Source organism: Phacochoerus africanus, chromosome 4 (genome assembly GCF_016906955.1).
Source record: "Phacochoerus africanus isolate WHEZ1 chromosome 4, ROS_Pafr_v1, whole genome shotgun sequence".
NCBI classification, from domain to species: domain Eukaryota; kingdom Metazoa; phylum Chordata; class Mammalia; order Artiodactyla; family Suidae; genus Phacochoerus; species Phacochoerus africanus.
Window position 1 is genome coordinate 90435718 of NC_062547.1, and position 243320 is coordinate 90679037.

General features: G+C 37.5%; 1 protein-coding gene across 1 annotated transcript; it reads left to right on the forward strand.

Annotated features, from left to right (window-relative positions):
• The first annotated feature begins 2738 nt into the window (after positions 1 to 2738).
• ATG10 (autophagy related 10) lies at positions 2739 to 228298 on the forward strand. Its single transcript, XM_047778220.1, has 7 exons — positions 2739 to 2939; positions 18928 to 19047; positions 65718 to 65825; positions 145667 to 145805; positions 158927 to 159024; positions 227191 to 227288; positions 227928 to 228298. The coding sequence occupies exons 2-7, from the start codon at positions 18928 to 18930 to the stop codon at positions 228025 to 228027; spliced, it is 663 nt and encodes a 220-aa protein (XP_047634176.1). The 5' UTR covers positions 2739 to 2939; the 3' UTR covers positions 228028 to 228298.
• Positions 228299 to 243320: the final 15022 nt, after the last annotated feature.

Consider the following 243320-nt stretch of genomic DNA (forward strand, 5'->3'; position numbering starts at 1 on the left):
ACCCAGGACAAGCTGCAGCAGAGATAGCTATTCTCCCTGGTATCCATTTTCCCCTCCATCCTTTTAATCAAACAACCCCACCTGGTCAAGGTTTGACTGAGCCCTTGTCTACCTAGCTAGAGACTGCATTCTGTACTTTCCTTGTGTCTTGGTGTGGCCTATAGGACATGAACGGAAAAAAATAAGTGTTCAATGACTAAAGGAAGATACTAAATATAATAGAGTTTGTATAACTCTATTTGGCTATTTGGATTCCTTTTCTCCCTTTTCCCTCCATCCTACAGTGCCTTAACAAAACAAAATAAATGAAAAGCCAGAGGCACAACTTCACATTTAAAGGGTAAGGGATGACGAGAAGCCTATGAGGATGAAAAAAGAATGGTCAGGGAGTTGGAAGAAGAATCAAGAGACAGTGGTTTTATGGAAGCTAAGGAAAGCAAAACTTGCTAGAAGTGATCAACATGTCCAAATGAAAGAGAGAAATCCAGTAAAATAAGGACTGAAAATGATTAATGACTCATAAATGATTACCCTTAGTCTTGGTTTCATATCTGTAAAATAGGTTTCTTGTGTGGTTATTATGAGATTAAACTAAACATAAGCTTCTGGTTTGTGGTAGGTGCTCAATAAATTTTATAGCTTCCTTTCTCTTTTCTTATGGTTAATTCATTGTTTTATTCAAATACTTATTACTAGTGAGGAGTCCTGTTATAGGCTGGACAGTGATGACAGATTTTATAGCGTAGAGACTGCCAGTACTATCACTGCCCATGAGTGATATGATAGAGGAAGTATATGGAAGTTACCTCATTTACTTTTAGTTTCTTTGGTTTTGGCACGTGAATTATGAAACTTAAAAACATCTTAGGTGTTCCCATTGTGGCGCAATGGGATCAGTGGCGTCTTAAGAACACTGGGTCAAAGGTTCAATCCCTGACTGGCACAGTGTGTTAACGATCTGGCATTGCCACAGGTGCAGCTTAGCTCTCAAGTGCAGCTAGGATCTGATCCCTGGCCTGGAAACTCCATTTGCCTCCGGGCAGCAAAAAAAGAAAAATAAAAAACAAAAACAATCTAAATGCAAAAAAAAGTTAACATGGTGTGGTGTCGTTGATACATGAAAAGTGTCTTTAAATAACTGACTATAATGTAAAGCAATGCATTCTATCTTTGTATTAAAGCTTTACGTTTTTAAGATAACACTCCCTGTGCTTTTCAAAAAAGTGAGTAATTTTAATTGGCAGCTTTCTGATTAATTTATACCCATAGTTGTGCAAACATATTAGGACATTCATCTTTATTAGCAGTATCTTCTTTTATTATTTATTTTTTTTTCTTTTTTACCATTTCTTGGGCCACTCCCACGGCATATGGAGGTTCCCAGGCTAGGGGTCGAATTGGAGCTGTAGCTACCGGCCTACACCAGAGCCACAGCAATGCGGGATCTGAGCCACGTCCTCAATCTACAGCACAGCTCACAGCAACACCGGATCCTTAACCCACTGAGCAAGGCCAGGGATCAAACCTGCAACCTCATGGTTCCTAGTCAGATTCATTAACCACTGAGCCACGACGGGAACGCCCAGTTAGCAGTATCCTTTTTAAAATTGAGTTTTAAACTATTTCACCTGCAGTAAAATCTATTCTTTTTATAAGATTTGGCAAATAAAGATACAGAACAGTTCCATCATCCCCCCAAATTCCCTTTAGCTCCTTGTTAGTCATTCCCTTGTCGTGGTCACCACTGATCAGTGTTCTTTCACTTTTTAAGACCTTTTCATTTCGCAATAATGATAGGCAAACAGGAAATTGCAAAAATAGTACAGAGTCCTGTGTACCCAATCACCTATCTTTCTTCAACGGTGATATCTTACACAACCGTCGTGCAAGATCAAAACTATGCTCTGTATGTTTGAAGCAGATTTTCCTTTCACTTCTTTGCCTGTGTTTACTCCTTTCTTTTCACACAAATTTAATTCCGTTGTGTTAAAAGGAGCAGATGCTTATTTTCCCTCAGATGTCTGCCGTTGCATTTTCAGTATTTCAGTTGGATTACCCTTGTTATTCCTACGCTTTTCTTGTCTTTCCTTTACCTTACCTTTCTCTCCAATTAATTCTGCTGCTAGATTTCCCTCCCCTCGCCCCGAGTTTGTGCCACAGACAGTACTACTGTCAATTTACGAATCCCTAACTTCCATCTCGGTCCTTAAGTTTTAAAAGGGGTCGTGCTTGTGCTTAATGTGTTTACAGTAGTTTTGTAGTGTGCGTTGTGAGAGCCGGCACGGTTCTCCAACCTCTTAGGAAGATTCTAGGGGCACGGAATTGTTCAGTTCCGTTGTTTTTGCCCTACCTTTCTCCACTGGTCATCCTTTTATTTTCCAGACATTTGGCTGTTCGTTGGAGGGGCGTGTGCAGAGACTCTTGAAGCCGCCAGCACCGCCCTCCCCCAGATTTCAGCTACCTGCCCGCACCTCTCTTCACGAGCCGCCTTTGTGCTGTGCCGAAGTAACAGTCGCCGCCCGGCCCTTGGGTCCGCAAAGTGCTGGGAGGGGCCTCGGGGGAGGCCGTCGCATACTTCAGGGAGGTCACGCCCCTTGGCCCCTGCCCAACGCACGCAGCTCACGACGTCAGCCGCCCGCGCGAGCTGTGTTTCAGGGTGCGCGGGATGTGCATTGCGCATGCTCTGAGTGGGTCGCCTTCGGTGATGGCGGCTAAGGGACGTGTAGGACCTGTATAGTGGTGGGCGTCCCAGCTGCTGGCTCTGCTCTTCTACCTCCGTCCTTTTCACCCCCCCAGGCCCATTACTCTTTTTTCTGGGACCGCTGACTGGGCCGTACCTCGCACAGCGTCAGGTCCTTCTCCCCGGCTCCCCTCCCCCAGCCCCGTCGCTCCGCCCCCGCTGGGCTGGGCGACCGGGGTCAGGGGCCGAGCGGAGCGGGGTGAGTATTTCCACAGGCTTTTGCTGCTCGCCTGTTCCCGGCTCTGTTTCCCTCACGGTCCTAACCCCATTCGTAGGATAGAGAGGAAAGGCGGGTACGGGTGGGCGGGAAACAGTCCAACTCTGAACAAAAGGCCGAGGAAGCGGGGCTTCGGTCAGTGAAATGAAGGCCGGGTCGCGCTGGAGTTGCGGCGTGGGGGCGAGCCGCTAGTGCTGGTGTGACAGCGCTCCTGGGCAGCTGTGGACACCTTACCCTGACTTAGGTAGTTACAGTACTGTATTTGAATCCTGTACCGGGATAGAGAGTTTTTACCTCGAAACCTTGAAAGTGTATTAAGTTGCTGGCGATTCCAATGGTCAAGTCCCACTTAATTTGAAGTTTTAGGTTTATTAAGTAGCAGGAGTTTTTAATTCCAAATAACCTATCTACTCATAGTATCAGAAATCATGAAAGAGGGGGAAAGGGGGGCAGTTAACTTATTTATGAAAACAAACTTTTGTGATGAAAAGTTTTCACCATTGTGAAAATTATAAACATCTCATCTCTGAAAATGCAAAAGGATAGCTACATTTTGTTTCAAAGTCAAAATAGAGCCTTGTCTAACAGGCTTGCCTGAATCAAGTAATTATTAGAAGACTATACTTTTGCCTGACAGTATTGAGTAGGGCCCAGGCTTTGCAGTTACATTTTTCTGTGTAATGGAGATGCAAATTATTTCTGACTGGAAGAAAAAAAAAAATACTACTGAAGGTTGTAGTGTTATTACTCTATTTCCAAGATTTTTATAATTTTTACCATTCATCTTGCTCCTTCATTATGAGTTCAGTAAATTCTTACCACAGGCTCACTTTGTATGAATCGTGTTTATAGCTTTTCAAAAACTGTACTTGACAATGACCTCCAGTCTTTAGTGGCAAGACCTCAGTTTATACTTTTCAGAATTGGAAAACACAGGCAGGCCCTTTGTAGTACTCAGTTACATTATTAGGATCCCACATAGAAACCTTCCTTCTTGCTTTTGAAGGGTCAAATGTGGACAAGAGGAGACTTTTACAAAGTGAAAACTTGGCCAAAAAAATAAATGTTGAGTACTGAGAAATGCAAATTAGAGTCTTGCTATTACAAGGTTTAAAAATTGTTGTTGGTAATTTAATTGAAACTAGTAGAAACAATTTTCCCTAGTTTTAAACTGGATTCACTGGGTATAGAATGTTAGAAGATAATGCTTTCAAGTTTCTGAGAAAGATAAGCAACGCCTTACGAAAAACAAATAGGGTAAAGTTTATAAGTAGTTTCCTTAAGCCTGGGCTCAGTTTGATTATTAATATGTTTGAAGCCTGAGTTCTCTTTGTGGCTTAGCAGAAACCAACCCGACTAGTACCCATGAGGATGCGGTTCTATCCCTGGCCTCACTCAGTGGGTTAGGATCCTGAGTTGTGGCTGTGGTGTGGACTGGGTATAAAAAAATTGGAAAGTAGGGAAATGGAGAATAAACACTACCTACAAGCATCTAGATTAGGGAGAGACTGCTGAAATTGCAGAACCAGAGGCTCCTTTGATGTACCTGGAATCCCAGGCCTTAAAATGCTTGATCTATAGGTTTACAGCACTCAGAATCCTGAATTTAGCTTTGAAGTTAGGGTTATTTCCTCTCACTGTCATGTAATAGTTTTTGGAGAAAAAGTTTTTAATCATCTCTTCTGAGTTCAAGAACCTAAAATACTTTGCTGTTGTCCACTGTTTAAATGGACTCTCTTTAGAATTTTAAGGTGATTTAGAAACTGCTCTCTCACCCCCTCCACCCCCATATTTCTGTATTCCTTAATCCACACTTTCCAGTCAGGCTCTTTACCTGTCTACTCTTCCTTCTTTCAACCTGTTCCTAGATTCACTGCCAATGCCCTCCCCACCCCCGACCCCATCTTCATCATTTTTTGTAGTATCTCTGCCTTTCAATATCTTTTATAATTCAAGGATTATCTGAAATGTTACTCCTTTCGGCACTGTCTTAGGTCAGTTTGCCACATTTAATAGCTCTTACCTTGGACAAACTACTTAACCTTTGTGTCCCAATTCCCTTATCTATAAAATGGAGAAAATCATAGTAACTCTCTCATAGGGTTGCTAAGACAATTTAACAATATGGCTTTTGATACATAGTAATAGTTCACTATATGCTGTTATTATTTAATCCATACTAATCCTTAAAAAGTGGTTGTACAGTATATCACTAATTTGAACTGTCTTTTATTCTCTAATGTTCTTTTCTTTGATTACAAACTGTTGAGGGCAAAGACCATATATATCACACTCTTCTTAAAAAGTCTGTTTAAGTTTCTCCAGGATGATACTGGCAGCTCAGTATAAAATGTTTTTTTCCTATAACTATCTAGTTTTCTGTTTTCCATTTTACTTCTGCTTATATTTTAAAATGTACACTATTTTGTTCTAAAATTATTTAAGGTAGCTTATCAACTGTATATAAGAATGTACAAATAAAGATAAATCAGAATCATGAAAATATGAAGCTTGAATAGAAAGATGAGATTGGGGTGCATTTGCTCAAATAAATGCTATGACCAGTTGGATAATTGTTAGTGGTGGGATACAGGCTAAGTTTTGAGCTTCATGATGGTCAGAGGAAAGAAGGAAACATAACCAATGACTTGCTCAGGAAAAACACAGGTTCTTTGGAAGTAAATATTTAGTGAGTGAAATGCAGGTTTTGATCACAGTTTTCAAAGTTATGCTAAGAAACCTGAGGGTTAAGTTCCCCAAACTTTTTTAAGCCCTAACCTACTTCTGAGTGTTTCTTAAAGGGTGCTTACTGTCATTTTTACAGAACTATTCTGAACATTGTAGGATGCATATTATACCTGGGTCTTGAGTACTAAATGGCGGTAGCAAACCACACCCCCCCTCTTTGTGACAACTCTGCGTGATCCTACTTATTTCCAAAGAACCCTTTCAGGAGTGGTTCCTCCTGATGCTGGGAACCTTTGGACCTTATCTACCCATAGACTTTACACAGTATATGCTTTTTTTTTTTGTAGTCTATGCTTTATCTACTGCCACTTTTCTTCTTTTTAACTTAGCATATTCTTTTCAGGCCTTGTCTTACAGGGGCTCTTCCATCTTTTTGACATGCCTTTGTCTTCACTTGGTAGGTCCTTATTCAGATTTCTAAGTTCATGTCTTCAAGAACTGAATTCAAGTCTTCCAGACTCCCTTTTTTGGGTCTTCTCAATTTTCCCAGAAAAAAATTTGATTCTTTTTCCTATGAGAACACACATAGAAAGTGCTAGGATATTGTAGGTGCTGAGTAATTGAATGAAGGTTGTGGAAGTAAGAGGGCACGTTAGCCTTTAATGAAGACTTTGCAAGAAGAAAAATTTAAAGGGAATGGCTCTTCCATTACAAAAATGTCCAACAATTTATTCCCCCCTCCCCCCAGTATAGCACTTGATAATATGTTTTAAGAACACATTGCTCTATCTTATATTCAGACTGTTTAAACAAGCACTGAGTCTTTAGCTTCTGATACAGTGTTGATCTTTTTTGTACCATCTTATTTGTTGACTGTCTTTGGCCAAGGTCATACATAAGCCTTTCCTTGTTGGTTCTGAGGTAATTAGCCTGTGTCCTGACTAGAGTTAGTTTTATAAGTTCCACTATTCAAAGGCAGCAAAAGAGTTTGAGCTGGTGGATCAGTTCAAATCATCACTAGCAGAGAAACAATTTATGTGCTTGCAGAGAAGTCTTGTTTATGTAAAATAACTGTAATCTTCTTATAAAACATCCAACTGCTAACTATGCTTGAAAGTTAAATTGAAGAAAGGTGCTATAAAGAGATAGAGATATTTAAACTAAATTCACATAAAATTTTGAATTTTTTTTTGTCCCTTGCAACTTTTATTTAATGTTTGTAGTGTGCCTAACTGTTACAGGTGTTGGGGACTGAGATATAAAATCATAATTCACAAGTCTTCAGCCATTTAGATGTTGTTTTCTCATCTTCCGGTGTTCCTTGCTGTGGAGGACATGGCTGAGGCTACCCTGATTTTTCTTACTTTGTTTGTGATCTGTTTTTTCTGCATTTTTGTTTTCCTTTTTTTTCTTTAAGTAAAGATATTCCATAGGCTACCTCTAGGCATAGGTTTTTTTCCCAGCAAATTTTCTCAGAAACATTGAACCCATTCAATTTATAGAAGTGAATCTTTTAAATCTTTCTTTTACCCAGCTCAGGAAGTTTTCCAGTTGTATGTTTGCTTATGATTTCAATTTAGAAATGCCAGTTATTTGTAGGTTGGATCTGTGTTCTCTGTCCTTCCTATCAATCAATATGAATTGTTTTCATTTTGGTCCTTTTTCCTTGTGTTTGGAGAGCATTTGTCTATACTAAAATGTCTTATTTTTTCCAGCTTTTGTACTTCTCTTTTTTGCTTTTTTTTAAATACCTTTTTTTTTTTTCTTTTTTGCTTTTTAGGGCTGCACCCGTGGCATATGGAGGTTCCCAAGCTAGGGGTCCAATCAGAGCTACAGCTGCTGGCCTATACCACAGCCACAGCAATGTGGGATCCAAGCCGTGTTTGCAACCTAAGACACAGCTCACGGCAATGAAGGATCCTTAATGCTGAGCAAGGCCAGGGATTGAACTGGCAACCTCAAGATTCCTAGTCAGATTCATTTCCGCTGCACCATGATGGGAACTCCTGTTTTTTGCTTCTTTTATAGAATTTGTCTACTCTTGTATGTTTGAATTCTCTTCCAGTTTTTTCTTCCTCACTTTCCTTTTTAATCTTAGCTGTTGTTTTCCCTCTTATCTCTTACTTTCTGAGGTGGTGTTTTTCTTTTTTCTTTTTCAATTGGTAAAGTAAAGTAGCTAATTTCTAAGTTTTTCTCCTAATTCCCAGTGTAAGACCATTATAAGAGCAAGCTTCCTCTCTTCCTCTTTATGGCAATGTTCCTCTTAGGGTGAACAAGCTTCATCTTGGCTTTGTGTAGGAATGGTGCTGCCCATTCTTGTCAGAGTAACCAAGCTACTTGCATCCCCCTCACATATAGTTGCTGGGGAATTCTTCTCAGTGTTATTGGCAAATGCAGCTCAACTTATGAATGATAGATCTGTCTGTACTCAGAAGCCTTCTTATTATTTTGTCCTGTGTCTCTGATGAGGGGAGTATATTTGTGTAATTTGAAATAGTTTATAGTTTTTTGAGTATTCTGGGGGGAAAGAGTAGTAGTGAGACAGTTTTCTTCTGAGGGCCCATTCTGTTCCCATAGCTACCTACTGCTGACTTGACATTACTGCATGCAGTTCTGCACTTGGCTTCACCTTCCACTTCCGGCTGTGAACATCATATTATTGGGAGAGAATGGTCTTGAAAGAGAATTACCAATGGTTGTTGGAAGTTAGTGGTGGAGAGGGCACCACAAGCTCTTTTTTTTTTTTTTTTTTCCCCCTGAAGGAAATACAGAATTGAGGAGAATGAAATGCCTTCTTACCCTCTTGCTAGCTGGACCTTGTGCTGTGCAAGGCCATAGCAAGCATCAGCTACCAATAAAGCTACAAAAACAAAACAAAACAAAAAAAAGCCCCTCAGTTCTAGTTTAGATACCATGTTGTATCCTATTTAAATTTTGATATGGGTTATGTATTTCAATGGGAAGGCAAGGAGGGAGTTCTGAGCCTGCTGATCAGCTGCTGTCAAGATGAAACTAACTTCCTGTCTTTTGTTGCTTCCTGTGTTATTTATTGGATTACCAGGGTCATGCCTGCTGTGCCCCACCCAGGGTGCCAAATGCCTTGAAATCCAGGCTCATTAATACCCTAATTTAAAAGATCTGCCTTTTGTCTCAGTGTTCTAGTATGATTCCTTCTCAAAAGTATCTCTGGTGCTAATTATAAATGCTTATTTTGGGGCCTTCAGAATCAGGTAATCTTTCTGGTCTGGGTCTAGGATTCCACATTTAAATTGGTAGCCTGGGAGCTTCTTTGCTCTTTAAAATTTGAGGACCCCTGCCCAAGGACCCTGATAGGTAAGTGATTAACTTATCTAAATGCATTCAAGCCAAATTCTCATAAAAATAATAAATTGAGTTCACCTCCCTAGCTAGTAATTGCTTTGTGTTTTTTTAGGAGTCTAAATCTACTTATAATGTGGAATTGCTGCAGGGAGGGACAAGTACAGAGGAAGTTACTTACTTTTATTATTTAAAAATGATCTTTAATGTCATAGTATGTTCTGTAATCACATTTTTGTAAATGATCTTAAGTTCTGGGGAGGCTTAATTACATTTCTTAAAGTATTTTATGGCTCTGATATATATGTATTAATTTATAGATTTATCTTAAGAAATGTTGTCTTTGTCAGAAAAAAGCCCCCCAAAACAGAAACCCCAAACAAAACAAAAACCCAAAACCCCAAATCAAAAAATCAGTTCCCAACATATTACATTAAAATTCCCATAAAAAATGTGGAGGGTTGTAGTGAAAAAATTTTTTTTTTGTCTTTTGGTTGTTGTTGTTGCTATTTCTTGGGCCGCTCCCGCGGCATATGGAGGTTCCCAGGCTAGGGGTCGAATCGGAGCTGTAGCCACCGGCCTACGCCAGAGGCACAGCAACGCGGGATCCGAGCCGCGTCTGCAGCCTACACCACAGCTCATGGCAACGCCGGATCGTTAACCCACTGAGCAAGGGCAGGGACCGAACCTGCAACCTCATGGTTCCTAGTCGGATTCGTTAACCACTGCGCCACGACGGGAACTCCCCCAAAAAATTGTTTTTAATTAAAGAGGATCATTGAACAAAGATTATACACGGTGTTAGAATCATGGGTGCTCTTTTCTGAAAAGATATATTAAATAGCAGCAGAATAAGCTTCTTCATACTGTTTAGCTAACCTCAAGTTTAGAAAGACTGCTTTCACTTGGTGAAGAAAAAAAATTATTCTGCCATTCCAATCTATAGCCAGTGTTGAAGCAGTTAAAATAAGATTTTGATTGTTTGAGCTTAAAAAAAATGAAATAGTTGTTCAGCAAGAGTGAAACTCAAGCAAAATAGATGTATTAACAACTTATACTTTATGACACGAAAGAGCTCTGACTCATTTCTTACTTTTCCTTAATGATAAGAGATGAGAGGTTCACTGTTTAGGATAAAATTAGAGTTGGAAGTAGCCTTTTTACTGAGAGAGTTCACCTGTATTTTGCTGTCATCTCTGGTCGGAAGATAGCTGAAGTCTGGAAACGTAGGCAGTTCCCATGTCTCAAGTTTTCTTTTGCAAAATTAGGCTTATTCTTGCCATTGTTGCTTAATAAGCTAAAACTGTGGTTATTTCCATTTTTGACCATAATTTCAGTCATCTCATAATAGGAAGTTCTAAGATTCTAATTTCTGTCCCTACTAGACTGTGAATTTCGTAAAGCAGAAAGTATTATAACTTGAAAAGTACATATAAAAATGTTGATTGTATTATGTTTTCATTTTTGATGAAATATTCTTACTTGGGCAAAGAGACAATAATTGGTGATATTTCATTATAGCATATTATGATGATTTGAATTGAGATGAATATCATTTTAATATAATATAGTTCCTAATTTTGTAATCAAGCCATAAGTGTTCATATTATTGTATGTAACATCCTTCAGCAAAGCCCAGTCCTTAGGTAATTTTAAAAGTATTCAACCAAATATTAATTAATGCTTTGATGTTCAGTCATCTTGCTAGTGGCACAGTGCTGTTAATTAGATAAAGTATGGCTATTGAGTGAAATTTTATGTTTCGACTAACATTTTGAATAGTTTAGTAAACCTCAAGTAACTGGAGGGCTTAGGGAATTGAGTGTTTTTACTTAGTTCAATTTTGTTATTAAGTAAGGGTTTGTTTGGAATTTATAAAATGTTCCAAAATATGTTAGTATTCTTTGAGTATTAAATTCATTTTTTCTTTGATTTAGTATCTCTCAGAATGTGTCACAGTCACCACAGAGTTGGAAAAATTATTTCTCTAATTGCTTCATTTTGGTCTTCCCATTCTCATTCTGTATCCTCTAAATGATCAGATATGTTATATTATCTATTAAGTGTTGATTTAGAATCAGTATTTCTAGTTCAGATTTCTCTTTCCTCATCCAGATCCATCTTGAAGTGCCTGCTAGATTTCTTCACTTGGATATTCTACAGGCATTTCCAACTCACTCAGTAACGTTGCATTAAACCCATCTCACTCCCCAAACCTGCTTTTCCTCCAGGGATCTATTTTAGTCAGTACATTACTACCTAAGGCAAAGAACTGGGGCTCTTTCTTGAATCTTTTCTCCCACCTTTCTCTTTCATACCAAGATCAACAAGTTGTTATAATGAGTATACTGCACTATCAAAATGTCTTTTGAATCTATACCTATTCTACCCTACCGCCAATCTTTGGCTCTGTTTAGCATTATTTTGTCTCTCCTGAATTATTGTAAGAAACTTAACTGGTCTTCATCCAGGCCTGTTAGATTTTTAGTCTCCTTTGGAAGCCAGGATGCAAATCTCATCTGTGTTCTCCCATTTTCAAAACCCCTTTGAGCCCTCAGGCTACAGAGTTCCTCTTGTCTTCATCAACTGTAGTTTTTTCTTTTCTTTCCTTCCTTCCTTGCTCCCTTTCTCTCTCTCTTTCTTTCTCTCTCTTTCTTTCTTTCTTTCTTTCTTTCTTTCTTTCTTTCTTTCTTTCTTTCTTTCTTTCTTTCTTTCTTTCTTTCTTTCTTTCTTTCTCTCTCTCTCTCTCTCTCTCTCTCTCTCTCTCTCTCTCTCTCTCTCTCTTTCTTGTCTATTTAGGGCCACACCTGTGACATATGGAAGTTCCCAGGCTAGGGGCTGAATCGGAGCTATAGCTGCCAACCTGTGCCACTGCCACAGTGACGCCAGATCCAAGCCTTGTCTGCAAACTACACTGCTCACTGCAATGCCGCATCCTTAACCCACTGAGCGAGGCCGGGGATCAAACCTGCATCCTAATGGATACTAGTCTGATTTGTTTCCACTGAGCCACATCGGGAGTTTTCTGAATACTCTTCCTTTGCCTCTCTATTTCAGTCAAAGAAGAATTCTTCAGTTACCAGACTGTCTCTTAGATTCAGACTTTTGCACATTCTGTTCCCTTTGCCTCCTTTTACTAAGTTACCTTCTGTTCTTCCTTTTACAGACATCTTAGCTGTTACTTTCTCAACTTGTGTCTGCATTGAAGCACCTTATTAACCGGAATTCTATGTATAAACTGGAGATCTCACTCACATCCCTGAAACATTTGACTGCCTTTATGGGAGCCTTTGTGATTTATCATCTCTTCTGTACTCTCATTCCTGTAGTTGGTGCTTTCTCTTCCCAAACGTGTTCTCCCACCGATCCCCTGTACTCTCAGATTTTCCCTTGTGATATCAAAAACACACATCCATGGTAAACTTACCTAAACCCTTAACCCATTGTTTCCTTTACTACATTCTGTGGAGTAAGGTGTTAAAAAGTGTTCCTGGGAAAAATAATTTTGTGGTCCAGAGAGTTGGGAAGCCCTGAATTAATAGTTTCCCCACCACAATATGCATTGTGATTCTCCAGGGTGGGAGTGGCAGGTGGATGTAGTGTGGATCAGTCCCCACTCATATCTTATGTGATGTCAACAGCTACACAGGTTAATGCTTCCACCAACCAGTTTTAAAGGAAACTTGGCTTTTTTTTTTTTTTTTTTTTTTTAAAAAAAAAGCTCTTTGAGTAGAGGCTGCTTTTTCCTCTGCCCTGCAAAGCTCAGGGTGTAGAGATTGCTGGCAGCCCCCACTTCTGCAGAGCCAATTTTAGATTACTGCTTTTCCAGCCCCATGTAAGTATTCCTGCTACTTTGAGGCCCATGAAATTAAGCTCCATCAGATATGGCAAGGTAGGCTTTTTTCTCTTATACTGTGACTATTCACTGGTAGTGGCTGCCTTTAACACCATCTTGAGAAGGAATCCAAGGCTGTGTTCTGGCTATCATGAACATAGGTATTGGTTTATTAGTGAATTTTCTTCTTGGACTCAGCATTGTATACTGTGTATTACTTACCACCTCTCTGCTCTATTGTCTTCTACCGTTTGCCCCTTGTCTTTCTAAATCTCCTAGTTGAAGTTCTTTATTCTTTGAAGAGCTCTGAATTCCCAACAGCTATCTGCATAATCCTGAGTGACTTTAGTGTCCACATAGAAGACAGCAAACATTATAAGCTTGATGGTTTTTTAAACTTTGCGAGCTCCAGTGACCTTTGCCTTTAAGCTATGTTATATATTTACTTCCATGGCCACAGCTAGAGCTCTTCCAGTTCTAAATCTCATAGTCTTGGAGTTCCCGTTGTGGTTCAGTGGTTAACGAATCCGACTAGGAACCATAAGGTTTCAGGTTCTACCCCTGGCCTTGCTCAGTGGGTTAAGGATCCGGCGTTGCCGTGAGCTGTGGTGTAGGTTGCAGACATGGCTTGGATCCCGCATTGCAGTGGCTCTGGTGTAGGCCGGTGGCTACAGCTCCAATTCGCGCTACAGCTTCGATTCTCCCCCTAGCCTGGGAACCTCCATATGCCACAGGAGCGGCCCAAGAAATAGCAAAAAAGACAAATCGATCAATCAGTTAATCAATCAATCTCATAGTCTTCCCATCTTCCATTTCCCTCTTTTCACTGTGGTTGTTCTTCAGCCTCTCTTGTATCTAATATTCCGTGATACTGCAGTATTTTCCCAGCCCCTCCAACTTTCTCTTGGCATTTTTTCCTTTTATACCTAAGCTGGACCTCTGAGCTGTTCTCACCAGCATATTCTGTTCCCTGTTCCACCTTTATCCTCCCATGACTCAACCCAGCAAAACCTCAACTTTGTAGGAATAGTCAATGCAGCCTTCTCTGCTGGTTCCCACACTTGGGGAGCTGAGCACTGCTGAAGGCAATCACAAGACTTTCCAGAGTTTTGCACTATAAATTCAGGCTTTCCAACCTGTGCTGGACCTCCACCTGTGTCTACTCATCTTTAAATACTGTCCTCTCATCTCTTTCACTAGCAATTCCTAATCTGTACTCAAACACTCTCTGTTCATCACTGTCCTCTACCCCTGCATCAGAAAATCTTGTGATCATCAGACTTTGTATTCCTTAATTTGGGGTCCCATTTGAAAAACTTCTCTAATTTTTTGCTTTTTTTTTTGTCTTTTTGGGGCCTCACCTGAGGCATATTGAGGTTCCCAGGCTAGGGGTCCAATCGGAGCTACAGCTGCCAGCCTACACCACAGCCATAGCAACGCCAAATCTGAGCCGAGTCTGCGGCCCACACCACAGCTCATGGCAACACCGGATCCTTAACCCACTGAGAGAGGTCAGGGATCGAACCCACAACCCCATGGTTCCTAGTCAGATTGTTTCCGCTGCACCACTACAGAGACTCCTCTAATTTTATTTTATTTATTTTTACAATTTTTTTAATTTTTTAATTTTTTGTCATTTATTGGGCCACTCCTGCGGCATATGGCAGTTCCCAGGCTAGGGGTCCAATCAGAACTATAGCCGCCGGCCTACACCACAGAGACAGCAATGCGGGATCCGAACCGCATCTGCAACCCACACCACAGCTCACGGCAACACCGGATCCTTCACCCCAGGGATCGAACCCTCAACCTCATGATTCCTAGTTGGATTCGTTAACTACTGCGCCACGACAGGAACTCCTGAAACTCCTCTAATTTTTATATTCATCCTCGAATGACTTTCCTCCAATTGCAAGGGGCAAGGTTATTACTGTGTTGTTCAGATCCATCTTTCTGTGCTGATGAACACATCTCCTCCCACCTCCCTCAGGATACTGCTTCATTGGTCACTTTCTTTCTTTGATATTTTTTCAACTCTTCCCTCTCTTCAACCCCCTTTGCTCAGCTTAAACATATATTCACACAAAATAGTTCCCATTGTGGCTCAGTGGAAATGAACCCAACTAGTATCCACGAGGATGTGGGTTCAATCCCTGGCCTCACTCAGTGGGTTAAGGATCCGGCCTTGCTGTGAGCTGCAGTGTAATTTGCAGATGAGGCTCTGATTTGGTGTTGTTGCGGTTTCAGCTGTGGTGTAGGCCAGCAGCTGCAGGTCTGATTTGACCCCTAGCCTGGGAACTTCAATATGCTGCCCTTGTGGTCCTAAAAAACAAAACAAAATGGGAGTTCTCATCGTGGAGCAGTGGAAATGAATCTGACTAGGAACCATGAAGTTGCAGGTTCGATCCCTGGCCTCGCTCACTGGGTTAAGGATCTGGTGTTGCTGTGAGCTGTGGTGTGGGTCGCAGACGTGGCTTGAATCTGGCGTTGCTGTGGCTCTGGCGTAGGCTGGCAGCTGTAGCTCTGATTGGACCCCTAGCCTGGGAACCTCCATATGCCACGTGTGCAGCCCTAAAAAGACAAAAATCAAAACAAAACAAAATTGAAACAAAACATGTATTGAGAGACCTCCCTTTCTTAGGAAAAATGACATCCACCCTTTAGCCATCGTGCTGATTCTGTTACCAATTTGTGTTTGCTTTTCAATCAGATTTTTTGAAAAAGTAGTCTGCAAATTTAAAAAAAAAAAATTTAAATGTTTTATTTTTTTAGGTTTTTGTTTTTTTTATTATAGTTGATTTACATTGTTCTATCAAGTTCTGCTGTACAGCAAAGTGACCCAGTCATACACACACACACACATATATTTACTTATATTCTCACTTGTAGTTTTCTCCTCAGCTCACCATAACCTGGCTTCTCTCTCCACCTTTGCTGAAACTTCTCACTTATGCATCAGTGCCTACTTCATTTTCAAGCTGTATGAATGTTTTTAGTCCTTTTCTTAATAGGCCTCTCTTTTGTTTTGACATTGTTGGTTCTCTGTTAGTTATTCTCTGCTCTCTTTAAACCATCATCCCTGGGCTCTGTGGCATGCCCTTGCTAGGATTGCCTAATGCCTGGCTCCTTATTCTTTAGCTCTTTTGTTCATTCCTCTTCCTCTGTAGGTTTCTTAGATGTTGCTGCTCTGCAGGTTTCTTTCTCACCCCACTGTTCTTCTCACTGTCCATAGAGGTTCCTAATCTTTGGTTAAGACCCCTCAAACCATCTGTTGAAAATTAGACAATCTTTCCTTCCCAAAATACAGATAGACACATACCTATGAAATTTAGTGTAAACTTTCATGATCCCCTAGGAGTCATAGTAAGGATTTGCTGTATGCATTCTACCTGGGCGATTTTTACCCTCACGGTTTCATTTGTCTCTTTTATGACTTCCAAATCTCTTAAGTTGATCTTTTTGGCTCCCTTTCATTGCCTAGGTTCAGATCCTCGTTACCTGTCATTCAGACCCCTGCAACAGTGTGTAACTCTTCTCCTTGCCCTTAGGCTTTGCCCTTCAGTTTCATCCTCCACAGAACCACCAGTGATTTACTGTTCTGACTTTTCTACTACAAGGTCTTATTCTCTATTTCCTTGGAAATGGTCCAAACTCTGGCATGGCACATGAGCCTCCTTTCTGGAAGTTCCTTACTATTCTATCTTGTGTCTTTGGAGCCCTTCACATCCATTTCTGCCTCTCTAGTGAGGTCAGACAGGTTTAGCTTGCTTGGGATTTAACTATCTTCCTTCACTCTGCATCATGGTGGTGACATCAAGCTTACAATTCTCTACACCTTTATTTACTCTTATTCATACCTCCTCCCTGCTTGGACCACTGTTCTGTCTCCTGTGTTTTACTCACTGACAGTTTGCCCTGCTAAAACTCCTACTTTAAAAGATTCATCCACCCCACCCACTTTCCCACACCATCCTCTCTGTGAGAGGGACTTTTCTTGTGCCTACCTTAATCTGTATGTAGCTCCACTGTATATACCTAACTAGAAGTCCTCTTTTCCAGTGATATCAGAATTGAGACTTGAGCTGTTAACTGAAAAATTTGATTAGAGCTAGAGTTAAGAGTACATGTGTGCTTGAAACATTTTATTTCAACTTAAAACATATATATATATATATATATATATATATTCACTTATCAATTTTCTCATGTATAACAAAGACATTTTCTTTGCATATGGGTACTTGATTGAAAAAAATCATTGTTTATTCTTAATTATATCGAAACCAGAATGCACCCTTTAAATTTCTAGTTTTGGTTTAAAAGAAAGGACCTAAGCCACTTGTACAGAAGTCTAAGTACATAATCCTTGATTTGTGTATTTTTTTTTTCCTTCAGCCAATCTTTGCAGTTGTATTGCCTGTAATGAGTTTAATAGTTTTTCTTATGATGACTTACCTTTATAGTATTTCCAGGTGTTTATAAAGTCTACACCATAGAAGTAATAGTTGTCTTTCTTTTTTACTTACATGTTGTTAGTTTGGTTTGTGTTGCATTTAATTAATGTGCATAGTTATGATACATGAATGTGGTTTGTGAACATACATTCCCTCAACTGATGGGAGCAGAGGTGCTTCATAATAAGCATGCTATAGATATTAAATTAGTCTTAGGGAATGGGTACTGTGTTGATTAGTCTGACAAGTTGAATGGAGGCTGGGTAAGAGGGTTTCTACTATAATTATTGTTACTGGTTATCTCCCTTCATTGCAACATAGCTATACATTTTTTCATATTTGTGTATCAAACCTTTGCCTATGCACAGTGTCTACTTCATAGTAGGTATTCAGTATGTATTCGTTAGGTGAATGAACAAACAATACATAGGTCATATTAAATTTGAAAAATCAGAAAGAATACTGGACTAGAATCAGCTAGTATGGACAAATCATAGGCTCTGGAGCCAAACTGGGGTTTGATTTTTTTCTTCATTTGCATTCTTCTTTCTTTTTAGGGCTGCACCTGCAGCATATGGAGGTTCCTAGGCTAGGGGTCGAATCAGAACTACAGCTGCTGGCCTACAACACGGCCACAGCAACACCAGATCTGATCCTCGTCTGTGACCTACACAGCAGCTCAAGGCAACGCCTGAATCCTTAACCCAGTGAGTGAGGCCAGGGATCGAACCCTCAACCTCATGTTTCCTAGGTGGATTAGTTTCCAATGGGCCACAATGGGAACTCCCTCATTTGTATTCTTGAGCAGATTACTTTCTCCTTTTCATTTGAGGGATGAGAATAACAACCACCTTTGGATTGTGTGAGGATTAGATGGGAATGTGAAGTGTCTAGCATAAGTATTTGACAAGTAAGCAGTTAACAAGTGCTAATTGTCCTGATGATGCTTATCACTAATGAGGAGAATGTGGGAATTCGCTTGGTCTAACTTTTCTCATCAAGAGACTTGAACTACATAATCTGTGAGTTTCCTTATAGTTGCTCTAAAACCCTCTTACTGTAAACGATGTTTTATGTTTTGGACAGATTTATATAACAAATATATGGGTAATTCTTGATTTGCAATATTATAGACTCAGTAAAGTAGGTAATTAATTAGGTGATGTAACCTAATACCTTGTAAAACAAGTACTTTCGAGCTTTAGAACATCATTTGTTAGTGAGTTGAATTCTAATACAGTGTGAAGAACAGCCTAGCTCCACTACTCACTGTCACGCTATCCATATAAGAGCTAAGGTAGGAGACTGAGAAGAAAGTTCTGAGGAGGTTGTTTGAAAACATTAGCTTATAAGAAATAATACTAAACTCTTGGAACTAAATTTATGGACAAACTAAATTTTTTGAACCATAGATACATATTTGTTACAAACATAGGTTTTGGGTTTTCACATTGATTACATTTCTTCCTGATTGAAAAATGGGGATAAGGTGAGAAAGATGGAAACAAAACACACACACACACACACACACACATATATATTTGAATGGCTCTGAGGTTATTTTGCAGTCCACATCCCAAATTTTGGTTTGTTTAAGGAAATAAGTGAATTAGCAGAATTTCTTTCTGTATTCATTCCACAGCTGATACTAATACTAATAGTTTTTATATTTCAGATGTCATTTAGTATGGAAGAAGATGAGTTCTTTGGAGAAAAAACATTCCAGCATTGTTGTGCAGAATTCATTAAACATTCACAGCAGATAGGTGATGGCTGGGAATGGAGAACTTCAAAGGTAAGAATTTTATTTCCTATTTCAGTGGAGGCTTTTTTTTCCTCCATGTAAAACTCCGTAATTGAAAGTAATGTATGAAAGGTAGCTTGCTTTAGTAAAAGGCTCAAATTGAAGAATGTTTTAAAACAGATGTCCATTTTATTACTTCAACTATATATACTCATTATAATTAGGCTAGTGAAGTATTATCTAGAAAAGTCCTTAGGTGACTTGCTTTAATTTAATAGATAAGAGTGCTTGGTATATTAATTATCTAAATGTAAACAGATGCTTCTGTGGTGCTTCAAACAATTTGTTTATACTATTAATTTTCTTAGGAAACTACTTTTGTCCAGGGAGTGGAAAGATAACCCTGAAACCAAGCCACAGTCAAACAATCACAAATTCTGAAATATTGAGAACTCTATTCATTGGGAATTTCTTAATAATATAAACACATTCCAAACTTTTCTTTCGTTTGGTTCTATTCAGTAATAATAATGTAAAAGGTCTGTGTACTCATTTATTTCCACACATACATTTAGTAAGGTTCTCTGTCAAAAGCTTTTTTAGAGTTCCTTGACATTCTCTTCTTACAGAATAAGTAGGTTTTCTCTACTTGCCATCTTACCTGATTCTGAAAAAGTGGTTAATCCTGCTTCTCTGCTGATTAGCTGTTTCCTGTATGAAATCTGAGAATTGTGAACAGTTTTGAGCTGATTCCTTTGATTCAGAGCTAGAAGACAGGGGAAATGTAGGTCTTGATCAGGTCCAGATTGTCACTGGGAGAGAAGCCATTTATTCCTCTTGGTTATATATGTCAGCTAAGCTTCGATGGGGGTGGTGGGTCATGTGAGGGTTTAGTGGTGTAGCGTCCATTTCTTGTGGTAGATTCCAGCCCCACTCTCTTAAGTTAGTGATGGGACGGTTCCTAAACCCTTAAGGCATTTCTTGCTTCAGGATAACATGACCTCACTAGCACCTTTTATTGATTTTGTCCCTGAGTATTTTATAATTTTTTTGCTATTATGATTGAATTTTTAGTCATCTTGTTTCTTCTGTGATTTTTTTTTTTTTTTTTGTGCCATGCCTGGGGCATGTGGATATCTTGGGGCCAGGGATTGAGCCATGCTACAGCAGTGACCTGAGCTGCTGCAGTGACAGTGCTGGATACTTAACCGGCTGCACCACAAGGGAACTCCTCTTGTATGATTATTATTGACATATAAAATAACTGCTAATATTTTGTAATTAATTTTGTAACCATCCAGTCATTTGACTGAATTCATTTAGATTTTATAGCTTTTTAGTGATTTCTCTTGTGTCTTCTACATGAGGTAAGCTTATCTGCAAATGAAGTGGGTTTTTTTGCCTTCTTTGTAATATTTCTATTATCTTATGAATTCAGTAGAAAAATGTTAATGGTAATAACAGCTCTCTTTGTTTTCTTCCTGACTTTAATATTATTGCTTCTGATATATAATGATTAAAATGTTGATTGTTTATTCGTTGAATGAGTAGAGGTTTCTGACTCCTTTTGTCCTGTAATAATTGTGTGATTATTCCTTGGGAACTTTCCCTTTTCATCAGGTTAAAAAGAAAAAAAAAGGAAATTTTCTTTTATCTTAAGTTAGAGGCAGGATAATAGAGATTCCTGTTACCAATTCAGTGACCTAGTCGAATGGGGGAGGGAAGGGTTAGGGAGGGAGTTGGTACTGTGTATGCGTGTGTTGGGGGGCTCTGGGCAAGAGCTCCAGGAAGGAAGTGATATCTGTCAGAAGTTTCTTCACTGAATTTGTTGAAACTAGTTCCCTAAGAACCAGTTTCCAGGATTTGTTTTTATTCTTGGCCTGGCCTCTACTTCAGGGATGGGTATGGCTAAATCTAGTTTCTTATTTGCTGTCACTTCCTGCTGAGTTTGAAAAGTTCCCTACCCTTTGGAGTGAGAATTGCACCTCTAATTAAGGACTTTTCTCTTTAGTGTAAGGGTGAGCTTCTAGATAGTATCAAAATAAAACATTATTCAGAGAAAATCTTCATGCCCTTAAGGCAAGACTGCAAACTCAAAAGTCTGTGAAGACCTGGTATGGTAGCATAAGTGTGTCAAGCTTGCCAGGGACAAGACAGTATGGACACTGAGTCTTGGAACCCGTGGCTGCCCAGAGAGCTTGGCCTGAGGCCGGGTTGGAACCATGGGCCCAAAGGTTACCAGATCTTCCAAGAAAAGTAAAAAAGATTTAGGGGAAGAAATCTCTAAATTTTTAAATTGGTAACTAATTACAAAGGATATTTCTCAAACACAGTGAGGACCAAATCCAACATGCCAATGATGTGTGACGTGTGAACTCTGTGTGGCCAGTGGATGACTTCTGGGATTATGTGTCTGCATGGTGTTATACTGTGTTCTCACCCAGCCCTGATTCACTGCATGCTGTTGCTCTGAATTAGGAAAGGGGGCTCCAGGCAAGGAGATCCCCCCTCTTTTGTATTTTAGAATGGTAGTGTTTTTGCTACTTAATTTCTGTAGTCCTATACCATCTCGAAGAAGGAAATTGGGAATCAGTCACTTGGTTATTTAGTTTAAAGCTTCCATCTGTATTGCATCTCAGTCTCTTTGGGACTCTTTGGAGACAATACTTAAATTATAGTTTTGCTTTTTAGGCTCCAGAAGTTTATTTTTATATTAAAAATAGTTGTGCTGATGTGTAGTTGTCAAACAATAAACTGCACATGTTTAAAGTGTATATTTGATGAGTTTTGACCCATATACAGACCTTGAACTTTCACAACAATCATGAGAGTGAACATATCCATCATCCCCAAAAGGTTCCTTGTGCAGCTTTGTAATGCCTCTCTCTGGGCCATCTTGCCCCACACTTTTAAAAAGAGCCTTATTTTTCCATATGTAGAGAGTCTTCTTTTTTAAAGAGTACATATATTGTCACTCATATCTTCAGGTTTGTACATAAATCACTTTGTCACACCCATTTTATTTTTTAATTTTAAAAGAATTGTGACAATATTTAGAGAATTGGTATACATCAACTTTTTGGATAAGGAAAAACGTCATTTTTCCTGCACAGTAGGTTTCCTGGTCATGCCCATGGCAGGTGGAAGTTCCAGAGCCAGGGATTGAACACGCGCCACAGCAGCGACCTGAGCAGCTGCAGTGACAATGCTAGAGCCTTAACCTGCTGTGCCATAGGGAAACTCCCTTTCTTGCAAAGTTGCTGAGAAAAGCATTGTGAGTTACTGAACCAGTAATTTAAAATTTTTTAAAGAAAGAAGTTTCTTTCTTTCCTTTCTTTTCTTTTCTTTCTTTCTTTCTTTCCTTCTCTTTCTTTCTTTCTTTCTTTCTTCCTTTCTTTCTTTCTTTCTTTCTTTCTTTCTTTCTTTCTTTCTTTCTTTCTTTCTTTCTTTCTTTCTTTCTTTCTTTCTCTCTCTCTCTCTCTCTCTCCCTCTCTCTCTCTCTCTCTCTCTCTCTCTCTCTCTCTCTCTCTCTCTTTCTCTCCCTCCCTCCCTTCTATGCTTTTTAGGGCCACACCCACGGAATATGGAGGTTACCAGGCGAGGGGTTGAATCGGAGCTACAGCTGCTGGCCTACGACACAGCCACAGCAATATCAGGTCTGAGCCATATCTGCAACCTATACCACAGCTCGAAGCAACACTGGATCCTTAACCCACTGAGCTTGAGGCCAGGGATCAAACCTGCAACCTCATGGTTCCTAGCCAGATTCGTTTCCACTGCGCCACAATGGGAACTCCCAAACTTCATTTTCCTTATTTATAAAATAGGAATAACAATAATACCCACCTAACACGGTTAGTTTAAATTAGATTTGCATTTTAAAAAATTAGCACAGTTTCTGGCACATGGAAAATTACATTATGGTTATAATTTTTAGTTGGTTGTTTGAAATATCACTGTCTTTTCTTATAGAAATAATGCTAAGAATGTAATTATAGTTAGGTTTTCAGAAAACTGAAAATCTGTTAGCATCAAATATACCATTCTGGTCTGTAGTATATTATTCTGAATTCTCTACAATAAGAAAGGGGAGCATAAGATGGTAAATAACAATGAATGCAATTGTTTGAAACATATTATAGGCTTATCTTCTTTTATTGTACTTCACTTTTTGCATTATGTACATGTTGAGGTTAACAAATTGAGAGTTATTGAAAAGGAAAGAAATAAGCATGTATCCTGTCTTTCCTGTATGAACTATATGTCATGGTAACCAAAGAGCCTACTTTGATAAGAGAAAGTTTTGTTTGTTTGTTTTTTTCCCCCTCCAGAGTTCCATCTTATAAACATAGAAAGGATGGTAGACATTTTGTATTTAAACTATCTTTGAGGCAGCAACCAGAAAGTCATCCCAATACCCAAAACTAGTGTTCAGGTTAGGTCCCGTGAGACTCACCATAGGAAGGTGACGGCCCCCAGCCTGGTCAGATGAGTCCACTGACCATGCACTTGGATGTTTTGATGGTGTCTGCTTGCAGTGAGTTTCCAAGCCCTCACTTTCTTTTTCTGAATTTATCTTACTGACCTGTAACAAAGAGTATGGGGATGGAGAACAGTTTTTGGGCTCCTAATATATAATTAGTTTTCAAATTGACAGAAATTCAGACCACACTGTGAGTGGCACTACGCTAAACAGACATTCAAGAGACATAGCCTAACGTACTGTATGAACCTTGTTTAGATCCTGACTCAAACAAATCAACTGTAAAAGGATCTTTTTTTGAGACAATTGGGGATATTTGATTATAGATTAAGGTATAAAATGATACTAATGAGGTTAGCAAAGAAAAAAACCACCAGGGATAGGTGAAGCAAATGTGGCAAAATCATGTCATGTATTCAATATGAGTAATGTGTATATAAGTTTGATTTTGGTACTGTTCTCTGTTTTATGTATGTAACATATATGCTTCCTTTTCTTCAATGTCATTGCAATTTATTCTTTACCCTAAACTTTTATTCATAATTACAAATATTCTTAGCCTTGTCTTAGATTCAGACCCTTTTGGGAATTTGTGCAGTTTAAAACTTCAATTTGCCTTCTAAAATTTTTTCTTTTGTTTTTGTGTTTTTACTCACTAGGTATGAGTACATTAGTTCTGTGATTTCATCTTTCTCAGGTTATTGATAAAATAATTTCCCATGGGTTTTAAAGTTTCTTCTCTCACTTTTGTATAGCAGAAACAGGAAGAGAAAACAAAAGGGGTTTTGTTTCAGATACTGAAAAGAAAATATTCTACTAATCTTGAGATTAGATTTTATACAATTAATACTAGATTATTTTGTATGTTAATTCTTAAATAAGAATTAAAAGGCCTCTGCTCCCCAATCACTCCCCCATTAATCTCTGTCTCTTCAGTTAAACCTACTTCATTATATTTTGAAGTTTCATAGCAACATATTAGAAATATTTTGATTTTTTCCCTGACAGCTCTGGAGCTGCTTATTAAAAGGGCTTATTTCCTGATTTATATAGCATAAAATTTTTAGATTTTATTTTATTCTTAGAAATTAAAAAATTTAAATTTCTTTTCAATTCCTGATTTTTTAATTCCTTTTTAATTCCTTCATTTCAGTAGTCTTTCTCTCTGATTAATTCACATTGATTTTCCTGAAACCCTTCACCATTATCCTAATTACATCAAATTCATATTTTTAAAGTTGCTTCTAAAATATTTCCATATTTGGAGTTCCTGTCGTGGCTCAGTGGAAACAAATCTCACTATGAGGACTCAGGTTCGATCCCTGGCCTCACTCAGTTGGTTAAGGATCTGGTGTTGCCATGAGCTGTGGTGTAGGTCCCAGACACGGCTTGGGTTTGGTGTTGCTGTGGCTGTGGTGTAGGCCAGCAGCTACATACAGTTCCATTTTGACTCCTAGCCTGGGAACCTCCATATGCTGTGGGTACAGCCCTAAAAAGACCAAAAAAAAAAAAAAATTCTGTGTATTACTTCTTTATTCCATCGTTTAACACTCTCTTGTTAGAAACTCCCACCCTTCCTTTCTCATCAGTCCTGCTGCCCTGCTGAATTTCACACTTTATTTGAACAGCTATCTTTATTTTTAATGTCTTATAAAAGATTTTAAGCACACAAAAGTAAAGAGAATAATGTAATGCATTATCATGTACCTATCACTAGCTTCCATGATGATCAACTCACAGCCAGGAACATACTGTTTTAAAGCATATGTGGCATGATATATCTCAATTTAATTTAGTTGGCTTTCTTTTTTTTCTCTCCTATATGTCTTAAAATTATGAGTTCATCAAGTACATTCTAAATTTATTTATCATAATGTTAAAATTAATGAACTCAGAAAAATATTATTTCCATAAATTTTTGTTTTAAAAATTATGGTAAATAATATGTATGTGTATATATATATATATACATAACAAATGTATCACCTTAACCATTTTAATTTTTAAAAAAATTTTTAACTAAAGTATAGATGGTTTACAGTGTGCTAATTTCTGCTGTACAGCAAAGTAGCTCAGTTATACACACATATACATTCTTTTTTATATTCTTTTCCATTTTGATTTATCCCAGAAGATTGGTTATCGTTCCCTATGCTATACAGTAAGACCTTGTTGTTTATCTATTCTAAATGTAACAGTTTGCATCTTCTAACCTCAAACTCTAAGTCCATCTATCTTCTCCCTCCCCCCACCTTTGGTAACCATAAGTCTCTTCTCTGTGAGTCTGTTTCTGTTTTGTAGATAGGTTCGTTTGTGCCATATTTTAGATTCCACATGTAAGTGATATCACATGGTATTTGTCTTTCTTTTTCTGACTTACTTCACTTAGTATGAGAATCTCTAGTTGCATCCATGTTGCTGCAAATTATTCTTTTTTATGGCTGAGTAGTATTCCTTTGTGTATATGTACCACATCTTCTTAATCCATTCATCTGTTGATGGTCATTTAGATTGTTTCCAAGTCTTGGCTATTATGAATAGTGCTGCTGTGAACATAGGGGTTCATGTATCTTTTTTAGGGGGCCATGTCCATGGCATGTAGAAATTCCTGAGCCAGGGGTCAAACCTGTGCCCCAGCAGTGACATGCCAGATTCTTTTTTTTTTTTTTTTGACTGACTAATCTTCAACAAACTATGCAAGAATATACAGTTGAGAAAAGACAGCCTCTTCAATAAGTAATGTTGGGAGACAATGCCAGATTCTTAACCCACCATGCCACTAGGGAACTCTGCATGTATCTTTTTGAATTTTTGTTTTGTCTGGGTATATTCCCAGGTGTGGATTTGCTGTATCATATGGTAGTTTGGTAAACTTAAGTACATTCACATTGTTGTACAACCAAGTTCCAGAACTCTTTTTATCTAGCAAAACCAAAATTCTATACCCATTAAACACTAGCTCCTCATTTCCCCCTCTTCCAGCCCCTAGCAACCACTGTTCTACTTTCTGTCTCTGAATTTGACTACTCTAGATATCTCATATAAGTGGAATCATACAGTATTTATCTTTTTGTAACTGGCTTTTTTCTCTTAGCATGGTATCTTACAAATTCACACATTAGTTCTACGAATTTTAAGTTAGGATTTTATGAAGTAGAGAACTAAACAGATAATTGGGGGTGAATTTCTGTTAGATGATGGCATCTTGAATTACATAGCTTAATTCTGTTGAGATTTTATTTCCTTTATTTCTGAAGCACAACATTGTTAAAGAAGGTTAAAAATGCTTTCCATATATGTCTGATAATACTAGTTTTTCACCCTGTCTCAGATTTGCTAATGCTATATAAACCTAACTGGATATTTATATCAGAAACATAATCAAAATAGAGAGTATATAAATAATGGAACTAGTATCTTAAATACAGTTACTTTACTTTGCCTATTCATTTATTTTTGTGTTATCTGTATGTTGAATTATTGGAAGTAAGGAGTTTTATTTTATTTTATTTTTTTGTCTTTTTGCCATTTCTTGGGCTGCTCCCACTGCATATGGAGGTTCCCGCGCTAGGGGTCCAATTGGAGCTGTAGCCGCCGGCCTACGCCAGAGCCACAGCAACGCAGGATGTGAGCTGCCTCTGCGACCTACATCACAGCTCAGGGCAACGCCAGATCGTTAACCCACTGAGCAAGGGCAGGGATCGAACACAAAACCGCATGGCTCCTAGTCGGATTCGTTAACCACTGCGCCACGACGGGAACTCCGAGTTTATTTTATTTTAAAGGTGAACTATTAAATATCCAGTTAAATGTTTTGATATCTGTGTGCACAATATCCTTAGATAGGTTCTTTGCTAAAATTTATTGACAAATTTTAAGATTTACCAGAAGAATAGACATTTTTCTACAGGTTTCTTAAGTATAATGTTGCTTTATGTGAATAACAGCATTAGTTGGTTTGAAATACTTAATTTTTCTAAACATTTATCCTTCTGGCTTCAGCTCATTAAAAAATATTTTTATATATCTCTTTATTAATCCTTCTTAGGGTAGTTGTGAGCATGTTATTGCTATTAGTTTTAGTGTAAAGCTTTATTTGTTTAAGTCACCTCCTGTAGGTTAATGAAATATCATTTCTGGCCCCAAATGTCACTAGATAAAGATTAAATATATTGTGTTCACATAGTCTCTTGATTAGACTAAATTAAATTTTTTAAAGTTTATCTTTGGAGATTAGGAGAAAAATGCACTTGGAGCAGCATGCTGTGTTTTTGTAATAAACACTGAATCATAGTTACACTAGGTTTTCATTCATAATTTATTGTGTGTCACTTAAGCATATGCAAATCTTAGGCAGTCATTTCAAGAAGAACAGGTTTTATCACTTGTGAATTAAATATTTTTGAACACCAGTTTTAAAGTTTATTAAGAGTATAAGAGAATGGAAAGCTGTAATACTTTACAAATTTAATAATTGAATGTAAACGATGATAGTAATTGTGCACACTTAATTAAAAGCACATTCTTGGCTAATAGTGGTGTTTGGGCTCATCAGACAGGCTGGCAGGCTGTATTACAAAAAGACTTACAGGGAGTTAACACCAATAAGTTTGTCAAGCCCAAGATCTGACCCTTAGATTCAGAAATAAGGAATAAAGCTGTCTTTCAAAGAGAGATCCACAATCAAGCAATGTCAAAGAATGTGTGTGTGTGTATGTATCCTTCGACATACACGGATCTAATTTATTAATTAATGATGAATAGAATTGTTAAATGAACTGGAATGCTCCTGTTATCACAATGTTCATTTTTGTTTTGTAGGTGAGCAGATCACAATTGCATGAGGACAGAATGAGTACAAATTCTCACTGTAGTTATATGGATGAAATATTGAATGGTATACTCTAAGAGTGACATCATACATGTTACACTGCAGTGGGGACTAGTCTTACCATTGAGGCTAAGTAGTTTAAAGTTTGTAGGGTAAGAATCTCTTTCTTGAAGAATGTAATGGAATACTAATGTTTTCTTCACTGATCTCATATATTTGTTTTAAGTTTTAATAAGTGACCAGTCTCTCTTTTGGTTATCCATTTAATTATAGTCAAATCTTGCAGACTGGGGAGCTATTCTCTCTCTTAGGAGTAATTTGCCCATCTACTGTGATCTATTATGAGTTAATTTAATGCTTGAACTTGAAAGGAGAGCTATAATACTTTACAAATTTATTAATGAATTTAAACAGTGATAGTTATTGTGCATGTTTAACTATTTCATTTATTTTATTTCATTTTATTTCCAAAGACTTAGATTAGGCCTCTAATTACAGGCAACGTTATCATCATCAAGAATGTTTGTAGAAATAGAAAGCAATCGTAGAAAAATCACATTACCCTAATACATTTGCATTGTTTTGGTAAATTTCCTTCATATGTAGGCTTTCATTTATAGGTATGCTTACACAAGTCTCGCTGTGTTTCCCAATTGGGATTTTGATAGTTGCTCTTTTAAATTTATAGTATTGGAGTGAAATTACATATTTACAACATTGTCTTCTCTTTTGAGGAACACAATAGGTGTTCACTTTAAAGATTGTTTCTGCTGGGTATATTTTGTAACTGGTTACATAAATAAACTGTCTTACTACTTCTAGTGCTTTTAAAAATAATTCTTTGGTGCTTTCCATGTCATCTGACATAGAGAAAATATGGTTTCTTTCTCAGTATGGCTTTATTTTGATCATATTGTGTTAGCGACAATTTCCAGAACAAATTGTACACTATAGCTCCAATCATATTTATTCTTGCTTTACAGCATCTTTCTTTAGACTCAAAACACTTTGTAAGTGTATAGGGAAGTCTTGTTTTCTTCACCCTATGACATGGTGACTAGAATAAATCATTCATTAGGTGCCTTAGGCGCTGAGATAGTAATTGACTTGCCCAAATTTGAGCTACAACTGGAGCAAGAACCCAGGTCTTTGGAGCACTACACTCCCATATTTCCATATGTTACTTATTTTTTTTTCTAAATAATAGTCTCTATGTAGAGTTTTATCATGTAAGTGATCTCACAGGTCAGAGTTCTGTAACCTTGAGCACGACATGACCAAAATGGAGCTCATCATCTTTCACCCTCCTATCGCCTGAACTTGGATGGCTCTGTCGTCCTTCTGGCTCAAGCCACAAACCTGAAGGCTTTTACATTCTTCTGTCTCCTTAATACCTAGACCTGATGGATCATTATTTATTCCGGCTTTAAAAATCTCTCACATTGGCTTACCTCTGCCTCCTCTGCCCTCCTTTCCCATTGCCTCTGTCTTGGCTTAGGCCACTGTTTCTGCTCTCTGTCTCTGATCTTGTCCTCTGCCAATCTGTCTTCCACCCTGCCAAAGTGATCTTATAAAACAATTTCAATCCATTACTCTCTGGTTAAAATCCTTTAGTGATTCTCCGTTATTTCAGGATATAGTTCAGGCTTCTTATCTAAGCATACAGAGCTCATGCCTAAGAAAATATGTACTCCGAATCTGGCTTCACTTGCTCAACATTCACTTGTGCGTAACTTTGTGGTCAGTGATTAGTTAGAGGCTGTGCTTGAGTACATCTGAGCATGGTAGATGGAGTAAGATTTCCACCCTTCCTGAAGTTTTGGAGTTTCTTTGTGTGGTTTGGGGAGCACAAAGTACAAGCAGGTTTCCAATTTGCCCTGCCTTCTAGTTTCTCGCATGTCCTCTGTTCATGTGAACAGCTCTGCCATCAGCTTAGGATATCAGGACAGTATGGTTTTCTTTCTTCCTCCCTTCCTTTTTTTCCTTCCTTCCCTCCTTCCTTCCTTCCTTCCTCCCTCCTTCCCTCCCTCTATCTCTCTTTCTCTTTCTCTCTTTCTTTTGCTTTTTAGCGCCACACCCGCGGCATATGGAAGTTCACAGGCTACGGGTCGAATTGCAGCTACCCTGACTGGCCTACACCAGAGCCATAGCAATGCCAGATCCTTAACCCACCGAGTGAGGCCCAGGATAGAACCTGCATCCTCATGGATCCTGGTCTGGTTCATTAACTGCTGAGCCACTAAAGGAACTTTCCAGTATGGTTTTTTTGAGGCATATGGGTAGGACGCAGCCAGGGTTGTTTGCAGAGTTCAAGCCCCTCTGTGGTGTCTTATTTCCAGGATCTATCTGTTACCTTTACAGTTTTGTTATTGGGAGATTGCTTGTTCTAACTGAAATGGCTACCTCAGACTTGCTCCTGAAATTGCTACTTTTGCTGGTAATGCTGCCTGACTGCACATTTTCATCTTTGGCTCCAGATCGTTTGAGCCTCTCTGGCTTTGAAACTGTCCTAGCCTGTGGTCCAGGGAGAACCCTCACTCAGACCACCTGACCACATGGGAGGGATGGCAGCAGCCCTAGGCTAGAATGTCACAGACTCCCACTGTTCTTACCCTAATTTCAACAGTACTTCATGAATAAGTGCTTCTTACTGTGTTATTTGACTTTGGTTGATTGCCAGATTCCTGAAATGGTTGTTTTTAACAATTTTGAATAGTTTCAAAGTTGTTTTTTGGAAAAGATTTGAAGTCCTGCCTCCTGAGGCCACTGGGTGATTTTAATTTGCATTTTCCTAAAAACTAGTTCATTTGAGCACCTTTTCATATGTTTATTAGTTTTTTAATGCCTTCCTAAGTCTTTTGCCCATAACCACTAAATATTTTTTCGAGATAAAATATAAGCTTTATCTCCATCAGATAGGCAGACCTGACTCCCAAATTTGGCTTATTAGTGCATGGTTTTATATGGTTGTTATCTGTATTCCTTGCTTGATTCCCCATAGTAGTCTGAAATCTCCTTGACTGCAGGAACTTAGTTTCTATATCCTTGCTTCTATATCCTTGGTGCTTAGCATAGTAAACACTCTCTGTGCATTTCTTTAATTGAGTTAAAATCATATAAACTGGAGTTCGGCCAGGTTTTTTATTTGTATAAATACATTTCATTGTATAATATATTGTTTGAAATAAGTGGGTCATTGACTAGTATTTAAAAACCTATTTGTTTTAGAAGAATTTTCATTAAATAGTAAAGTTCCCTTTTAGTAGAATGAATCATTGGGTCCAGTGTTATTATATAATGTCATCAGTGACCTCTAAGGTTATTGCTGCTAAGCTCATTGGTAAATTCTTTGATCTATTAGTATTTGACAAGGATTGGTCATTCTTTCTCCTTGGCATGCTTTCTTTATTTGGTGTTCTTACTCTCTTGGCTTACTGCCTATATTTCTCTTCACTCCTTTTTAGCCTCCTTTGCTATTTTGTTTTGTTTTGTTTTTTTTCCCACAACTTCATAATGTTAGTGTTTAGGCTGTCCTATGCCTTACTCTCTTCTCTAGCTAATCTCATGAGCCTGGAGGTCATCATTTAGATTGCAGCAAACACCAGTTTGTTCCCAAATGTATACCTCCTGTCCAGATTTCTCTCTTGAATTACAGATTCATAATGCCAACTTCTTACTTGACATTTCTACTTTGATGTCTCCACTTAGTCTCAACATGTCCAAAATTAAAACTCCAAATCTCCTCCTCCCTGACTTGCTCACCTACTACCACCCAAACTAACTTTCTCCTCTCCACTGATGGCTACTGGAGTTGTCATTAACTTCTCTATTTCTCTCACACTCCACATCCATTCCATTAGGACATCCTATTGCCTCTACCTTCATAACACCATTTCTCATTATCTCCCCGGCTACCACCGTGGTGTAAACCATCAGCTCTTACTAGGATTACCTAACTACTTGCCTACTTCCACCCTTGCAGTCCTATGGTATAACCTTTTTAAAATGTGAGTCATATTGTATCACTTCTAGATCTAAGGGAAAGCCAAAGCATTTACAATAGCTTATAAACCATGTGATCTGCTCCCTCCCCTCCCTCTTTCTTCTCTGATATCACCTCCTATTTCTCTTCCTTTCATTCATAACCATCCAGGTGTATTGATTTTCTTGCTTTTCCTCAAACACACCAGACAAACACTCCCTCTTCGGGGCTTCTGAATTGGCTGGCCCCTCTATTTAGAACACCCTTCTTCCAGATATGGCTAACTGTCCTCCCCTCCCATGTGTTTGCTCACATGCCGTCTTATTATGGAGGCCTCCCTGACCACCGTATTCAACAGTTCAAACTACTTGATCCCCCTGCCTACAGTCTGATTTCCCTTATCCTCCTCTACATTTTCTTTTTCTCATACCATCATTCACCTTCTAATATACTCTGTAATTAACATATTTGTTACGTGTCTCTCTTTCCCTGCTCAGGTTATGAGGACAGATATCTTTGTTTTGTTTGCTGATACTCTCAAAACAACTAGACTATCAGTGGATATAAAGTAGGTACATAAATACTTGCTAAATTAATGATTAAATATTTGGTTTTCTGGAAAAAAAGGAAAATCCACACTTTGTAGGAAGAATTTTATTAGACAAAAAGTTTTATTTGAAAAAATATGAGAAATTAAAAAAAAATGCCAATGTTCTTCTTTTATCCCTTAATTGATGAATTAGGATCCATGAAAACACCATAAAATTTACATAAAAAGTTAATAAGTATCATTCAAATAACCTCTTCAGGGCAGTCTTTTTAATAAAACTGGCATTTCTATAAAAATGGAATTTTTCTATAATGATATACAGTATAGTAGAATTTAATGCATACTTTAGATTTTAAAATAACCATGTAACAGTGTGTTGAGTGGGACCCTTTTTATCTTGTTCCAGAGTTGTAGCTAAGGCCCCAAGCTGAAGACAAAAGACTTTGAGTAACTAATTTTCTATATTTGGATTGCTATGAATAATCTACTAGCCACTGGGGTCAGAAACCTGCCTGCAGAGACTGTTCTGAGGAATCATTCCTGAAGAACTGGGATTCCCCCATGCCACCCCACCCCAGTATGAGAATAGGATTCAGCAGAGTGGAAGTGCAGCGTTCCTAATGAGAAATGATTACCTCCCTCTCCAAACCACTCTTCCTTCTCCATAGAGTCACTAGCAAAGACTGTGGGATACTTTGGTTTGGGAAAGGGGGTCATTTTGTTGCCTGACTGAGCATTTGCTTATCCATGGACTTGCTGATCTGCCCTTTCCTGCTGGAGCAGGGCTAAAGGGAGTTGAGAATAATAGTGGGGGGTAAAGGACACTGTTGAATTTGTTTCATATGGTCACTTCAGAGAGTAGCTAGGCTTGACTTATTTTTCCATTGTCCTGCTCAAGCCAGGATGTAAAGGGACCTCAGCAGTGATAGAAGGTGAAGGGTGACTGCCCAGATCAGTTAAATGTCCCAGGGGGTGTCTCCCTTCTGAAGAGCCCATTTAATCACTCATGAGGGAGTTAGCAGCTGCATGCTTGCTATGTGCAGGAGCATTAACAGCTAGTCAGTGTCAGCCAGAGAAGCAATAGCAAACAACAAGGAGAGGACTGTGACTGCATCCAGTTAAACAAGGGATGTCCCTCCCTACTTCCAGTTCTCAAGCTCTGGGTTCCTCGAAGAAGAGTGAAGGACAGGAGGTTTCTCTGAACAAGACAATGCTTCCTTTGTCCATTCTAAATTGCAGAGAGTATGGGTTGAACTAAGGGGAAAAAAGAGCTTCAAATTGAATTTGAGGCTGAAATGTTCAAAATAAAAATAGTATAAGATTGAAGGGTAGAGTTCCGACATCTGAAACCATCTAAAAAGTTATAGATTGGGACCAAGTTTTGTTGTTTAAGGATCCCTAATATATCAGTTAGGTATTGCCTCATAATAAATCATTATAAAACTTAGTGATTCAAAACAACAACAATTTATTATTTCTCAGCAACATACAAATTGGCTGGACTATACTGCTGATCTGTGGCAGGGTCAGTTGATGTCCGCAGGGCTTATTTATGTATCTACAGTCCTGCTGAGTGTTGGATGGGAGCTGGCTAGTCTAAGTGGGCCTCATTTAAGAGGGGTGATTCAGCCTGGTTCCATTCCAGCAGGCTAGCCTGAGCTTGTTTTCTTAACAGTGGGTAGGGTCCAAAGGAAGAAAGTAGCAACCCTTAAGCACTCTTTCAGATCTCTACTTGAGTTTTTCTTTGGGGGCCAAGCTCAGAGTCAGTGTGGAAAGGTGCTACCAAAGGACAAAGATATAGGGAGTTGTAAAAAATTAGAATCACCAATGCAATCAATCTGTCATACTTATCAGATGGGAAAGGAGATTCTACACAGGAGAGCTAAGAGCAGTTATTGGAAAAAATAAATCCATTTCTTATTGGTGCTCTGAGGAGTAGAAGACTTAATCACAGGTCACAATTGACCTGGACTACATAGCCTCCTAAGATAGAGATTGTTTCTTCTCTGTGTTCTTTCTAATGTAAGAGTTTACCAGAAGTCATTTTTTAATGATGCTGGTGTTTTAATTTGGGGGTCCCACTGAATTTGAATATATATAATCTATATAAATCAATGGATAATATCCAAATTTGATGTATCAGGAGAAAGCTATATGCAGAAAATATATGGGATTTGGAGATGGATGGCAGAATATATAACAGGGAAAGTTACAGGAGGTTGCCTCTGAGTAGGCTGACCAGAGTATAGGGAGGTTTAAGAAAGGGGCTTCTGAGTTTTGTTATATATATGCATTTAGAGCTGTTTGACTTTAAAAGTATGTACTGAATTACTCTGATTAAAATGAGTAATATTTTTTTTCTAAAGAGGAAAGTCCATTTTCAAAACACCATCCCTGTGCTGTTATTTACATATATACTTCATTTATTTTAATCCCCACAATTTCACTATGAGTTAGCTCTTGCTATGTTTACTTCAGATGAGGCATGTAGGCTTAGAGGAGTAAGTGACATGTCAAAGGTTACCTGGTCTTTATATGAGAGGCAGGGTCAGGATTGGAACCAAAGTGTGTCTGCTTCCAAAGATTATGGTCTTAACCCTCAACTTGTAGTTTAATATTGAATTTGTCAATTTAGAAGTTGACGTTTAATCTGTTCCATACCAGAGGCCCACACTACTTTGTAGTCAACACAACGAAACTGGAATATATGTATTTTTTTTTTCTACTAACATATTTTAGTTGCTTCTTATCAACATCTAGGTTTGAAATTGAAAAATAGCAGTTGGGTAAATTCAGTGGGAGTATGATGAATATCCAGCATGTCTAAATTTGCTCTGAGGAAAAAATATTTACTTTTATTTAATAATTTGAATACTATATTAGATGCTTAGATTTCAGATACTGGATTATAATAACATCTATATTTAGATTTTTCAGAAGAGGAATATTTGTAGTGTAAGAAAATCATTTACAACTGAGAATTTGATTAAGGAGAACTGATCTGTTTTCATGAATTTTCCAAGTTATCAATATCCAACTATATTATCTTTAGGTGTTAAATTTGGTACAAACTTCATATACTAATTGCCTTTAACAGTTGCTCTAGATATTTATTTCAAAATGTCATTGGAAAGACAGATTTAATATATTAGTTTAGTACACATGGTGATTTAAATATTAGACTATGTTAAATAAACTGTGTCAGAAATTATAAATAAACTAAAATGAGTAAAATTATCATTAAATTGCTAGACAAGTCTTCACATTTAATGTTACATTAATGAGTTTTGTACAGAGACTGTTTAGAATGAAATCCCTTTTTCATCAGATGTTGCACATATGCCTTCACTGTTTGTTTTTCTTCAAAGTAAAACTTAATGAAACAGCTAATAAAACTCAATTTTACTCCTGATTCTCGAAAGAAGCAAGCCCTTGAAGTGCACCCACTGTTTATTCTTTTGCACTGGTTTTTGCTACTTTTCAGCATGTAAATTTTCCAGTAATGGAAAACAGTCAAAGCCATTAAACCTTTTCTTCCAAGTCTTATAAACCCAGTGTTTATTTGTTATTTGTAAAGCAATTGCACAATGGAAACATGCTTTGCACACATACAGAGAAGTTTGGTCTCAGATCTTCATGTTCACCTCCTGCTGACTTCAGGAGGGTGTAGTGCATGTGCATTTAAATGGGTCTTTATTATGTAAATAATCAAGAACCAGAATAGGGGTTTTAACTACCTCAACAAAATGAAAGGTTTCTAAGTAAAAGACCTGTATGAGACACCTAGACTCTGTCACTCTCATAAACCTAAAAGTATATTTGATTGGTGAGTGGCTTATGAAAAAAGATCATCTTCTGTGAATTAGAAATCTATAGATGAAAGATGTGTATGTACCCCAAGTGGCTTTTTCCCTAACCATAGCATATGGCATTCTCTATCTTCCTGCTTCTTTATGGAGAGGATTGTTCGACTCTGGTGATAGGATGGAGGTAGATATTCTGGTTGGGATGAGAGAGGCAGTGCTTCTCAGTGTGGTCTTAGATTGGTGCCATTACAAGGAGATAAGTAAAAAAATTGAAAACGAGTACTTAGCAACATATTAGTAATTTGATGAGAGTAATTTTATGTATATCAATATAATTTTTAAAAAAGATATTGATAATGGGGGAGGCTATGCATGTGTGGGGGCAGGGGGTATATGAGAAGTCTCTGTATCTTCCTCTCAAATTTGCTATGAACCTAAAACTACTCTAAAAAGAAGAGTTCCCCCCCTTTTTTATTTAGGGTTTGTATTTTATATGTTTTGGATTTTTTAATTTAATTTTTTTTTAGTAATTCATTTTTAGTATTTTTCACAAAAGTATGTCTATGACAGATTGGAAATAAAAATCCCGATCTTTCACCACAGATGGTTTGAAAAGCATTTGGTCTAGGATGAGATTTTCAAATGTTGATTTATGTCCTATGCCCCATTATATAACATTAGATATTAAAATTTGAAGACAGAGGAAAGACCATCACTTATAATTCTGGTACCCTAACAAAACAGCTTGATGACACTGAATAGCTAATGAGCTGAGGGCTGGATAGTAAGAGCTAAAGTGGAGACATTCCCATTAAGGGAAGGTCTTTATGCTCTAGTGACCACTGAGTGAGAGTTAGTGTTGACATTCTCATAAGAAAATCTCGTAAGAAAAGCCTGACTAGGATCTTGTGTCCAAATGGAATTTCCCATTGCCAAATAGATATTTTAAAAAATTAGGGTGGCTTTTAGGTGGAAGAAATAGAAGAATAGAGAAAGCTGAGTTATGTCCTTTGTGGCACTTTTGAAGGATTACGAACTTTGGACATTATGTGGGCCTTGATGACAAAGGGGAGGTAGAAATAGAATATCAAATGACAAATTTCAGTTGTGTTTTACCTAGTATATTTTAGTGCTGCTAAATCATCTTGGGGCATGACTCCTTAGTATGCGTTTCATTCTTTGCTGATACCTGGACAAGGAATCAGAATATAAGGTTGGGATTTATGTGTTATATAACCTTGAGTCATAAAAAATGTTCGTAAGTCATAGAAATAGAGGTTTATGGGTAGGTCATATAATTCACCTTTTCCAAATACTGCTTCTATTAAGACTGCTTATGATATGTTTGGGTTTTTTTTTGTAGCCACTTTGTGGTTTCTGCGCATAGAATTGGGGTATGCTGGAAGGGAAATATCTTGGGCATAGCATGCAAGAAGCATAGATCTCAAGTCCTGGTTGAGCTGGGATGAGACTTACCTAGAGGATTGTCCAAGAATATGCTGAGTTTGGGAGAGAAATAAGAAGCTGATCTGGGAGAACACTGAAAGTTGAGTACTAGATTAGGACTTCCATTGCCATGCCATGTACATTGCTGTGCCACATTGCTATGCCATGAACAGGCTGTAAGTGGGCTCAAGGTACTAATGGTAATAATTCATTAAAAGTGTTTTGTACAACAATTCAGGTATTTATAGTAGTTGAAAATGATGTTTGAATAGTACTTTAATGGCTCCCTATTCACTAGTTATTTTGGACCAAAAAGCTTTAGGTATGGTACTTATAACTTGGAAGATCTCTGTAGTAACCATATCATGTAGCACCTACCCTTGATGTTGAACCTTGAATCATCCCAATATGTCTAATTACACACTTGTGATGTATGGGTCATTAGCAAGTTGTTTGTTTGTTTGTTTGTTTTTTGCTTTTTAGGGCTGCACCCGAGGCATATGGAGGTTCCCAGGCTAGGGGTCGAATTGGAGCTACAGCTGCCGGCCTACACCACAACCATAGCAACGCCAGATCCAAGCCATGTCTGTGACCTTCACCACAGCTCACAGCAATGCTGGATCCTTAACCCACTGAGTGAGGCCAGGGATCGAACCCACAACCTCATCGTTCCTAGTTGGATTCGTTTCCGTTGAGCCACGGCAGGAACTCCATGTTTTTTTAATTACTAAAACTACGATAAAATATCTGTAACATAAAGTGTACCATTTTAAGCATTTAAATTAAAATATTTTAAAATTATGGGAAAAAATACATAAGATTTACCGGAGTTCCTATTGTGACACAGTGGAAATGAATCCGACCAGTAACCGTGAGGTTGCGGGTGCGATCCTGGTCTCGTTCAGTGGGTTAAGGATCTGGCATTGCTGTGAGCTGTGGTGTAACTCCCAGACATGGCTCAGATCTTGTGTTGCTGTGGTTGTGTTGTAGGCTGGCAGCTGTAGCTCCGATTCCACCCCTAGCCTGGGAACCTCCATATGCCATGGGTGTGGCCAAAAAAAGACCAAAAAAAAAATGCATAAGATTTACCATCATAATCCATTTTTAAGTGGTTCAGCTCAGTAGTACAATTTAGTAGTATTCAGTACATTCACATTCTTTTACAACTGTTGTCACCACCCTTCTCCAGAACTTTTTCTTCTTAGTAAACTGAAACTCTGTACTCACAAATCACCTCCTTCCACCAAGCCCCAGGCAACGACCATTCTACTCTCTGTTTCTATGAATTTGACTACTCTGGACCTCACATGAGTGCAACTGTTATTGAAAGTGGAGTCTGGCAGTTTGCTGCTATAAAGCCAGTAATGAGGCAAGATTGGTGGAAAGGTGAGTTTGCTTTATTTCAGATGCCAGCAACCAGGGGAGAGGGTGGACTTCTGTTCAAGGGGTTGACTTCTCCCACTGACAATCAGTGGGCTGGCAAGAGCTTTTGTAGGCAAGGCAGGGGCTACATGCAGAAGCAACATAGTCAGCTCTGACAGTCATCTTGAAATTGGACATGCGGTGTTCTGACCAGTGTCATCTTGATTGTTTTAAGTACAGTTAATCTTTAGTTCCAGAGTCTGTTTGTTCCCATTTCTTTAAGGCCAGTTCTTGAAATTGTGGTCGTTTATGTCATGGCTACAGTCTGGTCCTCATGTAGTTAACTTCTTTCACCTGGTGGGGGTTTCATTCTCCTTAAGACAGCTCAAAGCATAGGGCTCAGAAGATTCACTGTAGCCCCTGAGGAGGAACTAAAGGTCCTTGACTTGGCTTAATGACTAAACTATTATCATTTGGTCTCATTTGACTGTTTTCCTTTGCTCCTGTATTTTCTCATTTCTCTGATTAAACTTATTCTTTTTTTTTTTTTTGTCTTTTTGCCTTTTCTAGGGCTGCTTCCCGAGGCATATGGAGGTTCCCAGGCTAGGGGTTGAATTGGAGCTGTAGCTGCCGGCCTACACCACAGCCACAACAACTCGGGATCTGAGCCACGTCTGCGACCTATACCACAGCTCACGGCAATGCCAGATCCTTAACCTACTGAGCAAGGCCAGGGATTGAACCCGAGTCCTCATGGTTCGTAGTTGAATTCGTTAACCACTGCGCCACGATGGGAACTTATTAAACTGATTAAACTTATTCTTTGACTAAAGTTTTTCTGTAGACAAAAGGTAGCCAGAGGACATGGGGGGAAGGACATAGGGTCCTGCTCTGTTTCAGAATCATATATTTGTCCTTTTATAACTGGTTTATTTTACTTAACATGTCTCAAAGTTCATTCATATAGAATGTGTCAGAATTTCTTTACTTTTTAAAGCTGAATAATATTCTCTTGTAAATATATGACATTTTATTTATTCATTCACCTTTTGATGGTTATTTGGGTTGCCTCCATCTTTTAAAATGTTGTTTTTTAATACACATAAAATACCTGTATTTTAATTTCAATTTAGTTTGCTATCATCATTATTTTACAATTTTCCTGACTTAGAACTTATGTAGGATTGTTTTCATTACTTTTATTACCATTTTTTAGTACTAACTGTTGCTAAATAAAACATTGATTTTGTTGCTTCTTGATTTATTTACTTACTTTACTTATACTTAGTTTTTGCTTTTGGTATTAACAATTAGCCAAAGTCACATTCTTGTTAGAATTTTGTAGTGAATTATTGTTTTGGAAATTTAAAAAAGTATAAAAGTTAAATAATAATTGAATGTAATTTAATTGTTTATTAATTAACTTAGATTAGCATCAGAAAATAAATTGTAAAAATATTTAATCATATACCAGTTTATGTATTATTCATATTTATAAACTTTTTGAAGTTTTAATTTTTGGAGTAAACAAAAATCAATGATTATGTGTTTGAATTTTCATGAAATTTGTTTTTAAAACATTTTAATGAACATAGAAAATTTCCCATTCCTGTAAATAGATTTTATGTAGTTGTAAAAACCCATTGGCCCTATTAATTTTTTATATTTAAAAAAGATTTAAAACTTATCACTGTTGTATTTACTTTTCAGTCTTAGTGGATAACTTTCTATTAAAATTGAGAAGCTATCAGCTTCACAGAGAAACACAGTATCAAAAAAATGTTAAAGTTACTAGTTTGGTAATGAAATGAGAATCATCTCACACTTTAAAAAGAGTTTTTTTTGGCTGCATCTGTGCCATGCAAAAACTCCTAGGCCAGGGATCGAACTCATACTGCAGCAGTAAACAGAGCCATAGCAGCGACAATGCTAGATCTTTAATCTGCTGAGCCACCAGGGAAGTCCCCATCTAATATTTTATGTTTGTGCTTGGTAACTTTTTTCCTGTTAGTCTAAATGCTTTCCTGGCAGGAAATGTTATCAGATGAAGACAAGGTATCAAGCAAACTGCATTGGCATCTCACCCGCAAAAACTCATCCTGTGTAGGAAAGGACTAGAGCATTTTAAAGTTTTGCAAAAGCAATGAAAAAAAATTATTTTTGAGATTGTTTCTAACAATAAACTATTTCAGTTTATTTAGTTTAAGCTAAATAAACCAGTCACATAGTCACACTGTTAAAAGCTTAAGCCAAACTGCCTCCTCACCCAAAGATGGGAGCCCTCATTTTACCAGCCAGATGAGAAATTTAAGGCCAATGAGGCAAGAGTTAGAAAAGACGGCATTCCCAAATAATACTTGTAAATGTGTTGGTAATGTCAGATGACATAAAGACAACATTAATCCAGATTATTATTATATCAAGCAAGGTTTTATTTCAGACTGATGAATTTACATGTTAGAAACTGCCAAATTCCAGCACAGTTAGAATTCCTAAACAGAAATGGCTGGGAAGAATATCAGTTCTCTGTAAAGAAGAACCAAAACAAATTACTGGGGATAAAATTTTGCAGGTGGTAAAGTCATGCTTTGAACCAAATAAGGTATTATGGAAACATGCTTGAATTCGTTTTTGACTATAGTGACAGGAAGGTGTAATGCTTACACATAGAGTCATGAAAATACTGAGATTCAAGTAATATGATGTTTTATTCACAGAGAAACTCTGTTCTGTAAAAGTTTGCCTGTATATGAGTTTCACATAGTCTGATGTATAGAAGTGGAGAATCTAACATAACTGAAGATGCTTCACTCACGTCAGTTTTCAGCTCTATGTGAAGAAATGGGATTGGAATACATTTTCCCACTGTTTCATACTGAAGGGCAATAGGTGTCCAAAGAAGAGTTTTTCAAAAGTTTATGAACTTTAAAAAAAAAACCAAAAACCAATTACGAACTAGAAGGAGAACTAGAAGTTTTTTTGGTAAGCAATTCTTACTTTGAAGATTTGTTAAAAGGTAATTATTGGCTTGAAAAAAAGCCAATTAGCTGAATGAATGAACCTAATAGAAAACTGCCAAGACCTCATGGTAATGTATGCATATGTACTGATAAGATTTATGGATTCAGGTAAAAAAACTCAGCTTTGGAAATGAAGGGTTAAAAAAGATTCCCTTGTGGTGTTTCTTCTGTGTCACAGTTTGAATAGGAAAGAATGATTACTAAGACAAGTAGAGCAACATCTTGTATACTTAAGGAAAAGCTGCTTCACTGGTTAAAGTGAGTGATTTCAGTTATACTCACAATTTATTCATACTATCATAAGAAATTTTCACATTTCATTTGTCAATGAAAGTAAAAGAAGATCTATTTGATTTACTGAATGATGGCAGTTTTGAAGTACAATTTAGATTTGAATTATCCAAATTCTGGTTAGTGATGAGAAAGGAGTTTCCATCATTTGGAGAAAAATGATAAATACTCCTTTCTATAGAGACAGAAAGTAGATTAGCCTGGGGCTGGGAGTAGGAATGGGAATTGACTATAATAATTGTGTAGTGTAAAGAAAATGTATTTAAGTTTTTTTTTTTTCACTAGGTTTCATATAGACACCACCAAATCCCCTTCAGTTTACTCCATTATACTGTTCAAATATGAATTTTTATGTGTCATGATATGAAAAGGGTTAGGAAGCATTGGACTGGATTATATGACAAAATGGAAGGCTGAGGCAGGATTGCTAACTGTGATAGATCCCAAATTCAGTAGCTAAGACATCAGAGAATGGTGGAAAAAGCAAGGACTGGGAGATGGTAAAGGTTCAGGAAATGTATTTACCACCTGGACATGTGCTGCGTCTTATGTCTTACTGATGCGGGAGGTGAAGGCCAGTAGTAGTGGGCTGGGTAGGTGGCAGGAGGGTAATGAACCAGACTAAGCTGGATTAAGCCAAATAGCTACTCAGATGGTTTGTGAATTATGTAGAAGAATAAAGGCCTAGAGGGAGGAATAGGTTATCTTAGCCTTCTCTAACTTGCTTATGAGGATGGATCAAAATAAGTTAACTCTTGACTGGAGAAAGCTACTTTTTGGGAAAACTCATTAACAGTTACTCTGCGGAGCTCCCCGGTGGCCTAGCAAGTTAAAGATTAGGCATTGTCATTGATGTGGCTCAAGTCACTGCTGAGGCGGAGGTTCGATCCCTGGCATGGGAACGTCTGCATGCCATGGGGTGATGACAAACAAAACAAAACAATTACTTTGTGTCACATTCTATTCTAAGTGATTTGTGTTTATTAAAGTTTTTCATACATACAGTTGATTTTTCATAGTGGTTGGTAATAGTAGTCATTATTATCCCCACTTTATAGATGAAGAAACTGAAGTCACACTTCATGGTAGAGCTGGGATGTAAACTCGACTCAGTCTGGTTTTCAAGTCTGTGTACTTGACTCTTTGCTATACTGCTTCTCAAGTCCATAGTGAAACTCACCACCCACCTCCTTCTAAACTCCCACCCTTGAACTCAAGGAAGATTATTCTTTGGCCTGGGCTTATCCTGTGGAGGATATGGTCTACAGTGGATGCTACAGTAAGGCCTCTCTTCTGACTCACATGTTGCTTGTTTCAGTTGCTTGTTTGGGGGAAAGCTAAAGAATGTAGTCTGATCTTAATTGTTTGTTTGTTTTTTTGTCTTTTTGCCTTTTCTATGGCCGCTTCTGCGGCATATGGATGTTCCCAGGCTAGGGGTCTAATCGGAGCTGCAGCCTCTAGCTTACGCCAGAGCCACAGCAACGCCGGATCCTTAACCCACTGAGCAAGGCCAGGGAACAAACCTACAACCTCATGGTTCCTAGTCGGATTCATTAACCACTGAGTCACAAAGGGAACTCCATGAATATAGTCTGATCTTAAAATCTTATCGGAACATTTACTCTGCAGCAGCCCATCATTTAATAAAATATGGTGGCTACTAGCCACATGTGGCTGTTCAAATTGAAAGTTAACTTAAATAAGATAAATATAATAGACATTTTGGTTTCCTAGTTGCACTCACTGTATTTTAAGTGGCTACTGGCTACCATTTTGGATAGTAGAAAGACCATTTCCATCATTGCTGCTGGTTTTGTTGGACAGTAGCATTCTCACTGGTCCCCTTCTTCAAGTCTGCTCCATCAGAAGTGAAAGTTCAAATCCTCTTGGCTTCTGACTCCTCAGGCTACCTTATTTCAGTGGCTGACTCTGCTGATTCTGTCTTTCCTCATATTGTAAAGGACAGCAATATCAGAAAGTAATAGATTTTTGTAGTCATTAGTTACTGGTTCATACAATATTTACTGTCTTAAAACAGTTTTGCAATACTGTTGACCTTGTTCTCCTTACCTTATTCTGTATGTGTAAAAACTGTGAACTGAGTTCTAAGAAATTCCTTCATGACAGCCTGTCACACTTTGGCTCCTATTGAACTTGAAGGCATCTATATCTCTTGGGGCTTAAAAGTGTGCATTACAGTTAAGCAAGAGCTCCTTTATTTCTGTAGCTGGATTTGAGGATTTTGCATTTACTAATGCCAAGTATCATCTCATTTTTTGCCTATTGTGATTTAGATTTTTTTTAAAAATTAGATTTGATTTGATCATTTGACAAACCATTATTATTATATCCAGCTTTGATAAGCATACCTTTGTAGGCTGGCTAAAAAGAAGTCATGTCAAACTAATCTCAGTTCCTTTTGAGATGATTACCAGATTGGCAGGATGCTATAGGAGGAGTGAATTTGGTCTCAGCCAAATCATTTAGAATTTTTCGCATTGGGCAGTTAGGTTTATCCACAGTTAGCACTGCAGAAAACATATCAAACTTGAAAAACCTGAGTATAGTTAGTCTGGAGAAAAATAGACTATTTTAGATATTCAAAGTACTATGTTAAGTGAGCAGTATTGATTAGAAGGAGTGTTGTTATCAGAGGAAGTTTTCAAGGTTAGTTATGAGAAATATAAAATGTTGTTTGTATGTGCAGGGGAACGCAAAGATTCCCAAGACCTTGAAGCAGCACCGCATAAAAAGGGGTAACTGCAGGGTATTTCCATTCTTGCAACCACAAAAGTGAATTGAGCCAAAAAACACAGTGGGAATTAAACGAAGTAGGGTTAAGTTTTCATTAAAGGCTGTGCCTTGCATTCACCATTCCTGGTTGCCCTGGCAACTGGGCTCCCTCGCATGCTAATGACATTATAATGAGAAGAAAACACATGCAAATGCAGTAAATAGTAATTAGAGGCAGAGCCATACATGAAGTAGTGAGCTCTACCTTGGGAAGGTTATGGAAGGAGCCGGTGAAGGGTTTGTACTAAAGACAAAGAAAGGTAATGAAAGACATTAGGTTATGTACAAAAGAGTTAAGATGAGTCTACATAGAGTAAATATGCTTTAACATTTGTCTGCTGCAAATACCTGTTTTTTTTTTTTTTTTCCCCAAGCAGAATTTAGTCAAAGTTAGAAGTCATGCAGTTATACATCCACATTATCTTAAGCATTCTACCTGTTGGCATCATTGAATGGAAAGATTCTTAGCTGTATTTGCCTTAGATTTGGAGCAACTGTAGCATTCTGCTGCTTGGAATGTTCTCCCTGCCCACACTCTGCAGGGCTGGGCTTGCCCGGACAAGGTAGTGGGGCCAGACTATGTATCCAAGAGTTGGTCTTGGTGAAGAGAGAGACTTAAATCCATATTACTTTTGATGAGAGAAGTAGGACCAATGAGGGCCTGTATTTGGTTAATATAAGGTGATGCTTGTTGTCTGTGTCACTGGAAATGTGTCAGGAGCCACTGGGTGATTGCTTGCCTTAGATATGATAGATAAGGTTTTTGATTTGCCTAAATGCTTGGACTCAGAGTCTCTGAATCTGCTCAGTTTCATTCTCTTCCCTTTCCCCCCTATTTTATTCAGGCTCTTCTTTTTGATTTTTACTGCCGCATGTCTGTCTGTGTATCTTTCTTGGAAATGGCTAGAAAATGCTATATTGCCTGCTTCACATATCCCAGTTCTCTAATTTATCTTTTTGGTGTCAGCTGAATAGAAATAGTAAGAAATAGCCCGAGATCCATAAACATTTACTATTCTTTTTCCTTCTCTAAATTAAAAGTTTAAATATTTCAAAAGAAATGTACATGTACTTTTATAAAAATCCACACTAATATGTTATTAAAAATTCAAGTAATACAGATACAGATACAGTCTCTTTCAGCTACCTCTCACCCCTCTGCTAACTCCCAGTCCCATATGTTTCTTCAGAAAAAAACCAGTGTTAACAGTTTGGGGAGTAAACTTCAAAATCTCTTCCTATGCACTCATATGTATAGTTATTATATATTGTGATGTATACTATTAAGATATTATTAATATCTAACACTTACTGAATGATTGGTATGTGCCAGACACTGATCTTTTTTGTGTATTAATTCATTTAATCCTTCAAACCTCTTTTTGAGGGATTTTAAAGGAGAGGGAAGGGCAAGAAAAGTTAAGACATTTGTTGCTAGTGCCAAATTTATATCTAAGGAAGTCTGCTTTGGAGTTCATGTTCTCTCTTATCACACTATCCTGAAGTATCTTCTTAAATATAATATCTAAAAGTCATTTGCCATGCCAGTAACTTCTATCTGCTAGGTTTTTTTTTTTTAATTGCTGCATTTTGTTCTCTTATTCAAATGTACAGTAATTTAAGTTTTCCTCTGTTGGTGGGTATTTAATTTGTTATGACAAATGGTACTTTAATAAATAGCCATTCAACACAATTTTATGTGTACTTATACATTTGTGTAGAATAGATAGTTAAATAGAATTACTGAATGAGAGAGTATGCTCACTTTACATTTTGATAGATGCTGAAAAATTGGCACAATCATCACTCCATTCTTCTTCTTCTTTTTTTTTTTTTTTGTCTCCATCTGTGGCATGTGGAAGTTCCCAGGTCAGGGATTGAACCTGTGCCACAGCAATGACCTGAGTGACAGCAGTGACAACGCCAGATCCTTAACCCTCTTCACCATAGGAGAACTCATGTCACTCCCTTCTTGAAATAGTTTTGATTTGGCATCTGAGACACTGACCTTGTAGTTTCATTTTACTTCTCAACTCTTCCTCTCAGGAGTGACCTCCTCTGCTGCTTCCTCCTCATTTCCCATTAGCTCAATTCTGGAGTGCCCCAGGGCTCAATTTTTGGATTTCTCTTCTCCAATTAGACTGTTTCTCTAGGCGAGCTTATCCAAGCTCCTTAGCTCTAAATACTATATAGTCACCGATGACGCTTATAATTGTATTTTTAGCACCTATCATGTCCCTGAACTTCAGGCTTTTATATCCAGTACCTTGACATTTCATTTGAATATCTGTGAGGCAGCACATTTAACTCATTTTTGCTTAACCTTCCCTCTCTCCCTTACAACCTACTTTTTTTATATTATTTCCCTGTTTCAGTAAATATTAGCTTCTAGTTGCTTGGGACAAGAACCAGGAGTTCCCCTTGACATCTGTCTTTCTCTTACATCTCATGTTTAATACATTAATAAAATCTGCTAATTCTATTGCCAAAATATATCCATAATCAAACACTTCTCACCACCTTCACTGCACTACTTTAGCCCAGGCTGCTGTCATTTTTTTCTCCTGGCCTATTGCAATAGCTTCCTAATTAACGTCCATTAGGAATCTGCTCTCTAAATGGCCAGAGAGTGATCTTTTAAAAATATGGAGTTCCCATTGTGGCTTAGCAGAAGCTAACCTGACTAGTATCCATGAAGATGCAGGTTTGATCCCTGGTCTCACTCAGTGGGTTAAGGATCCAGCGTTGCTGTGAGCTGTGGTGTAGGTTGCAGACATGTCTCAGATCTGGCATTGCTGTGGCTGTGGATGTGGCTGGCAGCAGTGGCTTCAATTCAATGCCTAGCCTGGGAACTTCTATATACTTCATGTGCAGCTGTTTAAAAAAAAAAAAATGTGAGTCCAGTCACATCACTCTGTAACTCAGAACCTTCCAGTTTGAGAGTAAAATCGAAAGCCTTGACCATGACTTCCATGGCCTAAATGGTTCCCACACCATTCTTCTCTAGTCTTTTTTTGTTTGTTTGCTTGTTTTATCTTTCTAGGGCCACACGTGTGGCACATGGAAGTTCCTAGGCTAGGAGTCGAATTGAAGCTGCAACTGCTGGCCTACACCACAGCCACAGCAATGCATGATCCAAACTGTATCTGTGACCTACACCACAGCTTGTGGCAATACCAGGTCCTTGACCCATTGAACAAGGCTGGGGTTTGAACCTGCATTCTCAGGGACACAGTGTTGGGTTCTTAATCTGCTGAGCCACAGTGTGAATTCCCATTCTTCTTTAGTGTTAACTTCATCATTCTCTTTCTCCTTCACTCTGCTCCAGCTATATAATATCCCTGCTTTTTCTACCATGGTGTCTTGGCACATCTCATTCCCACTCTCTATTGTGTTCATAAAGTTAGCTTTATGACTTAGTCCCTGCTTCAGTCAGCTCATCCCTCACCTTATCAGCGAGGTCCTCCTACCTACCCATCTTTTGTAAAAGACTATCTTTCTCACCCTATCACTTTCAATCCCCCTTACCCTAATTTATTTATTTATTCTTATTTTTTATTTTTTTGCTTGTCTGTTGTCTTTTTAGGGCCACACTTGTGGCACATGGAGGTTCCCAGGATAGAGGTCGAATTGGAGCTGCAGCTGCTGGCCTAACCACAGCCACAGCAATGCAGGATCTGAGCCACGTCTGTGACCTACACCGCAGCTCATGGCAACACCGGATCCTTAACCCACTGAGCGAAGCCAGGGATCAAACCCGAAACCTCATGGTTCCTAGTTGGATTCCTTAACCGTTGAGCCTCTCCCAGAACTGAGATATTTATCAACAAATAAGTTTAATATGTTTAGGCAATTTGATTTCATGGTTACTAGTCGGGTTCGTTAACTACTGAGCCACGACAGAAACTCCTAATTTATTTATTTTTATTGCGCTTAAAACCACTAGCTCTACATATTTGGTTATTTGTTATCTTCTCCATGCTGCTTCTGTTCTTTCTGTATGCAAGTTGCCTGAGGGCAAGAACTTTTGTCTGTTTTGATCACAGCAGTATTCCTAGGGCCCAGCACACCACATTATATGAACTAGGTGCTAATATTTAGGGAATGAATAAATGTGGGAATGAGAACACAGGCAACATTTCTCTCCTGACTGCACCAATTTATATTCCTATCAAAAAGTATATGAGTATGCCCATTTTCTCATACTCTCTACAAAATTGGATATTACTGATCTTTAAAATTTTTTTCACTCTAAATGATAAAATGAAAAATGATATATTGTTTTGATTTGCATTTTCCTCCTTACAGGGAGTATTTGTATATGCTTATTGGTCACTGCTATTTCTTCTAAGAATTTCTTGTTTATGCAACCTTTGTCTCTTTTACTGTAGTTGTTTATCTTTGTAATATTGATTTGTAGGAGTAACACATATTATGACTATCAATTCTTTGTTTCCTATTTATATTGCAAATATTTTTTCCTAGGCTGTCACTTCTCTTTTAACTTTGTTAATAGTATCATTTGTCAAACAGGAGTTTTTAATATTTAATAAATCTGCCACTCTTTTGCTTTATGGCTTCTAGGTTGGTGTTTTGCTTAGAAAATCTTTCCCAACTTCGAATTATGAAAATATTCTCTTGTATATTCCTCTAGACCTTTGTTATTTTATTTTTTATGTTTAGAGCTTTAATTAATCTGCAGTTTATTTTGGAGATTGTGAGATATGGTAATGTGGTTTATGTATTTTATTTAACAAGGAGCCAGTTGACTTCATTTCATTATCGACGCATCCATTCTCCCATCTGTGATCTCAAATTCTGTTTTTATCATATATTAAATTCCAACATATAAAATGTGTTTATTTCTAGACTCCATGTTCTAATCCCTAATCTGTTTTTCTTTTCTGTGATAATAACATAGATGATTATTATTATGTTTTGGCCGTAAATCGGCTTGATTTGGGATCTCAATTCCCAGATTGGGATCAAACCCAGGCCACAGCGGTGGAAGTGCCCAGGCCTAACCACTAGATAAGCAAGGAAGTCCCAGATTTTAATTATTACTAGGGCTCTTTAGTTGGTATTGATATCTGATAATCCTATTATTTATTTTATTTTAAAAAATTAACTACCCCATGCATTTTCCTTTTAAAATAATTTTAGAATTGTTTTACAAGTAGCATAAAAAACTTTTTTGGGGAGTTCCCGTCGTGGCGCAGTGGTTAACGAATCCGACTAGGAACCATGAGGTTGCAGGTTCGGTCCCTGCCCTTGCTCAGTGGGTTAACGATCCAGCGTTGCCATGAGCTGTGGTGTAGGTTGCAGACGCGGCTCGGATCCCGCGTTGCTGTGGCTCTGGCGTAGGCCGGCGGCTACAGCTCCGATTCGACCCCTAGCCTGGGAACCTCCATATGCAGCAGGAGCGGCCCAAAGAAATAGCAAAAAGACCAAAAAACAAAACAAAAAAAACAAAACAAAACACTTTTTTGGGAGTTCCCATCATGGCCCAGTGGTTAATGAATCCAACTAGGAACCATGAGGTTGTGGGTTCGATCCCTGGCCTCGCTCAGTGGGTTAAGGATCCGGCGTTGCCGTGAGCTGTGGTGTAGGTTTCAGACACAGCTCGGATATGGTGTGGCTGTGGCTCTGGCATAGGTCGGTGGCATAGCTCCAACTAGACCCCTAGCCTAGGAACTTCCGTATTCCTCAGGTGTGGCCCTAAAAAGACAAAACCAACCAACCAACCAACCAACCAACTTTTTGGGATTATTTTCATTTCCTACAAGTTGTAGAGTTTTCTTGGCATAATGATAGGTGTTTTCCATTATCATTTGATAATTTGTGTTCATACCAGGAATGGTGTATTTTATCCACATGATTTTAATCAATTATTGCCACACTTGTTAAGTTACTGATTTTTATATATTGATCTTTTTCCTGGCCACGCTCTGAAACTCTCCTATTTATTATATTTTTCTTTTGATTCTCAGATTATTTAAGCAAACAGTGAAATCATTTTCCATTTTTAATCTTTTTTTTTTTTTTTGTCTTTTTAGGGCTGCACCTGAGATATATGGAAGTTCCCAAGCTAGGGGTCAAATTGGAGCTTCAGCTTCTGGCTTTTGCCGTGGCCACAACAAAGCCAGATCTGAGATGTGTCTGTGACCTACACCACAGCTCACAGCAACTCTGGATCCTTAACCCACTGAGCAAGGCCAGGGATCAAACCTGCATCCTCACAGATACTAGTCAGATTCTGAACAACAACAGGAAGTTCTTGCCATTTAAATCTTTTTCTTTAAGAACTTTCTCCAGGCAGGGAGTGAGGACACTTATAGAGCTCACCTAGTTTATATCCTTTTCCTCAGAGATCACTGCCCTACACTGCCTGTGTCCAATAGCCAACAACCTCAATTTCATATTTTTTGTTTGGTTTTTCTAGCTGTTTAAGATTGGAAAGTAAATCTAGTCTCCCTTATTCTGTCATGGCTAGAAACATTTAGAAGAATGCAAAAATTCTTAAAGGATACTATTGTTTCTCCTTATTATATGAAATGTAAATTTAATGATTACAGATTTTAGGCTAAAATACTTTTAGACACATGATCGTCAGTTCACCTGGTCTATTTCTAAATGTAAGGTGGGGAACACGCAGGGAGAGAACATGGTGAACTCATGGGAATGAGGGAGAAGAGATATTAAGGAAGACTTCCTAAGGTTTGTAGTGTAAGTGTGGGGTGAGGTGGTGGGCTTCTGCTCTTTCTATTGCATTGTGTCTGCCCAGCTTTCACACAGCTTCTCCCTAGATGCAGAGACCACATGCTCATGTCAAGCTATGGAAAGCAGGAGTTCTGCTGGAAGATACAGAAGGAGAGGGCATTCAGTCCAAGAGCTTTAAACATGCGCAGGCATGGAATGGAAAGGACTTTGAGGGTAGAGAGTGTGACTCATTCTGGGAAATATGTCAGGAAACTTTTCTTATATTAGTGAAAAAGGCTGAGTGGATAACATCCTCCCTCTCTCCTTCCTCCTCTCCACTCTTCTCTGCCAGCAGTGTGAGTTTGCCACATGTCTGGTATGGATCCAAGTAGTGGATGTTGAATGCTCCTTTTGGGACATAGGAGGACTCCAGTAAAATTTTCAGTTTCATACTATCCAGGTCCTATGCATAAAGACAGTGATGGTACTATTGTGAAGCTATCAGTACTTTCATCCTCCTTTTTGATCAAAGCCCTTTTGGTCTCCAACAGCAGCCATGACAGTTGGGCCCAATGTCCTCAGGCTGGAACAGCTTTTCAGTCCCTGGCCTCTGTCAGCTGTTTGGGGCAAACTGCTCCTGTGTTAGGTGCAGGAGCTGTGGGGATGCCTTTCTCTCATCTATTCCTTCTCTTCATGTATATGGGGTTGAATAGTGTCTCCCCAAATTTATGTCTGCCCTGAACCTGTGAATGTGACTTTATTTGAAAATATGGTCTTTGCAGATGTAATCTAAAAATTAAGATGGGGCTGTACTGGATTAGAGGCATGTAAATGCAAAAATCTGACTGATTTCCTTCTAAGAAGAGGGAAATTTGGACAAAGGATACAGACACTTGGGGGGAAGGCACTTGAAGACAGAGGCAGAAATTGAAGTGATGTGTCTACAAGTTGGCAACAATCAGTACTTGGGAGGAGGCAAGGGAAGAGTCTTCCTTAGAGCCTAAAGAGAGAGCATGGCCCCGACCACACCTTCGTTTCTGACTTCTAGCTTCCAGATTCAGGCCTGTGAGAGATTCATCTTTGTTGTTTGAAGCCACCCATTTTTTGGTACTTTGTGTATACCCACACCAGGAAGGCCTTTTTCGCCTTCCTTTCTTTCTTCCCACCTTCGCAGCCGGCTCCTTCCCTGTATAAAACTTCTTAAGCTCAGGCATGCTTCAGTTCATGAAAAACTACTGCTTTGCAAAGACAGTGCTTTGAAATAGAAGTGACAACTTGTTACCCTGATAATAGACTATCAAATTTCTTTCAATTTATTTTATTAAGTACAAAATTACTTTAAAACTGTTAATTTTCTTGAATAATTCTCTTTTAAAAGATAATTTTCTAAAAATAATTTATGAAAGGAATAAGATTTTCAGTAACATTAAATTTAGAAATTAAGATAAAGGAGGTCAGAACTTGGGTCATCTTTATGTTTTCTTATTTTACCTATGATATTAGAAAAGCAACAAGAAACCTTTGTGAACGTTTCAATTAAAGCAGACAAAATATGGTAAAATCTCTCCAAATTTAAAGTAGAAACAAAGAAAAAAAATTTTTTTTTTCCTGCAACTGTCACTCCATATCGCCTCCAGTCAGTTATAGCGTCTGTTGACCATTGCTTGGGCACAAATAAGCAGGAATGCTCTTGGAAGCAAAACCAACTTATTTAATATAATAAGAAGTATGGAGGTATACATGGAGCTCTCAAATCTCACATGAACTGAAAATTGAAAACTCAAAATGGGCAAGTTGGAAAACCTGAAAACGAAACATTATTAAAAAGCAAGAGAGGGAAAAGAGACTGAAATCCCACAAAATGTTTAATAGTGAAACATACATAACATTTTAAAGATACCTGTCAAAATAAAGAAAATGGAACCAGTGTGATCCAAACTTACTTCTGAAGCTTTAATTCCAAGAAAGAACAGATTTAGCTTTATTTAAATTATAACCATTTTAGACAAATTTGTGTGAAATAAGCAGTCTCTGTAAGTGCAAATCAACACATATGCATGTGTACTTGCCCCTGGCCCCCCAACCTCCGATATAGTTAGGTCACCAAATTGGTCCACTAACCTCCTGACTAATGGCTTGAGTTTCTTCTGCTCTTTATTCCCTGGGGCCACTGCCCTTGCTGTGCTTTCACCTGCCTTTGAGAAAGAGGAGAGCAGTGTGCTCTATTGCTTCTCTAGGAAGTTGGAAGGGTCTAGAGGTGAAAAGGAAAGGTACTGGGTAGGTCTAAGAGCCCTGCCAGGAAAAGGGAGCAGGAATGTTGGAGGAAAACTAACTTCTTACACAACCCGAGCAGAGTGCCAGGGTCCCAGCATATCTTAATCAAATGGAATTGAAAAATTGAAGGCCTTAAGTGATGTGAAACCACTAGAAAAGCAAAGTTATGCTATAATTAGGTAATGACCTAGAAAAGACATATTGGCCTTGTTTAGGTGTAGCAACTAGAGGGTAAGTTTAAAAAGGAGAAAAAATAAAAACACAAGTTAAAATTGGGGGTTCTTGTTGTGGCTCAGTAGTAACCAACCCAACTAGTATCCATGAGGACATGAGTTTGATCCCTGGCTTCTCTCAGTGAGTTAAGGATCCAGCATTGCCGCAAGCTGCAGTGTAGATCACAGGTGTGGCTTGGATCTGGTGTTGCTGGGGCTCTGGCGTAGGCCAGCAGCTGTAGCACTGATTCGACTCCTGGCCCAGGAACTTCTATGTGCCACAGGTGTGGCCCTAAAAAGAAAAGAAAAAAAGAAGAAAAAGAAAATATTTCCTTCCCTCTCCTCCACCTCAATTTTGTAGTTTGTTTTCTAAGCACATGTAAATATATGTATGTACAGTTATAACATATTTACATAAATGGGATCATTGTTCTGTAACTTCTTCCACCTAACATTACAAAATGGACATCTTTGTGAGCATATATGGAACTAACTCGTTATTTCTGGCAGCTACATAGTATTCCATCACATGGATGATTTAAATTTGTTTAAAGGAACCCCTATAGGTGAAGACCAACTCCTTAGTTATTCTCATAGTGATTCCTATAACTTTTTTTTTTTTTAAATTAGGACCAGACCTGAAGCACATGGAAGTTCCCAGGCTAGGGATCGAATTGGAGCTGCAGCTGCCAGCCTACACCACAGCCACAGCAACACCGGATCTGAGCCTCCGCTGCAAACTACATCGCAGCTTGCTGCAACGCCGGATCCTTAATCTACTAAGCGAGGCCAGGAATTAAACCCGAATCCTCATGGATACTAGTTGGGTTTGTTGCCACTGAGCCACAACGTTCCCATAACCTTAAACAATATACTCCTACTTCCTAATTTCTCATCTTTGGACAATTACTATTGATTCCTTCTGTAGTTGATGAGGAAGGTAGTGTATTTATATTACATTCCACATTCATTTCTGTTTCTCCTTTTGATTTTTAAATTAACTATATTATTACTTTTATATCGTCAAGATTTATAATATTTAGATTCCACTCAGTAACTGTACTTAAAAAAGCAAAGCAACTCTGTGCTTTGTTTATAGGTTGAATAGAACTTTAAACCTATTACGGTTATGTAATGAGTACGCTGCTGTAAATAAGAGCTACTGCTGAACTAACTATTGTGATAGGAGGCTGTATAATCCTGTGACACATAGCTGTTGTATAGAGAATGTTTCAGGTTAAAATCCCACAGATTCTCTTTTAGTTTCATACCATGACCATGCTAAGAAAGCTCTTTTAAACTGGGCCAGAGAACCTTCAATCAAGGACCAGTGCTCACAGTGTTTTGCAGTTTGATTCCCAGCTAGTGAACCACTGTGTTCAGTAGTCCTCCACACCTTAAGTCACACACATAAAGGCAAATATCAGTACAGGTTATGTTGTGCAAATGGTGAAGCAAGGGGGTTGTGGCCTCTACTAGATGGGACAATAGATCCAGATTTTAATTCTTCTTTCCCAGAAGGACAGTCCCTGCTTCCTCAACTGGAACTTATTATTATCTGAGGTCAATCGCCAACCTTCTCTCCCAGAAAGTATGGAGAAGGTATTAGTGGATTGTTCAATAAATGGCTGTGTCATGTTTAATGAACTCCAAAATGCTACAAGACCAGTGAAAAGACATACAAAGTTCTTTTTCAAAGGTGAAATATGTTATATGCGTTCTTTCACTTTGGGGTTTTTGATTTCTTTGAGTTTTTGGTCTTTTGAATTTTTGCCTGAGTGAAAGGTGAGCAGTTACCCATGAATTACTTTGACTGTATTTGGTCACTCTTGATTTTGACCCAGAGGCATCAGAGTCAGCCATGCTCAACATCCACACACATATTGGGAAGATGTAGCAGTACTAGTTAGTGAAATTAGGGAGGGGGAGTGGTAGAAAATGAGGCATTTCAACATATTCAAAATTGTATTCTGGAGGATCTCTAAATCCTTAACCTTTTTTTTTTTTGTCTTTTTGTTGTTGTTGCTATTTCTTGGGCCGCTCCCGCGGCATATGGAGGTTCCCAGGCTAGGGGTCGAATCGGAGCTGTAGCCACCGGCCTACGCCAGAGCCACAGCAACGCGGGATCCGAGCCGCGTCTGCAACCTACACCACAGCTCACGGCAACGCCGGATCGTCAACCCACTGAGCAAGGGCAGGGACCGAACCCGCAACCTCATGGTTCCTAGTCGGATTCGTTAACCACTGCGCCACGACGGGAACTCCTAAATCCTTAACCTTTACTTGCCTACGGCATCTATCTAACTTTGGCTTTTAAAAAAATGAACAGATATTAGTTTAATGTCTGACCTACGCAGTGTAAGCTTTGCTTGTCAACAGCAATTTTTTTTTCTTCTTCCTCTTCTTCTTCTTTCTTCTTCTTCTCCCAAGAGTAATTAGCTTTGGCCAGCTTCTGGTGGTTTTGGGTTGATCTCTTAGAGAGAGAAAGAACAACCACTTGAAATCTGTGGCCTAGATTTGGCCTGTTCCTTAGGGTTACATTGGCCTTGAAGGTCCTGTTGTTTGATCAGTGCAGGCATAACTGAAAAACTTCTGCTTCTCCTAATTCCCCCCCAATGGCCTTGCCAAGCCCTTCCTGCAACTGGTCATTCTGTGCAATTAACTTGAGTTTATATCCTATATACAATCTTTTATTCCAAGGTAGTGCTGAAGCCCATAGATGACCACCTGATTTTTTTAGACAGCAGTGTTTGTCTAAAGTAGATTGTTAAAAGCTTATTAAAATTCAGCATCAAGGGTCCTATAGTTACTTCGGTAGCTGGATTCCAGCAGGCATAACATAGCTCTCTGAGTGGCGTAGCTAATGACAGCTTATAAGGAAGCAGACCCAAACATGTTCTGTTAGGAAATCCTTAGATCTCCATCCAGTATGCTCAGCACTGCACTAGAAAACTTGTTTGTCTCTCCAGGGCTCTATAAGGCCTTAAGAACATTTTCTCCCTAGTAGTTCAGGATTGGAATCTGTTGCAACAATGTGATGGCCTGGAGGCATATGTTCAAAGGCAATGCATGAAGTATTTGTTTAACATGAAATGTTTTTTTTATTTATAGGCACAAAAGGGTTTGTATACTAACAAAGTAAGCTTCCTTCCTAACCCCCCCACCCTCCTCACCCAAACCTCAGAGGTCACCACCCCACTTGTCTTGGGTATCCTTTCAGATATTTTCAATGTATACAAGCATATGCATTTATATTTAAACAAATGGTAGCATAATATACATATATATGTGCTATTCTGTATATTTTATTTATTTATTTATTTATTTGTCTTCTAGGGGCTGCACCCATGGCATATAAAACTTCCCAGGCTAGGGATCAAATCAGAGCTGTAGTTTCCAGCCTACACTACAGCCACATCAAAGCCAGATCTGAGCAGTGTCCACAACCTACTCTGCAGCTCGCAGTGACACTGGATCCTTAACCCACTGAGTGAGGCCAGGGATGGAACCCATGTCCTCATGGTTACTAGTCGGGTTTGTTACTGCTGAGCCACAATGGGAGCTTCTGTTCTACATATTTTTAAAGTTAATGATTTATCTTGGTTATTATTCCACATGAATAGTTGCAGAACTTACTCGTTTTTTATAGCTGCGTAGCATTCTATTATTTGCATATACCACAATTTATTTAATCAGTCCTCACCTATAGGCATTTAGTTTATTTCTAATATTGTGCTATTAAAACAATAATACATATCATTGCATGAATTTTATTTCCCACATGTGCAACTACATCTGTAAGATAAACTCCTGGAAGTAGCATTTCCGAGTGGAAGGTATATAAGTTTTAAGTTTGGCTAGGTATTGCCAACTTGCTGTACAGGGAGGCTGTACTAATTTAAACTACCCTGCTCTTGGCAGTGCATGAGAATGCTTACCTGTTTTATCCACATCTTAGTCCACACAGTTTATTTCATGCTTTCCGATCTTTGCCAATCTGATAGGTAAAAAATGGTATCACATAGTTTTAATTTGCATTTTTCTTATAGGTAACACTCAACATATTTTTATATGATTAATATCCATGTGTACTTCCTCTTTAGTGAACTGTTGATATCTTTTGCTCATTATTCTCTTTCTTTTTTTTTTTTTCTTTTTTTTAGGGATGCACCCATGGCCTATGGATGTTCCCAGGCTAGGGGTCAAATTGTAGCTGTAGCCACAGGCCTGCACCTCAGCCACAGCAGTGCGGGATCCGAGCCATGTCTGCGACTTATACCACAGCTCATGGCAATGCCAGATCCTTAACCCATTGAACAAGGCCAGGGATCAAACCCACACCCTCATGGTTACTAGTCGGATTCATTAACCGCTGAGCCATGATGGGAACTCCATCCTTTGCTCATTTTTCTATTGGGCTGTTGGTCTTTTTTCTCTTGGTTTATTGGGACTATTACTAATAAATTGAGGAAAGTAAAGCTATTTATATATTGACAAAATTAGTCCTTTTCTATGATATGAGGTACAGATCTTTTTTTTCACATTTTGATATTTGTCTTTTGACTTTATGGTGTTAGGAATTTTTTCCATGCAGTAGAATATGTCAGTATTTTATATGATTTGAAGTTATTTACTTTTGAAATATGTTTTAAAAGCTTTTGTAAACTTCCAATGTTTTTGTCAAACATATTTATGGTATTTTTCTCACTTAAATCTATATTCCTTTTTTTGATATAAGGTTAAGGGCCTTACATGTAGATAACTTGAGTTTTGACTGTGAGGAAATGTTCTCTTTTTATTTATTTTTTATTTATTTATTTTTTATTTATTTATTTATTTTTTGTCTTTTTGTTGTTGTTGTTGTTGTTGCTATTTCTTGGGCCGCTCCCTCGGCATATGGAGGTTCCCAGGCTAGGGGTTGAATCGGAGCTGTAGCCACCGGCCTACGCCAGAGCCACAGCAACGCGGGATCCGAGCCGCGTCTGCAACCTACACCACAGCTCACGGCAACGCCGGATCGTCAACCCACTGAGCAAGGGCAGGGACCGAACCCTCAACCTCATGGTTCCTAGTCGGATTCATTAACCACTGCGCCACGACAGGAACTCCAATGTTCTCTTTTTATAAGTGCTTTCTAGGTTACACACAGCACCTAACTTTCCCATTAGATTCTCTTCTACTGTGACAATGTGGAGCAGCGTGCTTTGTGGCAGTGGGAAGCAAGGAGTCCTGATAGCTAAAGTGTATTTGGACATGGACAGTTTTAGATTATGAGATGACTGGCTGTTAGACAACCAGGTCAATGCTGGGCTTGTTGCCAGAGAGTAGGGTTTGAGGTGGTGGTGAAGACCACTTAAAAAACCACCCTTAGCACAGTCTTAGCTCTAAGATGAGCAACGACAGAAGTGAGTTTAACATATGGAGCTCTCCAGGTGAGCCATGGAATTCCTGAAAGTTGGGAGCTGTTTGTGGCTTTTTCTCCCAAGTCAGCTGCAGAGTCCATGGTTGGATCTGTTCTCAGAGTTCAGAAGAGGACTCCAGTAAATTTAGTGCAGTGGTTCTCTACCTGACCAATGCTGAGGCTGTTGGTCCCCAGACCTCAGTTGAGTGGCTTGAGCTTGTTACTTCATGTCAAAGCCTGGCTTACACCAGTCTGCAAGCATCAGTAGGCATCTTTTTGCCATGATTCTGCTCTTTGGCAGAACTTGCTTAGTGTAGTAGAAAGAACATGGGCCAAGAGGCCTGCTTTCCGCTCCCAGCACTGCCCCTAGTTAGCTGTAAGATTAGTCTCTTTAAAGTGCTTCAGTCTTTTTACCTTCTTATCGCTAAAGTGGGAGAGTTGAACGGGATAAACTCTAAGAATCTTTGTGTTCCACCTCCTCCTGTGCAGGTACAGGGTGTTTTCGGACTCCATGGGGACCACCTTTTTATGTGGAAGAGAAGGCTGGATTCTGCAGTAAGACCCTGGCTTCTCTTAGAGGTCTTTCTTCTTCCAGGGGATGGGACCTAGGCCCTGAGCATAGGATCAGTTAGAGGAAATAAAAACTCATCAATGTTTAAAAAATTAAAGGAGAGTTAATGTTACATTGTAAGCTATAGTAGGTACAAAAAGAATGCAGTGGAATGTCCAGCCACTGGAATATTTGGAGGCAGGTTTGAATATAGCTTTGTTTACTGGCCCTGATTGACTGCAGTTATGGTTCAGGGTGGTGGTTCTCATGCTTTTACACTTGTTGTCTGCAAAACAGCATCCTTTGGAGTTCCTGTCATGGCACAGTGGTCAATGAATCCGACTAGGAACTATGAGGTTGCGGGTTCAATCCCTGGCCTCGCTCATTGGGTTAAGGATCTGGTGTTGCCATGAGCTGTGGTATAGGTTGCAGATGTGGCTCGGATCCCGCATTGCTCTGGCTCTGGTGTAGGCCGGCAGCAACAGCTCCAATTAGACCCCTAGGTTGGGAACCTCCATATGCCACAGGAGCAGCCCTAGAAAAGGCAAAAAAGACAAAAAAAAAAAAAGAATCCTTCTACAGTGAAGAACAAAATGTATTTTTCTGTCTTAAATTAAAATGATATGGGAGAAAGGCCTACTTCTGTGGAAGCAAATTCTGAAATGCTATAAAACTCTCCTTTTTCTATATTTAATTTTTCAAGGATAATCTTGACTATTAAGAGATTGATACCAAAAAGAAAATCGCCATGACCAAATATAAGCTGAGTCAAAAACCCTTGTGCATCTCCTTATAGACACTAATAAATAGTATCAGAAATTATTTCAGAATTACATGAAATAGAAATTTAAATTGCTTAAATTTAAGTAATATTTAAAGTGACATATGTCTCTATCTTAACTCAAAGGAAAAGAGACCAGATAATTTATTTAGCTTTTCTAACATTGCTGCACACGAATTTCTGACTCACCTTTCTTCATGTCAAAGGAGGTATATTTTGCATTGTAATTGGAGTTTTACTAAGTTGTAACTTCCCTTAGGAAGAGGTTGTATAACCAGCACTCAGGTATAGAAAATATGAAATAGAAGAATTATCCTTATATGATGAGTTATATTCAGTACACATATTTTAGCTCTATTTATTCTCTGAATAGCCTAAGAGTTTTTTTTTTCTATTGCTACATTATTTTTATTTTTAATTTTATTTATTCATTTATTTTTTTCTATTTTAGGGCATATGGAAGTATGAGGCATATGGAAGTTCCAGGCTAGGGGTTGAATTGGAGCTGTAGCCACTGGCCTACACCACCACCGCCACAGCAACGTGGGATCTGAGCCATGTCTGTGACCTACACCACAGCTCAGGGCAACGTTGGATCTTTACCCCACTGAGCGAGGCCAGGGATCGAACCACATCCTCATGAATCCTATTCGGGTTCGTTAACCGCTGAGCCATGAAGGGAACTCTACTCTTGCTAGATTACTTTTAAATTGCAGACTGCTAATACTTTTTTTCTCAGAAATACATACTATTATGGTTTTATCATATTTGATAAATATTTTATATAATCAACTGTTGGTTATTTATCATAATGAGAATGATAGTACAATACAGAAGAAAATCTTGTTTTAAACTAATAAACACACCATATTTTGTTTTATAAAAAGATTATTTGGGTTGCAAGTAATGGAAAACCCAAATCAACTTGGGCAAAGCAAAGAAGGGACATGTGGGGCCATGTAAAAAATTGAGGGTAGAGATAGCTTCAGCTATGGTAGGTAGAAATAGTGTAATCAGGATGTGGTCTCTTTACATCTTATGGCCTTGCTTTCCTCTGCATTGGCTTTATTCTCAGGCTCCATGATAGCTGACAACAATGCCAGGATTATCTTTGGTTCACATCTACTAGAAAAGGGAATAGCCCCCACTTCCTGTTCCCCTAACCACAGTCTGTAGTCACATCTCATTGGCTCTGATAAAATTATTTTCTTCCTGAGTCTCTGAGGTCAGCAAGACTGGTATCCTAATTGGCCAGATCAGAGTCCTGTGACCATCCTGGAAGTTGGGAGGCTATCTCCACACTAACAGGGGAAGAAGGAATTTATGAGTCCTTAGGGGAAAACCGGCTACTGTTCCATAAGAGAAAGGAATGGATACGTGACGTAAAAAAATACAATAAAGTCTCTCAGTGTGTGTGTGTGTGTGTGTATCTTTCTCTATTTAAGCCAATATTAAAGGCCATTTATGTTGCCTAATTATAAAGGTTTCAGTGGCAGAAGGCCATAGGGGGTTGTACTTTGTGGTTGGCTGGCATAGAGCTAGAATTTATTTATTTATTTAAAAATTTTTTAATTTTTATTTCCCCAATACAGTTTTTTTCCTACTGTACAGCATGGTGACCCAGTTACACATACATGTATACATTTCTTTTTTCTCCCCTTATCATGCCCCATCATAAGTGACTAGACATAGTTCTCAGTGCTACACAGCAGGATCTCATTGCTTATCCATTCCAAAAGCAATAGTTTGCATCTATTAACCCCAAGCTCCCAATCCATCCCACTCCCTCCCCCTCCCCCTTGGCAACCACAAGTCTATTCTCTAAGTCCATGATTTTCTTTTCTGTGGAAAGGTTCCTTTGCGCCCTATGTTAGATTCCAAATATAAGTGATCTCATATGGTATTTGTCTTTCTCTTTCTGACTTACTTCACTCGGTATGAGAGTCTCTAGTTCCATCCATGTTGCTGCAAATGGCATTATTTTGTTTATTTTTTATGACTGGGTAGTATTCCATTGTGTGTGTGTGTGTGTGTGTGTGTGTGTGTGTGTGTGTTTGTATATACCACATCTTCCTAATCCAACCATGCGTTGATGGACATTTGGGTTGTTTCCATGTCTTGGCTATTATGAATAGTGCTGCAATGAACATGCAGGTGCATGTGTATTTTTCAAGGAATGTTTTGTCCAGATATATGCCCAAGAGTGGGGTTGCTGGGTCATATAGTAGTTCTATGTATAGTTTTCTAAGGTACCTCCATACTGTTCTCCATAGTGGTCATACCAATTTACATTCCCACCAGCAGTACAGGAGGGTTCCCTTTTCTCTACACCCCCTCCAGCATTTGTTATTTGTGGCCTTATTAATGACGGCCATTCTGACTGGTGTGAGATGGTACCTCATGGCAGTTTTGATTTGCATTTCTCTAATAATCAGTGATGTTGAGCATTTTTTCATGTGCTTGTTGGCCATCTGTAATCTTTCTTGGAGAAATGTCTATTCATGTCTTTTGCCCATTTTTCTATTGGGTTGTTGGCTTTTTTGCTGTTGTTTTTTATGTTGTTTGTATATTTTAGTTGCATCATTTGACACTATCTTCTCTCATTCTGTAAGTTGTCTTTTTGTTTGCTTTTTGCTTTTTGGTTTCCTATGCTGTGCAAAAGCTTGTCAGTTTGATTAGGTCCCATTGATTTATTTTTGCTTTTATTTCTGTTGCTTTGGGAGACTGACCTGAGTAAACATTTGTAAGGTTGATGTCAGAGAATGTTTTGCCTATGTTCTCTTCCAGGAGTTTGATGGTGTCCTGTCTTATATTTAAGTCTTTCAGCCATTTTGAGTTTATTTTTGCGTATGGTGTGAGGGTGTGTTCTAGTTTCATTGCTTTGCATGCAGCTGTCCAGGTTTCCCACCAATACTTGCTGAAAAGACTGTCTTTTCCCCATTTTATGTTCTTGCCTCCTTTATCAGAGATTAACTGACCATAGATGTCTGGGTTTATTTCTGGGTTCTCTATTCTGTTTCATTAGTCTGTATGTCTGTCTTGGTACCAGTGCTACCCTGTCTTGATGACTGTGGCTTTGTAATATTGCCTGAAGTCTGGGAGAGTTATGCCTCCTGCTTGTTTTTGTTCCTCAGGATTGCTTTGGCAGTTCTGGGTCTTTTGTGGTTCCATATAAATTTTTGGATTGTTTGTTCTAGTTCTGTGAAAAATGTCATTGGTAATTTGATAGGGATTGCATTGAATCTGTACATTGCTTTAGGTAGTATGGCCATTTTTACAATATTAATTTTCCCAACCCAGGAGCATGGAATATCTTTCCATTTCTTTACATCTTGAAATAATAATTCAATCTATAAAATGTAGAACCTTAGTGAAATAATAAAAATATGTATAATTCCTAGATTACTTTATAGCCAAAAAAGATACTCAGATATTCAAAATATTTAACAACCTGTGGTAGTGTCATAACCAGTCACAATGTGTTGACTGCAGCCAATCAGAACTAGTGCAGATTATGAACAATAAGCAGGTCCTCTGTGTGAGTGCTGATGGTCTGAGAGCCCAGATAACTGGGAGATATTGTAAAGGTGCCACCAGATTTCTCAGAAAATATAGTTTCTTTGTTAGTTTCCTAGGGTTGCCATAGAACAGTACCACATACCGGGTGGCTTAAAACACAGAAATTTATTCTCTCACAGTTCTGGAGATTGGAAGTTGGAAATTAAAGTGTCAGCAGAGCCATGTTCCCTGCAAAGGCTCTAGAAAAAACTCTTTCCTTGCCTTTTCTAGCTTCTGGTAGTTAATGGCAATTCTTGGCATTCTTGGGCTTGTACCTCCAATACAATCTTTGCCTCTTTCTTCCCATGGCTTTCTCCCCTGTGTCTGTCTCCATAGCCAAACTTCTCTCTTATAAGGACATGTGTCATATTGGATTTAGGTCTACTCTGTTCCAGTATGATCTCATTTTAACTTGATTAGATTTGCAGAAAGCATGTTTCCAAATAATGTCACAAACAAGGTTCTGGATAGACATGAATTTTGGGAGGATACTATTCAACTCAGTACTGTTACCTAAAAAATCAAATGCTCTTATACAGGTGGCGTGACACACATTTATCGTAGATCTTTTAATATACTTAGTTTTTCATTGGTTGGTTTGGAACTTATGAGACATTGTAGGTCTTAGAATGATGAGTTTTTATAATAATTGGCATTTTCTTATGTATTCTTTGGAACATAGGACTGTTCTGATGGCTACATGTGCAAAACACATTTTCAAATTAAAAATGGGACTGCAGTGTCACATCCAGAAACATCTGCCCATGTGCAGACATGTCTTCCCATGGAGGTAAGTGATTTAACATGTCACATTCTCCTTTTCAGTCTTTGTGAAGTGTTAAGTACAAATTTAAATCTGATAAATATATATTTAAAAAAATTAACCTCCATCAGATCCTGGACCTGATGTAGGGGGAGAAGTGAACATCATTTGTAGGAGGTATTTTCTTCTGTAATATTGAAAGCAGAAACTGTGGTAAAGTTAAGATTCTCTCTGAGTCTACATAAATTCTAGTGAGCCTTTATCTTTTTGGTTCCTCTTGGAGCTAAAGACCACAGATGCCTTTCGTTGCCTATTGATTTTTCTCCAGTGAAATCCCCCCAGGTTAATAGAGGCCTGTCCCTCAGCTGCTTAATATATGGGTGGAGACCTCTTTGCCTAGTCTGCCTTTAATTTTTTTCCCCCTATGTCCTTTAAAATATGCTATATCCGGGTCTCATTCCTTAGGGAACTTTAACCTTGACTTGAAAATCTTGCTAAATTAAAATTTAATAAGATGCTAATCATTGCTTGATGGTTTTTCTGGGATATTTTCAATTTTCTTTTTATCAAAATGCAAATAGCCTTATTGTATTTTTCAATAGAATTTTTAATATATCATTGTAAAAATAAAGAAAAATTATAAAAAGAGTTTAAAAAAAAACCTTCCATACATCCTTTAACTGGAGGTAACCACTCTTAATATTTTAGAAAGTATCCTTCTACATATTTCTATCACACACACACACGCATACTTGTTTTTTTGTAATGAACAGGTATAACATGGACATCTTTCCATGTTAGTAAATGTAGATATTCACTCTTCTTTTTTTTTTAATAGCTCCATTGCATTCCACCCTATAAATACATCATAATTATGTGGATCCCACACTGTGGTAAAATACTTGAATTTTAAAATAGAATGGATGAGGATCTCATTGCTTCACTGTAAAGAAATCTAATGTTAAGAATTCCAAGAATTTTTTGTAAAATGGAAAAGGAGACTTTTTTTGTGAAGGAAGGGCCCTTTCTTAGGACCTGTTAGATCAGATCCCTTTGGCAGTCCGGCACTAATCCCCTCTGCCTGTGTATGATCCTGGCCTGGAAGTAACTCTCCCCAGTATAATTTAGTTTGCAAGTTATTCTTGAAGGTATGGTGCTTAGTAATAATGTAAGTGCCCCCAAGTGGGTGTTTGTTTCTTGATTACTGCTTCATGGTTTGAATAACCAACATCATATTTGAAGCCAAGCATGTTAGAAAGCTTTTCCGTTCATTATGTATTAGCTTTAAAAAATGCACAGAGATGATGATTTTAAAAGATCAATTACAAGTTTTTGCCTAACAAGTTGGCAGAAATTTGAAAAGCACTAAAAAGTGGTGTTGACAGTGTGAGAGAACTGACACTTTCTGGTTGATGTTTTAACTTCACAAAGTTTGAAGATGTGCACATACTATGAACAATCTATTCCAATTCTAGGAATTTAGCTTCATAAAATAGAAAAAAATTTTCAGAATCTTTCATTTTCAACATTTCCCAACAATTTCAAACATATGAAAAAGTTGAAAGAATTTTGCAGTGAACATCCATGTACTCATCCCCTAGGCTGCTGTGCTTGCTGTATTATATAGCCATCCTATTGGTATATCTTCTTTTTTGATTTAATACTTTTACATCAAAGTAAATTGTAGACAAGTGCTCACAAAATAATCAGAAATGTACACAAAGCTTTACCTGTAAGTATATTAATTTTACTATTATTTATAATAAGAAAAAATAGAAACAACTGAAATGTTCAATAGTAGTGGGTTAGTTACCTGTGGTACATTTCTGTGATGGAGTTTGTGATTCAGTAGGTCTAGACTGAGGCCTGAGAATTTGCTCTAATAACTAGGTTATGGTGATTCTGCTGGTCCAGGGACCACACTTTGAGAACCACTGCACTACTTTATAATAGAGTTTTTGGCATATTTGAGATGCTGTAGAGCTGAGAGGGTTAGTTAATATGATGTATGATAGAATTGAGATTGCAGTAATCTTGATAGGATGAAAAATGTCTTGGATTGAGCCTAAGGTGGTGATTCCCGTTGAAGTGACTTAAGAGGGATGTGCTCTTAGGAGAAAGAGAGTGACATAGCCGGACAGAACAAGGGGTAAAAGCTGAGGAAGATGGTGGTCTCAGCTGGAGACCAACTTTGGTTTGATTCCCCTTGAAGCTCTGGAGCACAGATACCCAGAATTAGTCCTAGTTTGTGTCCTTGAGGCTGGCCTTTTGTACTCTGTGACAGTTATTGGTTTGTCAGTCATTCATTGGCTGATATAGAGGTAGACATAGCTCCCAAGCCAATGTACATGGCTCTAGTGTTACTGAGACATTCTTTAGGGAAAGGGGCTGCCATGTGTCATCAGCCAACAGTTATAGCAAGTGAGTAGGTATTTGTGTACCTGCCTTAAGGGGGCTTGAGCAGGGCACCAACAGCTTTAAATACTAAAGAGTAGCCTGAAACCAGCAAAATGGGATCTGTTCAAAAACATATCTGTATAAGGTCTGCATTTACATGAAACATTAGACGTTTGACATGACAGCAATTTGTTAGAGAAGGAGCTAGTGATTTTAGTTGACAGAATGCCATGGATGCTAGAGAAACTAACTGGAACCTAAGTTTCATTAATTCAAGCATAAATGGATCCCAGATATGGCCCGGGGACACCTAGAGGGTCCCAGAGACCCTTTCAAGGGGGTCCACAAAGTCAAAACTATTTAATAATATTAAGATGTTATTCACATTTTTTAAACTTTTATTCTCAAGTTTTCTGGAGGCTACCTACATGTGATATTGCAACAGATTGAATGCAAAAATAGTTATGAGAATCTAAGCTGTCTACAATTAAGGCAGACATTAAAAAGATTTGCAAAAATGTAGAACAATGCTGCTTTTCTTACTAATTTATGTTGTTTTAGAAAATGTTTATTTTTCATCAGAATTTACTATTACCATGTATTTTTAAGTAAATTAATAAATTTTTAAAAATTTTCCATTTTAATTTCTAATACAGCAAATGTCAGTAGCTATAACTCTCTTAAACAGAAATTCACAGAATCCTCAATGAATTTTAAAAGTATAAATGGGTATTGAGACCAGAAAGTTTGAAAATCACTGATCTTGATCAAGGAAATATTACATTATTACATGTGAAGAACAACAATGATAGCTAAAATGCATAATTAATGAATCCATAAATAATAGTTTAAAAATCATAAGTAGAATTTATCCATGCAGAGAAGCATGCCAAGGGCCATGAATAGGCTTGAAAATATATTACTATGAGGACTGTTTGAGAGCTCTGAGAGTGTTAAAGTAGAACTGAAGACCTAGGAAGTTTAGTTTCTTAAGATATCTAGAACGCTTTCCTGTGGAAGAGAGGGTAGACTTATTTTGTTTCCGAGGATAAAGTTAGTTTATATCTGGAAATTATTCTAGACAACTATCTCTACTGTTTAGAATTGCCTACTCTAAACAGTAAATAATGAAATAAATGAACAATGAAATCAGTCAACTTGCAAAACTGTGAGTTCCCTCCCCTTTCATGGAGATGTTCAGCCACAGGGTGGGTACCCTTTTCTTTGGAACAGTGGTCACTAACTTAAATGTTCAGATACTTAAAACACCAGCCAGATGATGAGTGAGTGAAGTGGGCTAATGGGAAGTGGAGGGAGCTGTGGAGAAGTGGAGAAGGCATGGCTCATCCAAAAGGGCAGTAGACATGCAGCTGCATGTGGGTTTTCAAGAGAAAGCCAAGATCTGGCTTTGTTTGTTGGTTTAATTAAAAAAAAAATCTGTGCAGGTCAAAGAGTCTATATATATATGAACTGCAAATGGTCCTTAGGTCACCAGTTTATAACCTAGCATCTAATATTATAGAAAGGAGGATTGCCTTCGGTAGAAGACTGAGCTAGGGGACCTTCTGGATTATCTTTAGAATTTAAAGCGTGATTGATATCTGTACATCACATTTCCTATTTAAAGATATTCAAAAGAATGCCTCTACTAATAGTTGCCTTAAAAAAGATTTTTTTTTTTTTTAGAAAAAAAAACTGGCTATTTATGAAGTGGAAAGTCAAATCACTTCTTTATTCTAGCCAGAACCAACAGTCTTGACTATTATTGAAGGGTAGCTGGATTCATGATTTTTGTCTGTGAGATTATCTGCAATGGTATGTAGATAATTCTAGGATTTTAAAAATCAAAGTGAAATGTAATTGAATGTAGAAGTGAAGTAATTTGTGAAAATTATAATCTATGTCTGCTTTCTGGGTTTTTTTTTTGTGTGTGTGTGCATTTTTGTTTTTTTGGTATTGACTTCATCTGCGACATATGAAAGTTCCCTGGGCCAGGGTTCAAACCTGAGCCATAGGAGTTACAATGCTGAATCCTTAACTGCTAGGCCACCAGGAACTTCCAAGACTGTGGCAGTATTTGAATAAGATGTTTTACTTAACCAGTGATCAAGAGAGATACATTATCACAATTTAAAACATTATAAATATAAATGAATAGTTTTAACAAGATCCAACATAATCAACACTGGTCCTTGGAATATCTTATTATGTGTAACAGTAATTTTCATAAATGGATGTTGGTGCTAATACTTTATCAACTTACAATTTTTTGGATTTAACTAAATACTTTTAGAGAGATTAAGATATTACCATTTAACAGTAGTGAAAACATGATTTAACAATTGGTCTGCTTTAATGAATATGAGCTTATGGTGGAAAGTTCTTACCAAGCCTTACTTATATAGTTTGAGAATAGAAATGGGATCACAAGCTCCATATTCCAGTTTAGATAATTTTTTGGTGAAATTAGTCATTATTAACCTTTGAAACTCATGTGTAAATATTATTGCAAAATAACCACTACACTTTATTCTGTAAGGTTTAAAATTAACTCACTGGATAATAAAGACTACAATGGCCAGAACAGAGAAACAAGGTGTAACTTTTCTATCATGTTTAACATTAAACCACTCTTAATAAAAGGAAAACAGTGAGATGAATATTCAACAAGGATATCGATTTCAGTAGTAACAATTTTTAATGAATGGTTAGAAGGAAGTGCCTGAAAGTCTTACCTGTAGAACTAGCTTTTTTTTTTAAAAGATTTTTATTTTAATGTTCTGTCAATTTCTGCTGTATTAGAAGTAGTTTTCTGTCTGACATTACATTTTTCTTTTTACTTCTTAACTTCTTCATTTATGCAATTCTGAATCATTTTCATAGATTAGAGGGCACAGATTTCGCCCTTTAATTCAATTTAGATATCCATATATATTTGTCTTAGGTTGGTCAATGATTTTTTAAAAAATATTATTGAAGTTTTGATTCTTCTATCTGAAGTTCCATTTCTTCCTTTCCAAGAGGTATCAGTGAAGGGTAGTGAGCATATTTTATTTATTCATTTACAATCTTCATTACTTTAGAGCCTCAGGTTATACCTTCAGATTACATTTTTTAAAACTATGAAAATGATAGAGTCATAAAAATAGCAATAGTATGCTACTAGAAAAAAGAATTTTTTATCCTAGGGCCTTGTGGTCCTCTAACTGGGACTTTCCTTAGTCCAGGACAGATAGAATATTACAGAGGGCCCTCAACAAAACCAACCTATCATAAATTCCCTGAAGCATTAAGCTGAGAATCAGTAACAGGAGATGATCTCAATTGCCAAAAGAACATATTCAGAGAGTGATGATCTTCTGATGTAACCAGGTCTTCAAATATACTCATTTGCCCTAAGGATTTTATTAAGTGGCTTCTAGGATGAGTTCTATTTTGTATGTCCGAAATAGACTCATACGTCAGAATGTTGTGCGTTTTTTTAATATATAATAGAATAAATGATAAGCTACAGTTCTCAGTGTTAATAATTTCTCTATAAAGCAACTGCTATTTTTAGACTGAAGTATAGACATGTTGATAAATGCAAATGATGAGTAATAAGCATGATTACGGCTAGTATTTGAAATGTAATTATTAAAGCAATGCTAAAATACCAGAAAGTCTATTATATTTAATGTGTTTAGATACAAATGGAAGCAGCTGTAATAGTCACTCAGTATTTATTGATTTAATGAATCTAATGCTAATAGATAACTGGATTTTTTATGTAAATAGCTATTACTACAGTAGACCCCAATCCCATGATCTCATTTTTGTATTTTCTTGAAGTATTGTGAAAATGTTAAAAGACAAAGTAAATTTTAATTTACTTAATTTAGAGTGCAAATACATGCCACAGAGTGGTGTGGTGTTTGAGAGGGGAGAGTACAGGATATTCTGAAAACCAATCAGTTCTGATTAGGATTTTCATTTCTGATAAAACTGCAGATTATTGCACTAGATATGGTATTTTTTATACAAGCTGTATTTAACTACTATATGACAGAAGTATGTGTTAACTCATTCTTAGAACTTATCAGAAACCACGTATGGAGATGTGGCCCTAAAACTATTTCAACTACCTAATAAAATCTTAGGGGTCTTAAAGCAATTTAATGTTCTGCTGTGAAACCAAGAAATGTGATATAAACAAGGACATGCTCCACATTCTCCTGAATCTTTCTTCTCTAGGCCCTTGGTACCTGAGTAGTATCACTTTGCAAAATTGAAAAAGAGTATTAAGTTTAGTGAGAACATGTAGTCTAAATGCCTCTTAGGGTTACTTCTACCTTTCACATTCTCTGTGGTCTCAGCAGAGCAAAGAGAGAATCTGTTTTTTTGAGAGAAATCAAATTCAATCAATCCAGATAGGTAACTAATTCTCTATTTTCAAGTACCTGCCATAGCTATTGTATTTTAACTCAGCAGTGAGTTGTGTCAGAAAGCTTCCTTTGTGTATAATTCCAATATTTGGGTGATTTTTAAATCAGAAGTATGGGAGTTCACATCGTGGCTCAGTGGTTAACAAATCTGACTAGCACCCATGAGGATGCAGTTTTGATCCCTGGCTTCAGTCAGTGGGTTAAGGATCTGGAGTTGTTGTGAGCTATGGGGTAGGTCGTAGATGCAGCTCGAATCCTGCTTTGCTGTGGCTGTGGCATAGGCCAGCAGCTATAGCTGCAATTTGACCCCTGGCCCGGGAATCTCCATACGCCCTGTAAGTGCGGCCCTAAAATGCAAAAAAAAAAAAAAAAAAAAAAGTCAAAAGTATGTTCATTTCTAGCAGCAGGTGTGTACTTGAAGGAATACTGACCTGATATTTTCTCTCTAAAAATCTGACTTTCAGTGTGGCTTCTTATGGCCAGTTATAAAGGTCTGATAGGAACCAGTTGTTTCTGAGGAAGACCACTTAGTATATTATTTTAATTGCCCTAATTATATGTTACTCCCATTTATAAAAAGTGAGCTTGAGATGCTTTCCATGATTTAGCTTTAAAAAAGAAACTTAATGGATTGATTGGAAGTTTCAAACTTTATGTGGATCTTTTATCATGGAAAATTTCTGAGCAATGTATCTTGATTTTATAATCAAATCTAAAATTAATGAAAGTGAAACCACTATTTAATACTTACTCTCCCTTTGTTTTTTTTTTTTTGTTTGTTTGTTTGTTTTTTATGTCAGTGGAAGCTCCACGTGTGGAGAGAGATACATTGCTTGCAATACATTACAATGAGATTTGTTCTCACTAAATATTAAATAGAATCTAAAAAATGTGTTTTCAAAATGATTGTATTATATTTATAATTCTTTTTCTTCTTTAGTTAAATCAAAAAGGGTAATTTAAATAATATTTTCTGGAGTGAAAGAAATATCCTTCGGCGTAATGTTCTATGCAAGGCCCAAAAACAATCTTGTGATGTATTTTAAAGAAATTGAATATTAAAATGGAAATATGAAATATCATGGTAAACTGCAATCTTCAGATGTTTAAAGGATTGTTGAGCTTTTTTCCAGCTTGAATGAAATTGGCTGCTTGCCAGGATTTTTTTTTAAACTGTCAGATAAAGACTTTTATATAGTATATTATTGTACTATAAAAGTATGGCCCAGAACTAGGGACAGTCATACATGTAGATTGCTACTTATATAATAGGACCCATGTAACCCCCAATATTTCTTCCACTAGCACCCAAAACACTCACTATTAAAGAGGCTTTATTGGAGTTCCTTGGTGGCCTAGTGGTTAAGGATTCAGTGTTGTCATTGCTGTGGCTTGGGTTTGAAACCTGGCCTGGAAATTTCTGTGTGCCAGGGATGCAGCCAAAAAAAAAATAATAATAATAATAAAGAGGCTTTATTAAAAATGTGGATAGATTATTTTACAGGGAGATAAAACAATTTCAAACGGGAATAGTGGTTCTGAACCCTGCTGCTGGACTCCAAGCCCTGACATGGTTAGATCACTTCAGTAACCACTGTGTCCTCAGCATCTAGCCCAGTGCCTGGCATATAAATGCCAGAAACTAATATAGCCTATATGTTGATTTTTCTGGATTAGAACTATCGAAATTTTCCTTTCTCTCCAATATACTGTTAACTTACTAAAAAGTCAGCAATGTTAAACTATTTTGTCATTATCAATTTTTTTGTCTGTTTATTAAATGGAACTTATTAAATGAAGTGGCCAGGAGTATTTGTTAAAGTTTATTTCTGAATTTACATGCCTAAGGGTGAAAAATAACTTTACCTTAAAATAAATAGAAACAACCAAATATTGTCTGAAATCTCTTGTTGGTGGAAGAACAAAAGTATATTAAGATGAAATTTCAATTGCCATTTATCCCAAAGCACCAAAAGTGTCATATTTGACAGAAAATCTTTTCCAAGAAAAGTTTGCCGGCTTCTGGATAAGATGATTGGTAGTTTAGTGTTCTTTTTAAAAATAATAAACAAATGAATGTTTCAGGAAACCTCTGATAGACTGAATCAGGTGGAAGTGATTTAATGTTATGGATAATTACATAATTAGTGCTGTAAAAAATAAACCATACTATCTACTTGATGGACTGGGGCTGCTGTGGAGGATGTGTATAATTATATAATCAGCATCCTCCTCCTATGCTGATTCCAGGTAGTCCTTTTTCTTCCTTGTCTGAGAAGGAGCTTCCTGTCTATGTTTCCTGATGTTGTTTAAATGAACAGAGCTGAACACTGAGTAGTTTCCAGTCCCTTGATAAGTCTTTCCATGATCCCAGGTCTGTGTGAGAGCCTCCTCTGAGACCATTGACTTTCAAACTTCCTTGATATAAGCCCACAATAAGAAATATATTTAACATCAGGACCCAGTACACTGCATACACAAATACCTCAAACCAAGGTTCATGAGAAACAATTCTTGGTGGGTTTTTTTTTTTTTTTTTGGTCTTTTTAGGGCTGCACCTGTGGAGGTTCCTAGGCTAGGGGTATATAATCAAAGCTGCAGCTGCCTGCCTACACCACAGCCATAGCAATGTGGGATCTGAGCCACGTCTGTGACCTACACCACAGCTCACAGCAACACCAGGTCCTTAACCCACTGAGCTAGGCCAGGGATTGAATCTGCAACCTCATGGTTCCTAGTCGGATTCATTTCCACTGCGCTACAATGGGAACTCCTCTTAGTCTTTTTAATCTACCTACCTTATTAGTCTATTTTGCTTTTTTAAAAATGCTTGTTGAAGCTCACCAGTTGATTTCAGAACCTTCTAATGGCTCAGGACTCACATTTAGAAATATTATTATTATTATTATTATTTTTTGTCTTTTTGCTATTTCTTTGGGCCCCTCCCGCGGCATATGGAGGTTCCCAGGCTAGGGGTCAAATCGGAGCTGTAGCCACTGGCCTATGCCAGAGCCACAGCAATGTGGGATCCGAGCTGCGTCTGCAACCTACACCACAGCTCACGGCAACGCCAGATCCTTAACCCACTGAGCAAGGGCAGGGACCGAACCCTCAACCCCATGGTTCCTAGTCGGATTCGTTATCCACTGCGCCACGACAGGAACTCCACATTTAGAAATGTTATTTAGATCTTTGGTGATTGCTAACATTAGTGGAAGGGATTCAGATGGTAGCACAGTGGGGCTGCCACAGACTTTGGGTAGCAGGTGGTGTGGCATGGTTGAAAGAGCAAGGGCTTTGGAGTTGGGCAAAGTTAATTTTAAATCTATACTTTTGCTCATTTTAACTATGTACTTTTAGCATGTTGCTGAGCCACTTTGAGCCTCAAACTTCTCATCTGTAAACATGGGTTCCAGATACTTAAGGGAGCCAGGAGGTAGAGAATTGGGGACTGTGCCTTAAATGATGTCATGGAAGAAAGCACCTGGCTGGTGCGGAAAAAAAAATGGTAGGTACTTCATAGAGTTTATATTCCTTTCCTAACACTTTTCAACATCAAACACTTCACCTGGGGAAGGACATGCTCACAACCCTGCCTCACAGAGTGGTTATTAGGATAAATAGGCTAATGGGAGCCAAGGATTAACCAATGTTAATTTTTATCAGAGTATGTGTAAGGCAGCTTTACTGTTTTAGAGTAAATCTTTGTGCAAGTGGGATAGAGAGTCCTGCAAAAGACAGCGCTAGAAAACAAAACTGGTTTTAAAATTCTATATTATGACTTGGATTGTTACAATAGAATTGTTTTGAGATCCAGTGGTATTGCATGTTGATATTGGAGACCTGCTACCAAAACTGCCAAAGGATGATTTATAGTGCCTGTTACAAATTACTATATACAAGTTCTATTTTGCATTGTATATAGAATTTAAAGAAACTACATTCAACAAAGCATTTTTATTCATGAAGACCTGGAAAGTGAACATCAGAAGACAACTGATTACCTATTGTATAATATTTCTGTCATTTTAATTATTATACTGGATTATAGTATAATAATTAGTGAGACTTAGAAAAATGTAGCCTCTGTCTCACAGTTTGAAGTCTTGGGAAGAGGGAGAATTTTCATCGTACATTTGTTTATTTTTATAAAAGCACCTCCTTTTCTTTAATGTTGTATAGTTTTTACCCCCTCTACTTCATGACTTCAAAGTGCTGTTTTTCACTAGTTTTTATTTTTTTCTTTCTGTTTTTCTCTTTCTTTCTTTCTCTCTCTCTCTCTTTCTTTCTTTTTTGCTTTTTAGGGCCATACCCTTGGAGTATGGAAGTTCCTAGGCTAGGGGATGAATTGGAATTGTAGCCTTGGCCTACACCACAGCCACAGCAATGCAGGATCCAAGGATCCAAGCCTCATCTGTGACCTACACCAGAGCTCATGGCAATGCTGGATTCTTAACTTACTGAGTGAGGCCAGGGATCGAACCTGGGTCCTCATGGATGCTTGTCAGATTAATTTCCGTTGAGCCATGATGGGAACTCTCCCCAACCCTTTTTTTTTTTTTAACTTTCTTAATTGAAAGGAAATTCCTTAGTTTTGATACTGTCTGTGTTTCTCTCTTCCAGTCATCTTTTCTGTAGAATTTTACTGATGTTGTGATTATTTAGTGGTCACCTGGGCTTTGTTGGTTGTGGGGAAGGGACATAAATCAGCCATTGCAAGTATAAAGCCATGACAAGTACAAAGCATCTTTTCCACACTTTTCAGTCTCTGAGGTATCCAGACTCTGGTTGTTCTGAAATGTTTTACTCTCATTTTAGGCCTATGCCAGTTGATTGCCCTTAATTTCTGGGCCATTTCTATGTTTCCAGTCTCTTACATTGTGTTAGGAAGTCACCTAACACTTTAAGTTCAGATCACACCTACATTCAGGAGAAAAGGCCTGGCTCCTTTAAGACAGAAGTACCTTTTTCTCTGCCAGAAAGCTCATTGTAAAACTGAAGGGCTTAACCAAAAAGGGTTTCAATGTAAATTGAATATTGATAGAGAAGGGAGGTTAATTGGCCTTAGTAACTTGGTTGCTAAGGAAGCATTTTCCTGATTGGGAGGAAACTCTCCCGGGTATTCTACAGCTTCTTGTGGACCTAAAATGCTTTGTTTTCTCTCTTGCTTTCTGTTTCTGAGTTGGAAGAGGAAAGAGCAGAAAGCTATCATAGGAATGAAAAGCTGTGGGAAGCAGATGGTTGCTCTCTCTTAGCTACAGAAAGAGAGAGCTAAATACTGACTAGCAACAAGCCAGTGCCAGCAAGGACTCTTTGTTTAAGGCAGACAGTTGGAAAATAGCAAGAGGCCAAGATATAAAGAGCTTGCATAGGAGGACATAGAGAGGTTAGAGTAGGGTTTTTTCAGTACCTGGAAACATGTAGGTGAGAGAAATTAAAGGATATTTTGAATGGACATCCAACATCCGAGTTAAATAGCAGGGTTAAATGTTTTCTGTATGGCTGAGTCTATTAAGAGAAATTTTTTAGTTTGTAATTAGTTATTTGCCATTAGAAGGTTTTTGTACTATATTTTATATTAAATTGAGTAAATTTAGAATTTGTTAATTTGTATTTTAATAAAGAATGTTTAATTGCACGTATCTCTGTTATTGTGTAGTTTATTGCATAGCAGTACATAAGTAACTTTAAACAAATTACAGATTTTTCATTGAAATTTTTTTTTTCAGAACAAAAATGCCTTTGAATATTGGCTATCCATATATGCTAAGTTCTTTGGTTATACTTTATTTTGAAGTATTATTGCTGCACACTAAATGATGCTCCACAACCTCAGTATGTTAGTGCCTATCTTTTTAATTTCATTTTTTACTCACCGCCTCATTCAACAAAGATTTTTGAGTATCTGCTGAGTGTCAGGCACTATGTTAAAGGATACCAAAAGGAAGAAAACATTCCTCAAAAGTAATTTCAGGAGAATTTAGAAGAGACAATACACTTGCTGGCATTTTATGGTCTGTGTTAGGCTTTTTAGGTTTTCTTCATCACTGGTATTGAATATTATTATTTGTACTGAACATTATTAATTGTACTTTTTAATTGTAAAATTCTTTTAAATAGTATTATTTGGATCATTTTTATGGACATAATACAACCAGAATTTCTTGGCCCCTCCTGTAACCCTAAAGTGCATAGGAAGATACACAAGTCCTCTTTGGGAACCTCTGTGGAATTTCCCTTTGTTTTTCATGGTTGTGTAGTTCTTGTCCTGTAAGTGCGGCTGGAAGATCTTAGAGAAAAAGCAAAATGTGATGATCCTTTTGAGGGCCTGTGATTATAATGATATTCTCAGAGAAACTAGTTTAACATGGATACTTCAGTATAACCAGAGGGCTTACTAAATATGTGAGTAGCCATCGGTGATGAATGTTACACTAAAAGGTCAGACAAGATGATCAGGTAAAAAACACTGATAGAATGACAGACCAAATCGGACTCCCTCAATAGTATAGTAATAGAATAATATAGTAAATATATTAAGAGTATTCATTGATCCTCTTTCCTTTTTAATGTGGATGTACAGGTACATTCAGATAGTTTAAAATATTGCATGCTAAGTCTATATTTTCAGATTTATCTGCTGCCTGATTTTAATCTTGCTTCATAATCCATTGGTTTAGGCATTTTATAGCCTTTGTTTGTTGGATTGTCTTTCAAAGATGTGAGGTTTAGCAAATGAAAGTTGTAACCAGGGAGAAAAGAGAGCAGCAAATATGAGGTTCAGTGTTAAAATGTAAGTATTTTATAGATTTTTGAGCAGAATGATGAATAAATGATAAAAACTGACTTTTGTAATAATAATATTTAGTGACTTTGGATGTCACATTTATTTTAATTTAGAATTCATTACTTTATAATAAGTGTATTGTTTATTTTTTGTAGCTGTGAAAGAGACTGAGCTGAGATTAAAAAAATTTTTTTTATTTTAGAACTCAACTGCTTCTATTAAGATGAAGCTCAGCTAGTAAACTCATTAAGTAAGGACCCTAGGCAGTTCTCTAGCTGAGACCGAAAGCACAGTACTGCAGACATCTTTGCATCACTGCCATGAATGACCTTGAAGGAAGCTAGCACTTCATAAAGCAAAATCCTCTCTGTGGCACTTCGTTCTGATTTGATTGATGCTTTAGAAAAAGCTGTTAAGATTTTCTTTCCTTTATAGTGTGGGGCATATACTCCTTATACTTCATGGATTTTGCACTTGTCTGGAGTATTTTGTTGGCAGGTTCTTATAGGTTCTGATCTTTCACTGACTACAGTACAAGTAAGCAGTAAAATCTCTCTCCTTTGATCAGTTATTACTAGGGAGTAAGGTCTTGGTGCATTGGGATCATGGTTTATAAGAATGGAAAAATACTGACTGTCTAACTTGAATATAATACAGTCATTTTTCTCCCATCATAATCTTTCCAAGCATCTCAGTAGGTCGAAGGGTTTTAATACTGAGGTTTTATGATTTATATTATTCAAAGGACATAGATTCCTGTCTAGCCAATATCCACTGTGCTTTTTTAGATTGATAGTTCCCCTTCCTTTTCTTTTTTACTTTAATGTGCAATGAAGGTTTTAGTACACAGTTTTATATTCAAAGAAGAAGGCACCACCAGGAATCTTAGAAGATAAAGTGATACTTTTTTGGAGTTCCTTGGTCATTTACTATTTAAGAAATTATAGGTAAGAATCACACGAAAGTGCAGTCATTCATTAGTCTGCTGTCACCTTGCTGGAGGAATACCAGAAGGAAACTTTTTCATATTTTGGCTCTGGGAAGTGTGTAAAAGCTGTATTAGGACCTTTGAAGCTAAGTATTTAGGGATTAACACGTGCATTGCATTGGGTGAGGGTGGGGCTAATATCACCTTCTACCTGGTATATTGCAGAGATGGTTAGAACTTTTTCCTCTCTATCAGGGTGGTCAGTCAGTGACTCCAGACCTCCATCCATCACTTTCACCCTCTGAGATCTGAAATCGGTATTCCAGACCTAACCTCTGTTTTAACCTCACTGAATTTTGAACCTTTCCTGGCTCATCTTTTTGCTTTTCCTTGCACTTGGTCCTGTGTGAATCTCCATTTATTTCTGAACTCATAGTTTTTTCGTTTGTTTGTTTGTTTGTTTTTGGTCTTTTGTCTTTTTAGGGCCACACCTGAGGCATATGGAAGTTCCCAGGCTAGGGGTCGAATCAGAACTACAGCTGCCGGCCTATGCCACAGCCATAGCAACACAGAATCCTAGCTGCATCTATGACCTACACCCCAGCTCACAGCAACGCTGGATCCTTAATCCACTGAGCAAGGCCAGGGATTGAACCATATCCTCATGAATCCTATTTGGGGTTCGTTAACCACTGAGCCAGAACGGGAACTCCCCTGAGCTTGTGGTTTTAATTTGATTCATATTCCAGATCTCTCCCTTTGTTTCAGTTTGGCTTGATGCTCTATGATTCTGTCTGGACCAAACTAGTCATTTGGTTTTCTAGATAAACTTCAACTCCTGACCCCCTAAACTTCTGTCTTAGGAAGATAAAGGGGTACAATCAGACTGGCTTTTTTTCTAGGCCTCTTGGCCACAGTGATTTATAACAATCTATACATCCTGCAATTCAGTGAAGTGACTCTGAGAATTTTTGAAGACGGTAGTACAAATATGAGCAGTATAATTTAGGAAAACCTAAACATCTATTCTCTTATATTTTTTCATTTGTTGAATCCAGAAATATCTCATTAAATAGGAACTTAGCCATGCTGAGTTTTTTTTTTTTTTTCAATTACTTGATTAACATTATATCTCATGGACAGGTTTATTTTGAAGACTCTCTTGAGAGTCTTTGAACATCCTTAATTTATTCTAAATTCCTTTTATAATATATTTTCTGGCTGATGAATTTCTAGATTTTCTTTTAAAAGTACATATGAATACACTGGGACTAAAAAAAATTCTCAGCCTTTTATCAAACTGTTTATAACTTTTCTTTCTTTTCTTTTTCATGTTTTTCTTTTTAAACCAAGTTATTGAAATGGTTAGAAACCCATTCATTTTCATGAAATAGAAAGCAAATCAAGAAGTATGGAAATTCCCGGAGTTCCCATTGTGGCTCAGCAGAAATGAATCTGACTGGTGTCCATGAGGACGCAGGTTCAATCCCTGGCCTAGATAAGTGGATTGAGGATCCTGTGTTGCTGTAGCTGTGGTATGGGCTGGCAGCTGCAGCTCCGATTCAACCCCTAGCTTGGGATCCTCCATGTGCCTCAGGTGTGGCCCTAAAAAGACAAAAACAAAAGTATGGGACTTCCCATCATGGCTCAACAGAAATGAATCTGACTAGCATCCTTGAGGATGCAGGTTCCATCCCTGGCCTCTCTCAGTTACTTAAGGATCTGACATTGCCCTAAGCTGTGGTGTAGGTCGTAGATGCAGCTTGGATCTGGCATTGCTGTGGTATAGGCCAGCAGCTACAGCTCTGATTTGACCCCTAGTCTGGGAACCTCCATATGCCACAGCTGCAGCCCTAAAAAGACAAAAATAAAGTATGGAAGACTAAGGTTTTTAGTAAATAGAGATGTACTCATAATTTTTCCAGATAGCTAGAATCAAGGTTTTTTTTAAGAAACTAATTTTGTAAATAGGTATAGAGTAGAACATTTTAAATTATTAATGATGCATATAGAATATAGAATTATAGTAAGTACTCACTAAAGTTTTAAGAAACTGTTATTCCATTAGGCTAGCAAATAGAAAAATGGATATTTGCAAAAACTCAGTAAGAAGTTTGAACGAAGCTTTTTAAAAAGGTTTTTCCAGCTTGTTCAAGAGCTGTATTAAAAGGCTGTTGTATTTATTTCTAATTATTTCTTATTAGGCCCTCAAATACATTTAAAACATCAAATTATTTTTATTTGTGAACTGATTGTTGGTTAATTGCAATATGAATTTTGGAAAATAATGGATTAAAATTGATACTATTTACTTGGAATAGAAGCTTAAGAATTTTAAACAAATGTTTCAATAGATGCCAAATATTCTTTATTTTAAAAAAATTTTAACTGGGTCAGCAGTAAATTCAATACATGATGTTTATTGAATTTTTCACCAAATGTTCATTTCCCATTACTCACCAATTCAATTTTCAGCCTTTACTGAATAACTACTATGTACTGCTTTGTACAGAGAAAAAATAATCAGGACATTATCTCAACTTTCAAAAAAATGTTTAAAAGCTACATATTTTAATGACCTATTTGAGTGGATTCTACAAAGAGAAAATGTTTTCTGCTATTATATTGCTGTTATTAATGCCAATTACTGTTTATAATATGAAACAATGGAATAAAATGAAAGGCAGCAACAGAATTAAACTAAAACCATGAAAAAAAACAATAGACAAATAAAACAGTATTAGATTTAGGGATATGACTGAAATAAAAACCATATGTATATTATAATCTTGTTTTGCATGTGCCTAAGTTATTAGATTTTTGAACATGTGTTTTGGATATATATTGATGCCTAAAAAAAAACACTGCAAAGTTTAGTGGCTTTAAACAAGAAGTCAACCCACAGGTCAACTGGGTTGGACATCCAAAATGGATTTTTTACTTTTTCACCCAAAAGTGTTTGACACCTCAGCTGGGATAACTGGAGTAGTTGAGGCTGGCGGGGCCTCTCTTTCTGCATGTCCTCTCAACCTGGAAGTCTTGGCCTTCTTCTAGCGTGGCTCTTTCAGGGTAGTTGAACTTCTTAGCTTCTGACCATCTCTCCCAAAGCACATAGTTCAAGAGACCCTGGGCAGCTAAAGAACTTAAAACTCACCTTGGGAAGCATGCACCATCGCTTCTTCCACATTCTCTTGGGCAAAAGTGAGTCTCAAGGCCAGCTCAGATTCAAAGACAGATAGGTACCACCTCACACCAGTCAGAATGGCCATCGTTAACAAGTCAACAAATAACAAATGCAGTAGAATATGTGGAGAAAATGTACCCTCTTTCACTGTTGGCGGGAATGTAAACTGGTACAATCACTATGGAAAACAGTATGGAGGTACCTCAGAAGACTAAATGTAGAACCACCATAGGATCTGGCAGTCCCACTCCTGGACATATATCTAGACAAAACATTCATTCAAAAAGATACATGCACTCCTGTGGTCATTGCAGTGCTATTTACAATAACACTGCCATGGAAACAATCTAAATGTCCATTGACAGATAAATGGATTAGGAAGATGTGGTATATGTATACAATGGAATACTACTCAGCTGTAGAAGAGACAAACTGATGCCATTTGCAGCAACATGGTAGAACTAGAGATTCTCAAACTAAGTAAAGTAAGCCAGAAAGGAAAAGACAAATACCGCATCATTTAATTGTGGAACGTAGAATATGGTACAGATGATCCTGTCTACAAAACAGAAACAGATTATGGCCAAAGAGAGCAGGCTTGTGCTTCCCGGGGTGGTGGCGGTGGCGGGGGGCGGGGGGGGGGAGTTGGATGGAGGAACAGTCTGGGGTTTTTGGAAGCAAATTGTTATATTTGGAATGGATGGGCAATGGGGGCCTAGTGCACACCACAGGAAACTGTGTGTGATTGGGTAATTTTGCTATACAACAGTAATTGAAAAAACATTGTAAATCAACTATACTTTAATAAAAAAAGATTCAAAGGCAGAAAACCACATAAGGGTATATGTAAGAGATTTAATAGGAATGAGAAAAATAAATCTTTTAAAAATAATTGCCTTGGAGTTCCCATCGTGGCGCAGTGGTTAACGAATCCGACTAGGAACCATGGGGTTGCGGGTTCGGTCCCTGCCCTTGCTCAGTGGGTTAACGATCCGGCGTTGCCGTGAGCTGTGGTGTGGGTTGCAGACGCGGCTCGGATCCTGCGTTGCTGTGGCTCTGGCATAGGCCGGTGGCTACAGCTCCGATTCAACCCCTAGCCTGGGAACCTGCATATGCTGCGGGAGTGGCCCAAGAAATAGCAACAACAACAACAACAACAACAACAAAAAGACAAAAAAAAAATAAAAAAAAATAAAAATAATTGCCTTGACTCTTTAATTTCAATTTATGTCAAGTATGTACTAGATATAAGGTATTACCCAAGTCATTAAGGGAAAAATCCAGAGATTTATAAGACCCTGTCTTATAAGACCCAGCTCTCAAGCAAATGCTAGTTTTTGAGACAAGGTTTACACATCAAACATCAACTAGAACTCCATAAGCCTTGACAAATTTTCATGGATGGGAGAGATAAACATGGTATGAAATTATTTAGGAGGCCTTTAGAGTAGACATTTATAGGACTTGTATGCTGAAAACTATAATCCACTGATGAAAGAAGTCAAATAAAATGTAAATTATGTGAGGTAGCAATGATGTTGGTTTTCCCCAAAACTTATGTATATATTTACACAATTCCTCTTAGAATCCCAGGAAGGTTTATTGAGAAATAGAGAGTATTGTCCTAAAGTTTATAGAAAAAAGCATAAGAACTAGAATAACTAGACGCACTTTTAAAAAGAAGAATAAGGTGGGAGGAATCAGCCTACCAGATTTCAAGACTTATATAGACACACTAATCAAGATTGTGTGGAGAGGCAGGCACATAGAGCAGTGGAATAGAGTAGAGAATCTAGAATCTATCATAAACACACCCACATAAATATGTCCAACTCATTTTTTTTTTTGTCTTTTTGCCATTTCTTGGGCTGCTCCAGCGACATATGGAGGTTCCCAGGCTAGGGGTCCAATTGGAGCTGTAGCCACCAGCCTACGCCAGAGCCACAGGAACGTGGGATCCGAGCCGCGTCTGCAACCTACACAGCAGCTCACGGCAACGCTGGATCGTTAACCCACTGAGCAAGGGCAGGGACCAAACCCGCGACCTCATGGTTCCTAGTCGGATTCGTTAACCACTGAGCCATGACAGGAACTCCTGTCCAACTCATTTTTGACAAAAGTGTATAAACAATTCAGTTGAGGAAAGATAGTCATTAGAATAAATGGTACTGGAACAATTTGGACAGCCATAGGCAAAAAATGAACCCTAGCCTGGGTCTCACACCTCAAACAAAAAGCAACCCAAAATGGATCATGGACTTAAAACATAAAACACATAAAAACTTTTGGGAAGATAAGAGAGAACCTTTGGGATCTAGGGCTAGGCAAGGAATTCGACTTGAGATAAAAGCACAGTGCATAAAATGAAAAATTGATAACTTGGACTTGCTCGAACTTAAAAACTTTTGCTCTGCAGAAGACCCAGTTAAGAGGATGAAAAGAAAAGTCACAGAGTGGGAGAAAATATTTAGAAACTACATATTCAACAAAGGACTACTACTGAGAATATATAAAGAACTCTCAAAACAGGTAAAAGCCATGAAGAGTTACTGAAGAGGATACACAAATGACAAGCATAAGAAAAGATGTTTAATATTATCAGCCTTTAGAGAAATGCATCATACACCTATCAGAATGGCTAAAATAATAATAGTTTAAAAAAACAGTTGTAATACTTAATGCTAGTCAGCATGCAGAAAAACAGAATCACTCATGTCACTGTTTGGAATGTAAAATGGTATAACCACTCTGGAAAATTTTGGCAGTTTCTGAGAAAAATTAAACGTGCAACTACCCAATAATTATATGACCCAGCAGTTATACTCCTAGGCGTTTATCCCAGAGAAATGAAAACGTATGCTCATACAGAAACGTGTACAAATTTTTATAGCAATTTTATTTGTAATAACCAAAAAACTGGAAACAACGCAGATGTCCTTGAATGAGTGAATTGATCAACAAACTGTGGTATATCCATACTCTGGAATACTACTCAGAAATAAAAATCAACAAAGTAGTGATATATACAGCAATCGGGATGAAATCACCAACAGGACTATGCTGAATACATAAAACCAATTCCAAATGTATGATTCCTTTTATATAACATTCTTAAAATGGTAAAATTATAGATCAGGGAACAAATTACTGGTTTCCAGGGTTAAGATGAAGGTGATGTAGGAGAGAGGTGAGTTAAACTATAAAAGGGCAACACAAAGGATCTCTGTGATGGTGGAAATGCTCTATATCTTAACTGTATCAATGTCAATATCCTTACTTTAATTTTGCATAGTAGTTTTGCAAGGTATAACCATTGGAGGAAATTGGGTAAAGGATATACCTTTTGTATTACATCTTAACAATACATGCTTGTCTTACATGTGTGTTTATAATTATCTTGATATTAAAAGTTTAATTAAAGATTATTTTAAATTTCAAAGCCAGTAACAGGGAGAATGAAGGTGCTTTTTAATGCAGTTAGAAAAATTCCTGCTCATTTACTGCAGGTGATTTCCGTAATCTAATGGAAAATCCAGTGGAAGAACAAATTATACAATGTGATAACCTCTTAAACATCTTAGAGATTTTTGTATGTTTTGAAAAGTGGATACTTTTTGATTGAAGTGAATCTCTAGTTGATGTGATTTCAAGCAACAGAACCAAATTAATTAGAAAGATACCAGCAATGTGGGACACTTTTTGGAGAGAAAGTAAGATGTGGGCAGGCTGTCTTTTCTAGGGATCCCCATTTAGAAGTCAGCTTTTTTTTTTTTTTTTTTTTTTTTTTGCTATTTCTACCTTTTTAAGCTCTTTTCCTTCCTCCAATTCAAGGACTTCCATGAAACTCCCAGGAGACCTGCATGTTGACAAAGCCCTACCTGGAATTTAACGAGATCTATTTTTTCCAATATTTTTGTAACATGGAAAAAATTGCCTTGAATTTTATCTCGTATTTGTAGATTGCAGCGAAGTCTTTTTAAGAAGCATTTTCAGTTGGATTAGAGCTGACTTAAGGTCATTTGGCTAATACATAGTCAGGGAGCTGTAGAAACCACATTACAAGACCAGGGTTAATTAGTACCAGCAAAATCATATTACTCTGAATATAATGCTAAAAAGCTTTCTGAATAATAAGACTATTTCCATGACAAAATGTTGCAAAACATGTTTCCGATTTTCTTCTTGAAATGTAGAAAAATAATATTTATAATAAAGTATGCATATACATACTTAAAATGGAAATATGGATTTTTTTACACAAACACTACTAAATCTGGTTTAACAGCTTTTGTGTTTAAGGGTGGGTAAACATTTTTCTTTTGGATTTGTCCCATTATGGTGTCCTCAAAATTTAATATACAGTTAACAGTAGCATTCAAATCAATAGGTGGGTGGTTATTTATTAAATGTTATTAGGATAACTACCTATTTGGAAAAACAAAATTGGATACCATCTTCATATCACAGGTCAAAAGAAATTAAACCACTAAAGTGTCCAAGTTCAAGTATAAAAGCACAGAAAAAAATTTAGGTTTATATTTTTATAATATGAAATGGCAAGGGCTTTCTGAACATGACAGTAATAACCAAAAAAAGTATGTTTCTGACATCTATTTTTATGCAGTAGGCCATCTCCAAACTTAATGGCTTAAAGCAACAATGATTTATTATATCTTAAGATATCTTTATTATATCTTAAATTGGTTAAGTCATTCTCCCATGAGTCTCACCTGGACACATTTATGAGGCTTCTTTCACCTGATGACTGTGACTTCTTCCTCCCTGTTTTTTTTTTTTTTTCCTCTTTGGCCACCCCCTGCAACATATGGAAGTTCCCAGGCCAGGGATTGAATTCAAGCTAGAGCTGTAACCTAAGCCACAACTGCAGCAATGCTGGATCCTTAACCCACTATGCCAGGCCAGGGATCAGACTGGTACCTCCACAGAAACAAAGCCATATTTTTAACCCACTGAGCCACAACGGGAACTCCCCTGTTGTGTCTTACTCAGTTGTCTAGCCTAAGCTTTATATGGTGGCTGGGTCTTGAGAGAGTGAAGGCAAAACTTAATGAGGCTTCTGGAGGCCTAGATTCTAAAACTCATACTCACTTTTGCCACATTTTATTGGTTAAAACAAATTACAAGATCAGCCAGATATAAGGGGGTGAATAAAGAGACTCTACCTCTTGAGCAGCAATGTCACAATGCAGAGGAATGCAGACATAATGAGGCATAATTCACTGGGAACCATTATTATTATAATCATCTCCCTCCCTATATCTTGCTATCTGAACATTCTGCCTGAAAACAGGAACCAAGTAGATTTGGATAAAGTTTTGCATATATCTCTTAATCTCATTCGGCAACTTGCTCTCTGAAAATTAAGATATAAATAGATATGGATTATGTGGTTTCTGAATTTTCCAACTATACATGCTCTATGCTAACTTGGAAATACAATAGCTTTATCACTGGCTTTAAGCAATTTGATGGTGATGTGTGCCTTGGTGTAGTTTTACATCATGTTTCCTGTGCTTCAGGTTTATTGAGCTTGAATGTATGGGTATATAGCGTTATAAATATTTATTTGCCTCCCCTCACTGCCATCTCCTTTGGGGGTGATTCCAATAACATGTATTTTAGTCTGTTGGAAGTTTCCCCACAGCTCACCAATGCTCTATTTTTTAAATTTAGTCTTCTTCTGCTTTTCATTTTTGATAGATTTATTGCTGTGTCTTCAACTTCACCAGTTTTTTCTTTTGCAATATCTAGTCTTTCTTTAATTCTTTCTTAGACATTGTAGTTTTCATCTCTAGAAGTTTGATTTGGATCTTTTTTATGCCTTTGGTGTCTCTCCTTAACATGTTCAGCCTTTCTTCTAGCTCAGGAGAGGACAAATGATATCTAATGAGCCATATCAGGCCTAGCAGATTTGTTTTGTAAATAAAGTTTTATTGGAATATAGCCATGCTGATTTGTTAACCCATTGTTTATGGTGGCTTTTTGCATTGCAGTAGCTGAGTTGAGTAGTTTTTTAGAGACTGTATGGCTACATTTCTTATTATCAGGCCCTTTATAAAATAAAAGATGCTGACCTCTGTGCTTCTGGAACATATGGGATGCCATTTTAATTACTGTTTCACTATGTTTATCTACTATTTCTATCACCGAAGTTATTTCTGTGTAAGTTTCAATTAATTGATCTTTCATTTCACTACAACTTTGTGTTTTTCTGCCTCTTTGCATGCCTGGTAATTTTTGACTAGTTGCCAGATATTGGTGGATCGTTGAGTGCTGGATATTTTTGTATTCCTATAAATATTCTTCAGCTTTGTTCTGAGATACAGTTAGGTATTCTGAAGATACTTTGATCTTTTTCAGTTCTGAACATTAAGCTTTGTTAAGTGGAACCAGAGTAGCCTTTTGCCTAGGGCTAATTTTACCCCATTATTGAGGCATAGCTCCTCCGAGGACTTTATCCAGTGCCCTATGAATTATGACTACTAGGAGCCCAAATTATTCCCAGCTCTATGCAAGTGTCAGCTCTTGTTTCCACCAGTCCTTTTGGATGGTTATTTTCTTGACCTAGGTTCTTTCCTTATACACATGAGCCAATCTATACTCAACTGAAGATGAGAAAGACTTTTTCTATGCAGCTCTCTCCTCTGATTTTTTGTCCTTCAAACTCTTAATGGGCTTGGCCTCTCTGGATTCCCAATTCCATCTCCTTAACCTGAAGTCTTATGGGCTCTGCCTGGGTTATGGCTCCCTGCACTGTTGCCTGAAAACTCTCTCTGGGCAATAAGCTGGGGCAGTCTTAGAGCTTACTTTATTTGTTACCCATATTTCAAGGGTCACAGTCTTTTGTGTGCCTGATGTCCAATGTCTTGACAAATCACTCTTTCATATATTTTGTGTACTTTTTTAGTTGATTTAGGTGGCAAGATAAATCTTTTCCATGTTACTTCCTCTTGGCTGCTGTGGTCTTCAGTAATCTAATAACTTTAGATGGCAAGTGATATTTGTATTTTACTATATTAAAAACAAATGACAATATTATAGAAGACAGTATAAACCAAGTTGAAAGACGGGTGACTCACTGAGAAAAGTTTGGCAATTATTGTGCCCTAGTAAGGATTAATAGCTCCAGTATAGAAATAAGTCTTGTAAATCAATAAGAAAAGATGAACAATCACAAGAGGAAAATGAAAAAGGGTACTTTTATTTGCTTTTGTTAGTGAGCAGTTTATAAATTAGAAATGAGAATGACCAATGAATACATGAAAAAAAATTCTTTTACAATGCTAATCAAAGAGATATTACTTAGAATAACCAAGGGTAATATTTTTCACCTATCATATTTTTAAGGAAGAAAAGCATAGGTGATAAAATAGGTACTAATACATGTAGGTAAGAAAGTAAATTGTCACAGTTTTTCTGGAATGCAATCTGGTAATAGGTATGAAAATTTAAAATAGTTACTTGAAAAAAAAATTGCTACTTGATTTAGTAATTCCAAATCTAGACATTTATCCTAAATAACTAATCCCACAAAATTGTTGAAAAAATTATTGTAGAATCACTGATGAAACTAAAAATAACTTGAATGTCAATTATTAGTCAAATAATTAATATTTCTGTATGCAATTTTTTATTTTTAAGTTCTACAATGATTATCTTTATTATTTTTTGCAATTATTTCTTCATTTATTAAATATATGTATGTTCAGGATATCACTATTCTTTTATTACAAACAATAAAGTAAATGTATGTTTATACAAAAAGATGTCTTCAACATATGAAGTGAAAAAGTGAGGTTGTAAATTGGCATGTGTAGATGATATGGGAAATATACACATACAGACATATACACACATATGTGTACGTATAATATTTCTCTGGAAGGTAAAATTACAGGGAATTTTTGTTTTCCTTTTTCTCCTTTTAATTTTTCAGAATAACAAAAATGTAAAGCTTTCAGTTAGGGAAAAAAAGTTCTTATTCTATTTTAAAAAGGAAGATATCAGAAAGGAAAGTTTCACAGAGACATTTTAGAAGATTCCAAGAAACCAGGTTGTAAAATGGAGATGATACCCGTGATGTGTCAGTCGGTAGATCTGAGTACTGGCAAAAGCAGGACCCACGTTTGAGTCCTTGCTCTTTCCTTTACAGGTAGGGTGATCATGGGCAAATTACCAAATATCTTTAATAGTTTTTAAAGTCAATAATTTTAAATGTAATGTATCATACAATTATTATATTTATGTCACAGGTTATGAAAGTACTCAGCAAAGAGTAGTTTATTTAAAAATTTTTAAATGAAAAATAAGGGAATGAAGTTTTTACCAGCCATAAAATTTACTTGGATGATGGGATGAGTTTATTATCATGCTCTAATTAGCAAATACTAATTATCTCTGTAAGAGAGCTGCCGTCTTTAATTTCAGTTAAGCTCAGTTTTTGTCTAAAATGTGATCTTCAATTAAGAGAATCACGTATTATTTTGTTTCATTTCATTTTAGCCAGGAGTGGTATCTGTACTTGTAGCTAGCTGGTAGTTCCTCTTGTCCTATCTTCTCCCAGTGTGCCATAGCCTACTGTAGCTCCTGCTTCTGGCTGGGGAGGGATGGCTTTAGGCAGAAGGTGCAAAGACTTATATTACTTATTATTATATATTACTTATATTACTGCTGAAGAAGTGGGCCAAGGGGCTTGGCACCCTTCCTCCTAAAGATCGCTCAGCCTTCTCTCAGTTTCTAACCATTCCTTCACTCCCAGGGATAGGCTGTCTCTAAAGAATAAGAGGTATTGTGTGTTTCTTAAAATGAAGTGTATTACTTTAGTAGGAATATTAATAGACAGTAATGATCTTGACCTCTTCAAATAAAAAACTATTTCTTTACCTTTATGCACCCTTATGACAGTCCAGCTTTAAAGACTTTGCAGAGGTGAGAAGTCTATCAGTGTCCTTCCTTTTCCTTAAATATAGTTTCTTGCTACAAGTATTGTGAAATAAGAATCAGTGTTTATTACAAATGGCATTAGTAATCTTGTAAGTGAAAACACTGGCACATCAGCTATCACAGGAAATTGTTTTATAGTCAAATAAAGACTCATAAAGCCTCACTTCTATAGCCTCTCTGGGTTTGAAATATTTTTATGCACTGCTGTGAGAAGAGCAGGTGCACTCACACATCTATTTCTAAGATTTGTCTATTTTGTCAGGTGATTTGAGTTTAAAATTTCTGCAGATGTCAATTTCAGCCATTTTTTTGCTATTAGTAAAGCAGCTTAAAAGTTAGCACTTATAAGCCTACCTTCATATTTATTTTAGAACAATTTATACCTTGTAACCTATTTAATCTCTCAGATATGTTTCCAATGGATTGACTTAAATCCAAAGTAAGCTCAAAATGGAACTCTACCCCTGTTGGAATATCTCTGTTTCAATATTTTGTAGTCTTTCCCAACCTGTGGTATCAACACTGCTTTACAGTTTCTTTTGCTGACTTCTAGCCCTTTGGCTTCACCTTCCATAATTGTACTTCCTTGATGAGTGCCTGTGTCAGGCTCTGAGGCGTTAAGGAAGGGGTCCATAGGTTTTGGGCTAATTAACTATGCTGGCTTTATTATTAAAGTCTTGAGTTTATAATGGGGCTCATCTACTCAACACATTACAAAGTTTGTTTTCTGGTATTAGTATCCTAGTGAGAAGTGTAAGCTGACCTGGTAATTTAACCTTTTATCCTAAAGTGAAAGTCTCTATGAACACGTTATGTGGACCAATGCCCTTACTTTACAAAAGAAATCACTAATAAGTCATTTCAAATATTTTTTATATTGTGTTTTGCTATATCCCATTGCCCTGTTTTTGTTTTTTGTTTTTTTTTTGTCTTTTTGCCTTTTCTAGGGCCACTCTCCCGGCATATGGAGATTCCCAGGCTAAGAGTCTAATCGGAGCTGTAGCCACTGGCCTACTCCAGAGCCGCAGCAACGCCAGAGCCGAGCCGCGTCTGCAACCTACAGCACAGCTCATGGCAACACGGGATCCTTTAACCCACTGAGCGAGGCCAGGGATCGAACCCGCAACCTCATGGTTCCTAGTCGGATTTGTTAACCACTGCTCCACAACGGGAACTCCCTTTTTTTTTTTTTCCCTTGGTAATATCATCTGATCAAATAGTACCTTCTGTCTTTTAATGACTATCTTTTGTGTTTGTATTATTATATATATATTTTTTTCTTAAACTACCTACAAAGAAATACTTACAAAGTGATACCTATGAATTACCTACAAAGACATCTTCTGAGTTACCTCAAGGTTAAGGTAAATCAGCTGTATTTATATAGTGATTGTGTATGCTTTTTGAAGCAATAACATAATCAATTTTTAAGTTTAGCAAAAGTAAATCCTCTGCAAAGTTATAGTCAGTTATATCTATATTTAAACTTGTGTGTTTTATAAAATAAAATGTTCAGTCAACCTTGATTTTTTTGTTGTTGTTAAAGAAGGAATTTTCTTTCTTGAAGAAGAATACTATGTAAATGCTAGAGTATTATTGTTATTATGGATGGCTAATGACCTTTATCCCTATAAATATTGGCATTAAAATTTTTAAAAGCTTTTTGCAAAACCCAAATATTCCTGAATAAAAAGATCAAAGGTAACATATCTATGAAATTCAAAGTAAAATAACAAAGTGTTTAGAAAGTGTTTTTCACAATTCCTTAAATTGTATGAAAAGATTTAACTAAAGAGCAAGTACCATCATAAATTACAGAACAGTATTTGCCCAAAGAAGTTTCAAGAGAACTTAGAGTAGTTCCATGCCACAATAAATTTCAACTTGAGCAACAACTAGCGATGTTTAAACACTACAGTCAAACTAGAAACATGATTCATTTTCTTAATTTAAAGAAATTTCTAATCATTTCTCATTATATTAGTTTCATTGTAATTACTGAAGATGCCTGAAGATGCTACACTTATAGAGTGCAAAATAATGGGCATATTTCTATGTTCACAGATTTTTTTTTATTACTATTCATGTCTTTTAGAAAACCCAAACTATCCTGTAAAATTTACCATACCCCATTCACAGTGATGTGGGCCCAGGAGAGAATTGTTAAATAGAGCTGGAGAACTAGAAGAAAGAGAATGGATACCTTAAAACTGGTTTAATAACAACAAAAAGCAATAAAGATGCCATATGGAGAAGGATGAATTATTTGCTCTAAGGAAGTCTAGTTTCTCATTGTGACATTGAGTCTGGATTTTGCTGTATTGTTGTCTCATTCAACATGGTCAGGAAAGTTATCTTTTAGCCTAGGCTGTCAAAAGCTAAGACTAGGTACAGGTATTGAATACTTTTAATTTAGGTTAATTAATCAATTTTGTGACACAAGAATAATGTAGTATAAGTTTTTTCTTAAGTTTAGTATTTTAATAGCTAAAGAAAGAATATATGGTAATAGTGATTTTTTAATTGAGCTCAGCTTTTTCTTTTAAATTATTTGCTCATGTTAGTTTTAACTAACACTGTGCAGACAAAGGGATCATTGTTTCTTGACTTCCACACCTGACATGACCTAAAGACAAAGCTGTTAGCTAATAAGGCCATTGAAAAATTTTCGGGTTATTTAAAATGAAATAAGGTTTATTGAAATAGCCCTAGTTGCTGCCAGAACAATATGAGTTCACAAGTACTGTTTAGATAGATAGTTCTCCTTTAAATGATCCTCAACAAGTCAGCCTGACCAAATTGCCTGGACCTTTGTCCAGCTTACCCACAGCCCATAGACTTGTTGATAGCATTCAAGTAAAATAGAAAAATGAACTTTATCAAAGCAATAAAGCAGCATTACATCCTTAATTTAATTTAATTTAGATTTAGGTAGGGACTTGGACTGACATGAACTATGAACCAAAAACTAGACAAACCATACTAATTTGTAGATCTTCTATCTTTTACCAAAAGGAAAAGAAAAAGCTATCAAAGTGGTCAAATTGCAACCTCACTGAGATTTATATTTTCTCGGATTACTCATCAGAAAAAAAAAAAAGAAAAACCTAGAACAAATCTAAATATTTGTCAGTCAAACATGGACGTTATTTATTTGGAAAAAATATTAAGCCCAAATCTTTAGTTTCCCAGAGAAGAGAATGGATGTGGTTTGTCCACTATCTCATGGTAGCTAAATGAAATTAAAAATTATGTTGATTAATGCAAATATTTAATTCTTAATTTTAAAGCAGTGATTGTTTATATATTGAATAAATTCAGTTGAGATCACTTATTTAAGGGATATTGGTATAATTATTAATAAAGTATTGTAATTTGTATGTTTATCTTTGTATACTTAAATATATTTTTGTATATTCTTTTTTTATAAGTGGAGAGACATTTATAAATATAGAGAACCCTTAATTTACAGTGATTGAGCCTACTGTAGGGACAATATCATCAAATATCCAAATGCATTGCATATGTTAGACTGTGCCTCTTATTCAGATAATAGTGATGTAGCTCTTTTAAAGCCAATAATGGTAATCATAAACAAGATAATCTCATCAGTAAAAAGTCAGTCTTACTCAGCTCTATAGTAATTTAGCACAGTATTGCACTTAATAAATTATCATTAATCATAAATACATTTTCTCACATGTGCATATTTAAGTTCTTTAACATTTGCTATCTTGGTTTTCCTGTAGGGCTAAGGTACAAGACACTCATTTCAAATCTGAAAAGCAGCATAATCAGTCTTTTGAAGCCCACTGCAATCAATATCTATGCAAATGGGGTGGTTATGGAATTTACACTGCTTTGTCAATCAATCACTAGTCAGGTCCCCACCCTACTCTCAAAATACTAACAGAATTTTTTTCTTTTTAAAGAGACCATGCTTACTTTTTTCCAAGTATTTGTTATATAGGTTAGTGCTACTGCTGTGACCCCCTCTTCTCCCCTAACCACCTTTCCCCTGCACATTTGTCCACCTGCACAGGCTATCATCCCATGCTGCCAGTCACTCTAGGTGGCAGGAATCAGAGTCAAGGGCTTCCTGAGTGCCACTCATGGGTGTCCTATGACCTGTCCTTGGCCCTGAATTCTTGAAAGAGGGACAAGAGTCCCAAGAGTATTGGTCATGTGTTTCCTGCCCACTGAGAGAGAGGCTTCAGTGGATCACTAAAGAGCTCTGTGTTTTGCCTTGATCATGAAGGTTCTTACCAAGGACTTGGTGGGAATACAGAATACTTAAAAACAAATAATCAGAAGATAGATGCTAAGAGGGATAATTGATTAGGTTGGATACTAAAATTGGGGTTCAAAATTTATTTCTGTTGTGTGGAGTAGCAGAATAATTAATTTTTTTTTTTTTTGGCTGCCTATAACCACAGTATGAATCTTTAGTCTTGAGGACTGCTGAAGAAGCTATGTATAAGATTGTCTTGCAGTGGAAGCAAAAGGAAGTTAGTAATCCTGCCATTCTCCACTGGTCAGATCACATCTGGTGGGTTATAGAGTTCTATTCTGAAAATTTTAAGGACTCTGAAAAGCTTGAAACTATATAGAAGGGGATGACTCAGATGATGAGGAAGCTGGAAATTTTAAGTTTAGAGAGGGAGGATATAGGTAGAATGTGATGTTGCTCTTCAAATCCTGAAAACCTATCTGTAGACTCAATATATGAGTTAGGAATTCAGTTGCTAAGTTATGAATAACAAGAGTACACAGATAGGGTTATTTTCTTGTGTAAATAAAGTCTAGGGATGGATAGTCCAGGGCTAGAGAAGCAGCTCCATGAAGTTATTGAGAACTCTGACCATCTTCAATGAATGACTGTTTCTGTCTTCAATATCACTTTAGAATCAGTTGTTGGAGCTCCTGCAATCTCACCCCTGTTCCAGACAGCAGGAAGAAGCGTAGCTGTGGTGTGGGGGAAAGGGCGCACGTTCTCCCTTTTAAGAAACCTTCCCAGAATTTCTACAAACACTTCCACTTACTCTTTTTGGCCACAGCTTAATCTCATGGACATACCTGACTGCTGTTGAGGCAGAATAGAACCAGCAGGTAAAGTTAAAAAGGAGCAACTTTTTTAGAGGTACTAATGTTACTGTTATTATACATTCAGAAGAAACTAGGAAATTTCCTGTCAGGGAAATTTTAGGGGAAGACCTAGTAGGTACATTTCTCCCAATACTATATGCCAAGAGTATTTCAATATATGTGTGCATGGGCCATGCTGAATTTTAGTTTGATGAACTTTTCTTTTCTTTTTTTTTTTTTGTCTTTTTGCTATTTCTTGGGCTGCACCCGTGGCATATGGAGGTTCCCAGGCTAGGGGTCAAATCGGAGCTGTAGCCACCGGCCTACACCAGAGCCACAGCAACGCGGGATCCGAGCCGCGTCTGCAACCTACACCACAGCTCACGGCAACGCCGGATCGTCAACCCACTGAGCAAGGCCAGGGATCGAACCCGCAACCTCATGGTTCCTAGTCGGATTCGTTAACCACTGCGCCACGACAGGAACTCCTGATGAACTTTTCTTATATGAGATTTTGATAAAATTAGATTTCTCCTTACTTCATATCGATAATGGCAGGTGTTCCTTCAAGTGAATACTTAGTACCCAAGTTCTTGTTTTCACATTATTCAGAGGGCAGCATATTCTTTTTTTTTTTCATTTTAGAAGTTTTATTGAAGTATAATTAATTTACAGTATTGTGATATAGGATATTCTTTTAATGGAAGGCACTAGTGAAATAGGATTTTGTGGACACATTATGACTTCATACACTTAGCAGTCTTTCTGATACATGAAGTGTTGTGTCTTATGAATTTTGTTATTAATTAATTTGCTATAGGAAGTATTGACCAATAAGCTATAAGCCAGGCACATTTTAAGATTTATGAGACATAAAATGTGTATCTCTTCTGTCTTATTTTGTGGTGGTAGATTTTTATTTTTCCTTGGTGTTTGAATTATGTGAATTTCTTCAGAAAATGTTAAGATGTTGATGTGGTATATATTTTGGATTTGTATTCACAATTCTATAATTAAGAGATCTAACATATTAAAGTTACACGTTTATAAGTTTAGATTATGGTACCCTGCCTGCACTATAAGTCTATAGCAAGTAGACTGAAAACACTCCAGGACTTACAGGCCCGTGCTTATTCTACTGACACAGATATTATTAAGTAGTTACACACAATAGTTGTTTGATACCTGCTCCATTAGGAACAGAAGGAGAAAATCTTTTGCTTGCTAAGCTAGATAAATGTCATATAAGAAAGAAAATTTCTTTTCAAGGTTCCAAATATGTAAACCAAATATCAGTAAGAATACAATGGTAAACACTGTAAAATTATGCTTTTTTGGAGATTTAAATGAATTTTCCAGTACATAAAACTACTGGCCACACATAATTTGACCTATACATTTTCAAAGAGTAAGTTTTGATGACTTATGTATTTATATATTATATCATACCAATCTATCTATTTGTCTGTCTGTCTGTCTATCTATCTATCTATCTATCTATCTATCTATCTATCTATCTATCTATCTATCTTGGTTTTAGTTACTCAAAGAGAACAGTTGTAGCAAGCATTTTTGCTTTAACGTAGAGTTTTTATGGTGCAAAGCATCAGCATAACCGGAGGCTGATAAATGGCCTTTCCTTATATTTTCTCTACAGAAAATGTTGCAGTTTGGAGTGGTGGGGGGTTTGGGATGTCCTTACCTGATGCATACTAGGCCATAGTTCAGCTCTGCTTTATGGAAACATTTGTGGGATCCCAGCTGTTTGGTCCTGCTTTTCCTTGGCATCTAGGTCTCATTTCACACCCTATTTGAATACTTTTAAAGTTTAAGGAATCTTAACTTGATGCTCAGATGAAATCCTTAACCAGTGTGATATATACCATGTTCAATTGATTTGAACCAAACCTTCTAAAGATCACAACGTATTTTGCTGGGAGAAGGACTAAAGTGAAGGGGTTGGTTACCTTTGCCTCTTTCCTTCTTTCTTCCCAACTCCTCTCCAGGAAAAAAAAAAGACAAACCTTCTTCTACCACTTGCTTTTTATTAAAAAACAAAAAAATAAAAAAAAATTTAAAAAACCACCTTGCACAGATAACTAACTCATCAGGCCTCAGGTTCTTTATTTGCAGACAAAGATAATAATACTTTTTACATAAGGATTATGGCAATTAAGTTCAATAAACATCTGAGCTCTTTTTGGGATCTTGGTCTAATAAAATGTAAAATAATTTCTTTGTAAAGCTTTTAGCACAGTATACAATGATCAACAATTGTGATTCCCTTTGCATTCTAAAATGAGGTCATCATATAACAGGGACTGTTTTGAGCCTATAGTCCCAGCCTTTATTTCCATGGGCCTTTCACTGTAGCTGTCTTACACTGTGCTCGTGGATTGGGATTCACTCTTATATAAACCTGCCTACCCCTTTCTCTTCTTTTTTTCTACCACATGTCTATGGCTTATTGCTAGTTTTGTTCTGCAGCTTCCTTCCCTTGTCCTGCTTCCCACTTGTCTCCCTTCCCTGCCCTGGAAAAAGACTTACCTTTCCTTTAGAAATCCATGCTAAATTCCACTGTATGTATGTATACCTGGGGATGGGCTTCAGTGGTTTTCCCATTGCTCCTGTCTACAGGTTTCTAGGCTTGTTTGCTTATTTTTTTATTTTTTAAAGCTCATTGAGGGTTTACAATGCCATTACACCTATATATCCAATACCCAGATAAAGGAGAACATTACCAGAACCACAGGACCCTCCTAGACACTTTCAGTCACTACCTGCTCTCCAACGATTACGCTAACCTCACTGCCGATACTCAACATTCATTTTGCCTCTTGTTCCTGACCTTATGTAAGTATATCATATACAACATACTCTTTTGTATGTACCTTCTTTTTTTTCAATATTGTTTTATAAAATTTATCCAAGCTCTATGTAGTTAGTTGTTTGTTTATTCTACCTGAAGTATATGATTGCATTGTGTGAATCTGCTGCATTTGTTTATATATTCTTTAGAATGATGGGGGTTTGGATTCTTTCCATTTTTTGGCTATTACAAAGAACGCTGCTATGAACATTCTTGTACATCTCTTTTGCTGCATACCTGGACATATTTCTGTGGGGTTATACTTGGGAGTGGAATGGATGGGCTCAAGGGCATGTATATGTCCATCTTTAGTAGATTATACCAATCAATCTTCCTAGGTAATTACAATAATTTACACTCCTACTTGCCTCATAGTTTCTAAAGCGCCTACTCTCTGTCCACAAGGTGAGGTAAATTAAGTCTATAATGAAATTTTCTCATCTTTCTCTTCAAAATTAACTGTTAACTTTTAGGTAAAGCTAAAACATTTCTGTCAGTTTTGGATCTAACTTTGTGTGGTTACAGCATATTAGTATTAAAAAATTAAGTCCAGTAATCCATTTTTCTGTATTATATTGAATAAACTGATTTAATATTTTATTTTTCAACCAAATTGAGTTGTAAGTTAACTGAACAGATTCTGTACTAATTTTGGCTACCATATCATTTAGCTAAAGCAATAGATAGACTAGGGTTAAAACAATTTAAAACTAACAGTGTTTTCTTAAATGCCATTATCTTATTAAGTTAACTGTTAAGCAAGCATTTGTGAGCTTTCTTGGAACAGCTCACAGGATGAATAGCTGACCTTTATGAAGCACTTATTTCATTCTCATGGTAACCCTCCTAGGTGGGTATTATCATTATTCTTTGTTTTTTTAAATGAGGAAATTAAAGCACAGGCTGAGTCACCTGTCCCCCATTGCCGACAGTTGAGTCTTTTGGATTCCGTAGTCTTCATTCTCACTAGTCACTATCCTGTCCCCAGCCCTGCCACATGGCCAACATGGCTTCCAGCATGGTATTTCCAAAACTCCAAGCTGACCATGGTACTCCCCTGCATAGCAGTTTTTGGCTTGCTATTAAATTAACTTTTAAGCAACTTTAGAGACCTGCCGATATTAAAGGAGGCAATTTAATCTTCATCATTAAAGTTCAATATGAGATTTATTGAATCATCATGGATAAGGTCTTTTGTTGTTATTTTCTATGTGGAAAACATCTGAAATATAAAGTTACATTCATTTATATGTATTTTTGGTTCAAAATGTCTAGTGTTCATTGACGTGTTTGAAATGAATGTGATATACATAAGTTGATTTTGTTATCAGTTCATACTCTATCACAGAGTGTAGAAAGGACTGTGTTATTATGATGAGCACCTAATAATGTCAGTGTTAGATGTCACACACTTGCACATAATGACATCAACACAGCTGGAGCCTGATAAATGACCTTCCCTGGTATTTTCTCTACAGAAAAATGTTCAGTAATTTCACTCAGAAATGAAATTTTCTTTACAGAAACGTTCAGAAATTGTTTAGTAGTTTACTGCTGTGGTATTGGCTAACAGGGTAAACAGATTACCGTAAAGAATGCAAGAAGCATAACTTTTATTGGTTAGTACTGTTTCCGTTTTGTAACAAACCACATCATAAGTCTCCCGTGTTCATTCCTTCATTCGTCACTGGGTATATATTATATTAAATGAAAATGATTCACATATTCTGAATATTTTTTCTTCCACACTTCAAAATGGCTTTTTAAGATATTGTCCGACTGCCAGCTAATTTACAACTCTGGAAACTTGTTGTTGTATCATTTTGGAATAGAGAATTCAATAATTTAAAGTGAAATGAATCACTGGATGATGAAGAATTGCTGTTAATCTTTTGGGATGTAAAGATTTCTTTGCTACAGTCATATGTGTAATTGTACATTTCAGTGAGATGCCCCCATAGCATTAGATGACATATTCATGAGCTGAAATTCCAAAAACAAATCTAATGATTTGACAGCCCTGCTCAAAAGACATCAGCTCAGCGTTTTCAAGGTTGCCATACACTGGATGACAGAGTCAGGGTGAGCCTGGGAATATCCTCTGTTCTTTGACTTTCTGCCTACTTCTCTGTGTCTGTCTGCCATTGTCTTATGGCCCTAACAGGGAGGCACCCACTCACTAAGCAATCACTCATCTCAGCCATCTCAGTAGTGGGGGGCAGGGGCATTCACAATTGCCAGCACAAGAATGCCAGTAGTAGCTCACTGTAGCAGCTAAAACCTTTTCTTGTTCTCATGGAGACATTTTTTTAAGGAAAAATAATTTCCAAGCTCTGCAGAATGGATGTAAATACTATTTTGACGTTTTCGCAGCTGATTTCAACAAAATTCTTAATGCCTAAATGTTGAGAATGGAATAAATATTTTCATAAATTCTTTGAAAGTAACCATAAGCAGATCCAAATATATTGACTATTTTTCCTACTTGGCTTCCTCTGACTAGACTAGTGCTTTTAATATTGCACTTCATTTTTATGGATAATCAAGAATGTGCATGAAACCTTAATTTCCAGCACAGAATGATAATTGCTCAGTGATCATTTACTTTCTTTAAAACATAACTGAATATAAACTAAGAGAGAAACTAAGAAAAAGAGCTATTTTTAAACATGGCATTGAAATGGTATGTGAAATCAGATGGTGTATGAAAAATGCACTCACCTTTGTGGGTTTGTTTTTTTTTTTTCTGTCTTACACCTGTAACTTAAAGTGGACCTAGGATCTGGTTCACCTATTTAGTCACAGACTCTTAGGAAGTACCTTGTTGGTCACTAGTAGTTTGAACCCTTATTTGAGGGGTTGGGAACGAGAGCCAACATTGTTAAATTATTAGCTCAGTAACAGGTAGCTCCAGCATTCACGCCACTTACTCACATGAATCCACTGCTTTTTCCACTTGCCTGTAGTTTACTATTATTCTTTGTTTCAGCAACAAGAGTGAGATCTCATTTAACATGTTTTAGCTTAAAGAGATTTTATAGTGCGATTAAAAGCATAGAAAACATGAATTTATTAGAAAGGACACTGATCTTTAATAGTGATGGCTGCACTGGTTTCAGGCTAATCTTTCTATGGTATCAGGTCATGATCATTTTTTTTTTTTTAAATTGACTGCCATATACCATATCATAGCTCTTGTACAAGTATAAGCAAAAACAGCTGAATTATAGTGTGTGAATAAATATTCTCTGACCCCAACCTGATTGTCTTACCACTCTTTCTATGAGCAAGCAGAAGACCATTTAAAGTAAGAAGAGTGGAGGAAAATAGTAAAGGACAATTTGAGCAGTAAATGCACTGTGTTATCCGTGGGACCCTTCTCCAATTTCATGTGATAGTGTATGGTATAGAAAAGGTTCTTTCAGCACGTGTTTAGGAAAATATGTTCCAAAAGATCTGCATAACATTAGTGTAACCAAGTGTTCCTCTCTGTGGCTTCCTGTTTTGGAATTAAATGCCTTCAGGGTACTCAGAATAACTCTGTTTAGAAACACAAGAAGAATTTAACCTCTTCTGTTCCTAATCTGTTTTTAAAAACCATAGATTAATAAGAAAACAAAAAGATCTCATCCTGCTTTGTTTCTCAATAGTTTCAGCTAAAATTAAAAATTTTTTATATGTAAGGTAGGTAGCTTAGTTAGAAAATAAAGATATAAACAGGAATTCTTAGAGGAATTCTTTTCACCAAAATTATTAGATCAGTTTTGTCTCTTTATAAACAACTTTCATAGTCCAGCCTTTTTGCAGATAGGCTTATTTCCAAATGAACTGAGTGAAAAATTTCTACTCTGGTTATTTGCAGGAGTTACAAGGAGCAGATAAACTGTATCTGTGTTTACTTCTTTGTGGTGTTATTGTTCAGCATCCTTATGTTGCTACTGCAAAGCCAGCAGAGGGAGCACCAAACAATATTTTTGTTTAGTTTAAAGCTTAGTAATGTATTAAAATTTTTTTCTCCATTTTCATTGAAAAAATATGTATAATTCGTCATTTTAAAATATTTCATTGGAGTATAGGTGATTTATAATGTATTAATTTCAGTATACAGCAGAGTGAATCAGTTATGCATATACATATATCTATTGTTTTTCCTATATAAGATTTTATAGAACACTGAGTAGACCTCCCTGTGCTATACAGTAGGTCCTTGTTAGTTTTCTGTGCTATGTATAGTAGTGTGTGTGTCAGTATCATTCTCACAATTTATCCCTCTCCCCAATCATTTATTAATTATACATTTTTACTGTATAGTTTTAATTTTCTATATGCTTGTACTTCTTGTTTGAAATTGAAAGACTTAAGGGGCATTATTTATGCATTCAGTTCTATATACATCCATTAAATGTCTAATGTATATCAGATAAGTAATGGAGAGTCAAAGGTGAATACTCCACTGTCTCTGGTCTTCAGGTATTTATAATCTAGTTGAATAGAGAGAATTGTAAAGATCCTTCTATTTACAAGGTGGAATATGGGCCACATATCTTGGTAGAGAATCACTGGAGGTATTGTTGAGAGGGCGATATTTGAATTAGACCTTGAAGGAGAGGTGCAAAATGGAAATTCTAGACTGGAGAGAACAGCATAGATGCAGGGTATATTTGGGAAAAGAAAGTATAGGGGTGTGTCCTGATAGAACGTGAGGGAGGGAGGGGGATGTACTGGGAAATGAGGTCAGAAAGCTATGGAGGAGTTGGATATGGAGCACCTGGAAATCCACGCTTAGGAGTTTTGGTTTTATGCTTTTGGTAAAGGAGAGCAAATTGCAGACTAAGAGGAAACAAGTGATGCTTTTCACTCAGGATAAAAGGTTATCTAGAGAACTGAGAGATTAAAATTGGACATTTTTGTACTAATTTATGGGGGTATATTCTATAATAATAATACCATTCATTCATATATGCTTATATACATATCATGCTTGTGTATACATAGACATCTACATATGTATGTGTTTATGTATGTATTTTCACACAATTTATACAATAATAACTATTCCTAAATCATATATGTAAATTTATATCCTCCAGAAGTATCCTTTGCTTTAAAGATTTGTGCTAAAAATATGTTAGGTAATATATACAAGATTTCAAAGCAAAAAAGCAAATTCAGAGCAAAGCTGATACTCAAATCCTAGGTCTTGGAGAGGGGGGAGGCTGTGCCCACAGCACTTGGAAGTTCTCAGGTCAGGGATCTCCATAGCAGCAACCCAAGCTGCTGCAGTGACAATGCCTTCTTTAACCCATTGCACCCCAAGAGAACTCCTAAATCCTAAGTCTTTTGAGTCCAGACCTTGTTTTCTTTTCATCATACTGTGCTGTTTTTTTTGCATTGGATGATGTCAGAGTGGGTAGAAGGACAGATTGCGCTGAGAGATACTATGAAGGTGTAAAAGCTAGGGACTCAGGGAGAGGAATAAGTTGAGGATAATGCCCAGGTTTTCAGTCTCTGTGACCAGGAAGTTAAACGAGTTGCTGTTGCCCCTACTGGAGATGGGAGATGTAAGGGAAGTTGGGGTTAAAGATGTAAGTGATGACAGAGAGGCCAGAGTGCAGTGTGGAGAAGGGAGGGACAGGGATAATTCACTATTGGCATATCAGACTGAGATGTGATGGAGGGTATCCTTGTAGAGATGTCTAGCACATACTTCCAGATTTAGGTTTGGTGTTCAGAAGAGAAGCCAGAGCTAGAGTTTGTTAGTGGATGAGGTAATTCAGGAAAATTAGAAGAGGAGTGAAGTAAGAACCAAACCTTGGGGGACACCTACATGTAGGAGGGTAAGGAAAGGAAGAAGTATGGGAAGAAGCCTGCATAGACACTAACAGAGCTGAGAGCACTCAGGAGAAAGCCCTATTCATCACTCAACAATATGTGCCACATTGCTGTGTGCAAAGCACTGAAGCTGCTGTTTAGAGTGTGAAGGAGGGAGTCTGAGCAGAGTCAGCTGCTGCAGGGGACAGTTTAGGACAGGGATTGAGGTGGGCGGTCATCGGGTTTGTTTATTCAGGAGATCAGACTTCCTAAATAGTTCATTTAGTTGTGTACTAAAATACAAAGTAGACTTCCACCTCACAGTTCTGTTTATGCAAAGTTAAAAGATCCCAGAGGACCACCCCTTGGCTCAAAATCTGTGACCTATACCTTTGATATCCAGGTATGTTGTTTGTGACTCAAACTCACTTACGTAGTTTTCAAAAGATGTACAGTGTCCTTGTAACCTTGATTATTTATCTCTATTTTATGACTACTTTGTTTTTGATTTTTCATAACAGAGGAAAAAAATCATTATTATCTTGGCATAAGTTTATTAAAAAATTAAAATACAAAAAAGAAATTTTAAAAATCACTCCTTAAATAATTGCCATGATACATTAGATAACCAGAAGTGCAACTTCCTTCTCTTTCTACTTCCTCCTCCCTCCCTTCTTTCTTTCCTATTGGTTTGTTGATCATAGTATGGCTATTATTTTAAATAAAAAGGATTAAATTTATCTTTACTTAAATTTATGAAAAGGAAAAGAAATTAAAGGTACATAAAAGAATGGTAGCACTTCCAAATAAATACTTCTTAACTACAAGATGTAGTATATATTTTGGAAGATCTGTCTATGGTTAAGAAATCAGATTATGAAAAACATAAAGTTATAGTTATGGTTTTATGACACACATTTCTGTTCAACCATGTAAACTGATCATTTTTGAAAGATGCACGTGTATGCTCTACCTTCCTGTCACCTCTCAATTTTTTTTTGTTATATTATTTTTACTTATTTAAGCTTTATACCATTTACCTTGTTTTGTAATTAAGGCCTATAATTGTTTAATTCTAGTTCTATCTCTAACTGGAATACAGTACTCACCATGATTTTTTTTTTACCCTAACTTTTCCATCCTTGAATTTTAATTTTGCTTCAGATTTTAGTTATCTAGTTTCCATTAATAAGTACAATTATTTAGGAAGGTCTCAGAGGTGGCTCTTTGTTGTTGAGAATATCTTTTGCTGTAGTTATCCTGTGTACACATCTTGGTTAGGCAGACGGCTGTGGAGGACATGGTTTCTTTCCTTCAGAACTCTTCAGACATTGGTCACTTGTCCTCTGGTGTTGAAAGATGCTGGTGAAAAATTCCAAGGCTGAGTTAATTGTTCTCTGTTTTGTGCATGATTTGCTTGTTTTTCTCCCCCCCCCCCCGCCTTTTTCTTTCCTTTACATTTTTTGATTTTTTTTGCATCTTCTATTCAACTTTAATGTTATAAGCATGTGGAAAATGAATTAAATTGAACCGTTATTTCACAGTATGCCCCAGAATAAAATCCCAGATGGACTGAATAATTAATTTTTAAAATAGAACACATATGACTAGTAGATGAAAACACTAGTGACCCTCTAAATCTTTCTCAGAATGGCTTCAAGATAGAAAACGTGAAGAAATGATCTATAGGTTTTTCTGCATCAAAAAGAAAAAAAAAAAACACCCAGAAAACAAAAACTAACAACAAAATATGAATAATGTTAAAGGAAAAATTGCAACAGGTAAAATATTCATAACAAATGATAGATGATAGATGTTTGTTGTGTGTATGTGTTTTATTTATGATAAAACCAGTGCTGCAAAAGAGAAGTGAGTAAAAGGCATACAGAAGCATTTCACAAGTGGAAAAATTCAAGAGAATAGAAGACCTCTATTTGTTTAATGTAGGCATAAAGGTGAACTTTTAAGAAAGCGTAAAGAAATTTCCCTATTTTGAATACAAGATCTCTCATATGTAATTGCCTATGTCAGATTAAATAAACTTGAATATCCCTTCAAGCTGTGAAATTCCATGTTTCTGAGGTGTATATGTTGTATCGTCGTTATTAGTTTGTTTTCTCCTTGATAAGTTTAAGAAAGATTTCTTATGTATTTTTCTGCTCTTTGTGGTACATAGCTCAGAATGTTCTGTGTACTTTGCATGTGCTGGGTTTGAGATAAATATCTAAATATTGAATAGCAATTGCAGTGAATTTTTTAAAATTAATATTTGTTAACTATTTTATAAAATATAGGGGGTTTAGAATCTTTCATATAGATACTTTAGTTTTTTTCAAAACTTTAAAATTTATGATGGTTAGTCTTACATTTAGAATTTTGATAAATGCATTTTATTATTTGAATAGAAAGCTTTATCTTATAGGATAATTGTATGCTTAAATATCATTTTGCAAAATTCAGTTTTTGTTAGTTTTATTGAATGATCATATACAGAATGGTATTTTTAGACCCTGATTCTTTTAAATTGCAAAGAATTTTTTTTTACTGTGTACATGGGCAATAAAACACTGTGTACTGTGTTTATGAGACAGTCGTGCTACAATTATTAAAAACCTTTGAAAATGATTTTTATTTGAAACTATGGCATAAAAATGCACATTTATTATATGATTAAAAGTTAGTGATAATTGATCCTTTTTGTTAGGTTGATTTAAATAAGGAAACTGAAGATTTTCTCAAATAAAGGGGCATATTCAAAGCAATAGAATGATTTTATAGGCTATGTAATGGCAAACTTTCTTTGGAGAACCATATTGTGTAAGTGGTATTAGAGATATTAAAATCCTTGGGATATCAAATGTATTTATTTTTAACTTTTATGCAGATACAGTTATTAAAATGTACATTTCAAGTACATTTTGAGTGTCTTTCAAAGTAATTTTGAATGAATTCCATTTGAGATGTGAGAAGCTAGGTTTGTTAGTTATTAATCCAAATATAGTAATATGGCTTATTTTATTGATCTGTGATTTTTAAAATTAGGAGTGAGAAAAGTCACAGACATACTTTGTTGACATATTGCAATCCATATGTGTGCTTTTCTGATAAGGAAGGTATAGCATATACCATCCCTCCAGAACATTTAGCACCAGATTTATGATTTTTCTAATTTGGTTTGTAGCTTGCCAAAGAGCATGTGAGTGCATATTTGATCAGAAGCATATTTTGCCTTGAATCAAATGAAGAATACTTAATGAGTCAATGCCAAGAAGCAATGCAGAGATGATGCAGACTAGCAGACTAAAAAGGCTTTAAAATGCCTTAATGTGAAATATAATAGAGATAAAGTAATATTACATTAAAAAAATCAAGATTTGCAGCTTTTCATGCCCATCCTCTTAATAAAACTCTTCGCCATAACTATTGGGAGTGATATTTTATACTTAGGTGGTGCATTTTGCATTTCCAGTGGGGTGAAGACATATTTCAAGGGTATTCTACTCATTCTCTCATGGGAGCTGAGAAAGATAGGAGTTGTACCTTAGAGGTGTCAGTAACTCTGTTCTCTCTAGCAAGCTTCCTTCTAAGAGTGAGTGCTAGAGATTACCAATTTAATTTTTTTCTTTTTGCTTGTTTGATAGGAAAAAAACTCTCTCTTTGTTTTGATTTGTATCTCTTGCCTTATCTGTGAAATTAGAAAATTTGCCTGTTTATTTTGCCATTTATATTTCTTCCTTTATGAATTGTTTATCCTTGTTCTTTGTCCATTTTTCTATGAAGGTATTCACTTCTTACTGGTTATGAAATTCTTTATTTATTAAGGATGTTAGCATTCTGTTGTGTATGTTACAAATATTTTACTTAGATTATTTTTGTGTTTTACCTTTGTTTGCAGTGGGTTTTTTTGGCATACATAATTTTAAAAATGATTGTAGTTAAATCTAGTAACCTTTTAGTCTATGATTTCTTTCTTTGTTAAGATTTGAAAGAACTGCACCAACCCTAAATTATATAAAATTTTCTTTCTTTTGAAACTGTGATGTAGGAAGGAATAATCAGAAAAAGCCTTCATTGCTTAGTTTAAATCAGATATACGGAATTACCTTTGCTGAACTGTGTGATTCATTTACAAATACACCATATATATGGCTGTTTTTTCTTCAGGTCGGGGAGGGCCCTTCCCAAGTGAAGTGTCCTCCAGTGTTCTGTGTTCTCATTGCTACTTCTCCACTGTGGAAGAAGTGGACAAAGGAGAGTGAGGGATGAGACCTTTTCAGTGACACTTTCTTCTCTGTTTCTCTACCTAAAGAACATTTTTACATACAGAAATAACACTAGCTTTAATTATTTGGTTTTTCCAGGCTAGTCTACAATAGCAATAATAGTTTTTGTTTTTGTTTTTGTTTTCCCTGCTGTTCATGGTATAAAATTTTGAGTTAATTGGGATTTTAAGGGTAGCCTGGGAACCTGAACAAAATGAAGTTCCAAACAGGTTACAAATACACTTTGGAGTATAGCCCTTTTGTAGGTTGAGCCCTGCTGGTCAATATTCTTGGGAACCCATATCTAAGGACCCTGGATCAGTAATGGTCTAGTGGGTCTCGGATGGTTCTAACAAGTCCTCAGTGATTTTGTATGTTAAGTTTACTATAAGAGTTATTATGTAAGATCTGTGAAGGGAGAGGCAGTCTGACTGGTACATAGATAGGTCCTTTCTTTAGGATCTCAACCAGAATTACTCAATAGAATTTCCTGCAATGACATAAAATGTATACTGTATGACAGTTCACTTTCTGATCAGAGAAATGTTCTGTATCTTTGCCATCCAGTATGGTAGCCACTAGCCATGTGCGGTTCTCGAGCACTTGAAATGTGGCTAGTGTGACTGAGAACTGAATGTTTGGGTACTTAATTATAATTTCTTTGGAGCTATTGCCTCCAGCCTACACCACAGCCACAGCAACCCCAGATTTGAGCCGCATCTGCAACGTTAGATGCTTAACCCACTGAGTGAGGCCAGGGATTGAACCCACAACCTCATGGTTCCTAGTCGGATTCATTTTCTCTGAGCCACAATGGGAACTCCTGATTTTAATTTCAATTTAAACAACCACATTGGCTAATGGCTATTATATTGAAAAGAGTAGATCTAGAGGTTTGTATTGAGTGAAGTCCTCAATTGCAGCAAATTAGAGTTAACGAGTCAAATTAATGCCTATTAGAGGCTTTCTCCTTTCATTATTTGATTAAAAAAATGTCAAAGAATGTGTAGCTCTTAGTTGGATCTTATTAAGAAGAAACTATGAAAAGTTTAAAAGACAGCTTTGAGATAATGTGGGAAATTTGAACATGGATTTGGCATTAGGTGATTCTGTGGGATTAGTGTTAACTTCATTGGTTATGATAAGAATAATGAGTTTATATTATTAAAACACAACAGGAGTTCCCATCGTGGCTCAGTGGTTAACAAACCCAACTGGCATCCATGAGGACGTGGGTTCAATACCTGACCTCTCTCAGTGGGTTAAGGATCCGGCATTGCTGTGAGCTTGTGTAGGTTACAGACCTGGCTTGGATCCTAAGTTGCTATGGCTCTGGCATAGGCCAGCGGCTACAGCTCTGATTGGACCCCTAGCCTGGGAACCTCCATATGCTATGGTGCAGCCCTGAAAAGATAAAAAGACAAAACAAACAAACAAAAGAACCCACTATAATGGAGTTTCAGATGAAATAATATGATACCTAGGGTTTGCTTTAGGGAAGAAAGTATTTGCTGGGGAGTGGGTAAAACAGGATTGGCCAATGTTCACAGATCTTTAGCTAGCTGAAGGGCACATGGTGTTCATTGTACTGTTTTTATCTTTTTGTATGTGGTAGAATGTTTTCATAACAAACAGTATTGAATTGGGAGAGTTCCTTGTTTGTCATAAGGTTCAACCATTTTTCCAAGTTCATTTACTCAGCCATTAAATGGCGGGGTTATTATTCAGATCTGTCATTTGGCTCTAAGTTCTGTTCGTTTTCTGTGACATCACAACATATCATATTTTGGACATATGGTTACTCATCCCACCTGCTCCAAGATCCTTCACAAGTTGTCTTGCACATTTCCCTCTCATGTGGGTATGGCTAAATTTGGTAGCAGAGCTGGCCACATAGGTCATCAGAGAGTAGAGTCTTTTATGGCAAGTTGGATCAGGTTGGACGATTATAGGATCCAGATTTGAGGGCTGAATATAAACAGTAGCTTGGGAGGGAAGCCAAAGGAGCAGTAGCAGTAGCAGTAGCAAATTTGAGAGGATAGGAAAAAGCAAGGTCAAAAGAGATCTGGAATGCATAAGATGTGACCAGGTCAAAGGAGTGAGAGCATAGGTTTTATAGAAAGTAAGGGTGTTGACTGCTAATTCTTACTGGGAGACAGCTGCATATTTCAAGGGCAGGTTAACTGACTTGGCATATAGCCAGATTGACATTCCTCATTGTGAAATGTATGTACCACTAAAATAATTGTAACAGCATAGAATTTTTATCTGGAAGGTGCTGTTGAGGTCATCTAATTCAACCAATTTTTTTCTAAGTGTTATCAAATTCCTATTGCATTTCCAAAGGGCAGTTGGCATTGAATTATGTGCTATAAGGATGAAAAAATTTCAGTTATGTGTGCTTTCAGGAAGATTTTGAGGTGAGTAGATAATAGTTATGATTATTCAAGTATGCAAATATTTGATTAAATTGATTACTAATTAGAGAAGAATAATTTTATTTATGAAATAAAATTTATTTTATGAAACCCAATTTATGAAATGTATTTACACTAATATTAGTCTTAAGGTTATTGTGAATCAAGAATTTTTCACATCAATAAATGAATAGCCAGAGGGGTTCCCTCATGGTGCAGTGGGTTAAGAATCCAGTGTTGTCACTGCTGTGGCTCTGGCTCCACATGCTGAGGGTGGAGACAAAAGAAAAAAGAAAAAAAAATTGTATATATATTTTTTTAACTCTCAAAAGATTCATTGCAAAATGGAGTCTTAAAGGAAAGCAAAGAGAAGTTCACATCAAGATAAAATGTGTGACACCAACTTGGATTTCTGGACACATTGTGGATTTTGGGCTGGAATATCAAATTCCAACAATGAAGTCCATAACTCAGAGGTCTTACCACACATAAGTAAAATTTTAATCTTCCATACAAACACGATACAAGATTTTGGCATAGGACTTGCTCAGAGTAACACTGCGATAGAATAATTGTGAAAACCGTTTTGTTAAAAAAAATAATGAAGTGATAAAGCCATCTCTTCAAAGCTCACACTCAAAGAATATAAATATTTTCTATCATTTAGTACAAAATCTTTAAAACAGTGCAAGAGCAATATGTGCAGTGTATATAGTATCTAATATTAAAAGATATATTATTCTTCACATAATATAAAATAGTTAATGTAGGTGCACAAAACTCTAGTTTGAAGTAAATAATCCCATGACAGAAAGCTCCTCACAGGCTATAGAGTGCAAACTAAGCTGGAGGCCACGGAAACGTGGCTAGTGTGTAGGTAACAGACGTGGTTCAGATCTGGTGTTGCTGTGGCTGTGGTGTAGGCCGGCAGCAACAGCTCTGATTAGACCCCTAGCCTGGTAACCTCCGTATGCCATGGGTTCAGACCTAAAAGAAAAAAAGACAAAATAATAATAATAATAGTAATAATAATAATAAGGATCAAAATTTAACTCAGAATAAGTTTTAATTATCTTTCATGAAATTTTGACCACTCCAATGGAGACCAAAAAATTCAGTTGTGTATGTTGTAGTGCCATGAGAAATCATTTCTGGTCTCTCCCAAACATCCCCCCCAACCCCCAATTCCTTGGTTTTCACAGGGATCAAGTTGAAATTCTCAGGTGGTCATAAAGGCTGATAGATCTATACATACTAAATTCATTGGCTGAAAACTGGCCCTCAGCATCTCCAGAGCATTGAAAAATAAGTGTGCTCTATGCCTTATACTTCTTCCCACTGGTTATTTATGCAAAATATTAAAATGCGATCTTACTTAAAAGACTTCAGAAACGGGTCCTTTTAAATTATCCTGGCTACTTTGTGGAATTATAGCTACCTCAGTGATATTTTTGTGAAATGTATCTTGGAATCAGCACAATAAGAAAGTGCCACTCTCCCCTTCCCTGCTAAATTTAGTTGTTTCATAAAGTTTCCACCAGCGTGCTTAAGGGGGAAAATCCCATTTTCACAACAGAGGCTTTAAGATAAATGGCACAAATCTACCAAATTCTGTAATTCTGAAAATGCATCTTTTGACTTGAGTAATTTCGTGTAGGGGGAAATAATGAGATGTGGAATTTTAAAACTGCCAGGCTTAGCTAAAGTGCTCAGTGGAGGAAGGCACAATCCTATGGGTTTTTTTGGATGGAATTCTTTATAGGGTGGGACTGTCCCTGGCCCATAGGATGTTGCCACTGGGCACTAAATGTACCCCCAGTCCGTAGTGTGTACTTTATTTGCAAGTGTCCATGTTTCATATTTCATGCTACGAATGGAAGAGGTGGAGTTCAGCAAATAAATCATTAATGTAAGAATAAACTAGTGAGTAGAATGTTTGCTGTACAGTTGCCTCACTATGACATAATTATTTAAAAGGAAAGAAAAACAAGACATTATTGAATAGCATCATATTGGCATTGTGATAATTTTCTGACTATATTTATTTGCACCTTTTGTGGCCTATTTGAATATTTCTTAGTTCCATTTATGAATTCTTTAGTTAAAGCCAAGAAAATAAATTGTTTCTCTTCCTATATCCAACTATTCTAATAGTCAAAAGCAACAAATTCACAAAGTCAATTTCTAAGTTTAATTGGCAGATATATGTATTTACTAGGTACTATTAAGTTAGAACTACTATACTCATTTGTTCATTCACTGATTACTTCATTATATTCATTAATTTACAAACTCTGTGTTCCCATTGAGGATAAAAGTATAAATAAGACATAGTCCCTACCCTCATGCTGCTCACCTTTTATCTGAGTAAGCAGATGTATAAGTAAGTAATTGTGATTGAGAGTGCTGATTGTTATAATGGTGGTAAGTGCAAAGGACCATGGGAGCATTATAGAGAAAAGGATTAGCTAGGAGATGGAATGAGGTTGAGGTACAAATAGTTTTCATGGAAAAGAACCTTGGAAAATAAATTGAGGTGGATGATATTTCCTATTACATTAATAGTGGCAACTGTGAGAATCAGATTTTTAAAGATCTATAGATGTCATCTTTCCTTAGCTTTGAAGGCACTTCTAGTTCCATTTTGCCCACTGTCTGCTTCAGATGCTTTTTTGTTCTGCAACCTTTGATCTCTCTCCTATCTAGTTTTATTCTTTTGGTTCTGGGTTGACATCTGGTCCATTTTAGATGACTGACCTGACTTTGAGCTATCTACTCTTCAACTGACCTGGCACTTTTAAAGTACTCTGCTTCTGGTAACTGCCCCTCTCCTTGACCTATTGCAGCTTCAAGCAGGAGGCGCTTCATTCACATGATTGGACAGGCATCCAGAATCCTACTCCACCCAAGGACTTGCAGCCAATTTTATTTTTCTGAAATCAAGTGTTAGAAAAGAAGGGTTTGAGAGAATGCAGGTATGATATGGCTAGCGACCAGAGTGCAGGGGGGTTGAGAGGAGTGTAATAAGTTTGGAAAGGCAAATGAAGGCTAGAATATAAGAACCATAAAAACTATGGATTTGGGGCTTTATTTTTCATGCCAGGTGGGACCCATAAATGGTTTTCAGGAGGATTGTGACACCATCACATCAATACTTTAGAAAGATAACAATGTCATGACTGGACCATAAGGAAGATTGTAATCAGGGAGACCAGTTAAAGGAAAGGGATGACAAAACCCTGAATTGAGCAAGACAGTAATGATGGAAAAGAATAAATAAATCAGAAAAAAATTCAGAGATTAGACTAATAAGAGTTGGGAAGTAATTGGAAATTAAGCATGACGGGAAAAAATATTGAAGACATTTACCAAATTTTCCAGTATGTGTGATTAGATAGCTTATTTTTCCTTTTTATTTACAGTTGTAATTAATGTAATAAATTAATTACATTTGTAGCTATTTGTTTAATGACTGTATTCTCCATTGGACTGAACTCCATGAGGGCAGCAAGTTTGTTTTCTTGATTTTATACATATTCCCTGGCACCAGGCACAGTTGTCTGATGCTACTGATATACTCAATTAATAGTTGTTGACTAGTTTCATTTGTTCAATAAATTTTATTGCCTGCCAGGCACTGTTCATGATGAATTTTAAAATCTTTAACTAAATGTAAAATACATGAGGATAAGCAGGATCAGTGAAAATACAAAGGATTGTATTTTGGACACATTGAATTGAGATGCCATGAACTTCTAGTTGGACATATGAATCTATCTAAACTTCAAAAGAGTGATCTTGGTAGTAGGCAATGCAGATTTGGGATAGAAGTGAAACCTGAAGCCATGGAATATTTGAGATTAGTAGAGTAAGAAAAAATGAGGCATGATAATGACTGAAGACAGAATTGTGGGCAATAAAAATATTTATGGGATAAGTAGAGAAAGAATAGTTAAGGCAACAGAGAAGGGTGTTTTTAGAAAAAAATTCAGGGGATAGTGTTGTAATTAAAGGGAAATGAAGGAAGAGTTTCCAGGAGGAATTTGTTTTGGGATTTAGTATTTGTGAAATTTGAATCCCTGGAAGAATTCTATGAAGTCAGGGATTCCTAAACTGTTATGTCCTTTTTTCTTGTTTGTGCTTCAGTATTTATGTCTGAACTCTTTAATTTATGGTTAAATTATTTTAAACTGTGGAGACTTTCAATTACCTTATGTCTATGAAATCCAAATAAAATTCCCTCAGTGTGAGTATTGTTCAGTTAATAAAGCCTTAATATTGTTGCCTATGAACTGCAAGAGGAAGAGACCAAAATTTAGAAAGAAGTTTCTACTTTTAGATGAAGTGTATGCCCTAAACTAATTTTTTTCTTCAAATTTTCATGGTCCATTGCTCCTTTTATTTGAATAAATTTTACTTTTCAGTTGTGATAACACTTTTAAAGTAATTAAAGACGAATGAATTTCTAGCTGTTATAAATGTTAATGCATAAGGGTATTATTGTAATGTTTGTGAATATACTAGTGTGTGTGGAATGGGGAAGCTGTAATTCTTTGGTTTGTAAGGCTTTTTGAGTTACTATGAATTTTATTTTAAACAATGAAGATTACAATCTTGCTTTCATTCTCCTGATTTTCTTTGGAAAAACAAGTTATTTTAGTAATATCCCAGGTTCCTTAACATTCAATCAGTCAAGGAGAACTAAAAGACAAGAAATAAAAACTTTCTTTGGAAATTGAAACACCTGAAGAATTATTTGGCTGCAAGAATCCACTGCTTTCAATATATACGTGTGTGTGCCCATGAAGATCTGTCTTTTGTACCTGTAAATTTATAAATTGTATGGGATGCTTCTCATTTAGTGTGACACATTACCTTGTAAATAGACCCCATCAATATTGTACTGTGCTCCCACTAGATGATCAGTAAATTTGAGTTTAAAGATTAATTGTTGATGAGATTTAGAAATTACCTAATGTTTCAAAAATTCCTAACTTGTTGCAATTATATGCAAAACAGAGAGCCGGTTCTCCATTAGTTGTTGCATGTACTAGAAATAATCGTGACCATTGGTGGTCAGGCTGGGTCCACTGATGCTTTTGGCCAGATACCAGGAAAGTTTCAATAATGCCATAATCTGCTCAGATGTCATTAGTCCAGCAGGAAGTTGCAGGGCCTGTGGGATATACATGGGGGGAAAAACCACAAAATAAATGGATGGCGTACGATTTTAGGACTAGGCAGGCAGGGAGGGAAAAACTGTGGAAAGAACATTTGCATTTTTGATTTAGGCAAATCTTACCTGAAGTAAGATGAAAGTAACTTAATTAAGGGGAATTATTCTAATCATGTTTTCCTTGGATTTCTTTATATAGAGAGAGGTTTATTTTGGTGATAGATTAAAGAGGTAACAAAAAAGAATCCCTGCATTTATTTTTTTCTCTTGTTTTTATTAGCTCCATCCATTTCCTCTCAAAAAAATCTCACTGTCTTTGTTGATATCATTCTATTTTCCAGGAAATGTTTTATTCTCTCATGGCTGAGCAGAAAACCAAGTACTGGGCCCCCAAGGAAGGATTGCATTGCAGCCAAGATTTAAGATTCAGTAAGGTGATTTAAAGGTCAAGTAGCCAGAACTAGGCTGGAGAGTAGAAGTGTTATCTATCCAGTTAGGTTTAAAGGGTTCCAATATTTCTGACAAGAAAATCCATATTTATTACTGTGATTTCTTTGAAAATCTTATGAGCTGTACTCATAAGTCTTCAAATATTTGTCAAATGAGTGAAATCATAAAATTACATTCAGCAAGATGGGGTTCAGTTACCCTAACATGGGCCTAAGAGTAAAGGTTATACCATCCTAGAGCCTTCTTCTGGTGGCATGGCATCCTAGAGGTCATGTCACCAGTTCTTCAGCAAGTGTAAAAGGAATTGTTAAATTGGGGGTGTCCTGGGAACTCCCAAGATGCCCATTGATAGCTGCAGCACTGAACCCTGCCAGCAGGAACCATTGCGAAGTTGACATGGGGTATGTCTTTAGGCATTTCCTAGTTTGTCTGCTCATAGTCAAACATGAATAGTGTAAGCCCTTTCAGAGCTGTGAATTGGACTAAGTTTCTTTTGGAAGCTGGCTATTTTTGCTTTATTTATGAAGACTACTTTTTACAATTAGAATTTGGAGGTGGAACCTAGTCTAACCCTAAATTACTTGTTAAAACAAGAGGAAATGGTTTAGTTAAAAACAGACTATTCTACCTCTTTGTTTAATTTCCCTTATACCCATGGATGCTTTTTTAGTATATCCAGAAGATAAAAAATATTTTTGGCATGTTTGTAGAAAGTATTATCAATAAAATATCATTATTTAAATTTGGGGATTTGTTTTGGTAGGAACAGAACTTGAAGCCTTCTACTGAGAATTGAAATTAGAGTAGGATATAGGAATTAATAACCTGTAATTTAAATCTTTTTGTTATTGAAGCCTATCATGCTTTAAAGGGTTTCTTGAACTGATACACTTGAATTGAACACTATCATTACTAATTAAGCTAATTAAGAAAATTGCTTCTGAGGGTTTAGCGTTGGTGTGTCCTTTACTTAAAATATCTATGAACTGTGCAGAAAATGCCTAACATCCTATCTTGGTTTTAAGTCATTATCCTAATTTGAAAGGGGGCATAAAAATGAATAGATAATGCTAAATTATCATCTAAAAGATCAGTCACAGTGTACCCAGAAAAGACTGAACAGATAAAAAAAATTAAATTGGGGAAAAAGGCCCAGAGATGCCAAAAATACAGCTTACTTTAGATAAAAAAGAAAGAAAAGAAAATAATAATGAATATATAAAATTTATGCTTAAGAATCAGGAATTTCCTTCCTTTGCTTAGGGTAATCTCTTTCTGTCTTAAAGATCATTCTCATGTATATATTTATAACTCAAAATTCTAATCAGAGTGTAGTTACACACAGATATAAACACATACGCAGAACAAAACCATTAAAAAAAATAGTATGAAAAATCCCAATTGCCCTCTGGAGTAACCTCATGTTATAGTCTCAACTCCTAGGTGGTGTTGGTTCTACCTTCTTTCCCTGCTACTTTACCCTAATTTTAAAAACCTTAAATTTTTTAAAATGCAGTATTTCACCATTAAGTATAATGTTAATCTGAAGAATTTTTTACATGCATTTTTATTGGGTTGAGGAAGATCCCTCTATTCCTACTTTCCTGAGAGTTTTAGTCATCAATGTGTGTTGAATTTTGCAAAAGCTTTTTCTGCATCTGTTGGAAAACTGTTTGGTTCTTCTTTTTTCAGTCATTGTGGTGAATTAAATTGGTTGATTTTTTTAATGTTAAGCTAACTTTGCATTCTTGTGATAAACCCTGCTTGTTGTGTCTTAACATTCTTATTTATTGCTACAGTCAGTTTGCTCAGATTTTGTTAAGGACTTTATGTTCATGAGGGATATTAATTTACAGTTTACTTTCTTTTGTTATTAAAGTAATTCTGTCATCATAAAATGAGTAGACAAGTGTTTATACTGTTTCTACTTTTGGAAAGATTTTGTGTAGAATTGATATTATTTCTTCCTTAAATAGTTTATCGAGTTTGCCAGTGAAGTCATCTGGGCCTGGAGTTTCCTTTGTAAGAGGTTTTAAAACTATTGGCCAATTTTCTTAAAGCTAAAGAGCTATTTAGAGCATTTGTTTAATTTAGTGAGCATTGGTAATTTATTCTTTTACGGAATTTATTTCACCTGAATTGTAAAAATTTTTGTGTACCATTGTGCAGAACATTTTCTTACTGCACTTTTAGTGTCCGTAGGATCTTTAGTGATAATTCTTTTTCATTTCTGGTTTTGATGATTTTTGTTCTTTAGTTGTGCCTTATTTTTCCTTTGGTTTGTTTATTTTCTCTTTTGTTGATTTTGCTCTTATCTTTATCTCCTTACTTTTATTTACTTTGGGTTACTTTGCTTTTCTAAAGGTTGAAATTTAGGTTATTAATTTTAGACTTTTCTTCTCTTTTGATATAAGCACCTAAAGCTACAATTCTCCCTCTAAGCACTGATTTGGCTGAATCCCACAAATTTTATTTTATTGTATTTTCATTAAAAATGAAATATTTTATAGTAAAATTTGTGATTTTTTATTCTGCCTGTGAATTATTTAGAAGTGTATTATTTAATTTCAGAATATTTAGAGTTTTCCTAAATAATCTTATTGGCAGCTATATCTAATTTAATCTCATTGTGGTCAGAGATACTCTTTCCTTTAAAATTTATTGAGACCTTTATGGCCAAGTATATAGTCTATTGTGGTTAATGTACCATGTGCACTTTAAAAGAGTCAATATTTTACAATTTGAGGGGAGAACACTACTCTATAAATTAAGTCATAAATCCTCTATGTCTTGATTAAAATTTTGGTTTTATCAGGTGCTGAGAAAAAGGTGCTAAAGTGTCTTACTGTGGTTGTGGATTTGTCTATTTCTTCTTTTAATATTGTCAATTTTAGGCTCTGTCATTAGACATATACATTTATGGTTGATGCCTATCTGAAAAATTGTCTCCTTTATCTACTGAATTATTTTATTTTATTTTATTTTTGTCTTTTTGCCATTTCTTGGGCCGCTTCCGCAGCATATGGTGGTTCCCAGGCTAGGGGTCTAATCGGAGCTGTAGCTGCTGGCCTACACCAGAGCCACAGCAACGTGGGATCCGAGCCACGTCTGCAACCTACACCACAGCTCATGGCAACGCCAGATCCTTAACCCACAAGCAAGGCCAGGGATTGAACCTGCAACCTCATGGTTCCCAGTTGGATTTGTTAACTGCTACGCCACGACGGGAACGCCTGAATTATTTTTTCTTGCCGACAAAGACTGCTTTGTCTTTTTAAAGTCCATTCTGATAATCTCTGCCTCTTAATTGAAATAGTTAGTGCAATGATATTTAAGGTAGTAATTAATATGACTGATTTAAGTCTGTCATTTTTTCTGTTATTCTCCTTTTCATTGTCGTTGTTCCTCTGTTTCCTCTTGCCTGCTTTCTTTTGGGTGAAGGTTTAAAGTTTCATTTTAATTTATCTATTGACCTTTTGGATAACCTCTTTGCACTATTTTATGAGTGATTATGTATTACAGTATGCATTCTTAACTCTTTGCAATCTACTTAATGTTGTGCCATTTCACACAAAATGTAGAAACTTTGAAGTTATGTACATCCATTTACATGTTCACCATCCTTTATATTATAGTTGTTATAGATGTTATATCTACATATATTATAAACCTCACATGCTAGTGTTATCATTTTTGCCTTAAACTGACAGGTTTTTTTTAATATGATAAAATTATAGTCTTTAATGTTTACTCAAATTTTTACCATTTCCTCAAATCTGAATCCTTTCTGGTTATCATTTCCCTTTAGCTTGTAGAAATTCTTTGTCTCTTCAGTAGTGTGGTCTGGTGACAATGAATTACCTTAGCTTTTCTTTATCAAAATATATCTTGCACCAATGGAATATATACTTACCATTGGTATCACGCATACAATGCAGTATTATGCAGCCATCAAAAAATGAAATAATGCCATTCGCAGCTACATGGATGGACCTAGAGATTATACTAAGTGTAGCAAGACAGAGAAAGACAAATATCATATGGTTATCATTTATATGTGCAATCAAAATATGATACAAGTGAACTTATTTACAAAACAGAAATAGACTCACAGACTTTGGAAACACACTTCTGGTTACCAAAGGGCAAAGAGGGGTGTGTGTGTGTGTGTGTGTGTGTGTGTCTGTTGGGACTGGGGGATAAATTAGGAGCTGGAATTAATGTCTACATGCTACTTTATAAAATAGATAGTTAACAAGGACCCACTGTATAGCACAAAGAACTCTGCACAATATTCTGTAATAAACTACATGGGAAAAGAGTCTGAAGAAGAATGGATATATGTATATGTATAACTGAATCACTTTGCTATATACCTGAAACTAACACAACATTGTAAATCAACTATACTCCAATATAAAATAAAAATTAAATTAAAGAAATATTTATTTCACCTGTATTCCTGAACAATATTTTCACTAGATAAAGGTTTCTTTAAAGATATTGTCCTTTTGTCTTTTGATCTACAAAATTGTTGCTGATGAGAAATACATAATAATTCTAATTGTTGTTTTCCTGTCATATGTTGTTTTTCTCTGGCTACTTTTAATATTTTCTTTTTATTTTTTTATTTTTTGTTTTCACTAGTTGGTAATGTACTCAGATGTGAATTTATTTGCATGTATTATATTATGGTTTTCCAAATTTCTTAAACTTATTTCTTTCACCAAATTTGGGAAATTTTCTGCCACTATTGAAATCAATTTTTCAGTTCAATTCTCTCTCTCAACTGTAATTCTAGTGTTCTAGTTTTATATACTGATGGGCAAATCCTGGATGTTCTGTTCATTTTCTTTCCATTTTTTTCCTTCTTCACATTGGTTGATTTCACTTTATGTACTCTGTAGTTTATTAATTTTTCCTCTGTTGTCTCCAGTTTGCTCTTAATCTCATCCATTGAATTATTACAGATATTTTTATTTTTTAGTTCTGATGTTTCCATTTGTTTTTCGCATTTCCTTTTTCTCTGCTGAAATGTTCTATCTTTTTAACTAGTATGAGTATATTATTCTTTACCTTACGAGCATGGTTTCAATAAAGTCTTTATTTAATATTGCTGACATCTGGTTCATTGTTTCCCAGAAGATTGTCACATATTTACTTCTCATCCTATATTGAATAAATCCTGAGTGTATCTTATGTATTGTAACTGTTACATTTTGAAGACTCTGGATTTTGTTACATTCTTCCAAAAGTGTGTTGATTTCTCTTTTCCTATTCAATTAACTTGTATTCAAATTGCAAACAATTATCCAGGTAGTGAGCAGTGGTTAAGATCTCAGTTCAGTTCTTTAAACCTTAGCTCCAAGCTACTTTAAATTTGTGCCATGCATTCATGCATCAGGAATCAATCAGAGACTTGGGCTGAGTTTAAACATAGAATTTCAGGTTCTTTTTTTCTTTAGTCCTCTTCTTTCTGGGACTTCCTCCTTATCTTTCAGCTCCAGTGGTTTCTCCAGGCTTCTTCAGTCAGAAAGGTGATAAGACCTTTACCTGACTGCCCCTCCCCCAGCTCCGTTGTCACCACCACTGCCACTGTGGCTGTTTCGGGGGGGGGGGGGGCTGCAAAAAAACAAGTCACTTGCTCTAGATGCTGACTCCCCCCCCCCCCCAAAATCTGTCTACATTTGTTGAGTCTCCAAAACCCTCAAATAAATTTTCCTAACATGTGTATCTGTCATTTATAGGAAGATTGGTCTGTCAGGTACTCCTCCTTACTTCAATACCTGGGCATCATCTAGTCTGTCACTAAGTTGGAATCTCTTAGTATCCTCAGTTCCTCCTTCTCAACTGACTAATTCCACTTAATTTACAAATAAACCCAGATTTAAGATTTGCATATATATTTTAAACTCTCACTTTGACATTAGTATCCCTCATGCTACCTATATATTATCTTTCTGTTTTTCTATGTAATTTCTTATGAGTTATCTATTTTTAATACAGTTCCTCACCACAAGTTTACACCACATGTTTTGTATTTCCTTCTAGTATGCTTTTGATATTTCTCTCTTAAAAGACACTAATGCAACTGAACCATCAGTTCAGATTTTCTTTTCAGACTATCCTTCATTTTTCTGTAACATCCAAAGCTATTGAACATGAGCTGCTGGAAGCTTTGCCTTCTAAGACTTCCATGTCATTTTCAGTTCTTTAGTTTTCTTCTTCATCTGTGAAGTTCTCATTGCTCACTCCTCTCCTCCTCTATCTCTGAAATATGGTATTCCTCACTTTTTTCTTGGTCTTATCTTCTTTTTCCATTAGAAATTTCACCTGCTCCCGTTAATCCTTTTATGCTGGTGACTCAAATTCTAACTATATTTAAGCTTTAAAATCATACACATGGGCAGAATTCTGACTCTCCATTTTACTATTTGTGAACATAGGCAAGATGTATGGCAGAGATTTTTCTCCATTTTACTATTTGTGAGCATAGGCAAGATGTATGGCAGAGATTTTTAGGATCCAGTTTGGGTAAAATATTAATACCTTATAAGGTTGCTTATCACATTGGCATGCATAGTTTATAGTATACATATAACATATAATTAATGCTCAAATGTTGGTAACAGTTATTGAAGCCATTTCTGCAGTCCCTCTCTTCAGACGTTTGCCTTACAAATTCAATGGACTGTAGAATCCAGATGTATAAAATTAGCATCTCCAAAATAGTACCTACTATTGATGGCACTTTTATAGTTAATGACGCCATTATCTTCCCAGTTATTCAGGCTCAAAACATTGGTATTGTCAAATGAATGGGCTTGGTTTTGGCCCTTTCCATTCAGTAGTAATTTGCTTAGAGAGTAAATACTGTCTTGGAACATCTCTCTTATTTATTTCCTCTTTTCCGATATAATTTCTAACCATTTTTACCCAAACCTCTTATGACCTTTCTCAAGGAATGTTCTGTTGAGACAGCCTTCTAACTTATCTCACTCGGTCTTTTCTCTCTTATTTCCCATTCATCCTTCAGTTGTTCCCAGATTATTCTTTTGAAAGGAAAACTCTAATCATAATACTCTAGCACATAGATAATTATCACCATCACCGTCATCATCTTCATCATCACCATCCAAAATTATTTTCTTATGTGCTATAAGCAATGTCTTAAATGTTTTACGTGGACTATTTAATTTAGTTCTACCAACAGCTCCATAAACCAGATATTATCATTATCATCTCTCTTGAACAAATGAGGAAACTGAACCTTAGAGAGCTTAATTAACTTGTGATGTCACCCAGCTAATAAATGGTGCAATCAAGTTCCAAGCCGAAGCAGAGTGACTCTCAAGTCTTCTCTTTTAATTTGTTAGAGTACAGTGCTTCACAACAAGTTCCTTATGTTCACCAGCGCCTATTAAATATAGTTTAAGTTCTCTATTTCAGTCCCCTACAGTTTGAGTTCAAAATAACATATCTATTCTTTTTCAAATCTCCTATACTACAGTATGTGCTAAAAAAACAGGGTGACTTGTTAAACTGGCCATGAGGTTCATTTTCTTGGACCTTAGTTCTTCTATCTTTCTGCCTGGAATAACCTATGCCTCATTTTCCTCAGTTGGAATCATTCATTATTTAGACACCTTTTAAACTGAAGCTTTCTGTATTCTTTTAGGATTCATTTAGGATTGAGGTCTTCATCTGTAATCCTATGATCATTATATACTTCTCTTACAGCCATCATCACAGTTTGCTGTGTGTCATACTCACTTGTTGAAATGACTTGTGGGAGTTTATCATTCATGTTTTTATTTTTGAAACTGCTCCATGTGATCTCGGAGAGATAGTAGTGAGTGATGACTTGAAACGAGATCTTAATTCTCTGCTCAGGAGTTAAACCTAGGCAGCCAGGATGAAAACCAGAAGCCCTGGCTGCTAGACCAGCTAGAGGCTAGAAGTGCAATTTCCCTGAGTTTTATTCTCTTATGAAAAAATAAAAATTTTTCTAGGAGACCAACTGAAACTGTAAAAACAGGTACAAAGTTTATTATTAGAGGCACAGTACAACATTTGGGAGAGCACACAAAGAAGCAGTTGATTTATTTAAGAAAGAGGCAAGGCAGAAATACACACCCACAAGAAGAGTACAGGTGCTAGCATCCTAAATGAGGAATGCGCTAGAGAGCTGATTTAAATCATTTATATGGGGCAGTTCTTCCGAGGCTTTGTTTTCCTTTGGTGACTTCTCTTGTTTTATTTCTTACACCTAATTGGACCCAGGGCCTTCCTCGATTATGCATGTACGTCTTTTAGCCAAGATGGGTTCTAAAACAAGGGCTGTGGGAAGGTTGACAACACCTATTACGGGGTAAGTACTCCTCCCTTTTTGAACCCGGAAGTCTTTGATCCCAGAAGACCTCAAGAGTGATTGATGTGGTCATCTTTTTACTCCAGCAGAGCTCAGCTCCTGCTGTTAACTTTCTCCTTAAAATGGCAAAGAGAAATAAGGCCTAATTTACTCAGACTGACAAACCCCAGGTGTTCCCACCCAGGGGCCCATCTAACTCCTACCTCACATGTACTATTTTATGTATACTAGATGCTCAGTTAATGTTTATAGACTAAGTTTGTGACTGTGAGAGTTCTCTCGTGGTGCAGCAGGTTAAGGATCCTGTGTTGTCACTGCAGTGACTTGGGTTACAACTGTGGCACAGGGTTTGATCCCTGGGCCAAGAACTTCTGTATGCCATGGGTACAGCCAAAAAAAAATCCAAAAACCAAAACAAACAAACAAAGAAACCCCAAATCTGTGATTGTGGATCTTAATAATTAGGATTATTTAGGATTACTGGTTTAGACTTCTGAAGCATATGAGCTTGAAGAGCCCAATGGAAATTATGCATGTGTTAATTTAACGAGATCACCTTTTTAAAAAGACCAAGACCTTTATTGATATTCATGCTTTGAAATTTCTGCCTTTGAGTTGAGTTTTGATTTTCCTGGGGGAATTTTTGAAGGTGTACAGTTATAATATTTTAAATGGGAATTTTAAGACTATTCACCATGATGGGCCAAGATAAAGAATAGACTCCAAGAATTCCAATGAATAAAAATCCTCTTATATCTAAAAAGTTTGCTAGGAATTATAGCTGCCATTCCAAAGTAAGCCCAGATCACAGAGGCTTGAACATGCAAATGTAATGATTGCAAAATTTTTTTGTTAAAGAGATTTGGTTAAACATCAGGCTGATATGGTTAATCAGGGAACATATTCTAGGACAGAGGAGTTTTAAGCCAAATTTTTATTAGGGAGGAAGCCTTATGTTCTAAAGGTGAAAGGGAACTATTCTTGCACAGGGATGGTTAGGCAAATATTCAGAAGTAGGATACAGCTGATGAGTGCAGTGGTGGTTACAGAACAGAGTGGGGAGATTTTTTCCTTCTGCGTGTGTGGGTTGTGATCTGATTTTGAATATTCATAACTCTTATCAGATTCCTGTTCTTAAGTAGTTCATCCATGGGTATAGTCTCGGTTTTCTTTCTGTCTCTTCATTATCTTTCTATGTAAAAGTTTTGGGAACTAGATTTTGTCAACAATAAAATTAGAGACTAGAAGCATAATAAAACTTGTTTATATTTTTTTTGTTTAGTCTTACTGTAGCTCTCACATTTTATTGATGCCATTAGTTTTTTTTTAATCATCTTGTGCCTTGTCTCTCTTCTCTCTTTCTCTGTCCTTCTTCTTTCTGTTTCTTTTCTCTCTTTCTCCTTTCACCTTTTCCTTTTTTCTTAGATTTCTTAATCTGATAATTGCTAGGGCATTTATTCAGTGCCTTTTGTTCATGGAGGTCAACACACTTCTATCCATATTGTTTTGTTTATGCTCAAGACAAATCTAAAATCTAATAAAGGTAGAAGGCACCAAACCCCCACATTACTACAGTTCTTGTACTACAATGTGTTTTGGAATTCAGATTTTGGGGATTTTAGAAAAGTACTGTAATTTTATGAGGGTAAGTTCTGAATTATGGTACATTCCCACCGGTATCTGGGCAGCATACCATGTGTAAAGATACTAATACTTCTTTAGTGAAACAGTGTTCCTAAAAAGTGGAATAAATATAAAGACTAAAAAAGCCTCAGGTAAGAATTTTCCACCAAATGAGTCTGCGTGCCAAATTTATGGAAAAAATATATTTAAAAAATTGAGGGGCTTTTTGGATTTTGGAATTGTGGCCAAGGGATTGGTCACTGTTACTGGGGTTTTACCCAAATCAGCAGTGGTGGTTTCTAGCCCTGCCCGTATCCCCATGACACTTCCCATTCTGTGTGCTTCAGGGTTTGTTATATGTACTCACGACTCTGCCTGAGGGCATTCTCAATGCATGCTCTGCTCCATTGTGAGGTAGTCCACCAATTTCAGGACTTAGCATCCTGAGGCAGTCTTCAGCCAGGAACAGGTAAGAGTTGGTGACTACACATCCCAACTTCCAAACCCACAGGTGGGATGCTCTGAAGTATGTTCCATACAGTCTCTCAGATGCTCCCAGTAGGAAGGAGCCCCAGTTGCATGCAGTGGTTATCTGCTTACTAGTGTACCCTGTGTTTCTTTCTTTCCCACCCGCCCTCACTTCTCTATTCCCTCACTGGTACTCTGGAAATCACTTACCCAATAGATTCCTTGCACTCACATCCTCCTCTCAAGATCTGCTCTGCGTGTAATCCATGCGAAGTCTGGACCTTAAATAGAGCCTCAATCTTGGATTAAAGAACAATATTCTTGCAGACTTTCATAATCACTGTTTCTCATTTTTCTTCACTTGGAGTTAGGGGATTTTATTAGAGTAAGAAGAACATGTTACCAGTTGATAACTACCACTGTTCATGTTTGTACACACTACTGGCCTTCCCGCTGCTACTGCGCTTTCCAGCTCCTGCCTCCCAAACTGTGATTCCACTGTCAATCTGAAAACCTTGGCGAAGATTTAAAAATTTTTAGCTGATAATGGTTTTAAGTATTTCCCCCCGTTCTCAGCGAAAATGCTTATTTTCCTGGCTTAAAGGCCTTTAAGGCACAAAGAAGTCAATCTCTAATGGCTGATTCTCTGGTGATCCATGAGGAGTTGGTAGGGGTGGTCTGATCTGGAGAAGCCTTTTCTGCACCTTCAAATTTCATCAAGTTGGATGTAGGGCTGAGTCTGACCCTTTGTTATTTATTGCTGGAAATGATTTTATGTTCACTTTCTTGCAAGTGAATTGCTTGAGTTAATAGTTGAAGTTCTTGACACAACTCTAAATCCATTTTTTTTAAAAAGTGAAATGCATTTATTGAGGAACTGGAATCATTAATTACGTTGTAGCTCCTTATCTTTTTTATGATACACGTATTGCTGTGGGTATAGTGCTCTAAAACATCTGCTCAATAGTCCGTTATAGCAGCACAAGAATGCTTTTACATGAAGGCAATAAAGTAGCAGATGCTTCTTAATGACAACTTCCCAATTCATTTAGGAAACAAGTCAGGTCTGGATTTGGTTTTTTCCTCCAAGTGTGGCAACTGTGCAGGCAAAGGATTCTAAAGAGGTTAGAACTGATAAATCAAGTCCCTCTGCATAATTTTTGAGGGTGTTGCAAGTTAATCTAAAAGCCTTATCTAATAGCACTTTAATAAAATTAGCATTTTCCTTACTATGCAAATAATTCTTTACCATTATAAGTAACCAGGAAAATACATTAATTCAGTATTACCAGCTTAAGCTTCTTTTCTTCTTTGGAAACTTCTGTTGAATCTTGATTTATCATTAGCAATACAAATAGAAAAAGTGGTTGAATGCCCAGGCTTGGTAACAGGGAAAATGGGGATACAGCAGTTGAAAGTCAAAAGCCGCTCCTTCCAGGAGCAATTTCTCTTCTCTCAGAGACAGATTATGAAGCCCTGGGTGGTGTCCACATGCTGCACTGTCGTTGACAGGGCTGGCCTTCTCAGTACAGTAGGCATGTTCCGAAGGGTGCCGGGGAAGCCACCAGTGCTGGCCCTCTCCCGTGTCATGTTCTGCATGGTCAGTGATTCACCTATGATTTCCCTGTTCAGGGAAACTTCAAAGTCAAAGAGTCTTGGTATGATTAACAAATCCAGCCTGTAACATTTACTATAGTTGAGTTGATATCAAGTTCCTTTCCTCTGAAAATCAGAAGGGCTAAATTTCAAAGTCTTGTGCTGAAAGAAGAAAACAAGGCCATGAAAAGCTATGTATAGAAGATGTTGAGGATCAATTTTTATCTTCTTCAGGATTTTAAAAACAACAGTCAGGGTCACCAGCATAGTCTTTAAAGTGGATACATGCACCCAGGGACCTTGCAAAACAATCCAGTGAAGTGTGGGAAATAACATTAGAACCACTCTTTATACTGACTCTTATTTATTTTTTAAAATGAAGCTTTACTAATACTTAAACATGCATCTTACTGGGGCTTCACACAGATCATCATCGGAAGGCTAGGAGTCCTACGTGTTACTCAAGGCATCCGAAGGGGGTCGAGGAGCTGGACTTTAGGAAGGGGCTAACAGTGGTGCTTCACTCCTTCAGGCTTTTGTTACATATCACAGCTTACTGTGTGCCCTGGATTTACTGGGATGATCTCATCCAGTTTTACTTAACACAACTCCTACTTGTCAGATTAGAGGCTTTAAAGATCCCCACAAAGAAACTCTAATGAACAAGAACAACAAAAGGACAGTATGTAAAAACAACAACATAATCAAATCTTTCAAAAAATTTGCTCTCCAAATTTTAAGTTAGGATTACCTGGAGTTCCTGTCTTGGCGCAGTGGAGATGAATCCAACTAGGAACCATGAGGGTACAGGTTCGATCCCTGGCCTTGCTCAGTGGGTTAAGGATCCGGTGTTGCTGTGAGCTGTGGTGTAGGTCTCATACGTGGCTTGGATCTGGCGTTGCTGTGACTCTGACGTAGGCTGGCAGCAACAGCTCTGATTAGAGCCCCTAGCCTGGGAACCTTCATATGTCGTGGTGTGGCCCTAAAAGGACAAAAGACAAAAAAAAAAAAGATTACTTGAGGTGGGATTTATATTTCATATTATTAATGATAACCCTCAACCTGTTTGTATGTTGTGCCTACTGATCCTATGATGCTCTGTGTGTTGATTAGCAACTCACTGAGAAAGCATCCAGGACATCAAGACAAACCTCTTACAAGTAGAGAAATGGACTGAAATGTGAGTGTCATTATTTACTAAGGTCACCTAGTGATATATGTCTTCCATGTGGATCTGTGTATCTTTCTCGGCTATTGTAGCCATTAGAATTACCTATCGAAAAATAAGGAACTGAAGCCAGAACTTTAAAACACCATGTCATTATTAATAGTTAAAACAGAACAAACAAACAAAAAATCTGTAGCATTGTGCAGAAGAACTTGATTTGTCCAATCACATTGCTTTCATCAAAATATTACTGGCCAAAAAAAGTGTCTGCACCATTAATAAATAAAATAACTATGTTTTTTTAAAATAACACTTGAATTTACTGTGTTGATTTACACATTTGGAACCTAGGGTTCTCTGTCTAGGTGCAGATTACACACGATTCTTTATGAAGAGAAAGGAAGTTACCTCTGGTTCTTCAGAGTTGGTTTTGAATTAAGGCTGTGCCCCTGTGCTGGAGAGAGAGGTAGGACTGCTGGGCAGGCAGGATCTGGGCATTCAGTGCTCAGGTGTCTGGTCAGCTGAGCTGTGATCAGGGCTGGCTGCTCAGCAGTACTGGCTCTGGAGCCAGAAGCCCAGTGAAGGGCAGGCAACTCTGTGCTTATTTGCATATGATTTACATGTGTGACCATTTATGTGCTTTTTCAATAGGTACTTTAAAATGAACATTTCTAGAACTTCATTCAGCCACAACCACTGACCCAGAAAGCTGAGGGCAAATTGGACAAGATGCCCAAAGAGGAAATGAGGGCAAGGGATCAGTGGAGGTCCTTCGGTGCTCAGAGCACAGAGCAGAGTGGGATGCCTACTTCTGTCAGTGTCTGGATCATCACCTAACTAAAATAATTACTTGGAAAATATTTTTCCCTCAGTTTTGTCTTATCAGTTAAGGTTTTCAATTTTTTTTTTTTTTTGTCTTTTTGCCATTTCTTGGGCCGCTCTCGCGGCATATGGAGGTTCCCAGGCTAGGGGTCTAATTGGAACTGTAGCTGCTGGCCTACACCAGAGCCACAGCAACGTGGGATCCGAGCCACGTCTGCAACCTACACCACAGCTCACGGCAACGCCGGATCCTTAACCCACAAGCAAGGCCAGGGATCGAACCTACAACCTCATGGTTCCCAGTCGGATTCGTTAACCGCTGAGCCATGATGGGCACTCCAAGGTTTTTAATTTTAATGTCTTTTATACTTATATAGTATGTTATGAGAAACACATGTTCATACTTGATCAGAAGATAAATACACACACATTAAAGATAAATGCTTAAAGTTTTGACTCTGAGTCACCATCAAAAAGGTTTAGAGACCTCTGATTTTTAGGATGGAAATGCAACAGCAGGTTATGATCATTCCATTTAACAAATATTGATTGAATGCCTACCATTTGCCAGGTACTGTTCTGGATGCTTGGGATACCTGAATGAATAAAATAGGCAAAATCCTTGCCCTCAGGCCACTCACATCCTAAGGGATGTGTGTGTGCCATGGCAGAGAAGCCTTTCTCTGACTCCAGACCAGATAAGGCCCCAAGCTGCATTCTTAAATTCTTATAGTGCTTGCAACACTATATCAAATAATTGTTCATGCAATGATTTGGTATCCCCCCTCCTCCCCACTCTCCCTTTAGTTATAAACTCTTTGAGAGAAAAGACTGTGTCTGTTCTGTTCACCCACAACTCTCCAGTAGTGACACCATGTGTAGAACATAGTAGGTGCTCAGTAATGATTAGTGAATGAATATGTGCTCTGTCCGCAAACAGAGTGCCCATGTGCACAGATGTATGTGAATTTGCTCAAAGCTGACAAAGAAAGGCTTGGGGTTGTACCAGTTTACAATCTGACATGTGGAATCTGAAAAAAGGATACAATGAACTTCTTTCTTTGCAGAACAGATACTGACTCACAGACTTTGAAAAACTTATGGTTTCTCTTATAATCAGCGATGTTGAGCATTTTTTCATGTGTTTGTTGGCCATCTGTATATCTTTGGAGAAATGTCTATTCAGGTCTTTTGCCCATTTTTCCATTGATTGATTGGTTTTTTTGCTGTTGGGTTGTATAAGTTGTTTATATATTCTAGAGATTAAGCCCTTGTCAGTTGCATCATTTGAAACTGTTTTCTCCCATTCTGTAAGTTGTCTTTTTGTTTTCTTTTGGGTTTCCTTTGCTGTGCAAAAGCTTTTCAGTTTGATGAGGTCCCATGGGTTTATTTTTGCTCTAATTTCTATTGCTTTGGGAGACTGACCTGAGAAAATATTCATGATGTTGATGTCAGAGAGTGTTTTGCCTATGTTTACTTCTAGGAGTTTGATGGTGTCCTGTCGTATATTTAAGTCTTTCAGCCATTTTGAGTTTATTTTTGTGCATGGTGTGAGGGTGTGTGAGATATCACCTCACACCAGTCAGAATGGCCATCATTAATAAATCCACAAATAACAAGTGCTGGAGGGACTGTGGAGAAAAGGGAACCCTCCTGCACTGTTGGTGGGAATGTAAACGGGTACAGCCACTATGGAGAACAGTTTGGAGATACCTTAGAAATCTATACATAGACCTTCCATATGACTCCACAATCCCACTCTTGGGCATCTATCCGGACAAAACTCTCCTTAAAAGAGACACGTGCACCCGCATGTTCATTGCAGCACTATTCACAATAGCCAGGACATGGAAACAACCCAAATGTCCATCAACAGATGATTGGATTCGGAAGAGGTGGTATATATGCACAATGGAATACTACTCAGCCATAAAAAAGAATGACATCATGCCATTTGCAGCAACATGGATGGAACTAGAGAATCTCATCCTGAGTGAAATGAGCCAGAAAGACAAAGACAAATACCATATGATATCACTTATAACTGGAATCTAATATCCAGCACAAATGAACATCTCCTCAGAAAAGAAAATCATGGACTTGGAGAAGAGACTTGTGGCTGCCTGATGGGAGGGGAAGGGAGTGGGAGGGATTGGGAGCTTGGGCTTATCAGACACAACTTAGAATAGATTGACAAGGAGATCCTGCTGAATAGCATTGAGAACTTTGTCTAGATACTCATGTTGCAACAGAAGAAAGGCTGGGGGGAAAATGTAATATACATGTAAGGATAACCTGACCCCCTTGCTGTACAGTGGGAAAATTAAAAAAAAAATTATAAAAAAAAAGAAAAACTTATGGTTTCCAAAGGAGAAAGTTCAGGGGGTGGGGAGGTGCGCTGGGGTTGTGGGATGGAAATCCTGTAAAGTTGGATTGTGTGATCATTGTACAACTATAAATGTAATAAATTCATTGAGTAATAAAAAAAAAAAGGCATGGGGCATTCTCAAGCAGAAACTTGCTGAGGGCAGGACATGGAGTGACAGAACAAAGCCTGCAGAGACTTTTTAGTGGCTACAAGAAGAGTTTTATAGGAAAAAGCTTAGATAATTAGAGGTGTTTTTAAAAGTCTATCTGGGTGGATGACATGGTCATTGAAACCTTGAGAATGGGGATTAGGATATTAAAAGTGTCAGTCCTACCTAAAACAGGTTTGCACTTGAAAGAACCAAAGCAGAAAAATGTTAAAACCTCACACACCAAATTTATAGCTGCTCTAAAATTATCTATACTCTAGGACTGTGCCTTTTCTGTAGTAGCACTTATTGTGATGATAGTGTTAATGATTTGTGTGATTGTTTATTTGTCATATCTCCTCCCCTTAGAGAACAATGTCTGTTGCAATTCTCTCCTCTGTTCCAAAATCTTAGGACAGAGTCTAGACCAAGGGTTGGCAGACTGTGGCCAGCTTCCTATTTTTGTACAGCTCGCAAGCTAAAAACATTTTTTACATTTTTATATGGTTGAAAAAGAATCAAAAGAATAGTGTTTCATGACACACTAAAATTATGTGAAATTTAAATTTTGGTGTCTGTATATAACATTTTATTGGAACAAAGCCACAGTCATTAATTTACATATTGCGTAGGGTGCTTTCATGAGTGGTTTTGACAGAGACACAAGGTTCACAAAGCTTAAAATACTTACTACCTGGCCATTTAAGGAAATGTTTGTCAACCCTTGATCTAGAACATAGAAGATAACCCTATAATATTTGATGAATGAATGAATCAGTATACATATATGTCAAATAGTTTTACAATTTATCTTATTTAATACACTTGAAACAAGAGGAAAGTGCCTTCATTTAACAAAAAGGAAATTGAGGCTCAGAAGGATTAAGTTGTCTGTCCACCCAGTGAATGCATAGCCAAGAATTGAACCCAAAATCTAACTCCAGATTCCATGCCCTTTTCTGCATTTGACTGTGCTATGCTTCTCTAATATCTGGATGTTTTTATCTGTGGTTTGAATGTTCCCTTACACCCCAGTAGAAAGATGAGAACTTTCACTGTGCTCTCATTGCTGTCGAAATAGTATTATTTAAAGGCAGCTCCATGTCTTTGTCCTGGAACAAGCATATGGCAGGCACTTTTGGAACCCTTTAAGGGATGCTCCTGATAAAAGAGCCACCAAGCAAGCAAATAAGTCCTGTGCATATCCACTTAATCCAGAGTCAGTTTTGAGGAAAGGGAAGGAGCTCATGACTCATTTGGAGTTCCTGTAGAGCAGCTCCCACCTGATTCTCAAACGTGATGTTTCTTGTGCACATGGTAAAACAAGCCTCCTCTGAAATTAATACAGTGCTTGGCTTTATCATTTTCACTCTTTGGCAATAAACCTTACCCATTTCTGGATTTAAGTATAGACATTTATTCATGCTGAAGGAGTTTGCAGTTTATTCATTAAGACATTTAAAAATCTCACTTGTTTAAATTAGGGTGGTGCTATCTCTTACCTTAGAAAATGACTTCTGCCTATTGGATTCAATTATCATCATTCTCTGAAGGCTCAGAATTTATCATACCCTCTGGAAATTTAATGTAACATCCTAAGATAGAAAAAATAGAAAAGGGGGGAAGTTCAGCAAATGGAGACATGGGTTCTTTAATAAGGTTCTGCTTCCTACTTATAAAAATACAATAAAATGAAATTAAGGAAAGCCTTAAGATGGACTCGTAGGAGTGGGTATACTAAGGTCTATGGACCGTAGCTTGTTTTTGTAAATACAGTTTCACTGGAGTATGGCCACGTCTATTGGTTTACATGTTGCCAATGGCTGCTTTCATGCTATGATGGCAGAGATCTCATAGCCCACAAAGCCTAAAACATTTATTATATGTCCCTACAAGAAAACCTTTTCAGACCTCTGAAACTAGGAATATAAGAAAAGTTAGAACTAGGATTGTTTAATATGGGAAAGAGAAATCCGAGACAATAAATTGGTTCATATTTTTTAGAGGATATTATATAAAAGATAACTCTTACTTCTTAATCTTCCGCAAGGATAAACCTAGTGGAAACTGATTTACCCTTTACCATAAGGAAGAATTTTTGGGCTCTGGAGCTAAAACATAGAGTGACTTATAAGGCAAGTCTTACATATAAGTGGCTACATGTGTGGTGCAAAATTTGCTCCTTTTTGGCACCCCAATTTCCACTATTAAGTATTTCTTTCAATTAGGGTTATCAGTTATAAATCTGACACTGAATATAATTTTTAACAAAGGAGTAACATATTAAACCATCAATGGCCATTGATACTTTAGCAAATTAATCAGTCAATTAAAAGGAAGAGGAGAAAATGAAGGAGGTGGGGAGGGGAAGAAGAGATTAAAAAAAAAAAAAAGGCCACTGAAAGTACTGCTGTCCCTGGGAGTGGGGGTTATGAACTGATGTCTTAGGTTAATGGAGGTGCATTTGGCTCCCACCCTCCCTACCCTACAAAATCTCATGGTCTTTGCAGAGTAAAGGAGCCCTAGGCTTGGAGCCTGGGGGCTTAGGTTTGTGCTCTGGCTCAGTTCCTTACTTGTTGGGTGACCTTGGGCCTTCCACCCATAGCAGAGGAACCAATGGTATAATGTATACAAATGTGCTTAGAAAAACTGTAAACCCTGTAACTGAGGCTGGTCTTTCTCATGTAATAGGCTAAAGGGTAACTCTGAAAAGAGATCTTTCTCTCTTACTTCAATTAGTTATGATTTCCATAAGGAATGTCTAGTTTTCATATCCCTTATCCTGCTAATTCCTTGCATTTAGCTGCTCAGAAATCTTAAAAATATAGATGCGAAGAACCTGAGTTTTCTTTTAAAAATTCCCTTTGAATCCTAATTTTTTTCTGGGAAAATAATGCTTTCTATATATTGTTCTGATGTAAAGATTAATCATTGTGGACATATGTTAGGTGCCACTAAGCATTATTACTGTTCCCTTCTGCCAGGGAACCTGTGTTCACTGGCATGGAATCTAAGAGCCAGCCTCTTCTGCAGTCTGCCTTGCACTCAGCCATTTGCTAGCAGCCTAGCTCTGGGCTCAAGCTGTCTTGCTATCTCCTGCCTGGTCTTAAAGGAAACAGGGCCTTTGGAGCTCAATGGAGCCAGCTGTAAACATCCAGAATACTGCCAGATGTGCTTTGGTGGATTTCAGAGTCCCCTCCCTCCTGCCTTGCCCTTGAGCATGCCAGGCTGGAGTGGATTTAATCCCACACAGGAGACAGATTCTTTCTCTCGGTGGGACCCACACTGGCCATGCTGATGCTAATTCGTTCCTCTCTAATGAAGCTAGGAGAGCAAGGAATGGCATGTCTTTTTTTCCTTTTTTTGAAAATCAGGAGCAGTGATAATATTACTGGGAAAGGGGGAGCCTCACTGAGATCTTATCCTTTGGGGTCATTTTAGTACCACCCTTTGTTGTTTCAGTGTCCCCCCAGATGCTGTCTGACACATGCCTGCCTGGTGTTGAACCCTCTCTTATGTACTGGATACACTATTTACATTTGCTAGAAGAATGACATTGCTTGCAAAGTTCTTGTGACAGTCACATACTCAAAAGCCACAGAGATCATGAAAAAGAGTCATTCTAGTCACTCATTTAACTTCTGTAAAAATAATGAAAAGATCACCCCGCTGTAAAATAATGAGTACATGAAACCAGAAAAAGCCTGCTTACTTAGAGTCCCCCATAGGTTTTTTTTCTTACAGCAACTGTAATCTTATTCCAAAGTACTTCATGTAGAAACATATGCCTTTAAACACAAGTTATTTTTATAATTCACTTTAAATGTTTGAATAATGAAAATCCTTCTCTTTTTTTTCTTATGAAATTGCTTTTCCAGTGGTTTGTCCTAAGGCTTTTCCAGTCTTTATCACTTCTGAAAATATTAAAAGGGTGTTAGCCCAGGAAAATCAAGCAAAGTTTACACAAATCCATCTTTCCATTGTAATTAAATGGTTATGTGTCCACATGTGGGTTCAGCTAAAGACTATCTCTGAACCAGGACTGTCCTTCTGTCACTCTTTGGCTTCTTGGCTATGATTTTAGCCCAAAACTCTTAGGTTTGAACGAAGAACCTGACTGGTGGAAGAGAAACAAAGAGAATCTCTTTTCCTCAAGGGATATTATGAATAAAGCTTGTTACTTATGTTTGCTTAGTAATAATGATAGAGATTTTTGGTGATAGATGAAAAGTTTTTCTTCCTTCAATTACGTTTCCCTGTAGGCTAAATAAAGATATGGATCTCATTTCCTAAGCCAAGTACACTATTTGGGTTTGCTTTCAATAAAATATCTCTGAAGTGTCTTCAGCATGATCACTATTTAATGAGATTTAGTTGTAAAGCTTAATTCATATCAGATTTTCTAAATGAGAGATCACTGTCAACTTATTGTTAATTGAATTCAATAAAATCAAGGTTTCTATAATTAATGTGAACCACTTAATCTTTTAGCTCCTTGAATGAATATAATTTTCTAAACACAGGTATCTTCTCATTTAACGAAATGGCAATATTTATAGGAAAATAAATGTACATGTGACTCCTTTTTATGTTAACTCTCAATATCAAATTGAATATACCCCAATCCCTTTTAAAACAAAATAAAAGAAAAATAATAAAATGTTAACAAACATACTCAAAATGTTAACAGTAATCTTATGGTGTCTAGAACATCAGTCCACATTAAGTGTGTAACAGTTAAGAAGGGGCATTCTCCAGTCCAGAGAACAGTGGTTTCAGGGTCAGTAGATACTGAGTCATAGGTGGGCCTCTGCTTCTATTTGAGTGATATTGGGTAAATCACCAACCTTTCTGGTCCTTGTTTGGATCAGTAAGGTGAGTGCTGGGCCAGCTGGAATGTCTCACATTCCTTTCACTGTTAGTATTCTATTATTTCTATATACTCTACTGTGGTATCAGAAACTTTTGTTACCTTAAAAATTTTTTTGAGCATTAAAAATATTATAAAAAGTAGACTTGAAAGGTATAAAGAACACCTGTGGACCCATCAATCAGTCCCAACAATCATCACTCTGACCAACTGTGCCAAAACCTCCCTCCACTGACCCCTTTCCTATATTATTATTCAGGCAAATTCCAGACGTCAGCCTCTCTTTATCAACATAATTCTTCTGCCATCTGTACTGTTAGCCCTGAGGTCTTAGATATTGTGTTTTGTTTTTAACAAATTTCAAATTGCCTGGCTATTTTTTTTCTTTTTCCTTTTCAATTGAAAATTTTAGATAAATACAGATTCACAGGCAGTAATAAGAAATAATGAGAAAGAGCCCGCATACCTTTACCCCAGTTTCCCCTGGTGGTAACATCTTGCAAAATTATAGTATAATATCATAATCAGGATATCGGCATCAATACAGTCTATCAATCTTATTCAGATTTCCCATATTACTTATACTGGGGTGTGTGTGTGTGTGTGTGTGTGTGTGTGTGTGTGTGTTTAGCTGTAGACAGCTTTATCCCGTGTACAGGCTCATGTATCCATCACTGTAGTTAGTATGTAGAACAGTTCCATCATCACAAGGACTCCTCATCTTGCCCTTTTGTAACCGTACCCACCACCCTCCACCTACCCCTTCAACACTAATCTGCACTCTGTTCTTCATCTCTAAAATTTGTCATTCAAAAATGTTATATAAATGGAATTATACAGTCTGCAACCTCTTTGGATTGGCTTTTATCACTTGCATAATGCCCAGGAGATTCATTCAGATGGTTGTATGTATCAACACATTGCTCTTTTCATTGCTGAGTGGTGTAGGATGATATACAGCAGTTTGTTTAACCATGACTTACTGAGGGACATCTGAACTGTCTCAAGTTTTTGACTATTCTGAATAAAATTGTGATGAACATTTGTGTACAGGTTTTTCATTTCTCTGGGATTAATGCCCAAGAGTGTAATTGGTGGATTGTATGGTAATTACATGTTTAGTTTTATAAGAAACTGCCATATGGTTTTCCAGAGAGGCTGTACCTTTTTATATTCCAACCAGCAGTGTATGAATGATCTAGTTTCTCTGCATTTTCATCAACATTTGAAGATGTCACTGTTTGTTATTTTAGCCACTCTGATAGATGTGTATTGATATCTCTTTGTAATTTTAATTTGCATTTCCCTGATGGATAATGGTATTGAACATCTTTTTCTTTTGCTTTTTGGGGCCACACCTGCAGCATATGGAGAGTCCCAGTCTAGGGGCTAGGGGTCCAATCAGAGCTACAGCTGCTGGCCTATACGACAGCCACAGCCACTGCAACATCAGATCCAAGCCGTGTCTGTGACCTACACCACAACTCACGGAAACACCAGATCCTTAACCCACGGAGTGAGGCCAGGGATTGAACCTGCAACCTCCTGGTTCCTAGTCGAATTCGTTTCCCCTGCGCCACTTTGGGAACTCCCCGAACACCTTTTTCATATGCCTATTTGCCATTCGTATATCATCTTTGGTCATCTTTTACATTTTCACTTCTTCATTTACTTTCTGTCAGACCTTGGGGTCATGGTAGGCTTGCTGGTAAATCACCTATAATGTTTGTTATAGTGCACTTAACTGGGAAGAAATGGATCTGCTACTGATATAGACAATATTGCTTACCAGTGTTCTCAGCTAGCTCTGTGTTAAAGTCTCTGGGAATACAAAAATGAATGAGACAAAATCTTGGTCTTAAAGGCCTAAAACCATCTGGCACTTTGAGAAAGGGAAGTGGAAAATACGTAAAAGTCTGAAATTTCCAAATTGTATGACTTCAAGGGATGATATTTGTATGGACATCATAAAGGTGACCATGAGTGATGGAAAGATGCTAGTGGGAACAGGCCAAGAATCCAATTTACTTAATGTGAATTAAGGATGCAAAAATGTCTTTGTCCATAGATGGCTGCCCAAAGCAAGGGACTGGGTGACACAGCAGCACTCCCAATTAGAGAGCAGTACTCCAGCCTTCAAATCCCACAAAGGCACTCAGCCACCAGTGAGAACAGTGACTGGAATGAGACTTCTGACAGGCTCTTTAAGGAGCTCTTTCTGTCTTTTCTCTCTTACTCCTGGGGCCTCCTAACTGTTCCAGAAAATCTGAGTTTATGTCTAATTGATCACTAGTTGCAAGTACCAGGTGTCAACTTCAACACATACCTGAGTGCTTAATTTGAGTTTGGGTGAATGACAGTCTTTCCAGGAATTTTATCTTCCCTAGCAGAACTGGGTCTCAGGCAGTCTTGTTTCTGCAGTTTTGTACAGAAATTAATGACCCAATTCAGGATTTACTTATAAACTGTACAGTGAAGGTCCAAGAAGAGAAATAACTCAGAAGAGAAGAATAGGAAATAAATACATACACGCCTCTAATTTATGGTAAAAGTGGCATTAAAAATAAGTGGGATTGGGAGTTCCAGTCGTGGCTCAGTGGTAATGAACCTGACTAGTATCCATGAGGATGCAGGTTCAATCTCTGGCCTCGCTCAGTGGGTTAATGATCTGGTGTTGCCAGGAGCTGTGGTGTAGGTCGCAGAGTGGCTTGGATCCCGAGTTGCTGTGGCTGTGGTGTAGCCCAGCAACTGCAATTCTGATTCGACCCCTGGCCTGGGAACTTCCATATGCTGTGGGTGTGGCCTTAAAAAGAAAAATAAAATCAATGGGATTGCTTGAGTTCCCTTGTGGTGTTATTGCAATGGCTCGGGGTCACTGCTATGGCATGGGTTCAATTTCTGGCCTGGGAATTTCTAATGCTGTGGGCATAGCCAAAAAAAAAAAAAATCAATGTGATAGCACAGGGATTTTGTAATATTTTTTAATAACTTATAAGGGAAAAGAATCTGAAAAATTATACATACATATATATAATCCTTATATATGTAAAATCACTGTGCTGTACACCCAAAACTAACACAACATTGTAAATCAACTATATTTCAATTAAAATAAATGGAAAAAATGGACTATTAGAAATCATCTGGGAAAAATTCTTACCTCACACCATACACAAAAACAAAATTCAGATGTATTAAAATATGTGGGTGAGAGAGAGAGAGAGAAAGAGTGTTTGTAGAATAAAGAGGTTTAACATTTTTATAATTTTTAAGGATGGAGTGAAACGTAGTAGGAGTCTTTCCAGTGAAGACTGGTAACTCAGAAACTGCAAACAGAAAATGTACAGATTTGACTACATGAAAGTAAAAAAATTTTCATGACAATATGTACACAAAACAAAGTTAAAAGAAAACTGAGAGAAAATGTTTTATATACACATATACACATATCACATAAATCCTTGCACACTTTTGTTTTCCTATGGTGCAGATATGTATATATTTCCAGTAATAAGTTATTATTTCTAATACACAAAGTTTATTTAATTCAAGAAGAAAAATGGAAATTTAAATATCAGAAAAATAAGAAAGAAATAAGAACAGGTGAATCACAGAAGAATACAAATTATCAATAAATATATGAGTAGATGTTCATTCTCATTAGTAATCAAGAAACTAGAAATTGAAACAAAAAACCCCTGACATTTATTCATCAACTAGGCAAAGTTAAAAACAAATTAATATTCAGTATTTATGGAATATCGGAAAGGGCATTCTTTTAAATTTTTTTTCAGGAGTATAAATTGATACAGCCTTTATCTGAAGACAAATTGGTCGTATCTCTTGAAATTTAAAATTCACATACCCTCTCATACATTAATGTCACCTTTAGGAATCTGCACCATGGAAAAATAGAGGTGTATAAAAATATATGTGCTAAGATATTCACTGTAGCATTAGTTGTAGTAGCAGAAAATTATAATTAACCTAAAATATCTAGCAATATGGAAATGTTTAAAAAAACACACAAAACTATGGCATAGTCGTACAGTGGCATACAGTGAAGTCATTAAAAGAAGGAGCAAAATATATAGCATTGATATGGCAGCACCTGGTAATATGCCTACATATTAATTGCAGATGTAGAAGTGGGAGGGGAGGCAGATATATATGTGTATATGTGTTTCTAGGCCAAAAAATTAAATTCTGGAAAAGTACACAATGACCTATTGAAAATGGTTATAAATCTGAGTTACTAAAGTGCTGGGATGAGGGGAATTTCACTTTTTTTTTAGTGTACTTGTGTAGTGTTTGCAATTATTTTTCATCACAATGATTTTATAATGTTAAGAAAGAAAAGAAATTATAATTGCCAGATAATTCCAATCTTTGACCAAAAAGAAAGAATTTGGGTTAAGAGAATTGCTTTAAAAGAAGACATGTTTATCTTTGCCCCCTACTTATTAATTTTATCTGAAATATTTATTTCAATGATTTCTCTGTGGTTACTTTAAATTCATTGTGTTTAATTGATAGTGTTTACTGGAGTTTAGTGAAAAACTATTTTGTAACTATCTTCAGCTGGGATTTATCTAGTGTAGTATCTTCCCCAATGAATTGACTGTGAGTGGGGAATTAGTAAAGCAGATAACAGATCTGGAGAGTAGTCTGTGGCTTTACTTATCTCCACAGGAAACCTTATTTCATATTGATAAAGTTTGAAATCTTTCCTGTAGCTCTTCCTGATTGTTCATTGTTGTTACCATTTTAATGAGAGGTAGAAATGAGCCAAACCAACCTGCTTTTTTCCTTCTACTAGGAAGGTCAAAGAAAATTCCTCAACCCAAATAAACAAGCGAATGTGGATAGAATCTGACTCTGACTCAACATGCCCAGTTAATTGCTTCCAAACATTAAAATACATTCTTAAGAAACCCCCCCACATAATAATAATAGTAAAAAATCAACTGGTGAAGAATAATTAGGTGAGAAGTGAGCTGGCTAGAACACATCTTTGCTTAAACCCCGTTTAAGTTAACATTAATATTTGCCATCTATACTCTGTTATAAATCAGGATTTATTGGAGAAATATACCAAAGATAGCACAATAATAAAGAAAACAGATTCATCTCAGGTTTTGAAATGTACCTAACAAACTCAACCTCTTGCAAAATAACTTTCTTATTCAAAATGGAACTGGGAATTGTTCAGCACACAATGAATCATCTTTTGGCAAGTACAATAGAATCTTTAGGGACATTTCACAGTCTCTTGTTCAATTGTTAGGATGTTTTTAGCTTTCACAGGTAGGGAAGAAGGTAGCTTGTATAACCATCATCTTGTTGCTAAAATTGTGCAGTAAAGATTTTTCAGAGTTGCTGTCGCAATAGATCTTTTTGCTTTTTTTTTCTTCCTGTTTCTTTACCCAGAGTTGCTTTGTCTCTCAAAAACAATCTGGAATTACTTAGTGCTAATGTTTTCTGGTTTTACTATTTACCCAGGACTCAAATGTTAAACATTAATGTGGGAAACTCCCTTTTCCTTACCTCATAGTCCTATATTTATTTAACTGTCATTTTGCAAAAGAAAATCCACATCTTTCTCTCTCTGTGTTAATGTATTCTTTTTATTGACAAACACATTTTGTTTGTTTTTGTATTTACTTTTTTTTTTTTTCAGGAGGCTTTAGAGCCACCCCTGGATGATTCTGAAGTGACAGAGACCGACACGGCAACCGAAGTGATTAAATATGAATATCATGTCTTATATTCCTGCAGCTACCAAGTGCCTGTGCTTTACTTTAGGGCAAGCTTTTTAGGTAAGACCATGTTGGAAGCTAAATGTAAATTCATAACATTTACATATAAGGCAGAAAGCAGATTTGGAAAATTATTCTTGAGAGAAAAAAATAGAGTTAAAAATAAGAAAACTGTGGGTGAGGTAAGGCTTTACCAGTAAATTTTCTCATGCTTTAGAAAGAGTATCGAGATTTGAGAGTGAATGATATCATCCCAGCCTTAAGTCTGATCTTCAGATTCTTGGCCTCCTGCCCAACGTTGACTAAGCCCCCCTGGCCCTTTTTCTTTTCTTTACTTTAAACAAGTAGGAACAACTTAAAGCTACAAGGTTTATTTACTCTAACTTTACGGTAAAGATTTCTTTCCATCTCAAGTGATCCCATTAACTCAAAAGTACCCATGTCTCCTTCCCCAAGCACTAATTATTATTTCAGGAACTGTTTATCAATCCATTTAAGCTGTATTTTAAAATAGCGCTAACATTTCCTTCAGCCATCTATACATCTCTGATGCCTCAGCTTCCTGCCATGCTGTTACTCAACTCATTCCCTTTGCCAAGGTGGAACACCCTGTCTCCTCTGAGGCCTTGGCTAATAAAGCTTATTTAATCAGCAGCCACGTGGAGTCCTCACCCTGCAGTGCTTCTGGGACTCCCCACTTCACATCGTCCTCTGACTAAACTGGGTTAGCATTTTGAGGCCCCTCCACCCTGGATTCAGGGACAAGAAGAGCCACTTCCCCAGCCCACCCTCCCCTGTTTCTCGTTTTCTATCTGGACTTAGCAGCCTTTTGCATTTTGAACAGCCTTCTAACCTTTTCTGGATAGCTAAGACATCTGAATTTAGCCAGTGATATTTTATTTTTAATTAAAAAGTAGCTTAAGCTGCTTTGAATGTGTATTTGGTAGATTTAATCACTTGCTGCCTTATATTGTTTAATGGTCTCTAATTTTGCAGTGTTGGCGGTTTAACAAGCACTTAGGATTTAAAACACAAGAACAAATTCTCATAGACTCCCTGGTGAGAAGATTTTAATCTGAGGTGCAGTTCCTAAGAACTGACAATTTGGGGTAAATTTTCAGCATGGGACATGGGGAATTGAGGACACTGATAGTTCACTAATTCACAAACTCTTGCTGCAGATTTGTCCATATGATTATTATAGGTGTTTAAAACACTCACCTTATCGTAATGCTATTTGGTTTGGATCCCAGAGGTTAAAGGAAGTTTCTTGTCAGTGAGCTGTGTTATACTAAAAAGTAGAAGGAGATACATTTATTTGCTGGGGTGGGGGGAGGAAAATGTCCTTCTTGTTTGGTTTGCAGTAGCTCTTTCTGGTACCTTCCAGTTTTAAAGCCATGTCTTTTGAGGCTGCAGGTAGAGAAAATAGGACACTACTTTTTCAATACTGTACTTTCATATAATTAGTATTCACCATAAGCAGTTAATCACCAGAGAAGAGCTCCCAGAGACAAAACAAGTTGTTTAGCTTGTCAGCATTAGGGAATCAGAGGTGTTGAAACATGACTGCTTCTAGCTGGAAGTGGGTCTTGCCGAGGCCGGTGGATGAGCTCATACGTGTGCTTTGCTCTTGTGTGCCAACAGCTCCCCTTACAGTACAGCACAGTAATTGTTCCTGCAAGTCCAATTATATTTTAATGAAATTTGTATACTTCCTAAGATCTTTTCTTCATTATGGTTTTCTTAAAAAAAAAAAAAAACTAGCTATTTTGGATTCTATTTATATATTTTTAAGATGCTCTTCATTTATGCTTTTATAAAGGAAACCAAAACAAGTCATTTATTTTATGTAGAAGGATTTCTTCTCCACCCTTCACATTCTGTGTTATATAGAATGAACAGTAGGAATTTTTGAATTCCGGAAGTCATGTAGTGGTTTTCCAGGTACATTAAAATATCAAATTTAATTTTTGCAAAGCATACTGAATGCTGTCTTGTGGAGAAACACGAAGATGGTTGTTTTCTTTATCATACCCTCATAATTCCTTTTCTCTTTTCTATCTAGCTTAACCTAATGGGTGTTCTAAAAATGTATTTCCCTTTACTCTGGAGTCAGAATTTTTCATTTATTCCCCTCAGTCTATTCCTTCTTCACGTGTTTCATGGTTACTCTGGCCTTTGATCTTTTTGTTAAGCAAATCTCTATCAGTGGGGTGAATGGATTCCTAACATCTTCCTTTTATTCCAGGTCCAGATTTTTCTTTGTCTCATTCTAAGAGACTTCTGACCTAGAAAAAGGATGGCTATAAAATTTCTTGCTCAGGGGTCTTTTTGTTGTTGTTGTTGCTTCAAAAATAGTTCACTTAGCCTTGTTTTTGACAGATATTTAGAACTTCTTTTGCGTTTGACTGTTACTAAAAATTAGTTTCTCTGCTTTGCTCTGAATTTTCATTCCAGAACCTCTTTTCTTTTTTAGGTAAAGCAGTAGTAAGTAGTTCCCATTTAAATTGACAATACCTTTCTTTCATCAACTGGCTTAGATTTCAGAAGAAATTGTTTTGTTTCTTGAAATGCAAATCCATTGGGCTGTGGTTACCTCTTATTCCTTTACATGTCCAGTGTCCACCAGGCCAACTATTGCCTAAGACTCAGCTAATACACCAGTTATTCTTGTCACTCCCATGTCATATCACATCACATCACATTAAATCGTATGTACATACTGCACTATAGCAAGAAGTTATTTGTTTATTTGTCTCTGATAAAATGGTAAGCCAAAAGGTAAGGGTTTAAGGTAAAAAAAGAAAGAGGAAGGAAATTAATAGTGAGTACTAAAAAACCTACAAACTGACAAGCTTTATTCACAGCTGTGTGTGTATAATACATATATGACATATGTATTATTTGTCCTACTCATTTTAATACCCACAGTATCAACTGCGACACAGTATCAACAAGTACTCATTAAATGAACCAGGAGGAGGAATTTCTAACCACTCTGAATACAGCCTAAAGATGGAAACCTTGTGATGGTACCGTAATTGAACTTTTTTGCTGTGTTATAAGGAAAGGAGTGATGCTGTTGTCTCCAGGAAACGCAGAACCTAAACCATTTATATATCTTACATGTCTTTACTCTTTAGCCTGGTGATTCCCAGAAACTGTAGGAATGGTTGACTGAGAAAAATGGAATGTCCTAAGGACTCAAAGGTGAACATCCAAACTAGCTGGGCAGCTGTTCAATTTTTGTAAACACACATTTTTATTTGGTCCCTGAAGGCAGCCAGCCACGTTGAGACTGCATTCTCTTTCTGGGAACCTCTCCTTTCTACTACTTGGGCATATAGGAGCTCAGTTTCCTAGGGGATAACGTGAATTTAAGAGAAGAAATGAGTCCTTCTCAGTGTTCTTTTTTCCCTCACCACTCTTACCACTCTTAGGTTGGGGTGAGATGGTGGGACACACCTAATACTACTTGCTACCCAGTAGTGGATGAGAGGTAATTGCACTTGGGTGAAGTACTAATAAATATCCTACATTCGAATAGTGCTTTGCAGTCTGTAAAGTCCATTCTTACAAAATACTGGTGTCTTCAAGCACTGGTCTTTCTCCCCACCTCCACTATTTTTGAGGTACACTGTGTTAATTATAGGTATCATGCAAAAAGCTTCCAACTACTGCTCATCATTCTATCATTCAAACACCTTTTTATGTCCCATTTTTCCCTTTTAGGGGCTTTGCTTTGGTCAAAAGCTGATGGAAACTGTTAGAAATATAATATAAACCTTAGGCATATACATAATGGCTTTGGACTTTACCAGAGTCTTAAGCTTACCTAGTTTTCCCCTTCATTTACAACCAGAGATTCCTGTATTTATTTCAGCTTGAATTCTGATTTTCATCCCCATCTCTCTTCCTTTCCTTTGCTCTCAGTCTCTATTGAAAAATAGACCAAGTGGTTCTTCTCATTTTCAAAATATTTAATTCTTGGTGCTGACATATGGGTTCTTCTTGGGGACCGTTTTGACATATTTCTTTAATTAGTCAGAAGGGCTGCTTTTGAATAAGGTAGGAAGCATTTCTTCATTTCAGCAACTGAATGTCTGTTCTTTCTGGAGATCCATTCTATTATTGACCCAGGGAGTAAGAGTAAAGAATTAAAAATATAGCCCAGATATTTCATGCAGAAGATTTATCCGCTTGTTTTACATCTGACCAGTGTTCATGGAGGAACAGGGCAAAATAAATAGCCAAAGAATAATTCCCTCACAAAGGCAGCATAACTAGACCAAGGTAAAGGCCAGCTCAAAGGAAGAACAATGAAAAGATTGGAATTAGAGTAGTGTGTACATCGTCAGGGAGGAGGAGGAAGAAGCTTGGGGTAGTCTTCCTCCACTACAAATTGTGGAAGAAATGGCTGGAAAGATACATTGAAGTCAAATTATGGAAGAGATAAGGAGTGGGATGGAGTCGGAGGATATAATCAAAGAGTGAAAGAGACTGAGTGAAAGTGAATGGGAATCAAGGGAAGGATTTCCTAGAGTAGGAGTTTTGATAGAGTAAAACAGAAAGAAAATTAATGAGGGATGGGAAGAAATTATGAAGAATGAAATTTTAGGAAGAGGAATGTGGCTTTTTTTGGAGTTGGAGTAGTTAGAATTTTTTATTTATTTATTTTTTTATTATTATTTTTTTTATAATAGCCTCTTAGAGAGAATGAACTGGAAAGAACATATTTTCAGGGAAAAATCACCATTCCCAGTACAGTGAGAGTTAAGGTGGTGTGTTAAAAAGAAAAGAAAGGTAGATTAATGAGGTACTTAAAGATTAAGGCAAAAATAATTTTAGTTAATTATTATAATGAGCGGGAATTAGATAATGATTTGGCAGATAATTTAGAATCTTATTTGATTGTAGCAAATCTTTAAGAAAGTTCATATATGCCACTTATGTTTACATAAATAATAAGTCTAGCAAAGTCATAATAATGCAATGGAACATGAGTTTTGATGCACTAAAAAAAGATTTTTAGGGGTTGAAATGTGAAGAGCAGACTGTGAAAGTTATTCAGAAAAATAATGAATAATTATTTAACTAATATAAATATATTCATAGAAGTTCCCATTGTGGCTCAGAGGGTTACAAACCTGACTAGTATCCGTGAGGACTCGGCTTCAATCCCTGGCCTTGGTCAGTGGGTTTAAGGATCTAGCATTGGGAGTTCCCGTCATGGCTCAGTGGTTAACGAATCCCACTAGCAACCATGATGTTGCGGGTTCGATCCCTGGCCTTGCTCAGTGAGTTAAGGATCTGGCGTTGCCTTGAGCTGTGGTGTAGGTTGCAGACGAGGCTCGGATGCTACCTTGCTGGGGCTCTGGCGTAGGCCAGTGGCTGCAGCTCCGATTAGACCCCTAGTCTGGGAACCTCCATAGGCCCAGGGAGTGGCCCAAGAAATGGCAAAAAAATTAAAAAAAGACAAAAGAAGGATCTAGTGTTGCCGTGAGCTGTGGTGTAGGTCACAGACGCAGCTTGGATCCTGCATTGCTGTGGCTATGTTGTAAGCCGGCGGCTGCATCTCTGATTCAACCCCTAGCCTGGGAAATTCTGGGTGCTGCAGGTGTGGCCCAAAAAGGAAAAAAAAAAAAGCAAGCAAGCAAGAAATTCAAACAGAACACTTTAAATAATAAAGGAAACTTTTTTGGCTGCACCCTTGGCATACGGAAATTCCTGGGCTAAAGATAGAACTTGTACCTCCGCAGAGACCAAAGCCATTGCAGTTGGATCCTTAACCCACTGTGCATGGTGGGAACTCCTAAAAGAGGAAGTTTAATGAGAATTATTCATTGAACCAAGTAAATGTTTGAAACATGGGGAACTAGAGTAGAAATAGGATACTGGGTTTGAACACATGATGGGATAGATTCCTATTGAAAAATCAAGCACTAATTTTAAAATGTATTGAAGAAAAGGTGAAACAAAACTACAGGGACAGCTAATTAGCTAGAGGGTTTATTCTAACCCATGTTAACATAAAGCATCACATACACAAAAAGCAACAGATTTTACATGAATTTAGAGGCAAGGAAAAGATAAGAAAAGGCAGAAAAACTTATTTTCTTACTTTCGAGAGACTCTACTTTAGCCTTCCTGGACAAGTAAGTGTTGTATTGTGGTTCATAAGGAAGAAACATTTCTTTGCTTACTCTTGGCAAAACAAGCCCTGTTTGTAACATCCAGTAAAACATATATGAGTGCCTACTGAATACACAGCGCAAAAACTCATTAGCCTGTTTAAAAAAATATGCTGAGGAAAATAGCTGCCTAACTTGAAACTCGTGTTTTGGTTTTCTCCTTCTTTAAAGTCATCACAGCAGAGTTTCTCATGTCCACGTGTTAAGTGCTGTGCCGAGAAGGTGGAGACCGCATTCTCCATGGGAAGAAGCTCAAGCTGGATAGATAGTCTCAGGGTGCTGCTACAGATGTTAACAGGTCCATGTTCTGAGGGAACTGAAGTTTGAAGAGAGCCAGGAGCCCAAAATGCTGAGTACTCTTGTGCTAAAGTAGGAGGTTGGAATCAAAACATCAGAGCACTTTGGACAGGATTAAAAGTAGAGCGTATTCTGCAGTAGAACCAGCAGACCTAATGTTGTAGGTATTTATCTGGTGATACGGTCTTTGGAGTTCTGATGAATAGTTGTGGGGACATTGCAGACCCAATGTTGCTTCCCTTGGGACATTTTCTGATTCAAAGGTTCTTCAAGAAGGTCTTGTGTGTACTTCTGCTAGGTTAAGTGTTTAACTTAAATGAAAGGTTATACTATTGCTTGCATTATAAGTTCTTAACACAGTGTGTGGACAGTTTAAGGTGACCCTAAATTACTCCTCTTTGTGTTGTTGGGCGTATTTTCATAAAAATGGATTGCAGCATACACTAACTTTCTCAAATGTAATTGAAAGATGTTTTACATTTATTTTCCACTCAAAAATCCTAGACAAATATATGACATTTTAACAACTGGGGCTGATAATTTTGAAAATTGATAAATATTAAGCAAGATGTATAAACTGTTCGTCTGGCCTTTATTAGTTAAGTATACTTTGTTGCAGATAATCGAACCTGACTGTGATAAGCAGAAGAGGATTTAGTGGAAGGGTACATTTTAGGTCAACTGAAGGCACGAATGATAAGATGAGGGGATGTGTCTGCCTCTCTTTTGCTTTAGTGGTACAAAATGAAACTCTCTGCTTTCTACTTATTTTGGAACTTATCTGCTGAATAGGAACTTTGTTTGAATATTGAAAAATCAAGTATCCACTATACCTTCATCTACTTAAAACTATAGATTTATGTAAGTATGAGGGTTTTTTCCGTAAATGAAAAGCATTTAATCAATGAATTTTTAATCATGATTGTTCAGTCTTTATTCCTAGTAATAGCTGTGCTAATTGCTCTAGAAATAATGCTGAACATCCATCTATCCACTCATTGGAAAATATTTATACACAGGGCATGAAAATGTTTCTGGAATGCAGAGATGAATAAAGGAATCAGAGGTGGTTGATCCCCTCAAGGAATTTGCTGTCTACTGAGGGAAACAAAGCAGGTTTGAAATTCACTGTAACAAGTAGAATATATTAAGGGCCGGGAGAGAGGTAAAAATTGCTACCAGGGGAGTTCCTGTTGCAGCTCAGCGGATTAAGAACCCAACTAGGATCCATGAGGATGCAGGTTCAATTCTCAGCTTTGCTTTTTAGGCTAAGGACCTGGCGTTGTTGCAAGTGTGGCATAGGTTGCAGATGCGGCTTGGATCTTGTGTTGCTGTGCTGTAGGCAGGCAGTTGCAGCTCCGATTTGACCCCTATTCTGGAAACTTCGATGTGCCACCGACGTGGCCCTAAAAAGCAAAAAACAAACAAAAAAAATGCCACTAAGCAGAGTAGGTTAATGCCACTAGGCAGAGTAGGCTAATGGTTGATAGGGGTTGGGAGATGGGGAAATGAGGACATACTGATTAAAGGGTACAGATTTTCAGATATAAGATCTAATGTACAGCATGGAGACTATAGTTAACAATACTTTATTGTATTCTCAAAAGTTACTAAGAGTAGATTTTAAATGTTCTAATCACACACATGCTCACACACACACACACACACAAATGGTAAGCATGTGAGGGGATGGATGTGTTAAATTGTCATGTATACCTTAAATTTACATAATTCCATGTATCCACTATATCCTAATAAAGCTGGGGAGGCAGGCAGAAATGGCCACCAGGGCTCAGAGGGCAGAGATTACCTTGAGCTGGAGAGATCAAGAGAGGCCTTGGCAGCGATGACGGAAAAGGTAGGCCTAGCCCACTAGGAAACATAGGAAAAGCAAAATTCCGGATACTCCTAGGTTAGGCAGTGCTGGTGGAGACTGCTAGTGACAACAAACAACACAACAACTAATATGTGTGTATCACGTCATAGTTTACAAAGAGCTCTTGGGTACAGAGACAGTATAGTGGTAAAAGTACAAGATCTGCAGCTAGAAAGCCTTAGTTCTTTTTTTTTTATTATTGAAATATAGTTGATTTACAGTGTTCTGTTAGGTTCAGGTGTATAGCAAAGTGATTATAGTTTTTATAAGATATTGAATATAGTTCCGATTGCTATACAGTAGGACCTTGTTTATCTGTTTTTTATATAGTAGCTTGCATCTGCTAATCCTAAACTCCTAATTTAACACTCCCCCTGCTTTTTCCCTTAGGTTACTATAAATTTGTTTTCTATATCTGTAAGTCTGTTTCTGTTTCATAAGTTCAATTGTGTTAGATTTTTAGATTCCATGAGTAAGTGATATCAGATGATACTTTCTCGGTCTGACTTACTTCACTTAGTATGATAATCAAATTCATGTTGCTGCAAGTGACATTATTTCATTCTTTTTTGTGGATGAGTAGTATTCTAATATATGTATATATATTACATCTTCTTTATTCATCTGTCAATGGTAAACATTTATGTTGCTTTCATGTCTTGGCTTTTGTAAATAGAGCCTATATAAACATTGGGGTGCATATATCTTTTCAAATTAGAATTTTCTCAGGATACATGCCCAGGAGTGGTATTGCTTTATCATATGGTAGTTTTGTTTTTAGGTTTTTTTTTTAAAGGAATCTCCATACTCTTTTCCTTAGTGGCTGCACCAGTTTACATTCCCACCAATAATGTGGGGATGGGTTCCCTTTTCTCCACACCCTCTCCAGAATTTATTATCTGTAGCCTTTTTAACAGTGGCCATTCTGACCAGTGTGAGGTGATACCTCATTGTGGTTTTGATTTGCATTTCTCTGATGGTTACCGATGCTGAACATCTTTTCATGTGCCTGTTGGTCATCTGTAGGTTTTCTTCAGAGTAATGTCTATTTAGGTTTTCTGCCTATTTTTTTATATTTCTATTGTTGTTGTTACTGAGTTGTATGAGCTGTTTGTATGTTTTGGAAATTAAGCCCATTTTGGGTGCGAAGTTTGCAAATATTTTCCCCCAGTCTGTAGTTTTTTCATTTTGTTTATGATTGGAAAGACTTAGTTCTGATTCCTACTTCTGCTTACTAACTGTGTTACCTTGGAGTTCCCTTAGGACTCAGTTGGTTAAGAATCTGGCATTGTTACTGCTATGGCTCTTGTTGCTACTGTGGCGCAGGTTTGATCCCTGGCCTGGAAACTTCCCCAAGCCACGGGCCCCACAAACAAACAAACAAACAAAAAACAAAAACCATAATAATGATAAAAAGGAGTTATTTTGTGGCACGGCAAGGTAAGGATTCAGCGTTGTCACTGCAGCAGCTCTGGTTGCTGCTGTGGTGTGAGTTCTGTCCCTGGCCTGGAAATTTACACATGTTGCGGTCACAGTCAAAAGATAAAAAATAAAAAAATAAAAAATAACTATCAGATCCTGCATAAATCATTGAACTCTTTGTTTTACCATCTAAAAAATTTTCAGATAATGATAATAAACTCTGCTTCATAGAGCTTTGAGCTAATCTATAAAGTGGGACTTGGCATATAGTTAGTACCTTTCGGTAATGCTAGCTGAGTTCTGTATCTTGATGCTCACAATAACATTGTAAGATAGGAACTGTTATTATCCTTATGTACAGACATAAAAGCTGAGTGCTCAGAAGGGTTAAATGATTTATTTATTCAAGGGTATGTAGAAAACTAAAGAGTTGAGACTCCAAGTCTTTAGCCCATTTTTACTACATGATGCCCAGTAACCAGAATTTAAGAAATGTTAAAGGGAATTTGCCATAGTCTATATTTTTGGAATTTTCATTTGGATTTCTTGAGATTAATAAAGACTAATTGTGAGAAAATGTATGTAGGAATAAATAAAAATTACAGAGCTAACCAGAACAGTAGCTGCTATGAATGTACATGAACAATTAACACTCATTTCATATCACAATTTTCTCACTGAAGCAAAAATGCATTTTCCCCTTTGATGGAGCATCATCTCTGCCTTACTGTGGAGTATGACATGAATTTTTATAGCCTTCAAGGCTTTCTTGAAGACAATATATTGAATAATGACATATTTCCCTGTGAAAAATCTACCCTTTCCTTTTTATTTCTAGGGATCACATTCAGAACATTACTCTTAAATTTACTCTAAATAATTTATGCTCTCACTAATCTTCATTTTAGGAGTTATGAAATTTTAGTGAAAGTATGCACCATGGGATAAAGGTGACTTCAGCACGCTTGCACTAGAGTTAGGTAGTGCTAGTGAAATATCTCATGCTGTTATTTGATTCATGAAAACTAATAGCCCTGAGAAATTTAATTTAGAAAGCTGCACATTTTGAGTAATATATAGATTACTTGACATGTAGGTTATTATTCAATTGAGAGATTTTATATGAAAATGTTAAATTAAATGCTACTGGCAGTTGCTAAAGATTGTACTTTTTAATTATTCTATTTTTCATCCGATGTCTCTTCCTCTTTTGTCATTGACATTTTAGGCTGCTGACAGAATATTCCTTTAGCTCAAATGTGTATTATCATTCCAGGTGATAGAGGCACATAGTAGGGACTCAATAAACACTAGTTAAATAGATGGCCTTAATTTACCACTCTCACTTTGTAGGTTGCAGCTGAAATCATTTTGGCTTCTACTTCAATTTTTCAAGTATGCAAGAGATTTTACTGAGCTTCTCAGCTGCAGTGTGATTAATGAGATTTCTAAGCATGTTGAAATTGGTGCTATCGAATATCTTGGGTCTGAAACCAGGGAGTTGTTGATTGAGTATGCTTATGTCTCCTCTGACTGAGGCCATACAGAAAAAATAGACTCTCTAAACAGGGCTTAAAGTTCTTGATTGAAGATAACTTCAACTGAACATGAAGGCACATAATAATGTGTTTCATGGGTTTAACCAAGTATTTGTTTCTGCCCACATTTTAATTTTAAATTAAAGTTTGGGGTCTTCAGTCTTAATAAATAGATAGATTCAAAATTCTCCATGTTTCTGCCATATTTAATCTCTCTTTTTATGATATGATTTTAAAAATATTTTGACTGTCTTACTTCAGTGATTACCGTGGGCTATCTGAAGGCTCCATTTTGGTTTTGGAGTAATTAGAGTCACATTATAAATACATTTTTTGTGTCGATTGTGTAAATCATGATTTCAAAGATATTGCTCATCAGGTAAAGCATTTGCAGTGTGTGAGTGAGGCTTAGAACTATACAACAAGGCTGCAGTGATGAAAGAATGGATGCGGTCTTTGTCCTCAGAGGCCATGGAATAGCAGTGGGAGCACTGGATTGTGAGCCCTGAGACCTGAGTCTGGCTCCGGTTCAGTCATGAACTGGCTGCGTAATTTTGATAGATATATATTTCCCAAGACCTTAGTTACTTTATGTATAAAATTAGTAATTATACCAGATGTAACAATTTATTATCCTACAACTTGATTTCTTTTAACTTTGATATCTGAACATTATTTTAAAAGCATGACACCTCTTAATAATTTGATTGTTTGGTTTGCTATTTAACACTGACCTGAGATATCTTTCCCTCTTCCAACAGTAACACATGCGTGCGCGCCCACACCCCCCCCAACACACACGCTCATGCATATTTTGAAAATGTGTAGTGCTTATCTTAAGAGCAAAGTTTGGCCCTACTCTGTAAATGTGTTCAGAAAACAATATAACACAGATACTGAAGGCAGCTTGTTTTTAACTTCTAGCTAAACATGACATTCAAATGTTAATTGGATGAATAAATCTTGTTCATTTTACAGACATGGAAATGTCAGTAGAATAAAACTATTTATCACAAGATAATGGTCTCCTGCCGCCAGATAAATGCCAAGATGAAGATACTTATTGAAAATATATCAACATATTCTATTGCTATTTATTGAAAATAAAGGTTGAGGAAAAGTTCAACTTTTCAGGTCAAACATGAGAAATGCCCTGTCTATGGTAGTAATATATTACTGTTTCAAACACAATGCATATGGTATAGAAACATGAGAAAATTCTAAGAAATGATAGTCTATAAATGAATCGTTTAGCTTTCAGGTATGAGAATAACTGGAATGTTGCAATGGGGGATAGGAAGATATGTCTAATATATATTGAACTCTTATTGTGTGCCTGACACAGTGCTCACTGATATAAGCTGTTCACAAAAACTATTCCCGATGGTACCCAACAGAGTGATTTGAACGTTACAGATATTCAGTTGATAAGAGGGTAAAAGAAGCATATGTATGGTCTTTGATTTAAAGATTAGAGGAAGTATTAAGACTTCAGAGGTATCCATAGTATACCTTTGTGAATATGTGAGTCTGTTTATTTGGTCCTTTGCTGGTATTTCTATATATCAGTTCTCTCTAAAATACATTTGGGTCTTATTTGTTTTCTAAAATTCCTAGAGGCAATAAATGAACAGATAATTTAATTGCTACATGGTTACAAAGGAGAGAAGTTTGAATGTTTAAATTTCCCTTAGGAAGAAAATAGTATTTCATAGAGTGCTCTTCTGATACAGTAAGTGTACTAGTATAGATTTTTTAAAAAATCAAAATATTATTTTAGCAGTTTTAGATAGACACCAAGCACCACTTGTCAAGTGGATTACTAACTGACAATTTCTCTATCATACAATTTCACAGATGGAAAACCTTTAGCTCTGAAGGACCTATGGGAAAGAGTTCATGAGTGCTATAAGACACGGCTGCTGCAGGGACCATGGGACACAATTACCCAACAGGTTGGAGAGTATTTTCATTGTAGTATATGTGATTCTTCCCTTCTGCTCATCTTTTCTTTTTTTTCTTTTTTTCTTTTTTTTTTAGTGCCACACCTGCGTCATATGGAAGTTCCCACGCTTGGGGTCTAATCTGAGCTGTAGCCGCCAGCCAATACCACAGCCACAGCAACACCAGATCCGAGCGGCGTCTGTAACCACAGCTCGCAGCAATGTCAGATCCTTAACCTACTGAGCGAAGACAGGGATCAAACCCACAACCTCATGTTTCCTAGTTGAATTCGTTTCTGCTGCACCACAATGGGAACCCCTTTTCTTATTTCATTTCCTTATTTCTTTACAGATTTAAGTTTAGACAGTTTCCTTTAAAACATCTTCCTTGACCTAGGCTTGGTTTAGTCTCTGTTATAAGGCCTCATAGCACCCTATGATTTTCTTTCATAGTGCTTTTTACAAGTTGGCATAATTTCATAATTAAATAAAATTAATATTGTGGAGTTCCATGGTGGCCTAGCAGTTAAGGGTCTGATGGTGTCACTGCTGTGGCTCAGGTCACTGCTGTGGCATGGGTTTGATCCCTGGCCTGGGAACTTTTGCATGCTGTGGGTGCCACAAAAAAAAAAAAAAAAAAAGTCTGTGTCTTTTTCATTGCATACACCAAGAAATAGATGATTTAGCTTGTGTCACCTATAATGCTTCAGAGTTTCACTCATAGGTGCATTTGCAAAAAAAATAATAATAATAACTTTTGATTGATAATGGGTTCATAATAGTGATCTGAAAAAAGTTGAGAAAATAGATTTGTAAAAGTAGATATAAAGAGTAGATTTTAAGAAGTAGAGAAAAAAGATTTGTCAATCATATGTCATTATTACTGCCTTGATAAAATCAGCAGTTAATTATTTTAGAAATTTAAAAATACTTATCACCTTGCAACCAATCATACTCTCTTTAAAAATAATTTTTACTTATATAAAAAATTTTGTTTTTTCCCATGCTCTGTTAAGTTTAATCAAAGCTTCCTTTTAAAATGACTTTATCAGCCATTAGAATTTTTACGCCCTCTTATGTGTTTGATCATAATATGACAGTTTACCAATCAACTTAAGCATCTTAGCATCTCATAAGTAGTTCTTTGACAGTGACTGCAAATGACCATTTTTTAAGTTTTAATTGAGGATGAAACTAGGTTTAAGTGTATGTATCTTTCACACTGCCCCTCAAATTAATCCTCTTCTTTCCCTTCCCACTGTCACCTTCCTTGGTCAAGCCCTGTCATCTCACCTAGAACAATTAGTAAAGCCTCCTGCTTTTGACCTTCTGCTTCTTTCCTCCCTGTCCCTTCCCATAGTCACATCTTCCTAACCATGCTGTACTTATCTTACCCATGTGTAAACCCACAGTAGCTCTCCTAGGGCCGATGGCATGTGGTCTAAATGCCTCTCCTGAGTTTCACTGGGTACCACTCCCTGAATCCAACCTGCTCCTTTAAGCTTAGCTCCTACACCTCCATACTAACAATCTCAGCTTCTGCCAAACATGGCTGTTCATCTCCCTGAACCATCTTGTTGCAGTTTCTTGGAATTCTTTCCAGGTTTAATGCTTTCCCTGTTACCTTTGTTCTATCTTCATATTTCTTCTTCAGCCTTTTACATGTTCCTTTCTCGGAAACCACTTCAGCTCACAAAAACGGCCCGCTTTAAAAATCCCAGTTCTGCAGCCCAGGCATGAGTGGTTGCTGTGAAGAAGGATAATATAATGAGATATATGTGAAAATTCATCATAAAGATTTTTGGCAAGAGCATTTTATTTTATGCAAAGTGTTTTAGATTAACCTTTAAATATGTCAGGGTGAGCACTATGTGTTTCAACTTCCATTGTCTTGTCAGTGACCACAAACTGTCCAAAAATATGTACTGTAGAGTCAGAATCTACAGGACCAAGAAAATGTTTGGTTGTGAGAGTCAAGGAAGATAGCAAAGGATAGAGGGAGGAAGCATCCAAAAATATATGTATTTAACTTTGTCTTTTTTCTCTGGTCCTTCTCAATTACATTCTGCATTTTGCACCTGAGCCCGATTCTCTTTTTCTTTTTCTTTTTTTTTCTGTCACTGGCAGCCCTATTATTAATCTCCTCAGTTCAAACCTATAGCACAATCCTTGGTGGTCTATGTCATTGTGGGTTTTAATTCTACATGTTTCTTTTCTGACATATGACATATGAACAAAATTTTGAACTCAACCGTATTTTCTTAGTTTCCTAATTATGTTGCCAATAGATTTTGTTCCATTGATAGAATTTCTAACTCATTAAACCAACCACATGAACCAATCTGTATGTTGATAGTTTTTAATGGAATTGACTAATGTCTTTCAGTTTATATACAGGCATTTAATCATTACACTGACAGCCTGTTGGTGAACCATCTTTTTCCTACTTGTCAGAGTATGGTAGTAATGATCAAATCCTATCACAAGAAGCATTACTGTCTCAATACCAAGTATGAGGCCCACTTACTGGGAGAGATATTTGATAGGAGCAAACTAAACATAACTGTAACATTTAGGTGTTCTTTGGGAATTTGTCTTATTGGTATTGATCTGTGGACAGGTATCTCTACTTTTGATAACATACATTATTTAAGCATTAGAGTTGCTCATCACAGTGTGTGTCCAGGCACTGAAGACCTAGCAAGGGAAATGCATTTGGTGCCACTGTACTACCTTGGTATTTGAAAGTCATTATGAATGTTTACTTTGGAGGACTTAGCTTTTAATCCCAGTGTAGTTAATGGGTTGGTATTTACATACTCTTATTCACTTGAGATCTTTGAGAGAGTATGTCCTCATTTTTGTAAGGCCCTATGTGGAAGGAAAAAAGGGTGTCCTCAGTGCTGTGAAGGGGAGGGTGTGATACAGCACTGGGCGAAATGAGCTGATAGAATATTGGTGGCACCAAATAGGAGACACTGTTTCACAGAATTATACTAAAGAACCATTAGCTTGCAGACCGAACATGATAATAATATCCTGTCCTCCAGAGTTGCTTAAAAACAAAAGCAGCCTTTGCATAATGTAAAATGCATTTCACTTCATTTTCAGGCTTGATTGTGCTCATATAGTTTGTTGCTCTTCATCTTTAGTAATCACACTTCTGTTCTCTCAGCATTTGTCTTGATGATAAGGACCTATTCATGTCAGACATGAACCCTCTCTTTTGAAGACAAGCCACTCATGAATCTCATACATTTGATTATGGTGATTACTTACCTGCTTTTGTCCGATATTACGGACCTATGTATCATATCAGCTGTGCAGCCTAATGAAGAACTTCCAGAAGAAAGTGAACAGATGCCTAGTTGGATCTGCCTAAATTGGTACAGCAAATGTTATAACAATGATGATGGGAAGGTGTGAGCTCTATGTTTTAGGTAAAGAATTCCTGTAATCTTGACATGGGCTATAAAATCAGAAGATAAGAAATCATATCTTCAATTTTGCTTGAAGATATATGTGTTTATGTATGTGAGTCTGTAGGGGTCAGGTAAGTAATTTTTCCTTACTGTCTTCCTTTTTAAAAAATTATATTATGGAAATTATAAACATCTACAAAAGTTGAAATAATAGTATAATTCACTTACAAACTTTGGCCAAGGTTAGTTTGGTATCTCACCCAATCTGTAATTTTTTGGTAGCAAATCCTAGACAAGATATTATCCATAAATATTTAAGTACATATCTCTAAAAGACAAGGGCTCTACACAAATGATTATAGCAGCTTTAATAGTAAGAGCCCACATGGAAACAACTCTGAAGTCCACAGAGTGGATGGTTAAACAAACCGGTACATCCTTACCACAGATACTACTCAGCAATACAAAGTGCCCAACTGTTGAAACACTTGGCAACCTGGATGAATTTCCAGAGAATTATTTAGTGCAAAAAGTCAGCCCCCAAAAGTTACGTAGTATATGATCCCATTTATTTGACTTTTTTTTTTTTTAAATGGCTGCACCCATGGAATATAGAAGTTCCTGGGCCAGGGATTGAATCCGAGCCTCAGTTGCAACCCCAGATGCTGTATTTGGATTCTTAACCCACTGCACCATAGCAGAACTCCTATCTAACAGGAAATGAAAAAATTATAGATTGGAGAATAAATTACAGTTATCAGAGATTAGAAGGGGGTTATGGGTGAGAGGTAAGTGAGCATGGTTATAAAAGGCAACTAGGGAACCTTGTGGCAATGGAAAGATTCTGTATCTGACTGCATCGATGTCCGTATCTTGGTTGTGATAATGTACTATAGTTTTGCAAGATGTTACCATTGGGGGGACCTGAGTGAAGCGTATGAGTGATCTCTTTGTATCATTTCTTTCAACTGCTTGTGAATCCACATTTATCTCAAAATTTATTTTTAAAAGGTAAGGATTCTTTTAAAAGCATAACCACAATTGTACTAGCACAACTAAAGTTGTTAATAATTTCTTAATATCATTAAATAAGCATGTGCTTAAGTTTCTCCAGTTGTTTCTTCTTCCCACCCTTCCTTGCTTGATTTATTTATTTATTTATTTATTTATTTATTTATTTATTTATTTATTTATTTTGGTCTTTTTGCCATTTCTTGGGCCGCTCCTGCGGCATATGGAGTTTCCCAGGCTAGAGGTCGAATCGGAGCTGTAGCCATCAGCCTACTCCAGAGCCACAGCAACGTGGGATCCGAGCCGCATCTGCAACCTATACCACAGCTCATGGCAATGCCGGATCCTTTAACCCACTGAGCAAGGGCAGGGACCGAACCTCGCAACCTCATGGTTCCTAGTCGGATTCGTTAACCAGTGCACCACGACAGGAACTCTGCTTGTTTTGTTTTTAAATATAGCTTCTTTGAATCAGGATCCAAATAAGGTTTATACAAAATGGTTAATGTCTCTTAAGACTTTTGAAACTAAGATTCTCTTTCCTTCCTCTCTTTTCCTCATAGGTTTTGTTAAAAAAAAACATGGTCGTTTGTATTTGCAGCATATGCAGCCTGGATTTTTTTCCCCCCTTAATTATATCTTTGTAGTATTTACTGTGTTCCTCCCTTTTTTTTTTTTTTTTTTTGTCTTTTCTAGTGCCGCACCGGTGGCATATGGAAGTTGCTAGGCTAGGGGTCTAATCGGAGCTGTAGCCGCCGGCCTATGCCACAGACACAGCAACGCGGGATCCGAGCCGTGAGCCACGTCTGTGACCTACACCACAGCTCAGGGCAACGCCAGATCCTTAACCCACTGAGCGAGGCCAGGGATCAAACCTTGCAACCTCATGGTTCCTAGTCAGATTCATTAACCACTGCGCCACAAGGGGAACACCCTCCCTATTTTTTATGTACACTCAGATCTGGAAGCTTGATCAGATTTAGTTTTTTTTTTTTTTTTATGGCAAGAATACTTTATCAGTGATTCTGAATACTTTTATGAGGAGGCATATAATATTTGGTTATCACTTTTTTGTGTGATGTTAGCAGCAATTGATGATTATTGCCTAGCCCATTAATTCATTATAGGGTTTGCAAAATCGTGATGTTCTAATTATATCATTCGTTATTTATTAGCTGAACTACTACAGTTTCCCACACTAGCTTAGTTACTTGAGGTGTACTTTCTACACACAAGGCAGGATAAATGCTTGATTCTTTCTCTTTATGTTCTAGCTTTCAAGATGATGAGTTGTTTCTCTAGCATCCTCCAGAGGTAACCAAGAAAGTTTTTAAATTTTTTTAATTATAGTTGATTTACAATATTCTGTCAATTTCTGCTGTACAGAAAAGTGACCCAATTTTATAAATATATATATATGTATTCTTTTTCTCACATTATCATGCTCCATCACAAGCTATTTCGTTGCTTATCCACTCTAAATGCAATAGTTTGCATCTATTAACCCCAAATTCCCAGTCCATCCCACTCCTTCCCTCTCCCCTTTGACAACCACAAATCTGTTCTCCATTAGTTTGTTTCTTTTCTGTATATAGGTTAATTTTGTCATATATTAGATTCCAGATATAAATGATATCATATGGTATTTGTCTTTCTCTTTCTGACTTACTTCACTTCATATGAGTCTCTAGTTCCATCCATTGTTGCTGCAGATGGCATTATTTTGTTCTTTTTATGGCTAGGTAGTACTCCATTGTGTCTACGTACCACATCTTCTTAATCCATTCATCCGTTGATGGACATTTAGGGTAGTTTCCATGTCTTGGCTATTGTGAATAGTGCTGCAGTGAACATAGGAGTGTATGTTATCTTTTTAAAGGAAAGTTTTGTCTGGATATATGCCCAGGAGTGGGATTGCTGGTTCATATGGTAACACTCTATTTAGTTTTCTGAGGTACCTCTAAGTTTAAAAAGCGATCATGCAACTGAATAGACATTTCTCCAAAGAAGGCACACAGATGGCCATTAAGCACATGAAAAAATGCTCAACATCACTAATTATTAGAGAAATGCAAATCAAAACTACAATAAGGTACCACTTCAAGTGGTCAGAATGGCCATCATTAGTAAGTCTATAAATAACAAATGCTGGAGAAGGTATGGAGAAAGGGAACCCTCCTACATTGTTGGTGGGAATGTAAATTGGTACAACTACTATGGAAACAGTATGGGGGTACCTCAAGAAAGTTTTTTTTTAATGATAATAAATCATGGATGTAAATGTTTTATGCATTTCAGTTCATTCTAATGATTATATTTACTGATGCTTAATTTGTCTCATCTTTGACCAGTAAACATTTCTGAGTTATCTCTAACTTATTTTGATACAACCCAAATAGCTTTGATGGCTTCTTGCTTTTTGATATGACAAGTTGTTGCACATTCAAATTGTGCAGTTCCTGCCTAGACTTGGCATCATCTATCTTCCAAGGAGGCTTGCTTCCTTTTAGAGCCTTTATCTAAGTGCCGCACCAGAGTAGATTTAGCTAACTTTGGGCACCACCACTGTATGACCTTGGGCAAATTACAAAAACTCTCTGTGTCTTATTTTTCCACTAGAGATAATGGCAACATCTACATAGATTTGGTGGGAAGACTAATAAAGAGTGTTGTATACAAAACATCCTGTGTCCTTTCAGATAAATTCTGAAGGTACATTGTTTTCTGATTTTACATGTCTGGGGAGGGCTGTCTGAGTACAAGTGAATGAATGGGATTAGGTGAAAGAAGTAGAAAGAAACTCAATGACTATTCTTCCCATGTGACTCCACACAAGTACTGTGAGAGAGTTGGACTAGGAGGAGCTGCATACACATTTTGCATGTCCCAGATACCACTGGTTTCATTGTGAAGACTTTAGCATGTCTAAAACATGCAAAGGTATGATAATTAATTTCAGTGAGTTTTTATTATAGTTCCATGATAAATCTCTCAGGGTGAAAAAACAAAATCAAAGCACAACAAAAAATAAAACTCCTTAGGTACTTTTTGGTGAATAGATTGTCTTTGACTCTCAATGATGCAGGAAGTTGCTGGTTAAGAATTTGTAAATAATGAAGCTTGATATGTTGCCTGGTGATTTGTAATGATGGCAGATAAACTGATGATTTAATTGTGCTTCCTCTAGTAATAATCCTAAGCACTCAAGTGAAGTTCCAGTGATTGGCTTTCTTCTGAACTCAGTCTCCCTGGAGTCTTTAGGCATCTCTTTTACACAACATCCGATAACTGACTTTTAACTGTTCCTATTTTAAATAATACAAATCAATTAAAACACACAGCTGTTTAACAAACTCCTCAGTGTTGGTATAGGTCTCGGTGGGTATTTCCTGATGGCTCATAATGACATCAATTTAGTGCACCTGGTAGGATCAGTGTGAACTGGAAGTGGCTTAATTCTTAAATGACAAGAAAATTAAGAAGCCTTTATGGATTGCTGCTGCTGCTGCTGCTTCAGAATCACTGCCAGCTCCATTGCTGGCTCTTCCATGATGGAGTTTTGTTTAAATTGGACTGCAGATATCATGTGATTATTTTCTCAATAATTTGCAGCTAATTTTTGATTCTGAGTTTCTAGGTGTTCGCTCTGGACTTTAATTTATCACCTTCCGGAGTAGGTTTATAGTGCCACAGTAAATGTATCTACCTTGCAGACTTTTTGTAGAAACCTTCAGTGTTTTAAAAGTATTCGGTAATTCCATCACACTTCCCTGTCTTTGGAGAGTGAAATATGAGTCATTGTTGTAGGTCACTTTCTTTGTTATCCTAGTGCAATGACAACAGTGATATTTTCCTTTGTCCCTGTTAGTAAGTATTTTTAGATTGTTGATCTGGACATGCAATGGGACTTTCTCTCTCTCTCTCTCTTTTTTGTCTTTTTAGCGCTGAACCCATGGCATATGGAAGTTGCCCAGCTAAGGGGTTGAATTGGAGCTGTAGCTGCCAGCCTACACCACAATCACAGCAATGCAGGATCCAAGCCACCTCTGTGACCTACACCACAGCTCACAGCAATGCTGGATCCTTAACCCACTGAACAAGGCTGGGGATTGAACCCGTTTCTTCATGGATGCTAGTTGGGTTCCTTACTACTGAGCCACACCAGGATCCTGCATTGGGACTTTTAATATTTTTTGAATGCTGATGCTGTGGATTTCATACATTGTCAGAGTAACTGACTTTCCATATTCATTTTTTTTTTTATCAATTCAGAAGTATCCTCTGTCACTCACACTCTATTGTGCTTTTCTTGTTTTGAGGTAAAAAATATATTTTTATAAGCTTTGTTTGTTTCTCAGGCTTTCTTTACATTAAGAAGTATATGGGAGTTCCCATCGTGGCACAGTGGCTAACAAATCTGACTAGGAACCATGAGGTTGCAGGTTCGATCCCTGGCCTTGCTCAGTGGGCTAAGGATCCGGCGTGGCCATGAGCTGTGGCATAGGTAGAAGACACAACTCGGATCTCGAGTTGCTGTGGCTCTGGTGTAGGCTGGTGGCTACAGCTCCCATTAGACCCCTAGCCTGGGAACCTCCATATGCCATGAGTGTGGCCCTAGAAAAGGCAAAAAGACAAAAAAAATCAAAATAAATAAAAAGTATAGGATTTTCTAAGGAATGTACAGATGTATGTGTGACTGGGTCATGTTGATATACAGTAGAAAACTGACAGAACACTGTAAACCAGCTATGATGGAAAAAATAAAAATCATTAAAAAAAAGAAGTATATGAAAGTTTTTTCTCATTACCTTTGACTAAATTAATTTTTTTCTCAAAATCTCTTTGGCTTTCCATCCTGGAGTATCTTTGAAAATCTTAACTTCATACTAAATGCTATTTAGGCATTAGTATAATATTACTTTCTCCTTTAGCTTTTAGTTATTAATTTCCAAGAGGTTTTGTTTTATTCTATTTCAATGAGAGTTTAGGCTTAAAGACTTAAATGTAAGGCAAGACACTATCAAACTCCTAGAAGAGAACATAGGCAAAACATTTTCTGACATCAACCTTACAAATGTTTTCTTAGGTCAGTCTCCCAAGGCAACAGAAATAAAAGCAAAAATAAACCAATGGGACCTAATCAAACTGACAAGCTTTTGCATTGCAAAGGAAACCATTAAAAAAAAAAAAAGAAAGACAACTTACAGAATGGTAGAAAATAGTTTCAAATGATGCAACTGGCCAAGTCTTAATCCCTAAAATATGCAAACAACTTATACATCTCAACAGCAAAAAAACCAACAACCCAGTTGAAAAGTGGACAAAAGACCTGAATAGACATTTCTCCAAAGAAGATATACAGATGGCCAACAAGCTCATGAAAAAATGCTCAACATCACTGATTATTAGAGAAATGCAAATCAAAACTACTGAGATAGCACCTCACACCAGTCAGAATGGCCATCATTAATAAGTCCACAAACAACAAATGCTGGAGAGAGTGTGGAGAAAAGGGAACACTCCTGTGCTGTTGGTGGGAATGTAAATTGGTACAACCGCTGTGGAAAACAGTCTGAAGGTACCTCAGAAAACTAAATATAGGACTACCATATGACCCAGCAATCCCACTTCTGGGCAAATATCCAGACAAAAATTTCCTTGAAAAAGATACATATACCCCTATGTTCACTGCAGCACTATTCACAATAGCCAGGACTCAGAAACAACTTAAATGTCCATCAACAGATGAATGGATTAAGATGTGGTATACATACACAATGGAATACTGCTTAGCCATAAAAAGAACAAAATAACGTCATTTACAGTAGCATGGATGGAACTAGAGACTCTTATATGGAGTGAAATAAGTCAGAAAGACAAATACCATATGGTATCACATATCTGGAATCTAATATATGGCACAAATGAACCTTTCCACAGAAAAGAAATGCATGGACTTGGTGAACATACTTGTGGTTGCCAAGGGGGAGGGAGAGGGAGTGGGATGGACTGGGAGTCGGGGGTTAATAGGTGCAAACTATTGCATTTGCAGTGGATAAGCTATGCAATCCTGCTGTATAGCACTGGGAACTATATCTAGTCACTTGTGATGGAGCATAATAATGTGAGAAGAAGAATGTGTGTGTGTGTGTGTGTGTGTGTGAGAGAGAGAGACTGGGTCACTTTGCTGTACAGTAGAAAGGTGATAGAACACTGTAAACTAATTATAATGGAAAAAATAAAAATCATTTAAAGAAGTAAGAGTTTAAGATATATAAGTAAACGAGTAATGTATTTCCTGTAAGTAACCAGATTATTCTGGTATATTTGAGTTTTATTTCTTTAAACTGGAATTTTTTTCACTAGGTAATAAAAAGAAGAGACTAGTTAGTTAATGTTCTTGGTCATCTATTTATCTGGTTGAGTAGAATATTGCTTAGCTTTTTACCGTCAAAGTTGAACTTTTGACTCAGCACATACCCTGAATTAATATAAGGACTTACATTAAAGAATTTTCCAGCATTTCATTGATCCATAGAACTTTTATTACTAAAAAAGGAGCAGCTTATAAATGTGAAAATAAAATACCATTTAAAATATTTAATAATTAATTTTAATATTACTCATCTTAGCACATTTCATTTTGATAATTACCTACCATCAATTTTTAATTTTTAATAAACATCTTAGTTCCAAAACTTCAAGTTTGAGGAATATTTATATTCTCATTTCCATTTTTGAGAAAAAGGTTATTGGTGGGTGGTAAAGCAGCAGCTAGAGGCAGGTAGACAAGCCTGGGAGAGCAGAAGGGGGCAGGCCCAGGACCCAAAGGGTGGAAGATATACTCTGCAGACAGGCTTTTCCAGATGCCTGTAAGGGTATAAGTTTCCTAAGAAAGATGCTATTTGTTTCACCTTATTTTTGGCGCAATGGTTGCTGCATATTCCTATTTTACGATGCAATTATTTCACTTTTCTTTTTTCATTCTACTTCCTACCCCCTTCACCTTCTCTTTTCACCTGTTGTTTTCCTGGTTCTTTTCCATGTCAGCTGTCAGATTCCCCATATTACATCTGTGGTTTGTATTTCATAGTTTAAAATTTGGCCCATAAATATAGATAATACTAAAATATATAAAGGGTGTAGGCAAGTTATTACAGTAACTGCATGCTGATGTTATTTTCTCAGTATATTAATTCATTTATACTTCCCTCTGTCCGGTCTGAATTTCAGAAATATTTAAAGTGGTATATATACGTACACTTAAATATAATATCAATACATATACTGTGAACATAAAAGCATGTGAATAAGAACTAAGTGATGGAGGACAGTTTTACAGAAAACCTAGTCTAAGGGACATTTCTGAGCTTTCTAGAACACAGATAACAAAAAGGGAAAACCAATTAAATACATGGTTTCATTCTGTTATGGAAGGAAGCAGACAAGTTTATCCAGAAAGACAAACTTTTTTCTTATGTTAAATTTTATGAAGGTAATTTTACAAATACGAAAAAAATTATCTCTTTTATAGGTACTACTTAAATCCAGCTTTAGGAGATGGGAAGGGAGGAATGTTCAGTTGCAGTCGTGCTAGAGAGCTATAGCAATATTCTCTGTGTGCAGGTTAACACTGTAAAGGCCCTTAATAGCAGCTTACTGTTCAGATTCAGCTTATAAATATATTTTGAGGAGTTCCCGTCGTGGCGCAGTGGTTAAAGAATCCGACTAGGAACCATGAGGTTGCGGGTTCGGTCCCTGCCCTTGCTCAGTGGGTTAACGATCCGGCGTTGCCGTGAGCTGTGGTGTAGGTTGCAGAGGCGGCTCGGATCCCGTGTTGCTGTGGCTCTGGCGTAGGCCGGTGGCAGTGTGTTAACGATCCGGCGTTGCCGTGAGCTGTGGTGTAGGTTGCAGAGGCGGCTCGGATCCCGTGTTGCTGTGGCTCTGGCGTAGGCCGGTGGCTACAGCTCCGATTCAACCCCTAGCCTGGGAACCTCCATATGCCGCGGGAGCGGCCCAGGAAATAGCAACAACAACAACAACAACAAAAAAGACAAAAAGAGAAAAAAAATAAAAATAAATAAATAAATATATATTTTGAGTGCTTGGAGAGTTTTTTGGACTGGGTATGTGCTCTGTAGTTAACCATGGTCACTTCCCCTTCCTATCAGCTTGTACTCTATTTCACTTATTTTGCCTGCCTGTCTTTAAAGTTCAGTTTGCCTATTCCTATACTGATAACAAGATACAAAGAAAAAAGAGTTTAGAGATTCCGCATGATTCTGAATGTATGAATCTCAGTACATATCTTGGACTGTCCTCAAAAGTGCTATCATGTGAGCTTAAAATTTTTTAATAACTTATTTTTTCTGACCAAAAGTAATTCACATTGATTATTTTTAATAAAACACACAATAGAATAGCATAAAGAAAAATAAAAATTATTCAACCTATAAACATTATAAATAAAATACATGTAAAACATAAATTTATAAACATTATAAATTACCACTATTAACCTTCCAGTACATAGCTTTCTAGAAACATTATATGTTTTTTCATATGATTGTTAAATATATATTCACACATATATATTATTGTTTTTTTTCTTTTTGTCTTTTAGGGCCACACCTGCAGCACATGGAGGTTCCCAGGCTAGGGGTCGAATTGGAGCTACACATGCCGGCCTTCACCACAGCCACAGCAACGCAGGATCTAAGCCTTGTCTGTGACCTACATCACAGCTCATGGCAATGCCAGATCCTTAACCCACTGAGCAAGGCCAGGGATTGAACACGCAACCTCATGATTCCTAGTTGGATTCGCTTCTGCTGCGCCACTGCAGGAACTCCACACATTTATATATTATGTATAAATATACACAAATACAAATAGGATAGCACTAGGCACTTGGGTTTTGAAATTTACATCACAGATATCTTTTCATGCCAATATTTATTTATCTATTTATTTTTTGCTTTTTAGGGCCTCACCCATGGCATATGGAAGTTCTCAGGCTAGGGGTCGAGTCAGAGCTACAGCTGCTGGAGTACTCCACAGCCACAGGAATGTGGGATCTGAGCTGCATCTGCAACCTACACCGCAATGCTGGATCCTTAACCCCTAGCAAGGCCAGAGATTGAACCCACATCCTCATGTATACTTGTTGGATTCATTACCACTGAGCCACAGATAGATATAAAATTTATTTATATTTATATAAATCAAATATAAATTTAAATACATCTAAATTTTCCTTTTAGTAACTACACAGAATTCCATTTTAAAGCAAGTACCATAATTGTTTTATCCAGTTTTATGTTGTGGACATTGAGTTCTTTTCCAATTGTTTGTATTTTAAATAGTTCCTAAGTGAACATGCTTGTACATACAATTTATGCAGTTGTCAGATTATTTCTATGTAATAAATTTTTAGAAGTGGAATTTCTGAGTCAATAAGTATTCATTTTTAAATATTTTGTTAGAGAGTCCCATTGTCAATTTCAGAGAAGATGTCCTAACTCCTCCTACCATCAGTATATTAGAGAACCCTTTCCCTAAGTGCTGGCTGGCCATAATTGTTCTTTTTAATTTGTTACAGTCTGATGTCAGCTAGGCTTCTGATTGGAGCCATGTATCCAACAAGTGAACACCTAAGTTATGAACCAAATGTGGTTTTTCTTGCACTTGATTAGCACATACATTTTAGACACTGGGGAAGTTGATATATGGTCTGAATTAAAGGGTCTGATTTGCATTCTTGCCAAGACTGAGCATTCTTTCTGCTGTCCAAAAGCGCCTGTATGCATGCCTGCTGGCAGGGCTGAGGCTTTTCTTTGTAAGCTATATTAATTTTGCACAAATGATTGAGCAAAACTCTATGGAAGCACAGAAGTCCTGCTCCATAAACATGGCTCTTGGATGGCAAGATTTTTGTGAGCTGGAGTTATCAGTCATCCACCTCACCCAGAAAACAAGACTCGAGTGGGATTTTTGATTGAGTAAAACTGTATTGGAGCAGGCCTTCCAGGATGAGGTAACTATTAATACACCCCCCTCCAAACAATAAAGGGGTTGGCATTTCAAATACTTTCAAAATACCATCCATTTGGGTCCTAAAAAATGTCTTCTAAAACTGACAAATTTGATTTTGGCATAGTTGTGCTTGAGCTGTTCCTCTTGGCAGTAATTGGCTGCAAGATTAATGTATTCTTTAAGTAGAACCAGGTCATCACCATATAGATGGGTGCTTGTCTTTCTGTTTGCTGTTACAGGAAATCAAGTACTCACTTCTGAAAGCTCTATGAAATTGGAAATGAATTTAAAAGTGTGGGGCATGAATGCTACTCTATTATATAACCTTTTAAGATTAGAATTTATCTTGTCTAAAGGTTTTTCAGTAACAATAGCTTCCACTTAGGAAGCATTTCCAAAGTGCCAAGTATTCTTTTAAATACTTTACACATTATTTCGCTTAATTTCCTGAAGACCCATATTAGGCTGATTCTGTTCTCTACATTTTAGAGAAAATGAATTGAAGCATGAGAACATCAGATAACATGCTGGTAGTCAACATCTATTTAAGTGACAAAACCAGAATTTGAACTCATGTTCATGAACTCGTGAGTTTGAGAGTTCTATTCTTAACCACTATGGTTTCATTCCTTCCACATTATATATCATATTCTCATGATGTTATCACATTAAAGGTAGGTTAAAGTAGATCTGATCCATTTTGGGGTCATGGACCTCTTTGAGGATCAGATGAAAAGTCCAGGACCTTTTCCTAGACACACACAATTTTGCAACCCTAATGAAGGAGGACATTGAAATCTTTAGAATTTATAGTGGCTGTAGTGGATTAGAACTCAACAGCTGTTTCCCCACTCTCCTTCTTTTGTTCCCTTCCTTTACTGCAGACACAGGAAAGTTAAAACATAATTCTCCATCTCACTCTTGTAGACAGGCCTGAATTTGATTTAGGTTCATCATTTTGGTTGCATTTGTGCAGGATTTGGAAGACAGAAGTACTAGAGGCTATACTTTGTTGGGAGTCCTGTGGATCGTGAAGGTTATCTGTGCGGCTTCAACATCCAGGCACTAGCTCTGGGTGTGTCAAGAGGCAGCAGATGGGGCAGCCATTTTGCTGGTATGAATTGCAGCAAATGTGATGTACCCCTGGAGGTGGCCACAGTAGAGGCAAGTTTCTGATCAAGGGGGTGGAATTGAGATTCTAGAATGGCAGATTCCTTGACCTGAAAAGAGGTGTTATGTCCCATGGTCTCTAGTTCTCCAGGTGGCTTTGGGAATTGTTTCTGGAAAGTCACATAGAATTTGTTTATTCAGCCCTCCCAATGCGGGCTTCAGTTATACAGAGGAGATTCTGGTTTTTGCAACTGAACTTTGACTGATACAGTATTATATGGCTGGGCCAGAGTATAGTTTTTTCAACAGATTGGGAGTTGGGCTCTGAAGTCAGAAACGTTTGGGTTCTTACTCATGTTCTACTTATTAGCAGTGTGACTGAGGGAAAATTATTTGACATTTCACCTTTCTCTTTTGCAAAATGGGACATTAATGGAAATCAATTTCTATATGGGGACTGTTAAAAGGACTACTCCATTGGGTTGTTGTGAGAATTATGTGAGTTGGTGCATGTGATGCGCCTAGCATAATGATTGGCATATAGTTGATGCTAAGAATGTGAATTTATTAATGTCACTAACCTGTAAATACTGTGAAGAAGAAAAGCAGTGGGCAGAATTTCTGTATTAAATAAAATACAGCACTGCAGTGGTCCGTAGAATAATTGGTGAGCTTCAATTTCCTACAACGGTATATTCACAGGCTCAAAGTGGTAGCTAATATTGAGAAGAAAGCCAGTACAGAGTACTTAGGGGTCATATTAGCTTAGTTAACTAGATAAAGTCTTTTGTAGTTCTCATTCAAAGAGCATTCAAAAAATTCTGCTAGTGAATCTCCTTCCTCAGGAGAGACCTTCAGCTTTAGATGGCTATTTCAACATGCTGGTCTTTTTTTTTTTAATGTTATTTATTTATTTACTTATTTATTTTTTAATATGATGAGGTTGGCAAATCAGGGAAAGAATGTCCTAAGGCTGAAAGAACAGAAGTATCCCATCTAGCCCATAAGTAGAAACCATCTCCACAGTGCTTCCCCCTGGGCCACAACATGAGCAGTTACACTTTATAATCTGTAGTGGTTACTGGGCCTATGTCTAAACCTACAGCATCCCACTGACATATAGAAATGTCTCAGCATATCCTCCAATACATCTGGAATTGATTTTTTTAAATTTTTTAAAGAAAGAAGTAATTCTGAGAATAAATTTTTAAAAATTGCTAGATATATGGAGTTCCCGTCGTGGCACAGTGGTTAACGAATCTGACTAGGAACCATGAGGTTGTGGGTTCGATCCCTGCCCTTGCTCAGTGGGTTAAGGATCTGGCGTTGCTGTGAGCTGTGGTGTAGGTTGCAGACACAGCTCGGATCCCGCGTTGCTGTGGCTCTGGCATAGGCCGGTGGCTACGGCTCCGATTAGACCCCTAGCCTTCGAATCTCTATATGCTGTGGGAGCAGCCGTAGAAAAGACAAAAAGATATAAATAAATAAATAAATTAAATAAAGGAAAAAATTGCTAGATATAAGAAAGTGAAGTGGATATTAAGGCTTCTTTCCCAGTAACATTAAAAGGTAAGGATGGAGTTCCCATCGTGGCGCAGTGGTTAACGAATCCGACTAGGAACCATGAGGTCGCGGGTTTGGTCCCTGCCCTTGCTCAGTGGGATAATGATCCGGCATTGCCGTGAGCTGTGGTGTAGGTTGCAGACGCGGCTCGGATCCCGCATTGCTGTGGCTCTGGCATAGGCCGGCAGCTATAGCTCCAATTAGACCCCTAGCCTGGGAACCTCCATATGCCGCAGGAGCGGCCCAAGAAATGGCAAAAAGACAAAAAAAAAAAAAAAAGTAAGGAAACACAGTTCAGGTATAATTTGTTCAATTATATTGAATAGCCAACAAGGCTAACTAAATTTTAAAATAAGTGTTCTTTATTTATGGGCAAAATATGTCTAAGAATTTTGCACTGTTTGTGCAGTAAAAACATAACTGTTTCATCAAATTGCTGAAATGTCCTCAGCATTATGCTAGTAATCGTGGCGAAGCCAGAGGACATACAGGGTATTTACCTGAGTAGAAAATGTGTGTCATATATTGAAAAGAGAATGGAAATATGCATGGATTCTGTGATATAAGCTGGTGAAAGGAGTTAAATTGAATACATGTCTAAGTAGCTTCCTCTAATCAATATCCTCCTTTCCATCAGGCTTTTTCCCCATCCCCACTCCCACTCCCAGCCTTAGCCAAGTAGTCTTACTAGCAGAGAATGCAGTGGCTTGTCCCTTACACCCTCACACTGCTATTCAGGCAGGTTTTTCAAACTTAGACTTGTTAATCTACAGCCAGTGGGGAACTCCACAAAAGGACATCCACAGTCAATGTTTTAGACCTTGGAAAGTTGCTTAGGTAAGCTGTTTAAAGTTCCTAAAGTTTTCCTCCTCCCCCTTGCTTTGAAGGTGGTCATATGATCAAATTAATTGTAAACAGACGTTAAAGTCGACAATGTTTTTAAGAGTCCTGTAAAGTGATCACTTTTAATCCTCCAAAGTCCATCTCCTAGATAGAAATAATCAACAAATTGTGATTATTTTCCACATTTTATTTGAATTTCTTCACAGGCATGTTTGACACCAGTGTCACCACTGGGAAAGGCTAAATGATCAGTAGTGCTGGTCTCTTGAATATGTGAATGATATTTCCCCTTGGACTTTGATTTAAGTTACTACAAATTTGACTATTTTCTCCATTGATCAAAATGGCTATCATTAAAATGTATATATGTATGTGTGACTGGGTCACCTTGCTGTATAGTAGAAAACTGACAGACCAGCTTTGATGGAAAAAATAAAAATCATTTAAAAAAAAATGGCTATCACTGTGGCTGTGGACCATACAGAAACAGACTTCTCAAACTAGGTCTTTCTTCCACTGATGGAGCTTTGATCAAATGATTATCATTTTGTATACTCCAATCTCCTAAAATTTTTGTGTCAGCTAACTGGGGTTTCACACAGGGTTTAGGGAAGCCCCACGTATGAGTGAGGGTCTCTTGAGGCTATTGTGTGTATGTGTGAAGGCGTGTGCGAGGGGTTGAGGGGACAAATTTGGAAGCAGCCAAGTAAGGTAGATGGGTCTTTGGAGGCCTGCACCTTACTGAAGTCAAAGCACCTCCACTTTCTTCTGATTTTTCGTTCCTTTTAAGATTTTATTTGCAAAAAGTTTTCCGCTGCTTTAAAATGTTTGAAAATGTCTGAGCTAAGCTAGAGAACATATTGGCCAGATATAATTCAAAAGACTGTCAAGTTAAAGCTAGACAACTAACATTGCTTTGTTCCTTGACAGGGAGAGTTTTGGATATGTCAGATCTATCTTTTGAGGGAGTTTAATCAGGAATATGTAAGTCCATATTGGTTCCAGCAGGTTGCTCAGGAAACAATCCTTTTGGTCTTAACTGAGATTAGTATGGCCAGGCTTACCTTTGCATCTGCTAAAGTTATTTTGTGAAGCAATTGAATAAAAATAGTTCTTAGATTCCTCAGCCTTGGATATAACAGTTCATTCTGTCAAATTGAGGCAACTTATAACAACTAATGATATGGCCCAGAAGGAAGGTGATCAGAGTATTCAAATTGAGCTCCCCATTCTGGCACTTCATAGGGGACAGACTTTTGGCCCTCTACTTTATTTTCTGGAGCTCCTTTAGAATCATAAAGTGTAGCCAGTTAACTTTGGAAGCTAAGGATCTTAAGTTTCTATAGCTGCCAATAGTGTCTCCCTTGCTCCTTAAACTAGCTCAACTTATTTGTACTTTAGATAAAGCTCACCAGTCTGCATACACACCAAGTTAGCTCAGGGAAATCGCCAAAGACACCCCTTCTTTCTTGCTTCTGTGTGGTCTTTCCCTCTTGTCTCATTCCTGCCTGGTTTCAAGTACTTTGTTGTGTAACCCTAGTTGACCTTCTCTGGTCCCATAACCTTGGTACTTGAGAAGTGTCTTTCTGATGCACAAACCTCAGCTCTGTCTTGCAAACATTAGTTTTGGTCTTAGTTCCTTATGTTACTGGAAGAAAATTCCTCTCTTCTTCTGACTCACAAACAACAAATTTGGCAGGACCTACCTAAGCATTCCAAATTCTTTTCAGCCAGAATGGGAGCTTTGTTTAAGGACAGCTGTGACTTTCCAGGTGATGGTTTGGAAATCTTAAGTGCCCTTATTTTATGTCCTGTCTGTGTCTATAGATAAAATGATTTGTGTGCCCACATCAAGTTCACATTCAGGGGTTCAGATGACTGACCTCAGCTGAGTCTGAGTGCCCTGAGCACTCTTGCTAAGGGCTGGTGTTTTGAAGGAAGTAAAGTCCATTTCCTAATGTATGAATGTTCTCTCCAGGACATGGTTATTGTGTGATGCTATGTGTCCTGTCAGTGGGAAGGAGAAGCCCCCACATATTTTGGAGGAAAATTGGGATACAGGGAGGGACTGGACCTGGGGAAAGTTGATTAAGGAGGTTCAGCCTGTGATCCAGTGCACTTCTCTTGGGATTTTCATTTACTTTACCTGCCAAATTCTAGATTTAATTCATAGGCACTCTAATATTAGATCATATGTAAGTGAGTGAAAAGAAACCAGATTTGCATTTAATAACCAATATAGGAGGCTGTGTATGATAAGGATACATATTTTCTACATGTTTTCTGTAGTTTTTGAGCTCACCTTTGAACTTCCTCCCAAAAACAGATTCCACAACCTGAATCCATGATCTAAAAGGTTATTCTTCTCTCATTTTGCAGCATTCTAAGGATAGGCAGCTATTGTATTGTAATTGAAAAAATTCCCAGAAGGGAACAGTACTAGCATAGTTTCTTGGGATTTGGGAACTTATGCAAAACTTATTTCCTTCTTGTTTTGCTTGACTTTTCACAATGACTTTCCTGAAAACTGAACATCATAATTTTGTCGGTGGAAATATGCCTAATATGATCATTTACCTTTAACTTCCTATAAGGAGTATGATATGCTCTAAATGTTTTCATGTATATGTGCACATTGAGCTCACACTGATAGGTTATGTAGCTAATTTTCCCCTAGGTTTTCCTGCATGTGTTTCAGTTAAAAGCAGGCAGCTTCCTCTGATCATCTATCTTGGCTGCAGAGATTCTTCGGTTCTAAATGTTAATATTGATTTCTTTTTATAAAGAAGTCTGGTGGAGATTTTGAAATTTTGGGTGGTATTAATGGCTGACTTCTAGTATTATGAAAAGAAAACGGTAAGAAATCTCCAAGTGAAACAAAAATAGTTTCACCAATATTAAGTAAACACTTGAGGGGGGGGCAGAATATTTATTTATTTTTCTCAAAACCTGAAAACTGCATTTATTTCATGATGGAATTTGTGTGCTTGTGAGATATTGTCTCAATTTTTTTTTTTGTCTTTTTAGGGCTGCACCTGTGGCATACGGAAGGGGTCAAATGGGACCTGTGGCCGCTGGCCTATGTCGTGGCCTATGCCACAGCCACAGCCACATCCAAGCAATGCCAGATCCTTAACCCACTGAGTGAGGCCAGGGATTAAACTCGAGTCCTCATGGATACTAGTCGGGTTTGTTGCCACAGAGCCACAACGGAACTCCCGACTCAAACTTTTTAATTAGTACATTAAGTCTATGTGAGTCATTGAGATGTGTTAAAAACAACATAGAGTTTATAGCAAGAAAGAGGTAGATTAAAGGCTGAATCTCTCCTTTACGAGTTTCGTGCCTTGAGACAAATTACCTAAAAATCATTTTGCTTAACCTAACAACACCAGATTTCTTTTGGGTAGTATTTGATAATTTTTTCTCTGTTACTTAATTATTTATCTTTCTCTGTTGTTGTTGTTAAATAGAACTTTTTTTTTGATGTACATTCTATGGATTTTGATAAATGTCTAGAGATATGTAACTCACTACAATCAAGATAATACAGATGGCTCCTTCACTCCTGCCCCAGATTCCCTGCTGCAGCCCCTTGTACTCATCCTCTCTGCTGTCCTGACCCTTGTCCTCTTGTTTTCCTTTTTCAGAGAGTCATATATAGATTTATATAGTATATATAGGATTTTAAGCCTGGCTTATTTCACTCAGCACAGTGCATTTGAGTTTATCTATGATGCTGTATATAGTTTTTATTGCTGAGTGGTATTCCATTATAGGAATGAACAACATTTTATTTATTCCTGTACCAGCTGAAGGATCTTTGAGTTGTTGCCACTTTTTATTGATTAAGAATAACACTACTGTAAAATTCATTAACGTGGTTTTGGTTAATGTAAATTTTTGTTTCTCTTGATAAACACTTTGGAGTAAGATTACTAGTCCATGTGATGAGTATTTGTAAGAGAACACCAGACTATTTTCCAAAGTGTCTGAACCATTTTGCTTTCCCACCAGCATTTCCGGAGAGTTCAGTTGCTTCACATCCTCACCAGCATATAAAATGATCAGGTTTTTAATTTATTTTATTTTTATTTTTATTTTTATTTTTGTCTTCTTGGGCCGCTCCCGCAGCATATGGAGGTTCCCAGGCTAGGGGTCGAATCAGAGCTGTAGTCACCAGCCTACGCCAGAGCCACAGCAATGCGGGATCCGAGCCGCCTCTGCAACCTACACCACAGCTCACGGTAATGCCAGATCGCCGGATCGTTAACCCACTGAGCAAGGCCAGGGATCGAACCCGCAACCTCATGGTTCCTAGTCGGATTCGTTAACCACTGCAGCACGACGGGAACGCCATGTTTTTAATTTATTTTAGCTATCATTTAGTGTATAGTAATATTGGTGTGGTTTTATTTTGCATTTACTTAGTAATGGTGTTGAGTATGTTTTCATGGGTTTGTTCGGTGTTCCTGTATTTTCTTTGGTGAAATATCTTCTCAAACCTTTTGCCTATTTTTTTTTTACCAAATCCTTTATATTCTTACTGTTGAGTTTGGATACTTTGCATATTCTAGGTATAAGTCCTTTACCAAGTATGTGATAATGGATACTTACTCCCAGTATGTGACTTCTTTTTATTCTTTCATAGAGCAGAAGTTTTAAACTTATATGAAGTCCAGTTTTTCAGAAAACATTTTTTAATGTACTATGCCTTTAATATTATATCAAATAATTGCCTAGCCCAAGGTCACAAAGATTTTTTTATAGACATTTTATATAGAACACATTTAAATATACCTAGGCCTGTAATCCATTTTGAGTTAATTTTTGAGTGAGGTATGAGTTATGAGTTCAGATTTATTTTGTTTTTTACATGTGGATGTCCAATTGGTCTAGTGTGATTTTTTGAAGAGGCTATTCTTTTTTGATGGAGTTGCCTCACACTTTTATCAAAAATCAATTGACCATGTATGGGTGAATCTATTTTTGGACTTTCTTTTCTGTTCCATTGATCTATTTTTCTATTCTGTCACTAATACTACACTGTTGTACTTATTGTAGCTTTATGTTAAGTCTTAAAATCAGAGTGTAGGTCTCTCAACCTTTTTCTTTTTCAGAATTATGTCAGCTATTCCCTTGCCTTTCCATATACATTTTGGAATCAGCTTGATAATATCCACAAAAATTAGAATTTTAATTGGGATTGTGTTAGATCAATAGATCAAAATTTGCAGAGAATTGACATCTTAGTAATGAGTATTCTAGTATGTAGAAAGGTATAACTCTCCATTTTTGTGTGGTTCCTTTGCTTTCTTTCATTAGTGTTTTATAATTCTAAGCGTGTGGAACCTGTATATATTTCTTACATTTTTGCCTAAATATTTCAGGTTTTGATGCTGTCATAATTATTATTCCTTTAAATTTCAAATTTTATTGTTCATTTACATCATCTAGAAAAAAATTAATTTTTACATATTGGCCGTATATCCTGAGACCGTGCTAAATTCATTCATTTGTTCTAGGAGCTTTGTTGTAGTTTGGGAAAAATTTTCAATATTAATAATTATGTTATCTGTGGGAAAAAAAGTTATATTTCTTCTTTTATAACTCATGTGCCGTTTTCTCTTTTCTCTTGCTTTTTGCACTAGCTGGGACTTCCAGAATGATGCTGAATAGGGGTGAGAAGAACTGTGATGATTAATTTTATATGGCAATTTGGCTAGGCCATGGTACTAAAATATTTGGTAAGACATTATTCTAAACGTTTCTGTGAAAGTATTTTTTAGTTGAGATTAATATTCAAATGGGTAGACTTTGAATAAAGCAGATTACCCTCCATAATGTGTGTGGGCCACATTCGATCAGTTGAAGGCTGTAATAGAAAAAGACTGACCTCCCCAAGCAAGAAGGAATTTTACTAGAACTCTAAATGCAGCTCCCCCATGAATCTCTGGGCTGCTGGTCTATCCTGCAGATTTTGGACTTACCAAAGCCTCTACATGTGAGCCAGTTCCTTGAAATAAATCTGTCCTTATATCTGTCTCTCTCTCACACACACATACGCACACACACATCCTCGTGGTTCTGTGTTACTGTAGAACTCAGATTAGTACAATAGCCAACATCCTTGCCTTTATCCTGGTCTTAGAAAAAAAAGCATTCAGTATTTTTCTGTTAAATATAATTAATTATATTTTCTATTCAGTATAATGTTAGATGTAGGGCCCTTTTCTAGATGCTCTTTAAGGAAATTTTCTCCTTATCTTGATGAGATTTTTTAAAAAAAATTATGAATGGGTGCTCAGTGTTGTCGAAAGATTTTATACATCTATGGAAATGATCATATGATTGTTCTTCTTTAGCCCATTATTACAGTGAGTAGTATTGTTTAATTTTTGAAATTGTATTCCAGGTTTGTATTCCAGTATAAATCCCATTTTTCATGATTTATTATACTTTTTATATATTTTTGGTTCTGATTTGCTAATGTTTTATTGAGGATTTTTTGCATTCATTTTTATGGAAGATATTAATCTATAGTTTTTGGTGGTCTTCTTCTTGATATTTTCCTGGAGACATGAATAGTCTTGAATCTTTTTTGTGTGTTCCTGCAAGTTCATTTATTTTTTTAATCTTTTTTTCTTTCTTCTTCAGATTGGATAATTTCTATTAATCTATATTTAAGTTTTCTAACTTGTTCCTTTGTCATCTTCATTCTATTAGCAAGTTCATCCAATAAATTTTTAATTTCGGATGGTACATTTTTTGAAGTTTCCATTTGTATATTTTTTATATGTATCCATGGAGAACTTCTATTTTTTTATTCATCTCAAGTGTGGTTAGCTTTACCTCATGCAGCATGTTTACAATACAATAGACGCTTTAATGTTTTTGTCTAAATGATTCCAGTATTTAGAACATTCCGAGGTTTGCATTTGTCTTTCCCCTTGAGGACTGATCAGATTTTCCTAGTTCTTTGTGTGTCAAGTAGTTTTGGATTATATCTTTGTCACTTGACTATTAGGTCATGAGATTCTGGGTTCTGTTAAAATCCTGAAAAGCATGTTTGTTTTTGTTTTTGTTTTTAGCAGACTATCAACACATTCAGGGTCAGATTGCAAGTTCTATCTCATCTTCTGTGAGTGGTGTTTCCAGGCATTTGCTGTGCTGCTTTGCATTTCTCCTTTGCATGCACTTCTCAGGGGTTCTCTGAGACTTGAGTAATAGTTTAAATTGCAGTTCCATTTTCACAGTGTTTCTCCTATACTGGTTTGGATCTGACCTGGACATATATCGCTTGGGAGTAAACTGGGACTTGTATCTGTTTGTGTACAGAATTAGGGAATCTATTTCTCTAACTTTCTCTACTTTCTCCCACACTCTCTAGATCCTAGAGGCTTCTTTTCATGCTCCTCTGGCTAGAAAGAGTTTCTCTTGGGGTTATAACTTCTTGCTCTCCTTCTTGTAGTTTCATGTGACTGGGACTACCCTTGAGAAAGAGCAGCAGAAGAGAGAAGAAAGACAAAATTGAAACAAACCACATATTCCCCTGCAGTCTTCAGACCACAGTGTCCCCTTTCCCAGTTTCTCTGGCCAGAAACATGTTTTCTGTTTCTTTATTTTTCTCAAAGTTGTAGGCTGTCATTGCGGTGCTAGTCCATGGGGCCACCCTTGGAGCAGGACTGTGAGAGAAAAGAGGGGTAAGAGAAAAAACAAAGAGATCTTCACCACCCTCCACAACTCACAGGGACCCCTCTTCCTGGCTGTATGGCCAGTGTTTTTGTTGTTTGTCCTCCTTGCACAACTCCACAGTGAGGCCACCCCTGGGTCAAAGCTGAGAGATAAAAAGAGGAAAAAAGCCAGGGAATTTACTCCACCTAGATGTTTTTTCAGGTTTTGCCTACTCTCTCCAATTTGCTACGCTTGTTAACTTCTCGGAGTTCTAGAGTAGTTGCTTTAAATTTTTTTTTTTAAGCTTTAATCAGTGAGAAATATAGGCTGTAATGGGCTTACTCCATCTTGACTGGCACTAGAAGTATAGAGTCCTTATGTTTAAGTGCTATATATATTTTTTTTTCTCAAATTGCTGTACTTTAAAAAAATCGTCCATAATTTTTGTTTTTAAACCAGAGAATTTAATCTGTTTGCTTTTATTGTGATGACTGATATACTTGTATTTTTTCCTTATTTGTGCTTCTGTTTATCTTCCTTTTGGTTTCCTCCTGTAGCATTCTTCTATACCTTAAAGAATGTCGTAACTTGTATGAGACTCCTTTTTTAAATCTCTAAAATGGAGATAAAGGGATCTAACAAGACTTATTTTAAAGATTGACAAGATAAAATATTTAACATATCTAGCACAGTTCCAGGTACAGTCAGTTTAATTTAATAATATTTATTGAGCACATATGTAACTTACTGCTTTTATGAGATTACTTTCTAGCAGGGAAAAACCAATACACAAAATACGTAAGTAAACTTCATAGTCTGATAGAAGATGAAAACTGCTATGGAAAAAAATAAAGGAGGGAAGGGGTTAGGGAGAAAAGTGGTAGGGTAGAGGTGGCATTTGTAAACTAGAGAGTTCTCTTCTGTATGAGAAATAGTACTGGCTTATTCTTTGCATGTTTCAATTGTATATCATTTCATATGTCATTTTGCAAGGCACATTAGCATCTCATACTTTGGTTTTATTTTTACTCATTGATTCAACAAATGTGGGCCAGACTTGTGCTAGACCCTGGGATGCAATGGAGAGCAAAACCAGACCTGGCATCCCTATGAAGTCTTTAGGGATTATTTTCATGCTAGATGAAATCACTGATGCAAATTTATTTATCTCTCCCACTATTTCTTGAATTTTACTGTATAACAGGATGCTGTAGTAATTGATAGTTTAGCGAGATAGGCATGATCCCTATTCTAATGAATCTTATAATCTAATGAGAATACAGATTTTTTTAATTAAAGTATAGTTGATTTACAATGTTTCTTCAAGTTCTATTGTACAGCAAAGTGACCCAATCACACACAGATCCCTGTGCTATACAGTACAACTGCAGCTTACTCTGGCTATAGTATGGAGAAATTGGAAGGGATCAGCACGGAAGGTAGGTGACCAGTTAGGAAAGAGAAGTAAGCCAAGAAAACTATGATGATGGGCTAGATGGAGGTGGAGGTGTGTGGAAAGAAAGAATGATTCTAGAAATAAAGAAGAAGTGTATTTTAGGAGGTGGAATTGACAGTGTTGGAGAAACTGGGTGATGGATGATGCCATTTACAGAGGAGGGACAGATTGAGTTCAGTTTTCATTATCCTGAAAGTTTAGCAGTCATGCAGGACATCTGAGTGTCATGTCTCTGAGCCATGTGAGAACATATCAGTGATAGAAATATGGATTTGGAAGTTATCAGCAATAAATAGTAATTGAAGCCATTAGAATAGGTGAGGTCACCTAGCCAAATGTAAAATCAAAAGAGTAAATGGCCTAAGAGAGAATCTGAAGCATACCATCACTTAAGAGAAGACTGCCTGTGAAAGGCACTTTCTATGAAAGGGTGGCCAGAAGTGTAGGAGGAAACTCAGGAGATTCTGAGGCCTTGCAGCCTAGGGAGGAATGGGTTTCACCACTGTGAATTTGTTGTGTTAGGAGAAGCCAGTTAAGAAAAGACTGCAATGCACCCGTTGGGGATCGTCATCAATGACAAGGTCATTTGTGTGCTTCTGATGAGTAAACAGACTATTGTGGTTTGAGTGGTGAAATGAGGAAGTAGACACAGAATTAATAATCCTTCCATCAACTGGGAGGGAAAGATTGGATGATTCTTGGAGAGGAAAATGAAGGGGAAAGAGGAGTTTGTTTTTCATTGTAATTGATTGATTTGTTTTTAAGGTGGAGAGGACTTGAGTGTTTTAAAACTGATGGGAAAAGAGCCAGCAGACAGGAAAGACATAGGAAGAAGAGAATTGAGATCAAAGTCCCAGAGAAAGTGGGAGTGATGGAGGAAGAAGAGATGGCTCTTCCTTCTTAACAGAAGTTATAGAGAACAAGATATGGTTATGGATTCATATGTATTTTTAGTTTGGCAAGAAAAAGATATTTTATGGTTTCTATATTTTCTGTAAAGTTGGAAGCAAACTCATCTGCTGACAGAGAGGGATTTCAGAGCTTTAGAAAGAATAGAGATTTGACTTCCTTCCACAGGGGATGGAAAAGTAGACTGACTAGAGAATATGCCAGGACAAGGAGGAGGCCTGGAGGGTCCACTTGAAGAATGCCAGGTTACACGATCTTCTCAAGCAGTGCTTGGCAACCTGCATGCAAGTGCAAAACGGAGTCAGCCAAAATTGGGATTTTGCCAAGTGATAAAATGGAGAGACAGTAGGCAAGGAAGTTGAGAGTATTGGTAAGAACGTGATTGAAATGAATAGAATTTAAGTTTAATAAGGAAAAGAGGAGGTGAACTCAGAAAATGTGGACTAGAGGTTCCCATGATCCCAAAGAACTGAAATCTTAGGGATCTTCTAAGAGATCTGAAGAGAATAGGATATTTTGGTCTTAGAATGGTTTAGAGAGGCAGTGACTTCTGGTATTGATAAATTCCTCACTGGGGCTGTTGGAGTGCATAGGTGAAGTGTGGATAGAAAGTCACCTGGATAATAGTGGGACGTGGGGCAGAAGAAAAGACTGTGAATCAAATAAACTCTTAGGCTACATCAATAAATAATAGCAAAGAGAAGGGAGAACAAATACAGGAAAAATATTTAGAAACAGATATAATATTTCAGTGGTTAAAAATTTTGAGATGGAGAAATTTTGAATACTTTGTGGATACTTGATATATTTAGAAATTCCTGTTAAATTTTTTATATGCGATAATGTCATCATTAACTTTTAGAGATATATACTGAAATGTTTATGGAAGAGGTGAAATGATGTCTAGAATTGGCTTAAAAATAACCCAGGATAAGGAGTGTAGAGTAGGTGGAGGTATAGATGAATCAAGATTGTACAAGGGTTTAGAACTGTTGAATCTAGGTGATGGTTAGTAGATATTCAATTCATGATGGTCTCTACAACTTTGAGTGTTGGAATTTTTCTATAAAATTTTTTCCATTAAAAAAGCAAAATACACAAATAAGATGAAAGACTTCCTAAAACAAAACAAATAAGCCCAAAACTTTCCATCACCCTCAGCATATTTAAAGAAACAAACAAAACAAGAGAAATCTATATGTAAATTTTTTCAAAAATTAAAATTGCAAGAAATGTCCCTTACTCTCATAGTCTTGATTTTGCTAAGAAGATGGGTGTTCCCCTTGTTCATACACTTCAAGATTTCACAGAATTCATTTATATCCTCTTGAAACTGCCTTTTCTACCTAAACTGTTGCTACTTCTATTGTCCTTTTATAAGTTTTTTTCTCACAGGAATAGCTCTGGTACTTTGGACATTTAACTGGCCCAAGGTACCAGAGTTATTTTTCCTTCCTTCATTCACAGATTCAGTATATATCTCTTAATGAATGTTTACTAGACAATAAATGTTATATGACAGCAAGGAAAAAAGTAATAACAGTAATGGGAAGGAGGTAGAAAGTATTAGAACTCAGTGGTTTGTACATCAATGGAGCTGATTTTTTTTTTCTTTTTATGGTCACAGCTGTGGCATATGGAAGGTCCTAGGCTAGGGGTCAAATTAGAGCTGCATCTGCTGGTCTATGCCACAGCTGTAGCCATGCCAGATCCCAGGTACACCTGTGAACTGCACCACAGCTCATAGCAATGCCACTATGTGAGGCCAGGTATCGAACCCACATCCTCATGGATACCAGTCAAGTTCGTTACTACTGTACCACAGTGGGAACTCCCAATGGAGCCGATTTTTTAAAAAGCATTTTCTTATTGAAGTATAGCACTCATTCGCAAACATACACAAGTCAAAATGGTACAGATCTCTAATTATCATGTAGTGATTCTACCCGTGTAACCATCATTCAGTCAAGAAATGCAACGTTTCTGTGGAGTTCCCTAATGGTTAAGGACCTGGCATTTTCACTGCTGTGTCTCAGGGTCACTGCTGTGGCATGAATTTTATCCCTGGCTTGGAAACTTCTGCATGTCACTGCACATGGGGTCAAATGGCTAGGGGTCAAATCAGAGCTGTAGCTGCCAGCCTATGCCACAGCCACAGCAACATGGGATCTGAGCCACATCTGTGACCTACACTACATCTCACAGCAACACCAGATCCCTAACCCACTGATTGAGGCCAAGGATCAAACCCATGTTCTCATGGATACTAGTCAGGTTCATCACTGCTGAGCCACGATGGGAACTCCCTTGGGTTTTAAGTTTTATTTAATTTTAATAAATTTAAGTAGCCACATGTAGCTGTTAATTGTGCTATTGGGCAGCTTTGTTATATAGATGCTTTATTATTTTACCTTTCAGATTATTTGGGTAAGCCTCTGGGAGCTGGTTTTTGTTTATACTGTGAGGTATGGGTCAAATTTCTTTTTTTCATATGGTTATCCAGTTGGAACAGCATCATTTATCAAAGATTGTCCTTTCCAAACTTCTCTGTCACCTTGGTTAGATGTTAAGTTTCCACATATGCATAGGTCTGTTTCTGGATTCTCTGTTCCATTAAATTGTCAGTTTTTGTGCCAGTGTCACACTATTTTTATTACTTTATTATTTTATCTTGTCTCCAGTAGAGAAGGTTGCCTAATTTCATTCTTCTTTTTCTTAGCTATTCTTAACTCATTTAATTTCCATTTAAATTTTATATGCAGCTTATCAATTTCCACACAAACATGCTGGAACTTTGGTATTAAATTGGCTCTAGAGATCAATTTGAAGAGAGTGAAAAATTTTATAATATTGACTCTTCCTATTCATGAATATGGTATATCCCTCCATTAATTTAGTTTAAGTTTTTTCCCTTAATATTATTTTACAGTTTTCTACTCATAGATCTGGCATATCTTTTGTTGGATTTCTTAACTCCTTGCTTTGTATAGGGCATCCATTAAATTGTTGAATAGAAGTGATGATACAGATATCTCATTCCCAATTTCAGAGGAAAAATATTTTAAATGTGAAGTTTGCTTTAGGTTTTAGTGTGGGTATTCTGTATCTGACTAAGGAAGTTCCCTCCCCTTCCTAGTTTAAGTGTCTTTTGAGATGTTGATTTTTTTTAATCAAATGCTTTATCTGCATCTTTTGAGATGATCAAATGATTTTTCTTATTTACTCTTTAATATGATAAATTACATTGATTGGGTTTCAAGTGTTAAATCAACCTTGCATTGCTGGGGGAAAAAATCCAACTGGCTTTTAATATACTGTCTTTTTAATATTTTGCTGGGTTTGGTTTGTTAATACTTTGCTTTAGGACATTTTCATCCATATTCATAAGAGAAAATGACCTATAGTTTTTCTTTCTAATAATATTCCTTGTCAGTTTTAGATATCAAGCATGTGTTACCCTCATAAAAATGGTTTGGAAAAGTATCTTATTTTTCTATTCTCTGGAGGAGTTTATGTTATGTTGGTGTTATTTTTTTTCTTTAAATGTTTGGGAGAATTAATCAATAAAGCCATCTGGGTCTGGACTTTCCTTCATGGTAAAGTTTTTAATAAAGTATTTGATTTTTTAATAGATCTGATACTATCCAGCCATCAATTCTAATTGTGGTTTCCATGAAGGTAGTTTTTCTTTCTTCTCTGTATGATTTCAGGATTAACTTCTTGTTTTTTTAACTATTACAAATTTATATATTATAGTCTTTGATGTATCTTCCTTGAGATCTATGTTTCCTTTTGAATCAGTGGCTTGATGTTTTTCATTGTTTTTTGAAATTTCTTGGCCATTTTCTCTTTAAATATATTGCTTCTGCCCCAGACTCTCTATCATCTTTTGTTGACTCTTCAATTACAGGTGTTTAGGTCTCCCCACCACAGCTCATATGTCTGTTAGGCTCTTACCCTACCCACCTCTTTATTTTTGCATGCTTCATTCTGGGTTTTTTTCCCTCTGATCTGTGTTCCAATTTCATCTATGTAAATCTACTCTGAAAGCCTTTCACTGAGTTATAAATTAGAGTTATAGTACTTTCAAGTCTAGCATTTTAATTTAATTCATTAAAAAAAATCCCAGATTCCTACCAAAACGCTCAAGCTTGTCTTAAATGCATTAACAGAAGCCTGAAGTCAATGTCTGCTAAGTCCTTTATCTGGTTCATGTGGTTTGTTTCTATTGTCTGTTTTTTCTCTTGGGTTTTGGTCAAGTCTTTTCATTTATATATATTTAATAGCTTTTTTTATTAGGAGCCAGATGTTGTGCATATAAAAAATTTACAGAGGTAATTTAAGGCTCTGTGAAATGTTATTTTTCTCCAGAGAGGATTATTTCTGCTTCAGACAGGAAACTAGCTTAGGGCACAAGCAGCATCTGCTCACATTCATCCAGCTAAGGACTAAGTTATTTTGAAGCTGGGCTTCAGATGCTATAAGGACTGATACTGATATGTTTTCAGTACCCTTACTTTCGAAGTGAGCTCTCCCAAATCTCATTCGAAATCTTCATGTGCTTACCAGCGCCCCTCTTTCTTGGTAGACTTTGAACTTTCAGAATCAACAGTTGCAAAGAAAAGGCAGTTTCAAATGCCAGGCCCACTTTGCTGAGCTTCCTTCTTCTCCAGATTCTTTGTCCTACAATCCCATGTTTTTGTAACTCCCTGATGCCTTCAGACAGATGTTAAAATTCCTAGTGGGAACCATGCTGGACATAGAACTCATCTGAGCTGGGGCTTTTGAAGGTCAGGGGAAGGGGGAACTGTTTGGAATTGGCAGTGGGGAAGGATCATACCTGTCCCACCTCCAGGTGCTGAGTTTCTATTTGAAAGGAGCGCAAGGTAAAGAGACTTCTTAGAGGCTGTCGGATTTTAGTCAGGACAATAGTTAGAGGATATATACTGAGAAGAGGCTAAGGAAGTTAGAGAGTTTGGAGGAGGGGAGAGTTAATAGAAAAGTTTTTTTTTTCTTTAGGAAAGGTTGGTTGAACTAGATGACATCTAAGTTTCCTTGTAATTTGAAATTCTAGGATTCTATTAAATGAGCTGGGCTTCCATTTAGGTTAATTTAGAAGTTTAATTAGAATTTAAAATTTCTCCTATAGAGATAAGGAGGCTTATCATCATAAAGAAAACTTCCGGGTTTTAATTTCAACACAATAGCTCCCAGTTGTAAATCACTGAACCAGCTTCTTTCCATAATGCACAATGGGATTCTAAAATCTTGAGTCCAGAGGGAACTAGTTGCAATATTACGTGCTAGGAATTTACTAATCTGTGGATCATTGTGTACTATACATTTATAGAAACTGCCTCATTTCCTTATATCTTATATTGTATTATGATTTTATTATTTTTATATATAATCTACAGTTTCTGGATGGTTTTCTGCTTGTGACATAAGTGCTTCTGCTCCTCTAACCTCTCCTGGGTTCTCATGCTCATTCTCTCCTGTCCTTTCTCTCTCCTAACTCTTTTTCCCACTGCTCCCTCCATCCCACATTTTTTTTTCTGTTATATTATAAAACTACCATTATTTATTTATTTATCGTTTTATTGTAATCAATTTTCAGTCTGTTCTCTAGAATTCATATTCCATGGGGAAAAAGCTTCCAACATTCTCAATTTTTCCACTGACTATTCCTTTCAGATCTTTTACAACTGAATCCTCTCTCTCTCTCTCTCAAGACTCCTGCTTCTCCTGCAGCCTTCTCTTTCCTGCATATCTCATCCTGCCCTTTTGATTCATGTCTCCTTCATCCTTATGTAAAATCTTCAGCTCCTTTCAGGTCAAGGCTAACCTACCACCTTCCCTCTTGATTGCCCTCAGATACAGCTTCCTAAGATTCCCCCTTGTTCACCTGTGGATTCTTATTCTAGCGGTTCCCCAACTTCACTCTGTCCTTCAATCCATTCACCTCTCCACTTCTTACCGTTACCACCTCTACACCTCAGTGTCCTCACTTCTCTCCATACCCACTGTAGGTTCCGTGGCCCAGGTCAATAATCATGGTCTTTCAAACCCTTTATTATCTTATATCTCTCTTGTGTTATGCCCATATCCAAGCAACTGAACCTCCCTGCAGAAAAATCACATAAACAGTGTGCTCACTTCCAACTGATGCCCACAAATCTCGGAAGTAGATGCAGGACTGGCAGATCATTCTATGCCACTCCTCTAGTAAATTCATTTTCCAGCTCCTTAAGGGCGCTATTTCATACCTTTTCCTCTCGTGGCTCATCTCCTCTTCCACACTCATATCTGAAAATGAGAATGTATGTAATCAGGAGAGGGCCCTTCATCTTCTCAGCACCAGGCTGGAGCCTACTGACATCTGAACCTATGCACTCTGAGTTAACTGCTGCAACCAGGGAAAAGTGGACATGTGCCTTCTAACACTACCCCTATCTGTGCCTTGGGTCCTAGGCCCTCTTCCTTCTCAAGGATGTAACTCCTGCAGTAACACCCTTTTTCTCTTGTGTCATCATGTCTCCCTGCTGCCCTGCTACCAGATTCTGCCCACTGCTGTATAAGCACCTTTGTCTTTCCCTTCAAAGATCTTCAACAGACAGTTCACAGATAAGTACAAGCAAGCACCTTAAATATTTGAAGAGATACTCAAACCCACTCACGAAAAGAGTAGAGCAAGTTAAAACTATACTGAAATGCTGTAATGACATTTTTAACCTACCATATATATTAGCAAAGATACAAAAGTTTGAAAACATAGTATTGAGAAGGGTATGGGGGAAAGGGTATTTTCACACTGTGAAAAGCAGGAGAAATAGGTACAACCTCAATGGAGGTAATTTTGACAATATCTAAAAAATTACCAAATGCTTATGCTATATGTGACCCAGCAGCCCCACTTAGTATTAGACCTGCAAGCATTAGAGTGCCTCCGGGGCTCTGTAGATGTTCTTTGTCTACCTTCTCTTCCTGAGTGGTTCTATCAAGTTCCTTGTCTAAATATCTTTTATATGCCAATGACCCTGAAGTCTCTCCCTGCTTTGGCTACTTCTAACTACCTCTCTCAGTCCTACCTGGTAACCTTCTTCCTCTGGCCACCGCTTTGCTAAGAGAAACTCAGAGAATACCAACCAGACTCTTAAATGACTGATATAGAAGACTTAGAATGCTGATTTATTAATTTATAATTATGTGTTGTATCTACCACGTGAATGGGAAAGCTGATGTCGCTAATCAGCATTGAGGAAAATTATTGGAAGCTGCCTTATAATATTATCTGTTGAGCCTAGAAGCTCAGCAAAGAAGAGTTAAATGACTTTAAACATAACATCTAGTTTGATGTGGCCAACTCTACCATGCATATTCCTGCCAACTAGACTAGTCATGGTCATCTGGTCTCATAGAAAGTATGGGTCATGAAAACAAGAGTGCATATCTTTTATACTCACCATTAAAACCATGGGTGGGTACTCCCAGAACTCCTTGTACTGGTGATGCTCCATGAGCACCGCCAAACTCTACTTTCTGTTTCCTATTTTCCCCTGATCTCTGCTAATTCTGTCTCTTCTGTTGACACATTCTTTCTGAATTATTCAAACCATAGTTGTGCTCTTTCCACTTTGGATCTTAGATGATGTTTTTTAAGGTAACTTTTCAACAAATTTAATACCAAACATTTGGGGTTGGTTTCACCAGTTTAATTATGAGGTTCTGCTCACAGACACCTAAACTACTCATTGGCCTAATTGTGCATCCAAAAGCTAGAAGAGTAAGACATCTACTCATACTGATGGATTTCCATATGATAATCTTTGAGCCCTACTTCATAGAGCACAGATATTTAAATATGAATGCCTTAAGATGATTCTAAAAATGTAACTAATCTTGAGGAATGCAGATTTACCACTAGAAGATTGTACCACAAAATTTAAAGGCAACAGGAATATAGTTGACTTTTTTGATAGGCAAAACTGGGAACAAAAAATAGGCGAGAGGAGTTCCCTTCGTGGCTCAAGTGGTTAATGAATCCAGCTAGGAACCATGAGGTTGTGGGTTCGATCCCTGGCCTTGCTCAGTGGGTTAAGGATCTGGCATTGCCGTGAGCTGTGGTGTAGGTTGCAGACGCGGCTTGGATCCCTTGTTGCTATGGCCCTGGTGTAGGCCAGCGGCTACAGCTCCGATTGGACCCCTAGCCTGGGAACCTCCTTATGCTGTGGCAGCGGCTCTAGAAATGGCAAAAAAAAAAGAGAGATGAAAAAATAGGCATGATAATGAGCTAAATGTATGAACCACACCTGTGGTATATGGAAGTTCCCAAGCTAGGGGTCTAATCAGAGCTACAGCTGCCAGCCTACACCATAGCCATAGCAATGCAGGATCCAAGCTGCATCTGTAACCTACACCGCAGCTCACAGCAATGCTGGATCCCTGACCCAATAAGCGAGGTCAGGGATTGAACCCGCATCCTCATGGAATCTAGTTGGGTTTGTTACCACCAAGCCACAATGGGTGCTCCCTTGATAAGGATAATTTAGTAGAAGCAGATGAAGACTACTAATTTACAGAAGATTTGCAGTTGCATTGTTGTTGCAACAATTATAATTGGGTTCCAATTATAATTATTATTATGGTTAGACTAATGAGATGCATTTTTTTAATATGAAAAAAATTTATTCAAGGGTTGTTCTTACCCTTCATGTGTAAAAGAATCTGAGTAATAAAGCATCACTGTACATATGCCAGGGATTTTGTTGTACCTAAGGGGAAGGTAATCAGCCCCTTGGAGCCAGGGATATTTGTTCAGACAAGGCTACGGCTTAGCAAAGGCTTTCCGTGGGAGAGTGTATCTCTCTAGGTGGAGAGGCTCTCTCATCAGAAGGCAGCAAACACTCATGCTGTGGGGAACCAAATGCAAACCGGCAGCCAAGAAAGTGCACACAAGACAATCTTCCTCTGTTCCAGAGGACAAGGACCATGTGTGCTTCATTCTCCACAGTGTTCCCAGTACCTAGCCAAGTGCCTGGTACATAAGAGGCTCTTACTAAATATTTACATAGTGTGAATGATGACATTATGTATCTTACAGCTTTTATTTGTTATTTATTTGCGGTGTAACAGATTACCCCAAATATTGTGGCTTAAAGCATTTTTTAATCTTCCATTTTCTGTGGACCAGGAAAACAGGCATGTTTTACCTAGGTCCTATGGTCTAAGTCTCTCACTGGGGTGCACTTTGTCCCAGGCCTCAAGTAGGAAGGATCCCTCTTCTAGGTCACTCACATGATGGTTGGCAGGACTCAGTTCCTCAAGGCTATTGGATAGAAGCCTCCCTCCGATCCTCGCTACATGGGCCACTCTGTAAAGCATCTGACAGCATGGCAGCTTGCTCCAACATAGTGAGGAGTTGAGAGGGGGAAAGAGAGAGAGCTAGTCCTGTAGAGGTCACAGGGTTTTGTAGCCTCATCCTGGAAGTGACATTCCCGCTCTTTGGCCACATTCTGCCCCTTAGAACCAAGTCGATAGGTCCAGCCCACATGCAGGGAGAGGAGGTTGCACAGGGAATGAATACCAGGGGATAAGGATTATTGAGCCACTTTAGAAGGCTGCCCACCAGACCTTGAATTTTTTTTAAATGATTATATTCTCAGAAAAAGAATATTAATTTTCATGTGTCTTTTAAAAATGAAATTCAGTATGCCATACTGTTTCTGAAGCATTGGTTCACTTTTTCCTGAAACAAAAAAACTTAAGGTTAATACCGAAGCAGTACACCACCTGTATTGACCATGTTTTAAAAATATTTCCAGATTGTTACATTGTGATAAATAATGACCTTCTGACAATTCAAAGACCCAAATACAAAGGAGTGTATTGCAGCAGGCTTAATCAATGTTTAGTGATGATGGAATGTAAAATCGAAAAGCCAAGGATAGAAATCAAATTGCCTTTCTGCAGAAAAATCCTCAACAATTGAAAAACTGCTCTATAAAATGAAAGAACAGCTTGATGATTTAGAAAATAGAAACAGCAGAAATATTCTGTAGATCCTAGTTATGTCCCCACTGCTTATTAGCTTGTCTTTTAGAGAGCAAAGAGGAAGGGCAACAAAAAGAGATTCAAATTAGTGGATTTTGCTCTGGCCCTGAGCCGCACTGGCTTAGCACTATTAACTCTAAGTATATCCTAGACTAAAAATAAATCTTCTGCCCTTTTATTTTTAAGTAACTTTCCTCCTCCATAGCCAAACCAGAACACAGACACGTATTATTAATTTATATCAGACTTATTTGATGGACTCTTTAATGAATGGAATTTGATGTTCTGGTCTGGTAAAAATTATTCCTTATATCCACAATAATGTTATTGTTTTAAAACGTAAAACGTAATCAAATTAGACACCTCAGCAACTTGTGTGACTTCAAGAATGCTAATTAGATATGTATAGAATGGTAGATCAATGACAGACTGGCAACACTTCAGCAAAAGCCACTTCTAGATACTTAACCTACGACCAGGAAATGTCTTAGCCTAGCAATAGATTACTCTAATATGTCTAGCCAATAAAAACTCGTATTATTAAGAGTTTTCAATTAGATTTATTTGCATTTACAACTGTAAGAATGAAGATGGTAGCAGCCAACTATATTCTCTTTTTATTTGAAACCTGTCTCATAGAAGCAAAGTGTTTAACCCCTCTGTAAGAACGCTTAGATCTATGGTGAAATTGGAAAGGTCGTAGGCTTTGCAATTGGGCAGACATCAGTCTCTGCCTAGTCCCTTGATAGCCATGTGACCTTGAGTAAGTTCCCTAACTTCCTTGGAAACTCAGTATCTTCCTAAATAAAACAGGAGAAATGATGGTGATGATTTGTGTTATGGTGATGAGGATGATTACAGCTAACAGTTAAACACTTGCTGGGAACTAAGCACTGTGTTATTTTTTATGGGCATTAGTTCCTTTACTCCTCATAATAAATAATAACCCTATTGGATCTAAATGCAATTCTTAACCCATATGTGTCCTATCATACACACATACTCACACACTCACATGCTTATTCTTTCAGTCTGTCCATTACATGGTAATTTTACCATTTTCGACTTATCTACTCTTACCCCAGAACCATAATCATAGATTATAGCTAGACTCTGACTCTCTTCTGCTAGTGAAAAGCAAGTTTCTTGTGGAAGCTTATAGCCCCATAGATTATTAGGGGCTGTGTTTCCTTTCTCTACCATGGTAGTTTTTTCCTGCTATAAGTTCTCAATGCTTTTTTCTCCATTCCTAATATGTTTTACTATACTCACTTCTTTGGGGAGAATAACCTTGAATTCTTTGCCTTATTTTCATCTTTGGGGCAAGTGTGTGTGTGTGTGTGTGTGTGCACACGCATGCACACATGCACATGTGTTTGTGTGTATAGAGTGACCATTGCTGTTATAGCTTGCTTGTATTAAACAAGTTCAGTTGTTTTTGATACACCATCCAGGAGGGAATGGTGGAGATAGACCCATCAATCACTGGAATGTGTCACTTTCCTTCATCTCCTGTTTACTATCCAGATCTGGGGTTATTTTTACATGAATCCAGAGTCTGTGATATTCCTAATATGTAGTTAACAATCTGAATGACACATTCTTTATAGTACCACAATAATTCCGTCCATTACATCACTTAATTTATGGGAGTGCTAACACCAAAATCGATAAACATTATTTCTGAAATGTCAAGAGTATTAATGGTGTGATTAAAAAAGAAAAAGATTCTAAAATCTCTCTGCACAGAATCTTTGGATATACTGTTGTTGAGGCATACCTACCAAAAGCTGTGATATGGAAGACTTAAATCATTAAGACTCCATCTACTTTCGGAATGTGTGTCAGAAGCTATTTTTAGCCACACGAATCTTTTGTGCCATATTGTGGAATTCTGTTAGCAGAGAGGGAGAGACTGTATGTCTCAGAGAAGATTGTCTCAGGTTGTTTTGAGACATATCAACAGTTGCTAAGGAACCGTCGCTAATGCTTCTGGGAAATTCTGTAATATTTCACTTAGAAATTGGGAGAAATTTTATAGAGCAAAGCTTCTTAGACAAGGAAAGCATATGAAGGGTGATATTAGGGAACAGCTTCAAACTGGAAAAAAGTATTTTAAAGTTTCCTAGAAGATTGAGTTTAAATGGAGTTTCTTAGCACCATATAATCGCTTCTTACAGAATCCTGGAAGCTTTCATTTACATCTGATTTTAGAACAAGTAGCATTTTAAAATCTGGTCACATTTCAGTTTATTTTCCATGATTGATGTTTTAAAATGGAGATTAGCACTTCTTTTCACACAGAGAATTAATTAGCATGCTAGGATGGTGGTTCTACTGATTCTCTTCTCTTTTAGTGAAAGGCTCTATTAAATAGTAAGCACTTAATAGGCACCGACTGTTTACTAGGTTCTACAAAGACATAGTCGTGACATCTAATGGTTTTAAAACCCAAATAGTCCTCTCTGATTAGCTGTGGTATTGTAGATAGTGAAGACTTTGACCAGCCATTTTCACTGAGGCTTATGTTGCTGATAGAGTCAGGCCAGCTGCCTAACGGACTCAGTGCACCATCCCAGTGAGGACTGTTGGGCTAATCACTCGCCACCCTTCAACATCCTGTTAGCTGTGTTTTATCTAGCCATAGAGAGAAGGTTTGCCCCACACAGGAACATTACTTTTATTTATTTATTTTATTTATTTATTTATTTTTTCTGTCTTTTCTAGGGCCACTCCTGTGGCACATGGAGGTTCCCAGGCTAGGGCTCTAATCAGAGCTGTAGCCACTGGCCTACGCCAGAGCCATAGCAACGCGGGATCCAAGCCGCATCTGCAACCTACACCACAGCTCACGGCAACGCCAGATCCTTAACCCACTGAGCAAGGCCAGGAATCGAACCCGCAACCTCATGGTTCCTAGCCGGATTCGTTAACCACTGAGCCACGAAGGGAACTCTAGGAACATTACTTTTAGATGAGCTCATTTTAACTTTACTGTTCGGTTTACATGTTTTATTACTTCTCAGCTTATTAGAATCTGGGGAGAATGTAGCAATAATTCATTTTTTCTTTTTCTCTCATTCACAAACACTCAGTGCTGGAGCAAGGAGCTATGGTTAGTGCTAGAGTTAGGACACAGTAGGTATATAGCCTCTGTCCTCAGAGAACTTATATTCTGGTGGGGAGACAATTCTGTGAACAAGAAGTTGCGAAAGGTATGTTGAGAGTCACCATGGGAAGTGTTTAAGGTGCTGAAAAAGAAACAAGTGCAGTGTTTCATTTGTTTGGGAGGATGACCAGAGTCCTCACAGATGGAGTTGAATAGGAATATGCTAGTCTCATGCATGGGGAAGGGGCTGAGAGGGAGCAAGCAGTGTGTACAGGGTCCCACAGGCATGAACAGGGAACAGGCTCCCATCAGCCCTTGATGCTGGGTGCCTGGGACCCCAAAAGAGAGTCAGAGATAGAGCAGACCAGTGCACACAGGCCCTCCCATCGAAGGCTTGTTCTTTCAACCTATTAACCACCTCCATTTTTTTGGTTAGAAGACTACTGCAGTGGGCCGACAATAACAGGAGTAGAGAAGAATATATAAATGATGTTAGGAAGGAAATAATTTTAGAGAGAATATTAGGAGGAAAAATATACAAGACTTGGTGAAACACTGTGGGTGGGGGTACAGGTTGAGGAAATACCCAACACCCATAACCTCTTCCTCTCATGTTCTCTGTCTCTCTCTGCTCCATGCTGCTCCGTGACTCCAGACCTGTGATTCTGTGGTTCTCTCTGTCTGGAACACTCTCCTACCTGGCCTAGGGATCCTCTGCGAACTAACATGGCTTGCCCTTTTGATACCTTAGCATTTCTCTTTTTTGGATACCACCTGGAAACTGTTTAAAGAGATAACTCTTATACTTAAGAGCAACCTCTTCCACGGTAGGGGCTCTGTCTTGTTTTTCTTTGTATAACGTGCACAATCAGGATATAACCTTTGTGTAAGTAAGAGTTAATGAATATAAGAGTTCTTAAAAAAAAAAACTGCTATGTATGTTTTTTGCCTTCATATTGCAGATCAGGTGCTAAGTGCAGTAATAATTTAGAAAACACCCAAATGTCAGATAAGCACAAGGACAGGGCAGCCCAGGCAATGAGTCTTGGTGTTGCACTTGTCTTGGTGTCTCTTTACTCAGAGGCCTTTCCAGTAGCCAGGGAAGCCAGCAGCCAAGGTAGCATTAGGCCATTCAACTGGACTTGGAATCCACAATGTAGAGATGGTTCAAGGACCTGGTGCTGGCGATGTAAGATGTAGATTTGCAAAAATGTGGATACAAATAAATAAAATTAATGCTAGCAGCAAACACATGCTAAGTATCAAACAAATGATTCAGACCGTTATGTGCTAGAGGACTCTGGAGAGGATACATAAGGCCAACAGTCCTTGAGTATATCATCAGCAAATTCAGCATGCTGCTGAGTCTGAAGCCCTGACTTTGTACACCCATCAGAATATTCACCAAAGAAACAGTTTGCTAGTCCTTTAGTGAATCTGTTAGCAGAGAAACTTGTATCAGGATTTCATTAAAGGTCAAAGTAGGCAAAAATATGAAATTGAATGGTACATTTACTTCTATGATAGAGGAGCATAAGCTATCAGAAAAAGCATCTGTGATGATTTGACTAGTACCCTCTACCCAGTTTTACCGAAAGTACCACAATATTCTCGATGCTTGTTTTGTGCTTGTTTTGGCTGAAACCTTCTAGTCAGGCAAATAATTGGTCAGCACAAAGTCCTTAATACAAACAATGGCATGGAGCATGTTTTGTTGCAAAGGAAAAGGTTCCTTGGGTATGTGGAGGAAAACTCAGAATTATTTATACTGGACACCTCCCTAAAGACCAATCCGTTGAACACCATATGCAGTTGACCCTTGAACAACATGGGATTAATTCATGTATAACTGACATTCAACCCTCTATATCCACAGTTCTTCCACATCCATGGATTCAACCAATCATAGATGTAGTACTGTAGTATTACAGTATTACCATGGACTATGGACTGTGTGGTACTGTAGTATTTTGTATTGGAAGATGTCTGTATATGAGTGGACCTGTGCAGTTCACAGCCACATTGTTCAAGAGTCAGCTGTATATGGGATCATGAAAAATATCTGATACTGTTTTTCATCTGACGTGGCAAGACAGGATATAGTTGGTGATACCTCAACTTCTGAGTTTAAGAAAGGGACTAAATAGAATTCTTATCACAAGGAAAAGAAAACTTTATTTATTTATTTATTTATTTATTGTATCTGTATGAGATGTGGGAGGTTAACTAAACTTATTATGGTAATCATTTCAGAATATATGGAAGTCAAATCATTATGCTGTGCACCTTAAACTTATACAGTGCTGTATGTCACTTATATCTCATTAAAACTGGGGGGAAAGAATGGAATAAAGTAAATGAGAAGTAGTAAAACATAACAATTAAGCATGTTTGATATAGTGCCAAGCCACTTAGATTGGAATGATGACTTTTCAAAACTAATTGTGAAACATGGAGCAAGGTAATAATTCTGTCTATGCCTCAGTTTCCTCATCTGTAAAATGATAAGAATTATAGTACATAGTTCAGGGTTGTTACATGGATTAAATAATAAATATAAAATATTTAAAATAGATTGTAACACATAGTTGCAATAACCCAATAAATATTAGCTATAACTGTTATTAATGATCTTATCTCAAGTTGATAACAAACATAGCCTCCATCAATTCATTCACCAAATTCAAAATTAACACTACTATGTAGCTAGTGTGGGACGTAAGCTCAAATAACAAATATCACTATTCTTGTATAGAAATAAATTCATATTTTTTTGCCATTCAGCAATCATCATGAATGTGGTGGATCATCTGGTAGCAATTATCACTTTGTGGAAATCTGTCACTGAGGTGAATAGCAACCCGTGTGCAGAATGCTCCAGGCTCTGGAAGGTAGAGATATTCCCCAGGATTTCAAATCACATCAGTGTGGGCATGCATTGAGATGAGTGGAACTGGACAGGCAGGATAACAATCAGGACACATTGTTCTTTCAGGCTTCTAAGAAAACAAGTCTAAGAAATTTAGTGGCAAAAAAAAAAAAAAGAAAGAGTTCCAGTTGTGGCTCAGTGTTTTAAGAACCCTACTTGTGTCCATGAGGATACAGGTTCAATCCCTGGCCTCACTCAGTAGGTTAAGGATCCGACGTTGCCGCAAGCTGCAGCTTGGGTTGCAGACACAGCTCGGATCTGGCCTTCCTGTCACTGTGAGGAAGGCTGGCAGCTGCAGCTCCGATTAGACCCTCTAGCCTGGGAACTTCCATATGACACAGGTGTGCTCTAAAAAGAAAAAAAGAGAGGAAAAAGTTTAGTCTCCCCATCTCTGATACAGTCCAAAGAATAACATTGTAATTTGTATGCCATCTACTTGGTTTTAACAAGGCATTTGAGTCTGGTAAGCACATTGGTAGGTCTGAAAATCCTGAAAAGACAGGCTGTGTGGGAAAGTTTGTAAGCAACATTTATTTACAAGGAAATGATGGTGAGAGTTATAGATGCAGACAGAGATAGCAAAAGCGTTTACAGTGACTAATAGCACCCCAAACAAGCTGCACAGGTATACCATTATTGTCTGCTATCTGTTTTTTGTTTATTTGTTTGTTTTAAGATGCCTTTTGTTGCCTTCAAAGATTTCAATTCATGTATTAACATGAAGGTTAGGTCAGATAAGAGTGCATCTAAGCTCTGCCGTATGTAGAGGGCAAAAGAAAATTATTATTTGGAATATAAACAACCTTATTACATATTGTCCGCATGCTGATGACTGCATACAGGTGGCGCGCAGTCAGAATGATAAATAACAGTGGTTGGGTTGGTTTGCTAAGTTGTGCATCACTTTGGTCATATTATCAATCTCCAAGGAGAGAAAGAGTCTCCGAAATTTTTCATCACCCCTGAAAGTTAGAGGTAAGTTTCATCACCACAGTGGGATCATCTCTTGCAGTCAATCAACAATAACCACCAAATGGAGATTTAGTGGTGGTGTGAATAAAAGGCACCACTATAGACAGCATTGTTTGTTTGGGAAACAGAAATCTATGGCATGGTCTCCTTTTCCAAAGATGGGGCCATAATGCATAGATTACATTGAAGAATTAATGTTACATAGTAAGACAACTCTAAAGAGGTGCTACATGCAGTATATGAAAAAGTGCCAGATCACTGATAAAAACATAAGAAAAATGTGTTTATTATGAGCTAAAATGGCTCTGGAAAGACTTAGAGAGAGAGAGAGGAAGTTGGGAACGAGGAGAGAGACAGGATTATTCTAGGTAGGAGGGACCAGCACAGACATGAGGAAACACAAGGTATATTGGGAATAGAGAGTAAACCCAATTAATGCGAGTATAAGCTACATGAAGAGCCAGGTTACCAAAACTAGGAATTGCATACCTTTGAGGATATGCAGTAGCAGGTTAAAGTGCAACACAGGATAACTGTGGGTCACTAGAATGTGCACAACGGAAGAACCTTTGTTGTCTTGCTTGCTGCTATGTATTTAGGATTTAGAATAGTTGCTGGCATGTGGTGGGTGCTCAGTGAAGCCTTGTTTGTGATTAGGGGTACCCTGATAAAAGATAAGCCTAGAAAAATAGTTCGATACCAGTTTGTAGGTAAACCGAATAGAGAGAGGGCCATGCAGTTCAAACTTTACCATATAGGTTTGGGTTTTTCCCTAAGTGTTACAAATTCCCAGGATTCAAGATATAAGTGAATCCCTTGAATCATAGGCAAACACCTATGTGCATTATGCATTATTCTAAAGTCCATAGTGTTACTGGATATTGAAAGATATTCCTGTGCCAATAAAGCTTTGCTTAATTAAGTAATGGATAATAAGGAGTTATTTTATTTTATTTTTTTTTATTACTCAAATGAATTTATCACATCTGTAGTTGTATAATGATCATAACAATCTGATTTCACAGGATTTCCTTCGCACAGCCCAAGCACATCCCCCCACCCCCCAAACTGTCTCCTCTGGAGACCATAAGTTTTTCAATGTCTGAGAGCCAGCATCTGTTCTGCAAAGAAGTTCCGTCTGTCCTTTTTTCAGATTCCACATGTCAGTGAAAGCATTTGATGTTGATGTCTCACTGTATGACTGACTTCACTTAGCATGATAGTTTCTAGGTCCATCCATGTTGCTAAAAATGCTGGTATTTCGTTCTTTTGATGGCTGAGTAATATTCCATTGTGTATATGTACCACATCTTCTGGATCCACTCCTCTGTCAATGTCGATGGACATTTAGGTTGTTTCCATGTCTTGGCTATTGTAAATAGTGCTGCAATGAACATTGGAGTACATGTGTCTTTGCGAGTCGTGGTTTTCTCTGGATAGATGCCCAGGAGTGGGATTGCTGGATCAAATGGTAGCTCTATTTTTAGTTTTCTGAGGAATCTCCATACTGCTTTCCACAGTGGTTGTACCAATTGACAATCCCACCAACAGTGTACTAGGGTTCCTTTTTCTCCACACCCTCTCCAGAACTTATTGTTTGTAGACTTTTGGATGATGGCCATTCTGGCTGGTGTAAGGTGGTACCTCATCATGGTTTTGATTTGCATTTCTCTAATAATGAGTGACGCTGAACATCTTTTCATGTGTTTCTCGGCCATCTGTATGTCTTTTTTGGAGAATTGTCTGTTTAGATCTTCTGCCCATTTTTGGATGGGGTTGTTTGTTTTAAATTAGAACACTCCCTAACACCATACACAAAAATAAACTCCAAATGGATTAAAGACCTAGATAGAAGACCAGACACTATCAAACTCCTAGAGGAAAACATAGGCCAAATACTCTCTGACATAAACGACAGCAACATCTTCTCAGATCCACCCATCAGAGTATTGACAATAAAAAGAAAAATAAACAAATGGGACCTACTCAAACTTCAAAGTTTCTGCACAGCAAAGGAAACCCTAAACAACACAAAAAGACAACCCACAGAATGGGAGAAAATCTTTGCAAGTGAATCGACTGACAAGGGATTCATCTCCAAAATTTATAAACAACTTCTGCAGCTCCATACCAAAATAAGGAGTTATTTTAAACCAGAGAGTGGCATAAAATTGGTATTTGGGATGATGGCTAAGGTATCTGTGGAGGGTGAGGGACAGACAGGAGAGACTGGAGCAGAGGACATCAGGTGGGAGGCTGTGGCAGGCAAGAGGGAACGATTCTGTGACAGCTGCATGGGTGGGACTGACCATCTTCAAGGAGGTAGAGGGAAAAGGAAGTGTTTAAAGGAAGTATTTGAGGAGTTCCCATAGTGGCTCAGTGGAAATAAATCCGATTAGGAACCATGAGGTTGCAGATTCGATCCCTGGCCTAGCTCAGTGGGTTAAGGATCTGGCATTGCCGTGAGCTGTGGTGTAGGTCGCAGACATGGCTCAGATCTGGCATTGCTGTGACTTTAGCATAGACTGGCAGCTGTAGCTCCAATTAGACCCCTAGCCTGGGAACCTCCATGTGCCACAGGTGCAACCCTAAAAAAGCAAAAAAAAAAAAAGGAGGTGTTTGAGGGAGGTGACAAAATATTTGTGGAGAAGATGGGGAAAGAAATCATTCATCATTTATATAATCAAGCCTCTTGAGTCTCCACCACATTAATTTAAGGCCTCCGTGTAAGAACTCTACTCCTATCACCATGAGAGCTTAGAGTGCCCTGCAAGCCCTGATGGGAAAGATGTATCAAAAATAAGGACATCAGTGAATCATAAACTACCAACTCTTATGAATGCTGACATAAAAATAGTTTCTTTCAGAATGATCTGATTTCAAATTTCTGCTTGTTTGTGGAGGTTGAAATGTCTCCCAATATTTGTGTCTCTGTTGTTGGAGGCATTTAGTCGACCAATTGGATAATTAAGTCCTTTCACTCTCCAGGTCATACACTCCCAAGTCAAGAGATTTCAAATTTTGTAGGTGTTTCAGAAATAGAGTCCCTCATTGTCTCAGTATGCATTAGTTGATGAGAGAATATTAGAATTCTGAGAAATGAAATAGTCCAGCTGACTGTACAGTTTTTTGTTTTGTTTTGTTTTGTTTTTTAATCTTGTACCCTCCCCTGAGGTAATGCAAAGATTTGGAGACCATCACATTGGGGGAATGTTCACATTTGCTCTTGATCGCCAGAGTCAGTAAGGAATGAACCTTCTGGGCTCTAAATTAATCCCACTCTACTGTTTGCAGTTCAGCACATCTGGGAGGCAGAGGTTAAGAGGGAACAGTGAAAAGGAGACAAAGCTAAAAGCACTTTGCTTTCCAAGCAGATTTCAAGTCAGTCCAGTAGCCACACATGGTCTCAAAGCTTAAATGGCCTTGGCCCCATTATCTGACCACGAATTGGCTGTGGTAGAGCCACTGTAGGGTCTCTCCTGTCTTAACCTAAACTGAAGCTGTTTTCAGACAGTCTGGTGCCTTCCTTGCCGGTTTCCACACAGCAGGTATATTAAGGAGCATCTCAGTGCCAGCTGGGTTATTGGATGGCTCTTTGGCGGTCTCTGGTGGTAAATATTAGATATGCTTCTTGAGGGAACAGCCAAATACTTGACTCCATTTGAACAAATACGAAAACAAATATTTGAATGAATCTCCTAAAATTCTCAGATGTAAACTTAAGTCTGATACTAATTTCTAAGTATAATTCATAAGGGTGACTATATTGTTGATGTATTATATAGAGTGGCCTCTTAGAGTGAGCTATCCATATAGTATTTAGGTATTCTCTCTCTCTCCGCCAAAATCTCACATTTCTCCAGTGGTTCTTGTAACAAGCTGTTCTTGCTAGAAGAAATGTGTCTGTGAATATGTATAATTGTGTTAACTTTTTGATTATCAGATCTTAAAAATAGTTATGAACATTAAACCTCTTAATTATCACAGTTGGACTAATGTCCATTTTGGCAACTTGTTATGTTACATCAGCAAATAAATTGAACATACTGAGTTGTTATATCAAAGAGAGCTGGTATGTATGCCTCAACACACACATTTCCACACTGCATGCCACTAGGTACATGAGGGGCTTCTCACTTCTCTTCTTTTTAATTCTTGGTAGAGAATGTATAATCAGTGTCATAGACATCATCCATTAGTCAGTTTAGCCTTCCCTGAAGTATTAGTATTCTAACCAATCCTATTACCAAAGCATTATTTTGATACTTTATTAAAAGTCCTACAGCTCTAGCCTTGCTATACTCAAACACAGCTTTATGCAATTAGGATTATAATGGAAGCTTTATTACAATGATATATAACGTGTATCATCCTAATAAAAGTTCCTGTACATAGCAATGCTTTAATAATGTTGTTTCTGTAACAGTGATTCCTTAGTAATGGAGCTTCTCTCATGGCAACTTCATTATCAGGAAATGATTTTAGTAATAGAAATGCAAATAAAGATTTTGAGAGGAGCTTTTGATGCATGGCTCTATTACTGACCTGCTATCTTTTCATGCATTACATCTAATCATTATAAGCCTACCATGTAGATTATAGTTATGCTTATTACTCTCCTGTAACATTCGAGCATTTGTGTCCTTCCAAATTATCAAAATTAACTGCCATTTTAAAATAAAATTCAAGGGTTAAAATAATTTAAATTTTAATTAAATTTTGTTTCTAAAGCATTCAAGATGTTTCACAAAATCTTCTTTAATTTTTATTGTATCAGAAATTGAGTGGACCAATAGCATTCAAACTGGAGTGTATGTATCCTTGAGTGGATGTGAAGATATTCCAAAGGAAATAGGGGTAAGGAGAGGTTTAAAGGAATTAATTTCCAGATCTTATATTTCCATAGGTCCCCTCTCATAAAATCTGCCCTCCTGAAAGGTGCTTATGGCTGAGATTTTCCTGCCCCACTTCCCCCTTTTGCCTTTCTCCCATTGTGCAAAACAAAGGCATACATCACACCCATGTGATCCCTTACCAGGGCATATTGCTCCACTCCCCCATATTTTAAAGTCAGGAAGTGTAGGATTACAGTTAAGTGCTGGGCTCTGGAGCCAGGGAGCAAGTGTGGATCCAGGCTTGACGACTTTGAGAAGTCTAGGCTTTCTTATCCTCAGTTTCTGTATCTATAGAATGGGGATAATAATAGTAGAGTAAGTGTTGTGAGAATTGAGTGGATTCAAACACATATGGGAAAAGTATGACCTATAATAAAAAGTAAATGATGCTATTAACTCATGGGTTCCAAAAATATTTCACTGTATGTGATTATCAAATTTTATAATATTTTGTTTTGCTCAACTGAGTACTACTAATCATTATAATGGCAACTCAACAAGACATCTTAGATAAGATCTAGCACAAAATGGTCACAGGACATTTTGAAAAATAAACTTCTTTCTCTATTTTTTTGTTTACAGGAATGTGATCAATAAAAAGCTTTTAACCAAAAATATACATTAGGATAAAGTTCTTTGAGAATAGCAGAATGGAGATGAATTCAAGGAGGAAAGTATTAAATATCCAATTGTTCATATATTTTAAAAATGAATGATGGTGGATATCATTACACTAGGGCATTTATTTTCAATTAAATGCATTTCAGAAAGTGACAATATTATTTAAAATTGTATGTTTCTGTAAAATAGTATGTGTTTTAAATTGTCCATATTTACAGTGCACTGGAACTTATATCCTTTGCAACTATTTAATGAAAAATTTTAGAGGTCAACTTATGTGCCTTGGGGTATGTAGATAAACATTTTTAAAATGTAGGTGTGTGCAAGCAATAACATTTGAAGGCATTGGAATAAAGCATTATAAATTGGAGTGAAGGTGTTGAACGAATGTAGGGATATAAAATTACCTTTAAAATGTATGTTTTCTGAGTACTAGATATTAAGAATAATCTTCCTTATCAAGTTTGGAAACTAAGTAAAATTCTAGAATTTTGAGGCTTCTGGCAGAAAGTCAGTTTGACTCTGTGGGGTCATTAGACTGAGTATCGCTGGTGCAGAGTAGCTCAGTATATAGACATTTGTGTTCCCAAACTGATTGGTAATGCCTGGGAGAGAGCCCCTGTCTTGGAAGGAGGAGCTGGATTTGTCCTTTGATTTGTTTGTGGAAGGGCCCCTCTCAGAGTGGATCCTGTCCAGGCTGAAATGGGGAGGGAGGGGCACCGTACTGCTGGATGGAGGCTTTGAGACTCTACTTTGTGCTGGAAAAGGCAATTGGTCCTGGTACTGGAGGAGCACCAGCTCAGACAAGAAAGAATAAATGAATCCTTTATGAGGAACGTGTTAGAACTGGGCTATCGTCTATGTGAAAAAGCAAGTGTGGAAGAAAGTGTGTGTGCCCTCAGGTGTGATTCCTGCCTGTTATATCAGTTTGATGGGCACAATTTTAGTTTTCATTCTTATTTCGTGCCATGCCTCAGAATGAAAGTTTAGTGCCATTTTCTTCCTGGGCAAGTTTAATGTCAGCATATCCATAGTTGTAACCATAATGAATATACAATTTTGTATGCTGGTTTTCTCACTTAGCATTATTTTCCAGACCCTTGCCAAGGAAAGTAGAGCTTCTTAGAAGAGTGATATGATAATACTGTAGCCATATTTATATCCACTGGCACAGAATCTGAGAAGAACATAAGCTTAGTTAATGTGATTTGTGCTGGCCTACTTTCATGACCCTCTGAGACCCAAGTTCCAGCTTGTTGGAGACTCAGGTCAGATATTCCGGCCTGTTCCGAGATTTTGCTCCTCGGCATACCATTTCTCAAGAGTTGCTGACCCACCTCAGCCAGTCTGGAAACACAGCATCCAGGAACATGTTTACAAACTTTCAAGAGAGTCACCCAACCCTACCCAGAGCCCTAAGCCTTCTCCGTATGTTCTCCTGAGTCAAGTCAGTAATTCCTAATGGTTGCATCCTATGGCCAAGTCAAAAGTGGCATAAAACCTAAGCTAGTTGCTTAGCGTCTTTATAAAGTCTGTGTGATGTTTTTGTGAAATATTTTCAAAGGCTGGTTTAACTGTTACATTAAGACAGTGCTCCTTAAAACAGTGAGGGAGTAGTCAAGCAGTTCGTATTGGTGGCAATATAAATTAGTTTAATCATTTTGGAGGGAAATGTGATAATACAGATGAACAGCCTTGTAAATATCCCCACTGTTTTTACTCATTCCTGCAATTTTATAATATACAAATACACACACAATTTATAACAATATAAAACTGGAAATGATTTAAATGTCTAACAGTGGAATATCTATTATGATATATTAGCCAGATAGAGTGTTATATAGCTGAAAAGAAAGTTATGAGGATTATGCAAAATATAGGAAGGTATATATGAAATAATATTGAGGTAAAAGGAAAATTAATCATAAAATGATATATTCACTGTGTACATAACTATGAAAGATAGGTGGGTAGGTAGATATCAATAAAAATAGGAAGAAATCAACCTTTAACAGGAAGGAAAAAAAAGCTCAAGGATGACCTAGTCTGAAGCAATCATGAGATTTATTGACCCTGCTGGTCTGAAGGACCATGAGGAGAAAATAATGGTGAGTTCAGAGCTCAGCCTTTAAATCAGAATCTCTCTCCTGAGTTCATGTGGAAAGCCTGTGTTATTTCCTGGTACCAGTCTTCTCTTTCAATTTTATACTCTATTTTGGGTCCTAGACTTTCTTTTCTAGAAAATACTGAACTAGATTCAAACTGTAAAAACCAGTTCTTAAGATTCCAGTGGAAGTTACTATGGACAAATGTTTGGTCAGGAAATGGGATTAGAGTGTACATTTTTTTTTATCCTGATATTATTAAGTTGCTTACATTTTTAATAAAATATCTTTAAGGATAAGAAACTGCCACTCTTGCCCATATGTATCCATTTATTCCTCTCTCTAATGCTTGTTTGCAAACTACTAGGGTACAATTATTGCCTGTAAAAAATCTGTGATTATATATTTATATACAGAAGAGTATGATTTCTTGATACTATAGAATATTAGTAGCATTGTTTTTGTTGCCTAGTTTCAAATGATTAGTGGTCTAAAAAGTGGGAGAAGTATTTCATTGTAGCTAAATTTTTATAGATTAAATCTTTACCTAACATTTTTTGTTATTAGACTGGTAACAGATTTTGTAATGGGTTTATCAAATTAGTAAGAAGTAGTCTTCATAGAGTCTCTTTCTAGAGCACTTCTAAAGAGAAAAACTGATTTTAAGTTAAAGAAATCACTGGGAATCTGATTTGGTGAATAAAAAGAATTTTTTTTTATTAGCAAAACTGGCTAAGAAGCAGAAAGGAAATGAAATATGTAACTGTTAGCTACAAAGATATAGAAATTATATTTTTTATAACTTAGAAATTTATATTTATTATATTTATCTAAAGAAAAGCATTGTGGTATTTTGAAAAATCATCTTAATGATTAATCTGTACATTTTTCTGTTGCTTTAAACTTCTACTTCGTGCTATCCTAAAAAGTAATTATACTAACAGACTGCTATTTTATTTTGTATTGCTCATAAAACGTCTTCCTGTGTGATAGTTGCCAGACATTAATATCTGGTTATCAATAAACTAGGCTATTTTGTGAGTTCGTTCTTGAAAATCCTTGACTTTTCTGATTGCTGATTCACCACTCTATTATACCCCAACATAAGCTAAAGTGATGTCACTGTTTTAGTGAGTATCCCAGAAATAAACTTAGTAAGCCAAAAATTGTCACAGTTATATAATGTGGTGGAAGGGGAAAAAAAAAAAAAAAAAGAGAATTAATGCTCGGAAAGCACTAGTTCCCAATTGTTTTCCTTTAAGACAAAAATAGAATAAATGTAATGCCTGCAAGTTGTTTCATGCTCATGTACTGAATTTAGTCTTAGTAGGCTTGGCCTTGGTAGAGAAAGACTAAGATCTATGCTTTTTGTTTATTTGTTTTTATTAAAGTATAGTTGATTTATAATGTTTCTTCAATTTCTTTTGTACAGCAAAGTGACCCAATCACACACAGTTCCTGTGCTGTACAGTAAGGACTAAGTTCTATTCTAGAATCTGGACATGACTCTTGGCTCCAGAATTTCTGAGTGCCAGAGGGATGAGCAAATTTCTGCAAAATGGGTGAGGCTGAATGAAGGTTCTTTTCTATGGCCCTCACAACACTCAGGGTTTTGGTGAGAGAGACAGGAAATCAAGAGCACTCTTTACTGCCAGCCACATCCATCAAGTATTTTTTAAAAATGGGCGTTTCCACCTGAATAGAACATTTTAATAAAAACATTGTTAGGGAACATAGCAAGGCTTTTAAACAGAGACTTAAAGTCCTTTTGTCTTCATTTAAATCTGTTTTACTTTTCTTTCTGTGGTGCTATATAAAGTCTCATCAATATACAAAATCATTCTGAGCCTCAGATTTTCTCATTTTCTCTGGATGAGAGCTTTGATTAGCTTTTTGCAAGTTCTTCATTAGTAATTGGCTTGTGTTTTTGTTTTTGTTTTTGGCTGTTGTCTCTAATAAGTTTATGTTCTATCAAAGAATTCTTTGAGAATGGTCTGAAATATGGTACTCTGTGTTATGTTACAGAATACTACAATTTACTATTCTTTATAAAATGCAACCAACAAGTGCTATTAGGATTAAATGTTCATTTCTTCTTTTTGCTGCTCGTGATGGGGGTGGGTTGTTCAGTCTTATCATCATGCCTGACCTAGTTGTGCAGCCGTTCCTGTTTAATTAATAGACATTTACATAAGCTCTTTTTTTCCCCCAGTAAGCTTTATAATGGTCTTGTTGGTTATCTCCTTTCACCCTCTGAAGTATCAGCAGCGCTATTTCCATTTTGCATATCAAAATACAGAGAGATTAAATTATGTACGACAAATTGATAACTGAGTAAGTTTGAGAACTCAGAGTTCTGGCATATTAATGGTATTGCTTAAAGCAACAACCCATATAGACTCTATAAATATATTAAAACTCTGCTCTCTAATCCAGGAGTTGGAGTTGGGACTGTCAGCAGCTCAAGGAGGGAGCCCTTTGTAGATTTATGCAGGGTGGGAGAATTAGTTTCTGGATTCCCTCTGGAGCCATGAAAGGAAAGTTTTTGTTAGCAGAGGAGGTGGTGTCTGAGGACTATTGCTCTGATGTCTGTAATTTTTAATAAAAATTCTAGGAAGCCTGGTGGTTCCTATGCAGCATATGAATTTGAAGAACTGTCCTATTTTTCAAATCCATCTTCCCAAACATCATTACAATTAATTAACTGGAGTTCCCGTTGTGGTGCAGCGGAAACGAACCTGACTAAAAACCATTAGGTTGCAGATTCAATCCCTGGCCTCACTCAGTGGGTTAAGGATCCAGCATTGCTGTGAGCTATGGTGTAGGTCACTGACGCCGCTAGGGTCTGGCATTGCTGTGGCTGTGGCGTAGACTGGCAGCTGTAGCTTGATTCGACCCCTAGCCTGGGAACCTCCATATGCCACAAGTGTGGCCGTAAAAAAAAAGGCAAAAAAAAAAAGAATTAACTGGCCTCAAGATAGCAACAGGTGCAGTACAGCCTGAGTAAAACTAGCTTGCTGACCTTTCTTGGCTATATGAGCAAGACTCATCTCTTTCCGCATATTTTTTCCCCTTAAATGTTTTCCCACTATCTTTCTAACTGTATCATTATGCGCTTATTAGGTTTAGAAATCCATACTAGGGTCTATCTTCTTTCCCTTTTGTTTCCATCTTTTTTTCAAAGGACTGCTTATACTTTAAACCTTGCTTCTTTGTCTTGTGTCGGTGTTGATTACTTCCAGGAAATACTTTGGAACTTACAGGGATTGCCTCAATCATTTAGCAATCCACCACCACCACCACATCACCATCACCAAGAAAAACAGACATTTTTTTCTTCTTCAAATTTACCAAAATTGTCAGTCTTACTCAAAAGATGGAAGTCTGTGTGCCTCTCACTCAACTCCCTTCCCATCAAACTTGGAGCAGCATCTTTCTGTCCTCAATTCTACTGCCACGCTCTTCCCCTGCTCCAAGTGCTTCCCATCTTAAAGAGGTCTGGGCCAGAAAAATACCACATCTGCAGGAGTCTTTGCTGCTCACTCCTCCTCCTAGTCAGAAATGACCTTTCCTTTATCTAAATTCCTGTATTGCTGGGCCTCTGCCTTTTAAGTAGTACATAGTCTGTTGTATATTATAGTGATTTCTATAATCCTTGAATTGCAGGTATCCTAACAGAGTATGGGGAGAGATGAGGAAAGGAGATGGCTTATTTCATTTGACTCAAAGTCCCTGTCAACTCATGAAGATTTGTACACCTTGTTTGGGGTTTCCAACTGTGGGACACTCAACATAGCATTATAGAAACTGCACAATTTTAATAAGCATTGGGTATGCAGGGCGAAAACAATGGAGTGCCAGGGATCTGGATCTCATGATACCTGGATACCATGAGTATTATCCCAGGGAACAAGCATTCTTTCCATGTGTGGGGTCTCAGGCCTGGCCACCTCTGCACTGTGATTCTCCTCTAATTTACTGGTGAGCTTTTCTCTGGCCACAGGCACTTATATGCCTTTCTCAGGACAGCCTCCATCCTACAGTGGGGAGCATCTCATTCTGTGCTAGTGTCATTGTGATCGCCTACTCCGCTTTCTCTGGAGTGTGAAGCCTCCCTATGCCTCCTTTCCAAATTATGAAAAGAAAAATCCCTCCCACAGAGGGCATCTCTCTTGCCAGCCTTTCTTGTTCCTGATCACAAGTGCTATTATTCCTGTCCTATCATTAGAGCAGGTGACATTGCTATTCTCCCTGGGGATCTGCTTTTCCATTCTCTTTAGAAATCCTAAGGGAAGGGAAGTGAGTAGTGACAAACTGATTTTACCTTTGGAACTTTCTCCCCTAGAGGTACAACCTGGGACTGTAAACTTTAGGAGTTGAGAGAATGGGATGTTGTTTTATATTTTTTATTACTTCATACTAAGTGTAAACTCCATGACAGCAGATTTTTCTTCTGTTGTGAGTATGCTGTATGTCCAGTTCCTAAAATGGTGCCTGGTGCATAGAATAAGCTTCATAAATATTTGTCAAAGAGTGAGTGGATGGATAGAAGGATGAATGCTTGGCATGGAGGCTTACCCACAGTAGGTATTTCGCGGTGTTTTTTGAATGCGAAATACAATGTAAAATTCACATGAAGTAATAAAGGGGTGAGTGAAATAGAAAGGCATGAGCTTATTATATATTTTAGTGGTATTTGATCTGCTTCTAAGTCTGTGTAACAAACCTTAGGGGATATGGTGGTACAGCAGAAGGTAGGCCAACTTACAGAACTAAACTATGCATCTCATCAGTTTTTTTCATGGTAATGAAGGCTATTGATTTTTATGTAGTAACCAAAAGATTTTAGACTATATCACATAGTTGACAAGTTTTTTTTTATGTAGGGAGTTATTTCTAACCTTGTCCTCAAACTCTCTCCTTTGCTCTTAGGTATACTTTGGAGAAAATACTTCATAAAACAGATATGGAAGCTTTTATTTTATCTGGGGTCTCCTATAAATGTACAGAGGTACTTTGCCTGGTTTTGTGCCCATGGAAAAAGAATATTTCTGTCTCTTTTATGTCCCCACAGTGGCATAGAAGCCATTAGTGCTTCCTGCACAAATATTTCCCTTTGTGGGACAGGCTGCATGTGCCAGTAATAATTTTCTTTGGCACAGTAGGGTGTCTTTGTCTATGCAGTAGCTCCACAAATATTTATTGCAAGTCTACCAGATAAAAGACATTGTCCTGGATGCTGAGATTAGAATAGTAATCAGAATACTTCTTCTGTCCTCAGGAAATTATGATAAAGGAAGACTCCTATAAACAGTCAATTTCCTGTATAGAACAGTGTGGAATTAAGCAGTAGGCCTAATGGGTGCAGTGCAAACACAGAAGGAGGGCACTTGATACAGAGTTGGAGTAAAAGAAAGCTGAGATCTATATGAAAGAAAAGAATATTAGTAGGCGATGGAAGGAGGGCTTTCTAGATAGAGAGAACCATATATTAAAGACCCGGAGGTAAGGCAGTGTGTTTTGGGGAACAGCAAGTAGTTTCATGACAAACTGTACATAAATATAGGTAAACATCTGGTTTTCCAATTCTGAGTAGGACTTTTTAAACATAAAAAATGATGAAAGACGTAACAATGGAAAAAATGCAGATTTGTTTAACATTACATTTCTTATCTAAATCATCATGAACAAAATTTAAAGACAAATAACAATCAGGAAATAAAAAGTATTTTGATATTTAAGCAACTTCTATGAGAGCAGAGGTTTATGGTACCACAGTATTACCCAGGGCATGCTCACAGTGATGGCTGAATGAATGAAAAGAATTGATATCCTCAAATGATACTAAAGAGCTAATATAAATACATAACAAAACAAAGAGAAGAAATAAGAAGACAAAGAAGATTGACAAAAGACACATATGACAAGGACTGGCACATAGTAGGCACTCAATCAATATCTGTTCAGTAAATTAAAAGCAACAGAAAACTACAAACATGTAGTATGAAAAAGGTCTGAAAGGGAATATTGTGAAAGGGAATTCACAAAATAGAGAGTAAATCTGAATTGGGCAGTCTTAGACTTTTTTTTTTGCTTTTTGGGGCCGCAATCCGTGGCATATGGAGGTTCCCAGCCTGGGCGTCCAATCGGAGCTATAGCCACAGCAAAGCAGGATCCAAGCTGCCTCCGCAACCTATACCGTAGCTCATGGCAACGCCAGATCCCCAACCCACTGAGTGAGGCCAGGGATCAAACCTGCATCCTCATGGATACTAGTTGAATTCATTTCTGCTGCACCATGACAGGAACTCCAGTTTTAGCTTATTCTGCTTTGAGTCTTTATACTCTTCGGTTATTTTCTGAACTCTTCATACATTGCTCTTAAAAATTTTATGAAAATATATTAGTTTGAAGTTTAAAAAAATAGATTTTTGAAGAGGTAGACTAGAAAGAATTGAAGCCAGGGGTACTTCTTGATCCCAGCCCTGGTCAGTGGGATGAGGAGGGACAGTGTGTGAGCATGCACATTGAATGACTTGCCCTTCACTACAGGAAGGTCTGTAAGCATGATCTCTAGGAACTTGTTCTCCAGAGTGGCAGTAATAAAGCCTTCCTCAAAGAGTTACTGGGGAAAGGGACTCCTGCATAGCTCTCAGTAAGTGCCTGATACTGCAGATGCTCCATGGCCATTTTCCTTTCCCGGACTGAGTGGGGAAGATGAGGGAGATACCCATTCCCATTGCTAAGGAATGTGGAAGGCAAATCTGATAGGTCTGGAATATAAAACTAGATGAAAGCTTAGCTTGTGAAATTATATTTGTGCCCTCCTGGAGAGCCAAGAAAATTAAGAAATGAACCGAGTAACTCATCATATTTATTAGATGTAAGAATGAAGGTGCAGTATTATCATTTCCTTGTGATAGTCATATCTAATAGTTCTGAAACCAATTCACAGTATTCATGTCAGACCTATTTTATGAGACATTTAACCATTGCTAAATTAAATTTCATAAGAGAATGTGCCACTATAACTCCTCTGGAGTTACAGAGATAGAAATCTGACCCATCATTTCTATTTTCACGGAAAACCATTTAGCAGAACTTTGTTCCAGTAGAAGTGTTTATTGAGTTGTAAGCCTAACACAGTTCATTGGCTGCGTGCATTTCCACACTGACATTTTTCTCAGCGCAGATTTGCATCAGTTCATTAGTACTGACAGCAGATGGTAGCACTTTCACACAAATTTACCTTCTGAATTGATCTAAGAAATGTCACTAAAAAGATCCTGACAGTTTTGATGTTCTTCCATTTCTGAAAATGGTATGTTAAACAAATAAGGTGTAGGATTTTAGATTATTTTTTAACTCCAGCACATAATTCCTAAACCAACTAAAGACACTTTCATCTCTGATTCTGGCTGTCTGAAGGAGAAAGGAGAAAATACAGATAATCTTTCCTGATACTATAAACCTTAAAAAATCTTCATTGTAGAAAAATGGCTTTTGAAAAATATTATCCAGATTGTCTACACTGATCAAATGACTCAAACTATTTGTAAATTCTCCACCTTACTTTGTCTGAATACAAATTGCTTGGCTTATAGGATCCGCTGATTTTTTTTACTGGCTGAATTTTGCAGCCAGTATTTCTTCAAATATTTTGCCTGCTCCTTTCTCTGTGACTGAATGTAACTGAAAATGTAGTACTGGCTCAAGTCACAAGGCTGTCTTTGAATTCTGCCACTTCTACAGCATTAAGATACCCAAAAGATTAACCACATTTTTGAATTACAGTTCCTTTGCTTTTGGTTAGGATTAAATCAATGAGACATTAACAGGCAAGAATACTTAATGTTTGCTAAGTGAATGAATGAGGAAATATATGAATTCTAATCACATCAAGGAAACTACATGTTTCTACTTTATATAACCATTATCGTATTCTTAATAACTAAAGGCCTTATATTCAGTAGTCTTATGGAGAAAAAAAGATTTATTTTGAGTATTTTAAAAATTAATTTTCTATATGTGTTTGAAAAGTAATTAGTGATGTTAATTTGCCACAACTAAGAGATGCTAATACATCTTAGAAAGCATTGGGTGTTGACTATTTATAGTTTAACCATGGTACTTTTAGTTATGGTGCTTTGAACATTTTCCTGAAGAGTGATCATGTTTAATAATATACCTAAAGGATTCATTTAAAATAAGAAGGACCTTTTGGGTTTTAAATGCTCTTGAAAACATTCTTACTAACATTCTAACAGTAGGAACACAAGTTAATACTGACCTAACATAGCCAGAATACAGTAACTTTGTTCAGTATGGTCTCACTGCCCCCCTTCCTTTGTGCTATCATTGTCATATATGTTACATCTATGCATATTATAAACCAAACATTACAATATTGTAATTTTTGCTTATATAATCCTATGACTATTAAGGTAATTAAGAGAAGAAAAAATACTTAGTTCATCTTTTATATTTACCATTTATGATGATTTTATTTTTTTCCTGTGGATTTGGGGTACTTTCTGATATTATTGAAAGAAGGACTCTTGGGTATATCTTATAAGACAAGTGTACTAGCAAGGAATTCTCTCAGTCTATTCTGTGGGAATGTATTTTATATTACCTTCATTTTTGAAGGATAGTTTTGCTGGATATAGAATTCTTAATTGACAGTTCTAGGGTTTTTCCCCAGGCTTTGAATATGCCTTTCTGCTGCAGTCTGGACTGATGAAGAAGCTGGCCATTATTATATTCTTATTCCTCTTTATGTGATGAGGTCTTGCTCTCTTGCTACTTTTTAAGATTTTCTCATCTTTGGCTTTCAGCCATTTGATTATGGTGTGTCTAGGTATGAATCTCTGTGTTTGTACTTAGGGATTGTTGAGCTACTTGTATCTGTAGATTAAATTTTTTTATCAGCATTTAGAACTTTGCAGCCAGTATTTCTTCAAATATTTTGCCTATCACTTTCTCTTTTCTCTTTCTCAGACTCCTGTTATGTGTATGCTGATATGCTTGGTATTATCACATAGGTCTCTGAAGCTTTGTTCATTTTTCTTCCTTCAGATTGAATAATTTCTATCAATATATCTTCAGGTTCATTAATTCTTATTTATTTATTTATTTATTTATTTATTTTATGGCTACACCTGCAGCACATGGAAGTTCCTAGTCTAGGGGTCAAATTGGAGTTGCAGCTGCCAGTCTACACCACAGCTGCAGCAATGCAGGATCTGAGCCACATCTGTGACCTACCCCATGGCTCGTGGCAATGCCGGATCCTTAACCCACTGAGCAAGGCCAGGGATCAAACCTACATCTTCATGAATACTAATTGGGTTCTTGACCCACTGAGCCACAACAATAACTCCTGTTAGTTCTTATTGCCATCTCATATCCACTGTTGAACCCATCTAGTGAAAGTTTTATTTCTGTATTGTACTTTCCAACTCCAAATTTTCATTTGGTTCTTTTTATAATTTGTATTCCTCAATTGGGATTACCTGTTTGCAGAGGCATTGTCATAATTTTTCCCTGTAACTCTTTAAAAGTAGTTTTCTTTAATTCTTCAAATATATTTATAATAGCTGCTTTGAATTCTTTCTAAATCCAATATCCAAACCCACTCAGAGTTAGTTTTAATATAATGGATTTTTTCCTTTAGTTTTTTTTTTATTTTTCATTTTTATAAATTTCTTAAAAACTAGACATTTTAGGTAATATAGCACCTCTGGATTCCAGTATTCTTCTCTGAGGGTTGTCTTTTTGTTGTTGTTGCTATTGTTTTTATTTATTTGCTTTAGTACCTTTCCTAGGTTTTATCTGCAGAATTTTCTTCCCCTGTAAGTGTGGCCATTGGTGTCTCTATTTTGTCTTTCATTCTTATTTTCATCTTTTTTCCTGGCTTCCATGGGGTCACCAGCTATGTCTGCATACATTGCTTGTGGGCCAGTGATCTGACAGAGGCTATGCTCATATATCTCAAGCCTATAAGGCTTCCTTCTTTTGTTCATGGATGTGTATGTGGGCTGGGAGCACATCCAAATTTCAGTTAATCTTCAAGTTGTTATCAGCTTTTATTTTTCATCAGGCCTTCTTGTATCTCCCCTTCTCCCCTACCCATGTACTTAGTTCCCCGTCAGTCCATGATACCTAGAGAACTTACCTAGCCCTTCTACTGCTGTCTCACTCCATATTCTCCCTACTAGATTTCTGATTGGTCTGCTGCTTGCTTTAAGTGGGACTGTAACCTCTGGCTAGCAGAGCTGTGGGTTCCTTTTCATATAGTACCCGCTTTGCTATCTTTATTGCTAATGCCAGCAGGCAGTAGTTTTCTCTGTTGGAAATCACGTCAGACCTGCTGGCAGCACAGCTACTGGTTCTCATGGCTGACACCACTCCTGTTAAACTTCTTTGTTGATTGAGCTGGGTTGCAGGGGTGGTGAGGTGAGTGTGGGGGTGGGGATGGCAGCATGGGAGTATTTCTAGGCAGGAAGGCTACAGACTCTCTCTGTGTCTAACTTGAAGTTCTAGCAGTTTTCATGAATTAAACAGTTTATCAAAATTTTTGTCTTTGATTGATTTCCACATCCCAGAAATGGTTGTCTTTTTGGCAATTTTGCTTAGTTTTATACCTGTTTTTCAAGGAGATTTGTTGACCTCTACATCTTTCTGCTATAGCTGGAAGTCCATGCCTATTGTTATTTATTTATAACACTTTTCCAAAAAATTATACAAATATCCCTTATTATAATTTCTGTTTTTAGAAGATCAATATTTCTTAAATTAGTTTATGCTTTTTTAAACCAAAGCATCTTACCAAAGCAATATAATTTTTATTTTTAAAATATAGTTTAAACATTTGATTTTTAAAGAGTCATTCATTTAAATCTCTTCCGTCTAGTTATATAAATATGTCTTTAATATAGTAAAAGACAAAGAATTTTTTTTTCAGGTGGCCAAACCTGTATTGAAGAACTCTCCAAGCTATTCTAAAAGCTCTTCTAAGTCATGGAAGTTCCTATTATTTTAAAAAAAGTGTTCCACAAGAGCATTACCATGCATTTTATTTTATAAGAATATAACCTTAAATATTAATAAAATTTTTTATTTTGTTTGAAGAAAAATGAATATCAAAATGTTATAGATTGCTAAAGTGTTTTTGAAGTACCTGAGCTTTTATTTTAATTTAAATTCATTCAAATTATTTTCTATTAATTTGTCCTGAATACCAACATATTTTTAATTCTAATTGCCATATCTACATAGACTTTTTTATACTAATTCAGATTTTTCTTCTTTTTTTTATTACTTAATGGATTTTATTACATTTATAGGTGTACAACAATCATCAAACCAAATTTTAGAGCATGTCCATCCCAAACCCTCAGTGCACCCTCCCACCCCCCAACCCATCTCATTTGGAAACCATAAGTTTTGCAATGTCTGTGATCAGTATCTGTTCATTGTGCCCCTTTGTTAGATTCTACACATCAGTGAAAGCATTTGATGTTGGTGTCTCATTGTCTAATTCAGACTTTTCTTGACCTTGGTTATAATCAGTTGTCAAATGTTCCTAAACATTTAGACACTAGTCAGTGATATTTTTACCATGCTGCATAACTCTATAGGAGCTTTTTGGTTTTAGATAATGAAATTGGGCTTTGTTATAGGGTATTGTAAGACCATATGTTTGGTTGTTATTTTCCTTGTCTATTTAGATGTCAGTGGGTTACAGTAACAGTCAACTAAGTGCTTTTTATATGTCAGGCCTGTTTTGAATAGTTTTCTGGCATTGTTTTTCATTGAAGGATCACCATCAGTCTATGAAGTAGATGCTATCATTAATCCCAGTTATCAGATGAGGAAACAGAGACAGAAAATGGTTAAATGGTTTGCCTCCAAGCTCCCAGCTGCTAAGTAGTGGAGCAGAATTTGATTCAAGTCTTAATTACATACCCTAAGTTTGCTCTTATCAATTTGCTACTTGGAATGAACAAAAGATGACTTGTAGTTGTGAAATCTAAGTCTTTAACAAGGAGCATCAAATGTCACATCGACACCGGCCAATATGTCACTGCTTAGAAGATGGCCCCCTGAACTTTATGTACATCTGAAAATCTCAGGTGTATGCTATACTCTGACATGGTTATTCTCTCAAGGTCTTGCAAACGTTAGATCATAGACCTGTAAGGAAGAAGCAAGGTCTACTTATGTGACAAAGCCATTCCTCATGAGAATTACCAACTCCTAAGGAAACTGAACTACAAGGGGTTAAGAGTCTTGGAGGACACTCTTGGATAGTGGTTGTGAGTGCTTCCATTCACCCCCAGAAAGGGAACACCAACCAAGATCTCTTCCTAGTGTCCCCTTTGGCTCAAATGGGCCTGGGAGCCCTGGTTTTATAACGCTCTGGATCTTTAATAAGAGTTTGGTGCTCTGTCTGTTTGTTACCCTTTTGGTGTTCCCAGGCTTTCAGTCTGACTAGTCCATTCTACCTTAGCTATAGGAAGCTTGGGTTCAAGTTGGATGAGTTTCCCCATGAGCATGAAAGTGGCCATGGCAATCATGGGCTGCCTAGGGGAGAATGCGTCTTGAGGAGGAATAGAGGCTGCCTGGTTGAGCTGACTCTCTCCTTTATGAGTGTTCCATCTAAAGCCATCCTTGGAGGTCTAGGTTTACTTTTATTTAAGAAGGTAGCATCTTCACAGATTTGGTTACAGCTTTTCATTCCTTCTATTGGTTACTACATAAGTATCCAAATAGAATTTAGACTAAATTTAGCTTTTTAAACCCCAGCTCTCTAAACAGTAATTATTTTAGTCCAGGATATTTCTAAAATTCTTGTGCATTTCTTATGCACATTTCCCATGCTCATTTCTCTCCATGGTCTTCTGCCTCCAACAGTGTCTCTGCATGATTGGGTTTTTCTTACCATTGTGATCTCTGCTTAAAGATCACCTCTTCAGTAAGGTCTTCCCTTTCAGCAAATCTAAATTATTATTACCAAAATCCCTCTAAAATCATATTATCCTGTTTTGTTTTATTCATGGCATTTATTTTCATCTAGAGTATCCTGTTAACTTATTTGTTCTCTGTGTTTATTTGGTGTCTCCTGCACTGGAGTGTAAATTCCATGGGATTAGGAACTTGGTTTATCTTAAAGATAGTGATCTCTATAATTAGATCCAGAACTGTTCCCGCCAGATGATCACTGGTATGTGTTGAATTAATGACTTCTAGTTTAGGGCAGGTAAGGGAAGCCAGAATCAAGTTGGACAGGAGGACGTTCAATAGGCATAACTTATCTGGGAGGTGGCCCCAAGGCCTGGTTAGGGAAAGGAAGGAGGGGTAGGGAGGGAACTGGAGAGCAGGAGCTCAGGCCCTCTGCAGGAATCAGGCCAATGGGCAGAGGCATCTGGAAGTGGCACCCAGGGAGACATACACCAGCCTAAACCCAGCCCATAACTCAGCCCTCGCTACACTCATGCACACACCTCTCCACACCCAGTGTCACCCACACGTGGAACCATCCCTTCCATTTCTTATGGGTCGGTATGTGTCTTTGCACACAGACATGAATGTTTTGGGGTTAGATGGTGGAGGCAGCAGGGACAGCCACACATATTTCTTCCCACGGATAGCTCTGAGTTCAGCTTCTCCTTGTACTGACTGAGAAGAGAAAAAGCCAGGAGAAGAAGCTAGGCAGCCCCTAGTCCAAATCCAGCCTACAGGCTTGTTTTATTTGGCCCAGACCATGTTTTTAAAAAATTGTGCCAACATTTAAATTTAGGCGGTTTTGCATAAAAATCTGGATTTCTAGGTTATTTTGACAAATGGGAAGACCTGGCACACTGAACCTGCATTCCCACATGGCACAATTGGCTGGAGCAGAGTAGCAAGCACAGCCTCGGCTGGGCACACTCTCCATTTACCCCAGTCCCTGTCACCACCTGGTGCATTGAACTGGCCTCACCCCTTTGGGTCACCAGTCCGGACTTCATAGGTAGTTGTCTTAGTCTCTTTGGGCTGCTATAACAAATATACCACAGATATAGCTGGTACACAACAGGAATTTATTTCTCACAGTTCTGAAGGCCAGAAGTCTGAGACCAGCTTGAGGTCTCCAGCCCTGTCTTGTGACAGCCCTCTTCCAGGTTGCAGACTTCTCACTGTGTCCTCATGTGGCAGAAAGGGCCTCTCTTTTAAGGTATTAATCTCATCATGAGGCTCCACCCTCCTGACCTAAGCACTTTCCCAAAACCCTAGCTCCTAATACCATAACACTGGGCATTAGGATTTCAACATATCAATTGGAGAAGGGGGCACACATTCAGATCATAGCAATATTTGAGTTTTCAGTCTCTGGCATAATGGCATCATGGATAATGTACAATGTAAGCAAATGATAGACTTAGCAATAATAATTGTTTGTTATTGTGTTGGTAGAATTTGTGCATAGATCAATCACTACATAGAAACTTCTAGGGCTCCCTGTTGCTTGCCAAATGATGTCCACATCCCTAACCTGGCAGCAGTCTGACCTGTGTCTTATATCCAGTCATTCTCTTAGGAAAGAAGTGGAATTCCATTTTATGGACTTTTAACTTATGGAAACAGACCTGTAAGCTTGGAAGAGACAGGAGAGAAGCAGATAAACAGAGACTCAGAGAGAGGCAGACAGGCAAACAGACAGAAATAGTACGATTTAAACAGTGCTGGCCATTTCCCTCTTCCACTCCCCCTCCTCTCCTGTCTACTCACTGGACATGTGCCCACTGGCACTGGATGCAGTTAGGCCTGAAACAATGAACATGTTGGCAAAATTTATGTAAGAAAGTATGCAAATGATATTGGTGTCCTTACCATTGACAAAGAGGTGAATGAAATGCATTGTTCAGATGGTCAGGCGCCTAGACGTCAAGGACATCCCTGAGGAAAAATTGAAGAAAAATTATAGGCCAAAGTAAACACCAGCTAAAGAACAGTTAGGGGAAATGGATAAAATGTATCTGCATTTTGCATTTAGTGCCGTTCTTTATCAACAGATAGTTTCTTCTCACCGACTTCTCATGTTTGGGTTATGAATTTTATTTCACAATAGGAATCAGGGGAAAGGATCAAGATGGCAGAGGAATAAGATGTCTCGCTCACCTTCTCCCACAGATACATCAAAATAGGAATCACTATATATCTTAATTTAATAACCTGAAATTAAAACAAACCTCAGTCAGAATTCCCTGGTGGTAAAATGGGTTAAGGATCCAGAATTGTTGCTTCTGTGGCTCAGGTCACTGCTATGGCTTGGGAACTCCCTCATATCTCGAGTGCAGCCAGAAAAACAACAAAACAGAACAAAACAAAAACCCAAAGTTAAGAAAAAAAAAAATCCTTTATGTTACAGGAGTAAACCATATGAGTAACACACTGGCAATCCTGGGCTAACTCTGATTCTTACAGGAGCACCCCATACTTGGACAGCCCTTTTTTGTACTGCATCCCTGCAAGACAAGTGAATTCATGACTCCTGTGTTCAAGAGTTCTCAAAAAACCAAGAGGTAAGAAACACCATCAAGATAAATTGGCTTGCACTCCTTTTAAAAGAGAGTAAGTCTTTTTATGTGATTCTAAAAGCTAACCTAAAAAAGGAATATTCTTTGTAATAAAAAGAATGGCTAATATTTATTGATTTTTTAATTGTGTGGTAGGCATTGTTCTAAGTATTTTAGATGTATTAACACACTAGATTTTTATAACACCCTTGTGAGCTAAGTACCATTCTTTTACCCAGTTTGCAGAGGAGGAAGCTAAAGCACAGAAGGGCTAACTGACTCACACAGCTTGTTAAACAGTGGAACTGAATTTGAACCCAGACACTTTTGCCTCAGAGCCATGCTCTTCACCACTGCACTCTGCTGCCTTAGCTAAGCTTGTCAGTTGTGTCACATAGGAATCATCAAGGGGAATCAGGAACCCCAGGACCTGACCCTGCAACTACCTTAGTAATGGATCCTCGGCCTCTTTGGCTCTCAAGTCCCTGTCAAGCCATGGGCTGGCATTTGAAAACGCTAAGATTCCAAGTGGTGGGCATATGTCTTTGAAGAAGCTTCATTTCTATGATTATTGGTAACTGATTTTCTACCTCTCATCCAACTGCAATGGAAACCAAGTTTTCTGTGTTTTCACTTGTTTCCCAGGAACGTCAACTATATCACGTCATGGCTGAGCATCGTAGGGCCGGCTGTTGGGCTGAATCTGCCTCTGAGTTATGCCAGAGCTGCCTCTCAGGATGCATGAAATGTCAATGGACCAGGTAGAAAGAGAAGTTGGTGCTGCATGTTTTGCCGTTGCAGAGATCCTGGTGTCTCTCTTGCCCTCCTGGCACCACCATCTGCTTTCGTCTTTAACAGGCTGGACATTGAATTGTTTGCCTAGTTTCCCAGCCAACCACATTCCCATCATTTAGGAAGCTTTTGACTTTATTTTAATAACACTCACCCAGCCATAGGGCTGGGTGGCTTTATTTTAGAATTGATATTCTTAAAACAAGCCTTTATTGCTCAGTTAACCTTTTATTTTCTTGGCTTTTGTTTTGTTCTTGTTCTTCAGATTCTTCTATTGAGCCAAAGAGCTTAGAATAACACTGAAAATGTATGTGGCCAGCCGTGTTTTAATGGGACCCATGTTGTGCAAGATTTCAGCTCCCTGAGATTTTTTTTTTGTCTTTCTGCTATTTCTTTGGGCTGCTCCAGCGGCATATGGAGGTTCCCAGGCTAGGGGTTGAATCGGAGCTGTAGCCACCGGCCTACGCCAGAGCCACAGCAACTCAGGATCCAAGCCGCGTCTGCAACCTACACCACAGCTCACGGCAACGCCGGATCGTTAACCCACTGATCAAGGACAGGGACCGAACCCGCAACCTCATGGTTCCTAGTCGGATTCGTTAACCACTGCGCCACGACGGGAACTCCCCTCCCTGAGATTTTGATGTGGATTTTTTTTTCCTTGGAAGCAGTTATCTGCGGAAACTGACATACTCTATGTTTAGAAGATACCCTGCAGGAGATCCTGTCGTGGCGCAGTGGTTAACAAATCCAACTAGGAACCATGAGGTTGCGGGTTCGGTCCCAGGCCTCGCTCAGTGGGTTAAGGATCCAGCATTGCCGTGAGCTGTGGTGTAGGTTGCAGACACGGCTCAGATCCCACGTTGCTGTGGCTGTGGTGTAGGCCAGCGGCTATAGCTCCGATTTGACCCATAGCCTGGGAACCTCCATATGCCACAGGAGTGGCCCTAGAAAAAGGCAAAAAGATAAAAAAGAAGATACCCTGCAAAGACGCAGTCACTATAAATAGCAAAAAATGAATGTAACTCAGTAATAGAAATAGTGACATCACCAGGGCACTTCCAGGTCATTCTCTCACATCTCTGAGACTTGTTCTCTTTAATTTGAGACTAACAAGCTACCTCACAGGGTTGCTATGGAAGCATGTGCGATCATTAGTGCATGAGAAAATATTGTAAAGCATTATACAAGTATTCATTAAATGGCTACCTTTCTTATATTTGATTGTCATTCACCCAATTGGTCAATAAATTTAATAGTCGGTAAGGTATTAAGATGGACCTAATGTGGTAGAATTTTTGGTTTGAGGTTGCCCTTTTTTTTCATTTTAAATTGCTAGGTCTGAAACTAAGAGAAACCTGTAATTGGCTTTTTAGAGCACCTAGATTAGTGTCTGTCAGTGAGGGAGTCACTTGAGGCTCTCTTACAACGATAGATGCTGGGAACCACCTGCTGGAACAGCCTTTCTGGGGTGATTTCGATGCACATGCCCCTGAAGAATCTCTGGTCTGGATGTACCTCCTGAGCTGCACAGTTGTTTTGGTTTCCCAACAGGCTTTTCCCAATTCTAAGTGCAGCCCCGGCAAGCTGGACTTGCTTCCAGACGTTGTGCGGGCATCGCCCTGAGCCTCCAGATAGCAAGGAAGTCTAGGAGGCTCTTGCTCTCAAGGCGGCCCACTTGGGGGAAGGGTTAGGAAGATGGGCTTATCTGCTGGCAGATGGCAGAGGACCATGACAGCCCTTCCAGTCTCTAAGTTAAGAGCTGAACTCTCACACAGGGAGCAGAAGTAAAGAAAGGGTTAATTCAAACTGCTAGAAAAGCTAAAAGTAAATTTTAAAACGCTGAGCTGCACATATTCATGCTGGGATGAGAGCCTGCTTACATGCTTGCTGGGCATTTTGGTATTTACCACTTAACATCTTTTCAACTTCTGCAAGGGATTTCTCCCCACCACTCTCCCTAACACAGATTTTACAGCAAGTCATTTCTCAAGCCAGGTCATTTCTAGGGTAAAAAATAAATTAAAAAAAAAAAAGAAAATATAATAATGTATTATCTGCATGATGTACTTGTTTAGAAATTGTCTTTTGCTAACAGATTCTAAGATAATAGTCTATCAGTTTAGGAGAAGTGTATGTTTCTTTCAAGTTAAAAAATTTTTTTCCCTATGACTAATGAAGACCTAAAAATTCATCAGTGATTTAAAAAAAAAAAAAAAAGTTGCAAAGAGCTCCACCATGCCATGTGGAGTCAGGGGAAGAGTGGGTCCTGGCCCTGTTCCAGTCAACACAGCATCCCTACTCCTTCCCACCTCAGTTCAGGCTTGACTGCTCCCCAGGAAAATGGGCTTCTGGTCAGGCTTGCTCTATCTGCCCACAGCCTATCTGACCGCTGCTCATGATAGTTCCCACCTGGAAATGCTTTCTTCCCCATCTCTCTACCCAATTCTTAACCTGGCCTACATGATTCACTCTTTTACAAAGCCTTCTCTGACCCTCACCCCACCCTCACCCCATCTCATTATCACTGTACTCAGTCATAGTGGTAGGGATAGAGTGGAATAGTTACACAGGTGGCTGTAGAAGTCTCAGTAGGGGACCATGGGTAGACATGGAAACCTAGGGAACTTTGGGAGACCGCTCTAAGTTAAGAAAGCCATCAGAGGGAATTCCTAAATCCGACTAGTAACCATGAGGTTGCGGGTTTGATCCCTAGCCTTGCTCAGTGGGTTAAGGATCTGGTGTTACCATGGTAGGTCATAGACACAGCTTGGATCCTGCGTTGCTGCATCTGTGGCATAGGCTGGCCAGCAGCTGTAGCTCCGATTTGATCCCTAGCCTGGAAACTTCCATATGCCATGGGTGTGGCACTAAAAAGCAAAAAAAAAAAAAAAAAATCGGAAACGTTTTGGACGAAGCAGACTTGCTTAACTATCAAAGAATAAGTAAAAGCACAAGATACGCCTCAGGTCATCAAGCGAAAGAAAAAAATGAAGCCTGCATTCAAGTTCAGCAAGATAATGATCCTTAAGGACCAAAGATAGGACTTTAAGGGTAAGATGACATTCCAAAGTAGAAGATCCTCATTATACAGAAACCTGAGATGATTCAACATATTTTAGCATATGATACCTACCTTCTGCTAATTTGAATAAGCACCAAGACAGTCCTAGTTTGACCTCATGGGGTCAAATACTCTCTTGCCATAGGAAGGAGGAGTTAGTGATGTAAGCCTGAGGTCTACTTGAAGAATGAGGAAGAAGGTGGTGTTTTCCCACTTCCTGCTTTCCTTGGATTATAAAATGTAGCCCACCCATTCCTCTGGGCAGAACCTCCTTGCCTGTTGGCTTCTGTCTCTCACAAGCATCTTAATAACTATTTCTTGCCTATCACTTTGTCTCTCACTGAATTCCTTCTGTGCTGAGACACAAAGAACCTGAGCCTCAGTAAATCCAGACACCAGGTGAGTGATTGTAATTTAAAAAAAAAAAACAAAACATGGTTTCAAGCTCCAACCTGGATTTAGTCTGGGTTCAAGTCAGAGGTGTTTTGGTTTCAATAGTAGCATTTCATTGTCTGCTTTTCACTCTGATTTGATGGGTAGCGAGTAACTTACTGACCCCCTCTGGGTATGTTATGAGGTTGCATGCACAGAGGAGCTGCTGTCTGCCCCTTGGAAGTGATCCAGGGAATATCCTCCGTCTGGGAACCCTCATAAGTGGGCCATTTCTTTGAGTGACCGTGGAAGAGCCATAGGCTGTGCTCATCATCAGGTACTAGCCTACAAGCTGGAGGTTAAAAAAAAGAAATTTCCACCCCCCCCCAAAAAAAAATAAGATAAAGAAGAAAAAAAAGTGAGAAGTGGGTTTTTGTATCCATTTCTTCTGAGAGAGGTACAGTTTTAATTAATACTCTTAAGACATTAGGAAATGGAGATCTGCATTGTCAAAACGAGCTTTTACATAATTTAGAGAGCTGAAAGTCCAGTAAAGAGGTTTTTTTGGGTTTTTTTTAGGATTAAAATTTGAGAGTAAGAATATGCAAATATTCACGTCAGCCGTTACTTACTGAGTTCCTCATAGGTGCTGACCCTAGGCTGGTTGGCAGGGGTAGCACATGGAGAGGCCCGACCCGGCTCAGGTGAACGCCGCAGTCCAGTGGAGAAGATAGACAAGAAGATGCAGGGACGGTAGGATGTGTGCGGTGGCAGAGGCATGGAGAGCAAGCACCAGGAAAGATTCACAGAAGAGAAATGTGAGTGGAGTTGTGAAAAACCTCGGGTTGAGCCAGGTTACAAATGGAGGAAAGACCTTGAGGGTGCACATGGGGTGGTGGTAAAGAGTGAGCCTGGCTAGGGGGACTGGGGCAGGTCTGGAGGAGCCTTTATTGCCTCACTGAGGATTTGTGTTTGGCCAAAACCCCGCAAAGAGCCGCCGAGGGAATTCGAGCAGAGCTGTAAAAGTGATCACATTTGCATTTTAGAAAGAATTTTATATTTTGAAAATGACTAATTGCACATACACTTCGTTGGTGTTTTTTCACCAGCAGGTACCAGTCCACAGACTTGAGAAGGTACAAGAATGCAAAAAGCACTGGGAGTATGTCAAAGACGATTTTTGATTTTTGCTTAGTGCCTTCCGAGGCAAAACCTGCCAGTGTTCTGATAAGTCCTGGTTTACTTTGTTACCTGGGGCAAGTCACTGTGCCTCTCAGTGCCTATTTCTTCACGTATTAAATGGAAGGAAGGGTATTATTAGGTCAAGTAAAATCAATACATTCATTTATGACCAGTATTTTTTTTTTTTTATGAAATAGAATATGTCTAGGAGAAACACTCCCTGTGTTTTCTCCTTTACTGTCACAATACTATCATACAGCACATCTGACACTAGATGTTATGGGTGTTCCATGCACCAGACAATCTGCAACATCAGCCAGGTTTTCTGTAATTCAGTTCAATTCTTACACTGTCTACCTGAAGTTAGCTTCAGATCCTGAGATTAATGTTCAATCTTACAGACTACCCCATTTTAGACACCAGTTGCAAGGCCCAAGATGTCACCTATACTTCTCACTGACCAGCTATAAATCAGGGTTCCCATGACCCCCTCCTTGGGTTAGGTAATTTGCTAGAATGGCTCATAGTATACTTACTTAGGCTTACCAGTTTGTTACATAATAAAGAATATGATAAAGGAAACAGACAACAATATACACAGGACGAGATCCAGAGGGGTCCCAGGTGCAGGAACTTCTGCCCCCACGGAGCTTGGGTGCATCACCCTCCTGGAATGTAGAGGTGTTCACCATCCTGGAAGCTCTGAACCATGCACTTGTATTTTTGGAATTCTAATGGAGGTTTCATCATGTGGGCATGATCAATCATTAACTCCACTTCTAGCCCTTCTCCCCTTCCCAGAAGATGAGGGATAGGGCTGAAAATTCCAAGCTTTTAATCAGGGCTTAGTCTTCCCAGTGACTAGCCTCTCTCCTGAAGCTATTCAGGAGCCCACCCAGAGTCACCTCTTTAGAACAAAAGCCACCACTCCTATCATCTAGGAAATTCCAAGGCATTTAGGAGTTCTGTGTCAGGAACTGGAGTCAGAGACCAGATACTGGAACAAAAGATGCCTATTAGGAAATTTCAAGAGTTTTAGGAGCTCGGTGCCAGGAACCTGGGGCAGAAACCAATATATATTTTGTATTATTTTACACATACATAGAAAAAAGTACATTGCACTAATAATAGGGTATTATTGTTTTTGGAACTTTGATTTCAACTAGATACATAGAAAAGCTGTTATCTAGGATGTGCTCACAGACACACTAGATTGTGCTGTAAATGTATTTCTAATTCCAGGGAGTGGTCAGAGATTTGAAAGCTAATGGACAAAAAAAGCTTCCTTCCAGTTCTAAGATGTCTGATTCCTTTATGCTGCTGACCAGTAAGTGGTTAAAGATTATTCTAGAAGGTATAGGAAGTGTTAACTATTAGCATGCCCATAACGCTGGGCTACTTTGATATGCACATAGGTTCCCAAAGTCGTCCCCCGCCCCCGCCACACTGGATTTTTATAGGGCTCATCTGTAAAAGCACTTTCACGTTTTTATTCTAAAATCTGGTAATGTTCTTTAAAGCAGTTTTGTAATGTAAAACCCTTGCTTTTATCTAACTTTTGTGTTGTCAATAGCGACACCTAGTGGTAAAAGAGCTCTATTGCAAATATCTTATATTGCAACCCATTAGAGCTGAAAATTATTTGAGAGACCACCAAGTCCCATTTTGTAAATTATTAAAAATAAACTGGAAACTCACCTGCATTCCTACATTCAGATAAACCTTACATGAGGATAAAAAAATCCAATGTCTATATGGTGATTTCTTAGATTACTTTAAATCTTTTCAAATACCCATAAATCACTTTTGAATGAGGCAGAAATTTAACAAAGCATGCCCTGATAGGCTAACAGGAAATCGTAGTTCGGTATATATACAGCCTTTGGTACATTGGTATTTGCATGTGCATGCCAGATCTTCAGGATTTAGCATGGTGCTTGGCACTTGGTGGTACCCCGTAATTCTTTGTGGAATATTTGTGTATGTGGGTGGTCACTGAGCCTCAGGGAAGCCTCCCATGGTCTCCTTTCTGTGGACTCAAGGACTGGACCTGCTTTCCTCCTGGGAACTGCCACCCACTCTATACTTTGAGAAGATTTCTCTCCCCTGTCACAAGTAGCAGAATGGGATGAGGTCTCCTTAGTCCCCTCCTTCAATAGGTTAAGAGGCCCTTTCCTGCTTATTGATTAGGAGATGGTTAAATAAAATGTGGTAGTGTAGAGCAGTTGAGTGAATTCATCTCCATGTATCAAAATAGGCAGTTCTCATAAATGGATTCTTGAGTTAAAACAGGAAACAAACACTAGATACTAGAAGTTCCCTTGTGGCGCAGCAGGTTAAGGATCCAGCAAAGCCACAGCAGTGGCTCAGGTTGCAACTGTGGTGGCTTTAATTCCTAGACCGGAAACTTCCACATGCTGCAGGTGTGGCCAATCCCCCCCCCAAAAAACAAAAGCAAAAACAACAAACTAGATGCTAACTCTGCATGTGACTTAACACTATTTATATCAAAAATACATCAATACTACACATTTTCTGTAGTACATATGTAGTATATGTATGTAAAAGCATAAAAATGGTCTAGAAGGACACACACCAAACTTGTAGGAGAGGTTACCTCTGGGGGTGGAGACTGGGGACTCAGATTAGAAGTGATCGAAGGAGACTTTGGCTCTTTTTTTAATGCTACATGTAGGTACCCATAGACTATGAAACTAAAAATTCATTTAAAGGGTTTTAGTGCTTACAGATAATTTGGAAGTCACAGAAAAATTTAAAAGAGTAAAGTTTAAACTTAAGTGTTTATCACTCAGAGATAACTACAGTTAAAATTTTGATACATTTTCTTCTACTAGTTAAGTATATTTAATTAGTCTTTCTGTGTATGGTTACATCCTGATTTTTCCAACTGAACACTTTATATGAAACATTTCCCCCTATCATTTAATGTTCTGTGAAAATACAACTTAAAATGACTAGTATTTATTTTATATTAAAATGTACCAAATAATGAGGGATTTTAGGTTGTTTCTAATTTTCACGGTTTAACATACGTTCACTGAGCACTTACTACCTGCATGGCCAGAGCCTGTGCTGGGGATACAGTCTTCAGGAGGGCAGACAAAGCCCACTAGCCTGTTCCCCCACCCCTCAACCTGCTAGAGCTTTTGAATGTAAGATATGTGTGTAGAAATAGTTGTTCACATTCTGCTTCTTTGGCTTATGTTATTACTAAGGGAATGAAAGGATCAAAGGATAAGGAATGTCTTAAGTTTTTCCATTCATGTCGCTTAATTGTTCACTCGTAAGGCTATACCAATTTACATTCCCCAGAGCAGTTTGTATTTTACCATTTGCTAAAATCCTTGAAAATAATTTTATTTTACTGTGCTTTTATTATTGAGTTGATCACTTTTCTCTTCCAGTCTTTCTTTCTTTTTTTTTTTTTTTTTTTGCTTTTTTAGGGCCCCCGCCCTCAGCATATGTAAACTCCCAGGCTAGGGGTCAAATCGGAGCAACAGCTGCTGGCCTCTGCCACAGCCATAGCAACTCAGGATCCGGATCTGCAACCTACACCACAGCTCACGGCAAAAGCCGGATCCCTAACCTGCTGAGTGAGGCCAGGAATCAAACCTGTGTCCTCATGGATACTAGTCAGATTCATTTCCACTGAGCCACAACAGCAATTCCCACCCTCTTTCTGATTGTGCATTTACCAGTGACATTGGGAAACTTTTCTCTAAAATGGCCCAGTGCTCCATAATTAGGTCAGTTGGTGCCATCAGAGTAGAATGTGAAACGTGCATGTTGCAGGTTCTGCAGCCTGGATCATCCATCCGCAGATCCTCACCGCACTGTGGACATTTCAACTCTGTGACTGCTCTAAGCTGTGATTAAATTGGAAAATTATGTAATATATGAATAAATCTGGTCAATGTTGAACAAATTTAAACAGTAGCTGGATTCTTGGAAAGAAAGCCCTTCAAAAATCTGAAAAATATATAGACCCCACAATTTTCAGAAAAATGTATGTGTATATGTGTGTGTGTGTGCATACACAGACATGCACATACTGATATTAGAAAATTCTGCATACAGTTTCAAGAGGTTCCTAGACTCTCTAAAATGTAGGTCAAATCCTATAGATCAAGATTTGGTCAATAAATCCCATTCACAATGGCTTTCTTCTCGGAGTTCCTGTCGTGGCTCAGTGGTTAACGAACCTGACTAGCATCCATGAGGACATGGGTTTGATTCCTGGCTTCGCTCAGTGGGTTAAGGATCCAGCGGTGCTGTGAGGTGTGGTGTAGGTTGCAGACGCAGCTCAGATCCCGGGTTGCTGTGGCTGTGGTGTAGACTGGAGGCTACGGCTCTGATTTGACCCCTAGCCTGGGAACCTCCATGTGCCGTGAGTGCAGCCCTAAAAAAGACAAAAAAAGGCAAAACAAAACAGTGTCTGTCTTCTATTACACACACACATACCCCTATGTTATGTCATGGGCAGGAGGAAAAAGGGATATATAGTGACAGGGGAAAAAACTATCTAATTATAAGCATAAGTAAATGTGTAAAATACAGAATAAGCAAAGTCAACATTGCACAGGCTGGTATTAAAATTCTAAGGAATACTTGGAATCTATTGGGAACCTAAGGAGGGGCAAAGTGGTGGTCCGGCTTACCTGCAACACACGCAAAGACAGATACCTGAAGCTGTCAAGCTCTATACAAAAAAAAAAAATCTTCCTATAAACTGGATAAAGAAATTCACAAAGCTGTTGGGGGTGGGGAAGATAATGACAAAATCTGTTTCACAGCATTTTTTCAAAAGCAGGTGTTAATGGACAAAACAGGTTTCAACAAGTAACATTTCCCTCAACTCTTTTCAGCTGTGGTTGACATAAAAAATTATTTAAAATGTGGCTCACTGTGCCCACTATTGTACAGATTTAAACATTTGCTGGTTGTTAAAGAGGCAAGGAAGTATATTTATCAGCATCTAGACTTATTTGAAAATTTCAGTAGCTCAGATTTTTCCCTAGACTTTTAACCCAGCCAAGTAACATGACCTCTTGTGCTCCTTCTAATTAACGACAGTGAAGCTAAACTTCAAACAAATAGATTAGAGAATCCACATCAATAACTTATTACCACAAATAAGCAAAACACTGGTAAGGATCTGGGGAGAAAGCTGCCACTTCTCAGACGGGGAGATATGAGGGGATGATCTGGGCTGCCATCTCCTCCTCTTCCTCCTACAGGAGACACTCTCCTTAGGGTCAGAATTGCTGTCTGAAAGCTTCAGGTGCTCTGGGAAGCCCAGAATGTCCATGTCCATGACGCTCATCAAGCCTGGCTTGAGTTCTTAGGCTGTATGTGAGGGGCTCCCTCCTTTTGAAGATACACACCACATATTGAAGGTGACATATTTAAGTGACAGTCTGAATGAGGTGGTGGCTGTGTGTGTGCACGTTTGGAAATACTGGTTATCTGTCACTCCTGGGTCCCTTCAAATGTGTCACTCTAAAAAAGATTTTCCCATGAGACACTTTGTGCTTAAAAATATTCAGTTGTTAAATGTTTTAATACTTTGCTCTAAAATTCCACTGGTGACATTACCATGACAATAAGCTTTGCAAATCTACTGCTTTTCCTCACATACTAATAAATACAACATCACTTTATCAAATAATAGGAGTAGAAATTGTGCTAGAAACTAAGAAGGCTTAATACAACTTGCAAAGGCAATCCCCAAACTACAATATCATAAGAATGTGAGTTAATACTTGGATGATCCATTTAAACAGATTTTACAGGTTAGAAAAAGATGATACAAGTAGCTGTTAGTGAAAATTTTATAGTAATATGGTAATTTATGATCTTGGTCTCTTTTTTTGACTTTGTGTAAAACCAACAAAGAAATGTTAGCTACTTTTTGACAACCGCGAAACAGCTGCAGGAATGTTATCCACAGCATGACCGTTGTAACCAAATCCAGACATTTACCTGGACTGAAACACAGAAAATTCATATATACAAAGATACAGATTCAAATTTGCATAGCTATCACATCAGAAATGTGTTTCTCAACTCTATCAAAAAATAAAACACAATGCCCCATGTATATGAGGCATTGTGTGTTTCCCTAGCATAGTTTTAAATTTTTTGCAGAATATCATTTACTGGTGTGCTTCAACATTTCCATATAAACACACAGAAAATTTAGTAATCATGTTATACTACCCCCTTCCTTTCAAAAACTATAAAACAGGAATTCCTGTCGTTGCTCAGAGGTTAATGAACCTGGCTAGTATCCATTGAAGACGTGGAATCTATCCCTGGCCTCGCTCAGTGGGTTAAGGATCCAGCATTGCTGTGAGTTGTGGTGTAGTTTTCAGAGCAGATTGGATCTGGCGTTGCTGTGGCTGTGGTGTAGGCTCGCAGCTGTAGCTCCAATTAAACTCTTAGCCTAGGAACCTCCATATGCCAAGGGTTCTGCCCTAAAAAGAGAAAAAAGAAAAAAAAAAACCTATAAAACAAAAACTCTTATTTAATACCCAGCATAAATTTATGCCATAACTGGCTAAGTAGCTACCTGTAAGGCGGTGCTTATTATTTTGTTAGGGGGTAGGTTCCCTCTAGGAACAGTTAATAATTTAGAAGACAGACTTGTTTTCTGGCTTCAGTTGTACTGATTACTTGGGCAAGTTATTTAAAAATTACTCAAGAGCTACCTTTTTTGGGCTTCTGACTTATAAAATGAGGTGGCTGGAAAAGAGCAGCAGTATCCTTGTAAGTGGGAAAAGCAATGGGATGGTTTCATAACTTTTGTCTGAGAACTTGTTCAAAAGACAAATTTTCCCGGAAATGTCATAATAATTGTTTCCCCAGAGGATTTGGGGTATTTGTATAATCTAAATATCTTAGGGATTCCAACTTTCTGGATATGAAAATCACAGGACTAAGTGATCTCTGGATTCTTTCTGCACTAACAATTTCTGATTTGTTTGGGGTTTCCTGGGCAGATATAAGAGTAACATAAATACTCATTCACAATTTTTTAAACCTTTTAATTTATAAATAATTTAAGACTCAAGTGAAGTTGCAAAACAGTATAGTTTATATATTTCACTCAATTTTCCCTTAATGATAATGTATTTTAAAACCAGAGTACGTTTCCAAAACAGGTAAATTAAACTACAATACTAAAAACTACCGACTTACTTGTATTTCATCTTTTTTTTTTTTTTTTGGCTGCACCCACAGGCATGCAGAATTTCCTGGGCCAGGGATCAAACCCTTGGCACAGCAGTGACAACATGGGATTCTTAGCTGCTAGGCCACCAGGGAACTCCAATTTCATCAATTTTTATATGCACATTTTTGATACATAGTACTATGAAATTCCATTATAAGTATTGATTTATGTAAACACCACCACAGTCAGGACTCAGAACTGTTCCACCACCACAAAGACACTCCCTTCATGCTGCCCTTTTTAGTTTGACTCTATCGCTATCCCTAACAATTACCAATCTCATCATCTCCACAGCTATAATTTTGTCATTTCAAGAGTTTCATATAAATGAAATGATATAGGACCTATGCAACCTTTTGAGATTGGCTTTTTGTACTTAGCATACCACTAAGATCCACAGAAGTTGTTGCATCCAATAAGGGTCTTTTATAACTGAGTAGCATTTCTTTTATCAATGTTTATCCATCCAATTTATTTGCCTGCTGAAGGACATTTAGGTTGCTTCTAGTTCTTGGCTACCACAAATAAAGTTGCCATGAACATGCATGTACAGGATTTTTTTTGTGGGCAGACATTTCATTTCTGTATAACTACCCAGGAGTGCAACTGCTGGATTGTCAGTATATGTTAACTTTGTAAGAAATTGCCAAATACTTTTTGGGAGTTCCCATTGTGGTTAATGAGTCCGACTAGGAACCATGAGGTTGCGGGTTCCATTCCTGGCCTCGCTCAGTGGGTTAAGGATCCAGCATTACTGTGAGCTGTGGTGTAGGCCGGCAGCTACAGCTCCAATTTGACCCCTAGCCTGGGAACCTCCATATGCCGAGGGAGTGGCCCTAGAAATTGCAAAGAGACCAAAAAAAAAAAAAAAAAATTTGCCAAATTTTGCAAGTAACTGTCCCAGTGACAATCCAGTTGCTCCAGACTTGTGCCTGGTATTGAATTTATTTATTTTTAAAATTATTTATTTATTTGCTGCACCCACTACATGTTTAAATTTCTGGGCTAGGGGTCAAATCCACGCCACGGCAGCGACCCAGGCCATTGTGGCAGTTAACACTAGATCCTTAACCCAATCACCCACACAGGAACTTTCTTAATCATTTAAAGTGCTTGTCATCTCTTCAGTGAAGTGTTTGTTCACTTTCCTATTGGTAATAGAACTGTTTTCTTATTTTTGAAATTAGGGAGTGCTTTATATATTTTGGATACAAGTCCATTATTATACATGTCATTTGCAAATATTTTCTCCCAGTCTGCAGTCTGTCTTTTCATCCTTGTCACAGGGTATTTTACAGAGCAAATGATTTTATGTCCACTTTATCCATTTCTTTTTGTGGAATGTGTTTATAGCATAATGTCTTAAAACTCTTTACCTATAACAGTCATGAAGATCTGTTTTCTTCTACAATTTTTGCAGCTTTACCTTTTATATTCAAATATATAACCCATTTTGAGTTAATTTTTGTATAAGGTGAAAATTTTAGATTGAGGTCTATTTTTTTGCAAACGGAAATCCACACTATTGAAAAAATTACCTGTACTCCAATGAACTGCTTCTGTATCTATCAAAAATCAGTAGGCTGTACCTGTATAAGGCTTATTCATGGAGTCTATTTTATTTGCCTGTCCCTCTTCCAAAACCACACACTCTTAATTATTGCAGCTACAAATTGTCTTAAAATCAGTTTGCGATTCCTCTACCTTCATTCATTTTCAATACGGTTTTAGCTATTCTAGTTCCTTTGCCTTTTCATATAAATTTTAGAATTAGCTTCTCTATTTCTACCAAAAAAACCTGCTTGGATTTTGCCTACATTTTGCACCCCAAGCAAGTACCTCATCTCTCTCCCTGCTATGGGCATGAACTTCAAGATAGATCTAAGAATGAAGGGGCTTTGGTCACAAGGTGATGGAGGAATAGGGGGTGGGAGGGATGGCAAGAATACACAGGAGGCAGATGGAACTCAGATCAGGCTCAAACACTTTTGCATCTGAGAAGTCTTTGGTGGATATGTGGGTCAATGTATCATTTGTCAAAGGATGGGTGTGTCCTGGGTGCTCAGGAATCAAGCACATGCAATCTTTGCAGTCTTAACTCCTAAGCAAGTTTATCCTGGGGCCGGGGACATGTCATGTGTAAGTTCCTGGGCCAGGGACAACCTCGGATCCTTAACCCACTGACCCACTAGGGAAATCCCCTAGGCATGTTCATCTTTACAGGTTCCTCTGTGGTCTCAGCACTGCCTGAGAAACCTGGGGTGTTCGGACAGTCCAGAGCTTTCTGCCTTACTGCCAACCAAGGGGTTGGGGAGAGGGGACCATGTAGCCCTCTGGAGTCTCTTCTGGTCCCCAACAAGTGGGCAAGACCCAGGGAACTCCCATTTGAGTTAGTTAGCCCCATCTGGTCAGGCTTTGGGAATGGCCTAACCAGGAACTGCAATTACCTGCATTAGGAAGCCTTGCAGTGGAAACCAAGAACTGTCAGTGCTATTACCACATACAAATGTACTGAATTAACCCTTACCTTAAATGCAGATATTTATAAAATATTATCTCAATTAAAAAAATAAACAGCCAGTCTGTCTCTACCCTCATGGAAAGAATCACACAATCATTTGTGAAAAGAAGTGTGAAGTGTCAACCTGGGATTAGTAAAGTCTGAAGTTGGAGCAGCGGGTGACCTGCTGGGTGCCTCCTAAGGTAAATGGAGAAAGGGGTGAGCAAATGAAAGATCGCTGTTTAGGAATAGGCAGAGAACAGGTATGATGGTAAATATTTTATCTTGATCTTACAAGAGGCAAAAAAAATTTCCATTTTCCAAAGATCCTAAACAAAACCTAACCCTAGAATTTGATCAGAGAGCAAGTAACTCCTAACTCCTAATGCTGCCAAAAGCAGTTTCTCAATCACAGACTTAATTAGGCTAATAAACCTTTTAAAATCTGATCTAACCATTTTTTCTAAGGAATTTTAATTTGTGGGCAAAGGACCTCTTATGTACCCAGCCAACAACCAGCTTCAATTATTAGAACACAAGCCACCTTAACCATTTCTAGTCAGTCACTTCCATTACTTTGTTACCCTTGAAATAAGTCTCAAGGTCAAAATCTGACAAGTTCAGGACAAAGAGCACCTAGATCAATTTCCCCACAACTGGTCTCTTTCTTCCTGTCAGTTTGTCTGGCACGCACTTCCAATGACTCCTAGCTACTAAATCGTATAATGCTTAAGTTTGGCTACTATAAACACAGAACTCCACCTTTGTTTTATCACTCAGGGATTCCATATTCCCACTAGAAGCTCAGTGATTTTTTTAGGCCCTCTATAAAGGATTACTGTATAGTTATTTATTGTATATTTAGCTCATATT

What these genes read in the sequence shown, in the direction of transcription:
- ATG10 (XM_047778220.1), top strand. Translation starts at nt 18,928, where the DNA reads ATGTCATTTAGTATGGAAGAAGATGAGTTCTTTGGAGAAAAAACATTC. An exon ending in CTTTAGGGCAAGCTTTTTAG is followed by an intron (nt 145,806 to 158,926) that starts GTAAGACCATGT and finishes ACAATTTCACAG; the next exon opens with ATGGAAAACCTTTAGCTCTG. An exon ending in GGGACACAATTACCCAACAG is followed by an intron (nt 159,025 to 227,190) that starts GTTGGAGAGTAT and finishes TGATTCTTACAG; the next exon opens with GAGCACCCCATACTTGGACA.